Source organism: Pezoporus flaviventris, unplaced genomic scaffold, assembly GCF_033815535.1.
Source record: "Pezoporus flaviventris isolate CSIRO_AGI_PZ_B2104156 unplaced genomic scaffold, CSIRO_AGI_Pfla_v1 ptg000452l, whole genome shotgun sequence".
In the NCBI taxonomy this organism is placed as follows: domain Eukaryota; kingdom Metazoa; phylum Chordata; class Aves; order Psittaciformes; family Psittacidae; genus Pezoporus; species Pezoporus flaviventris.
Genome location: NW_026892999.1, coordinates 35,402 through 323,759, shown reverse-complemented (window position 1 = coordinate 323,759; position 288,358 = coordinate 35,402). Strand labels below are relative to the sequence as shown.

The window sequence follows — 288,358 nt, the reverse complement described above, 5'->3', positions numbered from 1 at the left end:
ACTTGGCCGAACGACTCGTAACATCGTCCTTGTACGGAAACCTTTCTTTCACAGCTGCCAAGAGCCTCCTCCAAAGGCTGAGGGACTTTTTCTCTCTTGCAATTGCTTTGTCAATTCCCCCTTCTCTAGCAAGTGATCCCAGCTGCTTGGCTTCTGTACCTTCTAGTTCGTGACCATCGGCCCCATTGTCCCAGCATCGGAGTAACCAGGTGATGATGTGCTCCCCTGGTTGACGGGTAAAATCTTTTTGCATATTCCGCAGCTCGGTTGAGGTCCGAGGTCGAGAAGTTACTTCTTCTTCTTCTTCGTCATGTGAGGATGACTCCTGATCAGATTCTGGACCGGGTGGTGAATTCATTGGTTCTTCATCTCGCTTCACCCTTTTTGCCTTCTTTTTGCTTGTTCTCTTGCGTACAGGGGCAACTGATATTGGTACGAATTGGTCCTCTGGTTTGGCTGCAGTGATTATCACTGTGGTTTGAGTAGCGACTGTACTTGTTGCTGGGGGTGGTGTAGCTACCGTGCTTGGAGCTGGGGTAACCGCGCTGTCTGTTGCAGTTGAAGTTTGAGCAGCTGCTGTACTTGCCACTGGGGTAGCTGCGCAGTTCATTGCATCCAAAGTTTGAGTAGCGACTGTCACTTTGCCCTCAAATCCGCCGACATTCTTTTCCTTTTGAAGGTGCTGAATAGTGTTGAACAAGGCCCTGTAAGCATAGGCCAAGCCCCAGCACGTTGCCGTGATTTGTCCATCTCTGGTATGGCCAGAATGACCACACACCTCATTTAAGTGTTTTACTAATTCTTCTGGATTTTGCAGTTGTTCGGTAGTGAAATTCCAAAATACTGGAGGGGCCCACTGACCTAGATACTTGCCCATACTATCCCACACACCCTGCCACTCATGGCTGTCCAGCCTCTGGGAAAGTCTCTCGGTCCTCCTACATCGTCGTTTGACCCCAGACAAGACCCAAACCTGAATCTGCTTAACTCTTGAAATCAGTAGTGGGCAAAACACACTCTGTATGCGTGTTAGCATGGTGATTCCCATCACCATCAGCAAACAAGTCTCAAGAGCATTAAAAGGCCATTTAAAAAATTCAAAACTCTCAAATGTAAATGGTCTGGGGGGACGACTAGGAGGGTAAAAGGATGTCTCCTTCACAGGTTGAGCACCTGAGAAGGAGAAAAAAGATGTGTAATTGCTAAGCACCTCCATCATATACCTCCCAAAGTATAAAGGTGGTGACCACACTGGGAACATAAACCAGATCAGTTTCATGATCAATGATTCTATTGTATTACAAGTCATTACCATAAAGTACAATGGGATAAAAACCTTAGCCCAAGCCCCACACTTGAAAAACACTAATACAGCCAATACCGGATGGACGTAAGATATGGTATACTGAAACTGTGAGATCAAGAGGAAAAACCTTGAGAGCCAATAAATCAGCATTGTGACGAGTGACTATCAATCCAGTCAGATCTGTTCTTATCTCAACCCCTCGTGCCCCACGTTGGGCGCCAAAAAGAACTGTCGTGGTTTAAACCCAGTCAGGTAACTTGTTCACTCACTCCCAGTGAGTGGTGCCAAGCTGACAACAATCAAGGTCCGTGTTCGTCTCCCCCCCCTCCCTGCACCGGGGCTCTCCCCTTCCCCGCTCCCGGAGGAACGGGGAGGAGGATCGAGAGAGTGCAACTCCTACGGGTTGAGACAAGAACAGTCCAGCAACAAATCACCACCGCTACTATCAGCTAAAACAATGATAAGGGAAAATAACAAGGGAAGAGAATACGATACCACCGGCCAAGAAAACGAGTTCCACCCGGAAGCTCCTGTCCTTCCGGGTAACTCCCAGTTACCCCCCACCCCGGGCATGACGTGCTGTGGTATGGAATACCTCCCCGGCTAGCCCGGGTCAGGCGCCCCGTCTCTGCTTCCTCACAGCTTCCCCTCCTCCCTGGCAGAGCATGAGCCTCACAAAGTCCTTGGTCAGGGTAAACATCACTTAGCAACAACCGAAAACATCGGCTTCACCAACGCTGTTCTCAAAACTAGAAGTCAAAACACAGCACTGCACCAGTTAACACAAAGGAAAAAAACATGACTGCTACTGCTGAACCCAGGACAGTCCCCATGAGGCTGGTGGGACAATGGGATATTGGGAAGGTCTTGGGATGGGATCTTGGGAAGTTCTTCCCCATGACGGTGGTGGGACCATGGGAGGTGGGAGATGTCCCACCCCCAAGGCCAAGCTGGAGCACTGGAGCAACCTGCTCCAGTGCAAGGTGGCCCTGGCTGCACTTTAAGCTCCATCCATCCCATTCCATGATCTAGGAATGTGCTTCCACTTGGTCCAGGTGACCAAACCCTCCTGCGGAGCGGAACGCCACCCCCTGGAAAACCCATGGAATTAGGGTGCCAGGTGGGTGCTGTGGTCCCATCCATGCTGGTGCTGCTGTTCCATCCCATGTCCAGGCTGCTGGGCCGCCTCCCATCCAGCTGGGTGCTGGGGTCCCATGCCAGGTGGCACCCAAGGACTTCATCCTTGCATTAGACCCAATGCTTGCGGTGTCCTTTAGGAGGCCGGCAGAGCTGGCTTGGGTTGACAGCACCACCAGCATGGATGGGACCTCTCCCGCTTCCCATTACCCCATCATTCCCACAGGGAAGAGCTCCCATCCCAAGGCCCCCTGGGGTAGGTTCTGAAGCCATCCTTTTATAGCCACTGGGCATACATACATATTCATGAGGCTACGGATGGATTACATCCTTTTCCAGAGAGTTTCCCGCACGCGTACAGAACTGTGGGGGTGGTCTCTGAGGGTCGTTTACTTCCTCCAACGATCTTCATCACTTCTGGCAGCCTTGGAAGCATGCACAGTAGATGCTCACACCAGTTTAATTGGTTCGTTAGCACCAGAGACATAACAATCCTCCCATCCTCCTACTGATCAGGCAGTTTAACTGCAGCCCATTCTGGACACCTGCGGTTTCCAGATACTCCTTATCCTGTGTCCTGTTCTTCTAGACTGTGTTTTCCTTAAAACTATGTCACAACTATAGCGATTTCTCTTGTGAGAATTCTCAGTGTGTTCTCCAGCTGCACTCTATGTAACCTTTTTCTCTCTGTGTCACGCACCTCAGTAATTTTCCATTGCTACTGGTACAAAGCCATCAAACTTAACATTACTTAAAGCTAATTCTGAAGATTTCTATATTCCATTTTGTGATTTTGTGCTCCCCCCCTTTGTCTCACTATGGAATGCCATTGTCCCGGGGGGAGGGGGGGTTAGGGTTAGTGCTGAAGAAGATGTGAGATCCTCAGTGTCCCTTACGGAACTGCAGGGTCTCCCTATGGAATCCCAGCATTCCCTATGGAATAGCAGCGTTCCCTATGGAATGCTGGTGGTCCCTATGGAATGAGATTGTCCCGGGGGGGGGGGGTCACAGCTCTTCCTTGTCCACACCCAAAACAGCCCCAAAATCACCCACAATCCAGAACAAAAGCAACTTGTCCTGCTTATCCTACGGGATAAAGGGTCAGAGCCCAAAAAAAGGCCAAAACCAGGCCAAAACCAACCCAAAATGCCCAAAACAGACCCAAAACAAACCAAAAACACACCAGAACCATGTTGTCCTGCTTCTCCTGTGGGATACAAGCTCAGAGCCATAAAACAGACCCCAAAAAAGACAAAAGAAGCCCAAACCCACCCAAAACAACCTTGAACTGCTTCTCCTGTGGGATACAGGTTCAGAGCCCCAAACCAGACACAAAACAGGACAAAAACGACCCAAAAGCAACCCAAAACACACAAAAGCACCCCAAACCAACTCAAAACCACCCAAAACCACCTTGAACTGCTTCTCCTATGGGATACAGAGACAGAGCCCCAAAACAGCCCCAAACACACCAAAACCAGCCCCAAACACACCAAAACCACCTTGTGCTGCTTCTCCTATGGGATACAGGGTCAGGGCCTCAAAACAGCCCTAAAACAGGACAAAACCAACCCAAAACCACCCCCAAAACACCATAAACTACCCCAAAACCATCTTGTCCTGCTTCTCCTGTGGGATACAGGGTCAGATCCCCAAAACAGACCCAAAACACCCCAAAAACCACCAAAACGCCAACTTCTCTAGCTTCTCCTACAGGATAAAGGGTCAGAACCCCAAAACAGCCCTAAAACAGGACAAAAACAGGCCAAAACCAGTCAAAGCCACCCCCAAAAACAGCCCTAAAACCACCCCAAAACCATCTTGTCCTGCTTGTGCTGTGGGATAGTCAGAGTCCCAAAACAGATCCAAAAGAGGCCAAAAAAAACCCAAAACCAACCCAAAACACACAAAACAGCCCCAAAACAACCCAAAACCACACAAAACCACCTTCTGCTTCTCTTATGGGATACAGGGTTAGAGCCCCAAAACAGCCCCAAACACCCCCAAAAATGGACAAAAAGACCCAAAACAAGCACAAAAACACCCCCAAAACACACCAAAACCAACTTCTCCTGCTTCCCCTGTGGGATACAGGGTCAGAGCCCCAAAACAGACGCAAAGCACCGTAAAAAACAGGACAAAACCACCCCAAAACCACCTTGTCCTGCTTTTCCTGTGGGATACAGGGTCAGAGCCCCAAAACACCCCCAAAAAAAGGATAAAAGCAACCCAAAACCACCTTGTCCAGCTTCTGCTGTGGGATACAGTGTCAGAGCTCCAAAACAGGCCAAAAAGCCCAAAACTCCCCAAGAACATCCCTAAGGTCACATTTTCATGCTTCTCCTATGAGACACAGGGTCAGAACCCCAAAACAGCCCTAAAACAGGACAAAACCAACCCAAAACCATTCAAAACAACCTTGAAAGCACTCCAAAATCACCTTCTCCTGCTTCTCCTGTGGGATACAGGGTCAGAGATGCACAAAAGACACAAAACAGGTCAAAAACAACCCAAAAGCAGCCAAAAAACCAGCCCAAAACTACCTTGTCCTTCTTCTGCTATAGGATAGAGGGTCAGAGCACCAAAATAGACGGAAAACAGGCCAAAAACAACCCAAAACACCCCCAAAACAGCCCCAAATCACTTTCTCCTGCTTCTGCTATGAGATACAGGGTCAGAGCACCAAAACACACCTGAAACAGGCCAAACACAACCCAAAGCACCCTAAAAGCAGCCCAAAACTACCTTCTCTTGCTTCTGCTATGAGATAAAGGGTCAGAGCCACAAAACAGCCCCAAAACAGGACAAAACCATGGCAAAACACACAAAACAGCCCCAAAACACCCCAAAACCACCTTGACCTGCTTCTCCTACAGGATACAGGGTAAGAGCCGCAAAACAGACCCAAACCAGGACAAAAACAGGACAAAAATACCCCAAAAGCACCTTGTCCTGCTTCTCTTGTGGGATACAGGGTCAGAGCCCTAAAACAGACCAAAACCAGACCAAAACACCTCAAAGCACAGCCCAAAACCACCTTGTCCTCCTTCTGCTATGGGTAACAGGGTCAGAGCCCCAAACAGCCCCAAAACAGGCAAAAAAGAGTCAGAAACCCCCAAAACAGCCCCAAAACGCCCCAGAACCACCTTGTCCTGCTTCTCCTGTGGGATACAAAGTCAGAGCCCCAAAACAGCCCCAAAACAGGACAAAAACAGGCCAAAACAGGCCAAAAAGAAATCCCCAAAACCACCCCAAAATCACCTCTCCCTGCTTCTCCTCTGGGATACAGGGTCAGAGCCCGAAAACAGATAACAAAAAGGCCAAAAACAGGCCAAAACACAGAAACCAACTCCCAAAACCACCCCAAAATCACCTTCTCCTGCTTCACCTATGGGACACAGGGTCAGAACCCCAAAATACCCCAAAAAAAGGAAAAAAACACCCCAAAACCACCTTATCCTGCTTCTCCTGTGGGATACACGGTCAGAGCCCCAAAACAGCCCCCCAAAAGGACAAAAACAGGCCAAAACACCCAAAGCAAACCCCAAAACAAGCCAAAACCAACCCAAAATCACCTTGTCCTGCTTCTCCTGTAGGATAGAGGGTCAGAGCCCCAAAACAGACCTGAAACAGACCCAAAACACCCCAAAAACAACCCCAAGTCCACCTTGTCCTGCTTTCCCATGGGACACCGGGTCAGAACCCCAAAACAGCCCTAAAACAAAACAAAATAACCCAAAACCTTTCAAAACCACCCCCAAACCAAACTAAAACCACCCCAAAATCACCTTCTCCTGCTTTTCCTGAAGGATACAGGGTCAGTGCCACAAAAGAGACACAAAACACCCCAAAACACCCCAAAAACAGCCCCAAACCACCTTGTCCTGCTTCTGCTGTGGGATACAGGCTCAGAGCCCCAAAACAGGACAAAAACACTCCAAAAAAAACAAAACAGCCCCAAAACACCTCTAAACCACCTTATCCTCCTATGGGTTACAGGGTCAGAGTTTGAAAACAGACCCAAAAAAAAACCCCAAACAGGACAAAACCACCTCAAAACCACCTTGTTCTGCTTCTCCTGTGCGATACAGGGTCAGACCCTGGAAAGAGACCCAAAACAGCCCCAAGAACAACCCAAAACACCCCCAAAACCAGCCCAAAACTACCTTGTACTGCATCTGCTATAGGATACAGGGTCAGAGATCCCAAACAGCCACAAAACAGGCCAAAAAACAACCCAAAACACCCGAAAACCAGCCCAAAACTACCTTCTCCAGCTTCTGCAATGGATACAGGGTCAGAGCCCCAAAACAGCCCCCAAAAAAAGACAAAAACAGTCAAAAACCCCCAAAACCACCTTTTCCTGCTTCTGTGGGATACAGGATCAGAGCCCCAAAACAGCCACAAACCAGGACAAAAACAAGCCAAAACACCAAAAGCAAACCTCAAAATAGGCCAAAACCACCCCAAAATCAGCTTGTCCTGCTTCTCCTGTGGGATACAGGGTCAGACCCACAAAACATACCCACAAAAGTTTGAAAACACCCCCAAAACCACCCCAAGGCCACCTTTTCTTGCTTTCCTATGGGACACAGGGTCAGAACCCCAAAACAGCCCTAAAACAAGACGAAAAACACCCAAAACCATTCAAAACCACCCCCAAACCAACCTAAAACCACAACAAAATAACCCCAAAATCACCTTCTCCGCTTGTCCTGAGCAATAAAGGGTCAGAGCCCCAAAACTGACCCAAAACAACCCCAAACACCACAAAAAACAGCCCAAAACAACCTTGTCCTGCTTCTATTGTGGGATACAGTGTCAGAGCCCCAAAACAGCTTCAAAAAAGGACAAAAACTCTCCAAGACCCCCAAAATAGCCCTAAAACACCTCAAAACCACCTTGTCCTGCTTCTCCTATGGGATACCAGGTCAGAGGACCAAAACAGAAAAAAAACACCCAGAAACCCACCCAAAAACCACCTTGTCCTACTTCTCCTGTGGGATACAGGGTCAGAGCCCCGAAACAGACCCAAAACAAGTCAAAAACAGTCAAAAGCACCCCAAAAGCACTTTGTCCTGCTTCTCCTGTGGGATACTGGGTCAGAGCCCCAAAACCAACCCAAAACACCCCCAAAACCACCCCAAAGCCACCTTGTCCTGCTTCTCCTATGGCACACAAAATCAGAACCCAAAAACAGCCTTAAAACAGGACAAAAACGACCCAAAACCATTCAAAACCACCCCCAAACCACCCTAACACCCCCCCCCCCCCAAATCACCTTCTGCTTCACCTGTGGGATACAGGGTCAGAGCCTCAAAACAGATGCAAAACAGGCCAAAAAGAGTAAAAAACCGCCAAAACAGCCCCAAAACGCCCCAGAACCACGTTGTCCTGATTCTCCTGTGGGATACGGGGTCAGAGCCACAAAGCAGCACCAAAAAAGAAAAAACATTCCAAAACCCCCAAAACAGCCAAAACCACCCCAAAACCACCTTGTCCTGCTTCTCCTGTGGGATACAGGGTCAGAGCCCGAAAACAGGCCAAAAACAGGACAAAACAAACCCAAAAGACCCCAAAACCAGCCCAAAACCACCTTCTCCAGCTTCTGCTTGGGGATACAGGGTTAGAGTGCCCAAACAGCCCAAAACAGGCCAAAAACAGTCAGAAACCCCCAAAACAGCCAGAAACCACCCCAAAACTACCTGGTCCTGCTTCTCCTGTGGGATACAGGATCAGACCCCCAAAACAGGCCAAAAACAACCCAAAACACCCCAAAACAACCTTCTCCAGCTTCTGCTATGGGATACAGTGTCAGAACCCCAAAACAGCCTTAAAAATGGACAAAATCAACCCAAAACCATTCAAAACCACCCCTAAACCACTCTAAAACCACCCCAAAATCACCTTCTCCTGCATCTCCTGTGGGATACAGGGTCAAAGCTCTAAAACAGCCCCAAAACAGGACAAAACCATTCAAAAACCCCCCAAACAGGCCCGAAACCACCACAAAATCATTTTGTCCGTCTTCTCCTGTGGGATACAGGGTCAGAGCCCCAAAACAGGACAAAACCAGGCCAAAACACCCAAAGCAAACCCCAAAACAAGCCAAAACCACCCCATAAACAACTTTGGCCTGCTTCTCCTGTGGTTTACAGGGTCAGAGCTCCAAAAAAGCCCCAAAACAGGACAAAACCACCCCAAAACCACCCACAAACCACACCCCAAAACCACCTTGTGCTGCTTCTCCTGGGGCATACAGGGTCAGAGCCTCAAAACAGACCCAAAACAGGCCAAAAACAGGACAAAACACCCAAAGAAAACCCCAAAACAAGCCAAAATCACCCCAAAAACAGCTTTGTCCTGCTTCTCCTGTGGGATAAAGGGTCAGAGCCCCAAAAAAGCTGCAAAACAGGACAAAAGCACCCCAAAACACACAAATCCACCCCAAAACCACACCCCAAAACCACCTTGTGCTGCTTCTCCTATGGGATAGAGGGTCAGAGCCCCCAAACAGACCCCCCCAAAAAGCCAAAAGCAGGACAAAACCACACCAAAACCACCTTGTCCTGCTTCTCCTGTGGGATACAGGGTCAGAACCTCAAAACTGACTCAAAACAGCCCCAAAACATCCCAAAAACCTTGCCAAGGCCACATTGTCCTGCTTCTCCTATGGGACACAGGGTCAGAACCCCAAAACAGCCTTAAAACAGGACAAAAACAATCCAAAACCATTCAAAACCACCCCCAAACCACCCTAAAACCACCCCAAAATCACCTTCTCCTGATTCTCCTTTGGGATACAGGGTCAGAGTCCCAAAACAGCCCCCAAAAAGGCCAAAAACAGTCAAAAAACCTCAAAACAGACCCCAAACACCCCAAAACAACCTTGTCCTGCTTTTCCTCTGGGATACAGGGTAAGAGGCCAAAAATAGCCCCAAAAATGGGTAAAAACATCCCAAAACCACCAAAACAGACCCAAAACCACCTTGTACTCCTTCTCTTGTGGGATACAGGGTCAGAGCTGCAAAACAGGACAAAAACACTCCAAAACCCCCAAAACGGCCCCAAAACACCACAAAACCACCTTGTCCTACTTCTCCTTTGGGATACAGGGTCAGAGCCCCAAAACAGACCTAAAACAGGACAAAACACCCCTAAACCAGCCCCCCAAAACCCAAAAACATCCCAAAATGACCTTGTCCTGCTTCTCCTGTGGGATACAGGGTCAGAGCCTCAAAACAGACCCAAAACGGGCCAAAACCAACCCAAAACAACCCCAAAACCAGCGCAAAACCCCCTTGTCCTGCTTCTGCTATGGGATACAGGGTCAGACCCCCAAACAGTCCCAAAACAAGCCAAAAGAAACCCAAAACACCCCAAAACCCACCCCAAAAACACCTTGTCCTGCTTCTGCTATGGGATACAGGGTCACAGCCTCCAAACAGCCCAAAAGAGGCCAAAACCAACCCAAAACGACCCCAAAACCAGCCCAAAACCCCCTTGTCCTGCTTCTGCTATGGGATACAGGGTCACAGCCTCCAAACAGCCCAAAACAGTCAAAACCACCCCAAAACACCCCAAAACCACCCTATCCTGCTTCTCCTATGGGATACAGGGTCAGAGCCACAAAACACCCCCCAAAAAGGACAAAACCACCCCAAAACCACCTTGTCCTGCTTCTCCTATGGGATACAGAGTCAGAGCCTCAGAACAGACCCAAAACATGCCAAAAACAACCCAAAACACCCCAAAAGCCAGCCCAAAAAACCTTGTCCTGCTTCTGCTATGGGATACAGGGTCAGAGCCCCCAAACAGCCCCAAAAAAGGCCAAAAGCAGTCAAAACCCCCAAAACAGCCCCAACACAGCCCCCAAACCACTCTGTCCTTCTACTGCTATGGGATACAGGGTCAGAGCAACAAAACTCCCCCAAAACAGGACAAAACCACCCCAAAACCACCTTCTCCTCTTCTCTTGTGGGATACAGGGTCAGTGCCCCGAAACAGACCCAAAATAGCCTCAAAATACCCCAAAAAGCACCCCAAGGCCACCTTCTCCTGCTTCTCCTATGTGACACAGGGTCAGAACCACAAAACAGCCCTAAAACAGGAGGAAAAAAAACTAAAACCATTCAAAACCACCCCCAAACCATCCTAAAACCACTACAAAATCATCTTGTCCTGCTTCTCCTATGGGATACAGGGTCAGAGCCCTAAAAAAGACACAAAACAGACCAAAAACAACACAAATCACCCCAAAACACACCCCAAAACCATCTCATCCTGCTTTTGCTATGGGATACAGGGTGAGAGCCCCAAAACAGCCCAAAACCATGCCAAAAAGAGGCAAAAACCATGCCAAAACACACAAAGCAAACCCCAAAACAGGCCAAAACCACCCCAAAATCACCTTCTCCTGCTTCTCCTGTGGGATACAGGGTCAGAGCCCCGAAACAGACCCCAAAAAGGCCAAAATAAAAGCAAAACACACCCAAAACCACACCAAGGTAACATTCTCCTGTTTCTCCTGTGGGATAAAGGGTCAGAGCCCCAAAACAGACCGAAAACAGGCCAAAACCAACCCAAAACACCCTAAAACCCACCCCAAAACCCACCCCAAAACCACCTTGTCCTGCTTCTGCTGTGGGATACAGGGTCAGAGCCCCCAATAGCCCCAAAACAGGCCAGAAACAGGCAAAAAACCCCAAAACAGACATAAAACCACCCCAAAATCACCTTGTCCTGCTTCTCCTGTGGGATACAGGGTCAGAGCCCCAAAACAGCCTTCAAAGAGGCGAAAAACACCCCAAAACACCCAAAACCACAGCCAAACCCCCCCAAACCACCTTGTCCTGCTTCTCCTATGAATGGCACCCAGTGAGAACCCAAAACAGCCTCAAATCACCCCAACCCCCCCAAAATGGAACCTTCTGGAGGTCGCTGTGGAGCTGCTTTAGCCTGGCCTCGAGCTGCGACACCTTCTGGGGTAAGTCCAAGGTTGGGGGGGGGGGGGGGAGTGCCTTGGGAGGTGGGCCCTGGCATGTCCCCCTGTTGGGGAGAGGGTCCCAGCCCCACATACAAGGGGGACATGGGGGGGGTCTCCATATACGAGGGGTCCCTTTACCTGATGGGGGGGGGCGCCCCCCCGTGGCCTCTCTGGGGGTAGGGGGGGGTTGGGTTGGGGCTCAGCACCAGCTCTGTGAGGGAGAACAGGGACACGGCCCTTTGCACTGGGGGGTGGCACGTCAGCACCCCCAAACCAGCCCTAAACAGCCAAAATACCCTAAAACCAGCCCCAAACAGCCAAAATACACCCAAACCGGCCCAAAATACACCAAAACCAGCCCAAAACATTCCAAAACACACCTACAACACCCCAAACCAGCCCAAAATATCCCAAAACAGCCAAAACCACCCCAAAAGATTCAAAACACCCACAAAGCAGTCTCAAACACCCAAAACCACCCCAAAACCACCCCAAAACACCCCTGAAACAGCTCAAAACACCTCAAAACTAGTGCAAACCACCTCCACAACAGTTTAACACCCCCAAAACACCTTGAAACACCCCCAAACACCCTCAAAACACCAGAAAACACCCCTAAACACCCCTAAAAGAGCCCAAAATACCCAAAGTAGCCCAAACCACCCTGAAAAACAGGCCAAAACAGCCCCAAAACTCATAGAGGAACCACACAGGCGTCATAGAGCAGTCATAGAGGTGTCAGAGTGTCATAGAGGAGTTACAGAGGAGTCATACGGGAGTCAGAGAGGGGTCAGAGAGGACTCAAATAGGGGTCAATGAATGGTCATAGATGGGCAGAGAGGAGTCAGAGATGCCAGGGATGGGGCAGCCACAGCTTCTCTGGGCAAGAGTCTGCGACTCCCTCCCTAGCCTGGATATGAGGAATATTTTCCTAACGTGATATGAAACAAAAAAAAAAAAAAATAACTGAAATGAAATTAAATCTTTTTCCACTTGGAACCATTGTGAGTCCTTAAAAATTATTATCGATCTGAAAAAACCTCTGACATTTCAGGCAAATAACAGGCTCATCATTATTTGAATAATGCTCAGTGCACAGATTAAAAGGGAACAGCACAGCACCTCAGATTGCCTCACAGCTTAGCACAGCACAGCATGGCATGGCACAGAACAGCACAGCACAGCACAGCTCTGGAGATCCTCCTGCTCTGATATCCCAGTATCTGGAGGTGAACTCATCCCCAGCCCGCAGTGCAGATCATCGGGCCCACGTTCTGGGGAGATGCTGTCTCAGGCAGTCGGCTGTGTCCCCTCTGCCTTGACAAACTGCCACCACAATCCACAAGTGGCCCGTGCCCACTGCGCCCAGAGCCTGGGATGCAGAGAATTACAAGGGTGTCCCAGTCACACGGGGAACCCCAAATGTGGTTTTACACAGGGTTCTCACGCCCTTCAAACGCTCACGTACCACACATTTGGACAAAGACCAGCGCCCTCACTGCCAATGACCAGTCCTGGTCAAACTCTGCCAGGCGCTCACGCTACTTCTGCTGCACTCCTGCTCTTGTCTATTGATGCAGATGCCCCTGGAGCCAGTCCTGCAAGAGACACTGATGAATGGTGTGCGGGACAGTGGGAGGGTTTCAAAGACATGCTGGAGGGGCTGGGATTCTGACATTATTTCTGCTGTGCTGCAATACCCCTTCTCCTTCACAGACAGCTCTAAGATACCCCAAAGAAAAGTCCTAGTTCCAGGCCTGGGCTGAAGCTTCAAGGACAAATCCACTGCCTCATCACATTACAGTGTACATAGAAATATATAGAGACACATGTATAAATAAAAGACCTATGGATACTCTAAAGACTGGTTGATGCAGGAGTTAGCTGGAAGAGAATTTTCATAACATGCCTTGTGGATCCCACTAAACAGGGTCCCAAATGCCAGTGACAGGGTGAGGAGAGGCAGCAAAGATGCCATCCCAGGGGGATCACTCTCCTGGGAAGGGGGAGGAAAAAGCAACCCGAAAGTGAAACAGCCCGAAGCAAACCCTGATGTTCCCTCCCTCAGCTGGCAGACACACTGCCTTCCTGCAGTGCCATTTCTCTGATGAGAGACAGAGTTAAGGCAAAAAATCAACTTTCCTCAGCATCACAGAATCATTTCATTTGAAAAGAGGCTTGAGAACATCGAGTCCAGCCATTAACCTGTCCCTAACAACCTGACAATATCAACATCTCTGTGGGATACCCTGTCTGGATGGTCACCAACAGCAACTTTAAGTCCAATTTTACAACTTACCGTAATTTCACTCATTTCCATTCTATTCTGTTTGTTCTTAAACATTCGGCTCTATGGTAGAGCATGGAAATCAGCTGGACAAGTTACGGTACTGCAGAAACCTCTTGGCATAAATCATGGGACTTAAACACCTGAAACAAATTCTTAACCACTGAGTAAACCAACCCAACTTTTCCCTCAGTTTATAACTGGAATTCAGCACTAGTCTCTTTGGAGGCAAAGACGCGAGAGGTGACCACACCGCTCTGTGAGAAGGATGGATTGAGGGGGACCCTTGCTGCTGTTTCTCCCAGAACACAGGTGAGGAGGGAATGAAATATTACCTTTAATAACACAAATACATTCCAATTACGATGGAAAATACGGAACAAGATGCTAGAGCCCTACAGGTTTTACAAGGAAGAGCAACAATGAACTAAACATTTCCTCCTGTGCTCTTTCCTTTCCCACCCATAGCTAGTTTCTTCAGTAACTTTGGCTCTATGGGGGCAGCGTTGCATGATCAGGGTTGTAGTCCCTGTAGTCTATGGGTCTCTATGGGGTCTCTACTATGGGTCTCTGTGGGTCTCTATGCTTCACTTTGGGTCGCTTTCGGGCTCTCTGGGGTATCTATGTGGTATCTATGGATCTCTATAGGGTCTCTGTAGCTATCTATGGGTCTCTATGGGTCCCTGCAGGGTCTGACCATGGAGGAGGGGGGTCTCTTTAGGAGTCCCTTGGAGGGGGGAGCAGCAGCTGCTCCAGTACCAGGACGCGGGGGACTGCGGGGTCAGAGCTCCGAGACCCCCCCCTCTACCCCTATTGCCCCCATTACCCCAAACTGCTCCCATTGCCCCATTACCGCCATTGCCCCCATATAAAGCCATGGAGCAGCAGTGGGTGTGAACCTGTCCCTGCCCCATAGGGTTCTATAGGGGTCCATAGGGATCCCATCGCCCCCCATCTCCCTCCGTTCTCCACCCCCACCCGCCAAAGCGCGCTCTGTTCCTGTCGCCCCGCCTACTTCCACAGCAGCCAATCAGCTCCTGGCTCCGCCCACTGCACCTCGGAGCCAATCAGAGCGCAGGGCGGGAGAGTAGACCCTCCCCTCCCCTCAGCTGACTCCGCCCCCTGTGACGGCCACAGGCGCGAGGAGAGGTGGGGGGGGGCAATGGGGCCAATGTGGGGGTAATAAAGGCAATGGGGGGCAATGGGGGGTAATGGCGGCATGGGGGGCAATGGGGGGTAAGTGGAGGGGCAATGGGGATCCTGGGGTCTCCATGGGACGAACTGCGGCCCTTTGGGGCATCAAACTTCACAACTCCATTTCCTCACCCCCATTTCCTCCCTTTTTTCTCCTCATTCCCCCCCATTTCCCACCTATTTCTCCCCCATTCTCCCCCTCCCCCCCCCCCCCAGGCTGTTCCCATGAAGCCGCCACAACTCCGCTCCCTCCCCCCCGCGCCGACGCCTCCGCACGAGGCGGGAACTGGACGGGACTAAACTGGGCCGGGGAGGGGGCCAAGCTCGCTAGGCCCTGGCAGGCAAACATCAGGCGTAAAGGACGGGGCCAGTTCTGCGCATGCTGTGCCTCACCTAAAAAACCCACTGCTCCTTGGCCTTTTTAGTTATCAGCACTATTGTAGTAAGCGTGGGTAAAGCCCCTCCCAAATCAAGTCAAGCCATCAATAGTTGCTAACAAAGCCTAACATCCTTGAAGTTAGTCATTTACAACCCCATACATCAATCAACCCCAGTCACAAATCAACGCCATCCTTCAATAAAACCCATCCTTCAATCAACCCCATCCCTTAATCAACCCCAATCTTCAATCAACCCCAGTGGCCAATAATGGGGTCTATAGCCAATAATGAGGTCTATGAGGCAATAATGGATCTGTATGAGGCTATAATGGGGATCTATGAGGCAATAATGGGGCTCTATGACGCAATCATGGGGCTCTATGAGGCAATAATGGGGCACTATGAGGCAATAATGGGGCTCTATGAGGCAATAATGGGGTCTATAGGCAATAATGGGGTCTATGAGGCAATAATGGATCTGTATGAGGCTACAATGGGGCTCTATGAGGCAATAATGGAGCTCTATGAGGCAATAAAGGGGCTCTATGACGCAATCATGGGGCTCTATGACGCAATCATGGGGCTCTATGGGGATATAATGGGGCACTATGAGGCAACAATGGGGCTCTATGATGCAATAATGGGGCTCTATGAGATAATAATAGGGCTCTATGAGGCAACAATGGGGCACTATGAGGCAATAATGGGGCTCTATGGGGCAATAATGGGGCTCTATGGGGCAATAATGGGGCTCTATGGGGCAATTATGGGGCTCTATGGGGCAATTATGGGGCTCTATGGCAGTATAATGGGGCTCTATGGGGCTATAATGGGGCATTATGAGGCAATAATGGGGCTCTATGAGGCTATAATGGGGTTTATGATTCTATAATTGGGCTCTATGAGGCAATAATGGGGTTCTATGGGGCTATAATGGGCTGTATGATGCTATAATGGGGTTCTGTGGGGCTATAATGGGGCTCTATGGAGCTATAATGGGGCTGTATGAGGCAATAATTATAGAATCATAGAATAATTAGGGTTGGAAAGGACCTTAAGATCATTCAGTTCCAACACCTCACACTAAATCATGGCACCCAAGGCCTCGTCCAACCTGGTCTTGAACACTGCCAGGGATGGAGCATTCACAAACTCCCTGGGCAACCCATTCCAGTGCCTCACCACCCTAACAGGAAAGAATTTCCTCCTTAGATAAAATCTAAACTTCCCCTGTTTCAGTTTTAACCCGTTATCCCTTGTCCTGTCACTATAGTCCCTAACGAAGAGTCCCTCCCCAGCATCCCTATAGGCCCCCTTCAGATACTGAAGGCTGCTATGAGGTCTCCACGCAGCCTTCTCTTCTCTGCTTCTGCAGAAAACCCAGAGAACTAGATGGTACTGGTATGGGTAATCAAAGCTAGGAAGTAAGATCTCGAAACATCAGCATTACAGTGCAGATGCCCTGCTAACAGTTTCCCAAATGAACTTACCCAAGTGCCCAGCGCCAGCAGAGCGCATGCCGGGTACTGTGGCTCACGGTAGCCGGCCTGTTCGGTGCGCATGGCCACGCACAGCACAGTCAGGATGCTCCTCTTCACACACAGCTCTGCAAACGCACCGCAGTCCTGACCTCCAGCACTGCTTATTGTGGTTTGGAATGTTTCTGAACAGCTACTGCCAGAATTGTCAAAATGAAAGAAATAAAAAATTGACCTACAGTGAAAACCACGCTTGAATTTTTATGACTCAAAATAAGAATATACCTTTCTACTTTTAAAGTCTGTCAAATAAGGAAAGTTTAAAATTATGTAGATAATTCACAATCAGTGATGAAGTTTAAAGTCAGCCACGTGTCTTCAGTTCGTGTCAATACGTCTGAAGAAATTCTCTCGTTCGTCTTTGGTATTCAAAGAGTTGGAAGCACGTTGGAATAAACAAACAAGGACCCATGCAGAGATATCAATGGGTGGTATTGCCACAAGGCATGAAAGATTCACCACCAATATGTCAAGGTTATGTTGATGTAGCATTGCGTCCATTTCGGGGAAGACACCCCCAATTATTAGTGTATCGTTATATGGATGATATACTGGTGGCTGAGAAAATAACCTAGAAGCTGTTAAACACGAATTGTGTTCAGTGTTGCAACAACATAAATTGCAAATTGCCCCTGAAAAGGTTCAGGATACCACACCATGGAAATATTTGGGTTGGAAAATCTTAGATCATACCATTGAACCTCAGGAAATTAGCCACCAAGGTCAATATCCATACACTTAACGATATGCAAGTCTTGTTAGGGAATATCAATTGGATTCGAACATTATTGGGAATTGACAACAAAAGTTTAGAACCATTGTTTGAATTGTTGAAGGGTGACACAGACTTCAATGCACCCAGACAATTAACACCAGCAGCAAAACAAGCAATAGCGATGGTAGAAGCCGCATTGAGAGACAGGCACATCGTGCGATGAATGGAGTTCCTACTGAGTTTTTGACTGTCAGTAATGATTTCCAGCCAGTAGGATTAACCATGCAATGGGTTGAATCTGATAAAGAGAAATTGAAAATTCTTGAGTGCCAATTTTTGTCACATCAAACATTAAAAAACATCGTGACCAGAGCTGAAACATTTGCTAGTAAGTTAAATATGAAACGAAGGGATCGTATCATAGACCTATCTGGTAAAGAACGCCAAACCATAATTGTTCCTATGACAGAACAGTATTTGCAATGGTGTATGCAGAATAGTGTAGCACTGCAGATACCTCTAGCAGGATTTGATGGAGCAATCAAGGTCCATCATCCTAGCCATCGAATATTGACTTTTATTCAGCAGAAATGTATAGAGGAAAAACCCAAGTACAGTCTCAAAGCTGTGAATGGTATCACGGTCTTTACAGATGGGAGTGGAAAATCAGGCAAAGCAGATACTACATGGCAGGAACAGGGCCAGTGGAAATCGCATATAGTTTTTTCTGAGGGATCACCCCAGATTGTAGAACTGAAGGCAGTGAGTGAGGTGTTTAAGCGATGGAACATATGTCCAATCAATACGATTTCAGACTCAGCGTATGTAGTAGGAGTTGTGCAACCATTAGAAAGGGCTTATTTGAAACAGGTTGCAGTTGAAACCTTGTTTAGCAATATGAAACAGTTATGGTTGTTGTTAAAACAAAGAACAGAAGTGTACTGTATATGTCACCATCGCAGTCACACACACTTGCCAGGATTCTATGCAGAAGGAAATGCTAGAGCGGACCATTTAAGTCAACCTGTCAGTGTGTCACCTGTGCCCAACGTATGGCAACAAGCTCACATTTCTCATGAATTTTTTCACCAATCAGCAAAGGTCCTAAAACGGGGGTTTCACTTGTCAATGGCAGAGGCAAAAGCTATCATACAAGCCTGTCCTGATTGTCAACAACTCACTAAGGGTCCTACATTGTCGGTTAACCCCAGAGGTATTCAATCACTTCAAGGATGGCAAACAGATGTCACACACATATCCCTGAATTTGGCAAACTAAAATACGTTCATGTTTCTATGGACATCTTTTCTCTTGCAGTTTGTACGACCGCTTTGGGAGGAAAAACTTCTAGACATGTGCAAACTCATTTTCGTCATGCCTTTGCTACTTTAGGAGTCCCACCACAAATAAAAACAGACAATGGTCCAGCATATGTTTCACAACTGACTGAAATTTTTGTCCAAACTTGGGGAATCGAACACAGAAATCACTTTGTTACAGACTGTTCCTACGTAATGTGCAAAACCAACTCAAGGAGAAGCACGTATAAATACCTTCAAATTAATTATTAAAGCAGCATTCCTCTCAAAATAAAGAGTGGCTTTAGCACAAATACTGGAACCTTGGATTGAGTCATCTGTGAACCAGCAAACACCCCAACACCAAGAAAACCTCCTTAGAAGTAGCTGCTAGTGTCAACAGAAACACAAGCCCCAGACCCCCTCCAGTTAAGCACAAAAGCCTGAAGCAAAAAGCAGACAACGGTTGAAGCGTGACAGCTGAGAGATGGCGATCTTGGCAATCCCTTACCCCTCAGCACTGCCAGAGGAAATGTCCTGATCGAGAGCATATCTCATGGCATATATTTTCAGCAAGTGTCCCTGAAATGGGGAAGGCCCCTGAGAAGCTCTCTCGGAAGCCAGGCTTTTACTCCTGGGACAGAAACCTCTGTGACTATGCCATAACCAGCTGGAAGGAAGTCTCCATCCACACACCTCTCCCCACGCAGCAGAGTAACAGAAGGTCCCTCACGTTATGCTCAGGCAGCAGGTACTAGCTGCCAGCCAAAGGAAGGATGCTATTCAAGCAGACCTGCAGCTCAGCCTCCACAGGGGGAATCCTGCACTTTCTTTCCTGTCAAAAGTCAGTGCTGAGGGTTTTGGACATACACAACAGCATTTGAAAACCCAAAGTCATGCAGACACACAATAAGAGAAGTCTTCGGCTGGTATCCAACTACCTCACTCTGCGAGGGTACTGCACATCTGGGAAATACAAGTGGCTAAAAGATCCTACCAACATCCCATTTTCCTGTAGTTCAACATCAGCCAGAATCCTCATGGATAAAACAATTCCCACATCACAACTCTAAAAATACATCTGCAGGGCTCCAGAGGGCTTGAAGGTTGCTTCTCCTAGCTAGAACATCCCTGCTGGGCTGGAGGGAAAGCTTTACAGCAGCTCATTAAACCACAACTCCATCTGCTGCACAGTTCTGCCAAGGTTTGTTTGATTTGGGAAACTTCCTTCCACACACCATACAGATTGATTCCCAAAGGAAACAAAAGAGAACTAAGGATGTGCCTGTCTCCACCCAAAAGGCACTCCCTCACAGCTGAACATTGGGCCATACAGTCACACTTTTACTGCTTTCTTCCCTGCTAGGGTAATCACAACTAAAATCCAGGTAAATGCAATTTTAGCAGCGACCCAAAGCCCCACTTGCCAAAAGCACAGGCCAGAAAGGATGGAGGAATTCCGCACTTCACCCTCTGAAGGGGGACACAGCCCAGTTCCATGCACACAACCACACCAACTGCTTTGCCAGCAAAGCCTTGTGCTTCACACCTAGGCTTCTCCTGCATGTTCGTTCACAGCAGATGAGACATAACAGTTCTCTTCCCTTAAAACCTACCAACCCATCCTTGTTTGGCCACTGCTGATGGCTCACAGGGACCAGCCCAACTGAGCTGGGGCACACTGAGCCCTACACAGGGAGCACAGATCCAGCCCCACGCTGCCACCAGACACTGGCAAAGGCTCTGCCAGTGGCAAAGAGGAACATCATTTCCTTGGGCAAAAGCTTCACTGCATTATTACAAGAAAATGGTTTTCACAATCACATTGAAAAAAATCCAGATGGTTGGGAACACATGTTAGCACTCCGTGCAACACAGAAACAGTTTCATGACATGTTATAGCATCCAGCTCTTTCTGTAGAGCTGAGAGAATGCTACTTCTGTTCTCTTAGTGCCACTCTCTTCTGTTGAGAGAGCTTTTTGGAAAGATTGCATCTCATCTGCACATCCACAGCACCTACCAAAATGCAGTCCCTATCTCATGCCAAGCCTCTGCAACCCAACAGCAAGAGAGGGACGTCAGAAGAGCACCTCTGACACACAAACAAGGACAGGTGAAGACTGGACCTGCTTTGGCAACACAAGTAGCAGCAAAGGAAGCAAAACTGTGGCTCACCTTGTAACAGGAAAGAAAAAGCAGCTCCCACTCTCCAAAGCTGCTCTTCACACAGAGCAGGGGGACACTGGACAAGGTGAGCATGTGCTGGCACATGGGAGCCACCTACAAATTGCACTGACCACTGCAAGCAAGAACCTGGAGAGCTGCTGCAGCTGCAGGCCCAGCCTGCGGGGCTTGTCCCACAGAACACCAGTGCAGCCAAACACAAGGTCCAGCCTGAGCTTACCTTTAAAGTAACTTTGCTTTCTTCCGCCCTTATTTAGCAGGGACTCCCAAGTCCTACCCAGAAAAGGCAAGCCTCAAGAGCTCTTGTAATGTTATTTATGAATTATAACCCTTTTCAATGGACAAGATTTAGAGAAGAAAGAATTGAAGGAAAGGGACAAGTGTCCCTCTGACAAATCCACATTTAATGAAGTTTTTCTTCCGAGCCACAGAAGCAGAGGTCAAAGCCCAGCCCAGCCCAGCCAAATGAGCTGCTGCAGATGAAAGCACAGTGCTCCTACAGGAATCTTCCACACCTTAAAAGTTCCAGGAAGATTTTGGAGAGCTCTAAACCCCTGTATCAATTTTAGTTGGTTTTAAATCTGACAGTTAAGTACCCCAGCCTCATGCAGGTAGCTTAAAATACAGCTAACAATTCTTGGGGACTCCAACAAGTTTCTGCCTGCAACTCAAAATTGCAGACAACCCTTTTTCTGTAAGCCTTATACCTTAAGCACCTTGTATCTTAACACTCACTGCCTCATTTCAAATAGGACTTCACCAGAAGTTTCTTCATCCAGCGTCAGCATGGTTTGGTCTTCCACAGCCCTCACATGCTCACAAAGGAGGTGATGGACACTCCCAGGGCCATTGAATGCCTTTTCAGGGGAGAGTGCCAAAGGGGATGAGGAAACATCCCCCCTGGCAAATGCACACAGAAGAAAACAAACTTCTTGACCATATATTGTTTCCTGTAAACCCCATCTCAGTCTTGCTCTCTGTCTCTCTCACACACACACACCCCTTTTTCTTTACATTGCAAATGTGACTCTCAGCATCATTATGTGAAAAACTAGGGACTATGGTATTGTTTATTAAGATTTATGCTAAGCCTGATGTAAAGATCAGACAACAAAAGAAAAGATAACCGTGGTCGCTTGTGCAGATTAAACCAGACACCGCTTGCGCAAGTTTTGAGGAAACATCTGCAAGTTTTGAGGAAATATCTGCAAGATGTTCTAAAAAAAAAAACTGGCAGACATATGGGTGGGGGCAACTATTGCTTTGCTTAAGTGCTTTACTTGCATAAGTTGACACCAAAATTATTTACAAACCGCAAGACGCTTACTAAGGGCTTTTGCAAAACAATTCTAAAAATTATTGCACAGCAAGTTGAAGACCATATATGGAAAAGGATATCTAAAGGTAACCGAGGAGGACTTCAAGCCTTCAGCCTCAAGCAACTGGGGCATGCGCAGAGTACTCCGTTGAAGATACGAATGCGGAACTGGAGGACTGATAAAAAGGGACTGTTAGAACTGTTCAGTACGGCAGTTGTCGGAGCGCAGACTCCCCTGTCGTCCAGCGCTGTCTTTGCTCATATTCTACTTGCTATAATTAATAAAATTCAATTGGATTATGATCCGTTGTGGTCCCAATTTATAACAATTACTTGGTGCCGTGACTCGGATAAGGAACGGTGGGCTTTGGTCCTCCGGGGAGGCACCCCGCGACATTTCGCGGCCCCGCGACCAACAGCTCACCCCAACCTTACCGACGAACCTAAATTCTAGAATAATGAGCAAAGGAGAAACCGGTAAAATCCCATAAAATTCTGTGCACAGGAGTCCGGACGAAGACGCAGGACGCGTAAGTATATTGCGAAATTTTTCGTGGGTTTGCCGTTCGGGCGGGATTGGGTTTCCTGGAATATAACAAATGAGAGGTTCGATATACTGAACCAAGCGAGTGTGGACCCTTAAGTACTGCGTTTTCCATCTCCCGCGAGGGACTGGGCCAGGAACAAGGGGAGTGACTGAGTGTGTGTTTGTGGATATTCCAGAAGATGGGGGCGAAGGGCAGCAAGCCTTCGGCTCCCATGGGAAGGGTACCTACTGTACCTAAGAATACCCCTCTGGCGTATATCTTAGATAATTGGAGATATTTCCCTGGAACCCAAGGGAAAGATAAGCAGAAGATGATAGAATATTGTACTAAGATATGGGGAGGGAAGAAGATTTTTAAAAATGTCTTTTGGCCAGTCTATGGGTCAGAAGAAGATTGGGTAAGACAGCAATTAAACCTCTGGGTTAATAGTAAAAAAAACCCTTAACCCGGAGGAGAGTCAATATGCAGAAGTCTGGCTGGAAAAACCAGGAACTAGACTTTATCCATTGAATGAACTGAAAACTAAATTAAAGAAAAAGAAGGAAGAATTGGATGAAACCCTTCTGACCCCCCCCTCCTTATATTCCTCCTCCTGCTCCCACAGCCCCTCCAGAGGCCCCCAGAGCATCCACTCCCCCACCAGAGTCGGAACAAGAGTCTCCCCCTCCTCCTAGACGCGTAACTAGAAGTCAAAAAGGGGCAGCTCAGATGTACCCTCTAAGGGAAATACCCATGGGGGACCTCAACCTGTGATCGGATATATTTCCGTACCTTTAAATTCGGCTGACCTACGAGATTTTAAAAGAACCGAGATGGGAAACTTAATTGAGGACCCACTCGGAGTGGCAGAAAGATTAGATCAATTTTTGGGACCAAACCTTTATACTTGGGATGAGATGCAATCTATCCTTGGTCAATTATTTACTACTGAGGAAAGAGATATGATCAGATGAGCAGGAATGAGACTGTGGGATGCTCAACATGTCCAGGGACCCCAAGCAGATATTAAATGGCCACTCCAAAGACCTAATTGGGATAATCAAGATCCGGTACATAGAACTCATATGCAGGATCTGAGAACTATAGTAATTCAGGGAATTAGAGAAGCAGTACCCCGTGGCCAGAATATCAATAAAGCATTTAATGAAATGCAAAAGAAAGATGAAAGCCCTACTGAGTGGCTAGAACGACTGAGGAAAGCCCTTCAACTGTACTCTGGGGTAAATCCAGACGACCCTTTAGGGCAAGCGCTCCTCAAAACTCAGTTTGTGGCAAAATCATGGGAAGATATCAGAAAGAAGATTGAAAAGTTAGAAGACTGGCAGAATAGAGGGCTGGATGAATTACTGAGAGAAGCTCAGAAAGTTTATGTAAGGCGGGAAGAAGAGAGCAGCAAGCGACAAGTAAAAATGATGGTAGCAGTGGTCAGAGAGGATCGCAAAGGGCGAACTGGTGAACACAGATCTGCTGGAACGAAACAAGGGAACGTAGTAGTAGAGAAGGAACAGAGATATTGTTTTTACTGTGGAAAGAAGGGACATATAAAGAAGAATTGCAGACAAAGGATCAGGGATGAGGAAATGTTGAAAACAGAATAGGAGAGTCAGGGGCTCTATATCTTAGGGGACCGGAGTCATCATGAGCCCTTGATAAAATTAAGAATAGGTCCCCATAAACAAGAGTTCACCTTTTTAGTAGACACTGGGGCTGAGAAATCAACTATTAAACAATTACCTGAGGGATGTAAAGTTTCCCCTGAAAAAGTACAGGTAATTGGGGCAAAAGGAGAACCCTTTAAAGTAAACAAAATCAAGAATGTGGTATTCGAAACTGAAAATAAATTTGGAATGGGTGAACTCTTGCTCGTCCCTGAAGCAGAATTTAATCTGTCAGGACGAGATTTAATTGTTGAATTGCAATTAGAAATTAAAGTAAAAAATAATGAACTAACAGTGTCTACTTATCCTTTGACCGTGGATGATCAAAAACAAATTAACCCCGATGTCTGGTACTCTCCGGATACAATAAGTAGACTGGAAATCCCACCAATTAAGATCCAGATTTCCAAACCCCACATACCTGTGAGGGTGAAACAATATCCCATCTCCCTAGAAGGACGGAGAGGATTAAAACCAGAAATCGATCGATTGTTGGCAAAAGGAGTCTTAGAGCCTTGTATGTCACCCTTTAATACTCCCATTCTGCCTGTAAAGAAACCAAATGGGAAGTATCGGCTCGTACATGATTTAAGAGAAATAAACAAAAGAACTATTACCCGGTTCCCTGTAGTAGCAAACCCATACACATTGTTAAGTAAACTAGGACCCCATAATTCCTGGTATAGTGTAATTGATTTGAAGGATGCTTTTTGGGCCTGTCCACTGGCAGAGGAATGTCGTGATTATTTTGCTTTTGAATGGGAGGACATAGAGACAGGCCGTAGACAACAATTGAGATGGACCGTGCTTCCCCAAGGGTTTACGGAGTCCCCTAATTTGTTTGGACAAGCCCTGGAAGAGCTCTTAAAGGAATACCAGGTCCAAACGGGAAATGTGTTGTTACAATATGTAGATGATCTACTCATAGCAGGGAATAATAAGGAGGATGTAAGAAAAGAAAGCATTCGACTCCTAAACTTTCTTGCACAAAAAGGACTACAGGTATCACAGGAAAAGTTACAATTTGTGGAGGAAAAGGTGAAGTATTTGGGACATTATTTGTTTAATGGCAAGAAGATATTGGATCCAGAACGCATTAAAGGAATTCTGGAATTACCTATGCCTGTCACTAAGAGGCAAATTAGGCAGGCATTAGGGCTATTTGGGTATTGTAGGCAGTGGATAGAGAACTACAGCTTTAAAGTTAAATTCTTATATGAACAACTGTCTAAAGACAAACTACCCAAATGGACCCCACAAGATCAAGAGCAGTTTGCCAATCTCAAAAGGGAACTAAGCCAAGCACCGGTTTTAAGCTTACCAGATTTAAAGCGGCCATTCCATTTATTTGTTAACATACATGAAGGTACGGCATTCGGAGTATTAACTCAGGAATGGGCCGGACAAAAGAAACCGGTGGCATATCTATCAAAGCTGTTGGATCCTGTGAGCAGGGGTTGGCCGAGTTGTTTACAAATCATTGTGGCTGCTGCCTTATTACTTGAGGAAACGAATCGCATTACCTTTAATGGAGAAGTAGTTTTATATGCACCTCATAACATCAGGGGAGTGTTACAACAAAAAGCAGAAAAATGGCTTACAGATAGTTGATTATTAAAGTATGAGGGAATACTTGTAGAATCCCCTAAATTATCTTTAAAAACTATTGGGGCAGTTAACCCCGCTGAATTTTTGTACCCAGGAGAAGGTAATGAACTATTGCACAATTGCTTTCAAACAATTGAACAGCAGACACGTATTAGACCAGACTTAGAGGAAGAAGAACTACGATGTGGAGAGATACTATTTATAGACGGGTCATCACGAATCGTGGAAGAAACAGCTGTCCGGACTGCTGAGAGCGGATGGACTCATGCCAGTCGCATTAAAGGCCCAGTGACGAAACCCCACTGGAAAGTAATCAGTGCACCAGGTGATACCAAGATAATATTAAGGAGATAAAGTTATGATAGAGACTTGGTTTGATTATTTTAAAGCTTTACCCTTTGGAGTTAAGTGTGTGATTTGTTTTGCAATTGCTTTTATAATGTCTTTAATAGTGTATTACCTGTGGAAACATACCAAGTGCGGTTGTAAAAATTGTTAAATACCCATGCAACCTGATATAGACTATAGAGACCCCACGGAAAATAAGGAACAATTATATACAAAACCTACGATTAAGGTGTAGCAACCCACAGTGTGATTGTTATCCATTTGTATGTTTTAAATGCAAGGTATGCCAGGACAAATGGTGGGTGCACTGTTATGAGGGGTACCCTCCGAACGGAGTCTGTGAACGATGCTATAAATTTGAAAGATGGTTAACCGATTGGAAATTAAAACAATTTGAACAAAGACGAGAAATTGTAAAAGGATTCCCCCAATGGTGGGATATTTTTACTAAGGGAATACACCCCCAATATTATTGTTACCACTCAAATCAACCAGTCCCTTTTGTGATTGAAATCATGGCTGTCCAGTGCCGGAGGGAAGTACTAACCGTGTCTTGCTTGGCCCCATTAATTAAGGCTGTAAAGTGGGAAGCCTATGTAAGCAGGCAAAAAGCCCGAAACAGCTATTCTCCTGAAGAATTCCCTTGCTGCCGAGAAGATGGTACACCCCGTGGCTCGAAGCAACCGAGTCGACGGGCGAGGCAGAAGAGAAACAAACCGTGGAGAAAAGAGCCAGAAAAATGGGATGCAGAAGCAGCCATGGCCGAACTTCCCCAGGACTGGTAAGAATATATTTAAATTGGCAAAATTGACAAACACCCTTTTTCCTGGTATACCATTAGTCTTGATATTGATAATAACCCAGGCAAAAGGGGAAAACCCACATGAACCATTTAAGTGGGAACTAGTATCTTGGGAAGGAACGAGAACAATAGCCACTTTTAGCGACCCAGGGCCACCTGAATTCATAGTGGAACTTTGTGAATTAATACCAATACCTTGTGAAAAGGGGCCTCCATTTTATATATGCCCGGCCTCTGGACCAACTTACTGTAATTATCCCGGACATTACTATTGTGGGTATTGGGGATGTGAGACAATAGCCTCAGGCTGGTCAGTAAATACTCCTGATAAATATATAAAAGCAACCTGGACTCCTAACGGATGTGTACCTGAAGGCACAGGTGTAGATCTTACAGGTCTACGTGACGAATATGTATCTTCACGTGACAGGGAAATCTGTACCTACATCAAATTTCAAGTATTAAATCCCCAAGATGACAAGTGGTTAATAGGACGAACATGGGGAATACGTATCCATGCAGGAATTCCTAAAGACAGGGGAGGGCACTTTCTCATAAGAAAAGTTAAAATACCACATGATCCACTCCCTGTTGGGCCGAATAAAGTATTGAATCCATCCACTTTTCCTAAGGAAAAGATTGTCCCCACAAGTGTTAACTCCCTATCAGTAACAGACGCGGTGACTGAGTCTTCTGTAGTTAGGGATTCAGGAAAGTCAGAATTCAAAGACCCTTTATGGGATTTAATGCAAGCCTCTTATCGTGCCCTTAATGAAAGCAAACCAGATCTAACTAAGGAATGCTGGTAATGTTACAATGTTAGACCACCATATTTTGAGGCAATTGGAAAAGTAGGGAAGATTCAATGGTCTAGTGGTTCAAACCCACAAGAATGCCCATGGGATGACCAGAGAAACCATACGCAAGGCATTACTATTCAATTAGTAACAGGCCAAGGAACATGTATAGGTACAGTGCCCAAAAAGTATCAGCCTTTGTGCAACCGAACAGTCACTATAGAAAAACACACTATAGAGAAACACAAGAATAAAAATGACAAATGGGTTATCCCGACACCAGGAGCTAAATGGGTTTGTTTAGACATCGGAGTAACGCCTTGCCTATCCCTAAAAGTGTTTAATAAATCTCAGTTTTGCGTACAGGTGATTATTGTTCCTCGGCTGATCTATCACACCTCTGAGGAGGTGTTACGCCATTTTGAAGGAGACCTGAATAGACAAAAACGAGAGCCAATTACAGTGGTAACCTTAGCTACACTGCTGATAGCGGGCGGAGTTGGAGCAGGCACAGGCATAGCCTCCCTAGTAAAAGGTCAGGAATTACAAAGTTTGCAGATGGCTGTAGATGAGGATTTAGCAAAAATAGAACAATCATGAGGCGGGCAGGTCATGGTATGAGAACTGGTTTAATGTTTCACCCTGGCTAACCACTTTGTTATCTACTTTAGCAGGACCGCTTATTATGCTAATCTTAGGACTTGTATTTGGACCTTGTATATTGCGTTATATTTTACATTTTATTAAGGAAAGGCTTGACATAGCCAAATTGCTTATTCTAACTACAAAATTCGAAACAAAGTATAAGAAGGTATCTATCAATGAAGAGGAAGAATACTGTGAATGTACTATACCACAAAAATGCTATGAATGTAACTGCGAGGTATTACCTTGTGAATGTTATGATAAGTGTTGGGAGTGTGGGAACAAATTAGCTTACAGTACTGAGAATGAAAATGAAAGTAACATCTAATAAACAATAATAGGATAAAAAGAAAAAGGGGGGATTGTGAAAAACTAGGGACTATGGTATTGTTTATTAAGATTTATGCTAAGCCTGATGTAAAGATCAGACAACAAAAGAAAAGATAACCGTGGTCGCTTGTGTAGATTAAACCAGACACCGCTTGCGCAAGTTTTGAGGAAACATCTGCAAGTTTTGAGGAAATATCTGCAAGTTTTGAGGAAATATCTGCAAGATGTTCTAAAAAAACTGGCAGACATATGGGTGGGGGCAACTATTGCTTTGCTTAAGTGCTTTACTTGCATAAGTTGACACCAAAATTACTTACAAACTGCAAGACGCTTACTAAGGGCTTTTGCAAAATAATTCTAAAAATTATTGCACAGCAAGTTGAAGACCATATGTCCTGGGTTCAGCAGTAGCAGTCATGTTTTTTCCTTTGTGTTAACTGGTGCAGTGCTGTGTTTTGACTTCTAGTTTTGAGAACAGCGTTGGTGAAGCCGATGTTTTCGGTTGTTGCTAAGTGATGTTTACCCTGACCAAGGACTTTGTGAGGCTCATGCTCTGCCAGGGAGGAGGGGAAGCTGTGAGGAAGCAGAGACGGGGCGCCTGACCCGGGCTAGCCGGGGAGGTATTCCATACCACAGCACGTCATGCCCGGGGTGGGGGGTAACTGGGAGTTGCCCGGAAGGACAGGGGCTTCCGGGTGGAACTCGTTTTCTTGGCCGGTGGTATCGTATTCTCTTCCCTTGTTATTTTCCCTTATCATTGTTTTAGCTGATAGTAGCGGTGGTGATTTGTTGCTGGACTGTTCTTGTCTCAACCCGTAGGAGTTGCACTCTCTCGATCCTCCTCCCCGTTCCTCCGGGAGCGGGGAAGGGGAGAGCCCCGGTGCAGGGAGGGGGGGAGACGAACACGGACCTTGATTGTTGTCAGCTTGGCACCACTCACTGGGAGTGAGTGAACAAGTTACCTGACTGGGTTTAAACCACGACAGTTCTTTTTGGCGCCCAACGTGGGGCTCGAGGGGTTGAGATAAGAACAGATCTGACTGGATTGATAGTCACTCGTCACAATGCTGATTTATTGGCTCTCAAGGTTTTTCCTCTTGATCTCACAGTTTCAGTATACCATATCTTACGTCCATCCGGTATTGGCTGTATTAGTGTTTTTCAAGTGTGGGGCTTGGGCTAAGGTTTTTATCCCATTGTACTTTATGGTAATGACTTGTAATACAATAGAATCATTGATCATGAAACTGATCTGGTTTATGTTCCCAGTGTGGTCACCACCTTTATACTTTGGGAGGTATATGATGGAGGTGCTTAGCAATTACACATCTTTTTTCTCCTTCTCAGGTGCTCAACCTGTGAAGGAGACATCCTTTTACCCTCCTAGTCGTCCCCCCAGACCATTTACATTTGAGAGTTTTGAATTTTTTAAATGGCCTTTTAATGCTCTTGAGACTTGTTTGCTGATGGTGATGGGAATCACCATGCTAACACGCATACAGAGTGTGTTTTGCCCACTACTGATTTCAAGAGTTAAGCAGATTCAGGTTTGGGTCTTGTCTGGGGTCAAACGACGATGTAGGAGGACCGAGAGATTTTCCCAGAGGCTGGACAGCCATGAGTGGCAGGGTGTGTGGGATAGTATGGGCAAGTATCTAGGTCAGTGGGCCCCTCCAGTATTTTGGAATTTCACTACCGAACAACTGCAAAATCCAGAAGAATTAGTAAAACACTTAAATGAGGTGTGTGGTCATTCTGGCCATACCAGAGATGGACAAATCACGGCAACGTGCTGGGGCTTGGCCTATGCTTACAGGGCCTTGTTCAACACTATTCAGCACCTTCAAAAGGAAAAGAATGTCGGCGGATTTGAGGGCAAAGTGACAGTCGCTACTCAAACTTTGGATGCAATGAACTGCGCAGCTACCCCAGTGGCAAGTACAGCAGCTGCTCAAACTTCAACTGCAACAGACAGCGCGGTTACCCCAGCTCCAAGCACGGTAGCTACACCACCCCCAGCAACAAGTACAGTCGCTACTCAAACCACAGTGATAATCACTGCAGCCAAACCAGAGGACCAATTCGTACCAATATCAGTTGCCCCTGTACGCAAGAGAACAAGCAAAAAGGAGGCAAAAAGGGTGAAGCGAGATGAAGAACCAATGAATTCACCACCCGGTCCAGAATCTGATCAGGAGTCATCCTCACATGACGAAGAAGAAGAAGAGGTAACTTCTCGACCTCGGACCTCAACCGAGCTGCGGAATATGCGAAAAGATTTTACCCGTCAACCAGGGGAGCACATCATCACCTGGTTACTCCGATGCTGGGACAATGGGGCCGATGGTCACGAACTAGAAGGTACAGAAGCCAAGCAGCTGGGATCACTTGCTAGAGAAGGGGGAATTGACAAAGCAATTGCAAGAGAGAAAAAGTCCCTCAGCCTTTGGAGGAGGCTCTTGGCAGCTGTGAAAGAAAGGTTTCCGTACAAGGACGATGTTACGAGTCGTTCGGCCAAGTGGACTACTATAGACAAAGGCATCCAGTCTCTGAGGGAATCGGCCATCGTAGAGATGATCTATCACATCAAGCCGAATAACGGGGATATACCTATAGATCCAGATGAAGTTGAATGTACACGACCCATGTGGCGAAAACTTACACGGAATGCACCGTCATCATATGCCCATTCATTGGCAACAGTGACCTGGAATGACATAGTACCACTAACAGTGGATGAAATGGTTCATAAACTCCGAGAGTTCGAAGACAATCTCACTCCTTCCATCATCTCAGCTGTGAAAAACCTGTCCCAGGACCTCGACAAATTGAGGGACGATGTATCTGATTTATCCAGCTCCTCACGTGTACCAACACGCGTCTCAGCTATTAACAAAAGACGTCCTATTGTTCAAGAGAGGAGATACAGAAGGTATACGCCACGGGGTACCCTATGGTTTTACCTGCTGGATCATGGAGAAGACATGACAAAGTGGGATGGAAAACCTACTTCAGCTTTGGAGGAACGGGTGAGTGAACTGAAGAGGGGAGCAAGGGCCAAGACTGATCGTCCCATGAGAGCTACGGCTTCAGTTTCTGGTGAGCAGTTTCCCAGATGGAGTGGAAGAGCTGATTTTACTCCAGCTCCTGTGATAACAAAGAATAATCCCTTTCAACACGACTTAAGTGTCCAATGCTGTGACGACCATTAGAGGGGCCCTGCCTCCAGCCAGGTGGAGGTAGGGGACAATCGGATTTACTGGACTGTGTGGATCAGATGGCCTGGCACATCAGTCCCACAGAAGTATAAGGCTCTAGTAGATACCGGTGCACAGTGTACCCTGATGCCATCAAGCTGTCAAGGGGTGGAACCCATCTATATTTCTGGAGTAACAGGAGGATCCCAAGAGTTGACTGTGCTGGAGGCTGAAATCAGCCTGACTGGGAGGGAGTGGCAAAAGCACCCTATTGTGACTGGTCCAGAGGCTCCATGCATCCTCGGCATAGACTACCTCAAGAGAGGGTACTTCAAAGACCCAAAAGGGTACCGGTGGGCTTTTGGTATTGCTGCTTTGGAGACTGAGGAAATTGAGCAGCTGTCCACCTTGCCTGGTCTCTCAGAAGATCCCTCTGCTGTGGGGTTGCTGAAAGTTGAAGAACAACAAGTGCCAATTGCGACCACAACAGTGCACCGGCAGCAATATCGCACCAACCGAGACTCCCTGATTCCCATCCATCAGCTGATCCGTAGACTGGAGAGTCAGGGGGTGATCAGCAGGACCCGCTCACCCTTCAATAGCCCCATATGGCCAGTGCGAAAGTCTAATGGAGAATGGAGACTAACAGTAGACTATCGTGGCCTGAATGAAGTCACACCACCATTGAGTGCTGCCGTACCGGACATGCTAGAACTTCAGTATGAACTAGAGTCAAAAGCAGCCAAGTGGTATGCCACGATTGATATTGCCAATGCATTTTTCTCCATTCCTTTGGCAGCAGAGTGCAGGCCCCAGTTTGCTTTTACTTGGAGGGGTGTCCAGTTCACTTGGAACCGACTGCCCCAGGGGTGGAAACACAGCCCTACCATTTGCCATGGACTGATCCAGACTGCACTGGAACAGGGGCAAGCTCCAGAACACCTGCAATACATTGATGACATTATTGTGTGGGGCGATACAGCGGAAGAAGTCTTTGAGAAAGGGAGGAAAATAATCCAAATCCTGCTGAAAGCCGGTTTTGCCATAAAACGGAGTAAGGTCAAGGGACCTGCACAGGAGATTCAATTTTTGGGAATAAAATGGCAAGATGGACGTAGACAGATCCCCACAGATGTGATCAACAAGATAACAGCAATGTCTCCACCAACTAATAAGAAAGAAACGCAAGCTTTCTTGGGTGCAGTGGGGTTCTGGAGAATGCACATCCCAAATTACAGTTCGATTGTAAGCCCTCTCTATCATGTGACCCGGAAGAAGAATGATTTTAAATGGGGCCCTGAGCAGCAACAAGCCTTTGAGCAAATTAAACGCGAGATAGTTCATGCAGTAGCCCTTGGACCAGTCCGAACCGGACCAGATGTAAAAAATGTGCTGTACACTGCAGCTGGGGAGAACGGTCCTACCTGGAGCCTCTGGCAGAAAGCTCCAGGGGAGACTCGAGGTCGACCCCTCGGCTTTTGGAGTCGGGGATACAAAGGATCTGAGGCCAGCTATACCCCAACTGAGAAAGAGATACTGGCAGCCTATGACGGGGTTCGAGCTGCTTCGGAAGTGATTGGCACTGAAGCACAGCTCCTCCTGGCACCCCGGCTGCCCGTGCTGGGCTGGATGTTCAAAGGCAGGGTCTCCTCTACACATCATGCAACTGATGCTACATGGAGTAAATGGGCTGCACTAATTACACAACGAACTCGAATAGGAAATCCCAGTCGTCCAGGCATTCTAGAAGTCATCATGGACTGGCCAGAGGGCAAAGATTTCGGAATGTCACCAGAGGAGGAGGTGGTGCGTGCTGAAGAGGCCCCACCATATAATAAACTGTCAGAAAGTGAAAAGCAGTATGCCTTGTTTACTGATGGCTCTTGCCGTATTGTGGGAAAGCATCGGAGATGGAAGGCAGCTGTATGGAGTCCTGGACGACAAGTTGCAGAAACTGCTGAAGGAGAGGGTGAATCGAGTCAATTTGCCGAGGTGAAAGCCATCCAGCTGGCCCTGGACATTGCTGAACGAGAAAAGTGGCCAGTACTTTATCTCTATACTGACTCATGGATGGTGGCAAATGCCCTGTGGGGGTGGTTGAAGCAATGGAAGCAGAGCAACTGGCAACGCAGAGGTAAACCCATCTGGGCTGCTGCACTGTGGAAAGATATTGCTGCCCGGGTGCAGAATCTGGTGGTGAAGGTACGTCATGTAGATGCCCATGTACCCAAGAGTCGGGCCACTGAGGAACACCAGAACAACCAACAAGTGGATAAAGCGGCTAAGATTGAAGTGGCTCAGATGGACTTAGATTGGCAACATAAAGGTGAATTATTTTTGACCCGGTGGGCCCATGACACTTCAGGCCATCAGGGCAGAGATGCAACATATAGATGGGCCCGTGACCGAGGGGTGGACTTAACAATGGACACTATTGCCCAGGTTATTCATGAGTGTGAAACATGTGCTGCAATTAAACAAGCCAAGCGGTTAAAGCCTCTTTGGTATGGAGGACGATGGTTGAAGTATAAATATGGGGAGGCCTGGCAGATTGACTATATCACACTGCCACCAACCCGCCAAGGCAAGCGCCATGTGCTTACCATGGTGGAAGCAACCACCGGGTGGCTGGAAACATATGCTGTGCCCCATGCCACTGCCCGGAACACCATCCTGGGCCTTGAGAAACAGATTTTGTGGCGACACGGCACCCCAGAGAGAATTGAGTCAGACAATGGGACTCATTTCCGGAATAACCTTATAGATATTTGGGCCAAAGAGCATGGCATTGAGTGGGTATATCACATCCCCTACCATGCACCAGCCTCTGGGAAAATCGAACGGTACAATGGGCTGTTAAAAACTACACTGAGAGCGATGGGTGGGGGAACTTTCAAGCATTGGGATACACATTTACCAAAGGCCACCTGGTTGGTCAACACCAGAGGATCTGCCAACAGGGCTGGCCCAGCCCAGTCAGAACTTTTACATATTGTAGAGGGGGACAGAGTTCCCGTGGTGCATATGAAGAATTTGCTGGGGAAGACAGTCTGGGTTATTCCTGCTTCAGGTAAAGGCAAACCCACTCGTGGGATTGCTTTTGCTCAGGGACCTGGATATACTTGGTGGGTAATGTGGGAAGATGGGGAAGTCCGATGTATACCTCAAGGGGATTTGATATTAGGGGCAAACAGCCAGTGAACTCAATTGTATGCTGTTGCCTGCTGTGTAATGCTTTTATAGCCCATCAACTAGATGTCTCCAGGTCACCAGCGACTGGCCCTGACTTCCCTCCAGCCATCATCCCAACAGAGAATGAACTTGGAACATCATGGACCGAATGGACTCGGCAGCATTATAGGGATTGGTCCATGCACTAAGAAAATGATTTTTTTCCTCTTGGTCTGTATGTATATGGATGTATATATGTGGGAGAGCGATGGTGTATTGAAAATGTGGGATCTGAGCACGACGTGAATGGTATGGAATAAGGGGTGGATAATGTCCTGGGTTCAGCAGTAGCAGTCATGTTTTTTCCTTTGTGTTAACTGGTGCAGTGCTGTGTTTTGACTTCTAGTTTTGAGAACAGCGTTGGTGAAGCCGATGTTTTCGGTTGTTGCTAAGTGATGTTTACCCTGACCAAGGACTTTGTGAGGCTCATGCTCTGCCAGGGAGGAGGGGAAGCTGTGAGGAAGCAGAGATGGGGCGCCTGACCCGGGCTAGCCGGGGAGGTATTCCATACCACAGCACGTCATGCCCGGGGTGGGGGGTAACTGGGAGTTGCCCGGAAGGACAGGGGCTTCCGGGTGGAACTCGTTTTCTTGGCCGGTGGTATCGTATTCTCTTCCCTTGTTATTTTCCCTTATCATTGTTTTAGCTGATAGTAGCGGTGGTGATTTGTTGCTGGACTGTTCTTGTCTCAACCCGTAGGAGTTGCACTCTCTCGATCCTCCTCCCCGTTCCTCCGGGAGCGGGGAAGGGGAGAGCCCCGGTGCAGGGAGGGGGGGGAGACGAACACGGACCTTGATTGTTGTCAGCTTGGCACCACTCACTGGGAGTGAGTGAACAAGTTACCTGACTGGGTTTAAACCACGACACCATACATGGAAAAGGATATCTAAAGGTAACCGAGGAGGACTTCAAGCCTTCAGCCTCAAGCAACTGGGGCATGCGCAGAGTACTCCGTTGAAGATACGAATGCGGAACTGGAGGACTGATAAAAAGGGACTGTTAGAACTGTTCAGCACGGCAGTTGTCGGAGCACAGACTCCCCTGTCGTCCAGCGCTGTCTTTGCTCATATTCTACTTGCTATAATTAATAAAATTCAATTGGATTATGATCCGTTGTGGTCCCAATTTATTACAATTACATTTTCCTTTGGGAAACCAAGGACATTAATCTCAAAACTGTGTCCAGAGAATATGCCCATTTGATTGCTTCCCAGCCCAGCAACAGAAAATTAGAGTATTATCATCACTATTACTCACGCCTGCAGTTTAGAAATACAAAGGTTAATAAAGCCATTTCATTCCCTGGAAACAAGTCTAGATTGAGCTGTCTTTCCAGTCGACAAGGGGGCCTCCAGTCTCTAGGGGGCCTCCAAGGATGCTGGAGGGGGACTCTTCACTAGGGACTGAAGTGATAGGACAAGGGGTAACCGCTTAAAACTTAAACAGGGGAAGTTGAGATTGGACAGAAGGAAGAAATTCCTTACTTTTGCACAGATCCAACACGTGCACATCTCTCGAGCTACAAAGTTCCGTGGCAAGGGCCAAATCACCTCCAAGGGCTTGCTGCTGAGCACAACCCTTGCTCGTACACATGAGGTGCCACTCTGCTTACAAGAGCTCTGACCCAGTTTCAAGGCCACACCGAAACCTCGATTCAGGTCACAACCCTGACGGGAAGCCCCTCACCAGCAACACTGAACCTCCCAAAGAGCAGAGCTGGGAGCGCTGCGGCTCTGCGGCAGCCCCAGCGAACCCCTCCAGGGGCGCTCCGGGAACCTGCAGCACCCCGGGAACCCCGCTCCGCCCCCCCTCCCCGGGCAAGCCCCGCAATTGCCCATGGAACACCCCCACCTCCCCCGGGCCTCACCGCCCATGCAGCCGCCCCCCCGCCCCTCACCCCAGGGCCTCCCCTACCCCTGCCCCTCCCCACGCACCACTGAGTCCTGCTCGGAGCTCGCCCGACCCACGGAACCACGGCACATCCTCACACAAACCTCTCGTCCCCTTGCCCCGAAACCACCTCACGCCTCTGACCCCGCACCCGGCCAGCACCCACCACAACATCCTCCCCGCTGCACTTACCTTCCACACACCCCCGAGCTCCTGCACGGCCAACCCCGGCTCCGCCGTTCCCGCACCGACACGGCCCCGCTCCCTCGCACCGACACGGCCCCGCTCCCTCGCACCGACACGGCCCCGCTCTGGCGGTTTGTGTGGTCTGTGGTTTGGGTGGGCAGCGGGCAAGGAGCGTCTGTGGAGGTGGGACGGGGCCGCTGGCCCGTGGAGCCCCAGCAGGCTCTTGTGACAGCTTCCCCGTGGATCTCTTGTGGCCAGCTGCTGCCCCAGGGCATCGCAGCCTTGTCTGCGGCTGAAGGCCGTGTCCCTGCCTCTGCCCTCCAAGACGGGGATCCAGAGAAGAGTGAGAAGGGACAACCCCCTTGGTATAGGCCAAACGCCCCTGCTGGGAGCTGCTCTTGACTTGTCTCCCCCTGTAGCTGTCGAGAGGGCTGAGGAGAAGCGGCAGCAGACCCCGAGCCCACCACCATCGCAGGGAAACGGAAGGCCACGCAGGAGGAGCATCTGCCTGCTGGTGCCCTGGGGTAATGAACCACTGGTGCTGGTACGTCGCTGTCTCGCAGCCTCTTTTGCCGTCGTCTGAGGACGGAATGTGCCCGGTGCAATCCCTGCATGGCTGGGGGCAGGCTGACCTGCCTGCCTTGGGGCAGGAGGTCTCATCCTCAGCTGAGTGGGAAGTGACGCTCTCCCCTGGCCCAGTGTGTGGTGGGCTGTGTGTGACTGTGCTGCCCGCTGGCAGGGCAGGTACTGGCTGGGCGAGGGTGCTGTGCCCTCAGTGCCAAGCTGGGGACCAAAACGAATGGTGACCAGAGCTCTGCGGTGGCTGTGGCAGAACCACGGCATCTCGGCTCTGGCGCCAGCCTGCTTCGACACCTCCTTTAGAGCGGCTCTGCCGGCTTCCCTGAGAAGGAACTAAGCTACTGCTCTCTTGGCAGCCCCCTGGGCCTGATCCCGGCTACCCCATCATGGCAGAGATCATAGAGGAGGAGAGGAAGGCAGCGCAGCAGCGGTTGCATTGACTCCCAGGGCATAAGGCAGGTAAGGGCAGAGTGGGAATGTGAAGAGCACGGCAGGGAGGAGACGGCCATGGCACGGGCTGGCAGGGCAGTGGGGTGTCCGTGCAGCGCAGGCTGAGGAACCTCCTGGGCCAGTGCTGCCTGGTCCTCGGGTCTGAAACTCCTAGGACCCTAGGATCCAGGACCCAGGGAACGCACAAGGGGCTAAAGGCACGGATCCATCTTTCCCATGATAAGTAACGGCCAGTGCTGCTGGCCCCCCCACCTGCGGGGCTCTGGTCCAGAGCAGCCCCGAGGCAGGACCAGAGTGATGGGGTCAGGCTCCTTCTCTGCTGCCAGCAAGAAACCGTGCTGGATGGCAGCGCCCAGGGTGGCATGGGGTGAACCAAACTCTTCCTACTGGAAGAGTTCCACCCCCAATGCTGGATGGACGTCTCTGCATCTCTGCAGCCTCTCCTTCCTGGCTTTATTTTGCTGTTTTTCCTAAGGTTCAAACCTTTGTTCCAGCCCTGGCACTCCCTCCGCTCCCTTCTCTTCCCCTCTCTGCTGGTGCCCCTCCCCATGTTTGAGTGCTCTGGAGCCAGCTGGGGAGTCCAGAGGGGATGGGGATCCTCCCCAAATCCAAATTGTTTTCCATCTGTGGCCCATCCCCACCCGTTTGGGGTTTACCAACTCCCAGGAGCTGCGGTGCTGTATCCCCTGGGGCCGTTCAGTGGGAGAGGGGCAGAGGCTGCCAGAGCCAGAGGTCATATGGGAGCTGCCCCCCCCCGCCCGCAGGGTCCCCACCACCCGCAGGAGGGCTTTGCTGCCGGCTCCTTTACTCTTTGAGCTGTGTGAGTGTGTGTGTCTGTGGAGACTAAATTACAGAAACCCCACAAACATTTAAATGTTCTTTAATGGAATACCACTTTGGTTTTCTATCTGAGCTCTTACAGCAGCTCCCTGTTCCTGAATTGTGATGCATGTGGATGTGACTAAACCTGTCCTGTTTGGTTTTTGTTCTTCCCCAGGGAGGAGGTCCACGCCAACGCCAAGTGGCTTTTTGGGCCATCAGCGGCAAAACGTCACTGGCTGTGATGCTCGAAGGTGACACCAGCAGTGGCCAAAGGAGCCGGGCCAGCAGCAGGGCCACTCGCTGACCCTGCTGGATCAGAAGGCTCCACTTACCACCCAGAAACCTTCCCCTAGCTCTTATTAAACACTTGAACATCCCAGGAAGCGTCTGGCGTTGTTGCCCAAGTTTCCAGGTGAGGACGAAGCAGTGGCAAATACGGTGCAGAGCCCATGGCGACATCCCCCCCCAGCCACGCCCTGTGACGTCCCCCCACAGCCACGCCCTGTGACGTCCCCCCACAGCCACGCCCTGTGACGTCCCCCCCCAGCCACGCCCTGTGACGTCCCCTGCAGCCACGCCCTGTGACGTTGCTGCTGGCAGTGCTTCTATTCCACCCAGTGACTTCCACAGGGCACTTGCTGTGGGAGACGACTCTGAGGAGGTCTCAGAGGAGCCCGTGCAGCAGCATCACTCAGCGCCCGAGAGGAAGGTCTTTCTGGACTGCCAGTGCCAGCAGCACCCGGGGTGCACCAGCCCTGTGCTATGGAGCCACAGTATGTGGGGGGCTTCCCGGCCTCTGCCTGGGCGTCCATTTTCCAGAAGCACCCTCAGCTGCTGCTCTTGCTGAACGCCTGGGTGTCTCGGGAGATGAAGCAGTTCTTTGGCGTGCAGAGCTTTAAGGCGTTCATGCTGACACGCATGATCCTGGAGGTGCTGCCCGTCTACGGCCTGGACGAAGGCATCCTGGTTGCGGTGCTGCGCCCCGAGCTGCAGAGCCACGCGTCCAGGTTTGTGCGAAGGCTCCTTGAGGCCACAGAGAAGGAGTGCGTGGACAAAGCGATGAAACTCATGATCCGCCAGGAGAAGGGGCACGGGGCCAGCGACTGCTGGTCTGAGTTCAGCTGGTGTCAGGAGGGCAGCCCTGTGGCCAGCACCAGCTGGACGGCCTGCCAGGAGCTATGCAAGGGAGAGCTCGTGGTGAGAAGCAGCTCCTCTGGCAGCCAGCACAGAGGCGAGTGGATCAGCACGACCAGAGTGACCCGCTCTGACCGCCCCGGGGGCTGGGAGCAGAACCCCGAGCCCAGCCCCAGCCCCGCTGCCTGCACGCTGGGGACCCCTGTGCCCGGAGCAGCCCCCTCCAGCAGCGCGGACGCAGACGCGCTCCCGAGCACCTCGACCGCTGCCGTGCAGGGGGGTCCTGCCTGCGTCCCCGCTCCCACCCCAGCGCAGCAGGAAGATGCGCAGCAGGAGCCAGGGCAGGCTGTGCCCGGGGCCTCTGCTCCCCTCCGGGGCAGGGCCCGCTCCAAGCGCAGGCGCCACCGCACTCGCAAGAGGAAGACCAGCAGCTCTCAAGACTCTGCTGCACCCGCCAAGAAGCTGCCCCGCCAGTGATGCTCGGAGCCGACACCAGCAGTGGCCGAAGGAGCCGGGCCAGCAGCAGGGCCACTCGCTGACCCTGCGCGACCAGGGGGCTCCATTTTTCACCCGCAAACCTTCCTCAAGCTCTTATTAAACACTTGAACATCCCAGAAAGCGTCTGGCGTTGCTGTCCAAGTTTCCAGCTGAGGATGAAGCATCCTCCTACCCTACACACACACCCCCCCCCCCACATACTTCATCCTTCCTGAGGGTGCTTCAACACAGGGCCTTCCCTTGGAGCCATTTCTGATGGTTTGGGGGCAGCAGAGTCCGGAGGAAGGCGGGATGCTCACTGCCCTGTAAAGCGCAGCTGCAGGCTGCACAAGGGGTTTAATTTCCCATCCTAGTGAACCATGTCCATAGTCCTCTCCTCGGGGTGTGCTGGCCACGGTGGGATTGGTACAGCTGAAGAGCTGACGATGCCATGTCCCAGTTCCTTCCTTCACTGGGAGGAGGGCGTCTCGCTGGCCGGTGCACGGCGCCTGGCGCCCACAAAGCTTTTCATTTTCATTCTTTATTTTAAATTCTCATTTTGTTTATTTATTCATTTATTTTTCCTTACGAAGCTCAGCTGCTGTCTGAGACAAGGGCAAGGGCTCAGCAGCATGGCCTCGGTGGCCTGCAGGGGGAGATGGTGCAGGGCGGGGGACCGCATCCAGTCCCGCGTTCGTCATCACTCAGCACAGGCAGCCAATCTCCTAGGAAACCATGTGGTGGTTGGGAAGTGCTGGTCCTGCACCCTGCTTGCCTGTGTGTCTCCTGGGGCTTCACGCTCAGTGCTGCAGGGATGGGTGGTTAAAGACAGGCTGTGCTGCAGAATGCTGATAATAGAGACAGACAAGTGGGAGAAAAGGAGAGGACACACTCTTAGGTGAGAAAAGAATAAGGATGTCCTCCTTGGACACCTTCCTGCCACCCAAAAGCAGGTTGATTCTTTTTTGGGAATAGAAATGGAAGGACCTAGGCAAAGAGATAGGGTTCAAATCTCTTGCCTTAGTGAAGCAGTTAAACTGAGAATGGATTTCAGGCTTTTAACTGAAGTTCTGCCCAAAGTTCTTGAGCCTTTAGTAAAGGAGTGAATTTAATACTGAATGGTTCCCAGTGTGATTTGACAGCATCACGTGGCACATCGGTGATGAGTTGCTGCAGCATTTTCAAAGGAAGTTCAGGAATAAAAGATAACAATTTTTGTGCTATTTCTCTCTGCAGTAAGCAGCAAGAAACCTCCTCTTTGTCCACTGCTCTGAGGAGCAGGTTTTATCCTTTCTAGAGTGGTTCTCATTGAGATGATCTTTGTGTGAAATTTTCTACCTGTCTCTTTCTCAGTGTCCCCTTGCGGCCGATGTGAGCTGTGATTCCAAACGTACTGCAGGCGGGGAGCAGCAGCAGGAGTCCTGCAACGGAGGAGCAGTGGTTGGTGGGGTTTGAGGAGCAGTCATGTCCCAAGCAGAAGAGGTGCGCGTTGAAAACGGGTAAGGGCAAAGGACCGTGAAAAGCTGAGGCTGGTGACCAAGGATGGTGAGGCCACGATGTTCTCCAGGGCTAGTGTATCGGCTGCTGACCTTTCAGGCAGGTCCCAGTGCCTAAAGGAAGAGTTTCTCTGGGACTTGACTGAGTGGCCACTCCTCAGACAGCTGCAGCAGCTGATAGAGGTGGATTACAAACTGCTCGTCCCAGTACATGAGCAATTTTGGGTTAGGGTCAGCATTAGGGTTAGGAGTTAAGTTTAGGGTTAGTGTTAGAGTTAAGGTTAGGGGGTTTAGTGTTAGGTTTAGGCTTAGGGTTTGGGTTAGAGGGTAGGGCTATGGTTAGGGGGAGCTTTAGCATTAGTCTTAGGGGTCACGTTTAGTGTTCGGGTTAAGGGCAGGGATTGGGTTAGTGTTAGGTTTAGACTTGGGGGCTAGGGTTATGTTTAGTGTTCTGGTTAGGATTAAGTTTAGGAGCTAGGGATAGGTTTAGGGGGTTGGGTAAAGGTTAGACTTAGGGATTAGGTTTTCGGTTAGGTTGAGTTTTAGGGTTAGGTGTAGAGTTAGGTTTAGGATTACAGGTTTGGGTTAGGTTTAGCAGTGAGGTTTAAAAGTTTGGCTGCTCCATTGCACCCAGTTTTCACCCCCATGGTGGCACTCGGTGGTGGGGCAGCCAACCTGGCCCTGGCTGTTGGCTGTCATCTGATCTCAGCGGTGTCCCCAGAGCACCCCCAGGGGTTCCCTGCTGCCTGGTCCTGGGCTGGGCGGGCCTGGAGACTCCTCACGGCAAACACCGACTCCATACAAAGCCCAGTGTGTCCATGTGACAGCCACCGGAAGGGCTCCAGCTCTCAAACTCAGGTCCTGCACTTGGAAGCCAAAACATGAATCAGCTCTCAAACTCCATCAACTCAGCTTGGTTATCGGATGGGTCATTGCTCCTCCTCGAGCTTTTGCTCTCAAAGTAAGCTTCTTGACACCTAGTAAGTGTGGCACAGCTGGTGGAAACACCAAGCAGTGCATCGCACCCACTCACAGGTTGGTGTCACTGAACTAACCCGGCCCTGGCAGCAGGATCTACAAGCTCTGTTTCATTTCTCACATCCATAGATGGGGAATGGAGAAGCAGGAAGAACCATGCCAGTTAAGCGGTTTCCAGCAAGGCACTTCTGTAAAGCAGTTTTAATACAGTACAATTGTGATCATGGAATTCACCTCCGTGACCAAAGTGTTTGGTGGTTGTACGTAAGAAGCAGCTACTTGGCCATAGACAGAGCAGAATCCAAACAGCCCCAGAGGTACCATGCTTTTAGTATTACTGTAGGGATGACCCAGCGCAGAGTTTCTGTCTCTCTGCTGTCCTTCCCAGCACGTTTTTGCAGTCCTGCACTGAAATTGCCACTGCTCAAAGCAGAAGCAAAGTGGAGGAAAACCAGTGAAATAATAAAGAGCAATAATAATAATAACTGTTGTTCGACCGCACAGCTGTGTTTGAACAGGGGAAGCCAGTACCCACAAGCAGAAGATGCTGGAAAACAGGAAAAGAGCATTCCTGTCCTCCAGGGAGCCAAGGTGGGAAGGTCCCTAAGGCAGAGGAGCGTGGGTGCTGACTGTCCTCTGCGGGACTGTACCAGCTCGAGGCACCTTCCCATTGCCCAGCGACATCTCCTGTTCTTACCTCTGCGTGCAGGGTCCTGCATTCGTGGCATTCCCACGTGGTGGCGAGACACCAGGAGAGGATGAGGAGAGCCCAGAGCACAAGCTGAGGCTTTGCCCTTCGCAGTACTCATATGTGCAAAGGTGAGTGTGGACCAGCTTCAGGACAGACCTGGGCCAGCTGGGGGCTGATGGCCCAGCCGGGGGTGGGGGAAGCAAATCCCAGAGCCATGGGCCTGGACAAGGATAGCATCCTTTCCTTTCTCATGTCCCGGCTCAGTCCCCACTGCCTGGTGCCTCTCTGCAGCCCCAGGCACAGTCAGCACTGTGGGGTTGAGTGGGACCATAGGGTGAGCATGACTGGGAGAGGGGAGAGGCAGGAAGGTCTCGGTCAAGATGTGGGACTTTCTCCTCATTGTGGTAGGAGACTTTCCCCAGGGACCCAGTGGGCTTTGCGAGGAGCAGCGACCCGCCTCCTCAGGAAAGTAGCGGAACAGCCCGTTTCTGGGGTGGTGAGGAGGAGTCCCTCGTGTAAGGATCTCCAAGCATAGCCCTTGCCCAGCACTGCCCTTTCTTGCTTTGACTTCCTCCAACACCTGGGCCAAGGGGGGCTTCTCCTGACAGCTCTCATGGTGTGGAGCGCTGCAGGCTGGGGTCACATCCCAGGCACCATGGATCTGATCTCTCCAGCCAGACGCAGATCTCACCACGTGTGTCCCGAGCAGGCCTGTAGTGTTGCTCTGCACCTCTCTCTGCACGCAGGGCTACAGAGCTTTCTATTCAGTTCCTCAGCTCTGGGGAGCAGATCCGGTGCCCAACGGCGGGATCCAGGAAAGCCTCTGAGGCACAGAGGCTCCCAAGATCGATGTCCAGCAAAAGCCTCCTCCAGGAGCACAGGCAGCAGCAGCGCCGGCCAGCCAGGCTGTTACCGGCCGTGCTTCCGTCTGATCAGCAAAGAGCTCTATGCAAAGCGCTGTGTCTGACACCGGGGGTCTTTCCATGGTGGCTTTGAAGTACGCACCCAGCAGGGGGTGAGCTCTGGTGGGGCAGGGCAAGGCCACTGCAGGACAGAGGAGTTTCAGTCCTACTGAAGGGCAGCCCTCTCCCAAGGCTTTGCTGTGGCAGCTCGGCTGCAGCCCTGCTCTCAGTGGTCCCTGCACCCCACAGCAATGCCAGACGCTTTCTGTGATGTTCAAGTGTTTAATAAGAGCTCGAGGAAGGTTTGCGGGTGAAAAATGGAGCCCCCTGGTCGCGCAGGGTCAGCGAGTGGCCCTGCTGCTGGCCCGGCTCCTTCGGCCACTGCTGGTGTCGGCTCCGAGCATCACTGGCGGGGCAGCTTCTTGGCGGGTGCAGCGGAGTCTTGAGAGCTGCTGGTCTTCCTCTTGCGAGCGCGATGGGGCCTGCGCTTGGAGCGGGCCCTGCCCTGGAGGGGAGCAGAGGCCCCGGGCACAGCCTGCCCTGGCTCCTGCTGCGCATCTTCCTGCTGCGCTGGGGTGGGAGCGGGGACGCAGGCAGGACCCCCCTGCACGGCAGCGGTCGAGGTGCTTGGGAGCGCGTCTGCGTCCGCGCTGCTGGAGGGGGCTGCTCCGGGCACAGGGGTCCCCAGTGTGCAGGCAGCGGGGCTGGGGCTGGGCTCGGGGTTCTGCTCCCAGCCCCCGGGGCGGTCAGAGCGGGTCACTCTGGTCGTGCTGATCCACTCGCCTCTGTGCTGGCTGCCAGAGGAGCTGCTTCTCACCACGAGCTTGCCCTTGCATTGCTCCTGGCAGGCTGTCCAGCTGGTGCTGGCCACAGGGCTGCCCTCCTGCCACCAGCTGAACTCAGACCAGCAGTCGCTGGCCCCGTGCCCCTTCTCCTGGCGGATCATGAGTTTCATCGCTTTGTCCACGCACTCCTTCTCTGTGGCCTCAAGGAGCCTTCGCACAAACCTGGACGCGTGGCTCTGCAGCTCGGGGCGCAGCACCGCAACCAGGATGCCTTCGTCCAGGCCGTAGACGGGCAGCGCCTCCAGGATCATGCGTGTCAGCATGAACGCCTTAAAGCTCTGCACGCCAAAGAACTGCTTCATCTCCCGAGACACCCAGGCGTTCAGCAAGAGCAGCAGCTGAGGGTGCTTCTGGAAAATGGACGCCCAGGCAGAGGCTGGGAAGCCCCCCACATACTGTGGCTCCATAGCACAGGGCTGGTGCACCCCGGGTGCTGCTGGCACTGGCAGTCCAGAAAGGCCTTCCTCTCGGGCGCTGAGTGATGCTGCTGCACGGGCTCCTCTGAGACCTCCTCAGAGTCGTCTCCCACAGCAAGTGCCCTGTGGAAGTCACTGGGTGGAATAGAAGCACTGCCAGCAGCAACGTCACAGGGCGTGGCTGGGGGACGTCACAGGGCGTGGCTGGGGGCTGTCGCCATGGGCTCTGCACCGTATTTGCCACTGCTTCGCACTCACCTGGAAACTTGGACAACAACGCCAGACGCTTCCTGGGATGTTCAAGTGTTTAATAAGAGCTAGAGGAAGGTTTCTGGGTGATAAGTGGAGCCTTCTGATCCCACAGGGTCAGCGAGTGGCCCTGCTGCTGGCCCGGCTCCTTTGGCCACTGCTGGTGTCGCTTTCGAGCATCACTGGCAGAGCAGCTTCTTGGCGGGTGCAGAGGAGTTCTTGGATCTCCTGCGCTTCCTCTTGTGAGGGCACTGGGTTTGGTATATTCAACCCAGTATACCATTTCACTTCTTGGTAGCAAGGCCATATTGCCATCTTCCTTTCAATTTTGTGTCCACCAGGACCCTCACACCCTATTCTGCAAAGCTGCTTTCCAAACAGTTATTACCCAACATTTCCCGGTTCGTGAAGCTTTTTGTTCGCAGGTTAGGCTCCTTGCACTTGCTCTTCTTGAACCTTTGCAGTTCTTGTCAGCCTGTTTCTCCAGCCTGTCGAGAAGGAGATGTAAGAGAAGGGAAGCAGGAGTATTAACAGAGAAGCAGGAGTTACCCATTTCTTTTGTCTCCACTTTGCTCTTTAGAGTTGGGGAAAAAAATCTCTTTGCTGGAAAGACAGAGAGCAGCCTGCATGCTGGTGACTGGCCTAGAGGCTCCAGCTCTGGCGATGGATAACGCATGCTAGTGGAGCCCGAGGGCAGGCTAACCACGGGTGCAAGCATTGTCAGTGGCAATTCTAGCTTGAAGGATGGAGGAAAATGCGCAGGGCTTGCAGTCGACTGTTCCATCGTCACTCAGGTCAAGCACCTCTTATCTCAGAAGTGAGTTATGAGTGGTGACGGATGCAGGAGCCAGCCCTTGGCATGTGCATTTAACACTATTTTGGGAATCTTATTGTGACCCCTTGAGCTCACCTGCAGCTGCACACTCTGTGCCCCTTGGGTTGCTCCCAAGAGAGGAACCGTGAGTCTAAGGAGAGAGAATTCAGGGTTAACCACCCTAAATGGAGAGGGTAATGCCACACAAGGAGGTGTGAATCTCTTCTGTCAACAGCTCTCACCTTCATAAAGCGTGCCAAGGTTATGGGCAGCTGCCCCACGTGTGGCTCCAGCATCCTCCCTGGCTCTGGGACATTAATGAGCGAAAGGCGACAGTGCCATTGCCATTGCCATTCTGCTCCCGTGCTTCTTCCCACTGCATCCCCACCGTTCATGAATCCCCATGCACAGGGGAGAGTCAGGAAGGGGGCATTTTTTGTCATGGTAGCTTAGATATTTGCTTTTCCCGTGGAGAAAAAAATAAAAATACTCCTTGAAATAACATTTTGAGGTTCTTCTAAATGTTACACGCCGGGCGACCTTTCAGAGGCCAGGCTTAGGGGTTTATTAGGCCAGGACTCGCAGCAGCTGCAGGCCAATCCTGCTCCCCAAGGGCTGGATCCAAAAAGCACTGAAACATCAATCTTCATGTCTGCAACAGTCAGGGACGGAGCTCCAGGGTTTCCACCCTTGCTGCAACGATGCACCCTCGGCTGTGTCTCCTGTACGCGCTGCCCTGTGCACCATGAGGTGGCGTAAGGAGCGTGGTTACCACCAGAGTTTGGCTTCTCAGAGCATACACGCAGCCACTGAAGGTGTCAGGGAAGCACCAGCCATGCCATACATCCCACTGGGATGCAGGGGATGACGTGGATTTACACAGAGTCACAGCAGTCCTGGCTCTGCAGAGCCCAGCTGGTGCCGTGGATGCAGACATCCTGGACATTCCTGACCAGCACAGGATTCTGAGGAAGGCAGAGGTTATGGCTAGGGGATACAAAGAGGAATGGTCCATACAGACAAGGCTTTTCTGTTGGGAGGCGATGGAGGCACAGGGCACTTGCCCTGTTTCCCAGCTCTGCTCCCACTACAGATGGCTACGAGGAATAGGATTCCCAGTGTCAGGCAATAGTTACAGTGGCAGCTGTAAAGCCTGTGTGATGAGATCGCCCTTCCTTCCATGGCTCTGTCTATAATTAAGCTGGGAATGGGGTTTCCTAAATGCACTGCCCCAACTGGGAAATTTCTGGAGTGATTGCCGGCTGGATTTGAGCAAGAATTCCATGACATTTCCACACTCCCTGGCATCCTTCCCCCAGCCAGCAGCAGCACACTTAGGAGCCTCTGTATATGAATCCAGACCTATACTGGGCAATTATTAATTTTGTTAAAACTATATTCCAATCCCTTTCAAAGGCAGGACAAGACGTTAATATCCACTGAAGGGGGAACACCGTGACACCCGCTCTGACACTCCAATGGGTTTTTCCCTGATACAAAATACCTCCTGGAAAACATCCTGCCTTTGTGGCATGTCATTCCTGGGGTTTTTACTGGAGGTCGGGAGACAGTGAAAGCAAATAACACAAGCAGAGGCTCCAAGGCAGTGCTGAGCAAGCTGGGAGGCCTGCACATACCTGGGGCTGGGCTGATGTTTGAGGTGGTTACTTCAGCCCTCTCACTATGGGCAAAATTTCACTCCACATTTCCCTCCACAAACCAACAATGGAAAAATGTCTGGTTTCAACTAGGCAGAATGTGCCATTCCAGCTCTCCATAGAGATGCACTGGTCACCACGGGAAGGGCAGGGGCTGAACCAGCAGCACTGGGGATTTGCCTCTTTCCTTCACACCTGCTTCGCCTTTTCTTTCCCCTCCCAAGCAGGAATCACACAAAATCACAGGGCCAGGAACTGCTCCCCTCCAACCAATTCACCAAAGCTGGGTTTTTACAGTGCGATTTCTTTTTAAGGCTGATTCCCAGGTCTGGGGGGAGGGTGGAAAATGGGGAAAACTGGGGGTTTGTAATTGCACCGAGTCCTTCCCATGGTTTCCTAGGAGATTGGCTGCCTGTGCTGAGTGATGACGAACGCGGGACTGGATGCGGTCCCCCGCCCTGCACCATCTCCCCCTGCAGGCCACCGAGGCCATGCTGCTGAGCCCTTGCCCTTGTCTCAGACAGCAGCTGAGCTTCGTAAGGAAAAATAAATGAATAAATAAACAAAATGAGAATTTAAAATAAAGAATGAAAATGAAAAGCTTTGTGGGCGCCAGGCGCCGTGCACCGGCCAGCGAGACGCCCTCCTCCCAGTGAAGGAAGGAACTGGGACATGGCATTGTCAGCTCTTCAGCTGTACCAATCCCACCGTGGCCAGCACACCCCGAGGAGAGGACTATGGACATGGTTCACTAGGATGGGAAATTAAACCCCTTGTGCAGCCTGCAGCTGCGCTTTACAGGGCAGTGAGCATCCCGCCTTCCTCCGGACTCTGCTGCCCCCAAACCATCAGAAATGGCTCCAAGGGAAGGCCCTGTGTTGAAGCACCCTCAGGAAGGATGAAGTATGGGGGGGGGGGGGGTGTGTGTGTGTGTAGGGTAGGAGGATGCTTCATCCTCAGCTGGAAACTTGGACAGCAACGCCAGACGCTTTCTGTGATGTTCAAGTGTTTAATAAGAGCTCGAGGAAGGTTTGCGGGTGAAAAATGGAGCCCCCTGGTCGCGCAGGGTCAGCGAGTGGCCCTGCTGCTGGCCCGGCTCCTTCGGCCACTGCTGGTGTCGGCTCCGAGCATCACTGGCGGGGCAGCTTCTTGGCGGGTGCAGCGGAGTCTTGAGAGCTGCTGGTCTTCCTCTTGCGAGTGCGGTGGCGCCTGCGCTTGGAGCGGGCCCTGCCCCGGAGGGGAGCAGAGGCCCCGGGCACAGCCTGCCCTGGCTCCTGCTGCGCATCTTCCTGCTGCGCTGGGGTGGGAGCGGGGACGCAGGCAGGACCCCCCTGCACGGCAGCGGTCGAGGTGCTCGGGAGCGCGTCTGCGTCCGCGCTGCTGGAGGGGGCTGCTCCGGGCACAGGGGTCCCCAGCGTGCAGGCAGCGGGGCTGGGGCTGGGCTCGGGGTTCTGCTCCCAGCCCCCGGGGCGGTCAGAGCGGGTCACTCTGGTCGTGCTGATCCACTCGCCTCTGTGCTGGCTGCCAGAGGAGCTGCTTCTCACCACGAGCTCTCCCTTGCATAGCTCCTGGCAGGCCGTCCAGCTGGTGCTGGCCACAGGGCTGCCCTCCTGACACCAGCTGAACTCAGACCAGCAGTCGCTGGCCCCGTGCCCCTTCTCCTGGCGGATCATGAGTTTCATCGCTTTGTCTACGCACTCCTTCTCTGTGGCCTCAAGGAGCCTTCGCACAAACCTGGAAGCGTGGCTCTGCAGCTCGGGGCGCAGCACCGCAACCAGGATGCCTTCGTCCAGGCCGTAGACGGGCAGCACCTCCAGGATCATGCGTGTCAGCATGAACGCCTTAAAGCTCTTCACGCCAAAGAACTGCTTCATCTCCCGAGACACCCAGGCGTTCAGCAAGAGCAGCAGCTGAGGGTGCTTCTGGAAAATGGACGCCCAGGCAGAGGCCGGGAAGCCCCCCACATACTGTGGCTCCATAGCACAGGGCTGGTGCACCCTGGGTGCTGCTGGCACTGGCAGTCCAGAAAGACCTTCCTCTCGGGCGCTGAGTGATGCTGCTGCACGGGCTCCTCTGAGACCTCCTCAGAGTCGTCTCCCACAGCAAGTGCCCTGTGGAAGTCACTGGGTGGAATAGAAGCACTGCCAGCAGCAACGTCACAGGGCGTGGCTGCGGGGGACGTCACAGGGCGTGGCTGGGGGGGACGTCACAGGGCGTGGCTGGGGGGGGACGTCGCCATGGGCTCTGCACCGTATTTGCCACTGCTTCGTCCTCACCTGGAAACTTGGGCAACAACGCCAGACGCTTCCTGGGATGTTCAAGTGTTTAATAAGAGCTAGGGGAAGGTTTCTGGGTGGTAAGTGGAGCCTTCTGATCCAGCAGGGTCAGCGAGTGGCCCTGCTGCTGGCCCGGCTCCTTTGGCCACTGCTGGTGTCACCTTCGAGCATCACAGCCAGTGACGTTTTGCCGCTGATGGCCCAAAAAGCCACTTGGCGTTGGCGTGGACCTCCTCCCTGGGGAAGAACAAAAACCAAACAGGACAGGTTTAGTCACATCCACATGCATCACAATTCAGGAGCAGGGAGCTGCTGTAAGAGCTCAGATAGAAAACCAAAGTGGTATTCCATTAAAGAACATTTAAATGTTTGTGGGGTTTCTGTAATTTAGACTCCACAGACACACACACTCACACAGCTCAGAGAGTAAAGGAGCCGGCAGCAAAGCCCTCCTGCGGGTGGTGGGGACCCTGCGGGCGGGGGGGGGGCAGCTCCCATATGACCTCTGGCTCTGGCAGCCTCTGCCCCTCTCCCACTGAACGGCCCCAGGGGATACAGCACCGCAGCTCCTGGGAGTTGGTAAACCCCAAACGGGTGGGGATGGGCCACAGATGGAAAACAATTTGGATTTGGGGAGGATCCCCATCCCCTCTGGACTCCCCAGCTGGCTCCAGAGCACTCAAACATGGGGAGGGGCACCAGCAGAGAGGGGAAGAGAAGGGAGCGGAGGGAGTGCCAGGGCTGGAACAAAGGTTTGAACCTTAGGAAAAACAGCAAAATAAAGCCAGGAAGGAGAGGCTGCAGAGATGCAGAGACGTCCATCCAGCATTGGGGGTGGAACTCTTCCAGTAGGAAGAGTTTGGTTCACCCCATGCCACCCTGGGCGCTGCCACCCAGCACGGTTTCTTGCTGGCAGCAGAGAAGGAGCCTGACCCCATCACTCTGGTCCTGCCTCGGGGCTGCTCTGGACCAGAGCCCCACAGGTGGGGGGGCCAGCAGCACTGGCCGTTACTTATCATGGGAAAGATGGATCCGTGCCTTTAGCCCCTTGTGCGTTCCCTGGGTCCTGGATCCTAGGGTCCTAGGAGTTTCAGACCCGAGGACCAGGCAGCACTGGCCCAGGAGGTTCCTCAGCCTGCGCTGCACGGACACCCCACTGCCCTGCCAGCCCGTGCCATGGCCGTCTCCTCCTTGCCGTGCCCTTCACATTCCCACTCTGCCCTTACCTGCCTTATGCCCCGGGAGTCGACGCAACCGCTGCTGCGCTGCCTTCCTCTCCTCCTCTGTGATCTCTGCCATGATGGGGTAGCCGGGATCAGGCCCAGGGGGCTGCCAAGAGAGCAGTAGCTTAGTTCCTTCTCAGGGAAGCCGGCAGAGCTGCTCTAAAGGAGGTGTCGAAGCAGGCTGGCGCCAGAGCCGAGATGCCGCGGTTCTGCCACAGCCACCGCAGAGCTCTGGTCACCATTCGTTTTGGTCCCCAGCTTGGCACTGAGGGCACAGCACCCTCGCCCAGCCAGTACCTGCTCTGGCAGCGGGCAGCACAGTCACACACAGCCCACCACACACTGGGCCAGGGGAGAGCGTCACTTCCCACTCAGCTGAGGATGAGACCTCCTGCCCCAAGGCAGGCAGGTCAGCCTGCCCCCAGCCCTGCAGGGATTGCACCGGGCACATTCCGTCCCCAGACGACGGCAAAAGAGGCTGCGAGACAGCGACGTACCAGCACCAGTGGTTCATTACCCCAGGGCACCAGCAGGCAGATGCTCCTCCTGCGTGGCCTTCCGTTTCCCTGCGATGGTGGTGGGCTCGGGGTCTGCTGCCGCTTCTCCTCAGCCCTCTCGACAGCTACAGGAGGAGACAAGTCAAGAGCAGCTCCCAGCAGGGGTGTTTGGCCTATACCAAGCGGGTTGTCCCTTCTCACTCCTCTCTGGATCCCCATTTTGGAGGCCAGAGGCAGGGACACGGCCTTCAGCCGCGGACAAGGCTGCGATGCCCTGGGGCAGCAGCTGGCCACAAGAGATCCACGGGGAAGCTGTCACAAGAGCCTGCTGGGGCTCCACGGGCCAGCGGCCCCGTCCCACCTCCACAGACGCTCCTTGCCCGCTGCCCACCCAAACCACAGACCACACAAACCACCAGACGTGGCCACATCTCGCACTGTGCCACAGGACCCTAGCCACAATGGGCACACGGGAGAAAACGCCACTGCCTCAGCACCAGCACGTTCCTAGTTTCCAGGGGACACCTCAAGCTCATCCCACCTGCAGACCTGAGCTACCTCGTGTCCCGCAGCTGGCCCGCACCAGTGGCCCACCCAACCCTGGCACAGAGCTGGGGCCCACCTGCACTCACCTTCCTCCATCTGCACAGCCCTGGTCGCTGTCACTGCCGCACAGCTCCATCGTCACACCTCCCGTTTCCTGTGCAAGCAGGAGAGAGCCAGTTAGGGTCGGCCCCCTGCCCTGGGAGCAGGACGAGACACAACACGCCAAGGACTCCCACAAGCATCCCGGCTGTGTTTCTTTGCCGTCTTTGCCAAACAGCAGAGCTCAGGGCAACAGCCTTGAGTCACCGCAGCAGCCTGAGCGTGGCTCCAGGCAGAGGAGCTGCTCCCCTCCCCTCCCCTCCCCAGGGCCCGGGTTGGGGCAGCTCAGGGCAGCAGCCAGGGATCCCGGGCGGGAGCCGCTGCTCCTCACAGGGCCCTGGTCGGACCCACCCTGTCCTGCTGTTCCACAGCACCGCAGGGGAACAAGGCTGCACCCTGCTCTGTGGCCCAGGAACTAAACACGGGGAAGGCAGATGTGAACACAGACTGTTTATTTGACGTGGGGGACATAAAAAGTGGGAAGGTGAGCGAGGGAAGATTGCACCTTCGCAGCAAAGCGATACTAAAACGGTAGTAAAAACCCCAAGATGACAACTGCGGTAGAAGAGAGCAGCAACAAGAGAGCAACAACAGCCTAACAAGAAGACTTGCAGCAGAACAACACTACCAAAACCAGAGCGTACCGAGCACAGAGATGCACAGCCATTCATCCAGCCTTGCCTGTACAACTGCTCCAGGAGGAAGAATTGGATTCCATCTCGGGCGCTGCCTCCCAGCACGGTTTCTTGGCCCCGTCAGTCCGGGCCCGCCTCCCACCGTCTCCCCCCGCCTCGGGCCTTGCCTCGGCTCCACAACCGCTCCACACACGGCGCTGCCCCCGCCACAGCCACGTCTTCACACCGGATCCCCCACGGGCCTCCCAGCACAGACCGGAGCCCCACCCGGCCCTGGCAGCGCCGTCCCTCCCCCTCCCTCCCTCCCGCTGCGCCTCCCCAGGGCTTGGCTGCGACTTGGGAGCGGCGATCCCGAAGCGCTTCCCGCCGCGCCGCGCTCGCACCACGGTCCCCTCAAGCAGGCGGATCCCGGCCGTGCGGGCTAAAATGGCCGCGGCCGCGGCTGCCACACAAGTGGGCGGGTGGGCGGGCAGCTGCGCTCCGAGTCGCCCCGCGCTGTTTGTCCATTGGCCCGGAGCGCCGAGCGCTGTGCTGTCATTGGCTGACTCCTCCGTGTCCGTCCCTGCGCATTGCCCGCCTCCCGTTCGCTTGGCAAAGTCCCTCCGGAGGGAAAGAGCGCGCGGCGGCCGGGGTCGGCATTCCCTGGGCCGAGCGAGGCGGGAGCTCTCCGGCGGTGCGGGCCGCGGGAGCGGGGGTTGCGCTGTGGCCGGAGCGGAGGGGGGCGGGTGTCGGTGCGAGGGAGCGGGGCCGTGTCGGTGCGAGGGAGCGGGGCCGTGTCGGTGCGAGGGAGCGGGGCCGTGTCGGTGCGAGGGAGCGGGGCCGTGTCGGTGCGGGAACGGCGGAGCCGGGGTTGGCCGTGCAGGAGCTCGGGGGTGTGTGGAAGGTAAGTGCAGCGGGGAGGATGTTGTGGTGGGTGCTGGCCGGGTGCGGGGTCAGAGGCGTGAGGTGGTTTCGGGGCAAGGGGACGAGAGGTTTGTGTGAGGATGTGCCGTGGTTCCGTGGGTCGGGCGAGCTCCGAGCAGGAGTCAGTGGTGCGTGGGGAGGGGCAGGGGTAGGGGAGGCCCTGGGGTGAGGGGCGGGGGGGCGGCTGCATGGGCGGTGAGGCCCGGGGGAGGTGGGGGTGTTCCATGGGGAATTGCGGGGCTTGCCCGGGGAGGGGGGGCGGAGCGGGGTTCCCGGGGTGCTGCAGGTTCCCGGAGCGCCCCTGGAGGGGTTCGCTGGGGCTGCCGCAGAGCCGCAGCGCTCCCAGCTCTGCTCTTTGGGAGGTTCAGTGTTGCTGGTGAGGGGCTTCCCGTCAAGGTTGTGACCTGAATCGAGGTTTCGGTGTGGCCTTGAAACTGGGTCAGAGCTCTTGTAATCAGAGTGGCAGCTCATGTGTACGAGCAAGGGTTGTGCTCAGCAGCAAGCCCTTGGAGGTGATTTGGCCCTTGCCACGGAGCTTTGTAGCTCGAGAGATTTGCACGTGTTGGATCTGTGCAAAAGTAAGGAACTTCTTCTTTCTGTCCAATCTCAACTTCCCCTGTTTAAGTTTTAAGCGGTTACCCCTTGTCCTATCACTTCAGTCCCTAGTGAAGAGTCCCCCTCCAGCATCCTTGGAGGCCCCCTAGAGACTGGAGGCCCCCTTGTCGACTGGAAAGACAGCTCAATCTAGACTTGTTTCCAGGGAATGAAATGGCTTTATTAACCTTTGTATTTCTAAACTGCAGGCGTGAGTAATAGTGATGATAATACTCTAATTTTCTGTTGCTGGGCTGGGAAGCAATCAAATGGGCATGTTCTCTGGACACAGTTTTGAGATTAATGTTCTTGGTTTCCCAAAGGAAAATGTAATGATGCTGAGAGTCACATTTGCAATGTAAAGAAAAAGGGGGGTGTGTGTGTGAGAGAGACAGAGAGCAAGGCTGAGATGGGGTTTACAGGAAACAATGTATGGTCAAGAAGTTTGTTTTCTTCTGTGTGCATTTGCCAGGGGGGATGTTTCCTCATCCCCTTTGGCACTCTCCCCTGAAAAGGCATTCAATGGCCCTGGGAGTGTCCATCACCTCCTTTGTGAGCATGTGAGGGCTGTGGAAGACCAAACCATGCTGACACTGGATGAAGGAACTTCTGGTGAAGTCCTATTTGAAATGAGGCAGTGAGTGTTAAGATACAAGGTGCTTAAGGTATAAGGCTTACAGAAAAAGGGTTGTCTGCAATTTTGAGTTGCAGGCAGAAACTTGTTGGAGTCCCCAAGAATTGTTAGCTCTATTTTCAGCTACCTGCATGAGGCTGGGGTACTTAACTGTCAGATTTAAAACCAACTAAAATTGATACAGGGGTTTAGAGCTCTCCAAAAACTTCCTGGAACTTTTAAGGTGTGAAAGATTCCTGTAGGAGCACTGTGCTTTCACCTGCAGCAGCTCATTTGGCTGGGCTGGGCTGGGCTTTGACCTCTGCTGCTGTGGCTCGGAAGAAAAACTTCATTAAATGTGGATTTGTCAGAGGGACACTTGTCCCTTTCCTTCAATTCTTTCTTCTCTAAATCTTGTCCATTGAAAAGGATTATAATTCATAAATAACATTACAAGAGCTCTTGAGGCTTGCCTTTTCTGGGTAGGACTTGGGAGTCCCTGCTAAATAAGGGCGGAAGAAAGCAAAGTTACTTTAAAGGTAAGCTCAGGCTGGACCTTGTGTTTGGCTGCACTGGTGTTCTGTGGGACAAGCCCCGCAGGCTGGGCCTGCAGCTGCAGCAGCTCTCCAGGTTCTTGCTTGCAGTGGTCAGTGCAGTTTGGACTCACCTTGTCCAGTGTCCCCCTGCTCTGTGTGAAGAGCAGCTTTGGAGAGTGGGAGCTGCTTTTTCTTTCCTGTTACAAGGTGAGCCACAGTTTTGCTGCCTTTGCTGCTACTTGTGCTGCCAAAGCAGGCCCAGTCTTCACCTGTCCTTGTTTGTGTGTCAGAGGTGCTCTTCTGACGTCCCTCTCTTGCTGTTGGGTTGCAGAGGCTTGGCATGAGATAGGGACTGCATTTTGGTAGGTGCTGTGGATGTGCAGATGAGATGCAATCTTTCCAAAAAGCTCTCTCAACAGAAGAGAGTGGCACTAAGAGAACAGAAGTAGCATTCTCTCAGCTCTACAGAAGGAGCTGGATGCTATAACATGTCATGAAACTGTTTCTGTGTTGCATGGAGTGCTAACATGTGTTCCCAACCATTTGGATTTTTTTCAATGTACTTGTGAAAACCGTTTTCTTGTAATAATGCAGTGAAGCTTTTGCCCAAGGAAATGATGTTCCTCTTTGCCACTGTCAGAGCCTTTGCCAGTGTCTGGTGGCAGCGTGGGGCTGGATCTGTGCTCCCTGTGTAGGGCTCAGTGTGCCCCAGCTCAGTTGGGCTGGTCCCTGTGAGCCATCAGCAGTGGCCAAACAAGGATGGGTTGGTAGGTTTTAAGGGAAGAGAACTGTTATGTCTCATCTGCTGTGAACGAACACGCAGGAGAAGCCTAGGTGTGAAGCACAAGGCTTTGCTGGCAAAGCAGTTGGTGTGGTTGTGTGCATGGAACTGGGCTGTGTCCCCCTTCAGAGGGTGAAGTGCGGAATTCCTCCATACTTTCTGGCCTGTGCTTTTGGCAAGTGGGGCTTTGGGTCCCTGCTTAAATCGCATTTACCTGGATATTAGTTGTGATTGCCCTAGCAGGGAAGAAAGGCGTAAAAGTGTGACTGTATGGCCCAATGTTCAACTGTGAGGGAGTGCCTTTTGGGCGGAGACAGGCACATCCTTAGTTTTTCTTTTGTTTCCTTTGGGAATCAATCTGTATGGTGTGTGGAAGGAAGTTTCCCAAATCAAACAAACCTTGGCAGAACTGTGCAGCAGATGGAGTTGTGGTTTAATGAGCTGCTGTAAAGCTTTCCCTCCAGCCCAGCAGGGATGTTCTAGCTAGGAGAAGCAACCTTCAAGCCCTCTGGAGCCCTGCAGATGTATTTTTAGAGTTGTGATGTGGGAATTGTTTTATCCATGAGGATTCTGGCTGATGTTGAACTACAGGAAAATGGGATGTTGGTAGGATCATTTAGCCACTTGTATTTCCCAGATGTGCAGTACCCTCGCAGAGTGAGGTAGTTGGATACCAGCCGAAGACTTCTCTTATTGTGTGTCTGCATGACTTTGGGTTTTCAAATGCTGTTGTGTATGTCCAAAACCCTCAGCACTGACTTTTGACAGGAAAGAAAGTGCAGGATTCCCCCTGTGGAGGCTGAGCTGCAGGTCTGCTTGAATAGCATCCTTCCTTTGGCTGGCAGCTAGTACCTGCTGCCTGAGCATAACGTGAGGGACCTTCTGTTACTCTGCTGCGTGGGGAGAGGTGTGTGGATGGAGACTTCCTTCCAGCTGGTTATGGCATAGTCACAGAGGTTTCTGTCCCAGGAGTAAAAGCCTGGCTTCCGAGAGAGCTTCTCGGGGGCCTTCCCCATTTCAGGGACACTTGCTGAAAATAAATGCCATGAGATTTGCTCTTGATCAGGACACTTCCTCTGGCAGTCCTGAGGGGTAAGGGATTGCCAAGATCGCCATCTCTCAGCTGTCACGCTTCAACCGTTGTCTGCTTTTTGCTTCAGGCTTTTGTGCTTAACTGGAGGGGGTCTGGGGCTTGTGTTTCTGTTGACACTAGCAGCTACTTCTAAGGAGGTTTTCTTGGTGTTGGGGTGTTTGCTGGTTCACAGATGACTCAATCCAAGGTTCCAGTATTTGTGCTAAAGCCACTCTTTATTTTGAGAGGAATGCTGCTTTAATAATTAATTTGAAGGTATTTATATGTGCTTCTCCTTGAGTTGGTTTTGCACATTACGTAGGAACAGTCTGTAACAAAGTGATTTCTGTGTTCGATTCCCCAAGTTTGGACAAAAATTTCAGTCAGTTGTGAAACATATGCTGGACCATTGTCTGTTTTTATTTGTGGTGGGACTCCTAAAGTAGCAAAGGCATGACGAAAATGAGTTTGCACATGTCTAGAAGTTTTTCTTCCCAAAGCGGTCGTACAAACTGCCAGAGAAAAGATGTCCATAGAAACATGAACGTATTTTAGTTTGCCAAATTCAGGGATATGTGTGTGACATCTGTTTGCCATCCTTGAAGTGATTGAATACCTCTGGGGTTAACCGACAATGTAGGACCCTTAGTGAGTTGTTGACAATCAGGACAGGCTTGTATGATAGCTTTTGCCTCTGCCATTGACAAGTGAAACCCCCGTTTTAGGACCTTTGCTGATTGGTGAAAAAATTCATGAGAAATGTGAGCTTGTTGCCATACGTTGGGCACAGGTGACACACTGACAGGTTGACTTAAATGGTCTGCTCTAGCATTTCCTTCTGCATAGAATCCTGGCAAGTGTGTGTGACTGCGATGGTGACATATATAGTACACTTCTGTTCTTTGTTTTAACAACAACCATAACTGTTTCATATTGCTAAACAAGGTTTCAACTGCAACCTGTTTCAAATAAGCCCTTTCTAATGGTTGCACAACTCCTACTACATACGCTGAGTCTGAAATCGTATTGATTGGACATGTGTTCCATCGCTTAAACACCTCACTCACTGCCTTCAGTTCTACAATCTGGGCTGATCCCTCAGAAAAAACTATACGTGATTTCCACTGGCCCTGTTCCTGCCATGTAGTAGCTGCTTTGCCTGATTTTCCACTCCCATCTGTAAAGACTGTGATACCATTCACAGCTTTGAGACTGTACTTGGGTTTTTCCTCTATACATTTCTGCTGAATAAAAGTCAATATTCGATGGCTAGGATGATGGACCTTGATTGCTCCATCAAATCCTGCTAGAGGTATCTGCAGTGCTACACTATTCTGCATACACCATTGCAAATACTGTTCTGTCATAGGAACAATTATGGTTTGGCGTTCTTTACGAGATAGGTCTATGATACGATCCCTTCGTTTCATGTTTAACTTACTTAGCAAATGTTTCAGCTCTGGTCACGATGTATTTTAATGTTTGATGTGACAAAAATTGGCACTCAAGAATTTTCAATTTCTCTTTATCAGATTCAACCCATTGCATGGTTAATCCTACTGGCTGGAAATCATTACTGACAGTCAAAAACTCAGTAGGAACTCCATTCATCGCACGATGTGCCTGTCTCTCAATGCGGCTTCTACCATCGCTGTTGGTTGTTTTGCTGCTGGTGTTAATTGTCTGGGTGCATTGAAGTCTGTGTCACCCTTCAACAATTCAAACAATGGTTCTAAACTTTTGTTGTCAATTCCCAATAATGTTCGAATCCAATTGATATTCCCTAACAAGACTTGCATATGGTTAAGTGTATGGATATTGACCTTGATGGCTAATTTCCTGAGGTTCAGTGGTATGATCTAAGATTTTCCAACCCAGATATTTCCATGGTGTGGTATCCTGAACCTTTTCAGGGGCAATTTGCAATTTATGTTGTTGCAACACTGAACACAATTCGTGTTTAACAGCTTCTAGGTTATTTTCTCAGCCACCAGTATATCATCCATATAACGATACACTAATAATTGGGGGTGTCTTCCCCGAAATGGACGCAATGCTACATCAACATAACCTTGACATATTGGTGGTGAATCTTTCATGCCTTGTGGCAATACCACCCATTGATATCTCTGCATGGGTCCTTGTTTGTTTATTCCAACGTGCTTCCAACTCTTTGAATACCAAAGACGAACGAGAGAATTTCTTCAGACGTATTGACACGAACTGAAGACACGTGGCTGACTTTAAACTTCATCACTGATTGTGAATTATCTACATAATTTTAAACTTTCCTTATATGACAGACTTTAAAAGTAGAAAGGTATATTCTTATTTTGAGTCATAAAAATTCAAGCGTGGTTTTCACTGTAGGTCAGTTTTTAATTTCATTCATTTTGACAATTCTGGCAGTAGCTGCTCAGAAACATTCCAAACCACAATAAGCAGTGCTGGAGGTCAGGACTGCGGTGCGTTTGCAGAGCTGTGTGTGAAGAGGAGCATCCTGACTGTGCTGTGCATGGCCATGCGCACCGAACAGGCCGGCTACCGTGAGCCACAGTACCCGGCATGCGCTCTGCTGGCGCTGGGCACTTGGGTAAGTTCATTTGGGAAACGGTTAGCAGGGCATCTGCACTGTAATGCTGATGTTTCGAGATCTTACTTCCTAGCTTTGATTACCCATACCAGTACCATCTAGTTCTCTGGGTTTTCTGCAGAAGCAGAGAAGAGAAGGCTGCGTGGAGACCTCATTGCAGCCTTCCAGTATCTGAAGGGGGCCTATAGGGATGCTGGGAAGGGACTCTTCATTAGGGACTATAGTGACAGGACAAGGGGTAACGGGTTAAAACTGAAACAGGGGAAGTTTAGATTGGATCTAAGGAGGAAATTCTTTCCTGTTAGGGTGGTGAGGCACTGGAATGGGTTGCCCAGGGAGGTTGTGAATGCTCCATCCCTGGCAGTGTTCAAGACCAGGTTGGACGAGGCCTTGGGTGCCATGATTTAGTGTGAGGTGTTGGAACTGAATGATCTTAAGGTCCTTTCCAACCCTAATTATTCTATGATTCTATAATTATTGCCTCATACAGCCCCATTATAGCTCCATAGAGCCCCATTATAGCCCCACAGAACCCCATTATAGCATCATACAGCCCATTATAGCCCCATAGAACCCCATTATTGCCTCATAGAGCCCAATTATAGAATCATAAACCCCATTATAGCCTCATAGAGCCCCATTATTGCCTCATAATGCCCCATTATAGCCCCATAGAGCCCCATTATACTGCCATAGAATCCCATTATTGCTTCATAGAGCCCCATTATTGCCTCATAGAGCCCCATTATTGCCTCATAGTGCCCCATTGTTGCCTCATAGAGCCCTATTATTATCTCATAGAGCCCCATTATTGCATCATAGAGCCCCATTGTTGCCTCATAGTGCCCCATTATAACCCCATAGAGCCCCATGATTGCATCATAGAGCCCCATTACAGCCTCATACAGATCCATTATTGCCTCATAGACCCCATTATTGCCTATAGACCCCATTATTACCTCATAGAGCCCCATGATTGCGTCATAGAGCCCCATTATTGCCTCATAGATCCCCATTATAGCCTCATACAGATCCATTATTGCCTCATAGACCCCATTATTGGCTATAGACCCCATTATTGGCCACTGGGGTTGATTGAAGATTGGGGTTGATTAAGGGATGGGGTTGATTGAAGGATGGGTTTTATTGAAGGATGGCGTTGATTTGTGACTGGGGTTGATTGATGTATGGGGTTGTAAATGACTAACTTCAAGGATGTTAGGCTTTGTTAGCAACTATTACGATGATGACTTGACTTGATTTGGGAGGGGCTTTACCCACGCTTACTACAAGCGTGCTGATAACTAAAAAGGCCAAGGAGCAGTGGGTTTTTTAGGTGAGGCACAGCATGCGCAGAACTGGCCCCGTCCTTTACGCCTGATGTTTGCCTGCCAGGGCCTAGCGAGCTTGGACGGTGACAGCAAAGTCCTCCGGTCGCAGGCTTGGTTAGAGTGTCCTTTTCTTAGATGGATGGCCTTACAGGGCCCAACGAGCTCCGTCTGCCCAGGTTTGAAGTTAGAGCTGTCCTTCTCCTAGGATGGTTGCCCCAAGGCTGGTGAGCCCATCCTGCCATGGACACACTTTGTCTGCCCCTTCAGTTGAGACTGGTCTGGAATGGGAGACCCTACCGGAGGCATGAGCCACCACCAGCGTAGCTCCCAACCTCACTGGGGTATGCAGGCTCTTCCCCCATGACAGGGGGTTGTCCGTGAAAGAGATAACCCCAGCATACCCCATTATACCCCATTATAACCGCATTATAATCCATTATAACCCCATTATCCCCCAATATACCCTATTATACCCCATAATAACCCCATTATAACCCATTATACCCCATTATAACACATTATACCCAATTGTAACCTTATTGCAACACATTATAATCTATTATACTTTATTATACCACCATTATACCACCATTATACCCTATTATAACCCCATTATAGCCCATTATACCCCATTGTAACCCCATTATAACATTATACTTAATTATAACCCCATTACAACCCCTTATACTGCCATTATACCCCATTATAACCCAGAAAATGACCCTAAAAGTGCTGGTTTCACCCCAAAATGATGTTGACGCAAAGGAGTGTTTTATGGGGGGGGGCAGTGCCCACAGCAGCCCCAAGGCGCCAGGGAGGGGCAGCAGCAGCGGAGCCGGGATGGGTCCGGATGGAACCAGATTGGATCCAGATGGAGCCGGATTGGGTCTGGATGGAGCTGGATCGGATCTGGATGGGGCCGGATGGAGCCGTGTTGAGCCCAGATGGTGCTGGGTTAGGTCTGGATGGAGCTGGACCGGGCCCGGATGGGGCCAAATGGGATCGGGATGGAGCTGAATTGGGTTGGGATAGGGATGAATCATACTGGGATGGAGACAAATGCAATTGGAATGGGACCGAACTGGGTCCAAATGGAGCCGAATGGGATCAGTCTAGGGATGAATGGGATTGGGATGTGACCGAATTGGATCTGAATGGAGCCGAATGGGATTGGGATGTGGCTGAACTGGGTCCAAAAGGAGTGGAACTGGATCGGGGTGGGACTGAATGGGATTGGGATGGAGCTGAATAGGATTGGGATGGGAGTGAACCAGATTGGGATGGAGCCGAATTGGGTCCAAATGGGATTGGAATGGGACTGAACTGGGTGTGAATGGAGCCGACTGGGATTGGAATGGGACCAGACTTGGTCATTCTGGAGCTGTGGATCATGCCAGAACACTGGATCCTGTTGGAACACAAATGGATCCTGATGGAGCCGAACCAGATCATGCTGGGATCATTCTGGAGCCATGGATCATTCCAGAGCTCTGGATCATTCTGGATCCCTGCATCAACCTGGGTCCCTGGATCATTCTGGAACCTTTGGTCATTCCGGATCCTTGAATCATCCCGGATCCCTGGATCATTCTGGATCCCTGGATCATTCTGGAGCATTGGATCATCCCAGATCCCTGTATCACCCCAGAGGACCGGATCGTGCCGGAGCCGCACCAGGCTCTCTGGGAGCATGGAATCATCCCGAAGCACCGGGTCGTGCTGCAGCTCTGCCTCATTCCAGAGCCTTGGATCATCTGGGAGCACGGGATCCCATTGGCATCACAGCTCCTGGTGCTTGGGAGCAGATCCTATGGGATCTGGATCCGGATCCGGATGCCCCACACATGGACACAGATCCACGTCCGGATCCGATTGTAGAGGGGAGCGTGGACAGGGAATTCCATGGGGCTGGAAGAGCAGAACTGGGCTCCAGGAGGGGGGGCTCTGGGGTGGGGGGGAGAGACACTATTGCCCACCGTTGCCCCTCATTGTCTCCATTGACCCTATTGGCCCCCATTGCCCCTGTTACCCCATTACCCATTACCCCCATTACCCATTGCCACCCGTTACCCCCATTGCCCCAACTCACTTCCCACTGCTCCGCACTGGATCCAAAGATGGGGCTGGGAATGCCCCGGTCCCGCCGCACATCCGGTTGCGGCTCCCATTGAGGCTCCAGGGAGCCCGGGTTCGAGCCCCGAGCTCCCGGGTTCGGGTCCCGAGGTCCCGGGTTCGAGTCCCGGTGCCCCCGGAGCAGTGGCGAGAGCCGGGGGGGAAGCCCCGGTGCCCCCCCCCACGGAGCAGCGCCCCCAGCAACGGGCGGCGCCGCTCCCGTAGCAGCGCCGGGGCCCGGTGCAACAGCGCCCCCAAGCGGGCGGCCAGGACCCGCGCTATTGGGTGTTGGGGGGCGAGCATTGGGACCCCCAAGTTATGGGGCGCCCACTTTGTGGCCCCCACGGTACGGGGCAGGCTCGCGAAGTCCCCTATGGAGCCCCCTAAGTTATGGGGTGCCCCCTTTGTCCCCCCCAAGTTATGAAGCGGGGTCTGGGTCCCCCCTATGGAGCCCCCCTTTGTGCCCCCTAAGGTATGGGGCGGGCTCTGGGGGTCCCCCTTTGTGGCCCCCCCCATGTTATGAGGCGCCCCCTTCGTGCCCCCCAAGCTATGGGGCGGCATCTGGGTGTCCACTATGGAGCCCCCCTTTGTGCCCCCAAGTTATGGGGTGGGGTCTGAGGGTCCCCCTTTGTGCCCTCCCCCAAGTTATGGGGCTCCCCACCTGTGGAGGCCCCCAAGTTATGGGGCGGGGTCTGGGTCCCCCCTATGGAGCCGCCCAAGTTATGGGGCACCCCCTCTGTGCCCCCCTCAAAGTTACGGGGCACCCCTATAGTGCGGGGGGTGCCGAGGCCCTGCCCCACGTGACCCGAGGTGACCTGGAGGGCGAAGAGCCCGCGGGGGTGGGGCAGGAGGCGGTGCTGGGTGATGACCACGTGACGCGGAGGGGGGAAGGGGGCTGCGGGGGGCGCGCAGGGGCCAGGATCGGTCCCGGGCCTCGCCCCCTCCCCGGCCCAGTTTAGTCCCGTCCAGTTCCCGCCTCGTGCGGAGGCGTCGGCGCGGGGGGGAGGGAGCGGAGTTGTGGCGGCTTCATGGGAACAGCCTGGGGGGGGGGGGAGGGGGAGAATGGGGGAGAAATAGGTGGGAAATGGGGGGGAATGGGGGAAATACAGAGGGAATGGGGGAAATGAGGAGAAAAAAGGGAGGAAATGGGGGTGAGGAAATGGAGTTGTGAAGTTTGATGCCCCAAAGGGCCGCAGTTCGCCCCATGGAGACCCCAGGATCCCCATTGCCCCTCCACTTACCCCCCATTGCCCCCCATTGCCTTTATTACCCCCACATTGGCCCCATTGCCCCCCCCCACCTCTCCTCGCGCCTGTGGCCGTCACAGGGGGCGGAGTCAGCTGAGGGGAGGGTCTACTCTCCCGCCCTGCGCTCTGATTGGCTCCGAGGTGCAGTGGGCGGAGCCAGGAGCTGATTGGCTGCTGTGGAAGTAGGCGGGGCGAGAGGAGCAGAACGCGCTTTGGCGGGTGGGGGTGGAGAACGGAGGGAGATGGGGAGCGATGGGATCCCTATGGACCCCTATAGAACCCTATGGGGCAGGGACAGGTTCACACCCACTGCTGCTCCATGGCTTTATATGGGGGCAATGGCGGTAATGGGGCAATGGGAGCAGTTTGGGGTAATAGGGGTAGAGGGGGGGGTCTCGGAGCTCTGACCCCGCAGCCCCCTGCGTCCTGGTACTGGAACAGCTGCTGCTCCCCCCTCCAAGGGACTCGTAAAGAGACCCCCCCCTCCATGGTCAGACCCTGCAGGGACCCATAGAGACCCATAGATAGCTACAGAGACCCTATAGAGATCCATAGATACCACATAGACACCCCAGAGAGCCCGAAAGCGACCCAAAGTGAAGCATAGAGACCCATAGAGACCCATAGTAGAGACCCCATAGAGACCCATAGACTACAGGGACTACAACCCTGATCATGCAACGCTGCCCCCATAGAGCCCCGCTCTGACGCTGCTCAGCCAGGACTACAACTCCCATCATGCCCCACGCTGCCCATAGAGACCCGTTATGGCTCTGCCCAGGAGATGACTACAACTCCCATCATGCCGCGCGGCAACCAGAGAGGCCTGTCGTGGCGTCGCCCATCCTGGACTACAACTCCCATGATGCAGTGCGACACCCATACAGCACCATTAAGGCGCCGCCCGGCTTGGACTACAACTGCCGTCGTGCCGCGCGGCGCTCCCAGCGCGCCAATTTCGCCCATCATGGCGGAGCTGGAGCTCCCCTCCGATCCCGACCTGCGCAGGTTGGAGCCCGCGGCACCCCCCAGTGGGGGCTTTTGGGGTCCTGGGGGGGTTGGGGTGCTCCTGACCCCCTCTCTTTGTCTCTCCCCCACCTCCAGGCTGTGCACGGGGCCCTGTGCCCCCATCCGGGAGTACATCATGGGCCACGTGCGGCACCCGCGGTGAGGGGGGCACCCCAACATGTGGGGGGGAGGAACTGCAACATCTGGAGGGACCCCAAACCTCGGATCGGTCCCTAAAATACATGGCGGGGGGGGTGTGTGTGTGTTCCTGTAGGAATGTGAAGAAGATCAAAGGGAACCTGCTGTGGTATCCGCTGCACCCCAAAGGGGGGGGGGGGGACACACCCAAGTTCATTGGGAAGCCTCCAAAACCCCTCAGGACCCCCCCAAACCCCTTTGCCTCTTAGGACCCCCCCAAAATTCCATTGGGATCCCAAGCACCCCCCAATTCCCCCTTGTGACCCCCCAGCCCCTTCTCCCAGATCCATGCACAAGAGCCCATATTCCTTTAGGACCCCTCCAAATCCCATTGGGATCCCCAGAAACCCCCCAGTTCCCTCCCATGATCCTCCCCGACGCCCTCCTTTAACCCCCAACCCCCCCGGGTATCCTCCTTAACTCGGGGCTCAGGTACCAGCACCTCAAGGAGATTCAGGTTTGGGGGGCAGGGTGGGGATCGTTTGAGGGTTTTGGGGGGCTCTGTGGGATTTTGGGGGCTCCCACAGCCGACCCCCGAAAGAAAGATTTCCTGTGAAATCTTTATTTATTGGTTAAGTTTCCTTTTTATACATTCTTATGGTGCCCCCCCCCCGCGCTATTTACATCGGTGTCAATAAGGCTTCGGATAGACCCCCCCCATCCCCCCCTTTATCCTCCCCTCTCCCATCCCGGGTATAAAGAGGGGGGGAGGTGACACCCCCGACACCCCCGGGTGGGGGATGGGAGGTTGTGTCCATTGGGGACCCTCCCCCACCCACCCCCCGTTTTGGGGTGCTGGGGGGGAGGTGAGGCCCATCCCCCACTTCCCCACAGACAGTTCATCAACAGGCACTTAATGACCCCCCCCCCCACCTTCCCTGCCCACCCCACCCCCGTTTTTGGTTACATGAAGCCGTTTCTACAGGGAACCCCCCAAACCCCACGCACGCACCCACAATGTGTTTGAGGCCAACACTAAAACAGGATTGCAAAGTCAAAGAACACGGACCTGGATGCGCAGGGCAGCCCCGGGAGATGCAGCCTCCCGAGGGAGGGGAGGGCTCTCCTCTGCACTGGTTACTGCAGGGCTCTCCCTCCTTAAAGAGCCCACGCTCACCGTGGGGGCCCCGTCACAATGGGCAAATCCACAGCGACCGCCACGGCTTTGGGATGGCGGCAGCATCGTGCCCATGGCCACTGGGCACCCAGGGGTGCTCCGGGAGTCGCTGCGGGGGGACCAGCCTCTGCCCAGCCGGCTCGGGGAGGTCCCTCACGGGCTGCTCTTCCTCAGTGCCTTTGGTCCGGAGGTGGAGCATGCGAGGGGTCACAGCTCAACGTGGGCCGTGGAACAGGGCGTCACGGCCACCTACGAGGAGTGGAGAGGGACCGACATTGGCGCAGCAGAGAATCATGGAATCCCAGAGTGGGCTGGAAGGGACCTTAAAGCTCAGCCAGCTCCAACCCCCAAAGGCACGGGCAGGGACACCTTCCACTAGAGCAGCTTGCTCCACGGCCCTGTGTCTCTGTGCACTCCCAGGGCATCCTGGGGATACCCCTAGAGAATCCCAGAGAATGCCTGCAGCACCTCCAGAGCACCCCATGGACCCAGGCAGAGCTCCTGCATCACAATGACCTTGGGGACATGGAGACCACAGGGGTGGCTGATTCTGGAACTCCCCGTGTTCAGGTGTGTGAGGTCACAGAACCCCACGGAACCCTCCAGCAGAGGCACCGGGAGACGACAGCTGCCCCACGGAACACAAGCTACCGGTGGAGGAGGCAAGAGCAGCTCCTCTGGTGGTTCCCGTCTTGGTGTCTTGGAGCCGGTGCTGCCTGTGGACACAGGAGCGTGGAAGGAGGTGGGTGGCGATGGCGATCTTGGGGTGCTGTAGGAGTTGCCAGAACACCTCAAGAGACTTCCCCAGAGTGGCTGCTTTGGACTCGGTGTGTGAGTTGGGCCGGCTGAGCCGGCAGCGGAGCGCTGCGGCTGCCGAGGGATGATCCTGGGATCTGCCCTCATTTCTTGTGGGGAGAGCAAGGGCCTGTGGGGATGGGCCAAGGGGGAACGATTTTAACGTGACAGAGAGGGGAGACTGAGATGAGATCTTAGAAGTTGTTCCCTGTGAGGGTGGTGGGACAGTGGCACAGGGTGCCCAGAGAAGCTGTGGCCAGCCCCATGGCTGGCAGTGTTCAAGACAGAGCTGAAAATACCCTGACTCTTTCCTTGGTACATGATTGAGTTGCAGGTTTTATTCCATTTTTGGCTAAATCTGAACTATTTATGGAAGTTTCTAGCCTATTTTAAGCTTTTCCTAGCTATTTCTTAACTGGTTTAGGCTGTTTCGAACCCTTTTTTCCCCAATTCTAACACTTTTTGAACCATTTTGACCTTTTCCAAACATTTTTTGTCCATTTCGTACTAATTTCTTGCCATTTCTAACCCATTTTTGCTCTTTCCTGACTCGGTTTGAGCCATTTTTGGCCATTCCTAACCCAGTGTTGCCAATTTCTAACCCATTTTAAGTCTTTTTTGGCTATTTCAAAACAATTGCTGGTCATTCTTACCTTATTTTTGCCAATTTCTCACCAGTTTTATGCCATTTTTGACTAAGTCTGAAGAGTTTCTTGCCATTTCTAGTTTGGTTTAAGCTTTTCGTAGCTATTTCTAAACTGGTTTAGACTATTTTTAAGGCTTTTTTTGCACAGTTCTATCTTTTTTTAAGTCATTTTGGCCATTTCCAAACCATTTCTGTCCATTTCTTACTAATTTCCTGTCATTTCTAACCCAGTTTTGCCCTTTCCTGACTTGGTTTAAACTATTTTTGGCTTTTTCTAACCCATTTTAAGTTTTTTTTTTAAGTCTGAACAGTTTCTTGCCATTTCCAGCCTGGTTTAACTTTTTCCTAGCTATTGCTAAACTGGCTTGAGCTATTTCTAATCCTTTTTTTGCGCAAAACTGACTCTTTGTAAGCCATTTTTGCCATTTTCAAACCATTTTTCAACATTTCTTACAAATTTATTTGTATTTCTAACCCGTTTTTGCCCTTTTCTGACTAGGTTTAAACCATTTTTGCTTCTTTATAACCCATTTTAAACCCATTTTTTTTGGCTATTTCTAAGCAATTGCTGGTCATTCTTATCTTATTTTTGCCAATTTCTTTACCAGTTTTACGCCATTTTTGACTAAGTCTGAAGAGTTTCTTGCCATTTCTAGTTTGGTTTAAGCTTTTCGTAGCTATTTCTAAACTGGTTTAGACTAGTTCTATCTCTTTTTTGCCATTTGTGAAAAAATATGCTCATTTGATTTTGGGTGGTTGTTTATTCATATCTTTTTTAATATTTCAAAGCCAGCCATAAGGGGCTGACAGATTACAAGCTTTATGAAATATCAAAGTAATTATTTAGACTTTCATGCTTCTTTGTGCAGATGTGAAAGAATAAATACCCATAAAGTCTCAGAAGTGACACTTACCCTGGGCTGAGTCGTGGTAGCGATGTGGTTTTCTCCCCTGACCTGTCCCAGATAACTGGAACTATAGATGCTTGTCACTCCAGGCAATGTATTGTCCCCTCTGGTTTGTGCTCTGTGGAGAGATGAGGTTATTGTGCAGCCATGAAGCTCTTGGGCTTCAACCTTTGGGGTCCCACGCAACCTCACATGAGATTCAAACAGCTTGTTTCTTAACATGCCCTAGAGAATGTTACTAAATCACAGAATCACACAGTGCTTTGGGTTAGAAGGGACTTTAAAGCTCACCTAGTTCCACCCCACCTACCTTCCACTAGCCCAGGCTGCTTGAAGCCGGTTGCTGTGTTAGTAGAACAAGTCCACCTGGTTCCTGGTGTGGTGTTTTATTTATTTATTTAAGTATATTTTCTGTCTTAAATCCAAAACTGAAAGGTCAGAGTCCGATGGGAAGAGGGGTAAAAAGCAGAATTACAGGAATGCAAGAATTAACATGTGGACACTTGTGTCAGTTTTAAGCTCAGCAGGTCTGTGGCTGAACTGTGCCACAGCGTTTAAACTGTGATGCTTGGATGTAAATGGTTGTAATTCCTTGTCTTGAAAGAGAGAGAATGTGAGGTCGAGGAAGGAGGTGTTGGAATGAGCTTGACTCAAGAGAACGCTGGGAGGAAGGAGGAGGGTTGGAAGTGAGAGATGATAACCCCAGCTCTGAGAGAAGCGCTCACAAATCAAGGTGAGGTTCTGCAAAGAGCAGATGGTGGCCCAGGCTTTGAAGTCTTAGTGGTGGCCTTTTAGCAAGCCAAGTGAGAGACGGTGTTCTTTGTTAGAGGTACTGCTGTGGACCCTCAGTCATGGCAGGCTCTGAGCAGGGGCAGGAGAGGGCTTAGGCAGGGGCCGTTGGTACCTGCTCATTTCAGGGAGGAATCTGCAGCTGGGTTACACATCTGAGTGTGATGCATTCTGAGTGTGGTGAGTATATCAGAGTTCAAAGGGTTTAATGTAGCTGCTAAGCAGCTTGGGAGAGAAGATGATAGTCCCACATGCCTTTAGCCCCTTTAGGGTGTGTGTTCCTCTAAGACTACTTAAAGATCAGCTTTGCCCCTGCTTTTGCTTCTGTTTCAATCTCTGATTTTGTTACTGAAACTTTATTTGCAGAGAAGAAGGTAGTTCGAATGAACTTTACCAATCCACTGCTGATCAGATGAGTGGCCTTCCAACAAGCTGTAGAGAACTTAATGGCCTTTTCAAACCAAAGGAGGACAAGCTTGAGAAGAGCTGGACTGAGGGCCCTGCAGTTCAGAAGCCTCAGTTCCGAGTGGCAGAGCCAGGAGAAGGGTGGTGGGAGCTTCTGTTCAGTTGGAGACTGAAGGCAGTTTAGTTTAATTTCTTTTATTTCTTAGGATGAGAATGTGTTGAATTTTTCTTGCTTGCTAAATCAATAGATCTCCTGAATTTTTCTTGCTTGCTAAATCAATAGATCTCCTGATGCTGCTGAGACCACAGTTCTGCTATTGCACTGGAGGCACCCTGCTTCAGAGCTGGGCTCTGATTTTCTAACTATGTCCTGTGTGAGTCCAGCAGCTGTGGGATCCCAACACCTTTGCTCCCCAAGATTGGTCTGAGCTTTTGTCAGTGACCGGTGATGTGTTTGCCCACGGTCATTGGGTTTTTTTGCACTGGCATTAGTACAGCTATGAAATAAAGAGCCATTCATTACATTCGTAGTGCGAAGGAATAAAGCGAAGGCTTGGCAAGGAGTGGCAGTGACTTTTGTCTCCTCTTTGTGTCCATCATGGTGCTGCTTGGACCAGTGGAGAGGTTATAGGGGGCTGGTTCAAAACATCTTTTCAGTTTCAACTCTGAAGGCTGCAGTGTGGCAGGGAGCCTGCAGTGTGCTGCAGAGCAGCCGCAGCACTGTTACAACCTTAGATTTCTTGTTTATTCCTTTATTTAGTTACTAGTGTCTGTGTTTGATCCAGAAGTCTCATTGTTCTGCCTGCCTGCAGGCCGTTGAGGGGACTGGTGGTTCTGGCAGGCGTGGAGTGGGCTGCTGGAGACAGGGCTGTCTAGAAGTGGGCAGTGGGGAGGGAAGTGTTCTTGTCTGCGGCAAGTCCCCTGCTTCTTAGGTTGAAGGGGCTGCTGCCCCTATGGAAGGGTGCACCAAGTCCCCCCAGGCAGCTCAAGTGTTGCTTTGCCACAGAGGGGCCTGAGATGGGCTGGTGAGACTGCCCTGGCTGTTCTGTGGTGCAGGGTCTGTGGTGGCTCTGCGTTGTGCTGTGGCAGTCACAGGGGTGTTTCAGACCGGTTCACTTTCTGACCGCATCTGTATTGGTTTGGTTTTGGGCGGTGAATGAAACTGTGCTTTTCTTACGGTCTTATTACTTATGGTAATAATTCCTTATGGTTTATTACTTTTTCAAGTTCCCTTAGGTGTTTTCATCAGCAAATGTCATCTTTTGTCATGTGGACACCAGATTTAATTGCTGAAAGGCCAAGTCTCCATTGTGCTTGTATTATTTAGTATTTTCCTTGCGTTAATCTGATGATACATTCTGAAATTGAGTTTCCCCTATTCCCTCCCCTCCCCTCTCCCCAATATTTGTCATCCTCTCCGTGTAGTAAGTAACATTTGGGTTAGTTGGCTTTAACTCAGAGGGTTGGCAGGGTTGGAATTGTTTTGAAAGCTATAGATGAGTTTTTGTCTGCCCTATACAAGGGCATCACCTGCTCACTGCTGTAGTGCAGTATTGGATAATTTCAATCAATGGAGCTACAGCATTTTGCAAAGTGATGGATACAGGTATTTTCAAGTCCTCATTTCAGGAGGCCACTTAGTTTTACGAAAGTCATTTGGACATATTCATAGATGTGAGGTTTTCTCCACTTCACCGATTCAGAGTGAAATTAATTGTGCTGAAACACTTGACTGAATTTAAATTTTAGAGTAATTCTTGTGCCTCTTCCTTCATTGACGCATCTGTTAAAACTGTAGGGTTTTGTTCTCTTGAATTTGTTTGGGGTTCTGTGTTGGGTTTTTTTCCCTCCCAGAAAGAGGCATAAGGTCACGGTCACTCACTATTTCATTAGAATTAGCTTTTTTCAGGGACTGTGACCTTACCTTGTTGAAGCCACTTTGGCAGCTTTTTACCCGTACGGAAAACAACTTGTGTCATGACATGGCCAAGCCTGGGATTCTTCTTCCTCTTCGTTGTGCGCTTGCAGAACTCTTCCTTGTTACAGAAAACAGAGTTAGTGTAAGCAGTTCCTGTACTTGCACCCCTCCTCTATCCAGTGCCCAGAATGATACATAGTTCAGTGTTAAATTAAAAGCAGTTTTCCTTTACCTTGGCAAAGTTCATCAGAGCTTTAGAACCATTAAATGCTTCAGAAACATGACAAACTTTCTCTTGTGGAGTCTGGCAGCAAATTCTACTAGAGGGGCCATGCTGTTGCCATATCCATTGTGGAGCCTTATATAATAGTCATGACTCCTCCTTATGCACTTCAGGCAGCAAGCCCTACAGCCACTCTTTATTCTGAGAGGAATGCTGCTTTAATAATTAATTTAAAGGTATTTAAATGTGCTTTTCCTTGAGTTGGTTTTGCACACTACGTAGGAACAGCCTGTAACAAACTGATTTCTGTGTTCACAAACTGTGTTCTAGTCAGGGAGAGTCTTATGTGTAGTTCAGGTACCTTTGGTTCATGGGGACTACTGTAATGATCAGCACTTTAATGTTAATGAGTAGGATGATATCTTTACTAGAAGTGTTGGTGTTCACTGAAGGCTTTGTTGCAGGAGCTTGGATCTCTACAAGAGTGTTTGCTTGCCTTAAATACTGAAGATCAACTTCATCACTGCACAGCAGAGGTCATAATATTGCACAACCTCCGTGATGTGTGGTTTTGCAATATCTTTCTGACAGGCAGAGATAATGATTTCTGACTGCCCAGTGGAGTTGTATAAAGTAGAGATAAATGTACTTTGACTTCCCAATACCCTGAAAGGCTTCTGAAATACGTGAATGAGCTACGCACAAATGTTCTCCTTTCCTAGTCAGCTGATGTGCCCCAAAGTGGCTGTTGGGTGTCATCTGGTTTACCAAAGTGACCTCTCAAGTGCCAAAACATCGGAATGAGGATGGGGGCTGGTCTTTCAGTAGCTGGAAATGCAGTTGCCTTGCTGGAACTGCCTGGGTACATGACAATTGTTGCACTACTAACTTCTTAGGTTGGAGGGGCTGCTGCCCCTATGGAAGGGTGCACCAAGTCCCCCCAGGCAGCTCAGGTGTTGCTTTGCCTGGGAATCGAAGGAGCTGGGAATCGAATTTTCTGTTGTTTTTTCCTGTTATTCTGCTGTCTGCTAAAATAACTCCTGCCTCCTGAGGTACACAGCAGGAGCAGAACACCACACAGAGGAGTGGGAAGGTTTCATCAGCACTGTGAGGTCCCTGAAGGAAAGATACTGCAGTCTGTCATTCCCGTGGAATGGGCAGACAAGGGCATTTGAACGTGTTGTTGTGGGACTGTGAGCACAGTCTAGTGGGGATGGGATGGAGCAGCCCTGAGGAGAAGGACTTGGGGTTTTGGGTGACGAGAATCTCCCCGTGACCTGGCTTGAGAGTGCGCTTGAGCCCAGAACCCCCCTGTGTGCTGGGCTGCATCCCCCCCAGGGCGTGAGGAGCAGGTCAAGGGCGATCTCAGGCACAAGCTCTTCCCTGTGAGGGTGGTAAGGCCTTCAGCATTGGTGTTCAGTAAACTGTGGCAATCAGCACCTCGTTAAGATGCCAGCACATCCCTAATTTTTGTGGTGTGGCAGGGATGAGTTCCTTGTCTCTTGGCTTTGCTGCATGATTAACTTTGGTTTTGAACAGTTCTGTGAAGGGCAGTCCCAAAAGAGAGTGGCTGCAGCGAGGCTTTCCTAGTGAAATGCCTGGCGTCAAGGAACTGGTTCATCATGAGCAGTTTCGCGAGCCCACTGCTGTGTTGTTCTGAATATTTGTGGGACATCCTGAGCCCACTGATGCTTCTGCTGGTTACTCGTACAAATACTTCTCTCTTCTATCGTTTTTAGCATCAGAGAAGGCCATGAGATGTCTAAAGAAAATCTTGTCACGTTTCATCAGTGCTGTGACTAGGAGAGCAAAGCAGAGAACCCATTTTTATTAAAGAACAGGAATTTGATGCAGCACTGTAAAGCAATTTCATGAAGTAAATAGGAGCTGTGTGTGCTTAGATAGGAGCCTACTATTTTTAGCTAAAGCAGGAATTGAATGTAAAGTGCTGTAGACACTGACATTGGTTACAGGCAGTGGCTTTGACTCAGATTCACACCAATATGTGAGTATCTTCAGGAGATTTGTTTGAGGTTTGTATCGGGTGCAAGCAGGACCAGGGCTGGAAGCATTAGTTTTGAGTTTCATAGTGATAGCTCAGATTAAAAAGGTTGTGTTCTGTCATATTCTGGGAAGCGGAGTAAAAGCTGCAAATTTTAGGAAAAGTGTTGATTTGCCTGTCTTACGAAATCCAGAATATCATAGAATCATAGAGTGGTTTGGGTTGGAAGGGACCCTAAGGCTCATCCAGCTGCAGCCCCCTGCTATGGGCAGGGACACCTTCCAGTAGAGCAGGTTGCTCCGAGCCCTGTCCAACCTGCCCTTGGTCTCCTAAAATCTGTGAATCTCCTGAAGTCTCTGTTGTTTGAGGAATGGGTGGAATAACCAGCATTTCCCATTTTAATTTTCCAGCTGTATAGCAAGGCTGTGCATATGGCAAGGGTCACCTGTGTGTTCTTTCCCCAGTGCTCAGTGGAAACTTCCTTTTGGATGTCCAGGACGCCTCAGGTGGAGCAGGAAGGTAGATTGAAAGGTACCATTGTCACATGGTGGCAGGGGGTTGGAACTGGATGAGCTTTAGGGTCCCTTTCAACCCAAAGCAGTCTGTGATTCCGTGATCTGTGTGCTGTGGATTTCCTACATCAGATGTGCCTGGGGAGCAGATTTAAACCTCTGCACTCAGCTTAATGTTCTTGGAATTTGTTTGTGTCTTTCTCTGCTGTTAGTTGATGCTCCGAGGCTGAGGAGGCTGCTACAAGCACACAGTTTATGGATGTGGCCTCCATCGCTGCATGGAGGCCCCAACGAGCCTGGCCTGTGCCAGCAGATGTGTCTTTTGCTGGAGGTCAACTCTGATGCAGTTCTACTGTGGGACAGGGGCTCTGTTCCACTCTGTCCCTGTGCTGTTCCTGAAGCCTGGGGCACTGTTACTTGTGTGCCCCTTTAATTTGCAAGTCGGTGGAGGATGGGTTTGAAAGGGAGCAGGTGGCTCCCCCTTCCTGCCTGGACTCCTCCTCTTCCAAGAGCTGCTGGAGCCCATGGGTGTGGGGTGGTCGGATGTGAGCTGGGTGGGTGGGCTCCACATCTGGGAGACTGAGGAGGTGCCACCTTCCCTAGAGCTGAGTCCTGTGTCAGACTGGCTGGGAAGCAGTGGAAGGAGGAACTGGGGAGGCAGGAGACACACACCTCTCTGTGTACTGCTCTGCAATTCCCACTTGGTAGAGGTTTGGTTCCCCCTGGAGATCACTGTCTGAGGTTGTGTGTGGCTCCTGGTGCTCTAGGGAACGTGGGCTGGCCCATCTTGTGCAAAGCCACCAAGGTGCAAAGCAAAATGAGTATCTTTGGTTTGAAACTGGACCGTTTTTCTTACTCCAGGTACCTTCATCGCCACCAATTCAGTTGCAATCTCAGTGAGTGAAAAGTGATGACTTGGTAACTGTTGCCTTCCTAAAGCAGGCTCTAATAGATGACTTTCCATTCTAGTCAGTAAAGTGACCCCTCTTCTTAGGGGGATGACTTTGTTAGTTCTCTAAAGGCAATGAGCTCTGCCCAGATGGGAGCGGTGAGCAGCTCCAGCGGTGCTTACTCACTGGGCTGCCAAGGGAGGGTTTTGCCAGGCTGGGAGCGCAGGATGGGGTTGGTGAGAGACACTCAGCAAAACCAAAAGCAGTGTCGTGAAAGTGCGCTGAGTGGGAGGACATGGAGGTTATTCTTTGAGCTCTTTTGTCTTGCCAGCTAATTCATACGATGGGGCTTGCGCTTCCTCTTGTATTCACGCCTTCCCCAGTGACCTGGTTGCCAGAAATACCCCTTCCATCCCGAAGCCTGAGTGTGCATGCAAACCCAGCCAAATTCCTCCTGAATCCCACTTTTTCTGTTTCATAGTCTTCAAGTTTTAACAGTGGAAATACTTCATGAGGATATTGAAATGGCAGCATTAGTGCAGAAGGACAGCAGAATTTTGGAGAGTATTTTGGAGAAGCTGTGTCCCATGTTAGTGTTAGATGTAAGCATTAGACACTGGTCATCCGGTGAAGTTTGCGTTCTGAAATGTTAATTGGGGCTCTTGATGGGCTTTCATCATATCCTGGCTTGAATGAACTCAGCAAATAGCAGGTTTAGTGTGTAAGTTTTTGCTGCTTTTCTTCAGAGCAATTTAATGGCTGGGAAGGAGAATGTACTGCTTGTGTCTTTTGAGGCATCAGGTTTTTCCATTCGTCTGTCCAGCTCATGGCAAGGCTTCACAAGCTTTGCAGGCAGTTGCTATGGACCTGTAGGCAGGAGACACAAATATACTCCCTCCCCCAGGTTATCCGTTCTTGAGAAGCAGACAGGTTAAACTGCACATTGTTAACCGGTGAGGAGTTTGCTGCATTATTGCCTTTGTTTTTGTTTTTTTTTTAATCCAAAGTTGCTTACCCTACAAACCCCAGCCTGCTCGGCAGCAGCTACAGCTGCCTGCCTGCTTCAGCAGCAACCATAAATACCTGCTGGCAACCGCACTTTTGCATTAACCCTTTCATGCCCGAAATGTTAAACTGCTCCCCGTTGAAAACTTTTACATGAACCCAACACCAAAAAAACCACACAGAACATCGTCTGCCCTCAACACATGCACGCACACACACGCGTATGGGATCCCACAAGCACACGCCACACAACTACAATATTTGAAGCATAAAATCCAGACAATCATTACTCCCACTACAGTTCCACGTACAGGATGTGGCGCAAGGACCCTGTGGAGACTAATAGCAAACCAGCTCCGAGAAGCATCATTGCAGTGCGAGGTGGCAGGCTCAACCTTAGCGGGCTTCCCCACAGAGGCTCTGCCTCCCCCACATCATATGAGGCTTGGGCTTTTATACTGACCAAAATGCACACTCATTCCCACACAGGTGGCCAGGCTGTGCTGGAAGAAGTGGCCAGCAGTATCTACAAAGGTCTCCAAAGGTTGATAGAAACCTGGACATACTTATATTTACCAACTTCTAGTACATGAGTATCACAGAGAAACTGTATGGGCTCCCCCTGTCAATTGCAAGAAAAAAATCATAACATATACAGCTTGAGTATAAGAGGATTTTAACGCATATGTGGTCACTGCTTGTCAGGCCTCCTTAACTGTTTTGAGATCAAGAGCTTCCCACTCTTTAGCCCCCTGCTGTGTAGTAAACACAGGATATGCAGAGATGCCCATTGCAGAAAATTCACCAGTAATGATCACATCTTTGATTAACCATTGTTGCAGCTGAGCATCTCCAGGGCCAGCAAGTCTGAGCAGACCGACCTGGGAGACAAAGAGTCAGAGTCTGGAAGCAGAGGATATAAATCTGGCTCGGATTCAGGGGATTCGGGGTCTGATCCTGGGCTGAATTCAGGGTCTCCCTTGCTCGCAGCTGTGTCTTTCTTGTCAGATATCTCTTGTTCGGTATGTAGCCATCTGTACACCTGGCTCCTCCATAACTGAGTTACAAATTTCCACTCTAGGGCATAATGGGTTGGAAAGGCTCGCAGTCACTTTAAATCTCCCGCTAGCGCATGATCTCTATTTTCTACTGCATGCTTCAAAATGGCGCCCCAATTGATCCGGCGCTGAGGCACCGCCCTCTTTCTTTCAGATTCCTCGACATTTATCATGCGTATCCCTGTCTAATGTACTTTCTCTGTCCTTTTTAAAGTCCCTACTTTCGGAACTGGGGTGGTGGGGGAGCAGGGGGTTACACCTCCTCCGCTGCACCTTCTGATGAAGAAGGAGGGGGAGAAAAGGAAGGGGGGGGCGGGAACCCTGTGCTCCCGCGAGTTGGGTAAAACGAATTGTAATCTTCCCCCGGCTTCAACCGACCGGGGACGTCTGTTCCTAGTTTCTCCGTTGCTACCGCGGCAGTTTTCTTTTCTGCCTTGTATCTTTTTGTACAGTTTATTACTTCTCTCCGTGGTTTACCGAGTTTCTTTGCCGTTTTATTATCATTGAGCATTGAGTCAAATAGTTCATCACCAAAACTTTCGCCACTCACTCTCCTCAAAAACTGTATTAGGATCTACAAAATATCCCTTAGCCTTCCCTACAGCCACTAGACCTGCTAGCTGCTTTAGAGTCTCAGGTTCAATTCCCCGCTTTTATAAAAAGCACTGTAAAAAGTTCAGGGCTCAGTTCCCCGCTTTTATAAAAAGCACTGTAATAAATCAGGGGCTACCTCTCGGTCCATTTTCATGGCCGGCCTTTTCCGGATCATCTTCTTGTGGGTCGTCCTGTAACCTCAGTCTCTGGATCGGCCTCCCTACACAGCAGTGTCTGGTTAGCCCCAGCGGCGGACTCCTTTCGGTCAGTCCAAGCACCCAGGTCCGTCGCGCCACTGCAGCAGCATTGCCCACGCTCCCCGGCCGCTGCCGCCGGTGCCGCTCACTCACCATTCTGGGTCCCTGATACTCAGGGCCCTGTATTCCGGGTCCCCGCTAACGGGGGCCCTGTAATCCAGGTGCCTGTTCGGGCACCATTTGTTAGTGGCGAGGAGAAGCAAGACACGCCAACCCAGTATGGGTGATAAGCAAACTTCTACTTTATTTGTGGCGCAGTTCGCTTATATCCGTGTGGTGTTTAGCCACGCCTCCTAGTCACAACAGTATTGGTTAGTTCTACACAGCTTCCTCCACATTCTCCTCCCACATCCGGTTTCTGGTTACCTGTGAGGCCTACACCTTCCTTTGCTCGCACAAGGCCTCTAAGGATCCATGGCCTTGCTCTTAGAGCCATTCTGCAACAATTATGTATCAGATTTGTTTCTTCCAGTTATTCACAAATAAGAAATAGATGGAGTCTAATGTTACTTTTCCTCACTGAGCCCTCAGCCCTGTGGGAGATGACTGATTTTCCTACACAATGTGTAATGAATGCAGAGGTTTGATCTTCAGGTAGAATAGTTAAGCTTGCTGAAGGCAAAGTGGTCACCGTCTAGATGTCTGCCCCCCTCATTAATTAAATTCAGAACAGCAGTATTTTCAAGTACTGCACTTTAAGGCAAAACAAAGTTATTGTCTTTCTTCTAAAGTGCTATAGTGTGAACTGCTGCAACTGAGAAGCAATTAGCAAATGTCTTAGACCTCTTCGAGCAACACATGGTCACCTGTCCATTGTCCCGGTTCCAGTGTTCTGATCCCACTGTCAGAGCTTTACAGGCTGGAACTCACTTCTGCATGGAGTAGGCTGAATTTCACAAACATTGCTGCAAATACTTTGTATTAGAAAAGCCCCAACAAACAAAACTGAAAACACCCCACCCAAAACCCATAGTCATTTAAACTGGTAAGAAGTGGACCCATGTCTCCCAAATGCGCAACCCGAACATGAGATTGTAAAGTTATTCTCTCCTTCTGTCTGGACTAGTGAACATTTGAAAAATTTGAGTGTGTCATAGATCATTTAAGTTGAGGAACTATGCCTACTTAGAAAAATTGTCATGTATAGCTACCAATTATTGTAAAATTGACAATTGTTCCCTCACCCCATTTCAGTAGTAGTGCGCAGGGACATGGGGTACCTGTTTTTTTTTTCCCCTGATTCAACTCGTGTTAAACATGGTGCAACATGCCATAGCTATTGGCTCTTTTACAGACTATTCCCATAGTGTCTTGGGTATTTTTTTTTTTTTCTTGGAAGCTCATTTTTTAGAGTTTGTGTCCAATAGATGTTGCTTGTTTTGTTTTCCAAAATATTTCCTCAGATACCTCACTGAACAGACTCGAGGCCATTAAATTGGAACACTTCCAGACATTGATCTCTGAAATCAAGCCAAGATTTTAACTCATTCATTTAGAAACAACTTACAAAGTAGGCTTATTGAGTCTTGAATATTAGCATGAAAATGCTTTCAAACAATCTTGTTACCTCATTGCTGTAGGTTTTTAAAGACAGTGGCTTAAAGCATAACTGATACTTATTTAAGCAGGATGACAGGTTAGATGAACAAGTAGAGACCTTCCTAGTTTCTGTTGTCTGCAAAAGCGCATAGAGGAGTTATTAGTACCTAGAGTACATATATATATGCACATAAAGTGATCATACGTGATCTCCCATGAACTGGGGAGGGATTATTCTAATAGAGTTATTTAACCACCAAAAGCAAAAGACTTATGGTTACTATTTTGTATTAAAAAATGTATGATGGTGTTACTGCCATAAAAAGGGAGATGCTTTTCTCAATAGGTTCTACATGACAAACAGTACCCTCATATATGTTAAACGTAATCTTAATACTGTCTACCCTTTGTACAAAAATTTATTACTGTTATGGATTCTCTACAAGATAAGCAGTTCCAGTAATTTAAATTGCATATGTTCGGAAACAGGTAACTAAGAAGTGCTAAATTATTTACAAAAATACATTTATTAAAATAAATGTTGAAATGTTCTTTAAGGCACAAGATCAAATAAAGACGAGTGCCTAGAGATTGTTTTCTGATCAGCAGTATCTGTTTGCATAGATCACTGCTACCCAGAAGGGAACAATTTGCATTGTGCATCTCATACCTGAGATTTCAGGTAAAGGTTGTCACCCAAGCACCCTTTAACAGATGAGGTCTTTGAGATCTTAAGAAGCTTGCCAGATTCATGTTTACCGTTCTCAAATGCCACTGAAAACAACTGTGATCTAATTATTAACCTGGCAGGCTTCTCAGGGAACTGCTAACAGGAACATTTGTGAATCATGATGACCCATGTAACACAACTTAAGGATGTTTTTTTGGGGGGGGAGGTGTTGTTTGTTTTTCATTTAGGTCTACAGAAATACCACTGATTCTTAAAACTGAAATGTAATAAGGGATTTCTAAGTGCTCTTTCTCCTATTGGAGAATGTGGGAGAAGAATGGACATCTTTCTGCTCAAGTTGCTTAGAAAGTGTTAGCTTAAAACAGAAGGCATAATCATGAACTCTGGCTCTAGGACAGGCATTTGTTCTTGTCACATTGAAGTCTTTTGGATTAACATTTGCTGCTCTTTCTTTCACCCTCTTTTCTCTCTTTGAAGCAGTTCTAAGAATTGACATTCTGTGAAATGCCTGTTCATTCCTTGTTACAAATTTTAAATCCTGAAAATTTCAAGTTTGTTGCTTTTATACATTCTTAGTATTGGGATCTTTAATTTGGATAAGATTTCTTTGCACTTTAGAGACAGAGATGTTTACTACTAATACTACTACTGTAGCAGGAAAAAATAACACCATTTGTTCCCCATGTTGTTGTTAGGGATAATTTTTTTATGTTTACTTGCGCTGAATTTTTTTTTTTGTCCAGAGTAGCATATTTGTAGTTTTTTTTGTCATAGAGGTGTTATGTTGTATAGAGAAAGATTGTTTACAAAAATTCTTAGATTTATTCTGAAGAACAAGGTTTGCATGATTTCACTGGTGATAAATATCCTTAGTGAAGTCTATCTCTGTCTTGCTGTTAAACTTGTCAGGATTAAAGATTACAAAGATGCTGGTTTAGTGAAATTAGCAGGTTGGTGAATTAGCAGCCCCACATGGGGAAAGGTGGGTAGACTGAGCATCTTACTATTTCCAAGTCTGTATTGGTCATTTGTTGTACATTTATTGGTCAACTTGTACATTTATAGCTTGTGGTCTAGTACAGTATGTGCTACCACCTGCCTAAACAAATAGGTGACAGGTCTGTGGATGCCAGGCTAGGGAATGAGTACTAAGGAAAGCAGTGAAAATCAGACTATGGATTTTAGCTGGAAGTAGCAGGGGAAGGGAAGGGACAGGTCAGGAAATGAGTATTCAAATTCAATTCATCTCACTTCTTATATAAAATGAAAAGTAACTTTCTGCAAAAGCAGTAAGGATAACATATGGCAGACTAGAAGCTCAGCCATATTCATAATGAGGTCACAGACAGAATAAGGTTGCTTTAGCTAAATAAGGCCGGAATGAATGTTCCCGTAATTTCTTTATTTTGAGATGGTACAAAGCCAACTTTCCGTTCATTGTCTCTATGCCATCTCTGGTATACTAGAACCCTTTGTAAAGGGAATAATGTAATCTCAGAGCATAGTAGTGGTCTGAGTTTATTAGTCATATAGAAATATTTGTTTTAGGTCTTGGTATGCAGCTGTATTATAGATTAGTTGCAGAAAAATAATTTTGGGGAACAGCATATACTTAAGCATTTTGGGTAGCCTTTCTTCAGGTAGAAAGTCATCTATTCTGTAAGCAGACACACTCTTTTGACTGGTGACTACAAATATTCATACAATGAATAATTTTCCTTATTAGGGCTTAAGATCTCAAATGATACAGAGTCTAATTTTACCTAATGAGAAAACAGAAGCTTAAATGAGCCACTAAAATAAAAAACCTGTTTTGAGAAGAGCACTGAATGCATGCTTTTGATGCTTCTTTAAACTGCATTTTTGGTGGTTTCATCTCTGTATTTTACAGATGTGGCTTCCTGGTGGGCTGGTCATTTATGCCGTGGAACAGCTTATAAACTAACTTTTCATTTTATTGCTGTAAATAAGCTGGGTTTCAAACTCTACAAATGATTAGATGATCACTAGAAAAAGAAGTTTCTTTTCTGAGATTTTAGTCATTTTTAAGATGTGTAGTGTACACTCAGAAGTAAACATGTATCAATGTCTAAGAAGCCCAGCTGTGCTTTGTAGGCATAATACAAGAAAATAAATTCTTGAAGAGACTTTGAACCAGTGTTCCTGTTCATTTTACTCCAGTCCACCCTGGGACCAGTATTTCCTTCCAAGAAATAAGATAATTTTAGAAGGTATTTTCACAATGAGAAATTGAAAGTTGTTTAGCACAGGTGTTTCTGTGGTTTGGTTTAAAAGAGGAATATATAGCTTTGAAAACTGTACTTCCACCTGCTTACAATGTAGTTTTGGGTTACAATATAAACCAATAAAGTTGCATGGCTCAAGCTGCTCTAAAATGCTAGGTTTCTTTTCTGATATTATTGGTGCTCCTTTGTCATGTATGTGTATATATATGCTTCTGAATCCACCAAGGAGAACTTTTTCCTACCTAAACCCTGTGAAAAAATAACTATGTCATTATTAGAAAGCTAGTGGGAAGTTTAGAAAAGCTGTCTCCCAAGATGAAACTCAGCAAAGACAAGACTCCATAAGATGAGAATGGATCAGATAGACATATTTTAAAAGTTGTGTAAGTTGTAAGATTACTTCTCATACAAATTTTCAAAAGAAAGCTGCAGTACATTTAAGAATACAAATGTAAAGCAAGAGTCCTTTTGCAGATGTATATCATCTACAGCAATATATGTTTATGTTATGAAGCTATAGAAATGCATGATACTAAACATGGACATGAACCTTTTGTATAGTTTTTAAAAAAGGAATAAACAATTTTTATTATGTTGTTTGTTTTTTTTTTCGTAAGTACTGTAGAATTCAGTATTTCTGTGAAATTATTAAACTGACTTAATGAATTCCATGGCGTGAATTAGGTTTTTTTATTTAATGGTTACTATCAAACAGATTTGATTCCTCTCTGTCCGCATCTAGATACATAGCACACTATATCCTCTTCTGAATTCTTTTATTGGAGCAGTTCTGCCTTGAAGTCAGATTAGGTACATGTGTTATTTTACTTTGGATTTAAGATCTCAAAAAATTCAAAAGATCATTAAAGATGCAAGTTTATGTAAACTGGGAGGGTTTCTTTATGAAGTTGGTGACTTGTTCCTATCATATGGGGACATTTAAGCATGCATTTCTCTGGGTACTTGAAGGCAGTATATCAATGAAATGGTTGTCATATTGCATTTTCCAATCTTGACATTAATGGCAATTATACATGCCTATCAAAAACCTAACCTTAACTTTTAAATTCCAGTTTGAAAAATTGAGTTGTCTTTCAAACAATAGTGTACTGGTTTGGGGTTTTTTAGGGGTGTTTTGGTGGTTGTGGTTTGGGAGTTTAGGGTTTTTTGTGGTTTTGTCTTGGAGGAGGAAAAAAACCCCACAAGGTTATCAGATGTAGGATGGGACTGACAACTTGTGCTGACTATCACTCCAGTCTGTCATTTTTGAAAACATATTTGTATGGCCTGTTTCAGTAGAAGTGAATTCTGGTTGCAGCTCAGTTACAGCGTATTTCCAATTTGCAAAAGTGGATTTCCTGGTGTCAGCTAGATCATGCGCTCTGTGCTGCGGCAGGATTACGTATGTGCTGCTGCGAAATGTGAAATCAGAGCAGAGCTAGACCTCCCCTGAGAAACACAGGCTATAAATTGTAAAACTTTTAAATGAAGGGCTAGAAGAAAATGCTTGCCTTAGGTTAGGGTTAGTTGGTTTTGGTACAAAGAGTTTTATGTCCGTAACTGTCTATCTGTCCTCTTCCTGATTTCTCTAATGTTGTTTGGCGTTGGGGTAAGTTTGTATTTGTTTTTCCTGACAATGATATGGTTGAAATTGAGCTGTTCTTCAGCTGTTATGAACTTGAACTTATTTACTGAATATTTATCAGATTTTTGTCTTCAATGAAGACTCTTCTTGTTTTTTTAGAAAGTTTGTTTTCTGAATTAAAGTTCTTCCCTCTTCTAAAGCTCTTTAACTTTTTTTTTTTGTTTCAAAGAATAGCAGTTTCTCCTTTTACATTAACAAGCCACAGTTTTCCATCAATTCCTTGCAAAGTTCAAATACTGCAAATCTTACTGACACAAACCTGAAAATGACAGAAAATTGCCTGAAAAATTGCAGTTCACCCAAATACTGGTTAGCACAAATAATGTTTAGGGTCAGGTCTGTTGGTAGTGTAAATCAGGACAGCTCTGCCTGCTTCAGCATGACAATACTTTAAGTGATAAGTTTGGTTAGGTTAATTCTTTCCATGAACCTGTGAAACCCCAAAGTGTTTTTCAATCTAAAACATTCAACTGGACAAAAACACACAAATCAACAATTTTTATTTTTTTTTCTTAAAACTTCTGTTGCTTTGACAAATCTCTGTGCTCTGACAGGTCCACTTAAAAGCAACTCAACAGTGCTGAAACATGAGGTCTTCCACATAAATTATCAGGCTGTCCCACAACATGTAAATTAAATGGTGCTAAAAGAGGTCAGATTTCTCTCAATGTTGCAGTGAGAGTCCAATCACTTGTTAGAAAAGCACCAAAATTTTATATTTGGGAAATGTTACTGATAAGGCAGAAATCAGGTAAGTCGTCATCACTTTGTGCTATGAACCAGAATCACCCATTATTATCCCTTGAAGTCTGTTTAATTTACACTGCCTGAAGTTGGCCCAACATATTAAAACTGCAACAAGTTAAAAATGTAAAACATTCTTGAATGCAGCTCTGTTAATGAGCTTCATTAATTACAATGAGAATATATTTATAGCTATCTTAGATCTGATATCTCACTTTTATTGCGTCTTGAGATGGTTTCTGATCTCATTCACATGTGGACATGGGAGTCACTTCTGATTAATGCAGATGAGACTGAGATAAGCAACAGACCGTAAGTGGATCAACACCAAAGTGGGAATAAAGTGCAGCAGGCTAGAGTAGACTGGTTAAGAAGGCAAGAAAGTAGATGAATAGAGTATACGAAGAAACCTGTTTTATGTTGCCCTGGAGAATATTCCTGTCAGATCATGTTCCAGACCATATTCAAAACCAAACTCATTGATTGTTCCCAGAGCTTTTATACATTCACTTTCTCTCTCATGTGAACCTTGTGGCTTGCCAGATGAGGAAAATTAAATGTGAGTTTGGGGACTGACGTAAATCTAAATACCTGGTCATACAGGCAGTTTGAAGACAATTAAATTAAAATACATGAGGTGGGGTTCTTTTTTGGCATAACTATTACTTATGCTATAGTTATAGCCAGCAGTGACACAGAATTCTACTATGATGCTAGTCAAATCAATTTATGATCATTATGTAGCGTAAGTATCTTCCCATAGGGTTTGACAGTGTGATTGAATGCTGAATGTCATTATTGTTGCACATGGTACACTGCAAAGCCACTTGGAGGAGTAAAGCCTTAGGGCTCCCAAAGTGGGCACTTGGAATTACTGAAAACTTCTGAACTTAACTTTCTCTGCTGCGTTTTCCTATATTTAAAAGAGGTGTAACAATACTATATATGTATTTTATCCCGTCATTGTAAAAACTAAATGCATGAATGCTTAGGCAGGACTGAGAAGATAGTGGGGATGGTCATTAACATTTGTTCAGAAATTAACAGCTCACTTGTCAAGCAGGAATTGCAGAGTGTATGAGAAAGAAAGCATAAATTCATATGTTGAAAGAGGAGGTAAAAAAGGACCATAGGCTAACATTTCATTCTGTCATCCTCTTCCACTAACATGTGGTGCGAGAAAACTCATTCAAACAGTAAAAACCATAGATAGGGATTAGATATTAAAGGTCTATTTTCAGCCTTCTGCGACAGTTCATCTATCCTGTGCATCAATTCCCTGCAGTCATTTCTAGTGGAAGCATATTCCCTCTCATTTCTATGTTCCCTGGGATCAAACATAACTTTGCTTTGAGGACTCCCAGGCTGAAGGGAGATTAGTAGCTGTGTCCACAGCTAATCGCTGCCTGTTTGTGTAGCTGGCCATGATAAAAAGAACAAGCTACCGGTGGAGGAGGCAAGAGCAGCTCCTCTGGTGGTTCCCGTCTTGGTGTCTCGGAGCCGGTGCCGCCTGTGGACAGAGGAGCGTGGAAGGAGGTGGGTGGCGATGGCGATCTTGGGGTGCTGTAGGAGTTGCCAGAACACCTCAAGAGACTTCCCCAGAGTGGCTGCTTTGGACTCGGTGTGTGAGTTGGGCCGGCTGAGCCGGCAGCAGAGCGCTGCGACTGCCGAGGGATGATCCTGGGATCTGCCCTCATTTCTTGTGGGGAGAGCAAGGGCCTGTGGGGATGGGCCAAGGGGGAACGATTTTAACGTGACAGAGAGGGGAGATTGAGATGAGATCTTAGAAGTTGTTCCCTGTGAGGGTGGTGGGACAGTGGCACAGGGTGCCCAGAGAAGCTGTGGCTGCCCCATGGCTGGCAGTGTTCAAGACAGAGCTGAAAATACCCTGACCCTTTCCTTGGTACATGGCTGAGTTGCTTTGGAGATAAATTTGACTTTACAGCTCTGACACCCAAAGGAACTTTTCACCTTCACGTGCAGCAGACACAGATCTCTTCTGTGTCATGTGCACTTGAAAGTTACTGAAGAAACTAGCTATGGGTGGGAAAGGAAAGAGCACAGGAGGAAATGTTTAGTTCATTGTTGCTCTTCCTTGTAAAACCTGTAGGGCTCTAGCATCTTGTTCCGTATTTTCCATCGTAATTGGAATGTATTTGTGTTATTAAAGGTAATATTTCATTCCCTCCTCACCTGTGTTCTGGGAGAAACAGCAGCAAGGGTCCCCCTCAATCCATCCTTCTCACAGAGCGGTGTGGTCACCTCTCGTGTCTTTGCCTCCAAAGAGACTAGTGCTGAATTCCAGTTATAAACTGAGGGAAAAGTTTGGTTGGTTTACTCAGTGGTTAAGAATTTGTTTCAGGTGTTTAAGTCCCATGATTTATGCCAAGAGGTTTCTGCAGTACCGTAACTTGTCCAGCTGATTTCCATGCTCTACCATAGAGCCGAATGTTTAAGAACAAACAGAATAGAATGGAAATGAGTGAAATTACGGTAAGTTGTAAAATTGGACTTAAAGTTGCTGTTGGTGACCATCCAGACAGGGTATCCCACAGAGATGTTGATATTGTCAGGTTGTTAGGGACAGGTTAATGGCTGGACTCGATGTTCTCAAGCCTCTTTTCAAATGAAATGATTCTGTGATGCTGAGGAAAGTTGATTTTTAGCCTTAACTCTGTCTCTCATCAGAGAAATGGCACTGCAGGAAGGCAGTGTGTCTTCCAGCTGAGGGAGGGAACATCAGGGTTTGCTTCGGGCTGTTTCACTTTCGGGTTGCTTTTTCCTCCCCCTTCCCAGGAGAGTGATCCCCCTGGGATGGCATCTTTGCTGCCTCTCCTCACCCTGTCACTGGCATTTGGGACCCTGTTTAGTGGGATCCACAAGGCATGTTATGAAAATTCTCTTCCAACTGACTCCTGCATCAACCAGTCTTTAGAGTATCCATAGGTCTTTTATTTATACATGTGTCTCTATATATTTCTATGTACACTGTAATGTGATGAGGCAGTGGATTTGTCCTTGAAGCTTCAGCCCAGGCCTGGAACTAGGACTTTTCTTTGGGGTATCTTAGAGCTGTCTGTGAAGAAGAAGGGGTATTGCAGCACAGCAGAAATAATGTCAGAATCCCAGCCCCTCCAGCATGTCTTTGAAACCCTCCCACTGTCCCACACACCAAACATCAGTGTCTCTTGCAGGACTGGCTCCAGGGGCATCTGCATCAATAGACAAGAGCAGGAGTGCAGCAGAAGTAGCGTGAGCGCCTGGCAGAATTTGACCAGGACTGGTCATTGGCAGTGAGGGCGCTGGTCTTTGTCCAAATGTGTGGTACGTGAGCGTTTGAAGGGCGTGAGAACCCTGTGTAAAACCACATTTGGGGTTCCCCGTGTGACTGGGACACCCTTGTAATTCTCTGCATCCCAGGCTCTGGGCGCAGTGGGCACGGGCCACTTGTGGATTGTGGTGGCAGTTTGTCAAGGCAGAGGGGACACAGCCGACTGCCTGAGACAGCATCTCCCCAGAACGTGGGCCCGATGATCCGCACTGCGGTCTGGGGGTGAGTTCACCTCCAGATACTGGGATATCAGAGCAGGAGGATCTCCAGAGCTGTGCTGTGCTGTGCTGTTCTGTGCCATGCCATGCTGTGCTGTGCTAAGCTGTGAGGCAATCTGAGGTGCTGTGCTGTTCCCTTTTAATCTGTGCACTGAGCATTATTCAAATAATGATGAGCCTGTTATTTGCCTGAAATGTCAGAGGTTTTTTCAGATCGATAATAATTTTTAAGGACTCACAATGGTTCCAAGTGGAAAAAGATTTAATTTCATTTCAGTTATTATTTTTTTTTTGTTTCATATCACGTTAGGAAAATATTCCTCATATCCAGGCTAGGGAGGGAGTCGCAGACTCTTGCCCAGAGAAGCTGTGGCTGCCCCATCCCTGGCATCTCTGACTCCTCTCTGCCCATCTATGACCATTCATTGACCCCTATTTGAGTCCTCTCTGACCCCTCTCTGACTCCCGTATGACTCCTCTGTAACTCCTCTATGACACTCTGACACCTCTATGACTGCTCTATGACGCCTGTGTGGTTCCTCTATGAGTTTTGGGGCTGTTTTGGCCTGTTTTTCAGGGTGGTTTGGGCTACTTTGGGTATTTTGGGCTCTTTTAGGGGTGTTTAGGGGTGTTTTCTGGTGTTTTGAGGGTGTTTGGGGGTGTTTCAAGGTGTTTTGGGGGTGTTAAACTGTTGTGGAGGTGGTTTGCACTAGTTTTGAGGTGTTTTGAGCTGTTTCAGGGGTGTTTTGGGGTGTTTTGGGGTGTTTGAGACTGCTTTGTGGGTGTTTTGAATCTTTTGGGGTGGTTTTGGCTGTTTTGGGATATTTTGGGCTGGTTTGGGGTGTTGTAGGTGTGTTTTGGAATGTTTTGGGCTGGTTTTGGTGTATTTTGGGCCGGTTTGGGTGTATTTTGGCTGTTTGGGGCTGGTTTTAGGGTATTTTGGCTGTTTAGGGCTGGTTTGGGGGTGCTGACGTGCCACCCCCCAGTGCAAAGGGCCGTGTCCCTGTTCTCCCTCACAGAGCTGGTGCTGAGCCCCAACCCAACCCCCCCCTACCCCCAGAGAGGCCACGGGGGGGCGCCCCCCCCCCATCAGGTAAAGGGACCCCTCGTATATGGAGACCCCCCCCCATGTCCCCCTTGTATGTGGGGCTGGGACCCCCACATGTGGGTCTGGGACCCCCCTCTAACAGGGGGACATGCCAGGCCCACCTCCCACGCCAGAAGGCTGTGCTGCCATCCAGCGAGACCTGGACAGGCTGGAGAGTTGGGCAGGGAATAACTTGATGAAATATAACAAGGGAGAGTGTAGAGTCCTGCATCTGGGCAGGAACAACCCCAGGTTCCAGTCTAGGTTGGGGAACGACCTGTTAGAGAGCAGTGTAGGGGAGAGGGATCTGGGGGTCCTAGTGGACGACAGGATGACCATGAGCCAACACTGTGCCCTTGTGGCCAAGAAGGCCAATGGCATCCTGGGGTGTACTAGAAGGGGGGTGGTTAGTAGGTCGAGAGAGGTCCTCCTTCCCCTCTCCTCTGCCCTGGTGAGACCCCATCTGGAATATTGTGTCCAGTTCTGGGCCCCTCAGTTCAAGAAGGACAGGGACCTGCTGGAGAGAGTCCAGCGCAGGGCAACGAAGATGATTAAGGGAGTGGAGCATCTCCCTTATGAGGAAAGACTGAAGGAGCTGGGTCTCTATAGTTTAGAGAAGAGGAGACTGAGGGGTGACCTTATTGGTGTCTATAAATATATAAAGGGGGAGTGTCACGAGGATGGAGCCAGGCTCTACTCAGTGTCAAACAATGACAGGACAAGGGGTAATGGGTACAAACTGGAACACAAGAGGTTCCACTTAAACTTGAGAAGAAACTTCTTCTCAGTGAGGGTGACGGAACACTGGAACAGGCTGCCCAGGGAGGTTGTGGAGTCTCCTTCCCTGGAGACATTCAAAACCCGCCTGGACACATTCCTGTGTAACCTTATCTAGGTGTTCCTGCTCCGGCAGGGGGATTGGACTAGATGATCTTTCGAGGTCCCTTCCAATCTCTAGCATACTGTGATACTGTGATTTGGGGCTGTTTTGGGTTCTCACTGGGTGCCATCCATAGGAGAAGCAGGACAAGGTGGTTTGGGGTGGTTTGGCTGTGGTTTTGGGTGTTTTGGGGTGTTTTTCGCCTCTTTGAAGGCTGTTTTGGGGCTCTGACCCTGTATCCCACAGGAGAAGCAAGACAAGGTGATTTTGGGGTGGTTTTGTGTCTGTTTTGGGAGTTTTGCCTGTTTCTGGCCTGTTTTGGGGCTATTGGGGGCTCTGACCCTGTATCCCACAGCAGAAGCAGGACAAGGTGGTTTTGGGGTGGGTTTTGGTGTGGGTTTTAGGGTGTTTTGGGTTGGTTTTGGCCTGTTTTCGGTCTGTTTTGGGGCTCTGACCCTTTATCCCGCAGAAGAAACAGGAGAATGTTACCTTGGTGTGTTTTTGGGTGTGTTTTGCTTTTATTTTGGCCTTTTTGGGGTCTGTTTCGGGGCTCTGACCCTGTATCCCACAGGAGAAGCAGGAGAAGGTGTTTTTGGGGTGGTTTTGGCCTGTTTTGGGGTTTGCTTTGTGTGTTTTGGCATGTTTTTTGCCTCTTTTTGGCACGGTTTTGGGCTGTTTTGGGGCTCTCACCCTGTATCCCATAGCAAAAGCAGGATGAGCTGGTTTTGGGGTGTGTTTTGGGGTGATTTGTGTTGTTTTTGGTCTGTTTTGAGTCTTTTTTAGGGCTCTGACCCTGTATCCCATAGGAGAAGCAGGACAAGATGATTTTGTAGTGGTTTTAGGATGGTTTGGGGGTGGTTTTGAATGGTTTTAGTTTTTTTTTCTCCTGTTTTAGGGCTGTTTTGTGGTTCTGACCCTGTGTCACATAGGAGAAGCAGGAGAAGGGGGCCTTGGGGTCCTTTTTTGGGTATTTTGAGGCTATTTTGGGTCTGTTTCGGGGCACTGACCCTGTATCCCACAGGAGAAGAGGAGAAGGTGGTTTTGGGGTGGTTTTGTCCTGTTTTGGGGGAGTTTTGTTGCTTTGACCCTGTATCCCATAGCAGTAGAAGGACAGAGTGGTTTGGGGGCTGTACTGGGGCTGTTTTGGGGGTTTTGACTGTTTTTGGCCTTTTTTGGGGCTGTTTGGGGGCTCTGACCCTGTATCCCATAGCAGAAGCAGGACAAGGTTTTTTGGGCTGGCTTTTGGGGTGTTTTGGGTTGTTTTTGGCATGTTTTGGGTCTGTTCTGAGGCTCTGACTCTGTATCCCATAGGAGAAGCAGGACAAGGTGTTTTTTGGGGTGGTTTTGTCCTTTTTGGGGGGTGTTTTGTGGCTCTGACCCTGTATCCCATAGGAGAAGCAGGATAGGGTGGTTTTGGGGTGTTTTGGGGCTGTTTTGGGGTGGTTTTGACTGTTTTGGGCTGTTTGGAGGCTGTGACCCTGTATCCCATAGCAGAAGCAGGACAAGGGGGTTTTGGGCTGGTTTTGGGGTCGTTTTGGGTTGGTTTTGGCCTCTTTTGGGCTGTTTGGAGGCTGTGACCCTGTATCCCATAGCAGAAGCAGGACAAGGTGTTTTTGGGGTGGGTTTTGGAGTGTTTTGGGTTTCTTTTGGCTTGTTTTGGGACTGTTTGGGGGTCTGACCCTGTATCCCATAGCAGAAGCAGGACAAGGGGGTTTTGGGCTGGTTTTGGGGTCGTTTTGGGTTGATTTTGGCCTGTTTTGGGTCTGTTTTGAGGCTCTGACCCTGTATCCCACAGGAGAAGCAGGACAAGGTCATTTTGGGATGTTTTTTGGGTTTTGGGGGGCTGGTTTAGGGGTGTTTTGTCCTGTTTTAGGTCTGTTTTGGGGCTCCTGTATCCCAAAGGAGAAGTAGGACAAGGTGGTTTTGTGGTGTTTTGGGGCTGTTTTGGGGGTTTTGGAGTGTTTTTGTCCTGTTTTGCAGCTCTGACCCTGTATCCCACAAGAGAAGGAGTACAAGGTGGTTTTGGGTCTGTTTTGGTGGCTTTGGGATGTTTTTACCCATTTTTGGGGCTATTTTTGGCCTCTTACCCTGTATCCCAGAGGAAAAGCAGGACAAGGTTGTTTTGGGGTGTTTGGGGTCTGTTTTGAGGTTTTTTGACTGTTTTTGGCCTTTTTGGGGGCTGTTTTGGGACTCTGACCCTGTATCCCAAAGGAGAATCAGGAGAAGGTGATTTTTGGGTGTTTTTAGGGTGGTTTGGGGGTGGTTTTGAATGGTTTTGGGTTGTTTTTGTCCTGTTTTAAGGCTGTTTTGGGGTTCTGACCCTGTGTCCCATAGGAGAAGCAGGACAATGTGGCCTTGGCAAGGTTTTTGGGATGTTTTGGGGCTGTTTTGAGTCAATTTTGAGGTTCTGACCCTGTATCCCACAGGAGAAGCAGGACAAGGTGGTTTTGGTGTGGTTTTGTCCTGCTTTTGGCTTTTTGGGGGGGTCTGTTTGGGGGCTCTGACCCTCTATCCCATAGGAGAAGCAGCACAAGGTGGTTTTGGGGTGTGGTTTGGGGGTGAATTTGTGTGTTTTGGGGTGCTTTTGTCCTGTTTTGCAGCTTTTTTGCGGCTCTGACCCTTTATCCCACAGGAGAAGCAGGACAAAGCTGTTTTTGGGGTGATTTTGGCTTGTTTTGGGGTTTTCTTTGGGTGTTTTGGCCTGTTTTTGGCCTGTTTTGGGTCTGTTTTGAGGCTCTGACCCTGTATGCCCCAGGAGAAGCAGCACAAGGTGGTTTTGGGGTGTGGTTTGTGGGTGGTTTTGGGGTGGTTTTGTCCTGTTTTGGGGCTTTTTTGGAGCTCTGACCCTGTAAAACACAGGAGAAGCAGGCCAAAGTTGTTTATGGGGTGGTTTTGGCTTGTTTTGGGGTTTGCTTTGGGTGTTTTGGCCTGGTTTTGTCCTGTTTTGGGGCTCTGACCCTGTATCCCACAGGAGAAGACGGACAAAATGATTTTGTGGTGGTTTCGGGCCTGTTTGGGGGGTTTTTGAATGGTTTTGTCCTGTTTTGGGGCTGTTTTAGAGCTTTGACCCTGTATCCCACAGGAGACGCAGGAGAAGGTGATTTTGGGGTGGTTTTAGAGTGGTTTAGGGGTGGTTTTGAATGGTTTTGGGTTGATTTTGTCCATTTTTAAGGCTATTTCGGGGTTCTGACACTGTATCCCATAGCAGAAGCTGGAGAAGGTTGTTTTGGGGTGTTTTGGGTTGTTTTTGGCCTGTTTTGGGGGTCTGATCCTGTATCCCACAGGAGAAGCAGGACCAGGTAGTTTTGGGGTGGTTTCTGGCTGTTTTGGGGGTTTCTGACTGTTTTTGGCCTGTTTTGGGCTGTTTGGGCACTCTAACCCTGTATCCCCAAGCAGAAGCTGGAGAAGGTGGTTTTGGGCTGGTTTTGGGGTCTTTTGGGTTGGTTTTGTCCTGTTTTTGGCCTGTTTTCGGGCTCTGACCCTGTATCCCACAGGAGAAGCAGGACAAGGTGGTTTTGGGGTGGTTTTGGCTGTTTTGGGGGTTTTGGAATGTTTTTTCTTTTTTGGTGCTGCTTTGTGGCTCTGACCCCGTATCCCACAGGAGAATCAGGACAACGTGGTTCTGGGGCGTTTTGGGGCTGTTTTGGCGGTTTTTTACTCTTTTTGGCCTGTTTTGCATCTGTTTTGAGGCTCTGACCCTGTATCCCACAGGTGAAGCAGAAGGTGATTTGGGGGGGGGGGGGGGGTGTGTTAGGGTGGTTTGGGGGTGGTTTTGAATGGTTTTGGATCGTTTTTGTCCTGTTTTAAGGCTGTTTTTGGGTTCTGATTTTGTGTGCCATAGGAGAAGCAGGACAAGGTGGCTTTGGGGTGGTTTTGGGGGTGTTTTGGGTTGGTTTTGGGGCTCTGACCCAGTATCCCACAGGAGAAGCAGGACAAAGTGCTTTTGGGGTGCTTTTGACTGTTTTTGACTTGTTTTGGGTCTGTTTCGGGGCTCTGACCCTGTATCCCACAGGAGAAGTAGGACAAGGTGGTTTTTGGGTGGTTTTCTGGGTGTTTTTTTTCTGTTTTGGTCCTCTGACCTGGTATCCCATAGGAGAAGCAGGACAAGGTGGTTTTGAGGTGTTTTGGGGCTATTTTGGGGGTCTTGGAGAGTTTTTGTTCTTTTTTGAAGCTGTTTTGGGGCTCTGACACTGTATCCCACAATAGAAGCAGGACAAGGTTGTTTTGGGCTGTTTTTTGTGGTGTTTGGGGTTGTTTTGGGTCAGTTTTGGGGCTCTGACCCTTTATTGCTCAGGACAAGCGGAGAAGGTGATTTTGGGGTTATTTTGTTGTGGTTTTAGGTTGGTTTGGGGGTGGTTTTGAATGGTTTTGGGTGTTTTTCGTCTTGTTTTAGGGCTGTTTTGGGGTTCTGACCCTGTGTCCCATAGGAAAGCAAGAAAAGGTGGCCTTGGGGTGGTTTTGGGGGTGTTTTCAAACTTTTGTGGGTATGTTTTGTGGGTCTGACCCTGTATCCCACAGGAGAAGCAGGACAAGCTGATTTTTGGGGTGGTTTTGGCCTATTTTGAGGTTTGCTTTTGGTGTTTTGGCTTGTTTTTGTCCTGGTTTGTGGCTGTTTTGGGGCTCTGATCCTGTATCCCACAGGAGAAGCAGGACAAGGTGGTTTTGGGGGTTTTTGACTGTTTTTGTCTTTTTTGGGGGCTGTTTTGGGGCTCTGACCCTGTATCCATTGCAGAAGCTGGAGAAGGTAGTTTTGGGCTGGTTTTCGGGTGTTTTGGGTTGTTTTTTGGCCTGTTTTGTGGCTGTTTGGGATCTCTGACCCTGTATCCTATAGCAGATGCAGGACAAGGTAGTTTTGGGCTGGTTTTGGGGGTGTTTTGGGTTGTTCTTGGGGCTGTTTTGGGTCTCTTTCCAGGGTCTGACCCTGTATCGCACAGGAGAAGCAGAACAAGGTGGTTTTGAGGTGGTTTTGTCCTGTTTGGGGTTTTTTTTTGGGTCTGTTTTCAAACTCTGACCCTGTAACCCATAGGAGAAGTAGGATAAGGTGGTTTAGAGGTGTTTTGGGGCTATTTTTTTTTTTTTGGAGTGTTTTTGTCCTGTTTTGGGGCTCTGAGCCTGTATCCCACAGCAGAAGCAGGACAAGGTGGTTTGGGGCTGTTTTTGGGGTGTTTTGGGGTGTTTTGTGTCTCTTTTGTGGCACTGACTCTGTATCCTTCAGGAAAAGCAGGAGAAGGTGATTTTGGGGTGGTTTTAGTTTGGTTTGGGGGTGGTTTTGAAAGGTTTTGGGTTATTTTGTTTTGTTTTAGGGCTGTTTTGGGGTTCTGACCCGGTGTCCCATGGGAAAGCAGGACAAGGTGGACTTGGGGTTGTTTTTGGGGTGTTTTGGGTCTGTTTCAGGTCTGTTTTGGGGCTCTGACCCTCTATCCTACAGGAGAAGCAGGACAAGGTGATTTTGGGTTGGTTTTGGCTTGTTTTGGGGTTTGCTTTGGGTGTTTTGGCCTGTTTTTGTCCTTTTGGGGGGCTGTTTTGGGGCTCTGACCGTGTATCCCACAGGAGAAGCAGGATAAGGTGGTTTTGGGGTGTTTTTTTCCTTTTTTGGGGGTATTTTGGGGTTCTGACCCTGTATCCCATAGGTGAAGCAAGAGAAGGTGATTTTGGGGTGGTTTTGGGAGTTGGTTTCTGTCTTTTGGCCTGTTTTTGGCCTTTTTGTTATCTGTTTTCGGGCTCTGACCCTGTATCCCAGAGGAGAAGCAGGGAGAGGTGATTTTGGGGTGGTTTTGGGGATTTCTTTTTGTGTTTTGGCCTGTTTTTGTCCTGTTTTGTGGCTGTTTTGGGGCTCTGACTTTGTATCCCACAGGAGAAGCAGGACAAGGTGGCTCTGGGGCGTTTTGGGGCTGTTTTGGGGGTTTCTGACTCTTTTTTGCCTGTTTTGGGGCTGTTTGGGGCTCTGACCCTGTATCGCACAAGAGAAGCGGGAGAAGGTGTTTTTGAGGTGGCTTTGTCCTTTTTTGGGTTTTTTGGGGGTCTCTTTTCAGACACTGACCCTGTATCCCACAGGAGAAGTAGGATAAGGTGGTTTTGAGGTGTTTTGGGGCTATTTAGTGGTTTTGGCGTGTTTTTGTCCCGTTTTGTGGCTGTTTGGGGTCTTTGTCCCTGTATCCCACAGCAGAATCCAGTACAAGGTGGTTTGGGGCTGGTTTTGGGCTGTTTGGGGGCTGTTTTGGGTTGTTTTAGGTCTGTTTTGGGGCTCTGACCCTGTATCCCTCAAGAGAAGCAGGAGAAGGTGATTTTGGGGTGGTTTAGGGTGGTTTGGGGGTGGTTTTGAATGGTTTTGTTTTTTTTTCCTGTCTTGTTTTTTGGGCTGTTTTGGGGTTCTTACCCTGTGTCCCATAGGAAAGCTAGACAAGGTAGCCTTGGGGTAGTTTTTGGGGTGTTTTGGGTCTGTTTTGGGGCTTGCTCTGACGCGGTATCCCACAGGAGAAGCAGGACAAGGTGGTTTTGGGGTGTTTTGGGGCTGTCGTCCCAAATTGATTGGTGTCGTCCTGTTTTCGGTCTGTTTTGGGGCTCTGACCCTGTTACCCATAGCAGAAGGAGGACAAGGTGGTTTTGGGCTGTGTTTTGAGGTGTTTTGGGCTGGTTTTGGTCTGTTTTAGGGCTCTGGCCCTGTATCCCACAAGAGAAGCAGGACAAGGTGCTTTTGGGGTATTTTTGTCCTGTTTTTGTCCTGGTTTGGGTCTGTTTTGCGGCTCTTACCCTGTATCCTGTAGGAGAAGCAGGTCAAGGTGGTTTTGAGGTGTTTTGGGGCTGTTTTGTGTGTTTTGCCATGGTTTTGTCCTGTTTTGGGGCTGTTTCGCGGCTCTGACACTTTATCTCATAGCAGAAGCAGGAGAAGGTAGTTTTGGGCTGCTTTTAGGGTGTTTTGGGTTGTGTTTCCTGTTTCAGGTGTGTTTTGGTGCTCTGACCCTGTATCTCATAGCAGAAGCAGGAGAAAGTGATTTGGGGCTGTTTTGGGGGTGTTTTGGGTTGGTTTTGGCCTGTTTTCCGTCTATTTTGGTGCTCTGACCCTCTATCCTATAGCAGAAGAAGGACAAGGTAGTTTTGGGCTGTTTTTTGGCTGGTTTTGGGTTGTTTTTGACCTGTTTTGTGTCTTTTGTGAATCTCTGACCCTGTATCCCACAGGAGAAGCAGGAGAAGGTGATTTTGGGGTGCTTTCAAGGTTGTTTTGAACGGTTTTGGGTTGGTTTTGTCCTGCTTTAGGGCTGTTTTGGGGTTCTGACCCTGTGTCTCATAGGAGAAGCATGAAAATGTGACCTTAGGGATGTTCTTGGGGTGTTTTGGGCTTTTTGGCCTGTTTTGTAGCTCTGACCCTGTATCCCACAGCAGAAGCTGGACAAGGTGGTTTTGGGTTGCTTTTATCCTTTTTTTTGGGGGTGTTTTGGGGCTCTGACCCTGTATCCCACAGGAAAAGCAGGACAAGGTGGTTTTGGGGTGGTTTTGTCCTGTTTTTTACGGTGCTTTGCGTCTGTTTTGGGGCTCTAACCCTGTATCCCATAAGAGAAGCAGAAGGTGGTTTTGTGTGGTTTTGGGTTGTTTTGGGGCTGTTTTGTGTGTTTTGGGTTGGTTTTGGTTTGTTTTTGGCCTCTTTTGGATCTGTTTTGGGACTCTGACCCTGTATCCCACAGCACAAGCAGGACAAGATGGTTTTGGGGTGGTTTTAGGGCTGTTTTTGGGGGTGGCTTTGACTGGTTTTGGCCTGTTGTCCTGTTTTAGGGCTGTTTTGGGGTTCTGACCCTGTATCCTGTAGGAGAAGCTAGAGAAGTTGGCGTTTTGGTGGTTTTTGGGGTGTTTTGGGTCTGTTTTGGGGTTCTGACCCTGTATCCCACAGGAGAAGCAGGACAAGATGGTTTTGGGGTAGTTTATGGTGTTTTGGGGGTGGTTTTGGGTTGGTTTTGTCCTGTTTTAGGGCTGTTTTGAGGCCCTGACCCTGTATCCCATAGGAGAAGCAGCACAAGGTGGTTTTGGTGTGTTTGGGGCTGGTTTTGGTGTGTTTGTGGCTGTTTTGGGGCTCTGTCTCTGTATCCCATAGGAGAAGCAGTTCAAGGTGGTTTTGGGTGGTTTTGAGTTGTTTTGGGGTGTTTTTGTGTGTTTTGGGTTGCTTTTGGGTCGTTTTTGTCCTGTTTTGTGTCTGGTTTGGGGCTCTGAACCTGTATCCCACAGGAGAAGCAGTTCAAGGTTGTTTTGGGTGGGTTTGAGCTTCTTTTGTCTTTTTTGGGGTCTGTTTTATGGCTCTGAGCTTGTATCCCACAGGAGAAGCAGGACAATGTGGTTCTGGTGTGGTTTTGGTTTGTTTTGGGTCTGTTTTGGGCATTTTGGGTTGGTTTTGGCCTGGTTTTGGCCTTTTTTTGGGCTCTGACCCTTTATCCCGTAGGATAAGCAGGACAAGTTGCTTTTGTTCTGGATTGTGGGTGATTTTGGGGCTGTTTTGGGTGTGGACAAGGAAGAGCTGTGACCCCCCCCGGGACAATCTCATTCCATAGGGACCACCAGCATTCCATAGGGAACGCTGCTATTCCATAGGGAATGCTGGGATTCCATAGGGAGACCCTGCAGTTCCGTAAGGGACACTGAGGATCTCACATCTTCTTCAGGACTAACCCTAACCCCCCCTCCCCCCGGGACAATGGCATTCCATAGTGAGACAAAGGGGGGGAGCACAAAATCACAAAATGGAATATAGAAATCTTCAGAATTAGCTTTAAGTAATGTTAAGTTTGATGGCTTTGTACCAGTAGCAATGGAAAATTACTGAGGTGCATGACACAGAGAGAAAAAGGTTACATAGAGTGCAGCTGGAGAACACACTGAGAATTCTCACAAGAGAAATCGCTATAGTTGTGACATAGTTTTAAGGAAAACACAGTCTAGAAGAACAGGACACAGGATAAGGAGTATCTGGGAACCGCAGGTGTCCAGAATGGGCTGCAGTTAAACTGCCTGATCAGTAGGAGGATGGGAGGATTGTTATGTCTCTGGTGCTAACGAACCAATTAAACTGGTGTGAGCATCTACTGTGCGTGCTTCCAAGGCTGCCAGAAGTGATGAAGATCGTTGGAGGAAGTAAACGACCCTCAGAGACCACCCCCACAGTTCTGTACGCGTGCGGGGAACTCTCTGGAAAAGGATGTAATCCATCCGTAGCCTCATGAATATGTATGTATGCCCAGTGGCTATAAAAGGATGGCTTCAGAACCTACCCCAGGGGGCCTTGGGATGGGAGCTCTTCCCTGTGGGAATGATGGGGTAATGGGAAGCGGGAGAGGTCCCATCCATGCTGGTGGTGCTGTCAACCCAAGCCAGCTCTGCCGGCCTCCTAAAGGACACCGCAAGCATTGGGTCTAATGCAAGGATGAAGTCCTTGGGTGCCCAGCACCCACCTGGATGGGACCCCAGCACCCACCTGGATGGGACCCCAGCACCCACCTGGATGGGACCACAGCACCTACATGGATGGGACCACAGCACCCACCTGGCACCCTAATTCCATGGGTTTTCCAGGGGGTGGCGTTCCGCTCCCGCAGGAGGGTTTGGTCACCTGGACCAAGTGGAAGCACATTCCTAGATCATGGAATGGGATGGATGGAGCTTAAAGTGCAGCCAGGGCCACCTTGCACTGGAGCAGGTTGCTCCAGCTTGGCCTTGGGGGTGGGACATCTCCCACCTCCCATGGTCCCACCACCGTCATGGGGAAGAACTTCCCAAGATCCCATCCCAAGACCTTCCCAATATCCCATTGTCCCACCAGCCTCATGGGGACGAACTTCTCGAGATCCCATCCCAAGCTTCCCATGGTCCCATCCCTCCAGCTCCTCCTCCAAAGTCCTTCTCCATCTTCCCGGAGCCCCTAGGATGCCTCCGTGGACCCTGAAGGTCCTCTCCAAGCTATTCCAGGATCCATGGACATTCCCAAGACCCCTTCTCTGGCTGTTCTGAAGATGAGGCGGATCATGGGCTACTCATCTTGCTCCTTGTAGACGTGGCCTGAGACAGGGATCCCAGCCCATCCGCTTGGATGGAAGCGGCCTCCATCCATGGTCTCCAGGAAGTTCTCATCCCAACCAAGTCTTCCCACCAATGGACAACGTTCCCGCGGGAGCTCCAGGAGGAGAAGACAACCCCGGGATAAGAGGGACACGACTGATTCCGAGAGGTTGACGGCTCCCTATGGATGGAGCTCCAATAGGGCCACTGAGGAGGGAAGGGTGCTCCAATCCATCTCTGTGTCCAGAGCTCTTCCCTGTGAGGGTGGTGGGATGAGCAGGACGGGTTGGATGGAGAAGCTGGGGCTGCTCCATCCCTGATCCAAGGCCAGCTTGGAGCATCCTTTAGAAGGTGGCCTCAAGGATGAGAGTATCAGATGCTATTATGGGATGTAACACAGTGGTTGCACTCTACCTGTGACCTTGTAGGACATTGGGATGGGTTGGATGGAGAAGCTGGAGCTGCTCCATCCCTGGCCCAAGGCCAGCTTGGAGCATCCTTTAGTAGAAAACATCCTTCTAGAGGAGAACATCAGATGCTGCTATTATGGGATGTACCAAAGTGGTTGCCCTCTACCTATGACCTTGTAGGACATCTCCCTATAGGGAGTGAGGTCTTCTCCATTGACCAGCAACAACTGAGGACACATCTCCATGGCTTCCTTGAGGGACATCAACTTCTTCACCCCATGGCGCCGGGCTTCATAGTTACAGGTGACCACGAGGGACTTCTGCTGCAGCCCTACAACAAGGAGGGCATTGCCTTACAGCACCTGTAGAACTGGACATAGAGCACCCATAGAACCCCAGCACCAACAGCAGCCCGTGGCACGATAGAACCTCCAGCACCCATAGCGCCCACAGCACGCATAGAACCTCCAGCACCCATAGAGCTCACAGCACTCATAGAACCCCCAGCACCTATAGAAACAACAGCAACCCCAGAACTCCCAGCACCACCAGTACCCATAGAAAACCAGGACCCACAGAACCCCACTGAACACCACAGAACCCCCAGCACCCATAGAACCAGAGCACCAATAACAGCCCCATCACCCATAGAACCCGCAGCACCCATAGAGCTCACAGCACCCATAGAACCCGCAGCACCCATAGAGCTCACAGCACGCATAGAAACCCCAGCACTCGTAGAACCCACAGCACTCACAGAACCACTAGCACCCATAGAACCCCCAGCCCTCATAGAACCCCACAGCACCTATAGCACCCTCAGCATCCCCAGCACCCAAAGCACCGCTGCACCCACAGCATCCACAGCACCTCCAGCACCCAAAGCATCCATAGAACCACAGCACCCATAGCAACTACAGCACCCCCAGAACTCCCAGCATCACCAGTACCCATAGAACCCCAGCACCCAAAGAACCCCACTGAACCCCCAGCGCCCATAGAACCCCAGCACCAATAGCAACCCCAGCACCCACAGAACCCGCAGCACCCATAGAGCCCACAGCACCCATAGCATGCATTGCACCCATACCACCCCCACCACTGCCAGCAACCACAACAGCTCCAGTGCACCCAGTCATCCTAGCACCTATAGAAACCCCAGCACCCTCAGCACTATATAGCTCCGGTATCGGGGTCCTAGTGCCCGCCCGCTGCCTCCCGCAACGGTGTCCTAGTGCCAGCCCGACGCCTCCCGCATCAGGGTCCTAGTGCCCGCCCGCTGCCTCCTGCCCGGCAGGGACTGGTCTCAGTGCCTACCCCCCCCCCCCCCCCAATAACTCCGTGCCGCAGAAAACACATGGACCCAGTCAGAGATCAATATGATCAGACAAAAGCCATTTTTTTACAAAGCCATAACTCCTTTTATAGTATTTCTTATATGCACTTACAGTGATTTGGCATATTATGATTGGATACAGGTCTCGAAGACCCTTAGTGACTAGCATATAATTGGTTAAGCACAGGTGTGAGAACTTGACCTCGAAAGCTTGCCAACAGTCCACAGTTCTCATTACCTCAGTGAATTCCAGCTTCTTCTTATCTTGCTTGTTCAGGCTTCCTGGGGCCTCTCATGGCCTTGCTGCATCTTTCAGGATTATTCAGAATTTATGTACCAATTATCCATTCTCCTGTGAGAACACTGCCTCCACATCTCCCCCTTTTTGTTTTATATATGTTTTGGGTGCCCCTACTTGAGCAGGGGATTTGGCCTAGATCATATCTCCAATATATGACAACTACAGGCTGCTGGGCCTGCCCCTTTTTTCTGCTGTATGGCTCTCTGGTAACAGGGGAGGCCATCCTTCACATCAAGGTCTGGCATGGCATGTGTCCCCACTGCCAACAGCGGAGCCCAAACAGCCCAGAAACAGGACAAAACCACCCCAAAACCACCCCAGAACGACCCCAAAACCACCCTGTCCTGCTTCTCCTAGGGGATACAGGGTCAGAGCCCCAAACTAGCCCCAAAAGAGGCACAAATATCCCAAATCCACCCCCAAAACACCCTAAAACCATCCCCAAAACCACCTTGTCCTGCTTCTCCTATGCAATATAGAGTCAAAGCCCCGAAATAGCCCCCAAGAAGAACAAAAACACCCCAAACCACACCAAAACCACCTTGTCCTGCTTCTATGCGACACAAGGTCAGAACCTCAAAACAGGAAATAAACCAAAACCACCCCAAACCACCCTAAAACCACCCCAAAACCACATTGCCCTGCTTCTCCTATGGGATACGGGGTCAGAGCCCCAAAACAGATCCAAACAGATCCAAAACACGCCAAAAACCACCCCAAGGCAACCTTGTCCTGCTTCTCCTATGGGACACAGAGTCAGAGCCCCAAACCAGCCCGAAAACAGGACAAAAACAACCCAAAACACCCGAAAACCACCTTGTCCTGCTTCTCCTATGGGATACAGGGTAAGAGGCCCAAAATAGCCCCAAAACAGAGCAAAACCAGGCAAAAACGAGACCAAAACACCCAAAGCAAACCCCAAAACATGCCAAACCACCCCAAAACCACCTTGTCCTCCTTCTCCTGTGGGATACAGGGTCAGAGCCCAAAACAGACCCAAAACAGGACAAAACCAGGCGAAAACAAGTCCAAAACACCCCCAAACCACACCAAAACCACCTTCTCCTCCTTCTCCTATGGGATACAGGGTCAGAGCCTCAAAACAGGAGAAAAGCAGGCCAAAACACCCCAAACAACCCCCAAAATGGGCCAAAACCGCCCCAAAATCACCTTGTCCTGCTTCTCCTATGGGACACAGGTCAGAGCCCCAAAACTGGACAAAACCAACCCAAAACCACCCCAAAACCACCTTGTCCTGTTTCTCCTGTTGGATACAAGTTCAGAACCCCAAAACAGGCTCAAAAAATTACAAAACCAATAAAAAACTATTCAAAACCACCCCCAAAACAACCCAAAACCACCAAAAAACCACCTTGTTCTGCTTCTCCTGTGGGATACAGGGTCAGAGCCCCAAAACAGGCCAAAAAGAGGAAAAAACCACACCAAAACCACCCCTAAAACAGCCCAAGCCAACCCCAAAACCACCTTGTCCTGCTTCTCTTATGGGATACAGGGTCAGAGCCCCAAAACAGACCCAAAACACCCCAAAACCACCTTGGCCTGCTTCTCCTGTGGGATAGAATCACAGAATCATAGAATAGTTAGGGTTGGAAAGGACCTTAAGATCATCCAGTTCCAACCCCCTGCCATGGGCAGGGACACCTCACACTAAACCATGGCACCCAAGGCCTCGTCCAACCTGGTCTTGAACACTGCCAGGGATGGAGCATTCACAACCTCCCTGGGCAACCCATTCCAGTGCCTCACCACCCTCACAGGAAAGAATTTCCTCCTTAGATCCAATCTAAACTTCCCCTGTTTCAGTTTTAACCCATTACCCCTTGTCCTGTCACTACAGTCCCTAACGGAGAGTCCCTTCCCAGCATCCCTATAGGCCCCCTTCAGATACTGGAAGGCTGCTATGAGGTCTCCACGCAGCTTCTCTTCTCCAGGCTGAACAGCCCCAACTTCCTCCGCCTGTCTTCATACAGGAGGTGCTCCAGTCCCCTGATCATCCTCGTGGCCCTCCTCTGGACTTGTTCCAACAGTTCCATGTCCTTTTTATGTTGAGGACGCCAGAACTGCACACAATGCTCCAAGTGAGGTCTCACAAGAGCAGAGCAGAGGGGCAGGATCACCTCCTTCGACCTGCTGGTCACGCTCCTTTGGATGCAGCCCAGGATACGGTTGGCTTTGTGGGCTGCAAGCGCACACTGAAGCCGGCTCATGTTCATTTTCTCATCAGCACCCCCAAGTCCTTCTCCTTGGGCTGCTCTGAATCTCTTCTCTGCCCAACCTGTAGCTGTGCCTGGGATTGCTCCGACCCAGGTGTAGGACCTTGCACTTGGCATGGTTAAACTCCATGAGGTTGGCATCAGCCCACCTCACAAGCGTGTCGAGGTCCCTCTGGATGGCATTCCTTCCCTCCAGGGTATCAACCGAACCACACAGCTCGGTGTCATCGGCAAACTTGCTGAGGGCGCACTCAATCCCACTGTCCATGTCAGCGACGAAGATGTTGAACAAGACCGGTCCCGACACTGATCCCTGAGGGACACCACTCGTTACTGGTCTCCAGCCGGACATTGAGCCATTGACCACAACTCTTTGTGTGCAGCCATCCAGCCAGTTCTTTATCCACGGAGTGGTCCATCCATCAAATTGGTGTCTCTCCAATTTAGAGACGAGGATGTCGTGTGGGACGGTGTCGAACGCTTTGCAGAAGCCCAGGTAGATGCCATCAACTGCTCTGCCCCTGTCCATCAGTTCTGTAGCCCCATCATAGAAGGCCACCACATTGGTCAGGCAGGATTTCCCCTCAGTGAAGCCCTGCTGGCTGTCACCAAGCACCTTGTTGATTTTCATGTGCCTTAGCATGCCTTCCAGGAGAATCTGCTCCAAGATGTTGCCAGGCTCAGGGGTGAGACTGACTGCTCTGTAATTCCCTGGTCATCCATTTTCCCCTTCTTGAAAATAAATACAGGGTCAGAGCCTCAAAACAGACCCAAAACAAGACAAAACCAGCAAAATCAGCCACAAAACAGACCCAAAACAACCCCAAAAAACCCTGGTCCTGCTTCTCCTGTGGGATACAGGCTCAGAGCCCCAAAACAGACCCAAAACAGGCAAAAACAAGGCCAAACCACCCCAAAACCACCCCCAAATCACCTTCTCCTGCGTTTCCTATGGGATACAGGGTCAAAGCCCCCCAAAAGACCAAAACCAGGCCAAAACCAACCCAAAACACCCCAAAACCACCTTGTCCTGCTTCTTCAATGGGACACAGTGTCAGAGCCCCAAAACAGACCCAAAACAGGCCAAAACCAGGCCAAACCACCCTAAAACCACCCCAAAATCACCTTCTCCTGCTTCTCCTATGGGATACAGGGTCAAAGCCCCCAAAAAGACCCAAAACAGGCCAAAACCAACCCAAAACCACCTTGTCCTGCTTCTTCTAGGGGATACAGGGTAAGAGGCTCAAAACAGACCCAAAACAGGCCAAAAACGGGCCAAAACACCCAAAGCAAACCCCAAACCACCCCAAAACGACCTTGTCCTGCTTCTCCAATGGGATACAGGGTCAGAGCCCCAAAACAGGACAAAACCAGGAGAAAAGCAGGCCAAAACACCCCAAACAACCCCCAAAATGGGCCAAAACCACCCCAAAATCACCTTGTCCTGCTTCTCCTATGGGACACCGGTCAGAGGCCCAAAACTGGACAAAACCACCCCAAAACCACCTTGTCCTGTTTCCCCTGTGGGTCACAAGTTCAGAACCCCAAAACAGGCTCAAATAAGTACGAAAACAACCAAAAACTATTCAAAACCACCCCCAAAACAACCCCAAACCAGGCTAAAACCACCAAAAAAACACCTTGTCCTGCTTCTCCTGTGGGACACTGGGTCAGAGCCCCAAAACAGACCCAAAACAGGCCAAAAAGAGGAAAAAAACACACCAAAACACCCCAAAGCACCCCTAAAACAGCCCAAGCCAACCCCGAAGCACCGGCTCGTGCTGCAGCTCTGCCTCATTCCAGAGCCTTGGATCATCTGGGAGCACGGGATCCCATTGGCATCACAGCTCCTGGTCCTTGGGAGCAGATCCTATGGGATCTGGATCCAGATCTGGATGCTCCACACATGGACACAGATCCAGGTCCGGATCCAGTTGTAGGGGGGAGCGCGGACACGGAATTCCATGGGCCTGGAAGAGCAGAACTGGGCTCCAGGAAGGGGGGTTCTGGGGTGGGGGGGCGAGACACCATTGCCCCTCATTGTCTCCATTGACCCTATTGGCCCCCATTACCCCCTTTGCCCCCCATTATCCCCATTGCCCATTACCCCCAATGCCCCCCATTACCCCCACTGCCCCCCATTGCCCCTATTACCCCCCCATTGCCACCCGTTACCCCCATTGCCCCCATTATCTCCATTACCCCCATTGCCCATTACCCCCCATTGCCACCCGTTACCCCCATTGCCCATTATCCCCATTACCCCAATGCCCCCCATTACCCCCACTGCCCCCCATTGCCCTGTTACCCCATTACCCCCCCATTGCCCATTGCCCCCCATTGCCCCCCACTGCCCTGTTACCCCATTACCCCCCCATTACCCCCATTGCCACCCGTTACCCCCATCCCCAACTCACTTCCCACTGCTCCACACTGGATCCAAAGATGGGGCTGGGGATGCCCCGGTCCCGCCGCGCATCCGGTTGCGGCTCCCATTGAGGCTCCAGGGAGCCCGGGTTCGGGTCCCGAGCTCCCGGGTTCGAGCCCCGGTGCCCCCGGAGCAGCGGCGAGAGCCGGGGGGGGAAGCCCCGGTGCCCCTCCCACGGAGCAGCGCCCCCAGCACCGGGGCCCGGTGCAACAGCGCCCCCAAGCGGGCGGCCAGGACCCGCGCTATGGGGTGTTGGGGGGCGGGCATTGGGACCCCCAAGTTATGGGGTGGGGTCTGAGGGTCCCCCTTTGTGCCCTCCCCCAAGTTATGGGGCTCCCCACCTGTGGAGCCCCCCAAGTTATGGGGCGGGGTCTGGGTCCCCCCTATGGAGCCGCCCAAGTTATGGGGCACCCCCTCTGTGCCCCCCTCAAAGTTACGGGGCACCCCTATAGTGCGGGGGGTGCCGAGGCCCCGCCCCACGTGGCCCGAGGTGACCTGGAGGGCGAAGAGCCCGCGGGGGTGGGGCAGGAGGCGGTGCTGGGTGATGACCACGTGACGCGGAGGGGGGGAGGGGACTGCGGGGGGGGCGCAGGGGGCAGGATCGGGCCCAGGCCCCGCCCCCTCCCCAGTTTGGTCCCGTCCAGTTCCCGGCGCGGGGGGGGAGCGGAGCGGTGGCGGCTTCATGGGAACAGCCGGGGGGAAGGGGGGGGAATGGGGAGAAATGGGAATGGAAAATGGGGGGAAAGGAGTGGAAATGGGGAGGAAATGGGGGGGAATGGAGGGGAAATGGGGAGGAAATGGGAAAAGGGGGGAAATGGTGGGAAATGAGGAGAAATGGGAGGGAAATGGGGGAAATAGGGGTAGGGGGAAATTGGGAGTAAACAGGGGAAATGGTGTGAAAAGGTAGGAAATGGGGGGAAAATGGAGGAAAAATGGAGGAAAAATGGAATGGCAGGAAATAGGAAATGGTGGGAAATGGGAGGGAAATGGGAAGGAATAGCAGGAATGGGGGGGGGAATAGCAGGAAATTGGGGAAATGCAGAGCGAATGGGGGAAATGCAGAAGGAATGGGGGAAATGAGAAAAAAAGGAGGAAATGGGGGTGAGGAAATGGAGTTGTGAAGTTTGATCCCCCAAAGGGCCGCAGTTCGCCCGATGGAGACCCCAGGATCCCCATTGCCCCTCCACTTAACCCCCATTGCCCCCCATGCCCCCATTGCCCCCCATTGCTCCCATTACCCCCATTGCCCCCATAACCCCCACACTGCACACCATTGCCCCCGATTGCCCCCATTACTCCCACATGGCCCCCTTGCCCCCCAGAGGCCCCATTGCCCCCCGCCCCACCTCTCCTCGCACCTGCGGCCGTTACAGGGGGCGGAGTCAGCTGAGGGGAGCGGGGGGGGCTACTCTCCGGCCCTGCGCTCTGATTGGCTCCGAGGTGCAGTGGGCGGAGCCAGGCGCTGATTGGCTGCTGTGGAAGTAGGCGGGGCGAGAGGAGCAGAGCGCGCTTTGGCGGGTGGGGGGGGAGAAAGGAGGGGGATGGGGGCGATGGGACCCCTATGGACCCCTATAGAACCCTATGGGGCAGGGACAGGTTCACACCCACTGCTGGCTCCATGGCTTTATATGGGGGCAATGGCGGTAATGGGGCAATGGGAGCAGTTTGGGGTAATGGCAATGGGGGTAGAGGGGGGTCTCGGGGTCTCGAGCTCTGCCCCCCACAGCCCCCTGCGTCCTGGTACTGGAGCTGCTGCTGCTCCCCCCTCCAAGGGACTCGTAAAGAGACCCCCCCCCCTCCATGGTCAGACCCTGCAGGGACCCATAGAGACCATGTAGACCCACAGAGACCCATAGAGGCCCATAAAGATTATAAAGACCCATAGAGAGACATAGAGACTCATAGAGACCCATAGATCCCCTTAAAGACCATAGAGACCCATAGATACCTACAGAGACACTATAGAGATCCATAGACACCCCACAGACACCCCAGAGAGCCTGAAAGCGACCCAAAGTGAAGCATAGAGACCCATAGAGACCCCACAGAGACTCCATAGAGACCCATAGACTACAGGCACTACAACCCTTATGCAACGCTGTCCCCACAGAGCCCCGTTATGACGACGCTCAGCCAGGACTACAACTCCCATCATGCCCCACGCTGCCCATAGAGGCTCGTTGTGGCGTCGGCCAGGAGAGGACTACAACTCCCATCATGCCGCGCGGCACCCAGAGAGGCCTGTCATGGCGTCGCCCAGCCTGGACTACAACTCCCATGATGCAGTGCGACACCCATACAGCACCATTAAGGCGCCGCCCGGCTTGGACTACCACTCCCGTCGTGCCGCGCGGCGCTCCCAGCGCGCCAATTTCGCCCATCATGGCGGAGCTGGAGCTCCCCTCCGATCCCGAGCTGCGCAGGTTGGAGCCCGCGGGACCCCCCAGTGGGGGCTTTTGGGGTCCTGGGGGGGTTGGGGTGCTCCTGATCCCCTCTCTTTGTCTCCCCCCCACCTCCAGGCTGTGCACGGGGCCCTGTGCCCCCATCCGGGAGTACATCATGGGCCACGTGCGGCACCCGCGGTGAGGGGGGCACCCCAACATCTGGGGGGAGGAACTGCAACATCTGGAGGGACCCCAAACCTCGGATCGGTCCCTAAAATACATGGCGTGTGGGGGTGGTGTTTCTATAGGAATGTGAAGAAGATCAAAGGGAACCTGCTGTGGTATCTGCTGCACCCCAAAGGGGGGTGGGGACACCCAAGCTCATTGGGGAGTCTCCAAAACCCCTCAGGACCCCCCCAAACCCCTTTGCCTGTTAGGACCCCCCCCAAATTGCATTAGGATCCCAAGAACCCCCCCAGCACCCCCCAATTCCCCCTTGTGACACCCCCCCCCAGCCCCTTCTCCCAGATCCATGCACAAGAGCCCAAATTCCTTTAGGACCCCTCCAAATCCCATTGGGATCCCCAGGAACCCCCAGTTCCCTCCCGTGATACTCCCCAACCTCCCCCAACCCCTCCTTTAACACCACCCCCCCCCCAGGTTTCCTCCTTAACTTGGGGCTCAGGTACCAGCACCTCAAGGAGATTCAGATTTGGGGGGCGGGGCGGGGAGCGTTAGAGGGTTTTGGGGGGGCCCACAGGGACCAAAACACCCCCCTGCACCCCAAAACCATCCCCCCTGCATCCGAAAACACCCCCTCTGCACTCCAAAACCATCCCCCCTGCACCTCAAAACAACCCCCTGCATCCCAGAGCGCCCCTTGCACCCCAAAACCATGCCCCCTGCACACCAAAACACAACCCCTGCACCCTAAAACCATCCCTATGCATCCCAGAAGCCCCATGGCACCCCAAAACCACCCCGCTGCACCCCAAAACACACCTCTGCACCTGAAATCTACCCCCACTGCACCCCAAAACAACCCCTTGCACCCCAAAAGTACCCACTGTGCACCCCAAAACAACCCCCCTCTGCACCCCAAACCCACTCTATGGATTCCCCCATGCACCCAAAACCCTCTCAAGGACCCCCCGAATACATCCTGCAGCCCGGTTTCCCCCCTTGCAACCCAAAACTGCCCCTGGGCCCTCCCCCATGATCTTTTCCTCCCCACTCCTGAACCCCAGAACCCTTTAGGGACCCCCTCTATACTTTAAACCCCCCTGGGTTTCCTTCTGAAGTGGGGGCTGGGCTCATAGGGGTCCTTAAAGCCCCCCCAGATTCTCCCTAAACCCCCGTTTTTGGTTACATGAAGCCCCGAGGGAGGGGAGGGCTCTCCTCTGCACCGGTTACTGCAGGGCTCTCCCTCCTTAAAGAGCCCACGCTCACCGTGGGGGCCCCGTCACAATGGGCAAATCCACAGCGACCGCCACGGCTTTGGGATGGCGGCAGCATCGTGCCCATGGCCACTGGGCACCCAGGGGTGCTCCGGGAGTCGCTGCGGGGGGACCAGCCTCTGCCCAGCCGGCTCGGGGAGGTCCCTCACGGGCTGCTCTTCCTCAGTGCCTTTGGTCCGGAGGTGGAGCATGCGAGGGGTCACAGCTCAACGTGGGCCGTGGAACAGGGCGTCACGGCCACCTACGAGGAGTGGAGAGGGACCGACATTGGCGCAGCAGAGAATCATGGAATCCCAGAGTGGGCTGGAAGGGACCTTAAAGCTCAGCCAGCTCCAACCCCCAAAGGCACGGGCAGGGACACCTTCCACTAGAGCAGCTTGCTCCACGGCCCTGTGTCTCTGTGCACTCCCAGGGCATCCTGGGGATACCCCTAGAGAATCCCAGAGAATGCCTGCAGCACCTCCAGAGCACCCCATGGACCCAGGCAGAGCTCCTGCATCACAATGACCTTGGGGACATGGAGACCACAGGGGTGGCTGATTCTGGAACTCCCCGTGTTCAGGTGTGTGAGGTCACAGAACCCCACGGAACCCTCCAGCAGAGGCACCGGGAGACGACAGCTGCCCCACGGAACACAAGCTACCGGTGGAGGAGGCAAGAGCAGCTCCTCTGGTGGTTCCCTTCTTGGTGTCTCGGAGCCGGTGCCGCCTGTGGACAGAGGAGCGTGGAAGGAGGTGGGTGGCGATGGCGATCTTGGGGTGCTGTAGGAGTTGCCAGAACACCTCAAGAGACTTCCCCAGGGTGGCTGCTTTGGACCCATTTTTGCTCTTTCCTGACTCGGTTTGAGCCATTTTTGGCCATTCCTAACCCAGTGTTGCCAATTTCTAACCTGTTTTAAGTCTGGCTATTTCTAAAAAAAATATGGCCATTTCTATCCTAATTTTGGCCATTTCTTACCAGTTTTAAGCTTTTTTTTTGGCTATTCCTAGTCCATTCTTGCCTGCTTGTCCCCTATTTGAAGCATTTTTTACCCCTTCTAAACAATTGATGACCATTTCTATCTTATTTTTGCCCATGTCTTACCAGTTTTAAGCCATTTTTGGCAATTCCTAAAGAATTCATGGCCATTTCTAGCCTGGTTTCAGCTTTTCTTAGCTATTTCTTAACTGGCTTGAGCCATTTCTAACCTTTTTTTTGCCCAATTCCAACTCTTTTTAAGCCATTATGGCCATTTCCAAACCGTTGTTGTCCTGTACTTACCAATTTCTTTCTAACCCTTTTTTTGGCCTTCCCTAACTTGGTTTAACCCATTTTTGGCCCTTTCTGACCCACTTTAACTTTTTCTTGGCTATTTCTAAAAAATGGCTGGTCATTCTCACCTTATTTTTGCCCATTTCTTACCTGGTTTATGCCATTTTTGGCTAGTGCTTCACTTTTTTTATGGGCATTTCTAGCCTGGTTTAAGCTTTTCTTACCTATTTCTAAACTGGCTTGAGCTATATCTAACCCTTTTTTTGTGCAATACTGACTCTTTTAAAGTCATTTTGGCCATTCCCAAACCATTTCTGTCCAGTTCTTACCAATTTTTTTTCTGTTCCTAACACAGCTTTTGCCCTTTCTTGACTTGGTTTAAACCATTTTTGGCTTTTCCTAACACATTTTAGGTCATTTTGGCTATTTCTAAACAATTGCTGGTCATTCTTACCTTATTTTTGCCCATTTCTTGCCAGTTTTAAGCCATTTTATGGCAATTTCTGAACTATTTATGGAAGTTTCTAGCCTGGTTTAAGATTTTCTTAGCTATTCCTAAACTGGCGTGAGCTATATCTAACCCGTTTTTGCACAATACTGACTCTTTTTAAGTCATTTTGGCCATTCCCAAACCATTTCTCAACATTTCTTACCAATTTATTTCTATTTCTAACCCGGTTTTGCCCTTTCCTGACTTGGTTTAAACCATTTTTGGCCTTTCTAACCCATTTTAAATCTTTTTTGGCTATTTCTAAAGAATTGCTGTTCATTCTTATCTTATTTTTGCCAATTTCTTACCAGTTTTATGCCATTTTTGACTAAGTCTGAACTGTTTCTTGCCATTTCTAGTTTGGTTTACGCTTTTCTTAGCGATTTCTAAACGGGTTTAGACTATTTCTAACCCTTTTTTGCCCAGTTCTAACTCTTCTTAAGTCATTTTGGCCATTTCCAAACCATTTTTCAACTGTTCTTACCAATTTCTTTCTGTTTCTAAACCATTTTTGCCCTTTTCTAACCTGGTTTAAACCATTTTTGGCTCTTTCTGACCCTTTTAAGGTTTTTTTGGCTATTTCTAAACAATTGCTGGTCATTCTTACCTTATTTTTGCCCATTTTTTCTTGCAGGTTTTATTCCATTTTTGGCTAAATGTGAACTATTTATGGAAGTTTCTAGCCTGGTTTAAGCTTTTCTTACGTATTTCTAAACTGGCTTGAGCTATTTCTAACCCTTTTTTTGCGCAATACTGACTCTTTTTAAGCCATCTTGGCCATTCCCAAACCATTTTTCTCCATTTCTTACAAATTCCTTTCTAACCAATTTTGGCCCTTTCCTGACTTGGTTTAACCCATTTTTGCTTCTTTATAACCCATTTTAAATCTTTTTTTTTGGCTATTTCTAAGCAATTGTTGGTCATTCTTATCTTATTTTTGTTCATTTCTTGCAGGTTTTATTCCATTTTTGGCTAAATCTGAACTATTTATGGAAGTTTCTAGCCTGGTTTAAGGTTTTCTTAGCTATTTCTAAACTGGCTTGAGCTATAGCTGACCCTTTTTTTTGCGCAATACTGACTCTTTTTAAGCCGTTTTGGCCATTCCCAAACCCTTTGTGTCCGGTTCTTACCAATTTCTTTCTATTTCTAACCTGGTTTTGTCCTTTCCTGACTTGGTTTAAAACATTTTTGGCCCTTTCTAACCCATTTTATGTCTTTTTTGGCTATTTCTAAACAATTACTGGTAATTCTTATCTTAGTCAATTTCTTACCTGTTTTATGCCATTTTTGACTAAGTCTGAAGAGTTTCTTGCCATTTCTAGTTTGGTTTAAGCTTTTCATAGCTATTTCTAAACTGGTTTAGATTACTTCTAACCCTTTTTTGGCCACTTCTATTTCTTTTTAAGTCGTTTTGGCCATTTCGAAACCATTTTTGTCCTGTTCTTACTAATTTCCTGTCATTTCTAACCCATTTCTGCCCTTTCCTGACTTGGTTTAAACTATTTTTGGATTTTTCTAACCCATTTTAAGTCCTTTTTGGCTATTTCTGAACAATTGCTGGTCATTCTTACCTTATTTTTGCCAATTTCTTACCAGTTTTATGCCATTTTTGACTAAGTCTGAACAGTTTCTTGCCATTTCTAGTTTGGTTTACGCTTTTCTTAGCGATTTCTAAACGAGTTTAGACTATTTCTAACCCTTTTTTGCCCAGTTCTATCTCTATTTTAGTCCTTTTGGCCATTTCCAAACCATTTCTGTCCTGTTCTTACCAATTGATTTCTGTTTCTAAACCATTTTTGCCCTTTCCTAACTTGGTTTAAACCATTTTTGGCCCTTTCTGACCCTTTTAAGGTTTTTTTTGGCTATTTCTAAGAAATTGCTGGTCATTCTTATCTTATTTTTGCCCATTTCTTGCAGGTTTTATTCCATTTTTGGCTAAATGTGAACTATTTATGGAAGTTTCTAGCCTGGTTTAAGCTTTTCTTAGCTATTTCTAAACTGGCTTGAGCTATATCTGACCCTTTTTTTTGCGCAATACTGCCTCTTTTTAAGTCATTTTGGCCATTCCCAAACCCTTTCTGTCCAGGTCTTACCAATTTATTTCTAACCTGGTTTTGCCCTTTCCTGACTTGGTTTAAACCATTTTTGGCCCTTTCTAACCCATTTTAGGTCTTTTTTTGGCTATTTCTAAACAATTGCTGGTCATTCTTACCTTATTTTTGCCAATTTCTTACCAGTTTTATGCGATTTTTGACTAAGTCTGAAGAGTTTCTTGCCATTTCTAGTTTGGTTTAAGCTTTTCGTAGCTATTTCTAAACTGGTTTAGACTATTTCTAACCCTTTTTTGCCTACTTCTATCTCTTTTTACGTTGTTTTGGCCATTTCCAAACCATTTTTGTCCATTTCTTACTAATTTCCTGTCATTTCTAACCAATTTTGCCCTTTCCTCACTTGGTTTAAGCCATTTTTGGCTTTTTTTAACCCATTTTAAATCTTCTTTTTGGCTATTTCTAAGCAACTGCTGGTCATTCTTATTTTTGCCCATTTCTTGCAGGTTTTATTTCATTTTTGGCTAAATCTGAACTATTTATGGAAGTTTCTAGCCTGGTTTAATTCTTTTTTGGCTATTTCTAAACAATTGCTGGTCATTCTTATCTTATTTTTGCCTATTTCTTAGTAATTCTATGCATTGTTGACTAAGTCTGAGCGTTCTTGCCATTTCCAGCCTGGTTTAACTTTTTCCTAGCTATTTCTAAACTGGCTTGAGCTATTTCTAACCCTTTTTTTGTGCAATACTGACTCTTTTTAAGCCATTTTGGCCATTTCCAAACCATTTTTGTCCAGTTCTTACCAATTTATTTCTATTTCTAACCATTTTTGCCCTTTCCTCACTTGCTTTAAACCATTTTTGGCTCTTTCTGACCCTTTATAAGGTTTTTTTTTGCTATTTCTAAACAATTGCTGGTCATTCTTATTTTTGCCCATTTCTTGCAGTTTTTTTTCCATTTTTGGCAATTTCTGAACTATTTATGGAAGTTTCTAGCCTGGTTTAAGCTTTTCTTACCTATTTCTGAAGTGGCTTGAGCTATATCGAACTTTTTTTTTGTGCAATACTGACTCTTTTTAAGCCATTTTGGCCATTCCCAAACCCTTTCTGTCAGGTTGTTACCAATTTCTTTCAATTTGTAACCTGGTTTTGCCCTTTCCTCAGTTGGTTTAAACCAGTTTTGGCCCTTTCTAACGCATTTTAAGTCTTTTTTGGCTATTTCTAAACAATTGCTGGTCGTTCTTACCTTATTTTTGCCCATTTTTTGCAGGTTTTATTCCATTTTTGACTTAATCTGAATTATTTATGGAAGTTTCTAGCCTGGTTTAAGTCTGTTTTGGCTATTTCTAAACAATTGCTGGTCATTCTTATCTTATTTTTGCCTGTTTCTTAGTAATTTTATGCATTGTTGACTAAGTCTGAACGGTTTCTTGCCCTTTCCAGCCTGGTTTAACCTTTTCCTAGCTATTTCTAAACTGGCTTGAGCTATTTCTAACCCATTTTTGCCCAATTCTAACTCTTCTTAAGTCATGTTGGCCATTTCCAAACCATTTTTGTCCTGTTCTTACCAATTTCTTTCTGTTTCTAAAACATTTTTGCCCTTTTCTAACCTGGTTTAAACCATTTTTGGCTCTTTCTGACCCTTTTAAGGTTTTTTTTTGCTATTTCTAAACAATTGCTGGTCATTCTTACCTTATTTTTGCCCATTTCTTGCTTATTTGAAGCCATTTTTGGCAATTTCTGAACTATTTATGGAAGTTTCTTGTCTGGTTTTAGCTTTTCTTACCTATTTCTAACCTGGCTTGAGCTATTTCTAACCCTTTTTTGCGCAATACTGACTCTTTTTGAGCCATTTTGGCCATTCCCAAACCATTTTTCTCCATTTCTTACCAATTTATTTCTATTTCTAACCCGTTTTGGCCCTTTCCTGACTTGGTTTGAAACATTTTTGCTTCTTTCTAACCCATTTTAAATCTTTTTTGGCTATTTCTAAGCAATTGTTGGTCATTCTTACCTTATTTTTGTTCATTTCTTGCAGGTTTTATTCCTTTTTTTGGCTAAATCTGAACTATTTATGGAAGTTTCTAGCCTGGTTTAAGGTTTTCTTAGCTATTTCTAAACTGGCTTGAGCTATATCTAACCCTTTTTTTTTGCGCAGTACTGACTCTTTTTAAGCCATTTTGGCCATTCTCAAACTCTTTCTGTCCAGGTCTTACCAATTTCTTTCTATTTCTAACCTGGTTTTGCCCTTTCCTCACTTGGTTTAAACCATTTTTGGCCCTTTCTAACCCATTTTATGTCTTTTTTGGCTATTTCTAAACAATTGCTGGTAATTCTTATCTTAGTCAATTTCTTACCAGTTTTATGCCATTTTTGACTAAGTCTGAAGAGTTTCTTGCCATTTCTAGTTTGGTTTAAGCTTTCTGTAGCTATTTCTAAACCGGTTTAGACTAGTTCTAACCCTTTTTTGCCATTTGTGAAAAGAAAATGTGCTCATTTGATTTTGGGTGGTTGTTTATTCATATCTCCTTTAATATTTCAAAGCCAGCCATAAGGTGCTGACAGATTACAAGCTTTATGAAATATCAAAGTAATTATTTAGACTTTCATGCTTCTTTGTGCAGATGTGAAAAATAAATACCCATAAAGTCTCAGAAGTGACACTTATCCTGGGCTGAGTCGTGGTAGCGATGTGGTTTTCTCCCCTGACCTGTCCCAGATAACTGGAACTATAGATGCTTGTCACTCCAGGCAATGTATTGTTCCCTCTGGTTTGTGCTCTGTGGAGAGATGAGGTTATTGTGCAGCCATGAAACTCTTCAACCTTTGGAATCCCACTCAATCTCACATGAGATTCAAACAGCTTGTTTCTTAACATGCCCTGGAGAATGTTACTAAATCACAGAATCAGGCAGTGCTTTGGGTTAGAAGGGACTTTAAAGCTCACCTAGTTCCACCCCACCTACCTTCCACTAGCCCAGGCTGCTTGAAGCTGGTTGCTGTGTTAGTAGAACAAGTCCACCTGGTTCCTGGTGTGGTGTTTTATTTATTTATTTAAGTATATTTTCTGTCTTAAGTCTAAAACTGAAAGGTCAGAGTCCAATGGGAAGAGGGGTAAAAAGCAGAATTACAGGAATGCAAGAGTCAACGTGTGGACGCTTGTGTCAGTTTTAAGCTCAGCAGGTCTGTGGCTGAACTGTGCCACAGCGTTTAAACTGTGATGCTTGGATGTAAATGGTTGTAATTCCTTGTCTTGAAACAGAGAGAATGTGAGGTCGAGGAAGGAGGTGTTGGAATGAGCTTGACTCAAGAGAGCGCTGGGAGGAAGGAGGAGGGTGGGAAGTGAGAGATGATAACCCCAGCTCTGAGAGAAGCGCTCACAAATCAAGGTGAGGTTCTGCAAAGAGCAGATGGTGGCCCAGGCTTTGAAGTCTTAGTGGTGGACTTTTAGCAAGCCAAGTGAGAGACGGTGTTCTTTGTTAGAGGTACTGCTGTGGAGCCTCAGTCATGGCAGGCTCTGAGCAGGGTCAGGAGAGGGCTTAGGCAGGGGCCGTTGGTACCTGCTCATTTCAGGGAGGAACCTGCAGCTGGGTAATACACCCGAGTGTGATGCACTCTGAGTGTGGTGAGTGTATCAGAGTTCAAAGGGTTTAATGTAGCTGCTAAGCAGCTTGGGAGAGAAGATGATAGTCCCACATGCCTTTAGCTCCTTTAGGGTGTGTGTTCCTCTAAGACTACTTAAAGATCAGCTTTGCCCCTGCTTTTACTTCTGTTTCAATCTCTGATTTTGTTACTGAAACTTTATTTGCAGAGAAGAAGGTAGTTCGAATGAACTTTACCAATCCACTGCTGATCAGATGAGCGCCCTTCCAACAAGCTGTAGAGAACTTAATGGCCTTTTCAAACCAAAGGAGGACAAGCTTGAGAAGAGCTGGCCTGAGGGCCCTGCAGTTCAGAAGCCTCAGTTCTGAGTGGCAGAGCCAGGAGAAGGGTGATGGGAGCTTCTGTTCAGTTGGAGACTGAAGGCAGTTTAGTTTAATTTATTTCTTAGGATGAGAATGTGTTGAATTTTTCTTGCTTGCTAAATCAATAGAATCCCTCCTGATGCTGCTGAGACCACAGTTCTGCTATTGCACTGGAGGCAGCTTGCTTCAGAGCTGGCCTCTGATTTTCTAACTGCGTCCTGTGTGAGTCCATCAGCTGTGGGATCCCAACACCTTTGCTCCCCAAGATTGGTCTGAGCTTTTGTCAATGACTGGTGATGTGTTTGCCCACGGTCATTGTTATTTTTGCACTGGCATTAGTACAGCTATAAAATAAAGAGCCATTCATTACATTCATAGTGCGAAGGAGCAAAGTGAAGGCTTGGCAAGGAGTGGCAGTGACTTTCGTCTCCTCTTTGTGTCCATCATGGTGCTGCTGGGACCAGTGGAGAGGTTATAGGGGGCTGGTTCAAAACATCTTTTCAGCTTCAACTCTGAAGGCTGCAGTGTGGCAGGGAGCCTGCAGTGTGCTGCAGAGCAGCCGCAGCACTGTTACAACCTTAGATTTCTTGTTTATTCCTTTATTTAGTTACTAGTGACTGTGTTTGCTCCAGAAGTCTCATTGTTCTGCCTGCCTGCAGGCTGTTGAGGGGACTGGTGGTTCTGGCAGGCGTGGAGTGGGCTGCTGGAGACAGGGCTGTCTAGAAGTGGGCAGTGGGGAGGGAAGTGTTCTTGTCTGCAGCAAGTCCCCTGCTTGTTAGGTTGGAGGGGCTGCTGCCCCTATGGAAGGGTGCACCAAGTCCCCCCAGGCAGCTCAGGTGTTGCTTTGCCACATGGGCCTGAGATGGGCTGGTGAGACTGCCCTGGCTGTTCTGTGGTGCAGGGTCTGTGGTTGTGCCGTGGCAGTCACAGGGGTGTTTCACACCGGTTCACTTTCTGACCGCATCTGTATTGGTTTGGTTTTGGGCGGTGAATGAAACTGTGCTTTTCTTATGGTCTTATTACTTATGGTAATAATTCCTTATGGTTTATTACTTTTTCAAGTTCCCTTAGGTGTTTTCATCAGCAAATGTCATCTTTTGTCATGTGGACGCCAGATTTAATTGCTGAAAGGCCAAGTCTCCATTGTGCTTGTATTATTTAGTATTTTCCTTGCGTTAATCTGATGATACATTCTGAAATTGAGTTTCCCCTTTTCCCTCCCCTCCCCCCTCCCCAATATTTGTCATCCTCTCTGTGTAGTAAGTAACATTTGGGTTAGTTGGCTTTAACTGGGGAGTAAGAAGGAGGCAGGGTTGGAATTGTTTTGAAAGCTATAGATGAGTTTTTGTCTGCCCTATAGAAGGGCATCACCTGCTCACTGCTGTAGTGCAGTACTGGATAATTTCAATCAATGGAGATACAGCATTTTGCAAAGTGATGGATACAGGTGTTTTCAAGTCCTCATTTCAGGAGGCCACTTAGTTTTACGAAAGTCATTTGGACATATTCATAGATGTGAGGTTTTCTCCACTTCACCGATTCAGAATGAAATTAATTGTGCTGAAACACTGGACTGAATTTAAATTTTAGTGTAATTCTTGTGCCTCTTCCTTCATTGATGCATCTGTTAAAACTGTATGGTTTTGTTCTCTTGAATCTCATTCAGTGAGCTGATCGGAGCTAGCCCAGCTAGAGCCACAGCCGGCACGCTTCAGCGACCGAGAGGGTCAACGGAGATTAGGAAAATCAGAGGGGATAGCGCAGAGACATCGCGATTCCCGACATCTCTCGATCCCCGAAGCCCCAGCAGCCCTTGCGAGAGAGAGGCTGACATGGCGGGGGGCGTTCCCACGGTGACGGTGACCACCCCCCTGCCGCTTGCCTTGAAAGAGCCTTTGAGAGGGCAGCGACCCCAGCAGGCGCAGGGAGGAACGAGCAGGTCGTGTTGCTGCCCCTGTTGCTGGTGTCCCAGACTGCGGACCAATATGGTTGCTTCCAGAAAGAGAGCTTGCAGTAAGGTGACTGCAGCAACTCAGACAGAGACCCTGTCCCAAACCGTGGCTGTTCAGGTCTCTGGGTGCAGGGAGTGCCAGAGCCTGCTGCTGCCAGGGGAAGGAGGACAGCATTCCACCTGCATGAGGTGTGAGCCGGTAGAAGATCTGCTTAGCCTGGTGGCAAGACTTAAGGAGGAGGTTGAGACACTGAGGACTATCAGGGAGTGTGAAAGGGAGATCGACTGGTGGAGTAACTCCCTGGCATGCCAGTCAGAACGGTTCCAGGGAGATACCCCCTGAAAGGGGAAGGACCCCCTGCCTTCTCACACAGAGGGGGATGGCCCAAGACAGCCCCTGCCCTGCAGCTGTTGCGCAGAGGTAGGGGACCAAAAAGACGACGAGGGTTGGAAGCGAGTTCCAGTTCAGCGTCATGGGAAACCCTCCCCCCTTCCTGCCCTGCTTCCCCAGGTGTCCCTCCGTAATAGATTTGAAGCCCTGGATCTTGAAGGAGAGGTAGGTGAGAATGTGGGGCAAGGCCAGCCCACAAGGCCACATAGGAAAAGGGGGTCGACTTTGCACCTCAAGACTGCCTCTGTTAAGAAAGAAAGAAGGGTCACTGTAGTAGGGGATTCCCTTCTGAGAGGAACAGAGGGCCTGATATGCAGAGTTGACCCTCATCATAGGGAAGTGTTTAGTCTGCCGGATCAGGGATATCACCAGGGCGCTCCCCAACCTGGTGCACCCGACAGACTACTACCCGCTGCTGGTCTTCCAGACAGGTGAGGGGGGAAGCTGCTTCCCGCAGTCTGAGGGGGATGAAGAAAGACTACAGGGCCTTGGGGCGGATGGTGAAAGAGTCTGGGGCTCAAGTGATCTTCTCCTCACTCCTTCCATCTTCCACTGATGATGTGGGAAGGAATGGGAAGATTCAGTTCATAAACAATTGGCTTCGAGACTGGTGCTACAGGCAGGGCTTTGGATTCTTTGATAACGGCTGGTTTTATAGGGCACCAGTCTGGACAATGACAAGTGGGAAAGGTTTATCTCACAGAGGCAAAAGGATGCTGGGGCACGAATTAGCAGGGCTCATTTGGAGAGCTTTAAACTAGATTCGAAGGGGGATGGGGTTGTAGCTGGGCTTGCCCCAGTGGGGCAGCACTCCAGAACTGATGAAGACTGGGAGGCCTCCTATAATCCTCGGGTGAAATCGGTGTGCTCAGCTCGCTCCCTGGAATGTGTGTACACCAATGCGCGCAGCATGGGAAATAAGCAGGAGGAGTTGGAAACCTGTGTTAAGTCAGGAGACTATGATCTGGTGGCAATTACAGAGACGTGGTGGGACAGCTCACATGACTGGAATATAGTCATGGAGGGCTATGTCCTTTTCAGGAAAGACAGGCCAGCCAGGCGGGGTGGTGGGGTTGCTCTTTATGTGCGAGAGCAGCTACAATGCACCGAGTTCTGTCCAGGGACAGATGACGAGCGAGTTGAGAGTCTGTGGGTGAGAATTAAGGGGCGGGCTGGCAGGGGGGATACTGTTGTAGGTGTCTGTTACAGACCACCAGATCAGGGTGAGGAATTTGATGAGGCCTTCTACAGGCAGCTGAGAGCGGCCTCACAGTCACAGGCCGTGGTCGTCGTGGGGATTTTAACTTCCCTGATGTTTGCTGGAAGGACCACTCACCAACCCAGCCACAGTCCAGGAGGTTCCTCCAGTGTATGGATGATAACTTCCTCCTGCAAATGGTGGATGAGCCAACCAGGAGAGGAGCGCTGCTGGATCTCATCCTCACTAACAAGGAGGGTCTGGTCGAAGCAGTAAGGGTTGAGGGCTGCTGGTCCTGGGTTCAGCAGTAGCAGTCATGTTTCTCCTTCGTGATAGCTGATGCAGTGCTGTGTTTTGACTTCCAGCCTGGGAACAGTGTTGGTGAAACCGATGTTTTCGGTTGTTGCTAAGTGATGTTTACCCTGACCAAGGACTTTGTGAAGCTCATGCTCTGCCAGGGAGGAGGGGAAGCCGGGAGGAAGCAGACGGGGCACCTGACCCAGGCTAGCCAGGGAGGTATTCCATACCACAGCACCAAAACAGACCCAAACCAGGCCAAAAACAGACTCAAACCACCTCAAAACCAGCCCAAAACCACCCTGTCCTGCTTCTGCTATGAGATACAGGGTCAGAGGCTCCAAACAGCCCCAAAACAGGAAAAAACCAACCCAACACACCCCTAAACGAGCCCACAACACCTCAAAACCACCTTCTTCTGCTTCTCCTATGGGATACAGGGTCAGAGCCCCAAAACAGACTGAAAAAAAAAACCCAAAAGAGGAGAAAACCACCGCAAAACCACCCTGTCCTGCTTCTCCTGTAGGATACACGGTCAGAGCCCTTAAACAGACCTAAAACAGGCCAAGTACGACCCAAATCACCCCAAAACCAGCTCCAAAACCCCCAAACCAACCCAAAACCACCTTGTCCTGCTTCTCCTGTGGAACACAGGGTCAGAGCCCCAAAACAGGAAAAAACGAGTCTAAACCACCCCAAAACCAACTTGTCCCGCTTCTCCTATGGGACACAGGGTCAGAGCCTCAAAACAGACCCAAAACAGAAAAAAAACACCCCAAAACACCCCAAAAACCAGGGCAAAACCACCTTGTTTTTCTTCTGCTATGGGATACAGGGTCAGAGCCCCCAAACAGACCCAAAAAAGTACAAAAAAAGGCAAAAAACACCCCCAAAACCACCCCAAAACTACCTTGTCCTGCTTCTGCTGTGGGATACACGGTCAGAGCCCTAAAACAGACCCAAAACTGGATTAAAAAAAAACCTAAAACACTCCCAAAACAGACCCAAACCCACCCCAAAGTCCCCTTGTCCTGCTCCTTTTATGGGATACACGGTCACAGCCCAAAACCAGACCAGAAACAGGACAAAACCAACCCAAAACAACCCCAAAATACTGCAAAACCACTCCAAAATAACCTTGTCCTCCTTCTCTTGTTTGATAAAGAGTCAGAGCCCAAAACATACCGAAAACACGAAAAAAAACACACAAAAACCACACAAAACGAGACCCAAACCACCCCAAAACATCCTTGTCATGCTTCTCTTATTGGATACAGGGTCACAGTGCCAAAACAGCACGAAAACAAGCCAAAACCAGGCCAACACCAACCCAAAACACAAAAACCTGCCCCCCCCCCCCAAAAAAAAACACCCCAAAACCACCTTGTCCTGCTTCTTCTATGGGATACAGGGTCAGAGCCGCAAATCAGACTGAAAACAGGACAAAAACACACTAAAATCACTCAAAACCATCCCCAAAACACCCCAAAAACATCTTGTCCTGCTTCTCCTATGGGATACAGAGTCAGAACCCCAAAACTGCCCCAACCCAACCCAAAACACCCCCAAACCACCCCAAAACCACAACAAAATAAACTTGTCCTTCTTCTCCTGTGCGATACATGGTCAGGGCCCCAAAACAGACCCAAAACAGGCCAAAAACAACCCAAAACACCCCAAAACCTGTCCCAAAACAGGAAAAAACCACCCCAAGACCACCTTGTCCTGCTTCTCCTATCGAACACAGGGTCAGAGCCCCAAAAAAGACACAAAACATGACAAAAATAGGACAAAACCATCCCAAAAACACCTTGTCCTGCTTCTCCTATGGCATACAGGGTCAGAGCCCCAAAACAGACCCCCAAAAATACCAAAACAGGACAAAACCACCCCAAGGCCACCTTGTCCTGCTTCTCCTGTGGGATACATGGTCAGAGGCCTGAAACAGACCCAAAACAGGCCAAGTACAACCCAAATCACCCAAAAACCAGCTCCAAAACCCCCAAACCAACCCAAAACCACCTTGTCCTGCTTCTCCTATGGAACACAGGGTCAGAGCCCCAAAAAAGACACAAAACATGACAAAAATAGGACAAAACCACCCCAAAACCACCCTGTCCTTCTTCTCCTGTGGGATACAGGGTGAGAGGCCTGAAACAGACCCAAAACAGGACAAAGACACTCCAAAAACCCCAAAACCACCTCCAAAACCCCCAAACCAACCCAAAACCACCTTGTCCTGCTTCTTCTGTGGGGTACATGGTCAGAGCCCTGAAGCAGACCCAAACAGGGCAAGTACAAAGCAAAATACCCCAAAACCAGCTCCAAAACCCCCAAACCAACACAAAACCACCTTGTCCTGCTTCTTCTGTAGGACACAGGGTCAGAGCCTCAAAACACACTCAAAAAAGGCCGAAAACACCCCAAAACACCTCAAAAAGCAGGACAAAACCTCCTTGTCCTCCTTCTGCTATGAGATACAGTGTCAGGGCCACAAAACAGACTAAAACAGAAGAAAAAAGCCCGAAAACCATCTTCTCCTGCTTCTCCTATGGCATACAGGGTCAGAGCCTCAAAAAAGACAAAAAACATGACAAAAATTGGACAAAACCAACCCAAAAACACCTTGTCCTGCTTCTCCTATGGCATACTGAGTCAGAGTCCCAAAACTGACCCAAAAAACCTCCAAAGCAGGACAAAACCACCCCAAGGCCACCTTGTCCTGCTTCTCCTGTGGGATACATGGTCAGAGGCCTGAAACAGACCCAAAACAGGCCAAGTACAACCCAAATCACCCCAAAACCACCTCCAAAACCCCCAAACCAACCCAAAACCACCTTGTCCTGCTTCTCTTATGAAACACAGGGTGAGAGCCCCAAAACAGGCCAAAAGCAGGACAAACCACCCAAAAACCACCTTGTCCTGCTTCTCCTACGGCATACAGGGTCAGAGCCACAAAAAAGACACAAAACATGACAAAAATAGGACAAAACCAGCTCCAAAACCACCTTGTCCTTCTTCTCCTGTGGGATACAGGGTCAGAGCCCTGAAACAGACCCAAAACTGCCCAAGTACAACCCAAATCACCCCAAAACCACCTCCAAAACCCCCAAACCAAACCGAAACCACCTTGTCCTGCTTCTCCTATGAAACACAGGGTCAGAGCGCCAAAGCAGGCCAAAACCAGGACAAACCACCCCAAAACCGACTTGTCCTGCTTCTCCTATAGCATACAGGGTCAGAGCCTCAAAAAAGACAAAAAAATATGACAAAACTAAGACAAAACTAAGACAAAACCACCCCAAAACTACCTTGTCCTGCTTCTCCTATGGCATACTGAGTCAGAGTCCCAAAACTGACCCAAAAATACCCCAAAGGAGGACAAAACCACCCCAAGGCCACCTTGTCCGGCTTCTCCTGTGAGATACATGGTCAGAGGCCTGAAACAAACCCAAAACAGGCCATGTACAAACCAAATCACCCCAAAACCAGCTCCAAAGCCCCCAAAGAAACCAAAACCCACGTTGTCCTGCTTCTCCTATGGAACACAGGGTCAGAACCCCCAAAAAAGACAAAAAACATGACAAAAATAGGACAAAACCAACCCAAAAACACCTTGTCCTGCTTCTCCTATGGCATACTGAGTCAGAGTCCCAAAACTGACCCAAAAAACCTCCAAAGCAGGACAAAACCACCCCAAGGCCACCTTGTCCTGCTTCTCCTGTAGGATACACGGTCAGAGCCCTTAAACAGACCTAAAACAGGCCAAGTACGACCCAAATCACCCCAAAACCAGCTCCAAAACCCCCAAACCAACCCAAAACCACCTTGTCCTGCTTCTCCTGTGGAACACAGGGTCAGAGCCCCAAAACAGGAAAAAACGAGTCTAAACCACCCCAAAACCAACTTGTCCCGCTTCTCCTATGGGACACAGGGTCAGAGCCTCAAAACAGACCCAAAACAGAAAAAAAACACCCCAAAACACCCCAAAAACCAGGGCAAAACCACCTTGTTTTTCTTCTGCTATGGGATACAGGGTCAGAGCCCCCAAACAGACCCAAAAAAGTACAAAAAAAGGCAAAAAACACCCCCAAAACCTCCCCAAAACTACCTTGTCCTGCTTCTGCTGTGGGATACACGGTCAGAGCCCTAAAACAGACCCAAAACTGGATTAAAAAAAAACCTAAAACACTCCCAAAACAGACCCAAACCCACCCCAAAGTCCCCTTGTCCTGCTCCTTTTATGGGATACACGGTCACAGCCCAAAACCAGACCAGAAACAGGACAAAACCAACCCAAAACAACCCCAAAATACTGCAAAACCACCCCAAAATAACCTTGTCCTCCTTCTCTTGTTTGATAAAGAGTCAGAGCCCAAAACATACCGAAAACACGAAAAAAAACACACAAAAACCACACAAAACGAGACCCAAACCACCCCCAAACCACCCCAAAACATCCTTGTCATGCTTCTCTTATTGGATACAGGGTCACAGTGCCAAAACAGCACGAAAACAAGCCAAAACCAGGCCAACACCAACCCAAAACACAAAAACCTGCCCCCCCCCAAAAAAAACACCCCAAAACCACCTTGTCCTGCTTCTTCTATGGGATACAGGGTCAGAGCCCCAAATCAGACTGAAAACAGGACAAAAACACACTAAAATCACTCAAAACCATCCCCAAAACACCCCAAAAACATCTTGTCCTGCTTCTCCTATGGGATACAGAGTCAGAACCCCAAAACTGCCCCAACCCAACCCAAAACACCCCCAAACCACCCCAAAACCACAACAAAATAAACTTGTCCTTCTTCTCCTGTGCGATACATGGTCAGGGCCCCAAAACAGACCCAAAACAGGCCAAAAACAACCCAAAACACCCCAAAACCTGTCCCAAAACAGGAAAAAACCACCCCAAGACCACCTTGTCCTGCTTCTCCTATCGAACACAGGGTCAGAGCCCCAAAAAAGACACAAAACATGACAAAAATAGGACAAAACCATCCCAAAAACACCTTGTCCTGCTTCTCCTATGGCATACAGGGTCAGAGCCCCAAAACAGACCCCCAAAAATACCAAAACAGGACAAAACCACCCCAAGGCCACCTTGTCCTGCTTCTCCTGTGGGATACATGGTCAGAGGCCTGAAACAGACCCAAAACAGGCCAAGTACAACCCAAATCACCCAAAAACCAGCTCCAAAACCCCCAAACCAACCCAAAACCACCTTGTCCTGCTTCTCCTATGGAACACAGGGTCAGAGCCCCAAAAAAGACACAAAACATGACAAAAATAGGACAAAACCACCCCAAAACCACCCTGTCCTTCTTCTCCTGTGGGATACAGGGTGAGAGGCCTGAAACAGACCCAAAACAGGACAAAGACACTCCAAAAACCCCAAAACCACCTCCAAAACCCCCAAACCAACCCAAAACCACCTTGTCCTGCTTCTTCTGTGGGGTACATGGTCAGAGCCCTGAAGCAGACCCAAACAGGGCAAGTACAAAGCAAAATACCCCAAAACCAGCTCCAAAACCCCCAAACCAACACAAAACCACCTTGTCCTGCTTCTTCTGTAGGACACAGGGTCAGAGCCTCAAAACACACTCAAAAAAGGCCGAAAACACCCCAAAACACCTCAAAAAGCAGGACAAAACCTCCTTGTCCTCCTTCTGCTATGAGATACAGTGTCAGGGCCACAAAACAGACTAAAACAGAAGAAAAAAGCCCGAAAACCATCTTCTCCTGCTTCTCCTATGGCATACAGGGTCAGAGCCTCAAAAAAGACAAAAAACATGACAAAAATTGGACAAAACCAACCCAAAAACACCTTGTCCTGCTTCTCCTATGGCATACTGAGTCAGAGTCCCAAAACTGACCCAAAAAACCTCCAAAGCAGGACAAAACCACCCCAAGGCCACCTTGTCCTGCTTCTCCTGTGGGATACATGGTCAGAGGCCTGAAACAGACCCAAAACAGGCCAAGTACAACCCAAATCACCCCAAAACCACCTCCAAAACCCCCAAACCAACCCAAAACCACCTTGTCCTGCTTCTCTTATGAAACACAGGGTGAGAGCCCCAAAACAGGCCAAAAGCAGGACAAACCACCCAAAAACCACCTTGTCCTGCTTCTCCTACGGCATACAGGGTCAGAGCCACAAAAAAGACACAAAACATGACAAAAATAGGACAAAACCAGCTCCAAAACCACCTTGTCCTTCTTCTCCTGTGGGATACAGGGTCAGAGCCCTGAAACAGACCCAAAACTGCCCAAGTACAACCCAAATCACCCCAAAACCACCTCCAAAACCCCCAAACCAAACCGAAACCACCTTGTCCTGCTTCTCCTATGAAACACAGGGTCAGAGCGCCAAAGCAGGCCAAAACCAGGACAAACCACCCCAAAACCAACTTGTCCTGCTTCTCCTATAGCATACAGGGTCAGAGCCTCAAAAAAGACAAAAAAATATGACAAAACTAAGACAAAACTAAGACAAAACCACCCCAAAACTACCTTGTCCTGCTTCTCCTATGGCATACTGAGTCAGAGTCCCAAAACTGACCCAAAAATACCCCAAAGGAGGACAAAACCACCCCAAGGCCACCTTGTCCGGCTTCTCCTGTGAGATACATGGTCAGAGGCCTGAAACAAACCCAAAACAGGCCATGTACAAACCAAATCACCCCAAAACCAGCTCCAAAGCCCCCAAAGAAACCAAAACCCACGTTGTCCTGCTTCTCCTATGGAACACAGGGTCAGAACCCCGAAAAAAGACAAAAAACATGACAAAAATAGGACAAAACCAGCCCAAAATCTCCTTGTCCTTCTTCTCCTGTGGGATACAGGGTCAGAGCCCTAAAACAGACCCCAAACAAGGCAAAAACTACTCCAAAAACCCCAAAACCAGCTCCAAAACCCCCAAACCAACCCAAAACCACCTTGTCCTGCTTCTTCTATAGGACACGGGGTCAGAGCCTCAAAACAGACCCAAAACAGGCCAAAAACACCCGAAAACACCCCAAAAAGCAGGACAAAACCTCCTTGTCCTCCTTCTGCTATGAGATACAGTGTCAGGGCCCCAAACAGACCTAAAACAGAACAAAAAAGCCCCAAAACCATCTTATCCTGCTTCTCCTATGAGATACAGGCTCAGAGCCTCAAAAAAGACAAAAAACATGACAAAAATAGGACAAAACCACCCCGAAACCACCTTGTCCTGCTTCTCCTGTGGGATACATGGTCAGAGGCCTGAAACAGACCCAAAACAGGCCAACTACAACCCAAATCACCCCAAAACCACCTCCAAAACCCCCAAACCACCCCAAAACCACCTTGTCCTGCTTCTCCTCTGAAAATCAGGGTGAGAGCCCCAAAACAGGCCAAAAGCAGGACAAACCCCCCCAAAACCAACTTGTCCTGCTTCTCCTATGGCATACAGGGTCAGAGCCTCAAAAAAGACAAAAAACATGCCAAAAATAGGACAAAACCAGCTCCAAAACCACCTTGTCTTTCTTCTCCTGTGGGATACAGGATCAGAGGCCTGAAACAGACGCAAAACTGCCCAAGTACAACCCAAATCACCCCAAAAACACCTCCAAAACCCCCAAACCAACCCAAAACCACCTTGTCCTGCTTCTTCTATAGGACACAGGGTCAGAGCCGCAAAACAGACCCAAAACAGGCCAAAAACACCCCAAAACACCCCAAAAAGCAGGACAAAACCTCCTTGTCCTCCTGCTGCTATGAGATACAGTGTCAGGGCCCCAAAACAGACTAAAACAGAACAAAAAAGCCCCAAAACCATCTTCTCCTGCTTCTCCTATGGCATACAGGGTCAGAGTCCCAAAACTGACCCAAAAAGACACCAAAGGAGGACAAAACCACCCCAAGGCCACCTTGTCCTGCTTCTCCTGTGAGATACTTGGTCAGAGGCCTGAAACAGACCGAAAACAGGCCAAGTACAACCCAAATCACCCCAAAACCACCTCCAAAACTTCCAAACCAACCCAAAACCACCTTGTCCTGCTTCTCCTATGGAACACAGGGTCAGAGCCCCCAAAAAGACACAAAACATGACAAAAATAGGACAAAACCACCCCAAAACATCCTTGTCCTGCTTCTCCTGTGGGATACAGGGTAAGAGGCCTGAAACAGACCCAAAACAGGACAAAAAAACTCCAAAAAACCCAAACCAACCCAAAAACACCTTGTCCTGCTTCTTCTAGAGGACACAGGGTCAGAGCCTCAAAACAGACCCAAAACAGGCCAAAAACACCCGAAAACACCCCAAAAAGCAGGACAAAACCTCCTTGTCCTCCTTCTGCTATGAGATACAGTGTCAGGGCCCCAAAACAGACCTAAAACAGAACAAAAAAGCCCCAAAACCATCTTCTCCTGCTTCTCCTATGAGATACAGGGTCAGAGCCTCACAAAAGACAAAAAACATGACAAAAATAGGACAAAACCAGCTCCTAAACCACCTTGTCCTTCTTCTCCTGTGGGATACAGGGTCAGAGGCCTGAAACAGACCCAAAACTGCCCAAGTACAACCCAAATCACCCCAAAAACACCTCCAAAACCCCCAAACCACCCCAAAACCACCTTGTCCTGCTTCTTCTATAGGACACAGGGTCAGAGCCGCAAAACAGACCCAAAACAGGCCAAAAACACCCCAAAAATACCCCCCAAAAAGCAGGACAAAACCTCCTTGTCCTCCTTCTGCTATGAGATACAGTGTCAGGGCCCCAAAACAGACTAAAACAGAGCAAAAAAGCCCCAAAACCATCTTCTCCTGCTTCTCCTATGGCATACAGGGTCAGAGTCCCAAAACTGACCCAAAAAGACACCAAAGCAGGACAAAACCACCCCAAGGCCACCTTGTCCTGCTTCTCCTGTGGCATACAGTGTCAGAGCCCCAAAACAGACCCCCAAGAAAACCAAAACAGGACAAAACCACCCCAAGGCCACCTTGTCCTGCTTCTCCTGTGAGATACTTGGTCAGAGGCCTGAAACAGACCGAAAACAGGCCAAGTACAACCCAAATCACCCCAAAACCACCTCCAAAACCTCCAAACCAACCCAAAACCTCCTTGTCCTGCTTCTCCTATGGAACACAGGGTCAGAGCCCCCAAAAAGACACAAAACATGACAAAAATAGGACAAAACCCCCCCAAAACATCCTTGTCCTACTTCTCCTGTGGGATACAGGGTGAGAGGCCTGAAACAGACCCAAAACAGGACAAAAACACTCCAAAAACCCCAAAACCAGCTCCAAAAGCCCCAAACCAACCCAAAAACACCTTGTCCTGCTTCTTCTAGAGGACACAGGTTCAGAGCCTCAAAACAGACCCAAAACAGGCCAAAAACACCCCAAAACACCCCAAAAAGCAGGACAAAACCTCCTTGTCCTCCTTGTGCTATGAGATACAGTGTCAGGGCCCCAAAACAGACCTAAAACAGAACAAAAAAGCCCCAAAACCATCTTCTCCTGCTTCTCCTATGGGATACAGGGTCAGAGCCTCAAAAAAGACAAAAAACATGACAAAAATAGGACAAAACCACCCCAAAACTACCTTGTCCTGCTTCTCCGGTGGGATGCATGGTCAGAGCCCCAAAACAGACCCCCAAAAAAACCAAAACAGGACAAAACCACGTCAAGGCCACCTTGTCCTGCTTCACCTGTGGGATGCATGGTCAGAGCCCTGAAACAGACCCAAAACAGGCCAACTACAACCCAAATCACCCCAAAACCTGCTCAAGAACCCCCAAACCAACCCAAAACCACCTTGTCCTCCTTCCCCTATGGAACACAGGTTCAGAGCCCAAAAACAGGCCAAAACCAGGACAAACCACCCCAAAACCAACTTGTCCTGCTTCTCCTATGGCATACAGGGTCAGAGCCTCAAAAAAGACAAAAAAACATGACAAAACTAAGACAAAACCACCCCAAAACTACCTTGTCCTGCTTCTCCTATGGCATACTGAGTCAGAGTCCCAAAAATGACCCAAAAAACCCCAAAGCAGGACAAAACCACCCCAAGGCCACCTTGTCCGGCTTCTCCTGTGAGATACATGGTCAGAGGCCTGAAACAAACCCAAAACAAGCCAAGTACAACCCAAATCACCCCAAAACCAGCTCCAAAGCCCCAAAACCACCCCAAACCCACCTTGTCCTGCTTCTCCTACAGAACACAGGGTCATAACCCCCAAAAAAGACACAAAACATGACAAAAATAGGACAAAACCAGCCCAAAATCTCCTTGTCCTTCTTCTCCTGTGGGATACAGGGTCAGAGCCCTAAAACAGACCCCAAACAAGGCAAAACTACTCCAAAAACCCCAAAACCAGCTCCAAAACCCCCAAACCAACCCAAAACCACCTTGTCCTGCTTCTTCTATAGGACACGGGGTCAGAGCCTCAAAACAGACCCAAAACAGGCCAAAAACACCCGAAAACACCCCAAAAAGCAGGACAAAACCTCCTTGTCCTCCTTCTGCTATGAGATACAGTGTCAGGGCCCCAAAACAGACCTAAAACAGAACAAAAAAGCCCCAAAACCATCTTATCCTGCTTCTCCTATGGGATAGAGGCTCAGAGCCTCAAAAAAGACAAAAAACATGACAAAAATAGGACAAAACCACCCCAAGGCCACCTTGTCCTGCTTCTCCTGTGGGATACATGGTCAGAGCCCCAAAACAGACCCAAAACGGGCCAAGTACTGTTGCCTTCGCAAGGCCTGGCGACCTGGTTCAGGACCGGCACAGCGACCAACCCCAGGCCGCTCGGGCCATCAGTTCACAGACACCAGTGTGGTGGACGGCAAATGGCGTTTATTACTTCGCAACGCAGCGTTATATACTCTAGGTTTACAGCGTCACTTCCGTCTGCTTACATCACAAGCTACATACTATTGGCTATTAAACAGGGGGCTCTATCTTGGGGGCTCTATCTTTCCGTACAGCGCGATATCTTCCGTCCACCAGGCCCTAACTACCTACATTTCTTCCCTTCCCTATGCTTAATAAAACTAACTGGGTATAACAACAGTATATGGTTGATGCTTTCACACAACACTGAAAACAGTTTCTGCAAACACAATATATGCTTGAAATAGGGATGCAGAGCGCATCGGGCAAGGCACCTGAAACAAGTGATAGCAGAGAATGACAAGGTATAACTGGGGATAGACCAAAAATTCTGAAAAAGAACATTCCTAAAGCAACTGTTGGCATTCTATGAGCATGATGTTAACCTTTCCCAAACGGCTTTTGACAAATGACGTCAGCTTATTCAATATACAGGGTCCAAAAATCAATGCATCAGGATTGTTATAACCGGCCCTATCAGGGTAGATATTAAGGGGGTAAGCTACGGTGAATTGGTGAACCAGGATGTGAACCAATTCTGTTCCGCCTCCCGTTCCCTTTTTCGTTTTTCTAGTCTCTCCCGTAGTTTGGCCATAGTATCTCTCACTATGCCAGTGTGATCGGCATACAGACAACATTCTTCTTCAGAGCTGTGCATACTCCCCCTTTATGTTTTATATATGGTTTGGGTGACCCTACTTGAGCAGGGGATCTGGGCTAGATTATATCCCCAACATATGCCAACTAGAGGCTGCCTGGGCCTGCCCCTTTTTTCTGCTGTATGGCTCTCTGATAACAGGCTGTATAGCTCTCTGATCCTTCACATCAAGGTCTGGCATGGCATGTGTCCCCACCGCTCCACGCCTGCTGGGTTGCAGCCAACAGCGGAGCTAAAGGTTCTTCTTGGTGGCAAACACAGAAGCCAACCCAGTTGATTGTGGTAGCAGGCATTTGGTCAGCCTCAGTCCTTGCACCTTGTTGTCAATGCAGAGTTTCACCTGCTTCATCCAGTAACAAGTCGCTACTACAGCAAGGCACACACAAATTCACATTAGCAGAGTAACTATTACAGGGTGCAGCAGCATGTTGAAGATGCTGATGGCAGTGAAGGACTAGCCAAAGAAATTTCTTACCACTGGAATTCTCCCACCCTCTTAAACTTGTTCCATCACCTGCTTTATAACACTACCATTGTATTAAAATCTTTCTAGCTTTTGCTTTAGCATTTTCTAGCAGCTACTGCAAATCTCCATACTCTAACATCTCTTTTACAAGTGACAAATCTATACAATACAAGGTGCAGTTTCTTATTAACAACTAGCTAGTAAATACAGGTGGTTTTATACACAAAATCACAACCTCTAATAATAGCTACTTTACAAGCACACATATTCAGGATGTTACTTTTTCAGTTGCCCCCAAGTGATGTTTTGCAGTTATTTGTTCTTCCTCTATCTCATTCTGCTTGGGGTAATCACGGTCAGCTCCTGTAGCTGAGGCATCAGGTTTTTCCATTCGTCTGTCCAGCTCATGGCAAGGCTTGACAAACTTTGCAGGCAGTCACCATGGACCTGTAGGCAGGAGGACACAAATATACCCCCTCCCCCAGGTTATCAGTTCTTGAGAAGCAGACAGGTTAAACTGCACATTGTTAACCGGCAAGGAGTTTGCTGCGTCATTGCTCTTCCCCCCACCTTGTGTTTCTTTTTTTTTTTTTTTTTTTTTTTTTAATCCCTGCAAAAGCCAGCCTGCTCGGCAGCAGCTACAGCCGCCTGCCCGCTTCAGCAGCAACCATAAATACCTGCCGGCAGCCACACTTTTACATTAACTCTTTCATGCCCAAAATGTTAAACAGCTACCCATTAAAAACTTTTACAATAAACCCAACCATACACAAAACACCGATTGCCCTCAACACACACACACACACACACGTGTGGGATCCCACAAGCACACTCCACACAAGTTCAATATTTGAAACACAAAAAGACAATTATTATTCCCACTACACAGTCCCACGTACAGAAAGTGGCACAAGGACCCTGTGGAGACTAACAGCAAACCAGCTCCGAGAAGCATCATTGCAGTGAGAGGTGGCAGGCTCAACCTTAGTGGGCGTCCCCGCAGAGGCTCTGCCTCCCCCACATCGTATGAGGCTTGGGCTTTTAGACTGACCAAAATGCACACTCATTCCGACACAGGTGGCCAGCCTGTGCTGGAAGAAATGGCCAGCAGTATCTACACTGTAAAAAGTTCAGGGGCTCAGTTCCCCACTTTTATAAAAAGCACTGTAATAAGTCCAGGGCTACCTCTCTGTCCATTTTCATGGCCAGCCTTTTCCGGATCGTCTTCTTCTGAGTTGTCCTGTAACCTCGGTCTCCGGATCGGCCTCCCGACGCAGCAGTGTCTGGTTCGCCCCAGCAGCGGACTCCTTTCGGTTAGTCCAAGCACCCGGGTCCGTCACGCCACCGCAGCAGCATTGACCGCGCTTCCCGGCCGCTGCCGCCAGCGCCGCTCACTCGCCGTTCCGGGTCCCCGTCGACCGGGGCCTGTATCCCGGGTCCCCGATAGTCGGGGCCCTGTATCCGGTCCCCATCGACCTGGGCCCTGTATCCGCGTCCCCGCTAGTCGGGGCCCTGTATTCGGGTCCCCGTCGACCGGGGCCCTGTATCCCGGGTCCCCGCTAGTCGGGGCCCTGTATTCCGGGTCCCCGCTAGTCGGGGCCCTGTATTCGGGTCCCCATCGACCGTGGCCCTGTATCCTGGGTCCCCGCTAGTCGGGGCCCTGTATCCTGGGTCCCTGATAGTCGGGGCCCTGTAATCCGGGTCCCCAGCGACCAGGGCCCTGTAGTCCACATCCCTGTTCAGGCACCATTTGTAAGTGGCGAGGAGAAGCAGACAGGCCAACCCAATATGGGTGATAAGCAACTTCTAGTTTATTTGTGACGCTTGCACAGTCCTCCAGAACTCTATGGTTCTGCTCTTAGAGTCATTCTGCAACAGGGTTGTTGGAACTGGATGATCTTAAAGGTCCTTTCCAACCCGAACCATTGTATGATTCTATGATTTTTCTATCACTATCACTCCTTATTGACTCCTCTATGACTCCACTATGATACTTCTATGACTCTATGACTTTATGACTCCTCTCCTGTATGAATCCTCTTAGACTCCTGTATGACTCCTCTATGACTCCTCTAAGACTCTATGACTCCTCTATGACAGTATGACTCCTCTCTGACTCCTCTATGTACCCTCTATGACCCCTCAGTGACCCCTCTTTGAATCCTCTATGACCCCTCTATGACTTCTCTATGAGTTCTCTATGACTCCCCTAAGACTCTTTTTGGACTCCTCTCTGACACATCTCAGACTCCTCTATGACTCCTCTATGACCCTAATTGACTGCTCCTTTAATCCTCTATGACTTCTCTATGATGCTATAACACCTCTATGACTCCTCTATGACTCTTCTTTGACTCCTCCATGACTCCTCGATGACTCCTCTATGACTACTCTATGACTCTTCTATGACTCCTCTATGACTCCTCTATGACTGCTCTGACTGATGTATGACTCCTCTATGACTCCTCTATGAGTTCTCTATGACTGCTGTTACTGCTCTATGACTCTGCTATGACTCCTCTGATGGCTCTGACTGCTCTGTGACTTCACCATGACTCCTCTATGACTCTGACTCCAATATGACTCTCCTATGACTCCTCTGTAACTCCTCTATGACACCTCTATGAGTTCTGTATGACTCCTCTTTGTCTCCACTATGACTCCTCTGACTGCTCTATGACTTCTCTGACTCCTCTCTGACTCCTCTTTGACTCCTCTTTGACTCTTCTATGATGCCTCTAAGACTCCTCTATGATGCCTCTATGAAACCTCTATGATGCCTCTAAGACTCCTCTATGAGCCCTCTAGGATCCCTCTATGACTCCTCTATGACTCCTCCATGACTCCACTATGATACCTCTATGACGCATCTATGACGCTTCTATGATGACTCTATGCCCCGTCTATGACTCCAGTATGACTGCTGTATGTCCCCACTATGACTCATCTATGACTCCTCTATGACCTCACTATGAACCCTCTATGACTCCTCTAAGACTTTTCTATGACTCCTCTATGACACCTCTATGACTCCTCCATGACTCCTCTATGACTCCTCCATGACTCTTCTATGACTTCTCTATGACTCCTCTAGACTTTATGAAACAATTGCTCCTCTATGACTCCCCTATGACTTGCCTAGGACTCCTCTATGACTCCTCTATTACTCCTCTATGACTCAGCTATGACTCTTTTATGAATCCTCTATGACTGCTCCATGACTCCTCCATGACTCCTCTATGACCACTCTATGACCCCTCTATGACTGGTCTATGAACTCTATATGATTCCTCTATGACTTCTCTATGACTCCTCTAGGTCTCCACTATGATTCCTTGACTACTCTATGACACCTTTGACTCCTCTAGGACTCCTCTAGGACTCCTCTATGACACCTCTATGAATCTATGACTCCTCTATGACTTTTCTATGACTCCTCTATGACTCTCTAGGTCTCCACTATGATTCCTCTGACTACTCTATGACACCTTTGACTCCTCTATGACCTCCTCTATGATTCCTCTATGACTGTATGACACCACAGTAACTCGATGACTTCTATATGACTCCTCCATGACTCCACCATGACAGCTATACCACTCCTCTATGACTCCACTACGACTCCTCCATGAGTCCTCAATGAATCCTCCAGGGACTCCTCCATGACTCCTGCATGACTCTTGTATGACACATCTATGACTCTCTGACTCCTTTCTGAGTCCACACTGACTCCACTATGACTCATCTCTGACTCCTCTCTGACTCCTTTATGATTCTTTTATGATTCCTCTATGACTCGTCTTTCAATATTCTATGACACATCTATGACTCCAATATGACTCCTCTATGTCTCCACTATGACTCCAGTATGACTCCACTATGATCCTCTATGACTCCTCTAAGAGACTGATCATTTACTGCTCTGAGTCCTCTATGACACCTCTAAGTCTCTATGACATTATGACTGCTCTACAACTCTTCTAAGAGTTGTAGAGCCTAACCCTAACCCACTATGACTCCTCTATGACTCCTGTATCAATCCTCTATGACGTTATGAAACCAATGACTCCTGTATGAATCCTCTATGACACATCTATGAATCTATGACTCCCCTATGACTCCTCTATGACTCTTCTCGCTCCACTCTGACTCCTCTAAGACTCCTCTGTGACTGCTCTATATGACTCCTCTCTGAGTTCTCTATGACTAAGATTCCTCTGTGACTGCTCTATGACTCCTCTCTGAGTTCTCAATGACTTCTCTAGGACTCCTCTAAGTCTCCACTATGACACCTCTGACTACTCTATGACTCCTCTGTCTCCACTATGACTCCTCCAAATACTCTATGCTGCTCTGACTCCTCTATAACTCCTCTGTCACTTCTTCTATGACTCTCTTATGACTCCCCTATGACTCCCCTATGACTCCTCCATGACTCCTCTATGACACTTCTATGATGCCTTTGACCCCTCTTTGACACCCCTATGACGCCACTGTGACTTTTGTGACTTTTCTATGAGGCGTCCTATGAGCCCTCTGGCACCTCTATGACCCCTCCATGACCCCTGTATGACTCTTCCATGACTCTTTTAAGACTCCCTATGACTCCTCTGTGGACTGCTCTCTGACTCTTCTATGACCCATCTATGATGTCTCTATGACACCTCTATTACCCCCTCTATGACACCTCTATGACTCCACTATGTCTCCTGTGACTCATCTATGAGCCACCTATGAGCCCTCTGAATACTCTATGACCCCTCTATAACACTATGACTTCTCTATCACTCCTCTACAACTCCTCTATGAGTCTTCTATGACTACTCTATGACTCCTCAATGACTCCTCCATGAGTCTTCCTTAACTCCTCCATGAATCCTCTATGACTCTTCTATGACTCCTCAATGACTTCTCTATGACTCCACTTTGACTCCTCTATGACTTTTCTATGACTCTTTTTTGACTCCCCTAGTTTCCTTTATGACTCCTCTATGACTCCTCTATGACTCCTCTATGACACCTCTATGATTTCTCTATGATGCCTCTTTGACCTCTCTTTCACACCTCTGTGACTCCACTATGACCCCTATGAGTTTTCTATGAGGTGTCTATGATCCCTCTGACACCTCTTTGACCCCTCTATAACACCTCTATGATGCCACCATGATGCCTCTATAACCCCTCCATGACCCCTCTATGACTAATCTATGACTCCTCTATTACTTGTCTGACTCATCTGTGACTCCTCTATTACTTGTCTATGACTGACTCCTCTATGACTCCTCTGTGACTCCTCTATGACTACACTATGACTCCTCTATCTCTCCACTATGACTCCTTTGACTACTCTATGACTCCTCTGACTCCTCTATGACACCTCTATGAATCATGACTCCTCTATGACTTCTCTATGACTCCTTTATGAGGTCCTCCATGACTCCTCCATTACCCCACTATGACTCCTCTATGACCACTAAATGAAACTTCTATGCTTCCTCTAAAACCCCCTCTATGACTCCTGTATGACTCCACTATGACTTTATGACACAAATGGCTTCTCTATGACTTCTCTTTGACACATCTATGATGCTAAGAATTCTCTATGACTCCACTATAACTCCTCCGTGACTCCTCTGTGACTCCTCTATGACTCCTCTATGACCCCTCTATGACCCCTCTATGACCCCTCTATGACTCCTCTATGACTCTATGACTTCTCTATGTCTCTATGACTCCTCTACAACTCCTCTATCACTCGTCCATGACTCCTCTGTGATTACACTATAACTGCTCTATGACTCCTCTATGACACCTCTATGACTCTATGAAAGTAAGACTCCTTCAGACTCTGTATGACTCCTCCATGACTCCTATATGACTGCTGTATGACTTTACTATGACTCCACTATGACTCCTCAATGACTCCTCCATGACTTCTCTATGACACTCTGATTCCTCTCTGAGTCTTCTCTGATGCCTCTCTGACTCCTCTATGACTCCTGTCCAAAAACTCTAAGACTCCTCTAAGACTCCTCTATGAATCCTCTATGACCCCTCTAAGACCCCTCAGTGACCCTCTATGACTTCTCTATGACTCCTCTATGTCATGGTCCTGCTGGGACCTGAGTTTCTCCCCCCAGGAACCCTGTGGGCAGGGACTGGGGCTTTGTCACTCTCCTGGGTTCAGCAGTAGCCGGCATTTTTCTCCTTCTTAGTAGCTGGTGCAGTGCTGTGCTTTTTGACTTTCAGCCTGGGAACAGCGCTGGTAACACCGGTGTTTTCAGTTGTTGCTCAGTAATGTTTACTCTGACCAAGGACTTTGTGAGTCTCACGCTTGGCAGGGAGGAGGGGAAGCCAGGGGGAAGAAGAGATGGGATACCTGACCCAAACTAGCCAAAGAGGTATTCCATAGCACAGCACGACATATGCACTATATAAACTGGGGTCAGTTACACGGAAGGGGTAGTTCACTGCTCGGTCAGGCTGGGTATCTATCGGCAGGCGGTAAGCGGTTGTATTCTGTTCCCTTGTTATTTCCTTTATCATTATTATTACTGGTGCTAGCAGCAGTGATTTGTGTTACACCTTAGTTCCTGGAGTGTTTTTATCTCAACCCGTGGGCGTTACGTTCTTTCCATTTTCCTCCCCATCCCTCCGGAAGCGGGAGGACGGGGTGGGGGGATTGAGCCAGTGGCTGCATGGTTCTGAGTTGCCGGCTTGGCTTAAACCACAAAAGTCACTGCTGTCATTGCACAGCAGGGCATCCCCTACCCAAGGAGGTTGTGTTGGTCTCTGCTTCCTTGCCATTTCTGCCTAGGACAGGCTTGAGCTGCAGCCCAGCAGCCCTGCTCTGCCTCCCTTTGGATGCATGGCCTCGGTCCAATGTTTCCTATATTCCAGACTGGGAAATGCTCTGGGTGCTCTGGGAAAGCCTGAGAGTCCCCTTTCAATACTCCCTTCAAGGGCATCCTCTCCTCAACATGCTATTGATTCCTGAATCCTGGAATTCCAGACTGGATTGGGCTGGAAGGGACCTTAAAGCTCATCCAGTTCCAACCCCCAGCAACGGGCAAGGACACCTTCCATTAGAGCAGGTTGCTTCAAGCCCCTGTGTCCAACCTGGCCTTGCACACTGCCAGAGATGGTACCCTGTGCCAGTGTCCTACCACCACCACCCTCACACAGAAGAGCTTTGTCCTGAGATCTCATCTCACTCTCCCCTCTGTCAGCTTAAAGCCGTTCCTCCTTGTCCTGTCCCTACAGGCCCTTGCAAATAACCCCCTCCAGATTTCTTGTAGGCCCTGTTTAGGAATGGTTTTAGTAAGGTCTCCCTGGAGCCTTCTCCAGGCTGAACACCCCCAGCGCTCTCAGCTGTCATTACTGGAGACGTACTCCAGCCCTCAGAGCATCTTTGTGATAATTCATAAGCCCATCATTGTAGGATCAGAAGTGAACAGAGGTTGGAAGGGACCCCAGCAGGTCTCAAGTCGAAACTGTCAGGAGCAGAGTCAGAGCAAGTGGTTCAAGGCTTGATTTAAGCTGAGTTGGAAATCCTCAAGGCCAGAGACTGCACAGCCTCTCTGGGTGACCTGATGCAGCACTTGCCTGAGCCGATGGGAACAAGGTTTCCTTCTGTCCTGCCTGAACCTCTCCTCTGTCACTATCCCCCACTGCCTTTTGTCCTCCCAACAGGCACCACGGTGAGGAGCCTGGCTCTGTATTCTCCATGTCCTCCTTGCTGCTACAGGCAGCCAGTCCCCATCAGCCTTCCCTTCCCAAAATCTCAGGTCCCCATCAGCCTTCCCTTCTCCAGGCTGGAGAAGCCCAGCTCCCCCAGAGTCTCCCCACAGGCATCTTGCTCCAGTATCTCCTGACCTGAGGGCCCATTATTAAACCCACACCTGAACTGCAGATCTGAAGCCTGTATGGAGTATTCCAGATCATCCCTTCCCTTGTTCTCCTGCCGTGCTCCTGCTCATACAGCCCATGATGCTGCTCTCCTCCCTTGCTGCCAGGGCACATGCTGCCTGCTGTCCAGCTCCTGCCCACCCAGACCTTTCCCATGGGCTGTTCTCAGCCAGGCAGCCCCAGCCTGTGCCATTGCAGGGCAGTCCCCTGCAGGGACCTCTGTGTCCCCTGCTCTCCTGCCCAGGACACCCCCCCATGCCATCCCATCTCCCCACATCAGCACAACAGCCCTGGCCCTTGGGCACCCCGAGAGCTCTTCCTGCTGCAGGCACAGAGCAGCCATCCCAGAGCTGGAGCAGCCAGAAAGCTGCTTTCATTCCCCTTCATTCCTGCCATGTGAGGACATATCACAGAGAAGAACTTGCTGCAGGATCATTTATTTCCCTTAAATAAAGTGAGACACCTCCATTGACGCAAAGCCTGTGTGCCAGACAACACGAGTGGCTACTTAAGGAGGAGGAGATGAAAACTGACATTCCTATGAAGACATCACCACAAATCGAAACAGGAAAACAAATGTAAAGCAGGAAAGACAGACATGGCCTGTCATGACCTACACTGGAAGCCCTTTGCAGGGTAAAACAAGCAGCGTAGATTTGCTGAAACACATCTGGTCACCAGCTTCCTCACAGCATCCTTCAGCTCCTGGTTCCTCAGGCTGTAGATGAGGGGGTTCACTGCTGGAGGCACCACCGAGTACAGCACTGACACCACCAGATCCAGGGATGGGGAGGAGATGGAGGGGGATTTCAGGTAGGCAAATGCGCCGGTGCTGAGAAGCAGGGAAAGCACAGCCAGGTGAGGGAGGCACGTGGAAAAGGCTTTGTGGCGTCCCTGCTCAGAGGGCATCCTCAGCACAGCCCTGAAGATCTGCACATAGGACCCCACAATGAACAGAAAAGACCCACATGATAAACACACACCAACCACAAGAAGCCCAACTTCCCTGAGGTAGGAGTGTGAGCAGGAGAGCTTGAGGATCTGGGGGATTTCACAGAAGAACTGCTCCACAGCATTGACTCGGCACAGGGGCAGTGAAAATGTATTGGCTGTGTGCAGAAGAGCACTGAGAAAGCCACTGCCCCAGGCAGCTGCTGCCATGTGGACACAAGCTCTGCTGCCCAGGAGGGTCCCATAGTGCAGGGGCTTGCAGATGGCCACGTAGCGGTCGTAGGACATGGCAGTGAGGAGAAAATACTCTGCTGAAATGAAAAAGACAAAGAAAAAGAGCTGTGCAGCACAGCCTGTGTAGGAGATGGCCCTGGTGTCCCAGAAGGAATTGGCCATGGATTTGGGGACAGTGGTGGAGATGCAGCCCAGGTCCAGCAGGGAGAGGTTGAGGAGGAAGAAGTACATGGGGGTGTGGAGGCGCTGGTCACAGGCTGTGCTGGTGATGATGAAGCCATTGCCCAGGAGTGCAGCCAGGGAGATGCCCAGGAAGAGCCAGAAGTGGCAGAGCTGCAGCTCCCGCGTGTGTGCGAATGGCAGGAGGAGGAACTGGGTGATGGAGCTGCCGTTGGACATCTGCTGCCTCTGGGCATGGGGCACCGTCAGAGGAGAAAAAGGCGGTGACAGGTTAGGACAGGAGGGATGTCAGATACAGAAGTTCAGTTTACACATTCACAACTGAGCACATTTTAGAAGCAGAGGAGAGGTTCAGCGTCATCACCAGTCATGTCATTACACTGCTGAGGCTTCTTCCTAGGTACAATCAGAAGAGCATTGCTCAGAGCAAAAAGTCTCAGTTCCTTGCAGAACCAAGAGAGCTGCAGTTTCCATCAGTCGTCTCCCACTTGCCCTGTGCTCAAACTTGCACTGCCTGTAAGGTGCCTTCACACACAAATTGATCTTAAGAACTCCCACAAACACCTGTCCGGTGCTGAGACCAGGGGAGAACAGTTTTAAGGGACAGTCCACAGAGCTCTCACGCTGAGAAGCAAAGGGCTGTGGGCAGCAGAGCACAGCCAGCAGTCACCTCCAGTGGCAGACCCCAAGAGAGCTGCCTGAATGCACCCTCCCCAGGGCTGGGCTGCACTTTTCCCCCACTCCCTGCCCATCCATATCTCTGCTGCCAGGAGCTGTCCCTGCCAGGAGCTGCTGCTCTGTGCCCAGCTCTGCTCCCTCTCAGTGCTCCCAGAGCCCATGCCATGGGCTGTGTGCTCAGCTCTGCCCTGCCCACCCCCTCCAGCAGCAGGGCTCTGCCCAGGGGCATCTCTGCTTGTGCAGGGGCTCAGGAGCAGCTCACACAAGCCCTCTCAAGGCTCTCGGTGCCTCCCCAAAGCAGAGAAGTAAATTCCCAGCTCCCACTGCCCAACCTGCCCACCAAGAGGGAAAACCATCAAAGCTCAGGATCCTTCCCTATCAGGTAAAATGATGCCTCAGTGTCTTTCAGAAGACCCTCTGAGAAAGTGCTCAGAGTGACGGCAGATTGGAGCAGCATCACCCACAAGCACTTCCCTTCCCGTCAGGGGTTTCTCCTTTCCCCACAGCTCCCCCCGAGCTCCATGGGGAGCTCCCGGGCAGGCCGAGTGCTGACCCTGGCAGGCCGCAGTGTCCCTGCACCTGCACACAGCCTTTGGCTGCAGGGACCCTGCTGCAAGGGCAGCGCTGGGCACCCCTGCCTGCACACCCACATTCACACCCTGCAGCCAGCCCTGGGACAAGGGACCTGCCTTGTCCTGTCCCTCCCATGGTGCAGGGGGAAGCCCTGCTCTGCAGCACATCCTCCTCCTTATCTACACAGAGAGAAACTGCAGCCGCATTGCCCTGCACCCAGTGCCTTACCACAAACAGGACTGGGAAGGTTTCTCCTTCAGAAGGTTCCTCCTCCTCCTCCTCAGCAACCTCCACTGCCAAGTGCCTTTAAGCTCCCTGTGTCTCACAGGTCTCCCCTCGGTCCCAGCTTAGCAGCAGAGGCCCAGCCCAAGGTGGCTCTGCCTCTGCCCCCTGGGCTCCTTCCAGGGCTCCCTGGGGCTCAAGGAAAATACCATGGGAAACAGCCTGATGATACAAAGATTTAAGGCTAAAAATCTTTGTTTCCTACAATCAATCAATTAATTTGAAAATGGCCCTTTGAGAACATCAAGTCCAACCATTAACCTATCTCTGGGAAGTCCACACACTGAGCATGAGAGCCTCTCTGACAGGATACCCTGGTGTGATGGTCAGCAACAGCAACGGGGGCTTTAAAGTTGAATTTTACATCCTACCTTAATTTCACTAATTTATATCCTATTCTGTTTCTTGTTAAACATTCTGCTATCCATTAGAGCATAGAAATCAGCTGAACAAGTTATGCTGATGCAGAAACCTGTCCATATATATAATTGTAATTAAACGACTCTCTGACGTCTCTATGATACCTCTATGAGTAAAGCAACACCTCTATGGGTAAAGCAACCAAACATCGCCCTCGATTTATAACTGGAATTCAGCACTACTCTGTTTGTTGGCACAGCGGCAAGAGGTGAGCACAGCACTCTGAGAAAGATGGACTGACTTTAGTTACGGGGTGGAATGTGCTGATGCATTTCCCCCCCATTTCCTGGAGCCCTCTGCTTCCCCAGGAGTTCCTGTTAGGCCCCAGCCTTTGCACAGTGCAAGTAGTTGGATGCTGGCTGCTCCCTGGCTGCATCAGGAGCTCTGGTTGCCCGGCAAAGGTGGAAGCAGCACACAGAGATCAGGAAAGTTGGATACTCCCTGCTCATACAAGGAGCTCTTTCAGGTTGATCAGTCATTCCCTAAATCCTGAACAGTTTCACAAGAGGCATGGGGGACTTCTCTGGGAAACACATTCCAGTGTCTCACCATCCTCACCGGAAAGAATTTCTTCAGAGAATACAGTTTCTGTTTCACTGCAGACAAAGGAGGCAGGAGAGAAGGAGTGGGGAGCACGCACCCCAGCCCCGACTCCGCACAGGGCAGCGAGGGGTGCTGCTCTTCGATACAGCACAGCTGGGCTGAACTGAGTCAGTGCTTACACAGAAACCTGTCCTTGTCCCTGATGAAGCTCTGCATTCCACAGGCTTCTCCACAAGTACCAGCCCAGCTGTTTTTCTTGTCACGTCTTGCACAGTGTCACAAGCTGTGGCACAAGGGGAGGCCCTTGTTGCTGTTTCTCCTGGAACACAGGGAAGTAGAAAATGAAATACTTTTTTAATAATGAAACCCCTTCCAGTGACCTTGGAAAATATGGAACAAGATGCTAGAGCCCTACAGGTTTTACCAGGAAGAGCAATAATTAACTAAAACTTCCCTCCTGTGCTGTTTCCTTTCCCAGCCCATGGATACTTTCCTCAGTAACTTTCAAGTGAACCTGGCACAGCAAGAGATCTGTGTGTCTGCTGCACATGAAGGTGAACAGTTCCTTTTGGTGTTAGAGCTGTAGAGTCAGGTTTATCTCCAAAGCAACTCAATCATGGGCCAAGGAAAGAGTCAGGGAATTTTCAGCTGTACCTGCAGTGCCCTGCAAAGGCAAGGCAAGTCAGGGCCAGGATGCGCAAGGCAACGCAGGGCAAGGCGAGGCGAGGCAAGGCAGGGCAAAAGAAGTTATGGCAAGGCAAGGCAAGGTAAGGCAAGGCCAGGAAGGGCAGGGCAGGGTAAGGCAGGGCACGGATAGGTAGGGCAAGGCAGAGCAAGGAAGGGCAAGGCAGATCAATGCAAGGTAAGGCAAGGGAAGGCAAGGAAATGCCAGGAAAGGCAAGGCAAGGCAATGAAAGGCAAGTCAAGTCAAGGCACGGCAAGGCAAGGTAAGTTTAAGGCAGATCAAGGCAAGGCAAGGCAAGGTAAGGCAAGGCAATGCCAGGCAAGGCAAGGCAAGGCAATGAAAGGCAAGGCAAGTCAAGGCATGCCAAAGCAGGGTAAGGCAGGGCAAGGAAGTTCAAGGCAGATCAAGACAAGGCAAGGCAAGGCAAGGCAAGGCAATGCAAGGGAGGCAAGGCCAGGCCAGGCTAGGGCAGGCCAGGCAAGGCCAGGCAAGGCAAGGCGATGCAAGACAAAGGAAGGCAAGGCAAGGGAAGGCAATGCAAGGCTAGGGAAGGCAAGGCAAGGCAAGGCAAGGCAAGGCAAGAAATGGCAAGGCAAGAAAAGGCAAGGAAAGGCCAGGCCAGGCAAGCCTATGACAGGCCAGGCCAGGCCAGGCAAGTCAAGGAAATGCAAGGAAAGGAAAGGCAATGCAAGGCCAGGCAAAGCAATGCTAGGCAAGGCAAGGCATATCCAGACCAGGCTAGGCCAGGAAAGGGCTGTCAAGTCAAGGCAAGGCAAGGCAAGGCAAGGGAGGCAAGGGAAGGCAAGGCCAGGAAAGGCAAGGCCAGGAAAGGCCAGGTCAGTCAAGGCCAGGCAAGGCAATGCAAGAAAAAGCAAGGGAAGGAAACCCAAGGCAAGGCAAAGCATGGCAAGGGAAGGAAAGGCATAGCAAGGCATGGCAAGGCAAGGGAAGACAGGGCAAGACAAGTCAAGGCATGGCAAAGGAAGGAATGGCATGGCGAGGCGAGGCAATGCGAGGCAATGGAAGGCAAGGCATGGTGACTCATGGTGAGTCGAGGTGAGGCAAGGCAGGGCAACAGAAATAAAGACATAGTGAGGCGAGGGAAGGGAAGGGAAGGGAAGGGAAGGGAAGGGAAGGGAAGGGAAGGGAAGGGAAGGGAAGGGAAGGGAAGGGAAGGGAAGGGAAGGGACGACGAGGCAAGGCAAGCAAAGGGAATTGAAGGCATGGCAAGGCGAGGGGAGGCAAGGCAAGGCAAAGTGAGGTGAGGCGAGGTGAGGCAACGCAATACAAGGCAAGGCAAGATAAGGCAAGGCAAAGCCATTAAAGGCCATGGCAAGGCAAGGTGATGCGAGGCGAGGCAAAGCAAGGGAAGGAAAGAGAAGGCAAGGCAAGGCATGGCAATGGAAGGCAAGGCAAGGGAAGGGAAGGCAAGGTCCTCAAGGAAACCTGCAGATGAAGCACTCTATAGGCAGATAGGAAAAGCCTCACGCTCGCAGACCCTTGTTCTCATGGGGGACTTCAACCACCCTGACATCTGTTGGAAGGACGGTATGGCCCGGCACAAGCATTCCAGGAGGTTCCTCGATTGTGTAGAAGACAACTTCCTTCTGCAAGTAATAGAGGAGCCGACAAGGAGAGGTGCCATGCTTGACCTCGTGCTCACCAACAGGGAAGGGCTCATTGGAAATGTGACGCTCCAGGGCAGCCTTGGATGCAGCGATCATGAGATGGTCAAATTTGAGATCCTCAGGACAGTGAGAAGAGCGTGCAGCAAGCTCACTGCCCTGGACTTCAAAAGAGCAGGCTTTGGCCTCTTCAGGAACCTGCTTCGGAAGGTTCCATGGGATATAGCCCTAGAGGGCAGAGGGGCCCAAGACCGTTGGTTGATATTCAAGGATCACCTGCTACAAGCTCAGGAGTGTTGCATCCCAACCAGAAGGAAGTGCAGCCCGAGGGCCAGGAGACCTCTTTGGATCGAAAAGGAGCTGCTGAGGAAACACTGAAGGAAAAAAAAAGAGGCTTCTAAAACGTGGAAGCAAGGACAGGCGGCCTGGGAAGAGTACAGGGATGTTGTCTGAGAAGCTAGGGGCCAGGTTAGGAAAGCTAAGGCTCAGTTAGAATTAAACTTAGCTAGAGGTATTAAAGATAACAGGAAGGGATTCTACAGGTACATAGCAAATAAAAAACAGAGTAGGGATAATGTAGGCGCCCTCAGGAAGCTCTCAGGAGAACTGGCTACACAGGATTTGGAGAAGGCTGAGGTTCTGAATGACTTCTTTGCTTCAGGCTTCACTGTCCAAGGCTCTGACTGCACCACCCAAGTCTTGGAAGGCAGATACAGGGACTGTGAGAATGAAGACCTTGTGCCCACTGTAGGAGAGGAACTGGTTCGAGACCATCTTAAAAATCTGAACGTGCACAATTCCGTGGGTCCTGATGAGATCTATCCGCGGGTCCTGAAGGAGCTGGCAAATGAAGTTGCGAAGCCGCTGGCCATCATATTTGAAGAATTGTGGCATCAGGTGAAGTTCCCGATGACTGGAAAAAGGGAAATATAACCCCCATTTTCAAGAAGGGGAAAATGGATGACCCAGGGAATTACAGAGCAGTCAGTCTCACCTCTGTGCCTGGCAACATCTTGGAGCAGATTCTCCTGGAAGTCATGCTAAGGCACATGAAAATCAACAAGGTGCTTGGTGACAGCCAGCATGGCTTCACTGAGGGGAAATCCTGCCTGACCAATGTGGTGGCCTTCTAGGATGGGGATACAGAACTGATGGACAGGGGTAGAGCAGCTGATGTCATCTACCTGAACTTGTGCAAAGCGTTCGACACTGTCCCACATGACATCCTTGTCTCTAAATTGGAGAGACATCAATTTGATGGATGGACCACTCGGTGGATAAAGAACTGGCTGGATGGCCACACGCAAAGAGTTGTGGTCAATGGCTCAATGTCCGGCTGGAGACCAGTAATGAGTGGTGTCCCTCAGGGATCGGTGTTGGGACCGGTCTTGTTTAATTTCTTTGTCACTGACATGGACAGTGGGATTGAGTGCGCCCTCAGCAAGTTTGCCGATGACACCAAGCTGTGTGGTTTGGTTGATATGCTGGAGGGAAGGAATGCCATCCAGGGGGACCTTGACACGCTTGTGAGGTGGGCTGATGCCAACCTCATGGAGTTTAACCATGCCAAGTGCAAGCTTCTACACCTGGGTCGGAGCAATCCCAGGCACAGCTACAGGTTGGGCAGAGAAGAGATTCAGAGCAGCCCAAGGAGAAGGACTTGGGGGTGCTGGTGGATCAGAAAATGAACATGAGCCAGTTTCAGTGTGCACTTGCAGCCCAGAAAGCAACCGTATCCTGGGCTGCATCAAAAGGAGCGTGACCAGCAGGTCGAAGGAGGTGATCCTGCCCCTCTACTCTGCTCTTGTGAGACCTCACCTGGAGTATTGTGTGCAGTTCTGGTGTCCTCAACATAAAAAGGACATGGAACTGTTGGAACAAGTCCAGAGGAGGGCCACGAGGATGATCAGGAGACTGGAGCACCTCCCGTATGAAGACAGGCGGAGGAAGTTGGGGCTGTTCAGCCTGGAGAAGAGAAGGCTGCGTGGAGACCTCATAGCAGCCTTCCAGTATCTGAAGGGGGCCTATAGGGATGCTGGGGAGGGACACTCCATTAGGGACTGTAGTGATAGGACAAGGGGTAATGGGTTAAAACTTAAACAGGGGAAGTTTAGGTTGGATGTAAGAAGGAAGTTCTTTCCTGTTAGGGTGGTGAGGCACTGGAATAGGTTGCCCAGGGAGGTTGTTAATGCTCCATCCCTGGCAGTGTTCAAGGCCAGGTTGGATGAGGCCTTGGGTGATATGATTTAGTGTAAGGTGTCCCTGCCCACGGCAGGGGGTTTGGAACTGGATGATCTTAAGGTCCTTTCAAACCCTAACGATTCTATGATTCTATGATTCTATGATTCTATGAAATGTAAGGCGAGGCTAGGCAAGGCAAGGCAAGGCAATGCAAGACATGGCAGTGCTAGGAATGGCAAAGCAAAGGAAGGAAGGTAATGGCGAGGTGAGGTGAGGCAAGGCAAGGCAAGGCCATTAAAGGCCAGGCAAGGCGAGGAGAGGTGAAGAGAGGCAAGGCAAGGCAAGGAATGGCAAAGGAAGGAAAGTAATGGCGAGGCGAGGCAAGACGAGGCGAGGTGAGGCAAGGCAATGCAAGGCAAGGAAAGGAAAGGAAAGGCAAGGCATGGCAAGGGAAGGAAAGACATGGCGAGGTGAGGCAACGCGAGGCGAGGCAAAGCAAGGAAAGGCAAAGCGAGGCAACGCAAGGCAATGCAAGGGAAGGTGAGGCAAGGCGAGGCAAGGCGAGGCGAAGCGAGGTAACGGGAGGCGAGGCAAGGAAAGGCCATTCCAGACCAGGCAGGGCAAGGCTAGACGAGGCAAGGTGAGGCAATGTGAGGCAATTCCAGGCAAAGCAAGGCAAGGCAAGGCGAGGCAAGGCAAGACAAGGGAAGGGAAAGAATGGCATGGCAAGGCACGGCAAGGCAAGGAAAAGCAAGGCAAGGCAAGGGAAGGGAAAGCAAGGCAAGGCAAAGGAAGGCGAAGCAAGGCAAGGCAAGGGAAGGGAAAGCAAGGCAAGGCAAAGGAAGGCGAAGCGAGGCGAGGCAAAGCCAGGCAAGGCAAGGGAAGGAAAGACCTGGCGAGGCAAAGCGAGGCAACGCAAGGCAAGGTCAAGCAAGAAAAAGCAAGGCAAGGCCATTTAAGGCCAGGCAAGGCGAGGTGAGATGAGGTGAGGCAAGGCAAGGCGACGCAAGTCGAGGCAAGGCAAGGAAAGGCAAGGCAAGTCAAGAAAAAGCAAGGGAAGGAAAGGCATGGCAAGGCTAAGCAAGGCGAGGCAATGTGAAGGCAAGGCTAAGCAAGGCGAGGCAATGTGAAGGCAAGGCAAGGCGAGACAAGGCATGGCAATGGAAGGAAAGTCCTGGCGAAGCCAGGCAAGGTGAGGCAAGGCAAGGGAAGGCAAGGCATGGCATGGCAAGGGAAGGAAAGTCATTGCAAGACATATCAAGGTGAGGGAAGGCAAGGCGAGGAAAGGCAAGGCAAGGGAAGGCCATGCAAGGCAAGGGAAGGGAAGGCCAGGCATGGCATGGCAATGGAATTAAAGGCATGGCAAGGCATGGTAAGGCAAGGGAAGGTAAGGCAAGGGAAGTCAATTCAAGGGAAGGCAAGACAAGGCAAGGCAAGGCAAGGCAAAGCAAGACAAGGAATGGCAAGGGAAGGAAAATCATAGAAAGGCATGGTAAGACAAGGGAAGGTAAGGCAAGGGAAGTCAATTCAAGGGAAGGCAAGGCAAGGCAAGGGAAGGAAATGCATGGCGAGGAGACGCAAGGCAAGGTAAGGCGAGGCAAGACAAGGCGAGGCAAGGCAAGGCATGGCAAGGGAAGGAAATGCATGGTGAGGAGACGAAAGGCTAGGTAAGGCGAGGCAAGGCAAGGCAAGGCATGGCAAGGGAAGGAAATGCATGGTGAGGAGATGCAAGGCAAGGTAAGGCGAGGCAAGACAAGGTGAGGCAAGGCTAGGCATGGCAAGGGAAAGAAAGGCATGGCAAGGGAAAGAAAGGCATGGCAAGGCAGGCGAATGCAAGGCAAGGCAAGGCAAGGGCAAGGAAAGGCAAGGCCATTCCAGGCCAGGCAAGTCAATGAGAGGCGATGCAAGGCGATGCGAGGCAAGGCAAGGGAACGCAAGGCAATGCAAGGCAAGGACAGGTAGGCAAGGCAATTCCAGGCAAAGCCAGACCAGGGCAGGCAACACCAGGCCAGGCATGGTAAGGCAATGTAAGGCAAGGGAAGGCAAGGCAAGGCAAGGCCAAGCAAGGTAAGGCAAAGAAAATCCAGGCAAGGCATGGCAAGGCAGGGCAAGTCAAGGCAGGGCTAGGCAAGGCAAGGCAAGGCAGGGCAAGGCAGGGCAAGGCAAGGCAATGCAAGGCAAGGCAAGGCAGGGCAAGGCAGGGCAAGGCAGGGCAAGGCAAGGCAAAGCAATGCAAGGATGGGCAATGCAATGCAAGGCAAGGCAAGGCAAGCCCTGCATGGCCAGGACAGGCCATGTCAAGCAGGGCAAGACCAGGCTAGACCAGGACATTCAAGGCAATGTAAGGTACGGCAAGGCAATTCAATGCAAGGCAAGTCAAGGGCAGGCCAAGCCATGCCAGGAAAAAACAGGCAAGGTAAGTCAATGCAAGGTAAGACCAGGATATGGAAGGCAAGGAAAGACAAGGCAAGGACAGGTAAGGCCAGGCAAGGCCAGGCTAGGGGAGTCCAGGCCAGGCAAGGCAAGGAAATGCAAGGCAAGGCAAAGCAAGGCAAGGGCAGGCAAGGCAAGGGCAGGCAAGGCAAGGCAAGGCAGTGCCAGGCAATGCAAGGCAAGGCAAGACAAGGCCAGGAAAGGCAAGGAAAGGCCAGGGAAGGGAAGACAAGGCCAGGCAAGACAAGGCAAGGCAAGGCCAAGCCAGGCAAGGCCAGGCAAGTCAACTCAATGAGCGGCAAGGCAATACAAGGCAAGTCATTACAAGGCAAGTCAATGGAAGGAAGGCACGTCAAGGCAAGGCCAGGCCAGGCCAAGTCAGGCAAGGCTAGGCAAGGCAAGTGTCGTGGTTTAAAACTAGTCAGGCAGCTCAATCACTCACTGCCCCCTTCTTGCCCCGCCCCACTCCCAGAGGGACGGAGAGGACAATCGAAAAGGATTCAACTCCCACGGGTTGCGATAAGAACAGTTTAGTAACTCAGCTATAACACAAATCACTACTGCTACCACCAAGAATAATAATGATAAAGGAAGTAACAAAGGAAGAGAATACAACACCTCAGCACCAGCTGACCGATAACTTGCCCCGCAGCCTGACCAAGCAGCGACCAATACCTCCTTTAACCTGGAGACCTAGCCCTTCCAGGTAACTCTCAGTTACATCCTGGGATTGATGTGTGGTGGTATGGAATACCTCTTTGGTCAGTTTGGGTCAGGTATCCTGTCTCTGCTACCTCCCGGCTTCCTCTCCTCCCTGGCAGAGCATGAGGCTCACAAAGTCCTTCGTTAGGCCAAAACATTTGAGCAGAAACTAAAAATATTGGTGTTACCAGCTCTGTTCCCAGGCCGAAAGTCAAAACCAGAGCACTGCACCAGCTACTAAGAAGGAGAAAAATGACTGCTACTGCTAAACCCAGGACACTCGCCAATGACCTTTCTAAGAGTCCCCTAAGACCCCCCTAAGACCCCTCAAGGAGTCCTCTATGACTCCTCTAAGACTCCTCAATGATGCCCCTATGACTCCCCTATGATGCCCCTATGACGCCTCTATGATTCCTCTATGACTCCACTATGACTCTAAGACACCTCTATGACTGTAAGACTCTTCTATGTCTAACTTCTCCATGACTCACTCCCCTAGGATTCCTCTAAGACTCCCCTATGACTCCTAGATGACTCTACTATGACTCCTTTATGACTCCTCTACAACTCCTCTATGACTCCTCTATGAATCAATGACACTATTACTCTCGAAGACTCCTCTAAGACTCCTCTATGACTCCTCTATGACTCCTCTATGTCTCCTCTATGACAACTCTATGACCCCTCTATGACCCCTCTAAGATTCTTCTATGAGCCCCTATGACTCCACTATGACCCCATTACAACCCCTCTATGACCTCTCTATGACTCTACTATGAATCCTCTATGAACCCTCCATGACACTTCTATGACTCCACTATGACCCCTCTATGACCCATCTGTGACTCTTCTATGAATCCTCTATGACTCCACTATGACTCATCTATGACTCCTCTATGACTCTTCCATGTCTCCTCTACGACACCTCTACGACCCCTCTACAACTCCTCTACAATTCTTCTATGACTTCTCTATGACACTATGACTCCTCTTTGACACCACTATGATTCCACTATAACTCCTTTATGTCTTCTGTATGAGTCCTTGATGACTCCTCTATGGCTTCTCTATCAATCTATGACACTGTGACTCCTCTATGACACCTCTATTAATCCTCTATGACTCCTCTCTCATTCCTCTATGACACCTCTATCACTCCTCTATGACTCCTATATGACTCCTGTATGACTCCTCTATGACTCTATGACTCCTCAAGGACTCCACTATGACTCTTCTGTGACTCCAACATGACTACTCTACGTCTCTTCTGTGAATCCTCTATGACTCCTCTATGACTGCTGCATGACTCTTCTATGACTCCTCTATGACTCCTGTGTGACTCCTCTATGACTCCTCCATGACTCCACTATGACTGATCTATGATTCCACTATGACTCCTCTATGACACCTCTAAGAATATATGACACTATGTCTCCTATATGACTTCACTATGACTCCTCTATGACTCCACTATGACGTCTGTATGACTCCTCTATGACTCCTCTGTGACTCCTCTATGACTCCTCTGTGACTCCTCTATGATTCCACTATGACTCCTCTTTTACTCCACTATGACTTGTCTAAGACTCCACTATGACTCCTCTATGACACCTCTATGACACCTCTAAGAATATATGACACTATGTCTCCTATATGACTCCACTATGACTCTTTTATGACTTCTCTATTACTCCACTATGACACCTCTTTGGCTCTATGAAACTATGACTCCTCTATGACCCCTACATGACTTCACTATGACTTCTATATGACTCCTCTATGACTCCTACATGACTTCACTGTGACTTCTCTATGACTCCTCTATGCCTCCTCTATGACTCCACTATGACCCCTGCATGACTCCTCAATGACACCTCTGTGACTCCACTATGACTCCTCTATGACTCCATTATGATTCCACTGACTCCTCTATGACTCTTCTATGAATCTGACACCATGTCTCCTCTATGACTCCTCTATGACTCCACTGTGACTCTATTATGACTTCTCTATTACTCCTCTATGACTTCACTATGACTCCTCTATGACTGTTTTTGACTCTTCTATGACTCCTCTATGATTCCTGCATGATTCCTCGATGACTCTATGACTCCACTGTGACTCTATTATCACTTCTCTATGACTCCTCTATGATCCCTCAAAGGCAGCCAGAAGCGATGAAGATTGTTGGAAGAAGTAAACGACCCTCAGACATCACAATTCTGTACGCAGGCGGGGAACTTTCTGGAAAATGATGTAGTCCATATGTAGCCTAATGAATATGTATGTATGCCCAGGGACTATGAAAGGACGGCTTGTGTGGCAATTGAGAGACACACGTTAGGAGGAGCCATCCCCCGTGTCTGCCGGCGCCGCAAGAAAGAAAACTTTGTCAGCTTGAAAACTTTGGTGGTGAGTTTGTTCCTGGAGTTTTCTCTGAGATCACCTTGCACACGCAGAGCCGTGCACTGCAGCAGCAGCGTCTCTCTGGCCTCCTGCTGCCACTGTCAGAGGCTAGAGGCACCTCAGCCCTGCGGTGTTGTCGACCTGGTCTGCCCTCACGTGAGGGCCCAGCGCCCAACATTCCTGACTCATGGTGGCACTGCTGGCTCTGTGGGTACTGGTGCAGGAGAAGGGCCCTGGCTGGTGCTGCTCCTTGTGGTGTCGTGGTGGCTGCGGAGGTGACAGCCCAGGAACAGGCACCTGCATCTCCTGGTGCCTGGGATGTCCCTGGTGGCTCCTCAACTGTTGGAGCTGGCTCTGCTGACACAAGCGCTTCACCCTCCTCTTTGTCCACCCACCCAGGCTGCAATGGCTTTCTTTGGGTAGAGCAGCCTTGAGGGAGACCATGCCAAGAGCTGTGCTGGAGCTGAGGGAAACCACATCCACTCTTTGTCTCATGCACAACTGCAGGCTCTCAGCTTGGCCAGGCAGCAGTTACCCTTCGGACGGCGTTTAGGTGCCCAGAGGTGTCACCCAAGAGGACTCTGATGCTGGCACATGCCTCACCAAAGGCTCCCCTGGGTTGCCCTTGGCACCTTTATCAAAGGTAACTGCAACATGGCCTTGTCCTCCCTCCCAAAAGACCTCTGCCAATCCAATGGCCAATCCAATGCTGATCTTCCCCTGTAACTGCACTGCCACTGCCCTGCCTGTTACACCACATCCTTCATTCCTCACATCTTTCATAGATTTTCCTTTCAAATAACCCTTTCAAATAACTTCTATCAGATGCCCTTTGTAATCTTCCTGCACTCCGAAACCTCCCCAGTTCCCTGGAAGACAACTGGGAGGCCTTGACAAAAACTACACTGTGAGATATGGCTCATCAGGGTTTAATGATTCCCACGGTGTATTTGGGCTGAGTCCTTGAACATCAGGTGCTGACAGGAGACAGAGGAAACCTCTCAAGAAGTCCAAGTCAGAAACAAAGCCCCAAGTCCCTTCAGCATGAATGGGCCCCACTAAGGGCTGTTACTGACAAAGCCTCCCCAGGGACTCGTTAAAGCAAGTAACTGGAGGCTGTGATTACAGGGAGACAAAGGCGAAGTGCAGTTGTCTGATGGTGCGAAAGCCCTTCGTTTGTTTGATGATGCAGAAAGGCCAAGCCCTGACCACAGCCCTTGGAGAAGCAGAGCCTGAAATCCTGAGAATGAAAGTTCTCCTCATAGGCCTTGATGAAAAAGGCAACTGCCATAGCCCAGGGCACAGAGGCCTTTTGTTCTTTTGGGCCTTTCAGCCATGCCAGAACCCTGCCATCTCTGCTGCAGGCTGTCCTACACTGGCCCATGCCTGCACCTCTTTCCCTTCAGGCTGTTGACCCCCATCTTGCTTTCCCACCCAGCTGTCACCTGGCATTTCTGTACCTTCAGTCCCATCTCTGCACCCATTGCTGTCTGTTCCTTGAAACACAAAGCCATGGGCTGAGCCAGACTTCCTGAGTGACCTCTTGCACCACAAGTCCACCTTTTGAGAGACATTTCTCTTTCCTAACTTTGAGTCTGAACCTTCCAAGCTGCACTTTGCAGAGGTTTCCTTCTCTTCCTGCTAGCGAGAAAAACTACATCATCTCTGAAGTCACATTTCACCTAGTTGTAGGCTGCTACTATAGTGTCAATTCAGCAGGTGGAGTGAATATCCCTCAGCAAGCTGATGTAAAGGAGGTTTCTAGAGGAATGGGTGATGCCATCAGTATAGAGAACTAAGCACCATGGGAGATCAGTGGGAAAAGGCAATGGTCTGGATTGAGAACTTCTTAGCAAGAGCCAAAAAGAAAGGTGGTGTCCTTGGGTGCAAGGTACCCCATGCTCTGGGGACAGGGCACCTCATATGGGACAGCTTCCTGCCTGCAGCACCCTCTCCGCTGCACAAACCCCACACTCTGCCCACACTCACAAGTGTCTCACAGAAGCTTTGCACACCTCACTGCAGCAGGTTCCTGCATTCCCCAGGCTCAGGGATGGATCCTGCATTCCAGTCAAGTTTGGGTAGGGCAGGAGAGGGAGACAGGAAGGTGGGCTCATGGGGCATGATGAGCAGCATTCAGGCACCCCCAGCAGTGGGCATTCCCCATGTGCCATGTGGAGGCATGTTCCCATGAGGGAAAGTTCTCAGATAGCCTGGGCAGGGAGTGGGGGGAAAGTGCAGCCCAGCCCTGGAGAGGGTGCGTTCAGGCAGCTCTCTTGGGGTCTGGCACTGGAGGTGGCTGCTGGCCACGCTCTGCTGCCTACAGCCCTTTGCTTCTCCCCGTGAGAGCTCTCTGATCTGCCCTTTGAAACCATGCTCCCCTGCTTTCAGCACAGGACAGGTGTTTGTGGGGGTTCTTAAGATCACTTTGTGTGTGAAGGCATCATACACAAGTGTTGTAAGCACAGGGCAAATGGGATAGGACTGATGGACACTGCAGCCCTCCTTGCTCTGCACTAAGCTACAAGGAGCTGAGAACTTCTCCCTGTTTCAATATTGTTCTGACTTTCTGTCATACAAAGAATGTTTTATAGCACCCCCCTCCCAAAAAAAAATCAAACAAAAACCACCTCAGCAGTGTTATGCCAGTAAATAAATAACACAGTCCAAATGACTCTAAGGCCGTGCTGATCCTCTCTTGTGCAGCCCAGACTCACTTGAGTCATGAGTACAAGTAGTGAAATTTACAATGAAGTTGGATTTCATCTGAAATCCCTTGTGAACATCACAGGTGGACAAAGCACTGCTTCAGAGCAAAGCTGACTCCCATCCAACCTGGCCTTGAACACTGCCAGGGATGGGGCAGACACAGCTTCTCTGGGTACCCTGTGCCAGTGTCCCACCACTCTCAAAAGGAACAACATCATCTGAATGTCCAAGCTGAATCTCCTTTTTTTCAGCTTAAAGCCATTCCCCCTTGTCCTGTCACTGCACAGCCTCATAAAAAGCCCCTCTCCAGATTTTTTGTAGGCCCTGCTTAGACACGGGAAGATTGCTAAGATGTCTCCCTGGAGCCTTCTCTTCTCCAGGCTGAACACCCCCAGCTCTCAGCCTGTTTCCATTGGAGACGTGCTCCAGCCCTTAGAGCATCTTTGTGACCCTTCATAAGCCCATCAGTGTAGGATCAGAGTGAACAGGGGTTGGAAGGGACCCCAGGATGTCTCAAGTCAAACCCACCAGGAACAGGGTCAGAGCAAGTGGTTCAGGGCTTGATTCAGTGTAAGCTGAAATCCCCAAGGCCAGAGACTGCACAGCCTCTCTGGGTGACCTGATGCAGCACTTGCTTGAGCCGATGGGAACAAGGTTTCCTTCTCTCCTGGCTGAACCTCTCCTCTGTCACTATCCCCCACTGCCTTTTGTCCTCCCACCAGGCACCATGGTGAGGAGCCTGGCTCTGTATTCTCCATGACCTCCTTGCCGCTACAGGCAGCCAGTCCCCAACAGCCTTCCCTTCCCAAGATCTCAGGTCCCCATCAGCTTTCCCTTCTCCAGGCTGGACAAGCCCAGCTTCCTCAGCCTCTCCCCACAGGCACCCTGATCCAGTCCCTGCTTGTCCTGAGGGCCCATTGATAAACCCACACCTGCTTGCCAATAGCATTCCTGAACTGGGGATGTGAAACCTGGATGGAGGATTCCAGATCATCCCTTCCCTTGTTCTCCTGCCGTGCTCCTGCTCATACAGCCCACGATGCTGCTGTCCTCCCTTGCTGCCAGGGCACACGCTGCCTCCTGTCCAGCTCCTGCCCACCCAGACCTTTCCCATGGGCTGTTCTCAGCCAGGCAGCCCCAGCCTGTGCCATTGCAGGGCAGTCCCCTGCAGGGATGCCTGTGTCCCCTGCTCCCCTTCCCAAAACATCCTGAGAGCTCTGCAGCCCCCCCATGCCTTCCCATCGCCCCACACCAGCACAACAGCCCCATTCAATGGGCTCCCCAAGAGCTCTTCCGGCTGCAGGCACAGAGCAGCCATCCCAGAGCTGGAGCAGCCAGAAAGCTGCTTTCATTCCCCTTCATTCCTGCCATGTGAGGACATATCACAGAGAAGAACTTGCTGCAGGATCATTTATTTCCCTTAAATACAATCAGAGACCAGAGTGACACAAAGTCTGTGGGTCACACAACACGAGTGGCAACTTATTTAGGAGATGAAAACTGGCATTTCTATGAAGACAACATCATCACAAATTGAAATAGGAAAACAAATACAAAGCAGGAAAGACAGACATGGCCTGTCATGACCTACACTGGAAGCCCTTTGCAGGGTAAAGCAAGCAGCGTATATCTGCTGAAACACATCTGGTCACCAGCTTCCTCACAGCATCCTTCAGCTCCTGGTTCCTCAGGCTGTAGATGAGGGGGTTCACTGCTGGAGGCACCACCGAGTACAGCACTGACACCACCAGATCCAGGGATGGGGAGGAGATGGAGGGGGGTTTCAGGTAGGCAAATGTGCCACTGCTGAGAAGCAGGGAAAGCACAGCCAGGTGAGGGAGGCACGTGGAAAAGGCTTTGTGGCGTCCCTGCTCAGAGGGCATCCTCAGCACAGCCCTGAAGATCTGCACATAGGACCCCACAATGAAAACAAAACAGCCAACAGCAATCAGGATGCCAACCACAAGAAGCCCAACTTCCCTGAGGTAGGAGTGTGAGCAGGAGAGCTTGAGGATCTGGGGGATTTCACAGAAGAACTGCTCCACAGCATTGCCTCGGCACAGGGGCAGTGAAAATGTATTGGCTGTGTGCAGAAGAGCAGTGAGAAAGCCACTGCCCCAGGCAGCTGCTGCCATGTGGACACAAGCTCTGCTGCCCAGGAGGGTCCCATAGTGCAGGGGCTTGCAGATGGCCACGTAGCGGTCATAGGACATGGCAGTGAGGAGAGAATACTCTGCTGAAAGGAATAAGAGAAAGAAAAAGAGCTGTGCAGCACAACCTGTGTAGGAGATGGTCCTGCTGTCCCAAAGGGAATTGGCCATGGATTTGGGGACAGTGGTGGTGATGCAGCCCAGGTCCAGCAGGGAGAGGTTGAGGAGGAAGAAGTACATGGGGGTGTGGAGGCGCTGGACGCAGGCTGTGCTGGTGATGATGAGGCCGTTGCCCAGGAGCGCAGCCAGGGAGATGCCCAGGAAGAGCCAGAAGTGGCAGAGCTGCAGCTCCCGCGTGTGTGCGAATGGCAGGAGGAGGAACTGGGTGATGGAGCTGCCGTTGGACATCTGCTGCCTCTGGGCATGGGGCACCGTCAGAGGAGAAAAAGGCAGTGACAGGTTAGGACAGGAGGGATGTCAGATACAGAAGTTCAGTTTACACATTCACAACTGAGCACATTTTAGAAGCAGAGGAGAGGTTCTGTGTCATCACCAGTCATGTCATTACACTGCTGAGGCTTCTTCCTAGGTTCAATCAGAAGAGCATTGCTCAGAGCAAAAAGTCTCAGTTCTTTGCAGAACCAAGAGAGCTGCAGTGTCCACCAGTCCTCTCCCACTTGCCCTGTGCTCAAACTTGCACTGCCTGTAAGGTGCCTTCACACACAAATTGATCTTAAGAACTCCAACAAACATCTGTCCTGAGCTGAGACCAGGGGAGAACGGTTTCAAAGGACAGTCCACAGAGCTCTCACGCTGAGAAGCAAAGGGCTGTTGGGGGCAGAGCACGGGCAGCAGCCACCTCCAGTGCCAGACCCCAAGAGAGCTGCCTGAACGCACCCTCCCCAGGGCTGGGCTGCACTTTCCCCCCACTCCCTGCCCTTCCATATCTCTGCTGCCTGGAGCTGTTCCTGCCAGGAGCTGCTGCTCTGTGCCCAGCTCTGCTCCCTCTCAGTGCTCCCAGAGCCCATGCCATGGGCTGTGTGCTCAGCTCTGCCCTGCACACCCCTGCCTGTGCAGGGGCTCAGGAGCAGCTCACACAAGCCCTCTCAAGGCTCTCGGTGCCTCCCCCAAAGCAGAGAAGTAAATTCCCAGCTCCCACTGCCCACCCTGCCCATCAAGAGGAAAAACCATCAAAGCTCAGGATCCTTCCCTATCAGGTAAATGATGCCTCAGTGTCTTTCAGAGGGACCCTCTGAAGAAGTGCTCAGAGTGACGGCAGATTGGAGCAGCATCACCCACCCAGCACTTCCCTTCCCTGACAGGGGCTGTTCCCTTCCCCTCAGCTCCCCCCAAGCTCTATGGGGAGCTCCAGGGCAGGCCGGGTGCTGACCCTGGCAGGCAGCAGAGTCCCTGCCCCTGCACACAGCCTTTGGGCTGCAGGGACCCTGCTGCAAGGGCAGCGCTGGGCACCCCTGCCTGCACACCCACATTCACACCCTGCAGCCAGCCCCGGCACAAGGTACCTGCCTTGTCCTGTCCCTGCATGGTGCAGAGAGAAGCCCTGCTCTGCAGCACATCCTCCTCCTTATCTACACAGAGAGAAACTGCAGCTGCATTGCCCTGCACCCAGTGCCTTACCACAAACAGGACTGGGAAGGTTTCTCCTTCAGAAGGTTCCTCCTCCTCCTCCTCAGCATCCTCCACTGCCAAGTGCCTTTAAGCGCCCTGTGTCTCGCAGGTCTCCAATCAGTCCCAGCTTAGCAGCAGAGGCCCAGCCCAAGGTGGCTCTGCCTCTGCCCCCTGGGCTCCTTCCAGGCCTCCCTGGGGCTCCAGGGAAACACCATGGGAAACAGCTTGAAGCAAGCAATGATCTTCCCTCCCTCAGCTGGGAGGCACACTGCCTTCCTGCAGTGCCATTTCTCTGATGATACAAAGATTTACGGATAAAAATCTTCGTTTCTTACAATCAATCAATTATTTTCAAAAATGGCCCTTTGAGAACATCAAGTCCAACCATTAACCTATCTCTGGGAAGTCCACACACTGAGCATGAGAACATCTCTGGTGGGATACCCTGTTTGGATGGTCAGCAACAGCAACTGGGGCTTTAAAGTTGAATTTTACATCCTACCTTAATTTCACTAATTTATATCCTATTCTGTTTGTTGTTAAACATTCTTCTATACATTAGAGCATAGAAATCAGTTATGTTCATGCAGAAACCTGTCCATATATATAATTGTATTTAAACCCATTTAAGAAATTCTTAACGACTAAGCAACCAAGTGTCAGGTTGGATATTTAATTGCAAGTGGGTGTATATCAGCTTCAATATCAAGTGCTGTTAGAAATCCTGTGATTGAGTTTACAAATGCAAACTGCTGCTAGCTGGCATTTGTGATCCTTCAGATGAATACCAGGCTGATGGAATTCAGGTGCACGCAGACTGCTCTCAGAGAGGGAGCATAGAAAGCAAAGAGATCCAATCTGAACCTTGTGACTCAACAAGAGGGTCTCCCTTATTCCTTTCTGTTTGCAGTTTCTATACACATGATTTCAGTTCAGTGCTGTGTAAATCACTTGAATCCAGTCTTGGATAAATCCTTGCCAAGTCTGACACAATCTCTTTTTGTAGATGGTGGAGTGGGGCCTCGCCACCAAATCCTGAGGAATCCTGCTTTTAGAAATTCACATTAAAATCACTTTTGCTGGTATCTGTGGAAGTGATTCTTTCAGCATTCTTTCTAAACAGTTTCATAAGGGGCATGAGGAACATCTCTGGGAAACACATTCCAGTGTTTCACCACCCTCCCCGGAAAGAATTTCTTCAGGGAACATAGTTTCTGTTTCACTGCAGAGAAAGGAGGCAGGAGAGAAGGGGTGGGGAGCACGCACCCCAGCCCCGACTCCGCACAGGGCAGCGAGGGGTGCTGCTCTACACTACAGCACAGCTGGGCTGAACTGAGTCAGTGCTTACACAGAAACCTGTCCTTGTCCCTGATGAAGCTCTACAGCCCACAGGCTTCTCCACAAGTACCAGCCCAGCTGTTTTTCTGGTCACGTCTTGCACAGTGTCACAAGCTGTGGCACAAGGGGAGGCCCTTGTTGCTGTTTCTCCTGGAACACAGGGAAGTAGAAAATGAAATACTTTTTTTAATAATGAAACCCATTCCAGTGACCACGGAAAATATGGAACAAGATGCTAGAGCCCTACAGGTTTTACCAGGAAGAGCAACAATTAGCTAAAAATTCCCTCCTGAGCTGTTTCCTTTCCCAGCCCATGGATACTTTCCTCAGTAACTTTCAAGTGCACATGGCACAGCAAGAGATCTGTGTGTGTGCTGCACGTGAAGGTGAACAGTTCCTTTTGGTGGTAGAGCTGTAAAGTCAGATTTATCTCCAAAGCAACTCAACCATGGACCAAGGATGAGTCAGGGAATTTTCAGCTGTACCTGCAGTGCCCTGCAAAAGCAAGGCAAGACAGGGGCAGGATGTGCAAGGCAACGCAGGGCAAGGCGAGGCGAGGCAAGGCAAGGCAAGGCAGGGCAAAACAAGTTATGGCAAGGCAAGGCAAGGTAAGGCAAGGCCAGGAAGGGCAGGGCAGGGCAGGGTAAGGCAGGGCACAGAGAGGTAGGGCAAGGCAGGACAAGGAAGTTCAAGGCAGGACAAGGAAGTTCAAGGCAGATCAAGGCAAGGCGAGGTAAGGCAAGGCAATGCCAGGAAAGGCAAGGCAAGACAACGAAAGGCAAGGCGAGTCAAGGTATGGCAAGGCAGGGTAAGTCAGGGCAATTAAGTTCAAGGCAGATCAAGAAAAGGCAAGGCAAGGCAGGGCAAGGCAAGGCAATGAAAGGCAGGGCAATGCAAGGCAAGGCAAGTCAAGGCTAGGGAATGCCAGGCAAGGCAAGGCAAGGCAATGCCAGACAAGGCCAGGCATGGTAAGGCAAGGGAAGGCAAGTGAAGGCAAGGCTAGGCCAGCCCAGGAAAGGCAAGGCAAGGCAAGGGAAGGCAAGGCTAGGTCAGCCCTGAAAGGCCAAAGCAAGGCAAGGCAAGGCAAGCCCTGCAAGGCCAGGACAGGCCACATCAAGCAGGGCAAGACCAGGCTAGGCCAGGACAGTCAAGGCAATGCAAGGTACGGCAAGGCAATTCAATGCAAGGCAAAGCAAGGCCAGGCCAAGCCATGCCAGGAAAGGCCAGGCAACATAAGTCAATGCAATACAAGACCAGGCAATGCAAGGCAAGGAAAGACAAGGCAAGGACAGGTAAGGCCAGGCAAGGACAAGCTAGGCCAGTCTAGGCAAGGCAAGGCAAGGAAATGCAAGGCAAGTAAAAGCAAGGCAACGCAAGGCCAGGGAAGGCAAGGCAATGAGAGGCAAGGCCAGGCAAGGCAAGACAAGGCCAGGCAAGGAAATGTCAGGCAAGGCCAAGCCAGGCAAGACCAGGCAAGTCCAGGCAATGCACAGCAAGGCAATACAAGGCAAGGCATTACAAGGCAAGGCAATAGAAGGAAGGCACGTCAAGGCAAGGCCAGGCCAGGCCAAGTCAGGCAAGGCTAGGCAAGGCAAGTGTCATGGTTTAAAACTAGTCAGGCAGCTCATTCACTCACTCACTCCCCCAGTTCTTGCCCTCCCCCTACTCCCAGAGGGACGGAGAGGAGAATTTAAAAGAATGCAACTCCCACGGGTTGCAATAAGAACAGTTTAGTAACGCAGGTATAACACAAATCACTACTGCTACCACCAAGAATAATAATGATAAAGGAAGGAACAAGGGAAGAGAATACAACACCTCAGCACCAGCCGACCGATAACTCGCCCCGCAGCATGACCAAGCACCGACCAATACCTCCTCTAACCTGGAGTCCTAGCCCTTCCAGGTAACTCTCAGTTACATCCTGGGAATGACGTGTAGTGGTATGGAATACCTCTTTGGTCAGTTTGGGTCAGGTGTCCTGTCTCTGCTTCCTCCCAGCTTCCCCTCCTCCCTGGCAGAGCATGAGGCTCACAAAGTCCTTGGTCAGAGGAAACATTGGTGTTATCAGCTCTGTTCCCAGGCCGAAAGTCAAAACACAACGCTGAACCAGCTACTAAGAAGGAGAAATAAGACTGCTACTGCTAAACCAGTTGCATACCATTCACGTCATGCTCAGATCCTACATTTTCAATGTGCCATTGCTCTTACATATATTCATCCATGTATACACACAGTGAGAAAGAGATCATTTCTTAGTGCATGGACCAATCCCTATAAAGCTGCTGAGTCCATCCGGTCCATGATACCGGGTTTCATCTCTTATAACAGTCTTTCAGAACAGGAGAGGCTGTGTGCAGTGTTCACACACATGAATCAATTAGCGTCCATTGTTAAGTCCACCCCTCCATCATGAGTCCATCTCTATGTTGCATCTCTACCCTGATGGCCTGAAGTGCCATGGGCCCACGGGGCTTAAAATAATTCACTGTCCCCTTCAGCAGTTTCTGCCCCTTGTTGCTGGGGACTCCATACAGCTGCCTTCCATCTCCGATGCTTCCAAAGCACTGGAGGGGCCAAGTGGACTAGATACTTGCCCATACTGTCCCACACACCCTGCCACTCATGACTGTACAGCTTTGAGGAAAATCTCTTGGTGCTCCTATATTGTCGTCTAACTGTAGACAAGACCCAAACCCGACTCTGCTTAACTTTTGAGATGAGACAAAATGGTGGTGGGTAAAACACACTCTGTGTGTGTGCCAACATGCTGATCCCCACCACAATCAGCAGGCAGGTCCCAAGGGTACCCAAACGCCATTCAAAACCTTCAGACCTCTCAAAGGATGCTACTGTACTTGTCACTGGGGCTGGGGTAGCTGCTGTGCTTGCCGGCACTCCCACCACCAGCTTCCTTTTTCCTGAGTACAGCTCTTCCTCCTCTGCCTTGCTGTGAAATGCTGCGTGCTCTCCTGCATCCTCCTGGGGCTCGGCTGGCAGCTTCCAGGGAATGCTCTCAGCCGTCATGGGGCTGGGCTTGGTCACGGGTCTCGGCTCCTCCACCGCCTTCTCCCGCAGCTCTGCAGCCACCTCCTTCTGCCCCTTGACAGCCCTGACATCCCCCACCAGCAGCCGCTGCCTGCCGGCCTCCAGCCCCGCTCACACCGCCGCTTGGTCCCGGGGCCGCTCTCCCAGGCCAGTTCGGTAGCTGGTGGCTCCCACGGCTGCTCCCCCTCGGCTCCCCGCAGCCTCTCAAAGATGGATTCGAGGACTAGGGCCAGGGCGGGGAAGAGCAGCGTACAGGTACAGGTACAAGTCCACAGCCACGTCCATCCCGCCCTGCTGCTGGAGCCTCCCCGTATTACAAGTTATTGCCATGACAGGATAAGGGGGAATGGCTTTAAGCTGAAAAAAAGGGGGATTTAGCTTGACTTTAGGAGGAAGTTGTTCCCTTTGAGGGTGGCGGGACACTGGCACAGGGTGCCCAGAGAAGCTGTGGCTGCCCCATCCCTGGCAGTGTTCAAGGCTGGATTGGATGGGAGTCAGCTTTGCTCTGAAGAAGAGATTTGTCCAGCTCTGGTTTTCACAACGCATGTCAGATGAAATCCAACTTGGTTGTAAAGTTTTCTACATGTACTCATGATTCGGATGCATGTGGGCTGCACAACTGAAGCTCAGCATGGGTTTGGTGTCATTTTGTCTGTGTTATTTATTTACAGGCATAACATTCCTGAGGTTGTTTTGGGGGGTATAAAATATTATTTCTTTGAAAGAAAATCAGAAGAGTATTGAATCAGGGAGAAGTTCTCATCTCTTTGAAACTTAGTGCAGAGGCAGGGGAGCTGCAGCACACATCAGTCCTTTCCCATTTCCCCTGTGCTCAAACTTGCACTGCCTGTAAGATGCCTTCACACACAAACTGATCTTAAGAACCCCCACAGAAATCTGTCCTGTGCGGAGAGCAGGGCAGCACGGTCTCAAAGGGCTGGTCACAGAGCTCCCATGACCAGAAGCAGAGGACTGCATGCAGAAGAGCATGGCCAGCAGCCACCTCCAGTGCCAGACCGCAAGAGAGCTGCCTGAATGCACCCTCCCCTTTAGATCCGCTTGCTGAGAGATATTCAATGCATCTCTTAAATTGACACTATAGTAGCAGCCTACAACTAGGTGAAATGTGGCTTCAGAGATGATGTAGTTTTTCTTGCTAGCAGGAAGAGAAGGAAACCTCTGCAAAAAGCAGCCTGGAAGGTTCAGACTCAAAGTTAGGAAAGAGAAATGTCTCTCAAAAGGTGGACTTGTGGTGCAAGAGGTCACCCAGAGGGAGTCTGGCTCAGCCCATGGCTTTGTGTTTCAAGGGTGCAGAGATGGGACTGAAGGTACAGAAATGCCAGGTGAGAGATAGGTGGGAAAGCAAGATGGGGGTCAACAGCCTGAAGGGAAAGATGTGCAGGCATAGGCCAGTGTAGGACAGCCTGCAGCAGAGATGACAGGGTTCTGGCATGGCTGAAAGGCCCGAAAGAACAAAAGGCCTCTGTGCCCTGGGCTATGGCAGTTGCCTCTTTCATCAAGGCCTATGAGGAGAACTGTCTTGCTCAGAATTTCAGGCTCTGCTTCTCCAAGGGCTGTGGTCAGGGCTTGGCCTTTCTGCATCATCAAACAAACCAAGGGTTTTCTCACCATCAGACACCTGCACTTTGCCTTTGTCTCCCTGTAATCACAGCCTGCAGTTACTTGCTTTAACAAGTCCCTGGGGAGGCTTTGTCAGCATCAGCCCTCAGTGGGGCTCATTAATGCTGAAGGGACTTGGGGCTTTGTTTCTGACTTGGACTTCTTGAGAGGTTTCCTCAGTCTCCTCTCAGCCCCTGAGGTTCACAGACTCAGCCCAAATACACCATGGGACTCATTAAACCCTGTTGAGCCATGTCTCCCCGTGTAGTTTTTGTCAAGTCTTCCAGATTGTCTTCCAGGGTACTGGGGAGGTTTCCGAGTGCAGAAAGATTACAAAGGGCATCTGATAGAAGTTATTTGACAGGGTTACTTGAAAGGAAAATCTACGAAAGATGAGAGGAATGAAGGATGTTGTGTAACAGGCAGGACAGTGGCAGTGCAGTTACAGGGGAATATCGGCATTCCTTTGGGATCCCCCTTGTGAAAGGCCATTGGATTGGCAGAGGTCTCTTGGGAGAGAGGACAAGGACATGTTGCAGTTACCTTTGATAAAGGTGCCAAGGGCAACCCAGGGGAGCCCAGGCTGTACAAGCTGCCTTTGGTGAGGCTTGTGCCAGCATCAGAGTCCTCTTGGGTGACACCTCTGGACACCTAAAAGCCGTCCGAAGGGTAACTCCTGCCTGGCCAAGCTGAGAGCCTGCAGTTGTGCATGAGGAGGCAAAGAGTGGATGTGGTTTCCCTCAGCTTCAGCACGGCTCTTGGGTGGACAAAGAGGAGGGTGAAGCACTTGTGTCAGCAGAGGCAGCTCCAACAGTTGAGGAGCCACCAGGGACATCCCAGGCACCAGGAGATGCAGGTGCCTGCTCCCGGGCTGTCACCTCCACAGCCACCACGACACCACAAGGAGCAGCACCAGCCAGGGCCCTTCTCCTGCCCCAGTACCCACAGAGCCAGCAGTGCCACCATGAGTCAGGAATGTTGGGCGCTGGGCCCCCAGGTGAAGGCAGACCAGGTCGACAACACCACAGGGCTGAGGTGCCTCTAGCCTCTGACAGTGGCAGCAGGAGGCCAGAGAGACGCTGCTGCTGCAGTGCACGGCTCTGCGTGTGCAAGGTGATCTCAGAGAAAACTCCAGGAACAAACTCACCACCAAAGTTTTCAAGCTGACAAGCAGGTATTCTTTCTTGCGGCGCCGGGATGCACGGGGCATAGCTCCTCCTAATGTGTGTCTCTCAACTGCCACACAAGCCGTCCCTCCATAGTCCCTGGGCATACATACACATTCATAAGGCTACATATGGACTACATCATTTTCCAGAAAGTTCCCTGCCTGCGTACAGAATTGTGGTGGTGGTGTCTGAGGGTCATTTACTTCTTCCAACAATCTTCATCACTTTGAGGGATCATAGAGAAGTCATAGAGGAGTCTTAGAGGAGTCATAGAGAAGTGATAGAGGAGTCTTAGTGTCATAGAATCATAGAATCATAGAATAATTAGGGCTGGAAGGGACCTGAAGATCATCCAGTTCCAACCCCCCTGCTGTGGGCAGGGACACCTCACACTAAACCATATCACCCAAGGCCTCGTCCAACCTGGTCTTGAACACTGCCGGGGATGGAGCATTCACAACCTCCCTGGGCAACCCATTCCCGTGCCTCACCACCCTCACAGGAAAGAATTTCCTCCTTACATCCAATCTAAACTTCCCCTGTTTAACTCGTTACCCCTTGTCATAGAGGAATCATTCAGGAATCATAGAGGAGTCATAGAAGAGTCAAAAACAGTCATAGAGGAGTCATAAAGGAGTCATAGAGGAGTCATAGAGGGGTCATAGAGGAGACATAGAAAAGTCGTAGAGGAGTAATAGAGAAGTCATAATAGAGTCATAGTGGAGTCATATAGGAGACATAGTGTCATATTCTTAGATGTGTCACAGAGGAGTCATAGTGCAATCATAGATCAGTCATAGTGGAGTCATAGAGGAGTCATAGAGGAGGCATATTGGAGGCATAGAGGAGTCATAGAGGAGTCACACAGGAGTCATAGAGGAGTCATAAAAGAGTCATATAGGAGTCATAGAGGAGTAATAGAGTCATAGAGGATTCATGGAAGAGACTTAGAGTAGTCATGTTGGAGTCACAGAAGAGTCATAGTGGAGTCCTTGAGGAGTCATAGAGTCGTAGAGGAGTCACACAGGAGTCATAGGAGTCATAGAGAAGTGGTAGAGGTGTCCTAGAGGAGTGAGAGAGGAGTCATAGAGGATTAATAGAGGTGTCATAGAGGAGTCACAGTGTCATAGATTGATAGAGGATCCATACAGGAGTCATCAAGGACTCATATGGAAGTCATAAAGGAGTTTATAGTGGAATCATTGTGGTATCAAAGAGGAGTCATAGTGTCATAGAGAAGTCATAGAAGAATTGTAGATGACTTGTAGAGGAGTCGTACAGGAATCAACGAGGTTTTATAGAGGTGTTATAGAGGAGACATGTGTCGTGGTTTAAACCCAGTCAGGTAACTTGTTCACTCACTCCCAGTGAGTGGTGCCGAGCTGACAACAATCGAGGTCCGTGTCCCCCTCCCCCCCCCCCCGCCGGGATTGTCCCCCACTCCCGGAGGAACGGGGAGGAGGATCGAAAAAAAGTGCAACTCCCACGGGTTGAGACAAGAACAGTCCAGCAACCAATGTACACAAATCACCACCGCTACTATCAACTACAACAATGATAAGGGAAAATAACAAGGGAAGAGAATACGATACCACCGGCCAAGAAAACCAGTTCCACCCGGAAGCCCCTGTCCTTCCGGGTAACTCCCAGTCACCCCCCACCCCGGCCATGACGTGCTGTGGTATGGAATACCTCCCTGGCTAGCCCAGGTCAGGCGCCCCGTCTCTGCTTCCTCCCGGCTTCCCCTCCTCCCTGGCAGAGCATGAGCCTCACAAAGTCCTTGGTCAGGGTAAACATCACTTAACAACAACTGAAAACATTGACTTCACCAACACTGTTCTCAGGCTGGAAGTCAAAACACAGCACTGCACCAGCTAGCACAAAGGAAAAAAAAAAAAAAATGACTGCTACTGCTGAACCCAGGACAACATGGAAGAATCGTAGAGGATTCATAGATGAGTCCTAGTGGAGTCATAGAGGATTCATAGAAGAGTCACAGATGGGTCATAGAGGGGTCATAGAGGATTCATAGTAGAGTCATAGACAGGTCTTAGAGGCAGCATAATAGGTTCATAGTGGAGTTGTAGGGGGTCATAGAAGCATCTTAAAGGGGTCATAGAGGGGTCATAGTGTAGTCATAGAGGGGTCATAGAGGTGTCTTAGAGTTGTCATAGAGGAGACATAGAAGAGTCATAGAGGAGTCATAGTGTAGTCATAGAGGTGTCTTAGAGGAGTCAAGTGTCATAGATTCCTAGAGGAGCCGTAGAGGAGTCATAGAGGAGTCATACAGGAGTCATACACGAGTCATAGTGGAGTCAAAGAAGAGTCATAGGAGAGTCATATTGGAATAATAGAAGAGTCCTAGTGTCATAGATTCATAGAGCAGTCATCGAGGTGTCATACAGATGTCATAGAGTCGTTATAGAGGAGTCATAGAGGCGCCATAGAGGAGTCTTAGAGGAGTCATAGAGGAATCATAGAGGCATCTTAGAGTTGTCATAGAGGAGACATAGAAGAGTCATAGAGGAGTCATAGAGAGTAATAGTGGGGTCTTAGAGGAGTCATAGAGGAGTCGTAGAGGAGTCATAGATGAGTCATAGTAGAGTCATCTAGGAGTCATAGAGGAGTCTTAGAGGAATTGTAGGGGAGTGAGTCATGGAGAAGTTAGACACAGAAGAGTCTTACAGTCATAGAGGTGCCTTAGCGGAATTGTAGGGGAGTGAGTCATGGAGAAGTTAGACACAGAAGAGTCTTACAGTCATAGAGGTGCCTTAGCATCGTAGTGGAGTCATAGAGGAATCATAGAGGCGTCATAGGGGCATCATAGAGGAGTCATAGGGGCGTCACTGAGGAGTCTTAGAGGAGTCATAGAGGACTCCTCGAGGTGTCACATAGAGGGGTCTTAGGGGACTCTTAGAAAGGTCATTGGCGAGTGTCCTGGGTTTAGCAGTAGCAGTCATTTTTCTCCTTCTTAGTAGCTGGTGCAGTGCTGTGGTTTTGACTTTCGGCCTGGGAACAGAGCTGGTAACACCAATGTTTTTAGTTTCTGCTCAGATGTTTTGGTCTGACGAAGGACTTTGTGAGCCTCATGCTCTGCGAGGGAGGAGGGGAATCCGGGAGGAATCTGAGCCAGGACACCTGACACAAAGTGGCCAAAGAAGTATTCCAAGCCACATCATGTCATGCCCAGGATGTAACAGGGAGTTAGCCGGAACGGCTAGATGACTGCTGGGTTGGACTAGGTTGGTGCTTGATCGGGCTGGGGGGGTGAGTTATCAGTCGGCTGGTGGTGAGATGTTGTATTGTCTTCCCTTGTTATTTCCTTTATCATTATTATTATTGTTGGTTGCAGTAGTGATGTGTGTTAGACCTTAGTTACTAAACTGTTCTTATCTCAACCCAGGGGAGTTGCATTCTTTTTGATTCTCCTCTCCGTCCCTCTGGGAGTAGGGAGCAGGAAAGAAGGGCAGGAGTGAGTGAACAAGTTGCCTGACTGGTTTTAAACCACAGCAGTTCTTTTTGGCGCCTAACGTGGGGCACAAGGGTTGAGATAACGACAGATCTGACCCGATTAATAGTCACTCATCACAATGCCGATTTATTGGCTCTCAGAATTATTCCTTTTCATCTCACATTTTCAGACTGTTGTAACTTACTTAGAGCCAGTATTTGTGTCTTAGTGTTTATCAAGTGTGGGGTTTGGGCTAGGGTTCTTGTCTGGCCTTGCTTTATGGCAATCACTTGTAATATGGGTGGGCTCCAGCAGCAGGGTGGGACGGACGTGGCAGTGGACTTGTACCTGTACGCTGCTCTTCCCTGTCCTGGCCCTCGTCCTCGCCTCCATCTTCGAGAGGCTGTGTGGAGCCGATGGGGGAGTGGCCCAGTTAGCTGGCAGCTGCCAAACTGGCCCGGGAGAGGGGCCCCGCGGACCAAGCAGCGGTGGGAGCAGTGCTGGAGGCCGGCAGGCAGCAGCTGCTGGTGGGGGATGTCAGGGCTGTCGAGGGGCAGAAGGAGGTGGCTGCATAGCAGCTGGAGAAGGTGGTGGAGGAGCCTAGATGGCTGTATATATGTAAGAGCAATGGCATATTGAAAATGTAGAATCTGAGCACGACGTGAATGGTATGCAATAAGGGCTGGATACTGGTTTAGCAGTAGCAGTCATATTTCTCCTTCTTAGTAGCTGGTTCAGCGTTGTGTTTTGACTTTCGGCCTGGGAACAGAGCTGATAACACCAATGTTTTTAGTTTTTGCAAAGTCATGTTTCCTCTGACCAAGGACTTTGTGAGCCTCATGCTCTGCCAGGGAGGAGGGGAAGCCATGAGGAAGCAGAGACAGGATACCTGACCCAAACTGACCAAAGAGTTATACCTATGTTATTAAACTGTTCTTATCTCAGCCCATGGGAGTTGCATTCTTTTCGGTTCTCCTCTCCGTCCCTCTGGGAGTAGGGGGAGGGCAAGAAGGGGGGAAGTGAGTGAACGAGCTGCCTGACTGGTTTTAAATCACGACACTTGCCTTGCCTAGCCTTGCCTGACTTGGCCTGGACTGGCCTTGCTTTGACGTGCCTTACATTCACTGCCTTGCCTTGTAATGCCTTGCCTTGTATTGCCTTGCTGTCCATTGCCTGGACTTGCCTGGCCTTGCCTTGCCTGGCCTTGCCTTGTCTTGTCTGGCCTTGCCTTGCATTGCCTTGCCTTGCCTGGCCTGGACTGGCCTAGCCTGGCCTTGCCTGGCCTTGCCTTGTCTTTCCTTGCCTCTCATTGACTGGTCTTGCCTTGCATTATCTTGCCTGGCCTTTCCTGGCATGGCTTGGCCTGCCCTTGCTTTGCCTTGCATTGAATTGCCTTGCCGTACCTTGCATTGCCTTGACTGTCCTGGCCTAGCCTGGCCTTGCCCTGCTTGACGTGGCCTGTCCTGGCCTTGCAGGGCATTCCTTGCCTTGTTTTCCCTTGACCTTCCTGTTCTGGCCTGGCCTTGCCTTGCCTTGCCTTGCCTTACCATGCCTGGCCTTGCCTGGCATTGCCTTGCCTTGCCTTGCTTTGCCTTGCCTTGCCTTGTCTTGCCTCGCCTTGCCTTGCCTCGCCTTGCCTTGCGTCTCCTAGCCATGCCTTTCCTTCCCTTACCATGCCTTGCCTTACCTTGCCTTTTCTTGCCTTCCCTTGAATTGACTTCCCTTGCCTTACCTTCCCTTGCCATGCCTTGCTATGATTTTCCTTCCCTTGCCATTCCTTGTCTTGCTCTGCCTTGCTATGCCTTGCTTTGCTTTGTCTTGCCTGGCCTTCACTTGCCTTGCCTTGCCTGGCCTTCCCTTGCCTTGCCATGCCTTGCCGTGCCTTTAATTCTCTTGCCATGCCATGTCTTGCCTTCCCTTGTCTTACCTTGCCTTCCCTCACATTGCCATCTCTTGCAATGACTTTCCTTCCCTTGCCATGCCATGCCTTGCCTTGCCTTCACATTGCCTTGCCTTGCCTAGCCTTGCCATGCCTTTCCTTCCCTTGCTTTTTCTTGACTTGCCTCGCCTTGACTCGATTTGCCCTGACTTGCCTAGCCTCGCCTTGCCTCGCCTTGCCTTGCCTTGTCTTGCCTCGCCTTGCCTCGACTCACAATGAATTTCCTTCCCTTGCCTTGCCATGCCTTGCCTTGCATTGCCTCGCCTCGCGTCGCCTCATGTCGCCTGACCTCTCCTCACCTCGCGATGACTTTCCGTCCCTTGCCATGCTTTGCCTTGCCTTGCCTTCCATTGCCTCGCATCGCATCGCCTCGCCATGCCATTCCTTCCTTTGCCATGCCTGCCTTTCCTGGCCTTGACTTGTCTTGCCATGTATTCCCTTGCCTTGCCATGCCTTGCCATGCCTTTCCTTCCCTTGCCATGCTTTTCCTTCCCTTGCCATGCCTTGCCTTGCCTCAGCTTGCCTGGCCTTGCCTGGCTTTGCCTTGCCTTGCCTTGCCTGGCCTGGCCTGGCCTCTCATGGCCTTGCCTGTCCTTGCCCTGCCTTGCCTAACCTAGAGTTGCATTGCCTTGACTTGCCTTGCCTTACCTTCAGTTTCCTTGCCTTGTCTTGCCTTGCCATTTCTTTCCTTGCTTGACTTGCCTTCCCTGGCCTTGCATTGCCTTCCCTTGATTTGCCTTCCTTTATCTTGCATTGCCTTGCCTTGCCTGGCCTTGCTTGACACAGATCCCTTGCTGTGCCATGTGCACTTGCCAGTTACTGAGGAAAGTATCCATGGGCTGGGAAAGGAAACAGCGCAGGAGGGAATTTTTAGTTAGTTGCTGATCTTCCTGGTAAAACCTGTAGGGCTCTAGCATCTTGTTCCATCTTTTCCGTGGTCACTGGAATGGGTTTCATTGTTAAAAAAAGTATTTCATTTTCTACTTCCCTGTGTTCCAGGAGAAACAGCAACAAGGGCCTCCCCTTGTGCCACAGCTTGTGACACTGTGCAAGACGTGACCAGAAAAACAGATGAGCTGGTACTTGTGGAGAAGCCTGTGGGCTGTAGAGCTTCATCAGGGACAAGGACAGGTTTCTGTGTAAGCACTGACTCAGTTCAGCCCAGCTGTGCTGTAGTGAAGAGCAGCACCCCTCGCTGCCCTGTGCGGAGTCGGGGCTGGAGTGCGTGCTCCCCACCCCTTCTCTCCTGCCTCCTTTCTCTGCAGTGAAACAGAAACTATGTTCTCTGAAGAAATTCTTTCCGGTGAGGGTGGTGAGACACTGGAAAGTGTCTCCCAGAGAAATCCCGCATGCCTCTTGTGAAACTGTTTAGGATTGCTGAAAGAATCACTTCCACAGATACCAGCAAAAGTGATTTTAATGTGAATTTCTAAAAGCAGGATTCCTCAGGATTTGGTGGTGAGGCCCCACTCCACCATCTACAAAAAGAGATTGTGTCAGACTTGGCAAGGATTTATCCAGGATTGGATTCAAGTGATTTATACAGCATTGAACTGAAATCATGTGTATAGAAACTGCAGACAGAAAGGAATAAGGGAGACCCTCTTGTTGAGTCACGAGGTTCAGATTGGATCTCTTTGCTTTCTATGCTCCCTCTCTGAGAGCAGTCTGAATGCATCTGGATTCCATCTTAGTCTCAGGCCTGGTATTCACCTAAAGGATCACAAATGCCAGCTAGCACCAGTTTGCATTTGTAAACTCAATCACAAGAATTCTAGCGGCACTTGATCACTGAAGCTAATATACACGCACTTGCAATTCAATATCCAACCTAACACAACACACTGAGATGGAGCTAGAGGGCTGTGCACAGACCTAGATGCACCCCTATGCTAAAGCTGCCCTTGGTGCAGTGAAAAGTAAAAGCAGAGCACAATACTCACAGCAGCTCTGGAAGCACTCCTCAGCGGGCGAAGGGCTGAGTGTCAGTGAGCAGCAGGATCGGCCCAGCCAGATGATCGCCCTATTAGCTAAACTGGAGAGTTTAGGGGGCTCTCAGAGATGCCTCACTATGAGGGAGATGCTGCTCACAGGACACTGGGGTCCAGGAGCGCTCAAAGGATCTCTCTCTTGGCACCACCAGTTGTAGGGTCATCAGGTGACGGGCTTTAGTTGGACATGTGCTCCCCAAACTTGCCTGGAATGCAAGATCCATCCCTGAGCCTGGGGAATGCAGGAACCTCCTGCAGTGGAGGTGTCGCTGCTGCAGGGCAGGTGCAAAGCTTCTGTGAGACACTTGTGAGTGCATGCAGAGAGCGGGGTGTGCGCAGCAGAGAGGGTGCTACAGGCAGGAAGCTGTCCCAGATGAGGTGCCTGGCCCCAGAGCATGGGGTACCTTGCACCCAAGGACACCACCTTTCTTTTTGGCTCTTGCCAAGAAGTTCTCAATCCAGACCATTGGCTTTTCCCACTGCTCTCCCATGGTGCTTAGTTCTCTATATTGATGGCATCACTCATTCTTCTAGAAGCCTCCTTTAAGTCAGCTTGCTAAGGGATATTCAATGCATCTCTTGAATTGACACTATAGTAGCAGCCTACAACTAGGTGAAATGTGGCTTCAGAGATGATGTAGTTTTTCTTGCTAGCAGGAAGAGAAGGAAACCTCTGCAAAGTGCAGCCTGGAAGGTTCAGACTCAAAGTTAGGAAAGAGAAATGTCTCTCAAAAGGTGGACTTGTGGTGCAAGAGGTCACCCGGAGGGAGTCTGGCTCAGCCCATGGCTTTGTGTTTCAAGGAACAGACAGCAATGGGTGCAGAGATGGGACTGAAGGTACAGAAATGCCAGGTGAGAGATAGGTGGGAAAGCAAGATGGGGGTCAACAGCCTGAAGGGAAAGAGGTGCAGGCATGGGCCAGTGTAGGACAGCCTGCAGCAGAGATGACAGGGTTCTGGCATGGCTGAAAGACCCGAAAGAACAAAAGGCCTTTATGCCCTGGGTTATGGCAGTTGCCTCTTTCATCAAGGCCTATGAGGAGAACTGTCTTGCTCAGAATTTCAGGCTCTGCTTCTCCAAGGGCTGTGGTCAGGGCTTGGCCTTTCTGCATCATCAAACAAACCAAGGGTTTTCTCACCATCAGACACCTGCACTTTGTCTTTCTCTCCCTCTAATCACAGCTTCCAGTTACTTGCTTTAACGAGTCCCTGGGGAGGCTTTGTCAGTTACAGCCCTCAGTGGGTTCCATTAATGCTGAAGGGACTTGGGGCTTTGTTTCTGACTTGGACTTCCTGAGAGGTTTCCTCAGTCTCCTCTCAGCCCCTGAGGTTCATGGACTCAGCCCAAATACACCGTGGGACTCATTAAACCCTGATGAGCCATGTCTCACCGTGAAGTTTATGTCAAGTCTTCCAGATTGTCTTCCAGGGAACTGGGGAGGTTTCGGAGTGCAGGAAGATTACAAAGGGCATCTGATAGAAGTTATTTGAAAGGGTTATTTGAAAGGAAAATCTACAAAAGATGGGAGGAATGAAGGACGTGGTGTAACAGGCAGGACAGTGGCAGTGCAGTTACAGGGGAAGATCAGCATTGGATTGGCCATTGGATTGGCAGAGGTCTCTTGGGAGAGAGGACAAGGCCATGTTGCAGTTACCTTTGATAAAGGTGCCAAGGGCAACCCAGGGGAGCCCAGGCTGTACAAGCTGCCTTTGGTGAGGCGTGTGCCAGCATCAGAGTCCTCTTGGGTGACACCTCTGGGCACCTAAAAGCCGTCCGAAGGGTAACTCCTGCCTGGCCAAGCTGAGAGCCTGCAGTTGTGCGTGAGGAGGCAAAGAGTGGATGTGGTTTCCCTCAGCTTCAGCACAGCTCTTGGCATGGTCACCCTCAATGCTGCTCTACTCAAGGGAAGCCATTGCAGCCTGGGTGGGTGGACAAAGAGGAGGGTGAAGCGCTTGTGTCAGCTGAGCCAGCTCCAACAGTTGAGGAGCCACCAGGGACATCCCAGGCACCAGGAGATGCAGGTGCCTGCTCCGGGGCTGTCACCTCCGCAGCCACCACGACACTACAAGGAGCAGCATCAGCCAGGGCCCTTCTCCTGCCCCAGTACCCGCAGAGCCAGCAGTGCCACCATGAGTCAGGAATGTTGGGCACTGGGCCCCCACGTGAGGGCAGACCAGGTCGACAGCAGCACAGGGCTGAGGTGCCTCTAGCCTCTGACAGTGGCAGCAGGAGGCCAGAGAGACGCTGCTGCTGCAGTGCACAGCTCTGTGTGTGCAAGGTGATCTCAGAGAAAACTCCAGGAACAAACTCACCACCAAAGTTTTCAAGCTGACAAGCAGGTATTCTTTCTTGTGGCGCCGGCAGACATGGGGGATAGCTCCTCCTAGCGTGTGTCTCTCAATTGCCACACAAGCCGTCCTTTCATAGTCCCTGGGCATACATACATATTTATAAGGCTACATATGGACTACACCATTTTCCAGAAAATTCCCCGCCTGCGTACATAATTGTGGAGGTGGTGTCTGAGGGTCATTTACTTCTTCCAACAATCTTCATCACTTCTGGCCACCTTGGAGGGATCATAGAGGAGTCATAGAGGAGTCATAGAGAAGTGATAGAGGAGTCTTAGTATCATAGTCATAGAGGGATCATGCAGGAATCATAGAGGAGTCATAGAAGAGTCAAAAACAGTCCTAGAGGAGGCATGGAGGAGTCAAAGAGGAGTCATAGAGGAATCCTAGTGGAGTCATAGAAGAGTCATATAGAAGTCATAGAGGAGTCATGTCGGAGTCAGAGAGGAGTCATAGAGGAGTAATAGGGAAGTCATAAAGAGTCATATGTGTCATATATTCTTAGAGATTTCAGAGGAGTCATAGTGGAATCATAGAGGAGTCACACAGGAGTCATAGAGGAGTCATAGAAGATTAATAGAGGTGTCATAGAAGAGACAGTGTAGTCATGTTGGCGTCACAGAAGAGTCATAGTGGAGTCCTTGAGGAGTCATAGGGTCGTAGAGGGGTCATCAAGAACCCATGCAGAAGACATAAAGGAGTTATAGTGGAGTCATAGTGGTGTCAAAGAGGAGTCATAGTGTCATAGAGAAGTCATAGAAGAATTGTAGAGGACTTGTAGAGGAGTCATAGAGGAATCGTAGAGGATTCATAGAGGTGTAGTAGAGGAGACATGGAAGAGTCATAGTGGAGTCATAGAGGATTCATAGAAGAGTCACAGATGGGTCATCAAGGGGTCATAGTGGAGTCATAGAAGTGTCATAGAGGGGTCATAGAGGATTCGTAGTGGAGTCATAGACAGGTCATAGAGGGGTCTTAATGGGGTCATTGTCTAGTCACAGGGGGTCATAGAAGCATCTTAGAGGGGTCATAGAGGGGTCATAGAAGCGTCTTAGAGTTGTCATAGAGGAGTCATAGAGAGTAATAGTGTCAATGATTCATAGAGGAATTCACAGAGGAGTCATTGAGGAGTCATACAGGGGTCATAGTGGAGTCAGAGGAGGCATAGAGGAGTCATAGAGGGGTCATAGAGGAGTCATAGTGGAGTAATAGAAAAGTCATAAAAGAGTCATAGTGGAGTCATATAGGAGACATAGTGTCATATATTCTTAGAGGTGTCATAGAGGTGTCATAGAGGAGTCATAGTGGAGTCTTAGACAAGTCATAGTGGAGTAAAAGAGGAGTCATAGTGGAATCATAGAGGAGTCACAGAGGAGTCATAGAGGAGTCACAGAGGAGTCATAGAGGAGTCATACAGACGTCATAGTGGAGTCATGTAGGAGTCATGTAGGAGTCATAGAGGAGTCATAGTGGAGTCATATAGGAGACATAGTGTCATATATTCTTAGAGGTGTCATACAGCAGTCATAGTGGAATCATAGATCAGTTGTAGGGGAGTCATAGAGGAGTCATAGAGGACTCATAGAGGATTCATAGAAGAGATGTAGAGTAGTTATGTTGGAGTCACAGAAGAGTCACAGTGGAGTCCTTGAGGAGTCATAGAGTCGTAGAGGAGACATAGAGGAGTCATATAGGAGTCATAGAGGAGTGATAGAGGTGTCATAGAGGAGTCAGAGAGGAGTCAGAGAGGATTAATAGAGGTGTCATAGAGGAGTCACAGTGTCACAGATTGATAGAGGAGCCATAGAGGAGTCATACAGAAGTCATAAAGGAGTTACAGTGGAGTCATAGTGGTATCAAAGAGGAGTCATAGTGTCATAGAGAAGTCATAGAAGAATTGTAGAGGAGTTGTAGAGGAGTCGTAGAGGAATCGTAGAGGATTCATGGAGGTGTCGTAGAGGAGACATGGAAGAGTCATAGAGGATTCATAGATGAGTCATAGTGGAGTCAGAGGATTCATAGAAGAGTCACAGATGGGTCATAGAGGGGTTATAGTGGAGTCATAGAAGTGTCATGGAGGGTTCATAGAGGATTCATAGTGGAGTCATAGAGAGGTCATAGAGGGGTTGTCATGGGGCCATAGTGGAGTCATAGGGGTTCATAGTAACGTCTCAGAGGGGTCGTAAAGGGCTCATAGAGGCGTCTTAGAGCTGTCATAGAGGAGTCATAGAGGAGTCATAGAGAGTAATAGTGGAGTCTTAGAGGAGTCTTAGAGAGTAATAGTGTCATTGATTCATAGAGGAGTGTCCTGGGTTCAGCAGTAGCAGTCGTGTTTTTTTTTTTTTCCTTTGTTCTAGCTGGTGCAGTGCTGTGTTTTGACTTCCAGCCTGAGAACAGTGTTGGTGAAGTCGATGTTTTCAGTTGTTGTTAAGTGATGTTTATCCTGACCAAGGACTTTGTGAGGCTCATGCTCTGCCAGGGAGGAGGGGAAGCCGGGAGGAAGCAGAGACGGGGCGCCTGACCCGGGCTAGCCAGGGAGGTATTCCATACCACAGCACGTCATGGCCGGGGTGGGGGGCGACTGGGAGTTACCTGGAAGGACACAGGCTTCTGGGTGGAACTGGTTTTCTTGGCCGGTGGTATCGTATTCTCTTCCCTTATTATTTTCCCTTATCATTGTTGTAGTTGATAGTAGCGGTGGTGATTTGTGTACATTGGTTGCTGGGCTGTTCTTGTCTCAACCCGTGGGAGTTGCACTTTTCTTCGATCCTCCTCCCCGTTCCTCCGGGAGTGGGGGAGAACCCTGGGGGGGGGGGACACGGACCTCGATTGTTGTCAGCTCGGCACCACTCACTGGGAGTGAGTGAACAAGTTACCTGACTGGGTTTAAACCACGACAGATCTTTTTGGCGCCCAACGTGGGGCCCGAGGGGTTGAGATAAGAACAGATCTGACTGGATTGATAGTCACTCATCACAATGCTGATTTATTGGCTCTCAAGGTTGTTCCTCTTGATCTCACAGTTTCAGTATATCGTATCTTACGTCCATCCGGTATTTGCTGTATTAGTGTTTTGCAAGTGTGGGGCTTGGGCTAAGTTTTTTGTCCCATTGTACTTTATGGTAATGACTTGTAATACAATAGAATCATTAATCATGAAACTGATCTGGCTTATGTTCCTAGTGTGGTCACCACCTTTATACTTCGGGAGGTATATGATGGAGGTGCTTAGCAATTACACATCTTGTTTCTCCTTCTCAGGTGCTCAACCTTTGAAGGAGACATCCTTTTACCCTCCCAGTCATCCCCCCTGACCATTTACATTTGAGAGTTTTGAATTTTTGAATGGCATTTTAATGCTGTTGAGACTTGTTTGCTGATGGTGATTGGAATCACCATGCTAACACATATACAGAGTGTGTTTTGCCCACTACTGATTTCAAGAGTTAAGCAGAGTCAGGTTTGGGTCTTGTCTGGGGTCAAACGACGATGTAGGAGGACCGAGAGATTTTCCCAGAGGCTGGACAGCCATGAGTGGCAGGGTGTGTGGGATAGTATGGGCAAGTATCTAGGTCAGTGGGCCCCTCCAGTACTTTGTAATTTCACTACCGAACACCTGCAAAATCCAGAAGAATTAGTAAACACTTAAATGAGGTGTGTGGTCATTCTGGCCATACCAGAGATGGACAAATCACGGCAACGTGCTGGGTCTTGGCCTATGCTTACAGGGCCTTGTTCAACACTATCCAGCACCTTCAAAAGGAAAAGAATGTTGGCGGATCTGAGGGCAAAGCAACAGTCGCTACTCAAACTTTGGCTGCAATGAACTGCGCAGCTACCCCAGCAGCAAGTACAGCAGCTGCTCAAACTTCAACTGCAACAGACAGCGCGGTTACCCCAGCTCCAAGCACAGCAGCTGCACCACCCCCAGCAACAAGTACAGTCGCTACTCAAACTTTGGCCGCAATGAACAGAGCAGCTACCCCAGTGGCATTTACAGCAGCTGCTCAAACTTCAACTGCAACAGACAGCGCGGTTACCCCAGCTCCAAGCACAGCAGCTGCACCACCCCCAGCAACAAGTACAGTTGCTACTCAAACCACAGTGATAATCACTGCAGCCAAACCAGAGGACCAATTCGTACCAATATAGGTTGCCCCTGTACGCAAGAGAACAAGCAAAAAGGAGGCAAAAAGGGTGAAGTTCGATGAAGAACCAATGAATTCACCACCCGGTCCAGAATCTGATCAGGAGTCATCATCACATGACGAAGAAGAAGAAGAGGTAACTTCTCGACCTCGGACCTCAACCGAGCTGCGGAATATGCGAAAAGATTTTACCCGTCAACCAGGGGAGCACATCATCACCTGGTTACTCCGATGCTGTGACAATGGGGCCGATGGTCACGAACTAGAAGGTACAGAAGCCAAGCAGCTGGGATCACTTGCTAGAGAAGGGGAAATTGACAAAGCAATCGCAAGAGAGAAAACGTCCCTCAGCCTTTGGAGGCGGCTCTTGGCAGCTGTGAAAGAAAGGTTTCCGTACAAGGACGATGTTACGAGTCGTTCGGCCAAGTGGACTACTATAGACAAAGGCATCCAGTCTCTGAGGGAATCGGCCATCGTAGAGATGATCTATCACATCAAGCTGAATAACGGGGATACACCTATAGATCCAGATGAAGTTGAATGTACACGACCCATGTGGCGAAAACTTACCCGGAATGCACCGTCATCATATGCCCATTCATTGGCAACAGTAACCTGGAATGACATAGTACCACTAACAGTGGATAAAATGGTTCATAAACTCCGAGAGTTCGAAGACAACCTCACCCCTTCCATCATCTCAGCTGTGGAAAAACTGTCCCAGGATCTCAAACAATTGAGGGACGATCTATCTGAATTATCCAGCTCCTCACGTGTACCAACACACGTCTCAGCTATTAACAAAAGGCGTCCTATTGCTCAAGAGAGGAGATACAGGAGGTATACGCCACGGGGTACCCTATGGTTTTACCTGCTGGATCACGGAGAAGACATGACAAAGTGGGATGGAAAACCTACTTCAGCTTTGGAGGAACGGGTGAGTGAACTGAAGAGGGGAGCAAGGGCCAAGACTGATCGTCCCATGAGAGCTACGGCTTCAGTCTCTGGTGAGCAGTTTCCCAGATGGAACGGAAGAGCTGATTTTACTCCAGCTCCTGTGATAACAAAGAATAATCCCTTTCACCACGACTTAAGTGTCCAAAGCTGTGACGACCATTAGAGGGGCCCTGCCTCCAGCCAGGTGGAGGTAGGGGACGATTGGATTTACTGGACTGTGTGGATCAGATGGCCTGGCACATCAGTCCCACAGAAGTATAAGGCTCTAGTAGATACCGGTGCACAGTGTACCCTGATGCCATCAAGCTGTCAAGGGGTGGAACCCATCTATATTTCTGGAGTAACAGGAGAATCCCAAGAGTTGACTGTGCTGGAGGCTGAAATCAGCCTGACTGGGAGGGAGTGGCAAAAGCACCCTATTGTGACTGGTCCAGAGGCTCCATGCATCCTCGGCATAGACTACCTCAAGAGAGGGTACTTCAAAGACCCAAAAGGGTACCGGTGGGCTTTTGGTATTGCTGCTTTGGAGACTGAGGAAATTGAGCAGCTGTCCACCTTGCCTGGTCTCTCAGAAGATCCCTCTGCTGTGGGGTTGCTGAAAGTTGAAGAACAACAAGTGCCAATTGCGACCACAACAGTGCACCGGCGGCAATATCGCACCAACCGAGACTCCCTGATTCCCATCCATCAGTTGATCCGTAGACTGGAGAGTCAGGGGGTGATCAGCAGGACCCTCTCACACTTCAATAGCCCCATATGGCCAGTGCGAAAGTCTAATGGAGAATGGAGACTAACAGTAGACTATCGTGGCCTGAATGAAGTCACACCGCCATTGAGTGCTGCCGTACCGGACATGCTAGAACTTCAGTATGAACTAGAGTCAAAGGCAGCCAAGTGGTATGCCACGATTGATATGGCCAATGCATTTTTCTCCATTCCTTTGGCAGCAGAGTGCAGGCCACAGTTTGCTTTTACTTGGAGGGGTGTCCAGTTCACTTGGAACCGACTGCCCCAGGGGTGGAAACACAGCCCTACCATTTGCCATAGACTGATCCAGACTGCACTGGAACAGGGGCAAGCTCCAGAACACCTGCAATACATTGATGACATTATTGTGTGGGGCGATACAGCGGAAGAAGTCTTTGAGAAAGGGAGGAAAATAATCCAAATCCTGCTGAAAGCCGGTTTTGCCATAAAACGGAGTAAGGTCAAGGGACCTGCACAGGAGATTCAATTTTTGGGAATAAAATGGCAAGATGGACGTAGACAGATCCCCACAGATGTGATCAACAAGATAACAGCAATGTCTCCACCAACTAATAAGAAAGAAACGCAAGCTTTCTTGGGTGCAGTGGGGTTCTGGAGAATGCACATCCCGAATTACAGTTCGATTGTAAGCCCTCTCTATCATGTGACCCGGAAGAAGAATGATTTTAAATGGGGCCCTGAGCAGCAACAAGCCTTTGAGCAAATTAAACGCGAGATAGTTCATGCAGTAGCCCTTGGACCAGTCCGGACCGGGCCAGATGTAAAAAATGTGCTGTACACTGCAGCTGGGGAGAACAGTCCTACCTGGAGCCTCTGGCAGAAAGCTCCAGGGGAGACTCGAGGTCGACCCCTCGGCTTTTGGAGTCGGGGATATAAAGGATCTGAGGCCAGCTATACCCCAACTGAGAAAGAGATACTGGCAGCCTATGAAGGGGTTCGAGCTGCTTCGGAAGTGATTGGCACTGAAGCACAGCTCCTCCTGGCACCCCGGCTGCCCGTGCTGGGCTGGATGTTCAAAGGCAGGGTCTCCTCTACACATCATGCAACTGATGCTACATGGAGTAAATGGGCTGCACTAATTACACAACGAACTCGAATAGGAAATCCCAGTCGTCCAGGCATTCTAGAAGTCATCATGGACTGGCCAGAGGGCAAAGATTTCGGAATGTCACCAGAGGAGGAGGTGGTACGTGCTGAAGAGGCCCCACCATATAATAAACTGTCAGAAAGTGAAAAGCAGTATGCCTTGTTTACTGATGGCTCTTGCCGTATTGTGGGAAAGCATCGGAGATGGAAGGCAGCTGTATGGAGTCCTGGACGACAAGTTGCAGAAACTGCTGAAGGAGAGGGTGAATCGAGTCAATTTGCCGAGGTGAAAGCCATCCAGCTGGCCCTGGACATTGCTGAACGAGAAAAGTGGCCAGTACTTTATCTCTATACTGACTCATGGATGGTGGCAAATGCCCTGTGGGGGTGGTTGAAGCAATGGAAGCAGAGCAACTGGCAACGCAGAGGTAAACCCATCTGGGCTGCTGCACTGTGGAAAGATATTGCTGCCCGGGTGCAGAACCTGGTGGTGAAGGTACGTCATGTAGATGCCCATGTACCCAAGAGTCGGGCCACTGAGGAACACCAGAACAACCAACAAGTGGATAAAGCGGCTAAGATTGAAGTGGCTCAGATGGACTTAGATTGGCAACATAAAGGTGAATTATTTTTGGCCCGGTGGGCCCATGACACTTCAGGCCATCAGGGCAGAGATGCAACATATAGATGGGCCCGTGACCGAGGGGTGGACTTAACAATGGACACTATTGCCCAGGTTATTAATGAGTGTGAAACATGTGCTGCAATTAAACAAGCCAAGCGGTTAAAGCCTCTTTGGTATGGAGGACGATGGTTGAAGTATAAATATGGGGAGGCCTGGCAGATTGACTATATCACACTGCCACCAACCCGCCAAGGCAAGCGCCATGTGCTTACCATGGTGGAAGCAACCACCGGGTGGCTGGAAACATACGCTGTGCCCCATGCCACTGCCCGGAACACCATCCTGGGCCTTGAGAAACAGATTTTGTGGCGACACGGCACCCCAGAGAGAATTGAGTCAGACAATGGGACTCATTTCCGGAATAACCTTATAGATATTTGGGCCAAAGAGCATGGCATTGAGTGGGTATATCACATCCCCTACCATGCACCAGCCTCTGGGAAAATCGAACGGTACAATGGGCTGTTAAAAACTACACTGAGAGCGATGGGTGGGGGAACTTTCAAGCATTGGGATACACATTTACCAAAGGCCACCTGGTTGGTCAACACCAGAGGATCTGCCAACAGGGCTGGCCCAGCCCAGTCAGAACTTTTACATATTGTAGAGGGGGACAAAGTTCCCGTGGTGCATATGAAGAATTTGCTGGGGAAGACAGTCTGGGTTATTCCTGCTTCAGGTAAAGGCAAACCCACTCGTGGGATTGCTTTTGCTCAGGGACCTGGATATACTTGGTGGGTAATGCGGGAAGATGGGGAAGTCCAATGTATACCTCAAGGGGATTTGATTTTAGGGGAAAACAGCCAGTGAACTCAATTGTATGCCGTTGCCTGCTGTGTAATGCTTTTATAGCCCATCAACTAGATGTCTCCAGGTCACCAGCGACTGGCCCTGACTTCCCTCCAGCCATCATCCCAACAGAGAATGAACTTGGAACATCATGGACCGAATGGACTCGGCAGCATTATAGGGATTGGTCCATGCACTAAGAAAATGATTTTTTCCTCTTGGTCTGTATGTATATGGATGTATATATGTGGGAGAGCGATGGTGTATTGAAAATGTGGGATCTGAGCACGACGTGAATGGTATGGAATAAGGGGTGGATAATGTCCCGGGTTCAGCAGTAGCAGTCATGTTTTTTCCTTTGTGTTAACTGGTGCAGTGCTGTGTTTTGACTTCTAGTTTGAGAACAGCATTGGTGAAGCCGATGTTGTCGGTTGTTGCTAAGTGATGTTTACCCTGACCAAGGACTCTGTGAGGCTCATGCTCTGCCAGGGAGGAGGGGAAGCTGTGAGGAAGCAGAGACGGGGCGCCTGACCCGGGCTAGCCGGGGAGGTATTCCATACCACAGCACGTCATGCCCGGGGTGGGGGGTAACTGGGAGTGACCCGGAAGGACAGGAGCTTCCGGGTGGAACTCGTTTTCTTGGCTGGTGGTATCGTATTCTCTTCCCTTGTTATTTTCCCTTATCATTGTTTTAGCTGATAGTAGCGGTGGTGATTTGTTGCTGGACTGTTCTTGTCTCAACCCGTAGGAGTTGCACTCTCTCGATCCTCCTCCCCGTTCCTCCGGGAGCGGGGAAGGGGAGAGCCCCGGTGCAGGGCGGGGGGAGACGGACACGGACCTTGATTGTTGTCAGCTCGGCACCACTCACTGGGAGTGAGTGAACAAGTTACCTGACTGGGTTTAAACCACGACACCATCCCAAAGCCGTGGCGGTCGCTGTGGATTTGCCCATTGTGACGGGGCCCCCACGGTGAGCGTGGGCTCTTTAAGGAGGGAGAGCCCTGCAGTAACCAGTGCAGAGGAGAGCCCTCCCCTCCCTCGGGAGGCTGCATCTCCCGGGGCTGCCCTGCGCATCCAGGTCCGTGTTCTTTGACTTTGCAATCCTGTTTTAGTGTTGGCCTCAAACACATTGTGGGTGCGTGCTGTGAAGGGAGGAGAAGCTGTCAGGAGATGAGCTGGTGCCATCCCAGCTGTAGGAGCAGGGGAGGAGTCGGCAAGGCAGGGCAAGGCAGACATGACCAGGACGGGCAGGGCAGGGCATGGCGTGGCAGGGCAGGGCAGGGCAAGGCAAGGCAAGGCAAGATCAGGACAGGCAAGACAAGGCATGGCCAGTCAAGGCAAGGAAAGGCAAAAGCAGAACGGGCAGGGCAAGGCAAGGCAAGGCAAGGCAAGGCAAGGCAGGGCAAGGCAGGGCAGGGCAAGGCAAGGCAAGCCTGGGCAAGGCAGAACAAAGCAAGGCCATCATGGGCAAGGCAAGTCCAGAACAGGCAGGGCAGGGCAAGACAAGGCAGGGCAAACCAAGAGAAGGCAAGTAAGGCCAGGATGGGCAAGGCAAGGTCAGGACAGGACAGGCAGGCCAGGGCAGGGCAGGGCAAGGGAAGGCAAGGCAGGGCAAGGCAAGAGAAGGCAAGGCAAGGCAGGGCAAGGCAAGGCAAGGCAAAACCTAGAACGGGCAGGGCAGTGCAAGGCAGTGCAAGACAAGGAAAGACAATTCAGGGCAAGGAAGGGCAGGCCAAGGCAAGGCAAGGCAAGGAAGGCAAGGCTAGGCAAAGCAGGGCAAGACAAGGCAGGGCAAGGCAAGGCAAGACAAGGCAAGGCCAGGACAGGCAGGGCAGGGCAGGGCAGGGCAGGGCAGGGAAAGGCATGGCAAGGCAAGCAAAGGCAAGACAGGGTAGGGCAAGGTAGCACAAGTCAAGGAAAGTCAAGGCAGGGCAGTGCAGTGCAGGGAAAGGCAGGGCAAGGCAAGGGAAGGCAAGGCAGGGCAAGGCAAGGAAAGCAGGGCAGGGCAAGGCAGGGCAGGGCAAGGCAAGGCAGGGCAGGGCAAGGCAAGGAAATGCAAGGCAAAGCAAGTCAAGGTAGGACAAGGCCAGGCAAGGTCAGGACAGGCAAGGCAAGGCAAGGCCAGGGTGGGCAGGGAAGGACAGGGCAGGGTAAGTCAAGGCAAGTCAAGGCAAGTCAAGGCAAGTCAAGTCAAGGCAAGGCAGGGCAGGGCAGGGCAGGGCAGGGTAAGGCAAGGCAAGGCAATCCAAGGCCAGGACAGGCAAAGCAAGGACAAGGCAGGCAGGGTAAGGCAAGGCAAGGCAAGGCAAGGCAAAGGCTGGAACGGGCAAGGCGGACAGGGCAAGGCAAGGTAAGGCAATGCAAGGCATGGCAGGGCAAGGCAAGGCAAGGCAACACAGTGTAAGGCAGAGCAAGGCAAGGCAAGGCAAGGAAGGCAAGGCAAGGCAAGGCAAGACAAGTTAGGGCAAGGTAAGGCAAGGTAAGGCAACACCAGGATGGGCACAGCAGGGCAGGGCAAGGCAGGGCAAAGCAAGGAAATACAAGGCAAGGCAAGGCAGGACAAGACAAGTTAGGGCAAGGTAAGGCAACTCCAGGATGGGCACGGCAGGGCAGGGAAGGGTAAGGCAAGTCAAGCCAAGGTAAAGCAGGGCAGGGCATGGCAGGGTAAGGCAAGGCAAGGCAGAGCAGGGCAGGGCAAGGCAGGGTAAGGCAAGGCAAGGCAAGGCAAGACAAGGCAGGGCAAGGCAGGGCAAGGAAGTTCAAGGCAGATTGTCATGGTTTAAACCTTAGCCAGACAGCTTGTTCACTCACTCCCAGTGAGTGGTGCCGGGCTGAGAGCAATCGAGGGCACCCCCCACCCTGGGGCTCTCCCCTTCCCCACTCCCGTGAGGGATGGGGAGGAGGATCGAACGAGTGCAACTCCCATGGGTTGAGACAAGAACAGTCCACCAACCAATGTACAACACAAATCACCACCGCTACCACCACCAACAACAATGGTAAGAGAAAATAACAAGGGAAGAGAATACAATACCACCTGCCAAAAAACAAGTCCGACCCAGAAGACCCCGTGTCCTGCTGGCTAACTCCCAGTTACCCCCCTGGGCATGACGTGCTGTAGTATGGAATACCTCTTTGGCTAGCTTGGGTCAGGTGTCCTGTCTCTGCTTCCTCACGGCTTCCCCTCCTCCCTGGCAGAGCATGAGCCTCACAAAGTCCGTGGTCAGGGTAAACATTACTGAGCAACAACTGAAAACATCGGTATTATCAGCACTGTTCCCAGGCTGAAAGTCAAAACAAAACACAGCGCTGCACCAGCTACCAAGAAGGAAAAAAATTGCTACTGCTAAACCAAGGACACCTTGCCTGTCCTGGATGGGCCTTGCCTTGTCTTTCCCTGCCTTGCGTTGACTTGCCTTTCCTTGCCTTGCATTGCCTGGCCTTGCCTTGCCTGGCCTGGCCTGGCCTGGCCTTGCCTTGCCTTGCCTTGCCTGGCCTTGCATTGCCTTGCCTTGCCTTGCCTTGCCTTGCTTTGCCTTGCCTTGCCTTGCCTGGCCTTGCCTTGCCTTGCTTTGCCTTGCCTTACCTGACCTGGCCTTGCCTTGCCTTGCCTTGCCTTGCCATGGCTCGCCAGGCCTTGCATTAACTTGCCTTGCCTGGCCTGGTCTTACCTGGCCTGGCCTGACCATACCTTGACTTGCCTTGCCTTTCCTGGCCTTGCCTTGCTTGGCCTTGCCTGGCCTGGCCTTGCCTTGCCTGACCTTTTCTTGCATTGCCTGGCCTGGACTGGCCTGGCCAGCCCTTGCCTGGCCTGGCCTGGCCTTGCCTTGCCTTGCCTTTCCTTGCTTGCCCTTGCCTGGCCTGTCATGCCCTGGCCTTCTCCGGCCTGGCCTGATATTGCCTTCCCTTTACCTGACCTGACCTAACCTGCCTTAACCGTTCTGGCCGTGTTCTGCCTTGCCTTGCCTTGCCTGACATGGACTGCCTTGTCCAGGCCTTGACCTGACATGACCTGACATGCCTTATCTGTCCTGACCGTGCTTTGTCTTGTCCTGCCTTGCCATGCCTTGCCTTGCCTTGACGTGCCTTGACTTGCCTTGTCTTGCCTTGCCTATCCCTGCCCTGCCCTGCCCTGTCCTGCCCTGCACTGCCCTGCCCTGCCTTGCCTTGCCATGCCTTACCTTCTTTGCATTGCATTGCCTTGCCTTGCCTTGCCTTGCTTTGCCTTGCCTTGCTTTGCCTTGCCTTGATTTTCCTGGCCTTACATTGCCTGGTCTGCCCTGGCCTTGCCTTGTCTTGACTGCCCTGGCCTTGCCTTGTCTTGACTGACCTGGCCTGGCCTGGCCTTGTCTTCCCTGGCCTGGCCTCACCTGGCATTGCCTTGCCTTGCCTTCTGTTGCCTTGCTTTGACTTGCCTTGCCTTGTCTTGCCTTGCCTTGCTTTGCCTTTACTTGCCTTGCCTTGCCTGGCCTTGCCTGACCTTGCCTTCCCTGGCTTTGCCTTGCCTGGCCTTTCCTGGCCTGGTCTGGCCTGGCCTGGCCAGGCCTTGCCTTGCATTGCCCTGCCTTGCCTTGACTTGCCTGACATTGCCTGGCTTTGCCTTGCCTGATTTTGCCTGACCTTACTTGATTATGCCTTGCCTTGCCTTGCCTTGCCTTGATTGGTGTTGACTTGACTGGCATTGCCTTGCCTTGACTGGCCTAGCTTGGCCTGGCTTGGACTCGCCTGGCCTGGTCTGGCCTTGCCTTGTATTTCCTGATTTTGCCTGGTCTTGCCTTGCCTTGCCTTGCCTGACATTGCCTGGCCTTGCCTGACCTTGCCTTGCCTTGACTGGCATGGCTTTGCCTTGCCTGGCCTGGACTGGCGTGGTCTGGCTTGGCCTGGCCTTGCCTTGCCTTGCCTTCTATTGCCTTACTTTGCCTTGACTGGTGTGTTCTGGCCTGGCCTGGCTATGCCTTGCCTTTTGTTGTCTTGCCTTTTGTTTCCTTGCCTTGCCTTGCCTTGCCTGGCATGGCCTTGCCTTGCCTGCCCTGGCCTGGACTAGCGTGGCCTGGCTTGGCCTGGCCTTGCCTTGCCTTCCTTGCCTTGCCTTACCTGGTCTTGCATGGTTTTGCCATGCCTTGACTGGGCAGGCGTGGCCTGGACTGGCTTGACCTTGCCTTGCCTTGCCTTGCCTTGCCTTGCCATGCCTTGGCTGGCCTACCCTGGCCTGGCCTGGCCTTGCATTTCCTGTCATAGCCTGGCCTGGCCTTTCATGGGCTGTCCAGGCCTTGCCTGGCCTTGCCCTACCTGGCCTTACCTGGCTTTACCTGGCTTTACCTGGCCTTGCCTTGCCTGTCCTGGACTGGACTTGACTTGCCTTGCATTGTTTTGCCTTGCCTGGCCTTGCCTTGTCTTGCCTGGCCTGGCCTGGAATGGCCTCTCCTGGACTTGCCTTGCCTTGCCTAGACTTGCCTTGCCTTGCCTTGCCTGCCCTTGCCTTGCCTTGCCTTCCCTTGCCTTGCCTTGCCTTCCCTTGCCTTGCCTGCCCTTCCTTGGCCTGGTCTGGACTGGCTTGGCCTGGCCTGGCCTGGGCTTCCCTTGCCTGGCCATGCCTGGACTTGCCTTCCCTTGCCTTGCCTTCCCTTGCCTTGCCTGACCTGGGTTGCCTTGCCTTGCCTTGCCTGGCCTTGCCTTGCCTTGACTTTCCTTTACTGGTCAGGCCTGACCTGGACTGGCCTGGTCTTGGCTGGCATTGCCTGCCCATGACTGAACTTGCCTTATGTGGCCTTTCCTGGCCTTGCATCGCATGTCCTGGCCTGTACCGGACTGGCATTCCATTGCCTTGCCTTCCCTTGCCTAGCCTTGCCTTGCCTTGCCTTGCTGGCCTTTCCTGGCCTTGCCTGAGCTGGCCTTACCTGGCCTTACCTGGCCTTGCATGGACTGGCCTGTCCTGGACTGGCCTTGTCTTGCCTAGACTTACCTTGCCTTGCCATGCCTTGCCTTGCCTTGCTGGCCTTCTCTGTCCTTGCCTGACCTGGCCTGGCTTGGCCTTACCTGGCCTGGCCTGGCCTTGCATGGACTGGCCAGTTTTGGACTGGCCTTGCCTTTCCTAGCCTTACCTTGCTTGCCTCACCTTTCCTTGCCTTGCCTTGTCTGGCCTTGCCTTCCCCTGTATTGCTTTGCCTTGTTTTGCCTTGCATTGCCCTGCCTTGCCTGGCCTTTCCTGGCCTTGCCTGGCTTTGCCTTGTCTGGCCTGGCCTTGCCTTGTGTCCTGGGTTCAGCAGTAGCAGTCATGTTTTTCCTTTGTGTTAGCTGGTGCAGTGCTGTGTTTTGACTTCCAGCTTGAGAACAGTGTTGGTGAAGCCGATGTTTTCGGTTGTTGCTAAGTCATGTTTACCCTGACCAAGGACTCTGTGAGGCTCATGCTCTGCCAGGGAGGAGGGGAAGCTGTGAGGAAGCAGAGACAAGGCGCCTGACCCGGGCTAGCCAGGGAGGTATTCCATACCACAGCACGTCATGCCCGGGGTGGGGGGGGGTAACTGGGAGTTACCCGGAAGGACAGGGGCTTCCGGGTGGAACTCGTTTTCTTGGCCGGTGGTATCGTATTCTCTTCCCTTGTTATTTTCCCTTATCATTGTTTTAGCTGATAGTAGCGGTGGTGATTTGTTGCTGGACTGTTCTTGTCTCAACCCGTAGGAGTTGCACTCTCTTGATCCTCCTCCCCGTTCCTCCGGGAGCGGGGAAGGGGAGAGCCCCGGTGCAGGGGGGGGGCGGAGACGGACACGGACCTCGATTGTTGTCAGCTCGGCACCACTCACTGGGAGTGAGTGAACAAGTTACCTGACTGGGTTTAAACCACGACACCTTGCCTTGCCTTGCCTTGCCTGGCCTGGCCTGGTTTTGTATAAACTGGCCTGGCCTGGTTGGCCTGGCCTTGCCTGGCCTGGACTTGCTGGGCCTTACCTGGCCTTACATTGCCTGTCCTAGACTTGCCTTGCCTTGCCTTGCCTTGCCTTGCCTTCCCTGGCCTCGCCTGGCCTGGCCTTTCCTGGCCTTGCATTTCTTGTCCTGGACTGGTCTTGCCTTGTCTTGCCTTGCCTGGCCTAACCTTGACTTGCCTTGCCTTGCCTTGCTTTGCCTTCACTGGCCTGGCATGGCTTGCCTATTGTATCATTGCCTTGCCTTGCCTTGCCTTGCCTTGCCTTGCCTTGCTTTGCCTTTCTTTGCCTGGCCTTGCTTGGCCTGGCCTGGCCTTGCCCTGACTAGCCTTGATTTTCCTGGCCTTGCCTGCCTTGCCTGGCCTGGGCTGGCCTGGCCTTACCTTACCTGGCCTTTCCTGGCCTGCATTGCCTCTCCTGGACTGGCCTTGCCTTACCTTGCCTTGCCTGTCCTTGCCTTGCCTTGCCTGACCAGGCCTTGCCTTGCCTTCCCTTGCCTTGCTTTCCCTTGCCTTGCCTTGCCTTGCCTTGCCTGCCCTTCCCTGTCCTTGCCTTGCCTTGCCTAACCAGGCCTTGCCTTGCCTTGCCTTGCCTTGCCTTGCCTTGCTTTGCCTTGCCTTGCCTGCCCTTCCCTGGCCTTGCCTGGCCTTGCCCTGCCTTGCCGTGTATTGCCTTGCCTTGCCTGACCTAGCCTTGCTTTGCCTTGCCTTGCCTTGCTTGCCTCACATTGCCTTCAGTCGCCTTGCCATGCCTTGCCTTGCCTTGCATGACCTTGCCTTGCCTTGCCTCTCTTTGCCTTCCCTTGCCTTGTCTTGCCTTGCTGGCCTTCCCTGGCCTTGCCTGACCTAGCCTTTCCTGGCCAGCCCTGGACTGGCCCTGTCTTGCCGTGCCTATCATGACCTTCCCTTGCCTTGTCTTACCTTGCCTTGCCTTGCCTTGTTTTGCCTTGCCTTGCCTTGCCTTGCCTTGCCTTGCTTTGCCTTACCTGGCCTTGCCTTGCCTAGCATTGCCAGTCCTGGACTGGCCTTGCCTTGCCTTTCCTATCCTTCCTTTGCCTTGCATTGCCTTGCCTTGCCTGGCTTGCCTTGCCTTACCTTGCCTTGCCTTGCCTTACTTGGCCTTGAAAGGCCTTGCTTGGCCTGGCCTGGCCTTGTTTTGCCTTGCTTTGCCTTGCCTTGCCTTGCTTTACCTTACCAGGCCTTACCTGGCTTTGCATTGCCTGTCCTGGACTGCCCTTGCCTTTTCTTTCCTTGCCTTCCTTTGCCTTGCATTGCCTTGCCTTTCCTGGCCTTGTCTTACCTTGCCTTGCCTTCCCTTGCCTTGCTTGCCCTTGAATGGCCTTGCTTGGCCTGGCCTGGCTTGGCCTTGCCTTGTCTGGCATTGCCTGGCCTGACCTTGCCTTGCCTTGCCTTGCCTCGCCTTGCCTCGCCTTGACTTGCTTTGCCTTGCCTTGCCTTGGCCTGACGTTGCCTTGCCTTACCTGGCCTTGCATTGCCTGTCCTGGACTTGCCCTGCCTTGCTTTGCCTTGCGTTGCCTTGCCTGGCCTGGCCTGGCACTGAATTCCTTGGCCTTTCCTGGGCTTCACTGTCCTTTCCTGGCCTTGTATTGCCTTGATTGGCCTGGCCTTGCCTATGCTGTCCTGGCCTTGCATGGCCTTGCCTGGTCTGGCCTTGCATGGCCTTGCCTTGCCTTGCCTTGCTGGCCTGGACCTGGCATTGCCTTTCCTTGCGTTGCCTGTCCTTGCCTTGCCTTGCCTTGCTTTGCCTTGCCTGGCCTTGCCTTGATTGGGCTGACCTGGCCTGCCCTGGCCTGGCCTTGCCTTGCCTTGCCTTCAATTGCATTACATGCCTTTCCTGGCCTGGCCTGGCCTTGCCTTTCCTGTCCTTGCATGTCTCGGCCTAGCCTGCCCTTCCCTTGCCTTGCCTTGCCTTGCCTTGCCTTGCCTTGCCTTGCCTTGCCTTGCCTTGACTTGCTTAGCCTTGTCTGGCCTGGCCTGGCCTGTCATGGCAGGCCTGGCACTGAATTCCCTGGCCTTGCCTGGCCTTCCCTGGCCTTTCCTGGCCTTGTATTGCCTTGATTGGCGTGGCCTGGCCTGGCCTGGCCAGTCATTCCCTGGTCTGGCCTTGACTTGCCTTGCCTTGCTTGGGCTGCCCTGGTCTGGCTTTGCCTTGCCTTGCCTTGCCGTGAACTGCATTGCATGCCTTGCCTTGCCTGGCCTGGCCTTGCCTTGCTTGGTCTGGCCTCGCCTAGCCTGACCTGGCCTGGCCTTGCCTTGCCTTGTCTTACTTTGCCTTGCCTTCAGTTGCATTGCATGCCTTCCCTGGCCTGGCCTGGCCTTGCCTTTCCTGTCCTCGCATTTCTTGGCCTGGCCTGCCCTCCCCTGTCCTTGCCTTGCATTGCATTGCCTTGCCTGGCATTGCCTTACCTCACCTTGCCTTGCCTTGCCTTGCCTCGCCTGTCCTTACCCTGCCTTGCCTTGCCTTGCCTTGTGTTGCCTTGCCTTGAATTGCCTTGCCTGGCCTTGCATTAACTTGCCTTGCCAGGCCTGGCCTGGCCTAGCTTTGCTTGGCCTGGCCTTGCCTGGCCTTGCCTGGCCTGGCCTGGCCATGTATTACCTGGCATTGCATTTCCTAGCATGGCCTGCCCTGGCCGGGCCTTGCCTTGCCTTCCCTTGCCATGCTTGGCCTTGAATGGCCTTGCTTGGCCTGGCCTGGCCTTGCCTTGTCTGGCATTGCCTGGCCTGGCCTTGCCTTGCTTTGCCTGGCTTGGCCTTGCCTTGCCTTGCCTTGTCTTGCCTTGTCTTGCCTTGTCTTGCCTTGCCTTGCCTTGCCTTGCCTTGCCTTGCCTTCAGTGGTCTGCCGTGGCCTGACCATGCACTGCCCTGCCTTGTGTTGCTTAGCCTTGACTGGGCCAGCCTGTCCGGGTCTTGTCTTGGTTGGCCTGGCCTGGCCTTCTCATTACCTGACCTGACCTAACATGCCTTTTCCGTTCTGGCCGTGTCGTGCCTTGCCTTGCCTTGCCCTGCCTTGCCTTGCCTGGCCTTGCCTTGCCTGGCCTTGTCTTACATGGCTTGCCTGGACTGGCCTGGTCCTGCCTGGCCTGGCCTTGCTTTGACTTGCCTTGTCTTGCCTGGCTTTGCCTTGCCTTGCCTTGCCTTGCCTGACCTTGCTTTGCCTTGCCTTGTCTTGCCTGGCCTTGCCTTTCCTGGCCTGGCCTGGCCTAGACTGGCTTGCCCTTGCCTGGCCTGGCCTTGATTTTCCTTGCCTAGCCTTGCCTTGCCTTGTCTGGCCTGGCCTTGCCTTTCCTGGCCTTGCCTTACATGGCCTGGCCTGGCCTAGACTGGCTTGCCCTTGCCTGGCCTGGCCTTGATTTTCCTTGCCTAGCCTTGCCTTGCCTTGCCTTGCCTTTAATGGCCTGTCCTGGCCTTTCCTTGCCTTGCCTTGACTTGCCTTGACTTGCCTTGCCTTTAATGGCCTGTCCTGGCCTTTCCTTGCCTTGACTTGACTTGCCTTGACTTGCCTTGCCTGGCCTGGAATCTAATGGCATCTCCTGGCCTGGCCTAGAGTGTCCTTCCCTGGGCAGGCTTTGGGTGGCCTTGCATGGCCTTGCCTTGCCTTTCCAAGCATTGCTTGGCCTTTCCTTGCCTTGCCTTACCTTGCCCTGCCTTGCCTTTAATGGCCTGGCCTGGCCTTGCTTTGCCTTGCCTTGTCTTCCCTGGCCTTGCCTGGCCTGGCCGGGCCTTATATTACCTGTCATTGCATTGCCTTGTCTGGCATGGCCTGGCCTTGCCTTTCCTTGCCTTGCATTGCCTTACCTGGCTTGGCCTTGCCTTCCCTTGCCTTCCCTTCCATTTCTTTGCCTTTCCTGGACAGGCCTGGCCTGGCCTGGACTTTCCTTGCCATGCCTTGCTGGGTCTTGCCTGACTTGGCCTACCCTGGCTTTGTCTGGCCTTGCCTGGCCTGGCCTTCCCATTACCTGACCTGACCTAACCTTCCTTATCCGTTCTGGCCATGTCGTGCCTTGTCTTGCCTCGCCTTCCATTGCCTTGCCTGGCATTGCCTTTCTTTGCCTTGCCTCCCAGGCCTGGCCTGGCCTTGCCGTGCCTTGCTTGCCTGGTCTTTCCTGGCCTGGCCTGGCCTGGCCTGGCTTGGCCTTCTATTACCTAGCATTGAATTACCTGGCCTGGCATGGCCTGGCCTGGCATGGCCTTGCCTTGGCTGACCTTGCCTTGCCAGGCCTTGCCTTGCCTTGCCTGTCCTTGCCTAGTCTTTCCTTGCCTTGCTTTGCCATACCTTGCCGGGCCTGGCCTTGCCTTGCCTGGCATTCCCTGGCCTGGCCTGGCCTTATCTTGCCTTGACTTGACTTCCCTTGCCTTGACGTCCCTTGCCTTGCCTTGCCTTTAATGGCCTTGCCTGGCCTGGCCTTGCCTGGCCTATACCAGCCTGGCCTTGTATTACGTGGCATTTCCTTTCCTTTCCTTTCCTTTCCTTTCCTTTCCTTTCCTTTCCTTTCCTTTCCTTTCCTTTCCTTTCCTTTCCTTTCCTTTCCTTTCCTTTCCTTTCCTTTCCTTTCCTTTCCTTTCCTTTCCTTTCCTTTCCTTTCCTTTCCTTTCCTTTCCTTTCCTTTCCTTTCCTTTCCTTTCCTTTCCTTTCCTTTCCTTTCCTTTCCTTTCCTTTCCTTTCCTTTCCTTTCCTTTCCTTTCCTCTCCTCTCCTCTCCTCTCCTCTCCTCTCCTCTCCTCTCCTCTCCTCTCCTCTCCTCTCCTTTCCTTGACTGGCCTGGCCTGGCCTGGCCTGGCCTGGCCTGGCCTTTCCTTGACTTGTCTTGACTGGCCTTGCCTGACTTGGCCTGCCCTGGCCTTGTCCGGCCTTGCCTGGCCTGGCCTTCTTATTACCTGACCTGTCCTAACCTGCCTTATCCATTCTGGCTGTGTCGTGCCTTGCCTTGCCTTGCCTTACCTTGCCTTGCCTTGGCTTGCCTTGCCTTCCCTTGACTTCTTTTGCTTTGCCTTGCCTGGCCTTGCCTTCCAAGGCCTGGCCTGGTCTGGCCTTGCCTTGCCTTGCCTTGCTTCGCCTTGCCTTGCCTTGCCTTGCTTTGCCTTGCCTTGCCTTGCCTTGCCTTGCCTTGCCTTGCCTTGCCTTGCTTCGCCTTGCCTTGCCTTGCCTTGCCTTGCTTCGCCTTGCCTTGCCTTGCTTCGCCTTGCCTCGCCTTGCCTTGCCTTGCTTTGCCTTGCCTCGCCTTGCCTTACCTTGCCTTGCCTTGCTTCGCCTTGCCTGGCCTGTCATGCCCTGGCCTTGTCTCACCTGGCCTGGCATTGCCTTCCCTTTACCTGACCTGTCCTAACCTGCCTTATCCGTTCTGGCCGTGTTCTGCCTTTCCTTGCCTTGCCTGGCATGCACTGCCCTGGCCAGGCCTTGACCTGACATGACCTGACATGCCTTATTCGTCCTGACCATGACTTGCTTTGTTGTGCTTTGCCTTGCTTGGCCTTGCCTTGCCTTGATGTGCCTTAATCTGCCTTGCCTTGCCCTGCCCTACCCTGCCCTGCTCTGTACTGCCCTGCCCTGCCTTGTCTTGCCATGCCTTACATTGCCTTGACTTGCCTTGCCTTGCCTTGCCTTGCCTTGCTTTGCCATGCCTTGATTTTTCTGGCCTGGCCTGGCCTTGTCTTCCCTGGCCTGGCCTGGCCTGGCCTTGTCTTTCCTTGCATTTCCTTGCCTCTTGTGACCTTTACTGGCCTTGCCAGCCCTTTGCCTTGCCTGCCGTTCTCTGGCCTGACCTGGCCTTGGCTTGCCTTGTCTTGCCTTCAATTGCCTTGCCTGGCCTGGGGTATCTTGGTGTGGCCTGGCCTTGCCTGGCCTTGCATTGCCTGGCTGGCCTTCCCTTGCCTTACTTAGCCTTGCCTTGCCTTGACTTGACTTGTCTGGCCTTGAATTCCCTGGCCTGGCCTGGCCTTGCATTGCCTTCCCTGTCCTGGCCTGCCTTGGGCTGCCCAGGCATTGCCTAGAGTGGCTTGGCATGTACTTGCCTTGACCTGACCTGGCATGGCCTTGCCTTGACCTCACCTAACCTGGACAGCCTTATTCATCCTTTCCTTCTTGTGCATTGCATTGCCTTGCCTTGACTTGCCTTCCCTAGCCATGCCTTGCCTGGCCTGGCCTGAGCTGGCCTGTACTTGCTTTGCCTTGCCTTGCCTTGCCTTGCCTTGCCTTCCCTAGCCATGCCTTGCCTGGCCTGGCCTGAGCTGGCCTGGACTTGCTTTGCCTTGCCTTGCCTTGCCTTGCCTTGCCTTGCCTTGCTTGGCCTTGCCTTGCTTTGCTTTGCATTGACTTGCCTGGCCTTGCATTGCTTGGCCTGGCCTGGCCTTACCTGGCCTGGCCTGGCCTTACCTTGCTGTCGTGGTTTAAACCCAGTCAGGTAACTTGTTCACTCACTCCCAGTGAGTGGTGCCGAGCTGACAACAATCGAGGTCCGTGTCCGTCCCCCCCCCCCGCACCGGGGCTCTCCCCTTCCCCGCTCCCAGAGGAACGGGGAGGAGGATCGAGAGAGTGCAACTCCTACGGGTTGAGACAAGAACAGTCCAGCAACAAATCACCACCGCTACTATCAACTACAACAATGATAAGGGAAAATAACAAGGGAACAGAATACGATACCACCGGCCAAGAAAACGAGTTCCACCCGGAAGCCCCTGTCCTTCCAGGTAACTCCCAGTTACCCCTCACCCCGGCCATGACGCTCTGTGGTACGGAATACCTCCCTGGCTAGCCCGGGTCAGGCGCCCCGTCCCTGCTTCCTCACAGCTTCCCCTCCTCCCTGGCAGAGCATGAGCCTCACAGAGTCCTTGGTCAGGGTAAACATCACTTAGCAACAACTGAAAACATCGGCTTCACCAACACTGTTCTCAAGCTAGAAGTCAAAACACAGCACTGCACCAGTTAACACAAAGGAAAAACATGACTGCTACTGCTGAACCCAGGACACAGTATATGGTTGATGCTTTCACACAACATTGAAAGCAGTTTCTGCAAACGCAATATATGCTTGAAATAGGGATGCAGAGCGCATCGGGCAAGGCACCTGAAACAAGTGATAGCAGAGAATGACAAGGTATAACTGGGGATAGACCAAAAATTCTGAAAAAGAACATTCCTAAAGCAACTGTTGGCGTTCTATGAGCATGATGTTAACCTTTCCCAAACGGCTTTTGACAAATGACGTCAGCTTATTCAATATACAGGGTCCAAAAATCAATGCTATCAGGATTGTTATAACCAGCCCTATCAGGGTAAATATTAAGGGGGTAAGCCATGGTGAATTGGTGAACCAGGATGTGAACCAATTCTGTTCCGCCTCCCGTTCCCTTTTTCGTTTTTCTAGTCTCTCTCGTAGTTTGGCCATAGTATCTCTCACTATGCCAGTGTGATCGGCATACAGACAGCATTCTTCCTTCAGAGCTGCGCATACTCCCCCTTTATGTTTTATATATGGTTTGGGTGACCCTACTTGAGCAGGGGATCTGGGCTAGATTATATCCCCAACATATGCCAACTAGAGGCTGCCTGGGCCTGCCCCTTTTTTCTGCTGTATGGCTCTCTGATAACAGGCTGTATAGCTCTCTGATCCTTCACATCAAGGTCTGGCATGGCACGTGTCCCCACCGCTCCACGCCTGCTGGGTTGCAGCCAACAGCGGAGCTAAAGGTTCTTCTTGGTGGCAAACACAGAAGCCAACCCAGTCTTGCCCTTGATTGTGGTAGCAGGCATTTGGTCAGCCTCAGTCCTTGCACCTTGTTGTCAATGTGTAAGCGGCGAGGAGAAGCAGACAGGCCAACCCAATATGGGTGATAAGCAACTTCTACTTTATATGTGACGCAGTTCACACATACATAGGAGTGGTATTCAGCCACTCCTTCTTGGCACAACAGTATTGGTTAGCCCCCCCTCATCTTCCTCCACATTCTCCTCCCAGGTCCGGTCTCCGGCCACCTGTGGGGGCCACCCCCTGCCTTGCTTGCACAGTCCTCCAGAACTCTATGGTCCTGCTCTTAAAGTCATTCTGCAACAATTCCCTCCTTTTTCTTTGTGCAAGCAAGGCATTATGGGTTATTCTGTTCACCTGTTTTATCACACAACTATAAACAAGTCTAATAGCTACGATGATTAACCTAATCAATGATACATAAGTGCAATACTTTTAAACAGTGTTTGACTCAACCTGTAATGCCCTGTGAAAACAACCATCTAATTATTCTTAGGATATTGCTCATTTACTATTGCTGGGTAAGCTGAGCCAGGGTTCTCAGCTGTGCGTGCATCGAATTAGCATAATCAGAGAGACTCATACAACACATTCCATCAAGCTCTTCACATCCATGTCCCTGTTCCAACAACAAAAGGTTCTGCAGTGTTGCATGTCTTACAGAGTCAACATTAAAACAAATCAGAAATTGCCTTCGATGTAGAATTGTCTGCTTAGCAACTCAGCAACCCAGTCTTCTTAGTTGAGCCAAGGCCCCGGCTGAAGCACTTACAGTGATTTGGCATATTATGATTGGATACATGTTTTGAAGACCCTTAGTGACTAACATATAATTGGTTAAACACAGGTGTGAGAACTCAACCTTGAAAGCTTGCCAACAGTCCACAGTTCTCATTAACTTGGTGAATTCCAGCCTCTTATCTTGCTTGCTTAAGCTTCTTCAGGCCTCTCATGGCCTTGCTGTATCTTTCAGGACTATTCAAAGTTTATGTACCAATTATGCATTCTCCTGTGAGAGCACTGTCTCCACATCTCCCCCCTTTTGTTTTATCCAGTAACAAGTCGCTACTACAGCAAGGCACACACAAATTCACATTAGCAGAGTAACTATTACAGGGTGCAGCAGCATGTTGAAGATGCTGATGGCAGTGAAGGACTAGCCAAAGAAATTTCTTACCACTGGAATTCTCCCCCCCTCTTAAATTTGTTCCATCACCTGCTTTATAACACTACCATTGTATTAAAATCTTTCTAGCTTTTGCTTTAGCATTTTCTAGCAGCTACTGCAAATCTCCATACTCTAACATCTCTTTTACAAGTGACAAATCTATACAATACAAGGTGCAGTTTCTTATTAACAACTAGCTAGTAAATACAGGTGGTTTTATGCACAAAATCACAACCTCTAATAATAGCTACTTTACAAGCACACATATTCAGGATGTTACTTTTCAGTTGTCCCCAGGTGATGTTTTGCAGTTATTTGTTCTTTCTCTTCCTCTATCTCATTCTGCTTGGGGTAATCACGGTCAGCTCCTGTAGCTGAGGCATCAGGTTTTTCCATTCGTCTGTCCAGCTCATGGCAAGGCTTGACAAACTTTGCAGGCAGTCACCATGGACCTGTAGGCAGGAGGACACAAATATACCCCCTCCCCCAGGTTATCAGTTCTTGAGAAGCAGACAGGTTAAACTGCACATTGTTAACCGGCGAGGAGTTTGCTGCGTCATTGCTCTTCCCCCCCCCGCCCCTTGTGTTTCTTTTTTTTTTTTTTAATCCCTGCAAAAGCCAGCCTGCTCGGCAGCAGCTACAGCCGCCTGCCCGCTTCAGCAGCAACCATAAATACCTGCCGGCAGCCACACTTTTACATTAACTCTTTCATGCCCAAAATGTTAAACAGCTACCCATTAAAAACTTTTACAATAAACCCAACCATACACAAAACACCGATTGCCCTCAACACACACACACACACACACACACACCCGTGTGGGATCCCACAAGCACACTCCACACAAGTTCAATATTTGAAACACAAAAAGACAATTATTATTCCCACTACACAGTCCCACGTACAGAAAGTGGCACAAGGACCCTGTGGAGACTAACAGCAAACCAGCTCCGAGAAGCATCATTGCAGTGAGAGGTGGCAGGCTCAACCTTAGTGGGCGTCCCCGCAGAGGCTCTGCCTCCCCCACATCGTATGAGGCTTGGGCTTTTATACTGACCAAAATGCACACTCATTCCGACACAGGTGGCCAGCCTGTGCTGGAAGAAGTGGCCAGCAGTATCTACACTGTAAAAAGTTCAGGGCTCAGTTCCCCACTTTTATAAAAAGCACTGTAATAAGTCCAGGGCTACCTCTCGGTCCATTTTCATGGCCAGCCTTTTCCGGATCGTCTTCTTCTGGGTTGTCCTGTAACCTCGGTCTCCGGATCGGCCTCCCGACGCAGCAGTGTCTGGTTCGCCCCAGCGGCGGACTCCTTTCGGTTAGTCCAAGCACCCGGGTCCGTCACGCCACCGCAGCAGCATTGACCGCGCTTCCCGGCCGCTGCCGTCGGCGCCGCTCACTCGCCGTTCCGGGTCCCCGTCGACCGGGGCCCTGTATCCCGGGTCCCCGCTAGTCGGGGCCCTGTATCCAGTCCCCATCGACCGGGGCCCTGTATCCGCGTCCCCGCTAGTCGAGGCCCTGTATTCGGGTCCCCGTCGACCGGGGCCCTGTATCCCGGGTCCCCGCTAGTCGGGGCCCTGTATCCCGGGTCCCTGCTAGTCGGGGCCCTGTAATCCGGGTCCCCAGCGACCAGGGCCCTGTAGTCCACATCCCTGTTCAGGCACCATTTGTAAGCGGCAAGGAGAAGCAGACAGGCCAACCCAATATGGGTGATAAGCAACTTCTAGCTTATTTGTGACGCTTGCACAGTCCTCCAGAACTCTATGGTTCTGCTCTTAGTCATTCTGCAACAGGGTTGTTGGAACTGGATGATCTTAAGGTCCTTTCCAACCCGAACCATTGTATGATTCTATGATTTTTCTATCACTATCACTCCTTATTGACTCCTCTATGACTCCACTATGATACTTCTATGACTCTATGACTTTATGACTCCTCTCCTGTATGAATCCTCTTAGACTCCTGTATGACTCCTCTATGACTCCTCTAAGACTCTATGACTCCTCTATGACAGTATGACTCCTCTCTGACTCCTCTATGTATCCTCTATGACCCCTCAGTGACCCCTCTTTGAATCCTCTATGACCCCTCTATGACTTCTCTATGAGTTCTCTATGACTCCCCTAAGACTCTTTTTGGACTCCTCTCTGACACATCTCAGACTCCTCTATGACTCCTCTATGACCCCTAATTGACCGCTCTTTAATCCTCTATGACTTCTCTATGATGCTATAACACCTCTATGACTCCTCTATGACTCTTCTTTGACTCCTCCATGACTCCTCGATGACTCCTCTATGACTACTCTATGACTCTTCTATGACTCCTCTATGACTCCTCTATGACTGCTCTGACTGATGTATGACTCCTCTATGAGTTCTCTATGACTGCTGTTACTGCTCTATGACTCTGCTATGACTCCTCTGATGGCTCTGACTGCTCTGTGACTTCACCATGACTCCTCTATGACTCTGACTCCAATATGACTCTCCTATGACTCCTCTGTAACTCCTCTATGACACCTCTATGAGTTCTGTATGACTCCTCTTTGTCTCCACTATGACTCCTCTGACTGCTCTATGACTTCTCTGACTCCTCTCTGACTCCTCTATGACTCCTCTTTGACTCTTCTATGATGCCTCTACGACTCCTCTATGATGCCTCTAAGACACCTCTATGAGCCCTCTAGGATCCCTCTATGACTCCTCTATGACTCCTCCATGACTCCAATATGATACCTCTATGACGCATCTATGACACTTCTATGATGACTCTATGCCCCGTCTATGACTCCAGTATGACTGCTGTATGTCCCCACTATGACTCATCTATGACTCCTCTATGACCTCACTATGAACCCTCTATGACTCCTCTAAGACTTTTCTATGACTCCTCTATGACACCTCTATGACTCCTCCATGACTCCTCTATGACTCCTCCATGACTCTTCTATGACTTCTCTATGACTCCTCTAGACTTTATGAAACAATTGCTCCTCTATGACTCCCCTATGACTTGCCTAGGACTCCTCTATGACTCCTCTATTACTCCTCTATGACTCAGCTATGACTCTTTTATGAATCCTCTATGACTGCTCCATGACTCCTCCATGACTCCTCTATGAATCCTCTATGACCCCTCTATGACTGGTCTATGAACTCTATATGATTCCTCTATGACTTCTCTATGACTCCTCTAGGTCTCCACTATGATTCCTCTGACTACTCTATGACACCTTTGACTCCTCTAGGACTCCTCTAGGACTCCTCTATGACACCTCTATGAATCTATGACTCCTCTATGACTTTTCTATGACTCCTCTATGACTCCTCTAGGTCTCCACTATGATTCCTCTGACTACTCTATGACACCTTTGACTCCCCTATGACTCCTCTATGACTCCTCTATGACTCCTCTATGACTCCTCTATGATTCCTCTATGACTCCTCTATGATTCCTCTATGACTGTATGACACCACAGTAACTCGATGACTTCTATATGACTCCTCCATGACTCCATCATGAGAGCTATACCACTCCTCTATGACTCCACTACGACTCCTCCATGAGTCCTCAATGAATCCTCCAGGACTCCTCCATGACTCCTGCATGACTCTTGTATGACACATCTATGACTCTCTGACTCCTTTCTGAGTCCACACTGACTCCACTATGACTCATCTCTGACTCCTCTCTGACTCCTTTATGATTCTTTTATGATTCCTCTATGACTCGTCTTTCAATATTCTATGACACCTCTATGACTCCAATATGACTCCTCTATGTCTCCACTATGACTCCAGTATGACTCCACTATGAACCCTCTATGACTCCTCTAAGAGGACTGATCATTTACTGCTCTGAGTCCTCTATGACACCTCTAAGTCTCTATGACATTATGACTGCTCTACAACTCTTCTAAGAGTTGTAGAGCCTAACCCTAACCCTAACCCTAACCCACTATGACTCCTCTATGACTCCTGTATCAATCCTCTATGACGTTATGAAACAATGACTCCTGTATGAATCCTCTATGACACATCTATGAATCTATGACTCCCCTATGACTCCTCTATGACTCTTCTCGCTCCACTCTGACTCCTCTAAGACTCCTCTGTGACTGCTCTATATGACTCCTCTCTGAGTTCTCTATGACTAAGATTCCTCTGTGACTGCTCTATGACTCCTCTCTGAGTTCTCAATGACTTCTCTAGGACTCCTCTAAGTCTCCACTATGACACCTCTGACTACTCTATGACTCCTCTAACTACTCTATGACTGCTCTGACTCCTCTATAACTCCTCTGTCACTCTTCTATGACTCTCTTATGACTCCCCTATGACTCCCCTATGACTCCTCCATGACTCCTCTATGACTCCTCTATGACACCTCTATGATGCCTTTGACCCCTCTTTGACACACCTATGACGCCACTGTGACTTTTGTGACTTTTCTATGAGGCGTCTATGAGCCCTCTGGCACCTCTATGACCCCTCCATGACCCCTGTATGACTCTTCCATGACTCTTTTAAGACTCCCCTATGACTCCTCTGTGACTGCTCTCTGACTCTTCTATGACCCATCTATGATGTCTCTATGACACCTCTATTACCCCACTATGACACTTCTATGACTCCACTATGTCTCCTGTGACTCATCTATGAGCCACCTATGAGCCCTCTGAATACTCTATGACCCCTCTATAACACTATGACTTCTCTATCACTCCTCTACAACTCCTCTATGAGTCTTCTATGACTACTCTATGACTCCTCAATGACTCCTCCATGAGTCTTCCTTAACTCCTCCATGAATCCTCTATGACTCTTCTATGACTCCTCTATGACTTCTCTATGACTCCACTTTGACTCCTCTATGACTTTTCTATGACTCTTTTTTGACTCCCCTATGTTTCCTTTATGACTCCTCTATGACTCCTCTATGACTCCTCTATGACACCTCTATGATGCCTCTTTGACCTCTCTTTCACACCTCTGTGACTCCACTATGACCCCTATGAGTTTTCTATGAGGTGTCTATGATCCCTCTGACACCTCTATGACCCCTCTATAACACTATGACACCTCTATGATGCCACCATGATGCCTCTATGACCCCTCCATGACCCCTCTATGACTAATCTATGACTCCTCTATTACTTGTCTGACTCCTCTGTGACTCCTCTATTACTTGTCTATGACTGACTCCTCTATGACTCCTCTATGACTACACTATGACTCCTCTATCTCTCCACTATGACTCCTTTGACTACTCTATGACTCCTCTGACTCCTCTATGACACCTCTATGAATCTATGACTCCTCTATGACTTCTCTATGACTCCTTTATGAGTCCTCCATGACTCCTCCATTACCCCACTATGACTCCTCTATGACCACTAAATGAAACTTCTATGCTTCCTCTAAAACCCCTCTATGACTCCTGTATGACTCCACTATGACTTTATGACACAATGGCTTCTCTATGACTTCTCTTTGACACATCTATGATGCTATGAATTCTCTATGACTCCTCTATAACTCCTCCGTGACTCCTCTGTGACTCCTCTATGACTCCTCTATGACCCCTCTATGACCCCTCTATGACTCCTCTATGACTCTATGACTTCTCTATGTCTCTATGACTCCTCTACAACTCCTGTATGACACTAGGACTCCTCTATCACTCGTCCATGACTCCTCTGTGATTACACTATAACTGCTCTATGACTCCTCTATGACACCTCTATGACTCTATGAAAGTAAGACTCCTCTCAGACTCCTGTATGACTCCTCCATGACTCCTATATGACTGCTGTATGACTTTACTATGACTCCACTATGACTCCTCAATGACTCCTCCATGACTTCTCTATGACACTCTGATTCCTCTCTGAGTCTTCTCTGATGCCTCTCTGACTCCTCTATGACTCCTGTCCAAAAACTCTAAGACTCCTCTAAGATTCCTCTATGAATCCTCTATGACCCCTCTAAGACCCCTCAGTGACCCTCTATGACTTCTCTATGGCTCCTCTATGTCATGGTCCTGCTGGGACCTGAGTTTCTCCCCCCAGGAACCCTGTGGGCAGGGACTGGGGCTTTGTCACTCTCCTGGGTTCAGCAGTAGCCGGCATTTTTCTCCTTCTTAGTAGCTGGTGCAGTGCTGTGCTTTTTGACTTTCAGCCTGGGAACAGCGCTGGTAACACCGGTGTTTTCAGTTGTTGCTCAGTAATGTTTACTCTGACCAAGGACTTTGTGAGTCTCACGCTTGGCAGGGAGGAGGGGAAGCCAGGGGGAAGAAGAGACGGGATACCTGACCCAAACTAGCCAAAGAGGTATTCCATAGCACAGCACGACATATGCACTATATAAACTGGGGTCAGTTACACGGAAGGGGTAGTTCACTGCTCGGTCAGGCTGGGTATCTATCGGCAGGCGGTAAGCGGTTGTATTCTGTTCCCTTGTTATTTCCTTTATCATTATTATTACTGGTGCTAGCAGCAGTGATTTGTGTTACACCTTAGTTCCTGGAGTGTTCTTATCTCAACCCGTGGGCGTTACGTTCTTTCCATTTTCCTCCCCATCCCTCCGGAAGCGGGAGGACGGGGTGGGGGGATTGAGCCAGTGGCTGCGTGGTTCTGAGTTGCCGGCTTGGCTTAAACCACAAAAGTCACTGCTGTCATTGCACAGCAGGGCATCCCCTACCCAAGGAGGTTGTGTTGTTCTCTGCTTCCTTGCCATTTCTGCCTAGGACAGCCTTGAGCTGCAGCCCAGCAGCCCTGCTCTGCCTCCCTTTGGATGCATGGCCTCGGTCCAATGTTTCCTATATTCCAGACTGGGAAATGCTCTGGGTGCTCTGGGAAAGCCTGAGAGTCCCCCCCTTCAAGGGCACCTTCTCCTCAACATGCTATTGATTCCTGAATCCTGGAATTCCAGACTGGATTGGGCTGGAAGGGACCTTAAAGCTCATCCAGTTCCAACCCCCAGCAACGGGCAAGGACACCTTCCATTAGAGCAAGCTTCAAGCCCCTGTGTCCAACCTGGCCTTGCACACTGCCAGAGATGGCACCCTGTGCCAGTGTCCTACCACCCTCACACAGAAGAGCTTTGTCCTGAGATTTCATCTCACTCTCCCCTCTGTCAGCTTAAAGCCGTTCCTCCTTGTCCTGTCCCTACAGGCCCTTGCAAATAACCCCCCTCCAGATTTCTTGTAGGCCCTGTTTAGGAATGGGTTTAGTAAGGTCTCCCTGGAGCTTTCTCCAGGCTGAACACCCCCAGCGCTCTCAGCTGTCATTACTGGAGACGTACTCCAGCCCTCAGAGCATCTTTGTGATAATTCATAAGCCCATCATTGTAGGATCAGAAGTGAACAGAGGTTGGAAGGGACCCCAGGAGGTCTCAAGTCGAAACTGTCAGGAGCAGGGTCAGAGCAAGTGGTTCAAGGCTTGATTCAAGCTGAGTTGGAAATCCCCAAGGCCAGAGACTGCACAGCCTCTCTGGGTGACATGATGCAGCACTTGCCTGAGCCGATGGGAACAAGGTTTCCTTCTGTCCTGACTGAACCTCTCCTCTGTCACTATCCGCCACTGCCTTTTGACCTCCCACCAGGCACCACGGTGAGGAGCCTGGCTCTGTATTCTCCATGTCCTCCTTGCCGCTACAGGCAGCCAGTCCCCATCAGCCTTCCCTTCCCAAAATCTCAGGTCCCCATCAGCCTTCCCTTCTCCAGGCTGGAGAAGCCCAGCTCCCCCAGACTCTCCCCACAGGCATCTTGCTCCAGTATCTCCTGACCTGAGGGCCCATTATTAAACCCACACCTGAACTGCAGATCTGAAGCCTGTATGGAGGATTCCAGATCATCCCTTCCCTTGTTCTCCTGCCGTGCTCCTGCTCATACAGCCCATGATGCTGCTGTCCTCCCTTGCTGCCAGGGCACATGCTGCCTCCTGTCCAGCTCCTGCCCACCCAGACAATTCCCATGGGCTGTTCTCAGCCAGGCAGCCCCAGCCTGTGCCATTGCAGGGCAGTCCCCTGCAGGGACCTCTGTGTCCCCTGCTCTCCTGCCCAGGACAACCCCCCATGCCATCCCATCTCCCCACATCAGCACAACAGCCCTGGCCCTTGGGCACCCCGAGAGCTCTTCCTGCTGCAGGCACAGAGCAGCCATCCCAGAGCTGGAGCAGCCAGAAAGCTGCTTTCATTCCCCTTCATTCCTGCCATGTGAGGACATATCACAGAGAAGAACTTGCTGCAGGATCATTTATTTCCCTTAAATAAAGTGAGACACCTCCATTGACGCAAAGTCTCTGTGCCAGACAACACGAGTGGCTACTTAAGGAGGAGGAGATGAAAACTGACATTTCTATGAAGACATCACCACAAATCGAAACAGGAAAACAAATGTAAAGCAGGAAAGACAGACATGGCCTGTCATGACCTACACTGGGAAGCCCTTTGCAGGGTAAAACAAGCAGCGTAGATTTGCTGAAACACATCTGGTCACCAGCTTCCTCACAGAATCCTTCAGCTCCTGGTTCCTCAGGCTGTAGATGAGCGGGTTCACTGCTGGAGGCACCACCGAGTACAGCACTGACACCACCAGATCCAGGGATGGGGAGGAGATGGAGGGGGATTTCAGGTAGGCAAATGTGCCAGTGCTGAGAAGCAGGGAAAGCACAGCCAGGTGAGGGAGGCACGTGGAAAAGGCTTTGTGGCGTCCCTGCTCAGAGGGCATCCTCAGCACAGCCCTGAAGATCTGCACATAGGACCCCACAATGAACAGAAAAGACCCACATGATAAACACACACCAACCACAAGAAGCCCAACTTCCCTGAGGTAGGAGTGTGAGCAGGAGAGCTTGAGGATCTGGGGGATTTCACAGAAGAACTGCTCCACAGCATTGCCTCGGCACAGGGGCAGTGAAAACGTATTGGCTGTGTGCAGCAGAGCAGTGAGAAAGCCGCTGCCCCAGGCAGCTGCTGCCATGTGGACACAAGCTCTGCTGCCCAGGAGGGTCCCATAGTGCAGGGGCTTGCAGATGGCCACGTAGCGGTCGTAGGACATGGCAGTGAGGAGAAAATACTCTGCTGAAATGAAAAAGAGAACAAAAAAGAGCTGTGCAGCGCAGCCTGTGTAGGAGATGGCCCTGGTGTCCCAGAAGGAATTGGCCATGGATTTGGGGACAGTGGTGGAGATGCAGCCCAGGTCCAGCAGGGAGAGGTTGAGGAAGAAGAAGTACATGGGGGTGTGGAGGCGCTGGTCACAGGCTGTGCTGGTGATGATGAGGCCGTTGCCCAGGAGTGCAGCAAGGGAGATGCCCAGGAAGAGCCAGAAGTGGCAGAGCTGCAGCTCCCGCGTGGCTGCGAATGGCAGGAGGAGGAACTGGGTGATGGAGCTGCCGTTGGACATGTGCTGCCTCTGGGCATGGGGCACCATCAGAGGAGAAAAAGGCAGTGACAGGTTAGGACAGGAGGGATGTCAGATACAGAAGTTCAGTTTACACATTCACAACTGAGCACATTTTAGCAGGAGAGGAGAGGTTCTGTGTCCTCAGCAGTGATGTCATTACACTGCTGAGGCTTCTTCCTAATTACAATCAGAAGAGCATTGCTCAGAGCAAAAAGTCTCAGTTCCTTGCAGAACCAAGAGAGCTGCAGTTTCCATCAGTCCTCTCCCACTTGCCCTATGCTCAAACTTGCACTGCCTGTAAGGTGCCTTCACACACATTGATCTTAAGAACTCCCACAAACATGTGTCCTGTGCTGAGACCAGGGGAGAACGGTTTTAAAGGACAGTCCACAGAGCTCTCATGCTGAGAAGCAAAGGGCTGTGGGCAGCAGAGCACAGCCAGCAGTCACCTCCAGGGGCAGACCCCAAGAGAGCTGCCTGAATGCACCCTCCCCAGGGCTGGGCTGCACTTTTCCCCCACTCCCTGCGCATCCATATCTCTGCTGCCAGGAGCTGTCCCTGCCAGGAGCTGCTGCTCTGTGCCCATCTCTGCTCCCTCTCAGTGCTCCCAGAGCCCATGCCATGGGCTGTGTGCTCAGCTCTGCCCTGCCCACCCCTTCCAGCAGCAGGGCTCGGCCCAGGGGCATCTCTGCTTGTGCAGGGGCTCAGGAGCAGCTCACACAAGCCCTCACAAGACTCTCGGTGCCTTCCCCAAAGCAGAGAAGTAAATTCCCAGCTCCCACTGCCCAACCTGCCCACCAAGAGGGAAAACCATCAAAGCTCAGGATCCTTCCCTATCAGGTAAATGATGCCTCAGTGTCTTTCAGAAGGACCCTCTGAAGAAGTGCTCAGTGTGATGGCAGATTGGAGCAGCGTCACTGTCCTGGGTTCAGCAGTAGCAGTCATGTTTTTTCCTTTGTGTTAACTGGTGCAGTGCTGTGTTTTGACTTCTAGTTTGAGAACAGCGTTGGTGAAGCCGATGTTGTCGGTTGTTGCTAAGTGATGTTTACCCTGACCAAGGACTCTGTGAGGCTCATGCTCTGCCAGGGAGGAGGGGAAGCTGTGAGGAAGCAGAGACGGGGCGCCTGACCCGGGCTAGCTGGGGAGGTATTCCATACCACAGCATGTCATGCCCGGGGTGGGGGGTAACTGGGAGTTACCCGGAAGGACAGGGGCTTCCAGGGGGAACTCGTTTTCTTGGCCGGTGGTATCGTATTCTCTTCCCTTGTTATTTTCCCTTATCATTGTTTTAGCTGATAGTAGCGGTGGTGATTTGTTGCTGGACTGTTCTTGTCTCAACCCGTAGGAGTTGCACTCTCTCGATCCTCCTCCCCGTTCCTCCGGGAGCGGGGAAGGGGAGAGCCCCGGTGCAGGGGGGGGGGGGAGACGGACACGGACCTTGATTGTTGTCAGCTCGGCACCACTCACTGGGAGTGAGTGAACAAGTTACCTGACTGGGTTTAAACCACGACAGTTCTTTTTGGCGCCCAACGTGGGGCCCGAGGGGTTGAGATAAGAACAGATCTGACTGGATTGATAGTCACTCGTCACAATGCTGATTTATTGGCTCTCAAGGTTTTTCCTCTTGATCTCACAGTTTCAGTATACCATATCTTACGTCCATCCGGTATTGGCTGTATTAGTGTTTTTCAAGTGTGGGGCTTGGGCTAAGGTTTTTATCCCATTGTACTTTATGGTAATGACTTGTAATACAATAGAATCATTGATCATGAAACTGATCTGGCTTATGTTCCCAGTGTGGTCACCACCTTTATACTTTGGGAGGTATATGATGGAGGTGCTTAGCAATTACACATCTTTTTTCTCCTCCTCAGGTGCTCAACCTGTGAAGGAGACATCCTTTTACCCTCCTAGTCGTCCCCCCAGACCATTTACATTTGAGAGTTTTGAATTTTTTAAATGGCCTTTTAATGCTGTTGAGACTTGTTTACTGATGGTGATGGGAATCACCATGCTAACACGCATACAGAGTGTGTTTTGCCCACTACTGATTTCAAGAGTTAAGCAGATTCAGGTTTGGGTCTTGTCTGGGGTCAAAAGACGATGTAGGAGGACCGAGAGATTTTCCCAGAGGCCGGACAGCCATGAGTGGCAGGGTGTGTGGGATAGTATGGGCAAGTATCTAGGTCAGTGGGCCCCTCCAGTATTTTGGAATTTCACTACCGAACAACTGCAAAATCCAGAAGAATTAGTAAAACACTTAAATGAGGTGTGTGGTCATTCTGGCCATACCAGAGATGGACAAATCACGGCAACGTGCTGGGGCTTGGCCTATGCTTACAGGGCCTTGTTCAACACTATCCAGCACCTTCAAAAGGAAAAGAATATCGGCGGATTTGAGGGCAAAGCGACAGTCGCTACTCAAACTTTGGCTGCAATGAACTGCGCAGCTACCCCAGTGGCAAGTACAGCAGCTGCTCAAACTTCAACTGCAACAGACAGCGCGGTTACCCCAGCTCCAAGCACGGTAGCTACACCACCCCCAGCAACAAGTACAGTCGCTACTCAAACCACAGTGATAATCACTGCAGCCAAACCAGAGGACCAATTCGTACCAATATAGGTTGCCCCTGTACGCAAGAGAACAAGCAAAAAGGAGGCAAAAAGGGTGAAGCGAGATGAAGAACCAGTGAATTCACCACCCGGTCCAGAATCTGATCAGGAGTCATCATCACATGACGAAGAAGAAGAAGAAGAGGTAACTTCTCGACCTCGAACCTCAACCGAGCTGCGGAATATGCGAAAAGATTTTACCCGTCAACCAGGGGAGCACATCATCACCTGGTTACTCCGATGCTGGGACAATGGGGCCGATGGTCACGAACTAGAAGGTACAGAAGCCAAGCAGCTGGGATCACTTGCTAGAGAAGGGGGAATTGACAAAGCAATTGCAAGAGAGAAAAAGTCCCTCAGCCTTTGGAGGAGGCTCTTGGCAGCTGTGAAAGAAAGGTTTCCGTACAAGGACGATGTTACGAGTCGTTCGGCCAAGTGGACTACTATAGACAAAGGCATCCAGTCTCTGAGGGAATCGCCATCGTAGAGATGATCTATCACATCAAGCCGAATAACGGGGATACACCTATAGATCCAGATGAAGTTGAATGTACACGACCCATGTGGCGAAAACTTACACGGAATGCACCGTCATCATATGCCCATTCATTGGCAACAGTGACCTGGAATGACATAGTACCACTAACAGTGGATGAAATGGTTCATAAACTCCGGGAGTTCGAAGACAACCTCACCCCTTCCATCATCTCAGCTGTGAAAAAACTGTCCCAGGACCTCGACAAATTGAGGGATGATGTATCTGATTTATCCAGCTCCTCACGTGTACCAACACACGTCTCAGCTATTAACAAAAGACGTCCTATTATTCAAGAGAGGAGATACAGAAGGTATACGCCACGGGGTACCCTATGGTTTTACCTGCTGGATCACGGAGAAGACATGACAAAGTGGGATGGAAAACCTACTTCAGCTTTGGAGGAACGGGTGAGTGAACTGAAGAGGGGAGCAAGGGCCAAGACTGATCGTCCCATGAGAGCTACGGCTTCAGTCTCTGGTGAGCAGTTTCCCAGATGGAGTGGAAGAGCTGATTTTACTCCAGCTCCTGTGATAACGAAGAATAATCCCTTTCAACATGACTTAAGTGTCCAATGCTGTGACGACCATTAGAGGGGCCCTGCCTCCAGCCAGGTGGAGGTAGGGGACAATCGGATTTACTGGACTGTGTGGATCAGATGGCCTGGCACATCAGTCCCACAGAAGTATAAGGCTCTAGTAGATACCGGTGCACAGTGTACCCTGATGCCATCAAGCTGTCAAGGGGTGGAACCCATCTATATTTCTGGAGTAACAGGAGGATCCCAAGAGTTGACTGTGCTGGAGGCTGAAATCAGCCTGACTGGGAGGGAGTGGCAAAAGCACCCTATTGTGACTGGTCCAGAGGCTCCATGCATCCTCGGCATAGACTACCTCAAGAGAGGGTACTTCAAAGACCCAAAAGGGTACCGGTGGGCTTTCGGTATTGCTGCTTTGGAGACTGAGGAAATTGAGCAGCTGTCCACCTTGCCTGGTCTCTCAGAAGATCCCTCTGCTGTGGGGTTGCTGAAAGTTGAAGAACAACAAGTGCCAATTGCGACCACAGCAGTGCACCGGCGGCAATATCGCACCAACCGAGACTCCCTGATTCCCATCCATCAGCTGATCCGTAGACTGGAGAGTCAGGGGGTGATCAGCAGGACCCGCTCACCCTTCAATAGCCCCATATGGCCAGTGCGAAAGTCTAATGGAGAATGGAGACTAACAGTAGACTATCGTGGCCTGAATGAAGTCACACCACCATTGAGTGCTGCCGTACCGGACATGCTAGAACTTCAGTATGAACTAGAGTCAAAGGCAGCCAAGTGGTATGCCACGATTGATATTGCCAATGCATTTTTCTCCATTCCTTTGGCAACAGAGTGCAGGCCACAGTTTGCTTTTACTTGGAGGGGTGTCCAGTTCACTTGGAACCGACTGCCCCAGGGGTGGAAACACAGCCCTACCATTTGCCATAGACTGATCCAGACTGCACTGGAACAGGGGCAAGCTCCAGAACACCTGCAATACATTGATGACATTATTGTGTGGGGCGATACAGCGGAAGAAGTCTTTGAGAAAGGGAGGAAAATAATCCAAATCCTGCTGAAAGCCGGTTTTGCCATAAAACGGAGTAAGGTCAAGGGACCTGCACAGGAGATTCAGTTTTTGGGAATAAAATGGCAAGATGGACGTAGACAGATCCCCACAGATGTGATCAACAAGATAACAGCAATGTCTCCACCAACTAATAAGAAAGAAACGCAAGCTTTCTTGGGTGCAGTGGGGTTCTGGAGAATGCACATCCCAAATTACAGTTCGATTGTAAGCCCTCTCTATCATGTGACCCGGAAGAAGAATGATTTTAAATGGGGCCCTGAGCAGCAACAAGCCTTTGAGCAAATTAAACGCGAGATAGTTCATGCAGTAGCCCTTGGACCAGTTCGGACCGGGCCAGATGTAAAAAAATGTGCTGTACACTGCAGCTGGGGAGAACGGTCCTACCTGGAGCCTCTGGCAGAAAGCTCCAGGGGAGACTCGAGGTCGACCCCTCGGCTTTTGGAGTCGGGGATACAAAGGATCTGAGGCCAGCTATACCCCAACTGAGAAAGAGATACTGGCAGCGTATGAAGGGGTTCGAGCTGCTTCGGAAGTGATTGGCACTGAAGCACAGCTCCTCCTGGCACCCCGGCTGCCCGTGCTGGGCTGGATGTTCAAAGGCAGGGTCTCCTCTACACATCATGCAACTGATGCTACATGGAGTAAATGGGCTGCACTAATTACACAACGAACTCGAATAGGAAATCCCAGTCGTCCAGGCATTCTAGAAGTCATCATGGACTGGCCAGAGGGCAAAGATTTCGGAATGTCACCAGAGGAGGAGGTGGTGCGTGCTGAAGAGGCCCCACCATATAATAAACTGTCAGAAAGTGAAAAGCAGTATGCCTTGTTTACTGATGGCTCTTGCCGTATTGTGGGAAAGCATCGGAGATGGAAGGCAGCTGTATGGAGTCCTGGACGACAAGTTGCAGAAACTGCTGAAGGAGAGGGTGAATCGAGTCAATTTGCCAAGGTGAAAGCCATCCAGCTGGCCCTGGACATTGCTGAACGAGAAAAGTGGCCAGTACTTTATCTCTATACTGACTCATGGATGGTGGCAAATGCCCTGTGGGGTGGTTGAAGCAATGGAAGCAGAACAACTGGCAACGCAGAGGTAAACCCATCTGGGCTGCTGCACTGTGGAAAGATATTGCTGCCAGGGTGCAGAACCTGGTGGTGAAGGTACGTCATGTAGATGCCCATGTACCCAAGAGTCGGGCCACTGAGGAACACCAGAACAACCAACAAGTGGATAAAGCGGCTAAGATTGAAGTGGCTCAGATGGACTTAGATTGGCAACATAAAGGTGAATTATTTCTGGCCCGGTGGGCCCATGACACTTCAGGCCACCAGGGCAGAGATGCAACATTCAGATGGGCCCGTGACCGAGGGGTGGACTTAACAATGGACACTATTGCCCAGGTTATTCATGAGTGTGAAACATGTGCTGCAATTAAACAAGCCAAGCGGTTAAAGCCTCTTTGGTATGGAGGACGATGGTTGAACTATAAATATGGGGAGGCCTGGCAGATTGACTATATCACACTGCCACCAACCCGCCAAGGCAAGCGCCATGTGCTTACCATGGTGGAAGCAACCACCGGGTGGCTGGAAACATACGCTGTGCCCCATGCCACTGCCCGGAACACCATCCTGGGCCTTGAGAAACAGATTTTGTGGCGACACGGCACCCCAGAGAGAATTGAGTCAGACAATGGGACTCATTTCCGGAATAACCTTATAGATATTTGGGCCAAAGAGCATGGCATTGAGTGGGTATATCACATCCCCTACCATGCACCAGCCTCTGGGAAAATCGAACGGTACAATGGGCTGTTAAAAACTACACTGAGAGCGATGGGTGGGGGAACTTTCAAGCATTGGGATACACATTTACCAAAGGCCACCTGGTTGGTCAACACCAGAGGATCTGCCAACAGGGCTGGCCCAGCCCAGTCAGAACTTTTACATATTGTAGAGGGGGACAAAGTTCCTGTGGTGCATATGAAGAATTTGCTGGGGAAGACAGTCTGGGTTATTCCTGCTTCAGGTAAAGGCAAACCCACTCATGGGATTGCTTTTGCTCAGGGACCTGGATATACTTGGTGGGTAATGCGGGAAGATGGGGAAGTCCGATGTATACCTCAAGGGGATTTGATTTTAGGGGAAAACAGCCAGTGAACTCAATTGTATACTGTTGCCTGCTGTGTAATGCTTTTATAGCCCATCAACTAGATGTCTCCAGGTCACCAGCGACTGGCCCTGACTTCCCTCCAGCCATCATCCCAACAGAGAATGAACTTGGAACATCATGGACCGAATGGACTCGGCAGCATTATAGGGATTGGTCCATGCACTAAGAAAATGATTTTTTTCCTCTTGGTCTGTATGTATATGGATGTATATATGTGGGAGAGCGATGGTGTATTGAAAATGTGGGATCTGAGCACGACGTGAATGGTATGGAATAAGGGGTGGATAATGTCCTGGGTTCAGCAGTAGCAGTCATGTTTTTTCCTTTATGCTAACTGGTGCAGTGCTGTGTTTTGACTTCTAGTTTGAGAACAGCATTGGTGAAGCCGATGTTGTCGGTTGTTGCTAAGTGATGTTTACCCTGACCAAGGACTCTGTGAGGCTCATGCTCTGCCAGGGAGGAGGGGAAGCTGTGAGGAAGCAGAGACGGGGCGCCTGACCCGGGCTAGCCGGGGAGGTATTCCATACCACAGCACGTCATGCCCGGGGTGGGGGGTAACTGGAAGTTACCCGGAAGGACAGGGGCTTCCAGGGGGAACTCGTTTTCTTGGCCGGTGGTATCGTATTCTCTTCCCTTGTTATTTTCCCTTATCATTGTTTTAGCTGATAGTAGCGGTGGTGATTTGTTGCTGGACTGTTCTTGTCTCAACCCGTAGGAGTTGCACTCTCTCGATCCTCCTCCCCGTTCCTCCGGGAGCGGGGAAGGGGAGAGCCCCGGTGCAGGGGGGGGGGGGAGACGGACACGGACCTTGATTGTTGTCAGCTCGGCACCACTCACTGGGAGTGAGTGAACAAGTTACCTGACTGGGTTTAAACCACGACAGTCACCCACACAGCACTTCCCTTCCCCGTCAGGGGTTTCTCCTTTCCCCACAGCTCCCCACGAGCTCCATGGGGAGCTCCTGCGCAGGCCGAGTGCTGACCCTGGCAGGCCGCAGAGTCCCTGCACCTGCACACAGCCTTTGGGCTGCAGGGACCCTGCTGCAAGGGCAGCGCTGGGCACCCCTGCCTGCAAACCCACATACACACCCTGCAGCCAGCCCCGGGACAAGGGACCTGCCTTGTCCTGTCCCTCCCATGGTGCAGGGGGAAGCCCTGCTCTGCAGCACATCCTCCTCCTTATCTACACAGAGAGAAACTGCAGCTGCATTGCCCTGCACCCAGTGCCTTACCACAAACAGGGCTGGGAAGGTTTCTCCTTCAGAAGGTTCCTCCTCCTCCTCCTCAGCAACCTCCACTGCCAAGTGCCTTTAAGCTCCCTGTGTCTCGCAGGTCTCCCCTCGGTCCCAGCTTAGCAGCAGAGGCCCAGCCCAAGGTGGCTCTGCCTCTGCCCCCTGGGCTCCTTCCAGGGCTCCCTGGGGCTCAAGGGAAATACCATGGGAAACAGCCTGATGATACAAAGATTTAAGGCTAAAAATCTTTGTTTCCTACAATCAATCAATTAATTTGAAAATGGCCCTTTGAGAACATCAAGTCCAACCATTAACCTATCTCTGGGAAGTCCACACACTGAGCATGAGAACCTCTCTGACAGGATACCCTGGTTGGATGGTCAGCAACAGCAACTGGGGCTTTAAAGTTGAATTTTACATCCTACCTTAATTTCACTAATTTATATCCTATTCTGTTTGTTGTTAAACATTCTGCTATCCATTAGAGCATAGAAATCAGCTGAACAAGTTATGCTGATGCAGAAACCTGTCCATATATATAATTGTAATTAAACGACTCTCTGACGTCTCTATGATACCTCTATGAGTAAAGCAACACCTCTATGGGTAAAGCAACCAAACATCACCCTCGATTTATAACTGGAATTCAGCACTACTCTGTTTGTTGGCACAGCGGCAAGAGGTGAGCACAGCACTCTGAGAAAGATGGACTGACTTGAGTTACTGGGTGGAATGTGCTGATGCACTTCCCCCCCATTTCCTGGAGCCCTCTGCTTCCCCAGGAGTTCCTATTAGGCCCCAGCCTTTGCACAGTGCAAGGAGTTGGATGCTGGCTGCTCCCTGGCTGCATCAGGAGCTCTGGTTGCCTGGCAAAGGTGGAAGCAGCACACAGAGATCAGGAAAGTTGGATACTCCCTCCTCATACAAGGAGCTCTTTCAGGTTGATCAGTCATTCCCTAAATCCTGAACAGTTCCACAAGAGCCATGGGGGACTTCTCTGGGAAACACATTCCAGTGTCTCACCACCCTCACCGGAAAGAATTTCTTCAGAGAACATAGTTTCTGTTTCACTGCAGACAAAGGAGGCAGGAGAGAAGGACTGGGGAGCACGCACCCCAGCCCCGACTCCGCACAGGGCAGCGAGGGGTGCTGCTCTTCACTACAGCACAGCTGGGCTGAACTGAGTCAGTGCTTACACAGAAACCTGTCCATGTCCCTGATGAAGCTCTACAGGCCACAGGCTTCTCCACAAGTACCAGCCCAGCTGTTTTTCTTGTCACGTCTTGCACAGTGTCACAAGCTGTGGCACAAGGGGAGGCCCTTGTTGCTGTTTCTCCTGGAACACAGGGAAGTAGAAAATGAAGTACATTTTTTAATAATGAAAGCCATTGCAGTGACCATGGAAAATATGGAACAAGATGCTAGAGCCCTACAGTTTTTACCAGGAAGAGCAACAACGAGCTAAAAATTCCCTCCTGTGCTGTTTCCTTTCCCAGCCCATGGATACTTTCCTCAGTAACTTTCAAGTGAACCTGGCACAGCAAGAGATCTGTGTGTCTGCTGCACATGAAGATGAATAGTTCCTTTTGGTGTTAGAGCTGTAGAGTCAGATTTATCTCCAAAGCAACTCAATCATGGGCCAAGGAAAGAGTCAGGGAATTTTCAGCTGTACCTGCAGTGCCCTGCAAAGGCAAGGCAAGTCAGGGCCAGGATGCGCAAGCCAACGCAGGGCAAGGCGAGGCAAGGCAAGGCAAGGCAAAAGAAGTTATGGCAAGGCAAGGCAAGGTAAGGCAAGGCCAGGAAGGGCAGGGCAGGGTAAGGCAGGGCACGGATAGGTAGGGCAAGGCAGAGCAAGGAAGGGCAAGGCAGATCAATGCAAGGTAAGGCAAGGGAAGGCAAGGAAAGGCAAGTCAAGGCACGGCAAGGCAAGGCAAGGTAAGTTTAAGGCAGATCAAGGCAAGGCAAGGCAAGGTAAGGTAAGGCAAGGCAATGGCAGGCAAGGCAAGGCAAGGCAATGAAAGGCAAGGCAAGTCAAGGCATGCCAAAGCAGGGTAAGGCAGGGCAAGGAAGTTCAAGGCAGATCAAGACAAGGCAAGGCAATGCAAGGGAGGCAAGGCCAGGCCAGGCTAGGGCAGGCCAGGCAAGGCCAGGCAAGGCAAGGCGATGCAAGACAAAGGAAGGCAAGGCAAGGGAAGGCAATGCAAGGCTAGGGAAGGCAAGGCAAGGCAAGGCAAGGCAAGGCAAGAAATGGCAAGGCAAGAAAAGGCAAGGAAAGGCCAGGCCAGGCAAGCCTATGACAGGCCAGGCCAGGCCAGGCAAGTCAAGGAAATGCAAGGAAAGGAAAGGCAATGCAAGGCCAGGCAAAGCAATGCTAGGCAAGGCAAGGCATATCCAGACCAGGCTAGGCCAGGAAAGGGCTGTCAAGTCAAGGCAAGGCAAGGCAAGGCAAGGCAAGGGAAGGCAAGGCAAGGCCAGGAAAGGCAAGGCCAGGAAAGGCAAGGCCAGGAAAGGCCAGGTCAGTCAAGGCCAGGCAAGGCAATGCAAGAAAAAGCAAGGGAAGGAAACCCAAGGCAAGGCAAAGCATGGCAAGGGAAGGAAAGGCATAGCAAGGCATGGCAAGGCAAGGGAAGACAGGGCAAGACAAGTCAAGGCATGGCAAAGGAAGGAATGGCATGGCGAGGCGAGGCAATGCGAGGCAATGGAAGGCAAGGCATGGTGACTCATGGTGAGTCGAGGTGAGGCAAGGCAGGGCAACAGAAATAAAAACATAGTGAGGCGAGGGAAGGGAAGGGAAGGGAAGGGAAGGGAAGGGAAGGGAAGGGAAGGGAAGGGAAGGGAAGGGAAGGGAAGGGAAGGGAAGGGAAGGGAAGGGAAGGGAAGGGAAGGGAAGGGACGACGAGGCAAGGCAAGCAAAGGGAATTGAAGGCATGGCAAGGCGAGGGGAGGCAAGGCAAGGCAAAGTGAGGTGAGGCGAGGTGAGGCAATGCAATACAAGGCAAGGCAAGATAAGGCAAGGCAAAGCCATTAAAGGCCATGGCAAGGCAAGGTGATGCGAGGCGAGGCAAAGCAAGGGAAGGAAAGAGAAGGCAAGGCAAGGCATGGCAATGGAAGGCAAGGCAAGGGAAGGGAAGGCAAGGTGAGGCAAGGAAACCTGCAGATGAAGCACTCTATAGGCAGATAGGAAAAGCCTCACGCTCGCAGACCTTTGTTCTCATGGGGGACTTCAACCACCCTGACATCTGTTGGAAGGACGGTACGGCCCGGCACAAGCATTCCAGGAGGTTCCTCGATTGTGTAGAAGACAACTTCCTTCTGCAAGTAACAGAGAAGCCGACAAGGAGAGGTGCCATGCTTGACCTCGTGCTCACCAACAGGGAAGGGCTCATTGGAAATGTGACGCTCCAGGGCAGCCTTGGATGCAGCGATCATGAGATGGTCAAATTTGAGATCCTCAGGACAGTGAGAAGAGCGTGCAGCAAGCTCACTGCCCTGGACTTCAAAAGAGCAGGCTTTGGCCTCTTCAGGAACCTGCTTCGGAAGGTTCCATGGGATATAGCCCTAGAGGGCAGAGGGACCCAAGACTGTTGGTTGATATTCAAGGATCACCTGCTACAAGCTCAGGAGTGTTGCATCCCAACCAGAAGGAAGTGCAGCCGGAGGGCCAGGAGACCTCTTTGGATCGAAAAGGAGCTGCTGAGGAAACACTGAAGGAAAAAAAAAAGAGGCTTCTAAAACGTGGAAGCAAGGACAGGCGGCCTGGGAAGAGTACAGGGATGTTGTCTGAGAAGCTAGGGGCCAGGTTAGGAAAGCTAAGGCTCAGTTAGAATTAAACTTAGCTAGAGGTATTAAAGATAACAGGAAGGGATTCTACAGGTACATAGCAAATAAAAAACAGAGTAGGGAGAATGTAGGCCCCCTCAGGAAGCTCTCAGGAGAACTGGCTACACAGGATTTGGAGAAGGCTGAGGTTCTGAATGACTTCTTTGCTTCAGGCTTCACTGTCCAAGGCTCTGACTGCACCACCCAAGTCCTGGAAGGCAGATACAGGGACTGTGAGAATGAAGACCTTGTGCCCACTGTAGGAGAGGATCTGGTTCGAGACCATCTTAAAAATCTGAACGTGCATAAGTCCATGGGTCCTGATGAGATCTATCCGCGGGTCCTGAAGGAGCTGGAGAATGAAGTTGCGAAGCCGCTGGCCCTCATATTTGAAGAATTGTGGCATCAGGTGAAGTTCCCGATGACTGGAAAAGGGAAATATAACCCCCATTTTCAAGAAGGGGAAAATGGATGACCCGGGGAATTACAGAGCAGTCAGTCTCACCTCTGTGCCTGGCAACATCTTGGAGCAGATTCTCCTGGAAGTCATGCTACGGCACATGAAAATCAACAAGGTGCTTGGTGACATCCAGCATGGCTTCACTGAGGGGAAATCCTGCCTGACCAATGTGGTGGCCTTCTATGATGGGGATACAGAACTGATGGACAGGGGTAGAGCAGTTGATGTCATCTACCTGGACTCGTGCAAAGCGTTCGACACTGTCCCACATGACATCCTTGTCTCTAAATTGGAGAGACATCAATTTGATGGATGGACCGCTTGGTGGATAAAGAACTGGCTGGATGGCCACACGCAAAGAGTTGTGGTCAATGGCTCAATGTCCGGCTGGAGACCAGTAACGAGTGGGGTCCCTCAGGGATCGGTGTTGGGACCGGTCTTGTTGAATTTCTTTGTCACTGACATGGACAGTGGGATTGAGTGCGCCCTCAGCAAGTTTGCCGATGACACCGAGCTGTGTGGTTCGGTTGATACCCTGGAGGGAAGGAATGCCACCCAGAGGGACCTCGACACGCTTGTGAGGTGGGCTGATGCCAACCTCATGGAGTTTAACCATGCCAAGTGCAAGGTTCTACACCTGGGTCGGAGCAATCCCAGGCACAGCTACAGGTTGGGCAGAGAAGAGATTCAGAGCAGCCCAAGGAGAAGGACTTGGGGGTGCTGGTGGATCAGAAAATGAACATGAGCCAGTTTCAGTGTGCACTTGCAGCCCAGAAAGCCAACCGTATCCTGGGCTGCATCAAAAGGAGCGTGACCAGCAAGGCGAGGCGAAGCGAGGTAACGCGAGGCAAGGCAAGGAAAGGCCATTCCAGGCCAGGCAGGGCAAGGCTAGACGAGGCAAGGTGAGGCAATGTGAGGCAATTCCAGGCAAAGCAAGGCAAGGCAAGGCGAGGCAAGGCAAGAGAAGGGAAGGGAAGGAATGGCATGGCAAGGCACGGCAAGGCAAGGGAAAGTAAGGCAAGGCAAGGGAAGGGAAAGCAAGGCAAGGCAAAGGAAGGCGAAGCAAGGCGAGGCAAAGCCAGGCAAGGCAAGGGAAGGAAAGACCTGGCGAGGCAAAGCGAGGCAACGCAAGGCAAGGTCAAGCAAGAAAAAGCAAGGCAAGGCCATTTAAGGCCAGGCAAGGCGAGGTGAGATGAGATGAGGTGAGGCAAGGCAAGGCGACGCAAGTCGAGGCAAGGCAAGGCAAGTCAAGAAAAAGCAAGGGAAGGAAAGGCATGGCAAGGCTAGGCAAGGCGAGGCAATGTGAAGGCAAGGCAAGGCGAGACAAGGCGAGACAAGGCATGGCAATGGAAGGAAAGTCCTGGCGAAGCCAAGCGAGGTGAGGCAAGGCAAGGGAAGGCAAGGCATGGCATGGCAAGGGAAGGAAAGTCATTGCAAGGCATGGCAAGGTGAGGGAAGGCAAGGCGAGGGAAGGCCAGGCAAGGCAAGGGAAGGGAAGGCCAGGCATGGCATGGCAAGGGAATTAAAGGCATGGCAAGGCATGGTAAGGCAAGGGAAGGTAAGGCAAAGGAAGTCAATTCAAGGGAAGGCAAGACAATGCAAGGCAAGGCAAGGCAAAGCAAGACAAGGAATGGCAAGGGAAGGAAAATCATAGAAAGGCATAGTGAGACAAGGGAAGGTAAGGCAAGGGAAGTCAATTCAAGGGAAGGCAAGGCAAGGCAAGGCAAGGCATGGCAAGGGAAGGAAATGCATGGCGAGGAGACGCAAGGCAAGGTAAGGCGAGGCAAGACAAGGCGAGGCAAGGCAAGGCATGGCAAGGGAAGGAAATGCATGGTGAGGAGACGAAAGGCAAGGTAAGGCGAGGCAAGACAAGGCGAGGCAAGGCAAGGCATGGCAAGGGAAGGAAATGCATGGTGAGGAGACGCAAGGCAAGGTAAGGCGAGGCAAGACAAGGTGAGGCAAGGCAAGGCATGGCAAGGGAAAGAAAAGCATGGCAAGGGAAAGAAAAGCATGGCAAGGCAGGCGAATGCAAGGCAAGGCAAGGCAAGGGCAAGGTGAGGGAGGGCAAGGAAAGGCAAGGCCATTCCAGGCCAGGCAAGTCAATGAGAGGCGATGCAAGGCAATGCGAGGCAAGGCAAGGGAACGCAAGGCAATGCAAGGCAAGGACAGGCAGGCAAGGCAATGCCAGGCAAAGCCAGACCAGGGCAGGCAACACCAGGCCAGGCATGGTAAGGCAATGTAAGGCAAGGGAAGGCAAGGCAAGGCAAGGCCAAGCAAGGTAAGGGAAAGAAAGGCCAGGCAAGGCATGGCAAGGCAGGGCAAGGCAAGGCAGGGCAAGGCAAGGCAAGGCAAGGCAGGGCAAGGCAGGGCAAGGCAAGGCAAGGCAAGGCAATGCCAGGCAGGGCAAGGCAGGGCAAGGCAGGGCAAGGCAAGGCAAGGCAATGCAAGGATAGGCAAGGCAAGGCAATGCAAGGATGGGCAATGCAATGCAAGGCAAGGCAAGGCAAGGCAAGCCCTGCATGGCCAGGACAGTCCATGTCAAGCAGGGCAAGACCAGGCTAGGCCAGGACAGTCAAGGCAATGTAAGGTACGGCAAGGCAATTCAATGCAAGGCAAGTCAAGGGCAGGCCAAGCCATGCCAGGAAAAAACAGGCAAGGTAAGTCAATGCAAGGCAAGACCAGGATATGCAAGGCAAGGAAAGACAAGGCAAGGACAGGTAAGGCCAGGCAAGGCCAGGCCAGGGGAGTCCAGGCCAGGCAAGGCAAGGAAATGCAAGGCAAGGCAAAGCAAGGCAAGGGCAGGCAAGGCAAGGCAAGGCAGTGCCAGGCAAGGCAAGGCAAGGCAAGACAAGGCCAGGAAAGGCAAGGAAAGGCCAGGGAAGGCAAGACAAGGCCAGGCAAGACAAGGCAAGGCAAGGCCAAGCCAGGCAAGGCCAGGCAAGTCAAGTCAATGAACGGCAAGGCAATACAAGGCAAGGCATTACAAGGAAAGGCAATGGAAGGAAGGCACGTCAAGGCAAGGCCAGGCCAGGCCAAGTCAGGCAAGGCTAGGCAAGGCAAGTGTCGTGGTTTAAAACTAGTCAGGCAGCTCAATCACTCACTCACTGCCCCCTTCTTGCCCCGCCCCACTCCCAGAGGGACAGAGAGGACAATCGAAAAGAATGCAACTCCCACGGGTTGCGATAAGAACAGTTTAGTAACTCAGGTATAACACAAATCACTACTGCTACCACCAAGAATAATAATGATAAAGGAAGTAACAAGGGAAGAGAATACAACACCTCAGCACCAGCCGACCAATAACTTGCCCCGCAGCCTGACCAAGCACCGACCAATACCTCCTTTAACCTGGAGTCAGAGGAGAAAAAGGCGGGGACAGGTTAGGACAGGAGGGATGTCAGATACAGAAGTTCAGTTTACACATTCACAACTGAGCACATTTTAGAAGCAGAGGAGAGGTTCAGCGTCATCGCCAGTCATGTCATTACACTGCTGAGGCTTCTTCCTAGGTACAATCAGAAGAGCATTGCTCAGAGCAAAAAGTCTCAGTTCTTTGCAGAACCAAGAGAGCTGCAGTGTCCACCAGTCCGCTCCCACTTGCCCTGTGTTCAAACTTGCACTGCCTGTAAGGTGCCTTCACACACAAATTGATCTTAAGAACTCCAACAAACATGTGTCCTGTGCTGAGACCAGGGGAGAACGGTTTCAAAGGACAGTCCACAGAGCTCTCACGGGGAGAAGCAAAGGGCTGTGGGCAGCAGAGCACGGGCAGCAGCCACCTCCAGTGGCAGACCCCAAGAGAGCTGCCTGAACGCACCCTCCCCAGGGCTGGGCTGCACTTTCACCCACTCCCTGCCCATCCATATCTCTGCTGCCTGGAGCTGTCCCTGCCAGGAGCTGCTGCTCTGTGCCCATCTCTGCTCCCTCTCAGTGCTCCCAGAGCCCATGCCATGGGCTGTGTGCTCAGCTCTGCCCTGCACACCCCTGCCTGTGCAGGGGCTCAGGAGCAGCTCACACAAGCCCTCACAAGACTCTCAGTGCCTCCCCCAAAGCAGAGAAGTAAATTCCCAGCTCCCACTGCCTAACCTGCCCACCAAGAGGGAAAAACATCAAAGCTCAGGATCCTTCCCTATCAGGTAAATGATGCCTCAGTGTCTTTCAGAGGGACCCTCTGAAGAAGTGCTCAGAGTGATGGCAGATTGGAGCAGCGTCACCCACCCAGCACTTCCCTTCTCTGTCAGGGGTTTCTCCTTTCCCCACAGCTCCCCCCGAGCTCCACGGGGAGCTCCCGGGCAGGCCGAGTGCTGACCCTGGCAGGCAGCAGAGTCCCTGCACCTGCACAAAGCCTTTGGGCTGCAGGGACCCTGCTGCAAGGGCAGCGCTGGGCACCCCTGGCTGCACACCCACATTCACACCCTGCAGCCAGCCCCGGGACAAGGGACCTGCCTTGTCCTGTCCCTCCCATGGTGCAGGGGGAAGCCCTGCTCTGCAGCACATCCTCCTCCTTATCTACACAGAGAAACTGCAGCTGCATTGCCCTGCACCCAGTGCCTTACCACAAACAGGGCTGGGAAGGTTTCTCCTTCAGAAGGTTTCTCCTCCTCCTCAGCATCCTCCACTGCCAAGTGCCTTTAAGCTCCCTGTGTCTCGCAGGTCTCCCCTCGATCCCAGCTCAGCAGAAGAGGCCCAGCCCAAGGTGGCTCTGCCTCTGCCCCACTGGGCTCCTTCCAGGGCTCCTTGGGGCTCCAGGGAAACACCATGGGAAACAGCCTGAAGCAAGTACTGATCTTCCCTCCCTCAGCTGGGAGGCTGTCCTGGGTTCAGCAGTAGCAGTCATGTTTTTTTTTTTCCTTTGTGCTAGCTGGTGCAGTGCTGTGTTTTGACTTCCAGCCTGAGAACAGTGTTGGTGAAGTTGATGTTTTCAGTTGTTGCTAAGTGATGTTTACCCTGACCAAGGACTTTGTGAGGCTCATGGTCTGCCAGGGAGGAGGGGAAGCCGGGAGGAAGCAGAGATGGGGCGCCTGACTCGGGCTAGCCAGGGAGGTATTCCATACCACAGCACGTCATGGCCGGGGTGGGGGGTGACTGGGAGTTACCCGGAAGGACACGGGCTTCCGGGTGGAACTCGTCTTCCCTGCCGGTGGTATCGTATTCTCTTCCCTTGCTATTTTCCCTTATCATTGTTGTAGTTGATAGTAGCGGTGGTGATTTGTGTACATTGGTTGCTGGACTGTTCTTGTCTCAACCCGTGGGAGTTGCACTCTTTCGATCCTCCTGCCCGTTCCTCCGGGAGTGGGGGAGAACCCCGGTGGGGGGGGGGACACGGACCTCGATTGTTGTCAGCTCGGCACCACTCACTGGGAGTGAGTGAACAAGTTACCTGACTGGGTTTAAACCACGACAGAGGCACACTGCCTTCCTGCAGTGCCATTTCTCTGATGATACAAAAATTTAAGGCTAAAATTCTTTGTTTCCTACAATCAATCAATTAATTTGAAAATGGCCCTTTGAGAACATCAAGTCCAACCATCAACCTATCTCTGGGAAGTCCACACACTGGGCATGAGAACATCTCTGGTGGGATACCCTGTTTGGATGGTCAGCAACAGCAACTGGGGCTTTAAAGTTGAATTTTACATCCTACCTTAATTTCACTAATTTATATCCTATTCTGTTTGTTGTTAAACATTCTGCTATACATTAGAGCATAGAAATCAGCTGAACAAGTTATGTTGATGCAGAAACCTGTCCATATATATAATTGTACTTAAACCCATTTAAGAAATTCTTAACAACTAAGCAACTAAGTGTTAGGTTGGATATTTAATTGCAAGGGGGTGTATATCAGCTTCAATATCAAGTGCTGTTAGAAATCCTGTGATTGAGTTTACAAATGCAAACTGCTGCTAGCTGGCATTTGTGATCCTTTAGATGAATACCAGGCTGATGGAATTCAGGTGCACGCAGGCTGCTCTCAGAGAGGGAGCATAGAAAGCAAAGAGATCCAATCTGAACCTTGTGACTCAACAAGAGGGTCTCCCTTATTCCTTTCTGTTTGCAGTTTCTATACACATGATTTCAGTTCAATGCTGTATAAATCACTTGAATCCAGTCCTGGATAAATCCTTGCCAAGTCTGACACAATCTCTTTTTGTAGATGGTGGAGTGGGGCCTCGCCACCAAATCCTGAGGAATCCTGCTTTTAGAAATTCACATTAAAATCACTTTTGCTGGTGTCTGTGGAAGTGATTCTTTCAGCATTCTTTCTAAACAGTTTCATAAGAGGCATGAGGAACATCTCTGGGAAACATATTCCAGTGTTTCACCACCCTCCCCGGAAAGAATTTCTTCAGAGAACACAGTTTCTGTTTCACTGCAGAGAAAGGAGGCTGGAGAGAAGGGGTGGGGAGCACGCACCCCAGCCCCGACTCCGCACAGGGCAGCGAGGGGTGCTGCTCTTCACTACAGCACAGCTGGGCTGAACTGAGTCAGTGCTTACACAGAAACCTGTCCATGTCCCTGATGAAGCTCTACAGGCCACAGGCTTCTCCACAAGTACCAGCCCAGCTGTTTTTCTTGTCACGTCTTGCACAGTGTCACAAGCTGTGGCACAAGGGGAGGCCCTTGTTGCTGTTTCTCCTGGAACACAGGGAAGTAGAAAATGAAGTACATTTTTTAATAATGAAAGCCATTGCAGTGACCATGGAAAATATGGAACAAGATGCTAGAGCCCTACAGGTTTTACCAGGAAGAGCAACAATTAACTAAAAATTCCCTCCTGCGCTTTTTCCTTTCCCAGCCCATGGATACATTCCTGTCGTGGTTTAAACCCAGTCAGGTTATTCGTTCGCTCACTTCCCCCCCTTTCTTGCCCTCCCCCTGCTCTCGGAGGGACGGAGAGGAGAATCAAAAGAATGCAACTCCCACGGGTTGAGATAAGAACAGTTTAGTAACTAAGGTATAACACAAATCACTACTGCTACCACCAATGATAATAATGATAAAGGAAATAACAAGGGAACAGAACACAACACCTCACCACCTGCTGACCGATAACTTGCCCCCCCTCAGCCCAACCAAGCACCGACCGATACCTCCTCCAACCCTGCAGTCTCTCAGCCCTTCCGGCTAACTCTCAGTTACATCCTGGGCATGACGTGCTGTGGTATGGAATACCTCTTTGGTCAGTTTTGGTCAGGTGTCCTGTCTCTGCTTCCTCACAGCTTCCCCTCCTCCCTGGCAGAACATGAGGCTCACAAAGTCCTTGGCCAAACCAAAACATCTCTATCAGCTCTGTTCCCGAGCTGAAAGTCAAAACACTGCACTGCACCAGCTACCAAGGAGGAGAAACATGACTGCTACTGCTGAACCCAGGACAATTCCTCAGTAACTTTCAAGTGCACATGGCACAGCAAGAGATCTGTGTGTCGGCTGCACGTGAAGGTGAACAGTTCCTTTTGGTGTTAGAGCTGTAAAGTCAGATTTATCTCCAAAGCAACTCAACCATGGACCAAGGAAGAGTCAGGGAATTTTCAGCTGTACCTGCAGTGCCCTGCAAAAGCAAGGCAAGACAGGGGCAGGATGCGCAAGGCAAGGCAGGGCAAGGCTAGGCGAGGCAAGGCAAGGCAAGGCAGGGCAAAACAAGTTATGGCAAGGTGTCCTGGGTTCAGCAGTAGCAGTCATGTTTCTCCTCCTTGGTAGCTGGTGCAGTGCAGTGTTTTGACTTTCGGCTCGGGAACAGAGCTGATAGAGATGTTTTGGTTTGGCCAAGGGCTTTGTGAGCCTCATGCTCTGCCAGGGAGGAGGGGAAGCTGGGAGGAAGCAGAGACAGGACACCTGACCCAAACTGACCAAAGAGCTATTCCATACCACAGCACATCATGCCCAGGATGTAACTGGGAGTTAGCCGGAAGGGCTGGGAGACTGCAGGGTTGGAGGAGGTATCGGTCGGAGCTTGGTCGGGCTTGGGGGGCGAGTTATCGGTCAGCGGGTGGTGAGGTGTTGTATTCTCTTCCCTTGTTATTTCCTTTATCATTATTATCATTGGTGGTAGCAGTAGTGATTTGTGTTATACCTTAGTTACTAGACTGTTCTTATCTCTACCCGTGGGAGTTGCATTCTTTTGATTCTCCTCTCCGTCCCTCCGAGAGCAGGGGGAGGGCAAGAAAGGGGGGGAAGTGAGCGAACGAATAACCTGACTGGGTTTAAACCACGACAGTTCTTTTTGGCGCCCAACGTGGGGCACGAAGGGTTGAGATAGCGACAGATTTGACTGGATTAATAGTCATTCGTCACAATGCTGATTTATTGGGTATCAGAGTTGTTCTTCTTGATCTCACAGCTTCAGACCGTTGTAACTTATGTAGAGCCGGTATTTGCTGTGATAGTGTTTATCAAGTGTGGGGCCTGGGCTAAGGTTCTTGTCTCACTGTGCTTTATGGCAATGGCTTGTAATACGGGCGGGCTCCAGCAGCAGGGCGGGACGGACGTGGCCGTGGACTTGTACCTGGCTGTCCGGCTGCTCTTCACCCTCCTGGCCCTCACCCTGCTCTCCATCTTCGAGAGGCTGCGGAGAGCCTAGGGGGAGCGGCCCCGGCAGCCGGCGGCAGCCGAACCGGCCCGGGAGAGCGGCCCCGGGGACCAAGCGGCGGCGGGAGCGGGGCCGGAGGCCGCGAGGGGACGGCTGCCGGTGGAGGAGGTCGGGGCGGTCGAGGAGAGGAAGGAGGCGGCTGCCGAGCAGCGGGATAAGGCGGCGGAGGAGCCGAGCTCCGCGGAAGAGCCGAGCCCCGCGGAGGAGCCCAGCCCCGCGGAGGAGCCCAGCCCCGCGACGGCCGAGAGCATTCCCCGGCAGCCACCCGCCGAGCCCCAGGAGGATGCAGGAGACCACGCAGCACTTCCCAGCAAGGCAGAGGAGGAAGAGCTGGACTCAGGAAAAGAGAAGCCGGTGGTGGGAGAGCCGGCAAGCACAGCAGCTACACCAGCCCCAGTGACAAGTACAGCAGCATCGTTTGAGAGTTCTGAAGGCTCTGAATGGCCTTTGGGTATCCTTGGGACCTGCCTGCTGATTGTGATGGGGATCAGCATGTTGGCACACACACAGGCTGTGTTCTACCCACAACCATTTTGTCTGATCTCAAAAGTTAAGCAGAGTCAGGTTTGGGTCGTGTCTGGGGTTAGACAACAATATAGGGGGACCAAGAGATTTTCCCCAAAGCTGGAGAGTCATGAGTGGCAGGGTGTGTGGGACAGTATGGGCAAGTATCTAGTCCACTGGGCCCCTCCAGTGCTTTGGAAGCGTCGGAGATGGAAGGCAGCTCTATGAAGTCCCCAGCAACAAGCTGCAGAAACTGCTTAAGGGGACAGTGAATTATTTTAAGCCTGGTGGGCCCATGGCACTTCAGGCCATCAGAGCAGAGATGCAACACAGAGATGGACTCATGATCGAGGGGTGGACTTAGCAATGGACACTATTGCCCAGGTTATTCACGAGTGTGAACACTGCACACAGTCTCTCCTGCTCTGGAAGACTGTTACAAGAGATGGAGCCTGACATGGACCAGATGGACGCAGCAGCTTTATAGGGACTGGTCCATGCACTAAGATAAGAGTGCACCGAGATAAGAGTGATGGTATATTGAAAATGTGGGATCTGAGCATGACGTGAATGGTATGGAATAAGGGGTGGATAATGTCCTGGGTTCAGCAGTAGCAGTCATGTTTCTCCTCCTTGGTAGCTGGTGCAGTGCAGTGTTTTGACTTTCGGCTCGGGAACAGAGCTGATAGCAATGTTTTGGTTTGGCCAAGGACTTTGTGAGCCTCATGCTCTGCCAGGGAGGAGGGGAACCCGGGAGGAAGCAGAGACAGGACACCTGACCCAAACTGACCAAAGAGCTATTCCATACCACAGCACATCATGCCCAGGATGTAACTGGGAGTTAGCCGGAAGGGCTGGGAGACTGCAGGGTTGGAGGAGGTATCGGTCGGAGCTTGGTCGGGCTTGGGGGGCGAGTTATCGGTCAGCGGGTGGTGAGGTGTTGTATTCTCTTCCCTTGTTATTTCCTTTATCATTATTATCATTGGTGGTAGCAGTAGTGATTTGTGCTATACCTTAGTTACTAAACTGTTCTTATCTCAACCCGTGGGAGTTGCATTCTTTTGATTCTCCTCTCCGTCCCTCCGAGAGCAGGGGGAGGGCAAGAAAGAGGGGGAAGTGAGCGAACGAATTACCTGACTGGGTTTAAACCACGACACTCCTCTATGTCTCCACTATGGCTCCTCCAACTACTCTATGACACCTCTGACTCCTCTATGACTCCTCTATGTCTCCTCAATGACTCCTCTACGACTCCTCCATGACCGCTCTATGACGACTCTATGACCGCTTAATGAAACTTGTGTGACTCCTCCACTACCCCTCTATGACTCCTGTATGACTCCTCTGTGACTTTATGACACAATGGCTCCTCTATAGCTCCTCTATGACTCCTCTATGACTCCTCTATGACTCCTTATTGACTCCGCTGAAACCTTATTGACTCCTCTATGGATCCCCAATGACTCCTGCATGACTCCCCAATGACTCCCCAATGACTCCCCTATGACTCCTCCATGACTCCTCTATGACTCCTCAATGACACCCCTATGACTCCTCTATGACTCCTCTATGACTCCTCCATGGCTCCTCCATGATTCCCCCATGACTCTTCTATGACTACTCTATGACGCCTCTATGACTTTGTGACACTATGGCTCCTCTCTGACTTTTATATGACTCATCTATGACACACCTATGATTCTCTGACTCCTCTGTAACTCCTCTATGACACCTCTATGACTTTTCTATGAGTCCTCTAAGACTCCACCATGACTGCTCTATGACTCCTCTATGACTTCTCTATGACTCCTCTATGGCTCCACTATGATTCCTCTATGGCTCCACTACGACTCCTCTATGACTCTTTTATGACTCCCATATGACTCCTCTATACCTCTATGACTGCTCCAGGACAGTTATATGACCCCTCTATAACTCCACTATGACTCCTCTATGAGTCCTCTATGACACCTCTATGATGCCTCTATGACGCCCCTATGACCCCTTTCTGACTCCACTGTGACTCCTATGATTCCACTATGAGCTGTCTATGAGCCCTCTGACTCCTCTATGACTCCTCTATGACTCCCATACAACTCTTCTATGACTCCTCTATGACTCCTCCATGATTCCTCCATGACTCTTCTATGACTTCTCTGTGACTCTTCTATGACTTCTCTATCCATCCTCTATGATGCCTCTATGACTCCTCTATGACATTATGACACTATGGCTCCTCTGTGATGCCATTTTGACTCCTCTATGAGTCCTCTGTGACACATCTATGACTCTCTGAATACTCTATGACTCCTCTATGACACCTCTATTACGTTTATAAGACTCATCTATGACTCCAACATGACTGCTCTATGACTAGTTTATGACTACTGTACGACTTCTCTATGACTCCTCTATGACTCCCCTATGACTCCCCTATGTCTCCTCTATGACTCCTCTGTGACTCTGCTATGACTCCTCTATGAATTTGTGACACTATGGCTCCTTTGTGACTTTTATATGACTCCACTATGACTCCTCCATGATTCCTCCATGACTCCTTGTCGTGGTTTAAACCCAGTCAGGTAATTCGTTCGCTCACTTCCCCCCCCTTTCTTGCCCTCCCCCTGCTCTCGGAGGGACGGAGAGGAGAATCAAAAGAATGCAACTCCCACGGGTTGAGATAAGAACAGTTTAGTAACTAAGGTATAACACAAATCACTACTGCTACCACCAATGATAATAATGATAAAGGAAATAACAAGGGAAGAGAATACAACACCTCACCACCCGCTGACCGATAACTCGCCCCCCAAGCCCGACCAAGCTCCGACCGATACCTCCTCCAACCCTGCAGTCTCCCAGCCCTTCCAGCTAACTCGGAGTTACATCCTGGGCATGACGTGCTCTGGTATGGAATAGCTCTTTGGTCAGTTTGGGTCAGGTGTCCTGTCTCTGCTTCCTCCCAGCTTCCCCTCCTCCCTGGCAGAGCATGAGGCTCACAAAGTCCTTGGCCAAACCAAAACATCGCTATCAGCTCTGTTCCCGAGCCGAAAGTCAAAACACTGCACTACACTAGCTACCAAGGAGGAGAAACATGACTGCTACTGCTGAACCCAGGACATTATCCACCCCTTATTCCATACCATTCACGTCATGCTCAGATCCCACATTTTCAATATACCATCACTCTTATCTCGGTGCACTCTTATCTTAGTGCATGGACCAGTCCCTATAAAGCTGCTGCGTCCATCTGGTCCATGTCAGGCTCCATCTCTTGTAACAGTCTTCCAGAGCAGGAGAGACTGTGTGCAGTGTTCACACTCGTGAATAACCTGGGCAATAGTGTCCATTGCTAAGTCCACCCCTCCATCATGAGTCCATCTCTGTGTTGCATCTCTGCTCTGATGGCCTGAAGTGCCATGGGCCCACCAGGCTTAAAATAATTCACTGTCCCCTTAAGCAGTTTCTGCAGTTTGTTGCTGGGGACTCCATACAGCTGCCTTCTATCTCCAATGCTTCCAAAGCACTGGAGGGGCCCAGTGGACTAGATACTTGCCCATACTGTCCCACACACCCTGCCACTCATGACTCTCCAGCCTTGGGGAAAATCTCTTGGTCCCCCTATATTGTTGTCTAACCCCAGACAAGACCCAAACCTGACTCTGCTTAACTTTTGAGATCAGACAAAATGGTTGTGGGTAGAACACAGCCTGTGTGTGTGCCAACATGCTGATCCCCATCACAATCAGCAGGCAGGTCCCAGGGATACCCAAAGGCCATTCAAAACCTTCAGAACTCTCAAACGATGCTGCTGTGCTTGTCACTGGGGCTGATGTAGCTGCTGTGCTTGCCGGCTCTCCCACCACCGGCTTCTCTTTTCCTGAGTCCAGCTCTTCCTCCTCTGCCTTGCTGGGAAATGCTGCGTGGTCTCCTGCATCCTCCTGGGGCTCGGCGGGTGGCTGCCAGGGAATGCTCTCGGCCGTCGCGGGGCTCGGCTCCTCCGCGGGGCTGGGCTCTTCCGCGGGGCTCGGCTCCTCCGCCGCCTTATCCCGCTGCTCGGCAGCCGCTTCCTTCTGCTCCTCGACCGCTCCGGCCTCCTCCACCGGCAGCCGTCCCCTGGCGGCCTCCGGCCCCGCTCCCGCCGCCGCTTGGTCCCCGGGGCCGCTCTCCCGGGCCGCTTCAGCAGCCGCCGGCTGCCGGGACCGCTCCCCCTCGGCTCCCCGCAGCCTCACGAAGATGGAGAGTAGGGCGAGGGCCAGGACGGTGAAGAGCAGCCGGACGGCCAGGTACAAGTCCACGGCCGCGTCCGTCCCGCCCTGCCTCTGGAGCCCGCCCGTATTACAAGCCATTGCCATAAAGCACAGTGAGACAAGAACCTTTGCCCAGGCCCCACACTTGATAAACACTAACACAGCAAATACCGGCTCTACATAAGTTACAACGGTCTGAAGCTGTGAGATCAAGAAGAACAACTCTGATACCCAATAAATCAGCATTGTGATGAATGACTATTAATCCAGTCAAATCTGTCATTATCTCAACCCTTCGTGCCCCACGTTGGGCGCCAAAAAGAACTGTCGTGGTTTAAACCCAGTCAGGTAATTAGTTCGCTCACTTCCCCCCCCTTTCTTGCCCTCCCCCTGCTCTCGGAGGGACGGAGAGGAGAATCAAAAGAATGCAACTCCCACGGGTTGAGATAAGAACAGTTTAGTAACTAAGGTATAACACAAATCACTACTGCTACCACCAATGGTAATAATGATAAAGGAAATAACAAGGGAAGAGAATACAACACCTCACCACCCGCTGACCGATAACTCGCCCCCCAAGCCCGATCAAGCTCCGACCGATACCTCCTCCAACCCTGCAGTCTCCCAGCCCTTCCGGCTAACTCCCAGTTACATCCTGGGCATGATGTGCTGTGGTATGGAATAGCTCTTTGGTCAGTTTGGGTCAGGTGTCCTGTCTCTGCTTCCTCCCAGCTTCCCCTCCTCCCTGGCAGAGCATGAGGCTCACAAAGTCCTTGGCCAAACCAAAACATCTCTATCAGCTCTGTTCCCGAGCCGAAAGTCAAAACACTGCACTGCACCAGCTACCAAGGAGGAGAAACATGACTGCTACTGCTGAACCCAGGACACTCCTCTATGACTTCTCTGTGATGCCTCTATGACTCCTCTATGATGCCTCTATGACTCCTCTATGACTTTGTGACAATATGGCTTCTCTGTGATTTTATATGACTCCTCTATGACTCCTCTGTGACACATCTATGACTCTCTGACTCCTCTATGACTTTTCTATGAAACCTCTATGACTTTTCTATGACTCCTCTACAACTTCCCTATGACTCCTCTATGATTCCACTAAGATTCCTCTATGACTCCTCTATAACTCCTCTATGACTCCTCTATGACTCGACTATGACTCCTATGATTCCTCTAAGAGCTGTCTATGAGACCTCTGACTCCTCTATGACTCCTCTATAACGCTATGACTCCTCTATGACTCTTCTATGACTCCTCTAAGACTCCTCTATGACTCCTGTATGACTGCTCCATGAGTCCTCCATGACTCCTCTATGACTGGGGTATGACTCCTCCATGACTTCTTTATGACTCCTGTATGACTCCTCTATGACTCTCCTATGACTCTTTTAAGACTCCCCTATTACTCCTCCATGACTCCTTTATGACTCATCCATGACGCCACTATGACTCCACTATGTCTCCTATGACTCCTCTATGAGCTGTCTATGAGCCCTCTGACTCCTCTATGACCCCTCTATAACACTATGACTTCTCTATGACTCCTCTATAACACTATGACTTCTCTATGACTCCTCTATAACACTATGACTTCTCTATGACTCCTCTGCGACTCCTCTATGACTCTTCTATGACTGCTCCATCACTCCTCCATGACTCCTCATTGACCACTCTATGGCTCCTCTAAGACTTCTCTATGACTCCTCTGTCTCCACTATGACACCTCTGACTACTCTATGACTCCTCTATGTCTCCACTATGACTCCAACTACCCTATGACTCCTCTGACTCCTCTATGACTCCTCTATGACTCCTCTATGACTCATGTATGACTACTCTGACTCTTCTACACCTCTGTTAAGACTCCCCTATGACTCCTCCATGACTCCTCTATGACTCCTCTATGACTCATGTATGACACATCTATGATGTCTCTATGACCTCACTATGACACCTCTATGACTCCACTATGTCTCCTGTGACTCATCTATGAGCCGTCTATGAGCACTCTGACTCCTCTGAGACCCCTCTGTAACACTATGACTTCTCTATGACTCCTCTACGACTCCTGTATGAGTCTTCTATGACGACTCTATGACTCCTCAGTTATTCCTCTATGACTCTTCCATGACTCCTCTATGACTCCCCTATGACTCCTCTTTGACTCCTCTATGCCACGTTCTGTACGTGGGACTGTAGTGGGAGTAATGACTGTCTGGATTTTGTGCTTCAAATATTGTGGTTGTGTGGAGCGTGCTTGTGGGATCCCATACGTGTGTGTGTGTGCGTGTGTTGAGGGCAGACCATGTTCTGTGTGGTTTTTTTGGTGTTGGGCTCATGTAAAAGTTTTTTAACCAGTAGCAGTTTGTAGGCGTTTGTAGGGTGAGCAACTTTGGATAAAAAAAAACAAAACCAAAGGCAATGATGCAGCAAACTCCTCGCCGGTTAACAATGTGCAGTTTAACCTGTCTGCTTCTCAAGAACTGATAACCTGGGGGAGGGGGTATATTTGTGTCCTCCTGCCTACAGGTCCATGGTGACTGCCTGCAAAGTTTGTCAAGCCTTGCCATGAGCTGGACAGACGAATGGAAAAACCTGATGCCTCAGCTACAGGAGCTGACCGTGATTACCCCAAGCAGAATGAGATAGAGGAAGAGAAAAACGAATGATTGCAAAACATCACCTGGGGGGCAACTGAAAAGTAACTGCTTGAATATGTGTGTGTGCTTGTAAAGTAGCTATTATTAGAGGCTGTGATTTTGTGTATAAAACCACCTGTATTTACTAGCCAGTCGCTAATAAGAAACTGCACCTTGTATTGTATAGATTTGTCACTTGTAAAAGAGATGTTAGAGTATGCAAATTTGCAGTAGCTGCTAGAAAATGCTAAGGCAAAAGCTGGAAAGATTCTAATACACTGATAGTGTTATAAAGCAGGTGATGGAACAAATTAAGAGGGTGGGAGAATTCCAGTGGTAAGAAATTTCTTTGGCTAGTCCCTTGCTGCCATCAGCATCTTCAGCATGCTGCTGCACCTGTAATAGTTACTCTGCTAATGTAAATTTGTGTGTGCCTTGCTGTAGTAGCGACTTGGTACTGGATGAAGCAGGTGAAACTCTGCATTGACAACAAGGTGCAAGGACTGAGGCTGACAAAATGCCTGCTACCACAGCCAAGGGAAAGACTGGGTTGGCCTCTGTGTTTGCCACCAAAAGAACCTTTAGCTCTGCTGTTGGCTGCAACCCAGCAGGCGTGGAGCGGTGGGGACACATGCCATGCCAGACCTTGATGTGAAGGATGGCCTCCCCTGTTACCAGAGAGCCATACAGCAGGAAAAAGGGGCAGGCCCAGCAGCCTGTAGTCTGCATATACTGGAGATATGATCTAGGCCAAATCCCCTGCTCCAGTAGAGTCACCCAAAACATATATAAAACAAAAGGGGGAGATGTGGAGGCAGTGTTCTCACAGGAGAGTGGATAATTGGTACATAAACTCTGAATAATCCTGAAAGATGCAGCAAGGCCATGAGAGGCCCGAGGAAGCCTGAACAAGCAAGATAAGAAGAAGCTGGAATTCACTGAGGTAATGAGAACTGTGGACTGTTGGCAAGCTTTCGAGGTCAAGTTCTCACACCTGTGCTTAACCAATTATATGTTAGTTACAAAGGGTCTTCAAGACAGGTATCCAATCATAATATGCCAAATCACTGTAATTGCACGTAAGAAACAGTATTTAAGGGGTTAAGGCTTTGTAATAAACGGCTTTTGTCTGATCATATTGATCTCTGACTGAGTCCATATATTTTCTGCAGCAGTGGGGTTGATTGAAGGGAGGGGTTGTTTGAAGGTTGGGTTTGATTGAAGGATGGGGTTGATTGAAGAATGGGGTTGACTGAAGGATGGGGTTGATTGAAAAATGGTATTGATTGAAAAATGGAATTGATTGAAAAATGGAATTGATTGAAGATTGGGGTTGATTGAAGAATACGGTTGTTTGAAGAATGGGGTTGTTTGAAGAATGGGGTTTATTGAAGGGTGGGTTTGATTGAAGAATTGGATCAATTTAAGAATTAGATTGATTAGAAAGTTGGTGTTGATTGAAGTTTGGGGTTGATTGAAGACTGGGATTGATAGAAGGATAGCATTGATCGAAGGATGGGGTTGATTGAAGCGTGGGTTTGATTGAAGAATTGGATCGATTTAAGAATTAGACTGATTGAAAGTTGGGGTTGATTGAAGAATGGGGCTGATTGAAGGATGGTGTTGATTGAAAGATGGGGATGATTGAAGGATGGGGATGATTGAAGGATGGGGATTATTGAAGAATGGAATTGAGTGAATGATGGTGTTGATTGAAGGATGGGGTGATTGAAGGATGGGGTTGATTGAAGACTGGGGTTGACTGAAGGTTGGGGTTGATTGAAGAATGGAGTTGACTGAAGGACGGGATTGATTGAAGGATGGGGTTGATTGAAGGAGGGGGTTGATTGAAGAATGGGTTTGATTGAAGGATGGGGTTCATTGAAGAATTGAGTTGTTTGAAGAATGGGGTTGATTGAAGGATGGAGTTAATTGAAGGATGGGGTAGGCTGAAGGACGGTGTTGACTGAAGAATGGGGTTGGTTGAAGAATGGTGTTGATTGAGGTCAATTAAAGGATGGTATTGATTGAAGGAAGGGATAGATTGAAGGGTGGGGTTGATTGAAGAGTGTGGTTTATTGAAGGATGGTGTGAATTTAAGGATGGGATTGATTGAAGCTTTTGGTTGATTGGAGGTTGGGGTTGATAGAAGAATGGGGTTGATTAAAGGATGGGGTTGATTGAAGGATGGGGTTGATTGAAGAATGGGTTTAATCGAAGAATGGGGTGATTGAAGTATGGGGATTGCATGATGGGGTTGATTGAAAAATGGGGTTGTTTGAAGGATGGGTTTGATTGAAGAGTGGGGTTGATTGAAGAATTAGATTGATTGAAAGATGGAGTTTTTGAAGGAGGGGTTTGATTGAAGTATGGGGTTGACTGAAGGATGGGGTTGATTGAAGGATGGGGCTGATTGCAGGATGGAGTTGATTGAAGGATGGGTTGGATGAAGAATGGGGTTGATTGAAGGATGGGTTGGTTGAATAATGGGCTGACTGAAGGATGGGGTTGATTGAAGAATGGGGTTGATTGAAGTATGGGTTGGTTGAACAATGGGTTGACTGAAGGATGGGGCATTATGGGATGGGGCATTATGGGATGGGGGCATTATGGGATGGGGGCATTGAGGGATGGGGGCATCCAAGGACACCCATGGGATGGGGGCATTATGGGATGGGGACATTCTGGGATGGGGCATTATGGGATGGGGACATGCATGGGATGGGGCATTATGGGATGGGGGCATTATGGGATGGGGGCATTGAGGGATGGGGGCACCCAAGGACACCCATGGGATGGGGGCATTATGGGATGGGGCCATTGAGTAATGGGGGCACCCAAGGACACCCATGGGATGGGGGCATTATGGGATGGCGACACTGATGGGATGGGGTATTATGGGATGGGGCATTATGGGATGGGGCATTATGGGATGGGGGCATTATGGGATGGCGACACTGATGGGATGGGGTATTATGGGATGGGGCATTATGGGATGGGGCATTATGGGATTGGGGCATTATGGGATGGCAACACTGATGGTATGGGGCATTATGGGATGGGGGCATTATCGGATGGGGGCATTATGGGATGGCAACACTGATGGGATGGGGCATTATGGGATGGCGACATTATGGGATGGGGACCCCCACGTTGTGTAGGGGGGGTTGGACGCGGATCTCGCACCGTGGGCGCAGGCGGTGCCGGGGCCGCAGCCGCGGGTGCCGCAGTCGAGGCCGCTGAACCCGGGGAAGCATCGGCAGAGCCCGGAGCAGCAGCGGCCTTGGTCACTGCAACCCCCAGGGCATGGGGGGGGAGGGGAGGGGGGGGAGGGGGGGTCCGGGGGGGGGGAGGGGAGGCGGGGGAGGGGCAGGAGCAGCCATCAGCAGCGCTGGGGGGCAGAGCTGGCGAGAGAGACTGCGGCCTATGGGGGGGGAGGGGGAAAGGGTCACAGCGGAGAGATGGGGAACACAGAGACATAGCCCATAATAACCACACAGCCCATAATAACCACAGAGCCCATAATAACCACAGAACCCATAATAACCACATAATAATCCCATCCCCCATGCCCCACACCCCATACCCCCTCCCCGATACCCCACACACCACACCCCACACCCCATCCCCCACATCCCACACCCCACACCCCATACCCCACACCCCATACCCTACACCCCATACCCAATACCCCACACCCCACACCCCATACCCTACACCCCATATCCCATATCCAACACCCCACATTCCACACCCCATACCCCATATCCTACACCCCACACCCCATATCCCATATCCCATACCCCATCCACCACACCCCACACCCCATACCCCACACCCCACACCCCATATCCCATATCCTATACCCCATCCACCACACCCCACACCCCATACCCCATATCCCATATCCAACACCCCAAACCCCATCCCCCACGCCCCACATCCCATAATAACCCCACACTCCACACCTCATACCTCATATCCCATACTGCATCCCCCACACCCCATACCCTACACCCCATACCCCATACCCCACAACCCACATCCCACACCCCATCCCCCACACCCCACACCCCATATCCAACTCCCCATCCCCCACATCCCATACCCTACACCCCATCCCCCATCCCCCACACCCCATATCCCATACCCCACACCCTATCCCCCACAGCCCACACCCCATGTCCCATACCCCCTACCCCATACCCCATCCCACATCCCCCATACCCCACATCCCACACTCCATCCCCCCCACCCCACACCCCACACCTCATACCCCATACCCCATCCCCCATACCCCACACCCCATATCCCATACCCCACACCCCATCCCCCACAGCCCACACCCCATGTCCCATACCCCATACCCCACATCCCATCCCCCATCCCCCACCCCCCATATCCCATCCCCCATCCCCCCCCCATCCCCCACCCCCCCATCCTCCCCCCCCCCCACCCCATAGTACCCCCCCCATCCCCGTTACCGGTGCCCTCCTGGGGCCCGCCGCTCCCCCCGCACGCTCCCTGCAGCTCCCGCACCCTCCGCTCCAGCTCCCGCAGCCGCTCCAGGAGCTCCCCCAGGGCCGGGGCACAGCCGGGAGCGGGGGCGGGGCGGGGGGGGGGCCCCAAAGACCCCCCCAGGGCCATCGCCAGCAGCAGGAACAGAGCCGGGGCCATCGGCCTGGGGGGGGGACATGGACATGGGGGGGGTACAGTGGGGACATGGGGGGGACATTGGGGACATGGGGGGGGGTACAGTGGGGACATGGGGGGGGCAGTGGGGACATGGGGGGGCATTGGGGACATGGGGGGGCAGTGGGGACGTGGACGTAGGGAAGGCATTGGGGACATAGGGGGACATGGACATGGAGGGGGCAGTGGGGACAAGGGAGGGACATGGGGGGAACACGGACATGGGGGGGCAGTGGGGACATGGGGGGGCATGGACATGGGGGGAACATGGACATGGGGGGACATTGGGGACATGGGGGGGACATTGGGGACATGGGGGGGCAGTGGGAACATGGGCGGGACATGGACATGGGGAGACATTGGGGACATGGGGGGGACATGGACGTGGGGGGGGTACAGTGGGGACATGGGGGTGCAGTGGGGACATGGGGGGGGCATTGGGGACATGGGGGGGCAGTGGGGACATGGACGTAGGGGGGGCATTGGGGACATGGGGGGGCATTGGGGACATAGGGGGGACATGGACATGGAGTGGGCAGTGGGGACAAGGGAGGGACATGGGGGGAACACGGACATGGAGGGGGCAGTGGGGACATGGGTGGGACATGGACAGGGGGGACACTGGGGACATGGGGGGTCAGTGGGGACATGGACATGGGGGCACAGTGGGGACATGGAGGGACATGGACTGGGGGGGACATGGACGTGGGAGGGACACCGGGGAAATGGGGGGGACACTGGGGACATGGGGGGAACATGGACATGGGGGGGCAGTGGGGACATGGGGGGGCATGGACATGGGGGAAACATGGACATGGGGGGACATTGGGGACATGGGGGGGACATTGGGGACATGGGGGGGCAGTGGGAACATGGGCGGGACATGGACATGGGGGGACATTGGGGACATGGGGGGGACATGGACATGGGGGAGACATTGGGGACATGGGGGGGACATGGACGTGGGGGGGACAGTGGGGACATGGGGGGACATGGACATGGGGGGGACATGGACATGGGGAGCAGGTGGGACATGGGCGGGCAAGGACATGGGGGGGGCAGTGGGGACATGGGCATGGGGGGACAGTGACACACAGTGGGGGGGACACGACACGCAGAGCCCACCCACAGCCCCACATGTGCCCAGTGCCACCAGTGACTCCAGTCACACTGCAACCAGTCACACCAGTAACACCAGTGCCACCACAAGTGCCACCAGTGACTTGTCACACCTCATCCAGTCACACCAGTGCCACCAGTGCCACCTCCAGTGCCACCAGTGACTCCATTCACACTGCAACCAGTCACACCAGTAACACCAGTAACACAGTGCCACCTCCAGTGCCACCAGTGACTCCAGTCACCCTGCATCCAGTCACACCAGTACCACCAGTGCCACCAGTACCACCAGTGACTCCAGTCACCCTGCATCCAGTCACACCAGTAACACCAGTGCCACCAGTACCACCTCCAGTACCACCAGTGACTCCAGTCACACTGCATCCAGTCAAACCAGTAACACCAGTAACAACTCCAGCACCACCAGTGATTCTAGCAGCACCAGCAACAGTGGCACCAGGAACACCAGTGACTCCAGTAACAGTGGCACCAGCGCTCCCAACCCCCTCCAGTCCCCTCCAGTGACACCAATAACACATCAGTCATACCAGTGACACCAGTTAACATACCAGTAACACCAGTCACACCAGTAACACACTGGTGACACGAGTAGCAGCAATCACACAAGTAACACACCGGTCACACCAGTAACACACCAGTAACACCAGTGACACCAGTAGCGCGCCAGTCACACCAGTAACACCAGTGACACCAGTAGCACACCAGTCACACCAGTAAGACACCAGTCACACCAGTAACACCGGTGACACCAGTAGCACACCAGTCACACTAGTAAGACGCCAGTCACACCAGTAACACCAGTGACACCAGTAGCACACCAGTAAGACACCAGTCACACCAGTAACACCAGTGACACTGGTAGCACACCAGTCACACCAGTAAGACTTCAGTCACACCAGTAGCACCAGTGACACCAGGAGCACACTGATCACACCAATAAGACACCAGTCACACTAGTAACACCAGTGACATCAGCAGCACACCAGTCACACCAGTAAGACTCCAGTCACACCAGTAACACCAGTGAAAACGGTAGCACACCAGTCACACCAGTAAGACTCCAGTCACACCAGTAGCACACCAGTCACACCAGTAAGACTCCAGTCACACCAGTAGCATAGTGACACCAGGAGCACACCGGTCACACCAGTAAGACTCCAGTCACACCAGTAATACCAGTGACACCAGTAGCACACCAGTCACACCAGTAAGACTCCAGTCACACCAGTAACACCAGTGACACCAGTAGCACAACAGTCACACCAGTAACACCGGTCACACCCGTAACACCAGCGATACCAGTAGCACACCAGTCACACCAGTAACACCAGCGGCACGAGTAAAAGCAGCCCCAACGCCACAAATACCTCCAGCAGCAGCAGCAGCAGTGCGCCCAGTGCTCCCAGTGCTCCCAGTGCTCCCAGTGCCCGATCCCACCCCTCCCCCCTCTATACAGCTGCTGTTGCTGCAGCAACAAAATATCTGGATGGGAGCCGCCAAATGTGGAGAGGCTGCTGGGGGGGGAGGGGTGGGGGGAATAACACCAGGGATGTGACACAGTGATAACAACCAGTGATACCAGTGAGACAGTAGTGATAACACCAGCGATACCAGTGAGACACCAGTGATACCAGGGAGACAGTAGTGATAACACCAGCGATACCAGTGAGACACCAGTGATACCAGTGAGGCACCAGTGATAACACCAGTGATACCAGTGAGACACCAGTGATACCAGTGGGACACCAGTGATAACACCAGTGATACCAGTGAGACACCAGTGAGACACCACTGAGACACCAGTGATATCAGTGAGACACCAGTGATACCAGTGAGACACCAGTGATAACACCAGTGATACCAGTGAGACACCAGTGATACCAGTGAGACACCAGTGATAACACCAGTGATACCAGTGAGACACCAGTGAGACACCACTGAGACACCAGTGATAACACCAGTGATACCAGTGAGATACCAGTGAGACACCAGTGATATCAGTGAGACACCAGTGATAACACCAGTGATACCAGTGACACACCAGTGAGACCCCAGTGATACCAGTGAGACACGAGTGAATCCACTGAGAAACCAGTGAGACACCAGTGAGACACCAGTGACACCAGCGAGACCAGTAAGACACCAGTGAGACACCAGTGGTACACCAATGATAACAGTGACACACCAGTGATACAGCAGTGATACCAGTGAGACACCACTGAGACAAGAGTGAGACACCAGTGACAACAGTGAGACATCAGTGGTACACCAGTGATACCAGTGACACACCAGTGATATCAGTGAGACACCAGTGAGACACCAGTGAAACCAGTGAGACACCAGGGAGACACCAATGACACACCAGAGATATCAGTGGCATACCAGTGATACCCCAGTGATACCAGTGAGACACCACTGATACCAGTGATAAACCAGTGATACACCAGTGATACACCAGTGATACCCCAATGATACACCAGTGATACCAGTGAGACACCAGTGACACCAGTGATAACACCTGTGATACACCAGTGAGACACCAGTGAGACACCAGTGACACCAGTGATAACACCAGTGACACAATTGAGACACCAGTGATACCAGTGAGACACCAGTGATACCAGTGATACACCAGTGACACCAGTGAGACACCAGTGAGACACCAGTGATACACCAGTGACACACCAGTGAGACAGCAGTGATACACCAGTGATACCAGTGAGACACCACTGATACCCCAGTGATACCAGCAATAGGGCAGTGTTACACCAGTGACACCAGTGACACACCAGTGATACCCCAGTGATACCAGTGAGACACCAGTGATACCAGTGATACACCATTGAGACACCAGTGATACCAGTGATACACCAGTGATACTAGTGAGACACCATTGACACACCAGTGATACCAGTGAGACACCAGTGATACACCAGTGATACCAGTGAGACACTAGTGATACACCAGTGATACCAGTGATACCAGTGAGACACCATGGAGTCACCAGTGATACCAGTGAGACACCATTGAGACACCAGTGATACCAGTGAGACACTAGTGATACACCAGTGATACCAGTGATACCAGTGAGACACCATGGAGTCACCAGTGATACCAGTGATACACCAGTGACACACCAGTGATAGCAGTGAGACACCAGTCATACCAGTGATACACCAGTGATAACACCAGTCATACCAGTGATACACCAGTGAGACACCACTGACACCAGTGATAACACCAGTGTTACCAGAGAGACACCAGTGATACATGTGAGACACCAGTGACAGAAGTGAGACACCAGTGAGACACCAGTGATAGCAGTGAGACACCAGTGACACCAGTGATACCAGTGAGACACCAGTGACACCAGTGAGACACCAGTGACACACCAGTGATAACTCAGTGATACACCAGTGACACCAGTGAGACACCAGTGACACCGGTGATAACACCAGTGATACCAGTGATACACCAGTGAGACACCAGTGATACCAGTTAGACACCAGTGACATCAGAGACACACCAGTGTTACACCAGTGATACACCAGTGGTACACCAGTGAGACACCAGAGACACCAGTGCTAACACCAGTGATGCCAGTGATACACCAGTGAGACACCAGTGAGACACCAGTGAGACCACTGAGACACCAGAGACTCCTGTGAGACACCAGTGAGACATCAATGAGACACCAGTGAGACAGCAGTGATACACATATGACAGCCGTGAGACACCAGTGAGACACCAGTGATACCAGTGAGACACCAGTGACACCAGTGATACACCAGTGATACACCAGTGACACACCAGTGGTACACCAGTGAGACAGCAGAGACACCAGTGCTAACACCAGTGATGCCAGTGATACACCAGTGATACACCAGTGAGACACCAGTGGGACACCAGTGACACCAGTGAGACACCAGTGACACCAGTGAGACACCAGTGAGACATCAGTGTGACACCAGTGACACCAGTGATACACATAGGACAGCCGTGAGACACCAGTGAGACACCAGTGAGACCAGTGATACACCAGAGATACCAGTGAGACACCAGTGAGACACCAGAAAGACACCAGTGATACACCAGTGATGCACCAGTGAGATACCAGTGATACCAGTGAAACACCAGTGATACCAGTGACACCAGTGAGACACCAGTGATACACCAGTGATACACCAGTGAGACACCAGTGAGACACCAGTGAGACACCAATGATACCCCAGTGATACCAGTGAGACACCAGTGAGACACCAATGATACCCCAGTGATACCTGTGAGACACCAGTGACACCAGTGATACCAGTGAGACACCATTGAGACACCAGTGATATCAGTGAGACACCAGTGAGACACCAGTGATACACCAGTGATACACCAGTGACACACCAGTGATACCAGTGAGACACCAGTAAGACACCAGTGAAACAACAGTGAGACAACAGTGAGACAACAGCGATACCAGTGAGACACCAGTGACACCAGTGATAACACCTCTGAAAACACCAGTGATACCAGTGAGACACCAGGGATTCACCAGTGAGACACCAGTGACACCAGTGATACACCAGTGATACCAGTGATACAACAGTGATACCATTGAGACACCAGTGACACAAGTGAGACACCAGGGATACACCAGTGACACACCAGTGAGACACCAGTGAGACACCAGTGATACATCAGAGATACCAGTGACACACCAGTCATACCCCAGTGATACCCCAGTGATACCCCAGTGATACCACAGTGATACCACAGTGATACAAATCAGACACCAGTGACAGCAGTGATAACACCTCTGAAAACACCAGTAACACCAGTGAGACACCAGGGATACACCAGTGTTACACCAGTGACACACCAGTGAGACACCAGTGATACACCAGTGATACCAGTGAGACAGCAGTGATACACCAGTGATACCAGTGATACCAGTGAGACACCATTGAGACACCAGTAATACCAGTGATACACCAGTGACACACCAGTGATACCAGTGACACACCAGTGATACCAGTGAGACACCAGGGATACACCAGTGAGACACCACTGACACCAGTGATAACACCAGTGATACCAGAGAGACACCAGTGACACCAGTGATACAAAAGTGACAGCCGTGACACACCAGTGAGACACCAGTGATACACCAGTGATACCAGTGAGACAGCAGTGATACACCAGTGATACCAGTGAGACAGCAGTGATACACCAGTGATACCAGGAATACCAGTGAGACACCATTGAGTCACCAGTGATACCAGTGAGACACCATTGAGACACCAGTGACACACCAGTGAGACACATGTGAGACACCAGTGATACACCAGTGATACCAGTGAGACACCAGTGATACCAGTGAGACACCAGGGATACACCAGTGAGACACCCGTAACACCAGTGAGACACCAGTGATACACCAGTGATACCAGTGATACCAGTGAGACACCATTGAGACACCAGTAATACCAGTGAGACACCATTGAGACACCAGTGATACCAGTGAGACACCAGTGAGACACGAGTGAGACACCAGTGATACACCAGTGACACACCAGTGATACACCAGCGATACCAGTGACACACCAGTGATACCAGTGAGACACCAGGGATACACCAGTGAGACACCACTGACACCAGTGGTAACACCAGTGATACCAGAGAGACACCAGTGATACCAGTGAGACACCAGTGACAGAAGTGAGACACCAGTGAGACACCAGTGAGACACCATTGACACACCAGTGATACCAGTGAGACACCAGTGAGACACCAGTGATACACCAGTGAGACACCAGTGAGACACCAGTGATACACCAGTGAGACACCAGTGACACCAGTGATACACCAGTGAGACACCAGTGAGACACCAGTGATACACCAGTGAGACACCAGTGACACCAGTCATACCAGTGAGACACCGGTGAGACACCAGTGAGACACCAGTGAGACACCACAGATACCCCAGTGATACCAGCAATACAGCAGTGTTACACCAGTCACACCAGTGAGACACCAGTGAGACACCACTGAGACACCAGTGATACACCAGTGATACCACAGTGATACCACAGTGATACAAACGAGACACCAGTGACAGCAGTGATAACACCTCTGAAAACACCAGTAATACCAGTGAGACACCAGGGATACACCAGTGAGACACCAGTGATACACCAGTGATACCAGTGAGACACCAGTGAGACACCAGTGAGACACCAGTGATACCAGTGAGACACCAGTGACACCAGTGATACCAGTGAGACACCGGTAAGACACCAGTGATACACCAGTGAGACACCAGTGATACACCAGTGATACCAGTGATACCAGTGAGACACCAGTGAGACACCAGTGATACCAGTGAGACACCAGTGACACCAGTGATACCAGTGAGACACCGGTAAGACACCAGTGATACACCAGTGAGACACCAGTGATACACCAGTGATACCAGTGATACCAGTGAGACACCAGTGAGACACCAGTGATACCAGTGAGACACCAGTGACACCAGTGATACCAGTGAGACACCGGTAAGACACCAGTGATACAGCAGTGAGACACCGGTAAGACACCAGTGATACACCAGTGAGACACCAGTGATACACCAGTGATACCAGTGAGACACCACAGATACCCCAGTGATACCAGCAATACAGCAGTGTTACACCAGTCACACCAGTGAGGCACTAGTGATACCAGTGAGACAGCAGTGAGACACCAGTGATACTAGTGAGACACCACTGAGACACCAGTGATACCAGTGATACCAGTGAGACACCATTGATACCCCAGTGATACCAGCGATACAGCAGTGTTACACCAGTGACACACCAGTGATACCCCAGTGACACCAGTGAGACACCAGTGAGACACCAGTGATACCAGTGATACACCAGTGACATCAGTGACACGTGCTTTGCATCTCCCAGTGACACCAGTAACTCTGGTCTATGTGTGCGTCAGTCTATGGGTCACTGTGTGGGTCAATGTGTAGATGTGGGCTAGTGTAGGTCTATGCGTTTGTCAATGTGTGGGTCAGGCTATGGGTCTATGTACAGGTCTATGTGTGGGTCAGTCTATGGGTCCGTGTGTGGGTCAGTCTCTGGGTTAGTCTATGGGTCTATGTGTAGGCGTATGCATGGGTCAGTCTATGGGTCAGTCTATGGGTCCATGTGTGGGTCAGTGCACGGGTTAACGTGCGTGCCAATGTGTGGATCAGTCTGTGGGCCAGTCTGTGGGTCCATGTGTGGGTCAGTCTCTGTGTCAATGTGTGGGTCAGTGTATGGGTCTATGTGTGTGTCAATGTGTGGGTCAGTCTGTGGGTCCATGTGTGGGTCAGTCGGTGGGTCAGTCTGTGGGTCCATGTGTGGGTCAATGTGTGGGTCAGTCTATGGGTCCATGTGTGTGTCAACGTGTGTGTCAATGTGTGGGTCAGTCTATGGGTCTGTGTGTCAATGAGTGTGTCAATGTGTGGGTCAGTCTATGGGTCCATGTGTGTGTCAATGTGTGGGTCAGTCTGTGAGTCCATGTGTGGGTTAATGTGTGGGTCAGCCTGTGGGTCAGTCTATGGGTCCATGTGTGTGTCAATGTGTGGGTCAGTCTGTGGGTCAGTCTATGTGTCCATGTGTGGGTTAATGTGTGGGTCAGTCTGTGGGTCCATGTGTGGGTCAATGCGTGGGTCAGCCTGTGGGTCAGTCTCTGGGTCTATGTGTGTGTCAATGTGTGGGTCAGTCTATGGGTCCATGTGTGTGTCAATGTGTGGTTCAGTCTGTGAGTCCATGTGTGTGTCAATGTGTGGGTCAGTCTGTGGGTCAGTCTATGTGTCCATGTGTGGGTTAATGTGTGGGTCAGCCTTTGGGTCAGTCTCTGGGTCCACGTGTGTGTCAATGTGTGGGTCAGTCTGTGAGTCCATGTGTGTGTCAATGTGTGGGTCAGTCTGTGGGTCAGTCTATTTGTCCATGTGTGGGTTAACGTGTGGGTCAGTCTGTGGGTCCATGTGTGGGTCAGCCTGTGGGTCAGTCTCTGGGTCCATGTGTGTGTCAATGTGTGGGTCAGTCTGTGAGTCCATGTGTTATCAATATTGTAGCCAAATTTGGTTTAAAGTATAAGTTTTATTAACCTGAGCAAGCGATAGCAGATAAAACAGCGCTGGGTGCGCCGGGGACTCCTCCGCTCCGCCCAAGACGCGCACACGCGGTCCCTGGGAGGCGGTCCTTTATCTTCTCCGGTTCAAGGCCCCGGCCAATCCTGTCGCCCCTCCTCACTCGGATGTTGACGTGGCTCTTCCCCATTGGTTCCCTTTGTTGCAGGGGGCTCATTACCGAGAAGTTTCGGGAAGTTTCGAGAAGCTGCCAGAGGCTTCGAGAAGCGCCCACTGGCAGCCTCCAGCCTCCTCACCGCCGCAGCCCCCTCCCCTCCCCTCGAGCGTTGCAACAAGACACCGCTTCAAGCCACCCAGCCCCCTTTTCTCTCTCACTTGGGCTGTTTTGGTGGTTTTTGACATTTTTTAGCCTTTTGGGGGGTCAGAAGTATACTTCTGACAAATTATCTGTTGATATTAACAGGCTGAGGAATTTATAGTAAATCTCATAAAACATTAATAGCAAGTTTGGGCCAGACTGGATTTTTTGAGGCCAGAGGGATGGTCTCCAATCCAGGCTAAAAGAAGCGTGAAGCAAGAGGACTCTGTATATATTTATTTGGAAATATTTCTCTGGACCAAAAAGAAGATGATGAGGGTGGTGTGGAATTGGAGGCTTCAGGAGAAACCCCTGAGTGCAACTTGTAATTACCCTGAGCAGCTTCTACTTTTCTGGATGCTTTCCAGGATGAGTTTTAGCTCATGTTTATGTTATGCCACTTAAAGACAATTTGAGCTGGTTCTGAATTAAGGTTGCTACAGTGAAAACAAATGGCTGTGTGGTAGAATATTTGGAAAGCTGTATTTTCTGTAAGAGTTGATAGAAGAGTATCTTCTGCTTTGAATTGTTAGTTTGCTTTTATTTTGCACTGCGTTAATCACTTCACTTTTTGAACTGTTGCAGTACATTTAGATTAAATATGACTACAGTTTCAAGTTGTTGCGTTTTTTTTTGTTTCATTTATTTGTTTTAATTTGAAGATAATGAATTTTTGAAATAAAGAAGAGTGAAGAACAACACTTCTGGTTTTTTTTTAATACAGTTTTTTTGAAGGCCTAAAATCCCTGCATATCCTCCTGCCAAGCGTTATAGAACTAAAGCTATTTAGTGCCTGTATCTGTTGCCCAGGTTCTGTGGCTTTTGAATTAGTCATTTCTCCTTATCTTATGGTGGCTTTTTAATGATTGCAAAAGTACTAGATTGTTGAGCAGTGGAATATTCTCACACACAATAGAAATGAGGTGTAATGATTTAAATTTAAAGACTAAAAGAAATAAAAATTAACAGTGCTTACATTAAATATGTATATGATTTCAAAATTACTTTTTAGATTGAGATTCCACCTAAAAATGAGGTGAACACATTTGGCAAGAAAGGTGTTCAAAAAAATAGATGAAAAATTTTCTAAGTTTCAACAGCACTCTTATCAGAGTCCTTTCCTCTTCAACAGAGCTCTTGAAGACATCATCATATCCTTTGTGGTTTATACATAATATTGCACATTTCCTTAAAATCCATTTGTATGTCAGAAATTCATGGCAAGATCTGTACTCAATGGAGTGGATCAATGTCATGAGGATTAAGAGCAGATAGTTTGCATTTTTTTTATGTTGAATAAAAACATATATTAGTGCCTTTAAAGTTTACCGGCAGCTGTTTCTTAATGTGGTATTGTTATTTACCTTGATACTGTTTTCTTCATTACAAGAAGAACTCAGTGCATAATCTTTATTTCTTGCTATAGCAGAAAAATCTCTAAGAGGCTTTTATCATAGGCGGGCTGTTCTTTTGACCTTGATCTACCTCCCTTTATTGTTATTTCCAGTGTCACTTTCAACTAATTAAAAGCAAATTTTGATGCAATCTAATATTTGATTGAACACAGGCAGTCAGACATAGAGGTTAAGGGGTTTCTTTGTATCATCTTGTACCCTTAAAAATACTAAAGGAAGACTGCTATATACAGTTCTTTTTCCCAGGAGAGCTGTGTTTCACTTTGTTTGAAAAAAAAACCCAAACAAACAAAAAAACCAACAAAACCAGTATTCAAAAATTCTAGGTTGATTCTATATTTATATTTTTTTTTATTTATTTATTTACAAGAAAAAGTGCCATGTTTCATTGGAATACTTAAATGGAGATGAGCTTGTTTATTGTGATACATGAAACTGAAGTCTGTAGCCTAGATTGCTTCTCATGCCGTCTTAAACTTCCTTTGAACTGAGTCAAATATTACACATATTTTACCCATGAACAATTTATCGGCTTTATAGTCTTTTTCAAATTCAGTATCACATTTATTTCTTCAAGCTGATTTCTAGTAGGCTGAGAAACAGTTTCCTTTGAGAGTTGGCATTACAGTGCTAACCATGTCAGAGAACAAGGAACCTTTGTAATCTTACTTCTGAGAAAGCATCTATCTTAAGTGCTCAAATAATTTCAGTGATCTCATGTTATTTACCATCTTTAAGCATGTGAATACGTGCGATATAGTATTAAGAGTTTATTGTAGTTTTTTCACATATTTTATTCCCATTTCCAGCTACAGAGACAGGATGAAAACATGGTATCTGCTTAGGGTTTGTATGCAAATGTTGGAATGGTTTATCTAGAAATGGGTACCGCCCCCCCTTAACTCCCCTCGCCCATCTCTTTTCCTGTCAGTATTCAAGTGACTCTTGTTTTCCAAAATGTGCTTGATTAAACACTATTTGATAACTAATGCTTCTGCAAAGTGGTGTTGTTGTCTGGTGATAAATGATATTTTGGATAATTTAAGAAGTGAGCTCTGTAATTTGGTTTAACCTTCTCTTCAAGGATATGTGAGAGTAATTCTGCAAAGACAGTTTTTATACTTTTAGGTCATAATGCGTAGCTGAAAGACCCATGTATCGAAGTTTCAAAAGAATCTAACTAATAAAACATTTTTAAAACAAAAAATACAGTTAATCAAAATAATCAGAATATACATAGCAAAGTGAGGCTGTCCACTGATACATGTTAGCTTGAAAAAGAATAATTATGGTTTTTTTTCTAAAACTAACTGCACTTAAAAGCCACTTTCATTGCACTGGCTGTTTTGTCTGAGAAGTAATTTACATTTCCATCTGCAAGTACTCATGCAGTTCTATAGATAACCTCCAGTTGTCAGTACTTTGTATTACAAAACTTCTGGTATATACTGAAAAATTTTATGTCAATTAAATATGCTTTAAATATCTGCCATTGTTAACTTACAAGGTTGTAGCACAATGTATTAATGAGATTTGCTAAATAATTTTCTTCCAACTTTTTATTTTGGCACTTCCTCTATGCCCTTTCACAGCTAGATTTCTTCACCTTTCTCATATACTAGTTATTTATAGTCTCAGCTACACGTAGCTCCCAGTTAATGGGTGAAGTACATAAATACGTGTTCTAAATCAGAAACACAAAATAGCTAAGCTTGGCCCAGTCCTGAGCTATGCTAGATTTCAGCACAGTTCAACAGCAGCAAACGAACTAATTACCAAGCAATATAAACCAAAAATGAATGCAGTACCCAGAGAACCTGTGAAGTATACAGTTCTGCAGATGTGAAAAATAGAAGTTTTTGCTCTCTTATCTCCATTTTTAAACATTTGACCTAAATAAACCCTACTGAGCTCACCCTCCATGGGGCTTTTGAAGAGATGAATTTTCTGCCCGCTCTTATGTAGTAAAAGTTTGATAAGACCCTGGGATACAACACTATCATGTATAATTTTAGTCTGGGGATAGAATCTAGATCTTTGTAGGGTGTTTGCAGAATTCCATTTTAGTTAGGCAAGCCAACCATCTGTCACAATCTTTATTCTTTGCACAGAGCACAAATACTGAAAATCTTACTTGAAATGCATTAAGACTTGATCAGTTTACTTACCTGAGGTGGCGCCTGTCTCAACTGGTTTATCTCTTCTGAGAGGCTGAGGAGAGGAATTTTATTCTCAGTAAGAATCATTATTTTTTAGATTCCCCATTGAAAGAATTTTCAAAAATACCTGTTTTACAATCAGTTATACATGGATGCTCTCTTTCACAGTGCAGTAAGGAGTACATTCAATCTATAGATCTATCATTACTTTTCTGTTATATAACTTTATAGCAGTAATGTTTATTACAGAATACTGTTATTGGCACATTATACCTGAATATGTCATTTTACATGTGTTAAACCACACTATATTATGTAATATTAGCTTGCCATAATGCTACTGCTAGTGAAATGTTACAGTATAACAATAAATAGATTACAATTTGTTAGATTTGTTTTAAAATTTAAATAGATTTTACTTTGGAAAATTATTTCGCATTGATTGAACTACCTTATCAACATTTTTAGATCAAAAGCACCATTTGTCTGCCAGAGTAAAATGATTTCTCATCTTCATATCCATTATGCATCATAACTTTGGTTCATTGTGAAATTTTAAGCTCAGTAGAGTAAAAAAAAGAATTATTTTATAGTCTAAGGAACTATTTCTCAGAGCAAAATACTTAAACTTTGTCTTTTTCACATTTAAGGGTATAAAATTATCATAACGTTTGAAGAAATGATTTTATGGAAACAACTTCTGCTAACAGAAAATTACTGGCTTGAGATTCGCTAAAGTTACTACTATGATAGAAACAAGCATAAAATAGTACACATTTCAAATAAAATAACTCAATTTCCACAGCCAAACTCTTTTTTGTTTTGTTTCTTTTTTTTTTTTTTGCCTGGGTTTGTTTTTTTTTAATTCACTTTTACTATTTTTTTGTGTGTGTGTCTGTGCGGTTTGTTTTGTTTTATTTGATTTGGGTTTTTTGTTTTTTTTGGTTTTTTTTGCTTCACAATATGGACTGATGTTTGCATTTTACATAGACGTTTTAATTCCTACTAAAAAAGCATTTTGAAAGTGGCATTTTCTAGAAATGCAATCAGAAGATTTATTTATCACTACTAGTTTTAATACTTGCTTTCACAACTATAAAAAGTAAAAATAACCATGAAGAAGTAAAACAACTTGTACAAAATTGCTTGCTCAACATCCAAGACAAGGGGACAGATCTGTTCACAACATTCTGCTAATTCTAGTTGTATACAGCTATCAGAAATTTCAAATAATACAAGACAGACAAAATGTGCAGGAAAGAGAAACTCTGTCTTGCCACAGCTCTATAGGAATCAATATAACTGGCTTTGGCAATAACTTGCTCAAGCTGAAGAAGTTGCGGCAGAGCTGTTTTCTGACAGTTCAAACACAACCCTTTCCCTGTGCTGTAAACCTGCTCTCAATGGACAAATGCCAGGAAGGATAGTAAGGTCCCACAGTAATACTATTTCAACCTAAAGGTAACTAACAGATTGGAGCGGAAAAAGCAACCTAAACCCCAGATCTCCAAAACTTCAAAACCCAAAGCTAAAACTGTAGTTACTCATCTCTTCTTTGCTATTTAGCACAAGTCTCACCTTCTTCCCCAAATCTTAATCCATTCTCATTGAATGCTAATGAGTACAAGGCTCACATAAACCATAAGGAGACTTCAATTTGGGTCCTCATTTTTCAGTGTATTTTTATGAATGCAAATGATTATACAAGTGGTGGGTGAAAATAAGAATTTTTCAGATCAGCTGGAAGTCCAACAGAAAGAAGTTTCCATCTAGTTTCTTTATCATCTCGAATGACTATTCAAAACATGCTAGCACACTGGCCAAAGCTTGTATGGAACAAATCCCCCAGTCTGTGGCTAAACATTTAATTGAAGTTTACAAAGAGGTTTAGGGTTGGGTCACATGACAGACAGGAGAGACGGAAATCACTGTAGATATAAGCATCAGCAAATAGTTCCATTTCTCTTACAAGATTAGGAGGAGACTGAAGCTGCTTGAGAGCATGCTTGCAAACTTTAGCTGATGTGGGAGGATGGGGCACTTACAAGCCTAATTCTTTAGAGGATCCCACTGTTTTTCAGCCTGTTCTGAAATACCTTCTTTGCTCTCTCCGTGCCTCACTAAGTCAGCTTTCCAAAAGACACGCTCTTTTTCGTACTTGCAGCTGAGTGCAAGAGGTAAATTAAAAACAAGTTACTCTTAGCCGCACTGTCCACTTAAAAGTAGACCACAGCAGTAAATCACAGAATCACAGAAAAGTGGGAAATGAGCAGGATCTGCTCTGTACCTTTGGTGCAAGGCAATGTGGAGTATGAAAAGCCTGTACTTTCCCATCTGAGCAGGTGAGACACAGGCCAGTCTTACTTGAACATCTATGTGCACTGAAGATGTTTTAGTGGACAGACATTTCTGGGATTAGACAAATGGCCGGTGTAGACTTGACTGTCAGATTCCAAGTAGCTCACTTTATTCTTAATACTGCTTCCTTTGCTATTTTCTAATAATTCATATGGAATTTGTGAGTTCTGTCCTCCAAAATGCAGTGAAAAGATGCAAGCCATTTCTCATTGTCAGATGCACAGATTTCTGGGGTTGTTTTCCACATGAAATACAGAATCACTATGTTATCTTTAAGCACTTTAGTCATGTTTTAAAGTATAAAAGCTATTAGACCTCAAAATTTATAGTTCTCTATGTGCTTCAGAGAAGTACACATAGCTATTATAAATAAAATGCATGCATAAATACAAAATGACACAATTTGGCCACTTAGTCTACTAAATTTGTGCATTCATTTTCATGGCTGTCATTGAAGATGTTACTGGGATGAATAGGACATGCCAGTAGGGGAAATCAAATCAACCTGTGCTGAATTAGTACCGATTCACATTACAGCTAGAATATTGCTTCCTTATATTGCTTCATGTTATTGTTTCAGTCACTGGAGATAGATGTGAGTCACAACCTAAGCACAGACAGCGCCAAGTACTTCAAAGGGACATGAGGTGTTTCAGGAGAGGAAGGCTGATGTTGAATGGGAAAGTCACATTAACATTATGTGGAGAAACAAGAAATCCACAAACACCTGAAGTACAAATTCCATTTGGTAGGATAGCTGCACTCACCGATCAAAATTCCAAGTTTCACATATGAGTGGCAAAAGTTTCATATTAGGTGACAGAAACTAATCAATAATTTAAGCATGTACTTATCTTTTAAGATGCTGAGATTTAGACAATTGAGGCTTTATCACCCCAGTATATATTTTTTTCCTGATTTTTCAAAAACAAAAGAGAAAAATCAATTTTCTGCCTTTGAAAATCTGCTTCTAACAAAGTTTTCTTACTTTTCACCCTGAGGCTATAAAGAATTTGAACTGGACTTGCTTAGTTTAACATGTGAGTATGGAACACCACTGTTTCCCAGCTGTCAGAGCATGTTATGAATACTGAGAAGGCTGTGATTCATCTCAATTTTTTTTCCCTGTTATTCTACTCGACACTGTCCAAGAAGTGCCTGAGAAATGAGAGTGCTACACAGAGATGCAGTTCCCAAGTCTCACAGACAATGAGGAATTTCAAAGCTCAATGTGGAAGCTATAAAATACTCTCCATATTTTGATTGATTTTGCATTATCTGTAAAATACTGTCCTGCTACTCCTAACACTTTTATTCAGTCCCTTTTTACTGCTACTTAAACATTTCTGACTGGTCCTCTGCAAACCTAGAACACGACACTCTTCACTGTTACCTGTTTAGATTCTAGCGAGACATTCCTTTGTCATTAACATGAAAAATTTGTGGTCACAAGCAGATTTGTCCTAACATTTTTATTCAGATGGAGAGATAAGGCAAACTAAGAATAGCTTTTCCAGAAATTAAGTGATGCTCTGTCAGTAAAACTAATGCAAACAAATGCAGAAGTTACGATTTTGATTCAGAATGCTGAGTGTCTTAGTTTAGATTCTTCGGGTTTTCGTGTCTTTTTAATATTTCCATTTATCATTGTCCATATACTATGCAAAGACAAAGCCACTCTTGCTCTCTATTCATATGGCAACCATGTCTACCTCATCCCCAAGTACTTTGCAGTTTTTAAAGTGTTTATATCTTTAAAATAGTGAGATAATGAAATGACATTCATTTTGCTGGTGCAGAAACTGGAGAATGGGTGCCTAAATCATTCAGAGGATCTAGCTAATGTAGCTTTGGGTCTCCAATTCCTAACTCCTAGCTGCCTGCCTGGGAACAAAATCTAGAACCATGGAGATACTATGGCACTGTACAAGGAGACCTGCTTTTAAAACTCAGACTGTAGAAGTCTCAAGCCAACTTGTGTGGATGCATTTCTGTTTGACAAGTACTAGATGCTAAAATTCACTCTCAAAATCTTGAATTTATTTCAAGAACTAAACACATTCTCTTGTCCCCTGGATTTGTATTTGTTCTTAAAGCATAGCTACAGGAGCAGAGTTTGTGGAATAAGCAGGAAGGGAATTGAAGCTTCAAATACCTACATCCTGGACTGAACTGACACTCATATTAATTTTCATCTGTGCATACTCAGACCGAGAGGTAAATAAATTAGAATACCCCAGTGATCCCTACATTACTATTAAATTCTTATTTATAAAAATATGGCTGACAAACTTATTTTTCTCCTAAACACATTAAGTTGTCTGCTTAACATTAAGAGAAAAAAACTTCCCATTCTTGCTCAAAGGCGGATAAGGCAATTTAAAAAACAGCATTGCATCAAAAGTCTGAATGATACATCTGTGATATCTTAACCAGCAATCGGCCTGTCTTTCCCGTGCTGTAGTGAGGCTCACATTTAACAAAGCAAATGGAGAATTATGATTGTTATCTAAAGTAGGGCACAATTAAAGAAAATGAGATTTGTTTACAGACCAACATTGGATTGTTTTTTTCTTTGTTGCTAATCATGAGTTTAATTTTTAATGGAAAAGCATTGCTAGCACAATTAACACTCAATTTACATGTGCATCCATAGACCCAATTAATTAAATTTTATTGATGCCTAGTTGCTCCTTAAAATGCTTTCCAAATGCCTTCAAATTGATTTTAAATGGTTGCTAGTGAAAGTCTGTATGTTCCTGGTGGCAAGCCTACTGATTATTATACATATTTACGTTACATCCTGTACGTACCCACTGCTTTCCACTTTTTATCTGAGAAGGTGTACACTAGTGTAACAGTGTCTAGAGCAGCATTATGAAAAAGTCTCTTAAAAACTTTGCAAGGAAATGCAAAATATCAACATCAGGGGGTTGGTAGGTTTTGTTTTTTTGGGGGGGGGTTTGCTGTTTTGGTTTTTTTTGTGTTTTTTTGTTGTTTGCTTGTTTTTCATTTACAATTTGCATATGTTGGTATTCATGGCTATAACATGTCAGTGATTATTCAAAAGTAAATGAGCAGAACATAAATGAGCATTCAACAGAGTGATTAGTGACAGGTGGGTTGCCTCAGATACAATATCACTAAATAATTCTATGAATAAAGTTACTGAACTAAATAATAATTTTCTTTGGGGAATGCTTTCAGGTTTTGTTACAGACTTTTTCTTTTCCCTTTCTTAAATTTTCTGTTAAAATTTTACTTGTTTTATCATACTATACGGATGTGCTTGTGTCATTGCCATTTTATACTAGCTGAAAAATTAATAAAGTCATCCTTGTGACAAGCCTTTGAGACAGAAAATTGCTATTACTTCTGTTTTACACTTGGGGAAATAAAACATAGAAATCGAGAAACTGATTTTAGACCCTTTTGGAGGACGATAGGAATTTGTGGATTTTAACACCAAGCAACTTTCCAGAAGTCTCTAAGTCCCAACATTCAGAAATTTACCTTACTTTGCTTAAATCGCAGCACAGTATGAGTTCCAAAAAACACCTTACTTATGTTGTTCTTTATGAAATAAATTTAATCTATTTCCTTTGCTGATATGAGTTCATTTTCATATTTTAGGATTACTTCAGTTAATGTGCCCTCCATAGGTTTCTGGGTGGTAGTAAGTTTCTGTTTCATTTTCTAGCTAAAGGACTGTGTCTTTCCATCATACATCATTATGACAAGACACAATAGTTGTAAACCCTTCTTTTCTACGTCTGTGGGAGGTTGCTTTTCATGACAGCCTTTACCCTCTGAGTAAACACCTGCTTAGGCTGATTATTGCCTTAATGTTTCTTACCTAGATTATATCTCATGTGCTATCTCAGCTACAATAATAATAAAATAGCTGTCTACTTGTCTCATAAATATGTTTTTGAGCAATTAATATTGTTTAAAATGTTTTAAATATTCAGTTTCACTGGGTTAGCATACTGAGTTTTCATACTGAGTTTCACTGGGTTTCACTGAGTTTCACAATTAGACTGAAAATCTAGTTCTTAGTCATACTTCATAATTAGCCTTAATTTACAAATTTTATATGTTTTGCAAAAGCTAGAAAAGTATATTAATGTGTGTTCATATCCATTTTTCATATAGAGGTAGCATTACCAAGAGGCATTTTCAATTTCATAAAATTATATTCCCAATATAATGAGAATTTTTTTTTTCTAAATTGGGTTGAGTGTAACACTAAAGCCTCTAATAAATACTATCCAGAGGATTTTACACTATGATTTTCCGTTCACTTAACATTGTGATTTTAACAATATTAACCATCATATCATTTCATGGTAGCAGAAAGACAATCAAGATGAAATCTTAATTACTAAAGAACTATCAAGAGACATTAACAATTTCATACTGAATTTTATAAAAGTAATGATTGTCCTATTACATATGCTGTAATTTGCCTTTTCTGACTGTTATAATAGTTTCCTCACTTGTTAAACACTTATTTTCTCACTACCTGCCAGCAGATTCGTAGGTGGCCCCATTTAGAGAAACTGAAAGACTACTAAAGAAAGAATATGAAGAAAAAATTAAGGTTGTAATGAATTACAAATGCAAAATATAAAAACAGGCTATTGCATTTGAGAGATGCTTAAAGGGAGATAACGAGCTATTAAGAAAAACATGATCATTACGTACATATAAAATATAATCATAGTTAGAATAGTTAGAATAGTTAGAATAGTTAGAAATAGTTAGAAATAGTTAGAAATCTTACCATGCTTTGGACTCTACGCAGATGAAAACAACCTCAAAACTAGTCAGGACTGTCCCATATAATCACATACTTTTGGAGGCACACCTTAGAGTAATTATTCTGTTCAATTCAGAACAAAAACTTGACTGTGTTTACCCTGCAAATCCAGTGAGTGACGGAGAAGAGAATGTACATGCATTCATGAGATTCAATAAAATCAGTAGAATTTTTTGAAACTTTGGTTCATGAGAAGAGCAAAAATAATCCTATTACAGTTTTTTTAATATTTTTTTAATAAAATCTAGATAGAAAAAGATTTCTTGAATCCTTGTTAGTAAACAAAGGTAGCAGTAAGTGAGAAAAAGAGGAAAATGTTTAGAATTTGTATTTCTAAAAGCATCACATTGGCAGGAAAAAAAAGTGATATTCCTACAATTTTTTTTTCCAAACTAAACATAAATCCACTGCTAGGATTATGACATCCTAGAAATCCATGTTTTATCAAGAAATCCATGTTTTTCTGTGTGTCTACTTTAAGATAATTCAGCTGTAAAATTAAATTTTGATCTGTTGTTTTTATTCTTAAGGTTTCTTAATATTTCTTGAGGTCGGTCATCAGATTAAAAATCACTGAACTTCAACAATATCCTGCTCAGAATCAATCACCTTAAAGATTTCTTTTGCGTAGTGGTGCTCAGGTGACTGCTCTTCAAAATGCTTTTGCTAAGGTTGAGTCCATGTTGTAACTACTCTCACAGTGCAGGAGGGAAACTGTAAATCATCATGCTTGCAGTTGACACTGGGCAAAGATACTGTGGATCTGTGAACTGTATAGGAATGTTGCACTCAGGACCAAATTCTGGCTACGGGAAGCTGAATGTACAGATCTTACTTCCAGAAGAGATTACACTAGAAATTAGGAAAAAAAACATACCCAAGATGTTGAAAAAACCCAGACACAATGCTGTAACAGTGCCTAAGAACAACTTTAAGCCAAAAGACCTGCTTGAAATTCATATGGTGTAAAGAGATTGTAAAATCTGGGTCATCAGATGATCATCAAGGTAGAATCTAACTAGCTTTTAGGGTTTAGGAAAGATTTTCCCTTTTTCCATATGGAGATTATGGCAGTGTCATGCTGTAAGAGGGCTTGTGGATTTCATTCACCTACTTATGAAGCCTCTGGTCAGACAGAAGATAATGGATCAGAAATACATTAGGTTAAATTTAGCATACTGGGTAAGCACTCCTAAAGTTCTGCAGACATACCAACAAACACCCCCCACATACTCTGTTATCTTTAATCTGTACTGACCTTTTATATTGACATTTTAAGTAAGTACCAATGTCAGCAGAAAGAAGAACAGATTCAAATGCTTTAAACAAGTTGGAGCCATTCATCAGTTGCAGACCACATTAGCTGGTTTCTTGCATGAACAGAGCTTCCAGACCCGAATTTTTCTCCATTCCCACTTACTTTCAGGGCTCATGGTACTCATCCCTCTTCCTCCTAACTTTCCTGACTGAATGAAGTGTATAGTTGTGATCTGACAGGTATATTTGGAAAGGGGGCAAAATACTTTCAAGCCACAGGCTCCTCATACAATGAGTTGCAGAACACAGTTAAAGCTCTTTGCATAGCAAACGTGCACTCTAGTCTTATGCAGGTCTGTGAAAAATCCAGCCCTAGAGAGTCTGCCAGGTCAGGTTTTAAGCAGACAGGATCTCTTTGGAGTCAGCAACAGTTCTGATCGCATGAGAACTGCATGATGTGGGCCACCATGCAAGATAAATGTGGAATTGCCTGGCTGTTTCAACCACTGTCAAAACCCTAGGTCGATTTAAAATGGATATCCAGCATTTAATTCCAACCCCCAAATCGTAAGAGCCCATAGGATGCGTTAGTGAAGTGATTCAGCATTTAGCACTGCACTGTAAACTACATGCTATATACAGCATGCTCAATAGGAATTAAAATGTTTATTTTTGCATTTTGTTGTTAAGAAACTTTCCTTTAAATGGAAATTGTATTTCAATTCCAAGCAAGCAGAGCAATATTGATGTTCTTACAGGGGTGTATGAGTAAAAATAATCACTAGTAACATTGACAGAATATCAGTAACTTTTTCAGGGAAGTTCTGCCCCCTGCATCCAGATTTAAATACATCATCTTCTTCAAAGTGGGATTTAATGCCCATCAACACAACTTTCACCTTAAAGAGGGGCCTTTACAGCATGTTGGGATTGTATCTCCTACTTCATAATATTGTAGCAGTTTCACAGCTCCAGGTGATTGGCAACAAGAAAGTTTAAGGATGTAAGACTTGGTAATAAGTCAATATTAAGTCTTAATAATAAGCTTTTGTGCAAACTCATCTTTCTCAGATATTCACAAGAAATATACTCAAACCCCAAAAGTTCACAGGATCCTTGTCTGATTTTATACCATTCCCTTCATTTAAAAGTATTTTGCCTTATACAAAACATGCAATCCTTTTCACCTCCAAATTAATGAAATATGGTAGGAAAAGTAGAATAATGCAGTTTTAAAAACAGTAGCGTGATCTAATAATGAGCTGTAATAGAAACAGCCTTGTATATGGTCATTTCAGCATTTACTGAGAAAATCTGGGTTTAGGTTTTTACCTCCTTTATTATCCATCTGTTGCATTCACTTATTAATTTAGTATTTTTTAAGATCCATTAAGACCAATTAACATGTCAACAAGTACAGATAATAGAGTTAAATAACCATCTAAGGCCTTTTCATAATTGGTATTATTGCGCATGTACAGAAGTCAGAAGAAGAGACAGGCATGCGTCCTTCCACATAGATACATGCTTTATTAATAATGACCTGAAAGTGACATTTACACATGATGGCATTTGAAAATTCAGATTATCAATCACTGGACTAATTTTTAGCTTTATGTGGAGACTTATGAAGAAGAACAACATTAATATAAATCCACTGAAGGCTAAAAATAAGTGATATAGTGTTGTTTTAATCACAATATTCAAGGATGTAAGCAAGATGAACCACTGTGACTCAGTTAATACCCTTTATTAGGGGGACCAATATAAATGGGAAGAGGCAAGGGAGGGCTTCTGAAAAAAGATCTAAAAAAAAAACCAAAACCCTCCAAACCAACAGCAAAAAAAAGAAAGAACAATAAACCAAACCAAACCAAACCCAACCAAACATCAACCAAAACACCACTAAACACCACCACCACCCCAAAAAAACCAACACCAAGACCACCAAAATGTAAGAGATTTTGAAATGTCAAGACACAGAGAAAGGAATAAAGTAATAATTTCAGTATTATTTTAGGAATCTAGCCAAGTAAGCTACAAAGATCACTCACAAACAAGCAACAATACAGTTTACAGTATCAGAACAGAGTTAACTAAGATTGTAGCTGTTTCTTTTGGATGACTTCCAGATAAATGTATTAACATTTTTGCTTAATAGGAAGGCATTTTTTTAAATGTTCTTTAAACACCTCATATCAATCATGTGCCTCCAGTTTTCTTATTTACGGTGCATATAGTATATCAGCTGAATCCTGAGTACCTGAATGGATCAGCACTATTCCAGCTTTTCACCTTTCATACATAAAGAACTGTGTTTCAGCAATTTTAATATATTCCTACGTTTTCTTGGATCCATCTGAGAGGTACCGCTTCATTCTCTCCAAGACAAAGACTGAAACTTTTCTCCAGTGACAGGTCTCCAATTAAACAATACGATACACATCTATTAGAAAATTCAAACATCCTTTTAAAGAAATGCAATCTAATTCAGCCACAACTTCAAATGCTCAGTGTGAAGTAAAAGTGAATGCTCACAAACATTCCTGCCTCACAGAATCTTACTTGGTCTAATGTTCTTACATTGATAGTAACTACAACAGAGACCAAGACTCTGGAAATGAAAGGCTGACAGATTTTACAATTAATACGCAAGAAAAAGGAAAGTAAAACTAAATATAGCTTTGCAATGAATATTTGACTTTTTTTCCTCTTAGTGGTTAGTGCTGTTACAGCAATGCAAGATTATAAGGGCAATTTTACAGGTCATTCAAATTAAATAATACAAACATCTCTCAAAATTTTCAAGTGAATGAAAATTTTGTTTTGGTATAAGTACACAACCATCTCATTGTCAGTATAAAGTATTGAAGACCATCACTACAACACAAATCTCTTGCATAGTTCAGTCTAAGGTAACACTCATCACATTTCCCTGAGGACAGTTGCTCCCTGGCTGTCTCTTGAACAGAACATGATAGCTTGGAGTTAGCTCCCTGCAATAGTCACTGTCACGGTTTGCATGAGCAAAACACTAGCAAAATGTACCAGGCTGAATATTTCCTAGATCCTAAAGAAGCAAGCCTTAAAAGAAATATAGGTTTTTAGATAAAGTTTTAAAGAAATATGGCTAATATGATGGAAGTTTTGTAGAGTAATGAAATCTCTGAAGGACTTGCATTTTGTTTCAGTTTTGTTTTTCTCTTCATTTCAACCGTAAGATTCCCAGCTTGGACTAAAATTACAAGTGAAAGGAATAGAAAAGGTAACAAAATCCCCTATAGCTACTTTTCTTGACCATGCTAAATCTCAAATACCTGCTAATACCATTCTAAACCTCAATACTTTATAGAGGACATTTCTACAGAAACAAACCATGTGGGGGACAAAATACATCAGTGGGAAATCACAAAATCATTCCACAGTCCTGAATACTTTTGATATTTTCTCTCTTCTTTTGGAGGGGTGATTTCTAACTGAATCAAATAACCAAACCTACCCATACAGTTTGCATTTCCAAGTAGGAAGAAAATATTCCAAGACCAGGAAGAAAATATTCAAGAATGCGCTGAATGTTTTGAGATTTTGCTATATAGGCTGAAATTTTTTCAGAATAGCCCTTGAGATTCTGGTATCTATGTGCAAGCCTCAATCTAATTTTACTCATGACATATCTTCAAATCTGAGTATCTGATTTTTGTTAAACCATAAATTTGTACTTAAACATCTTTCCAATGAACACCTCGCTTCCTTTTATGTGACTATTAAATTACTTTAAAAAAAATTCTGTAAAAATAGTCTGCAACAATATAAAAACTTAAGCAAATTTTTTCTTTTACCTAGCAAACATCGTGTTCTGTGCACATACTTTGATTTGCTTGTTACACAGAACAGACTTCTGATAATTCTAATAGAAAAACTTGTTTTCTTCACTCGTAAGTTTACTTGCTGTCTGCTTAGAAGGAGACTTTAACGGAAATACAACCGAGATGGGAAATCCACATACTACAAATCTGCCATCTTACAGAGCAAGAACACTTGAGAAAATGTATTACAGAAAGTTGCAAGACTACAAAGTTAACATTGAAAATGGAAAAGTATATTTTAATTCAGCCTCAATCTACAAAGAAAGAAAATCACTTATGACATAAGATGACCGACCAGCTTACAAGGGGAAAACCATAAGAATGAGAGACCTTAAAGCACAAAATTATGTAGAGCCTCCCAGAAATTATCATTACAAAAGCAATAACCCAGGGCCACCTATGGTTGAGCACTCCATTTTTTCCTTAAAAGCTTTTGTTTCTTTTTCTTTTTTTTTTTTTTATTTTTTAAAGTGGGGGCTTCAGAGGCAATTGTTAAACTAAAAGCATTCCTCTAGGTTTGGGAGGAAACTAAAAATCAGTATCTTCCTCACTGTAGAGCAATATTAAGTTTCCCCCTCTTGCAGATTTATTTCATAAAAATGTCTGCTATTAAGTTAACATTATTTAAAGGGCTTTAGGTTGTAGTTACTGAACGCAACCTAAGCTATATCCATAAAGGTCTGACACTGATCCCTGGTTGTATAAAACATGATAGAGAAGCCCTAAGTAAATAATCTGTATACTGCTTCTTAAGCATCTCTATTTCTCACTGCATTAATGATAAGGATCTGATTAAAGTGAACCCTAGCAAGGGTCAAATCTGAGTACAAGCTGTAATATGATCTGCAAGAGTGCTGATAACCTGAAACAATATGAAGAAACCCCATCAGATAAATAAAACAAACCAGTTGTCCATTAAACAGCTCAGAAAGAGGCCAACAAAACCAAATACAGATGGAACCCTTACAGATGGGTTTTCTTCTTTTTTCTTTTACTTTAGAGAAGCACAGAAAAGTGGCACCTGAAGATCAAGCCAGTCTAAGGCTAAGGAAATAATACTGCTCAGAATAGCAAAGACTGATCTTAAAAAAATAAGTGTACAGCTTCTCATGATGTGCCCTTGTCTCTTGGAAATCTCAAGAATTACCACTAACTTCTAAATAATAAAAAGAAATTGGTTTTAAGGCATTACCAATCATTCTAGATTGTAAACAAAAATTATGCATTTTGGTTTAAATATATTAATTCTTTAAAATCTCATAGAACGAATAAAAGTATATCTTGACTTACTGAAGAAAATTCTCACTAGCTCGTTTTAAAAACACCCAAATTTAAAACTTTTGTTGTTGTTGTTGTCAGAAGTGCATGAAAAAAGTCCAAAAGGTAGGTTGCCTCATTGCCTTTTACTGAATGACATGGAACTGTTGAAGCAAGTCCAGAAGAGGGCCATGAGGATGATCCAGGCCCTGGAAGACCTCCTGTATGAAGACAGGCTGAGAAAGTTGGGACTGTTCAGCCTGGAGAAGAGAAGCTGCGTGGAGACCTCATAGCAGCCTTCCAGTATCTGAAGGGGGCCTATAAGGAAGCCATAGTGGCACTCTTCATCAGGGGATGTAGCGAGAGGACAAGGGGTAATGGGTTTAGACTTAAAGAAGGGAAATTTAGACTGGATATAAGGATGAAGTTCTTTATTGTGAGAGTGGTGAGGAACAGGTTGCCCAAAGAAGTGGTAAATGCTCCATCCTGGCAGTGTTCAAGGCCAGGTTGGACAGAGCCCTGGGCAACATGGTCTAGTGTGAGGCACCCCTGCCCATGGCAGGGGGATTGGAACTATCTTAAGGTTCTTTCCAAACCTAATCATTCTATCTTTCTATGATTCTAATAAAACTATTGATGTTTTGCAAAATAAAATTGACACCTCTGAAAAGATTTCCAATTATTTTCAAGTGTTGAAGCTCAAACTATCTTGTATTTTTACATTAAACCAATTTGGTTTACAGTAAACCAATTGGTTTAAACCAATTTGCTTAAATTATAACTTAATGGTTAAGTTAATGGTTCCAATACACTTTGAATTCTAACTCAACTTCCAAACAGTTTCTCAAGCTTTTTAAACTAAGAGATGCAGGTCAGGTATACTGCCCCTATTAAAATCAATGGCAATGGAATCCAATTATTATAGAATTAGTGGGAACTGGGTTTTCTCAAGCCTATGGGTCTGACAATCTTTTCCTTTGCATAACAATGCATGTTATAAACGTAAAAGGAAAGAGAAGTTCCCAAAATAATTTTTTTGACAAATGAGACATGACAACTTCTTAGCAACAAGTTTTCTAGTGAAACAGGAGTCAATTTGGTCCTGCTGCTGCATTATTCAGATGCTAAACATGATGCCAGATTCAATGCATCCAAACAAGATAAAAAAAGATGGAAATTTGCATTATTGAAGCAGACAATTCTGTGTTTGTAACATAGAACATACCAGGAAATTTTACAGTCAGATTCTATCTAGATTTACATTCTAAGAAAGTCAGATTTTTCAAATGTGATTTAGGAAAAAAATGTAAAATAGTGCATTAATATTTCAGTCATGTAGGTTTTGATGAAGCTGGTTTTGTGCCACCTGGAGTTTTGGCCTGGCTGTGGGAGACGGGTCCAGTATGGCAGTGGGGCAAAGACAAAATGAAGCTTTATTTCCAAGGTCATTATTAATAACCCTTCTGTTGAACCCACTCTCCATTTATCTTCAATGAAACCACATTAACAAGATGATTATATACCTATTTCAAGGAATAAAAATATTCTATTGTCCCAAACGCTTTTAGAACTGCCTGCTCAGGACTCTGACATGCTCTGCAGGTCTCTCTCAAAAATCCAGGTATCAGCAGCAACAGCTTCACAAACATCTGGTTTTCCAAACTTTGTGCTGAAGCTTACACTTACATCTTTTACAGAACAGCATGCAGTTCGTTTTATTTCTATGAAACAGGAATTATTTTATTAAAATCTCCTATTAATGTAAACGTAATGAGACACCTATTTTCATCTTAAAAACCTAAGAAATTAGTAGAAATAGAACACTGTTAAGGAGCCTTTTATAAATATAAATACTTGTACATTATTCACAATCTCCTTTGGGTTTTTTTTTTGTTCTAGAAGACTGCAGCTCTGGACAATTGTGTAAATGTAAATTTGCATATCACTTTTAATATGTGCTTTGACAGAACACATTGAAACTTTTTGATAGTTTAAGAACACAGAATTTCACGTATTAGAAGCTAATTATGTGATCACTTCTCAACTACTAAATATTATTACAAAATCTGAAGTAATCAAGGGTACAGTGTGTTATTGGTGCTTAACATCAGAAGGATGCCTTCACTAAATTAAAAGATTTATCTGTGATTTGAAAACTGAAAGACTGTTGGAAGCTAATTTACAATTATAAAAGCGATTATCTAATATTCTTAAGAGTCTCTCTGCCTCCATGCCTTGGTAATAGTATAGCCCCGTGTGCATGCGCTTTGCGCAACCCCTGTAACATGGGGTGTCTGATACACCCAAGCAAAGCACTTCCAGCTCAGGGCCAGCTGGAGGCAAGGGCAGAAAGCCCTCTCCTTCTCTTCAATTGACTTGTATTCAGTTATCTGCTCTCCGGCAAGCATCTCTGTGGAACCTTCCAAATTTTCCATCTCTGTGGAACCTTCCAAATCTTCCATCTCTGTGGAGCAGCTTCCAAAACTTCTGCCCTTTCTTTAACTTAATGTAGGTAAAGTTAGCCTCCTTTTTCTCCATCCACTGAGCATCCATCCTCACAAAGGAGCCTAAACAGCACTGTATCCTGTGTACTTCTGTGCATATATGGCCTGCTTTTCCCCACCCGTTATCACAGCTCCTGTCTTACATACACCTATGATTTATGTTTATGATCTTTATGCAACTAGATTTCTAGCTTGCAGCAAACCTTTTGTCTGTAGATGCATTTTAGGAGCATGTTAGACTTCAAAGCACTCACCAATCTCATTGTCTACTGATGAGGTGTCTTGCATCATCTAATACTTTCTTAAAGTCTTCACTTATTGCTTTACCATTACTGTAAAAGGTCAGGCCATAAAACAAAAGACCCCAAAACCTAGAAGATACACTGAACTCCTCCTGAAATGTTGGCTCCAATTGCATTTTCTCAATTGCAAAAGAAGAAATTTATATCAAATTCCATATTTAAGAGCAAGAAAAATATTTTATTTTGAGATACTTCTCAAAGGGATACTATAAGAGACATGACAAACTACATCCATAAAGGTGGCAAAAATAAAGTAGTAACCTTTCCTTGTTTCTTTTTCCCTTCTCCCTTGGAGAACACATGCCTAAATCTCCTATTTCCAGAGAAAACCCTAATTATCTGGTTCTGGTGTACAGCTCCACCTCTTGCATATTCTGGTACCTACTCAAATAAATGTTTATTTTGATCAAGTAGAAGAAGGTCCCATGTCTCCAGCCCAAGGCAACACCTTGGAGGTAAAAAGTGCAGGTTCAAATCCACCTAAACAAGAGCAATGTGAATTTTCAAGAGGATGCAGGTACACACTAACTGATAAGATAGAAGCATTATGTCAGAATCATTTTGGATCACCAAATCTGTTTTTCAGTTACTGCAACATTCAACAAAGTTCCAGCAGCTCTGTCACTAAGCCAGTTGAACTCTGCATCTCTCAAAAAGGCTGCATACCATTCCTGTTTTAGTGTTGCAATATTTGTGGTGAAAAGGAATTTAAATCATTAACCATCTAAAATAAATGCTGAATAATTTTATCAAAGATAACAGCAGCTTGTTTTCAACACAGCCACAAATCTGACCTGCTGACATATACCAAAAAGCTATTTTGTGTTTTCTGCACTGAAAAGAAATCCACTGTGTTCACACTGTGTCACACTACAAAAGTAAGTCAGCCATGGATTAACTTCCATATGTTCTTTTAATTGATTTAACAAATATAGATAAGATAAAGATACTTATGTGGCATTGTAAAGAGCACAGACTAAGACCTGGTCACCTTCTGTGCCTTTCCAATACAAACTTTTGTTGGCATTTCTTTTGAAAGGAACAGACTTTACAGCAGCTCTGGAGGAATTTAAAGAGGAGGATACACAAAGAAGGGGGGTTCAATTTAAAGTTTTTGATAAAATTAATACCACTATCATGCACCTTTCAAAATGCTTTTATAGTTGCTTTCTTCACAGTTTACAACACTACTAGTGGTATGCTCCCAAGCTTTATTGCTATGATTTGACAATTTCTATGTGGATTTAAAATCCATTTTAGTCCCTCACAGAACATCTCTTTAAAGCTAAAATCAGCTTTCTAGACACTCCTGAGAACTAGAAGCCTTTAAAAGAATATTTTTCTGTCCCTTTGAAGACATGATCACTCCCAGACTGACTAGGTTTCAGTTTTAATCTCGGAACGGATACAGGCATTTGCTTCTTTTTGGTCATACCACGTTACATGCTGAGACAGTGACGATCTGTGGGAATTCAGTAACCCGTTCAGAATTCTACATTTTAAAAGAGAGAAAATGTCATATGTGGTCAGCTTCCTACCCTTTTATGGCTGAGTTTTATTATTCACCCCTGCCTCTTACTGCCTACACCTCCTGAGCAAATGTTCAAAATTCTATTCAAATTGCAGAAGCTAACTTCCTCTGCAAAGGATAATACAGATGCAAAGGAGGACAAGTGCTGTTTATTAGCAATTATCATGAAAGTCCTTCCTGTAATTAACCTCACTTCAGGGACACTGCTGTTTGCACTTCAGATATCTCATAAACAGGGGCTACATTTTCCTTATTGCTAGGGAAGATGAGTCATTGCTGAAGAATGCTTATCTCAAGTCAGTTTTAACTAGCTTTTGTCTGCATGAAATATTAGTCACTGGTACCTACAAGATTACACAAAAGTCTGGATTTGGGCTTCTTTTATAAATACGGTTTTCTTCTTCCTCTTCATATATTCAGGATACATCACTAACAGCATCAGGGCTAAGTAATATATAAAATTCTCTTTTCGGTTAAACGTGCATTTGCCTGTATGATCACTGACTCATAACCAAGAAGAATTCCAGATTCTGCCCAACTAATGGGAGGTCTAAAACACTGAAAAGCCCAACATTTCCTCTGTCGGCCATAAAGAGACAATGGTGAGGGATTTAACATTTTTCAAGGTTTCAGAGAGCTGAGCTACAAATCAGTGCAGTGATGTACGCATTTTGCCTGACAAATAAACCCCCACTTTACTCACAAAACACATTCCTAGATTTTTGTTTTGTTTTGTGCTTTCCTTTTCACTTATAATTGAACAGTCTGGACATTAGGAGATGGTAGTGAAAACATTGTGCACAGAACCTAAACGCATATCTCAGTTACTTGAAACTAAAAAAAGCTAAAAAATCCAATCACCCCTCATGATCTGCAAAAATACATGCAGGCAGAATTTCCATGTCCCATCACTGATTTTAATGGGAGACAATCTGCATGGAACTATCTGCAGCCACAAGACTAGGGCCTTCTGAAGGGTATTCGAGAACTTCACATGTTTTGAAGAGATGGAATGAGTAAAGAGTAAAGTTAAAGCTTTACTAGTAATAAAATATTAAACAGCATAGTTGTGATTCTTGCTGTCTGACTGCATCCTGAATTAAAATCCGATTCAAGGGGTATAGCGTTTACCTTCTTTGCCAATTTAGTAATCAGGATATGAAGCAGAACCCCCAGGAAAATAAAAACACTGATTAAGACTAATTGGGACTTGAAATTCTTCCCTGTCCTGGGTTCAGCAGTAGCAGTCATGTTTCTCCTCCTTGGTAGCTGGTGCAGTGCAGTGTTTTGACTTTCGGCTCGGGAACAGAGCTGATAGACATGTTTTGGTTTGGCCAAGGACTTTGTGAGCCTCATGCTCTGCCAGGGAGGAGGGGAAGCTGGGAGGAAGCAGAGACAGGACACCTGACCCAAACTGACCAAAGAGCTATTCCATACCACAGCACGTCATGCCCAGGATGTAACTGGGAGTTAGCCGGAAGGGCTGGGAGACTGCAGGGTTGGAGGAGGTATCGGTCGGAGCTTGGTCGGGCTTGGGGGGCGAGTTATCGGTCAGCGGGTGGTGAGGTGTTGTATTCTCTTCCCTTGTTATTTCCTTTATCATTATTATCATTGGTGGTAGCAGTAGTGATTTGTGTTATACCTTAGTTACTAAACTGTTCTTATCTCAACCCATGGGAGTTGCATTCTTTTCGATTCTCCTCTCCGTCCCTCCGGGAGTAGGGGGAGGGAAAGAAGGGGGGGAAGTGAGTGAACGAGTTACCTGACTGGGTTTAAACCACGATATTCACTATCTCGAATAATTTCATTTCACACTCCCAAGTGCTAACTTACATCAAAGCCTGTAGAAATTTATATAAACTGTAAGCTCAGAGATGAAAATGTTGCTTTACATTTGGTGCAAGTTTATTGGGCATTTGTCATTTTACTGTTATTTTTCTCTTGTGGGAGATGCTAGGTAACAGCAAGACAGAAGAATAGAACTGGGTATTACATGCAATCTACATTTGTACATCCACGTCACTGCAATGGTAAGTTTCAGAAAAAAAAACTTTTTTTCTTTTCCTTTAAGTATTTTTGAATGCTGTCGGTACAGATTACTTTTGACCAAAATGAGGCTGAATGCCATTCTCTTGACAAGATTGTTTTCAGCATATGCAGTGAACCAACTGCAGACATAAATTGTGTACAAGCTTGGTTTTTTCTTTCCCAGTGGGAGTGGCAACTGAAATCTGGACCTTTGCCACACTGGATGTGCAATTCAGATCACAGTACTTACAGAGACGAGATGGTCAGCGCACCAGCACACTAATGCATCTGACTACTAGGCTATTGTTAGTATTTTATAAATGAAAGCAAAATCTTAGTTTCATGTCAGAAAATACCATTCCACATAATTTTATGTTTGAAGCATAATGTCCAGCCTTGCCACCTAAGTGACAGTTTTGTAAACTCACTCTTAAAGTTTTCAGCTGCTCTAACAATGGCATTGGAAAGAAGACAAACATTTCCTACATTATTTTCCTTTTTTTTTCTTTTTTTTTTTCTTTTTCTGTAGCCTATGAGTATACAACTCCGTGGCTTTCAGTTGTGCATAAGAATTACCTGATAGTTTGCTACAGTCAGCTTCAGGTTAAGACAAAAGAGAAATTAACAATGCAGTAACATGAACCCCAGCCTGAATAAATCATTGTTGCGCTTATATGATGTCTCCGAAACATCAAACATGACTTTTTTTAATCAGTTCTCTTCTCTCAGCAGTTACACGCTGACATATTAAACAATTTGAACAATAACAACAAATATATCACAATTGGAATATAGCACATTATTTCCCAGTATCAGACCAAAAATTAACAAACCCACTATATTCAATTTTATTTACAGTTTAAAAAGAATTTCATATTTGTAAATCTTTTAGCATAAAAATTATTTTTCATGAAGAAAAGGGGAGAAAGTCACAAGACAAGGTATTCTCATTTGGAGAAACTGCTGTGATGGCCTCTAGAATTTCAGAGAGACAAGAATAATTTTTAAAAGATAAGTTACTAGTTTTGGAAATAATTTCTCTTTTTGCATGTGCATCAGGAACAGGAATAACTTTTTCAGCTTTAAGTACTGACAGGGATATCAAATAAGCTCTGTTGGCTTTCCCTTCTGCCTAGCTTGTAAAGTACACTTAATTATAACAAAAGGGTACTTTGCTCTGTCAACAAGTTGTGAAGTCACTTGCTCAACCTTTTTCCTCTCATTCCCTCTGCTATTCCTTTTTTTCTGGTCCTGATTAATTTTTTGCATTTCCTGATTTTTATCTTGGGAAAACAAAAGGCAGCTGCACTAAGTTACATGAACCAGCAAAGTGGCTCTGCTAGTTAGTGATTTGCAGGTTCTAAACAGTGAGTTGTGTGAAATGAAAAGGGGAGTGTCGTGTTGCAAAAACTCTTTTCTCTCCCTTGTCTACAGCTGTATTTCTAATCAGCAGAAGATACATCTTGCTTGGAGTCAACCCCCTTTCTCTCTGCACATTCTTAACCTTCTATCTTACGCATGGATCACTGGTTAGCTTAGAAATGCACAGACACAAAAGGGAGAGCTGACATGTGAGGTTTGATGGCAATAATGGCTGTTTATAAGCCTCATCCATCACATTTAGCGGACACCTCCATTTTTGTCTCCCTGAAAAGGTATAAATAATAAAATGGTATAGCTTCAGCTCAGAGGTGCCTTGGTAAATATTTTAACTATTTACAAGACCACATCAATAACAAAAGAAGCATCTGTACGAGCCATACAGAGGCCTCTGAATCATTAGAATAGTACCCAGATGGTTTTTACAATTCATCAACAATAAAATGTCATCATGACAGAGCTTTTGTGACATCACTGATATTTTTATATGGCACTGTTCACTACTCCAAACTCATTCTTTTCCCCAAGAACGTCTTAGTGAATATTCCTTTTTTCCCAAGAGGAAAAGAAAAAAAACTAAACCAGAAAACAAAACCCAAAGAAAGCCAAAAGAAAAACTTTTACTAAGGATCTGCACATAAGGTAGGTCCAGCTGCAGTCATTCTCTCCAAATACTCAAGGATCCAGATCACTAACACATCTCTGAGACACGTATTAGTTGGAGTACATCAAGGGTAGCTCTGTGTCAAACCCCTTGACACACCCAGGCTACTTGGGCAGTAGCTGTTGATAGTTTTTGTTTGATTTTAACTTTGTTTCTATCACTATCACATCCAGCAGGTCATACACAGTGACAAAACAGGAAGAAAATTCAGTTGTCACAAAATGAATCTGATGGGTTTCCTATTTAAGACCTGACAAATCAGGTCAAGGGATAAAGAGAAGTTTATTCTCTTTCCTCATAAAGCAAAATACTTGGAAGTGACAACACACAGCTATATAGACAGCATTAGAAATCTGGGCTTTACGTAACTAGACGCTCTGGGTACCTGGTTTTTAGGTGCCAGTTCAAAACAAACAGGAATAAGCCATGAAATTTTAGAAAAGTGCTGGATCCCCACTTGTTAAAAACACAATGTTTCACACTGAGTTGTTAGTCTAATTGAGTAATCTTATATGAAACCAGTAATAATTTTTAATAAGATCAGACTCCAGTTTTTGGCTGCTTTTATTCTTATTCATGCATATTATAAGCCAGGCTGGGCTTTAAATAGTCTTGTCTAAAGAATTTACTCAATTCCATAATATTCCTTCAACCATTGAAGTTTCAGTTACTAAATTAAAAAAAAACAAACTTTCTAAAATGTTATTTCAGATAGCTTGAATAGTTATTTTATAATGTCTATACATGAGTACTAAATATTTTCTCTCTAACTGATCAAAATCTTGATAAAAAAATTAAATTCCACCAGTGTAAAATGTACAAAAGTGCAAACATATGTAAGAAAATGAGCATTGGTTCTAAGGAATATAATTACATCCATTCTTTATATCCCTACACACACACACACTCTCTGAGAAAGATGGGAAAATGGGATACAGACGAAAGCTAAGGAATAACAACAATAAAACTACGTATTTTTCAAAATAGCAATACTGTAATATAAAGCTTGAACCCTTTTCCCTCCCAAAGATAAGCAAAACTTTTAGAAGTAAAGCAATTCAGAAGCATTCCTGAATATCAATGCTACCGCAATTCCAAAATTTGGTCAATAAAATTAACAGGCATCCTTTGAATGGAATATCACACCTCTAAATGAGTTCAAGCTGGTGGTGTTATTGTCCAGTGGAATGCGAGATTTACATTTCACAGCTCCTTACCAAAGTAATGAATGAATCTGATCTCATAAACAAACAATCCCAGTTTCATGTTATTTCAATGGCTCTCCAACAGTGTGTGCCTCCACAAAGAAAAATATTTATCATGTTTGTGCCAGCTCCAATTCTAAATGGGACCATAATGAAAGGACACCATAAAACCCATTTTCACAGCTGAGTTTGCAATTTAATGAACAGATGCAAACAACAGTCTTTGGAGATCAACAGTTGAAAAAGAAATTAAATAGAAGACTCCCTACATTACAATGGGAACAATTGGAATGGCCTCCAGCAATACGTAGTAGAGTCACAAGGCTTGTGTCCTTGGACTGTTCACAGGCATCAACCTTTGAAGTATGTTATCATGACATCAATGCAAATCAGTCAGATGATTTCAAGGAAAAAGCTAGTTTCTTTCTTTACATGACCCTAAATATTAAATAATCACTCTGCAAACACCAAATATTTTCAAACATATTATACTTGCACTGAGTTGTCATTATATATTTCCTAAGCCGTTGCATTCCTTACTCTCCTTTACTTTCCAAAAAATGTCATCACATTCTTTTTTCAATGCAAATATTAGAATTCAATTTAAAAACTTCAGATCTTAAAAATAACAGTTTGACGCTGTTGTTTCATACAGAGTTTTCCAAAGTGCACACTGGTAGTTCTTGGGGGTTTCAGTGAAGTCAGTGAGAAATTTCCCCTCAACATAATTTAGAATAGTTAATCTGAGTTCTTAAGAGTCAACCTTTTAAACAGTATACTAAACCAAAGGGTGATTTTGCATATTACATGGTTGCAATTGTATTTTAATTTGAGTCTTAGATGACATGCATTAGGTTATTGTCAGTAGCCAGAGATTTCACAAGAACACAGTAATTCACCAATTACACCTACTTTTCTCAGCAAATTTGTGTCTTGGTATTACTCAGAGTACAACACTACTACATTAGATCAATAGCAAGAGTGGAAGAGAGAGGGCAGAATCTAGATTTGCAATGAAATTTTAACACGCTTTTTCTGGATCGCAATTAGACTACATGATTGTTGATCTTTGAATATGCTTATACATCATTAATTCTTTGAGGTAACTGGTAAGAATCAGTTATGTGCTCAGGAATATTACTTCTTGAGGTGACCAAAGGTAATAGACTAACACAATTGAATTTCTATAGTAAAACAACTAAACCCCGCACTATCAAAGCTATCAGAAATCTATGCCATGACCTGAAGAGCTTAAATTGCAATATTGGGGTCAGGTAAAAAAACCCAAACAACAAAACAATTTGGTCTTCACTCTTCTATGGCTGGCACAGCCTTCCCCATTGCTACTAGTCCAAAATGAGATGAATTTTTTAGATTTTAATATTGCTTAGGCAAAGTTCTTAAATCTTAGAAGTCTTCTCATTTTGTAGGATCTGGCTTAATAGTTATTTTGGTATCTAGTATGCTAGTACAAAAAAAGTTATTAACAAAATTAACACCCCTCTCACACTCCCCCTACTCTCTCACTCCCATAAAATAAGCTCCCCAATAAAAGCAAATTTTAATGAAAAAAGACTGTACTTCAAAACTCTGACCTGGCCAGTTGCCCAAGCAAGGACTCTGCCTAACAACAGGCTAAATATAGTATCAAGAAAGAAGGAACTATCCGGGGTTAAAATATATTGTTTGTCCTTGCAGATTCTTTGGATTAATTAAGAATTCATTTAGCCTTTTCATCTGTCATGAGAATCCTCTGATTACATGTATGATTATATTTTGATGGAAGTAGTATAATAACTAAACTGAGCAATGATAAAAGCTTCGAGGGAAGTATCTTCACCAGTATCTTCACCTGGAAAACATCAGAGGGTTTGAGGGGACTCCTGCTCTCTAGGATAGAACATACTGAGAATCCCAGCATAATTTGTCACAATAAGCTTTACAGAACGACCAGAAAGGCAGAAAACACAGTGATATGTGAAACATTTTCAAACTGCCTACGTCACAAGCTTTATCTGTGCATTTTTCATCTGGATAAATGAGTTGAACTTTGAAAGTGAAATGGTGAAATACCTTTCCCGTAGTAGACTCCCCCACTCATCTAGATGGTACTGCTTTGATTTCAAACCAGTTGTTAATAAAATTAATTTTTAGTCTTGAGATTCTACATGTGCATTTTCAGGTCCACTTTTAATTTCTATTCTTAAAGGGACCTTAGAACCACAGCTTTCTTAGAGTATAGTAAAATTCTGCATGTTATGTGAACATACACATTCAGTGTTTGTGAAATATGTGCTACTTCATGAGTGTATGAATTAAAGTTTATGTAAAGGTGTCACAGAAAATGAGCTAATTGGTGCTCCTCTGAAGTGCTAGTTAGAGCAATTTTTATCAAGATACTCTAATGTATAAAGTGCAATTTTAAAAAGTGATTTAAGAATGTGTACTTTAATGCCTCAGTAATCAAGAATCAGCTCAGAAAATAATGATCACTTTTATGGTAGCACACTTCATAGAGCTCTAATCCCATCAGATGGTATTTTAAACACTGAAAGTAATGTCAATTTCTCCCCAAAGTTATTTCACATTGCTTTTTAATTAAAATATGACTTAAAATAATGGGCCCTGAACAGAAAGCTTTAATGCTGGTAAGCATCCCTTCTGTGAAGTCAGGTGGTCAGCTGAGCACACCACACACTGCATTTTTAACAGTCTTCTCAGAATACAAAGTCAGGTAGCAAATTGCTTCTCAGGTGATTGTGCAGGCTCTGCTCCAAAGTCCACGTACATAAATAGGAGCATTTCCATTTATTTTCACAGGCTTTGGCTCACGTTCCAAGAAATGCGTTGTTTCACTTACATTCCAAGTTAGCACAATTCCACTTAATTACTAAACATTGGAGAACTAACTGGACATTTCTATGTAATAAAGTTTCCAGT

At 49.0% G+C, this 288,358-nt stretch overlaps 1 protein-coding gene and 1 long non-coding RNA gene across 2 annotated transcripts; one reads left to right on the top strand and one right to left on the bottom strand.

Moving 5' to 3' along the window:
* The first annotated feature begins 44,082 nt into the window (after positions 1-44,082).
* Positions 44,083-45,165, top strand: LOC133263743 (uncharacterized). The gene is made up of 2 exons (XR_009741526.1): positions 44,083-44,339; positions 44,988-45,165. It is a non-coding gene; the product is annotated as an uncharacterized LOC133263743 (long non-coding RNA).
* Positions 45,166-163,033: 117,868 nt separating this feature from the next.
* On the bottom strand, positions 163,034-164,162 carry LOC133263742 (olfactory receptor 14C36-like). Its single transcript, XM_061443620.1, has one exon. The coding sequence runs from the start codon at positions 164,095-164,097 to the stop codon at positions 163,120-163,122; it is 978 nt and encodes a 325-aa protein (XP_061299604.1). The 5' UTR covers positions 164,098-164,162; the 3' UTR covers positions 163,034-163,119.
* Between the last annotated feature and the right edge of the window lie 124,196 nt (positions 164,163-288,358).

What these genes read in the sequence shown, in the direction of transcription:
- LOC133263742 (XM_061443620.1), bottom strand. Translation starts at nt 164,097, where the DNA reads ATGTCCAACGGCAGCTCCATCACCCAGTTCCTCCTCCTGCCATTCGCA.